This window comes from Pan troglodytes, chromosome 10 (genome assembly GCF_028858775.2).
Source record: "Pan troglodytes isolate AG18354 chromosome 10, NHGRI_mPanTro3-v2.0_pri, whole genome shotgun sequence".
Classification (NCBI taxonomy): domain Eukaryota; kingdom Metazoa; phylum Chordata; class Mammalia; order Primates; family Hominidae; genus Pan; species Pan troglodytes.
In genome coordinates this window covers 56420784-56709141 of record NC_072408.2, presented here as the reverse complement: position 1 = coordinate 56709141, position 288358 = coordinate 56420784, and the positions used below count along the sequence as shown (strand labels likewise).

General features: G+C 37.1%; 1 protein-coding gene across 19 annotated transcripts; it reads right to left on the bottom strand.

Moving 5' to 3' along the window:
• Positions 1-133245: 133245 nt before the first annotated feature.
• KIF21A (kinesin family member 21A) lies at positions 133246-283184 on the bottom strand. 19 transcript variants are annotated; one of them, XM_016923644.4, is made up of 38 exons: positions 282702-283177; positions 210124-210346; positions 209814-209996; positions 207965-208114; positions 207111-207245; positions 206431-206598; positions 203157-203272; positions 198225-198420; positions 197323-197512; positions 196907-196970; positions 191842-192045; positions 186528-186566; positions 182097-182187; positions 181568-181685; positions 180968-181156; positions 180228-180427; positions 177161-177268; positions 173289-173357; positions 172970-173184; positions 172668-172821; positions 172290-172484; positions 171766-171867; positions 170821-170986; positions 170317-170337; positions 166330-166390; positions 165905-165959; positions 162718-162932; positions 159963-160070; positions 158120-158248; positions 155979-156017; positions 155278-155292; positions 151462-151598; positions 149636-149816; positions 147610-147774; positions 144829-144946; positions 142973-143143; positions 141492-141691; positions 133246-134532 (listed from the first exon to the last, which is right to left on the bottom strand). In XM_016923644.4, exons 1-38 carry the CDS (start codon positions 282743-282745, stop codon positions 134439-134441), a joined length of 5028 nt encoding a protein of 1675 aa, XP_016779133.1. In that variant the 5' UTR covers positions 282746-283177; the 3' UTR covers positions 133246-134438. The 19 variants fall into 19 exon arrangements, with proteins under 19 accessions (XP_016779133.1, XP_003313814.3, XP_016779136.1 ...); XM_003313766.6 differs by having other exon boundaries at positions 155278-155289; XM_016923647.4 differs by lacking the exon at positions 186528-186566 and having other exon boundaries at positions 282702-283184.
• Positions 283185-288358: the final 5174 nt, after the last annotated feature.

Sequence of the window (288358 nt, the reverse complement as noted above, 5' to 3'; positions counted from 1 at the left end):
CCATTCTAACTGGTGTGAGATGGTATCTCATTGTGGTGTTCATTTGCATTTCTCTGATGGCCAGTGATGATGAGCATTTTTTCATGTGTTTTTTGGCTGCGTAAATGTCTTCTTTTGAGAAGTGTCTGCTCATGTCCTTCGCCCACTTTTTGATGGGGTTTTTTGTTTTTTTCTTGTAAATTTGTTGGAGTTCATTGTAGATTCTGGATATTAGCCCTTTGTCAGATGGGTAGGTTGCGAAAATTTTCTCCCGTTTTGTAGGTTGCCTGTTCACTCTGCTGGTAGTTTCTTTTGCTGTGCAGAAGCTCTTTAGTTTAATTAAATCCCATTTGTCAACTTTGGCCTTTGTTGCCATTGCTTTTGGTGTTTTAGACATGAAATCCTTGCCCATGCCTATGTCCTGAATGGTAATGCCTAGGTTTTCTTCTAGGGTTTTTATGGTTTTAGGTCTAATGTTTAAGTCTTTAATCCATCTTGAATTAATTTTTGCATAAGGTGTAAGGAAGGGATCCAGTTTCAGCTTTCTACATATGGCTAGCCAGTTTTCCCAGCACCATTTATTAAATAGGGAATCGTTTCCCCATTTCTTGTTTTTGTCAGGTTTGTCAAAGATCAGATAGTTGTAGATATGTGGCATTATTTCTGAGGGCTCTGTTCTGTTCCATTGATCTATATCTCTGTTTTGGTACCAGTACCATGCTGTTTTGGTGACTGTAGCCTTGTAGCATAGTTTGAAGTCAGGTAGCGTGATGCCTCCAGCTTTGTTCTTTTGGCTTAGGATTGACTTGGTGATGCGGGCTCTTTTTTGGTTCCATATGAACTTTAAAGTAGTTTTTTGCAATTCTGTGAAGAAAGTCATTGGTAGCTTGATGGGGATGGCATTGAATCTATAAATTACCTTGGGCAGTATGGCCATTTTCATGATATTGATTCTTCCTACCCATGAGCATGGAATGTTCTTCCATTCTTTGTATCCTCTTTTATTTCATTGAGCAGTGGTTTGTAGTTCTCCTTGAAGAGGTCCTTCACATCCCTTGTAAGTTGTATTCCTAGGTATTTTATTCTCTTTGAAGCAACTGTGAATGGGAATTCACTCATGATTTGGCTCTCTGTTTGTCTGTTATTGGTCAGTCTTGATTAGCCTTTTAAATGAGGAGGGGCAATCACTTCAAGCTGCAGTCTGTGATACGGTGGCTGGGGAAAGTATGAGGCAGCCATTCTTGGTCTGACATTTGAATTCTCCTAGAGCAATACATGTATTATCACTGCAACTCCTTTCCTGACCACTGAGGGAAGATTAGACTTTCTTTAATCCTGTTCACAAGATCAGCACAACAAGTAAACAAGTAGAAGAGTTATTTTGGGAAGAACACCATTTACATTCAAGGAATCCTGTATTAGCTCCCACTGGACTATGAGTTTCTAGAAACCAAGGACATATTTTCTTCATAAAAATGTTCCTTTCCCATCATTAGTATCTATTACTATATCTGGCATAGAATAAATGTTTATTAGTTTTTTGTTAAATGAGTGAATGGAAGAGAGATTAAACATAATAACAGAAACCCTCATCATTGAAAAAAGTCAAGTTGATTAGTGTGAGGAAATCTACACTTTTAAATAACCAGACTCCTTTCCAGTTTTCAAGCTGCTTGCTGCTTAAAAATTAGATAGTTAAAATATCTAATAAAAACAGGCAAACAAAGAACAGGAAGAAAAAGAGTGGCAGTGTCTTAAAACAGTGATCTACGATGTTAATGTTTAAATACCTAACTTCTTACTGAAATTTAGGTTTCATGGAGAAAGCACATGGGTATTTTGCCTTGCAAAGAAACGATCCCATTTCTTGCATACTTACTAGGGAGAAACACTGCACTGTAACTGTGTTACTAGTGGGAAAAAATCTGAATTGTTCCAAGACACAGAATGTCATTGTGCCTAAAATAATTGCTGTCAAGTAATGATTAATAACATATTTTCTTTCTAAAAGAAGTGTTTCTCTCTACTTTGAAAAGCGTAATAGTTTGGCTTAGAAGGACTTCTACAGAGAATGTGAATTGCAAATACATTCATTTTACAACTACATTCCATGACATGCCTCTGAGTACTTCACGCTTTTGACTCATTGAGATTTCAGAATGATAGCCAGATTGAACTAAGCTTAATGTATAATAAAAAAAACATCCTTTACAGGAATATGTGTTTCCAGGGTAACATAAGGGAGTTAGTAAAACACTCTGCTAAGTAGCTGTGAATTAAAAGATAGCATCACATTGTCTTTAGTGTGAGATAGTGACTTGGCAAATCATTCTCAGAAGACCTCTATGAACAAGGCTAAAATGCTGAGACTTAATTTCCTTAAAATAAAAAGGTTGTATTCTTTTTGTTTTTGTTTTTGTTTTCCTGCAGCTTATTAACATTTACAAACATGAGGGGATAATCTTAATAAATCGCATTGTTCTAGGTTTTATTAACATAGAATGATGTAACCTCAAAATGTAACTTAACAGCCGGGCGCAGTGGTTCATGCCTGTAATCCCAGCACTTTGGAAGGCCAAGGCGGGTGAATCACGAGGTCAGGAGATCGAGACCATCCTGGCTAACATGGTGAAACCCCGTCTCTACTAAAAATACAAAAAAAAATTAGCTGGGCGTTGTGGCGGGCACCTATAGTCCCAGCTACTCGGGAGGCTGAGGCAGGAAAATGGCGTGAACCTGGGAGATGGAGTTTGCAGTGAGCCAAGATCGCACCACTGCACTCCAGCCTGGGCGATAGAGCGAGACTCTGTCTCAAAAAAAAAAAAATGTAACTTACCATGGGATGTAGAATTACCAATTACATCTTATTCTTTTTTCTATTTAAAATTATTAAAACATTTTGGAGAATTTTACCTTAAAAGTCAAGCAACAATGCTAAAATCTGTTATATCGTAAAAAGGGTAAGAAAACCCTATGGTAGAAATGGCAAGTAAAACTGATTCTAGTGGGCTGGGGGAGGACCCCAGATGCAGGTGAGACCTTGATCCCAGCCAGTGTCTAAGCTCTTAACACTGCCAGGAGAATGAATTCAAGGATGAGTCTGAAAGTAATGAAAGTACAGAGATTTATTGCAAAGGGAAAAGTACACACTCAAGAAAAAGGAGTGTGGGCGTACTCAAGAGAGAGTCACATACGAGGGGCTGCTAGCTTTATGGGTTTCTTTAACCATGAAGTGGAATATTCGTGAACATTTCTGGAAAAAGGTAGAGATTTCTTGGAACTGTGGTGTCACCCATTTTTAAAACAAATATGGGTGTTCTCTGAACTATCATGGCACTGATTCGTGTGTGATTTAGTATGTTAATGAGCATATAATGCGGTCCTAGGTGAAACTTAGGTCAAATCCAGTGCCATGTTGGTCCAGTCAGTCTTAGCCAGCTTAGTTCACACTCTGGTTTTTCAGGGTCTTATCATTTCATAGCTTTTGCAACTATTTCAGAAGTTTCCTTTTGCTAGTCATATGAAACTGCTTCCAGAATTTTCTAATCTCCTGCAACCACCCTGTATTATTCCTGTCTCAAAATTTGTACTCTGTTTTGTTATGGAGGAGTTAACCAACAATAAAAATAAGATCTCACCATTAAAAAGGTGTATACTGTTTTCAGGGAACAAAAATAAGCGTATAATTTTGACCAAGGAGCATTTACTTGCAAAATATTGAAGCCACCTCTTGAATAATAATAATTCAAAATAACAATTTTACATAAAATCGGAGATCCTCAATTCCATCCAAGGGCGAGCCAGTTCCTTTACCATCAGTATACATCTCCCTCAACTCCAGGACAGGGAAATGGTCAGCCTATTCTGGCCTTGTGAGATGTTAAGAAAAATTATCCAAAATTCATAAGACAAAAGCGTGACTGTAGAATCTTTATTGTTAATATAAAGGTTTTCTGGTAACCCTGAGTATCATCTGACTCTAAGGGAACAAATATTTGTTTGACTTCCTACTTACTACTATTGAGGACCCGAACATACTATAATTCTGTAATCTCAGATATTAATTTGTAGAAAACTGATAAGATAAAAATTATTTGTATTTGCTATTAACATGTTATTTTTGTCTGATAGAGAAAATAAACCCAAAGATTTTATAGATAGATGGATAGATAGATAGATAGATAGATAGATAGATAGATAGATAGGCAGACTGATTTTAGATTTAGGATCTCGCTCTGTCACCCAGCTGAAATGCAGTGGCTCAGTCACAGCTCACTGCAACCTCAAACTCCTCGGTTTAAGTGATCCTCTCTGCTGACTCAGCCTCCTGAGTAGCTAAGACTACAGCTGCACACCACCATGACTGGAAAATTTGGGGTTTTTTTTGGTAGGGACAGCATGTTGCCCAGGCTGGTCTTGAACTCCTGAACTCTCACAATCCTTCTAACTCAGCGTCCAAAAGTGCTGGAATTAAGGTAATACTTTTGATGCCCTGCAGGCCTTTAACCAATTTTGTATCTCCCTTTCTATTTCTTTTTTCTTTCACTGACCATGCATATGTAGATCTCTCTTATGCTCTTTTGAACGGGCTGGTTCCTTCATTATAAGTTAAATAGAACTTTAATACATCCCCATAAGGTTTGGGAATTATGATTTATAACATTTTGAAGATTATATTTTTGGCAGTTCTGGAAAGTCTTCTAAAATCTGCTTCTATCAGGAGAATCCACTGGATGGAAGGGCAGCCTGTGGATTAAGGAACATCCTGATAAACATGCCTTTGAAAACTGTCCTTGTGTCTCCCTGACTTTCTGGATTCCTGAGCTGCTACGACTGATCTGTAGGGTTTGGAAGTTTTTGTTTTTGTCTGGGAACAGAGCAGATTGTACTCTTTCAGACTTGCATGTAACTATTTACCTAATATGTCTTTGTATTTCAAAAATTAAAAACTGAAAACTTGAGTTCTATAAGTCTTGTCAGATTACTATTTGGAAATTATAAGTTAAGGCCTCACTATTCTGGTTATTATCCTCCAGAGCTGAGTCTAAATACTCTCTTTAGGTTGTTGCTAGAAGTTGTGATATTTTTCTTATCTCCAGGTGAGAGCTAAGTAGACTTGGTTGGACACCCATTTTTAGTATGGAGACCGGAAGTTTGTGTATAATAATATCTTGTTTATGGCACTGCTGTGAAATCTTTGAAGGTCTGTAGAAGCTTGGAAAGGTAAAGTAAAGAACTTGAAGGAGTCTATATGTCTTTAAGCAATTCAACAGCTTGGGGTTCTTAAATTCTGAGTAAGTGGGAGAGGAAGGGAGGGAAAGAAGGGAGGAAAGGCCAAAGAAAAGAAGGAAGGAAAATTTACTCAAAAGAGCTAAAGTTGTTTATAATGATATGACTTTGCTGTATGTATTTTAAATCCTTTCATTGGTACTCTGGTTAATAAGTAACCAAGCTGCAGTCATACATTGTTCTCAGTCACCTATGTTCTGGACTTCATCAAATGACCAGCGTAAAAATGTTCCCTTCCCAAGATCAGATGCTAAATTCAGAAAAATAAAATTGTTGAGGTATGTTTTTTGTTAAATTTGTTTTTTAGAGATGGGATCTCACTGTATTTCCCAGGCTGACCTCAAACTCCTGGACTCAAGCCATCTTCCTGCCTTGGCCTCCCATAGTGCTGGGATTACAGGCATGAGCCACCATGCCCAGCCTGAGGTATTTTATATTCCAGAAATATGGACCAGCTTCATGGACAAACATGATATGCCAATGTAGAGAGAGAAAATTTGGGTCAAACTAAGCCACAAATGGAAAGAAGGTGAAATAATGGCTGAGTCTGAAGGAGCTAACCAATGGTGTCTTCAAAACAGAAAATCAAGCATAACTTTGGTGCCTCAAGACAAGCTTAGAGCAAATAGCTTTCTCTCTTAGCTTACATTCAAATGCCTATATGGGTGAAGCACTTTGTTTTCCAAAGCCTCTGCCATTACTAAAACAAAATTATCTTAACTGGGAGGCAGCCAACCTGAGTACTAAGGTTACGGGGGTGACTAAGACATATGCTTCAATGCAATATGAAACAAAGCAAACCCGAATGATGGTTATATTGAATAGCTCTAACACGGCTCTCTGTTTTGGCTCACATTTAAAAGATACATTTACTATTGGGGTTTCCATATAGGAATGTAATTTACAGAAATTTCTTCCTCCTGATCAACTGTTAAATACCCTGGTCTGTAATGGGGCTGGGAATCATTTTGTAACTGTAAATTTCATAGTGAAGTGTTAGGGAAAGTACCAGGTTACAAATGTGAAAAGCTATCTGTCGTTTGCCTGATATGTCAGTGTTATTGCCAGAAGAGTTTTTTACCCTGTTTTTGTGGATTAAAAGCATTAAAGAAAAAATGAAAAAAAACGTGGGTTATTGAGATCAATCAATCCTTGGGGATTACATGGTGGGTTCATATGTTGGATTCTAAAATACCTGGATTCTGGAGATGTTGCCTATAGGAGACCCTCTGGTACACACAAACAAAGGGACATTTGGGAGTAACCAATATCTGTATAAATTTTTCCCCAGAAACACAATGATTTGGGCTACAAAATATATTTTACAATTATACCCAAGCAATTAGCACATAGTGGTAACAGCATATATAATGAATTTAAAAACTTTGGCCTTCCAGAACAAAAGGAGCTTCGGGAGAAATAGGATCAGCCCTAGGAATATTAGAACATACAGAATATGTTGTTAACGAAATCAGTTACTCAGCCCTTCATGCAGGAATAGGATGTCTCCAGGGTGTCCCATACCAGTGAGTAGGCAAATGATAGCAAGCTCCATGGTGTGAAAATGGGGTTATCAAATGGAATAAACTTTAAGACAACATGCTGGAACACAATGGTGGGAAATAACTTGTGCTCTAACCCAAGCACGGCTTTTTGATATATGATTTCAAATGGAAGCAGAAGTGGCCCATGTCCACTTACCTGGCACACTGAATGTCAAGTCACAGTGATTCCGTTTATGGAAAACAGTTAGGTCCTCTAATTTATGAGAGTTTCTAAATGGAGACTATAATTTGCATCAGTGTCTATTAACTGCTTTGGCACCACGAATAAACCCGAATAAGACATACTTGACTGTATAATTTGTACAGATAGTAGATAAATTTTACACACTCCTAATGGGAAGTTGATGGTCCATCTTAAAAGACCCCTTCCACTGGGAATTCATTTCAATTCAGTCTTGTAAGACGACAGAAGGTATCTGAATATGTGTCTGATTATGTGCACAGAATACACGGAATCCCAAACTCAATCACACATTGCTTTTAGTTATACCCTAGTACAAAATAATATTTTATATGGGAAAGGGTCCTATTTGTTTGGAAGGGACAGTGAATGAATAATATAGTCTTAATTTGTGAGTTGTTTTATAACTATATGTCTGATATCTATAATCATCCTGTAAATTATTGGTGAGGCCGATTTGATAGTTGTCAGTAAGACCTACAATAATACAGATATAAATGATCAAATGTTTGAGGAATTCAAACCTCCTCAATAACTGATCCCAGTAGAAGACGATTATTCTGAAGAGGAGTTAGATTTAATTAACAAATCAGTTAATCATGGTTTTAAATCAATCAGCACACACTGATCACAGAGTCAAAATTACAATAGGAAAAAGTAGCAAGAGAAATGTTAAACTGATACAAAAACATGAGGCAACATGAAGGAATTATAGGATGGTTGATCTGCCTTTTAATGTAGATATCCACACCTGAGTTTTGTTTTTATTTATTTTTTGTTATTATTTTTGACATGGAGTCTCGCTCTGTCGCCCAGGCTGGAGTGCAGTGGCGCGATCTCGGCTCACTGCAACCTCTGCCTCTCGGGTTCACGCCATTCTCCTGCCTCAGCCTCCCGAGTAGCTGGGACTACAGGCGCCCGCCACCATGCCTGGCTAATTTTTTTGTACTTTTTGTAGAGACGGGGTTTCACCATGTTAGCCAGGATCACCTTGGCCTCCCAAAGTGCTGGGATTACAGGCATGAGCCACCGTGCCCAGCCATCCACACCTGAGTTATTATAAAAATAATCATTGGTATTTTGTGGATTTGCTTGCTATATCACTAGTGTGAAAGATGTAACTCTACTAGTGTAGATAAAGAACAATTTATTATAAAAAGACCTTGACTGAGTGTCACTAGATTGGACTACATTGCACGATTGAATCTCAGGTGGTCTGGGTTGACTGCATGCTTTACTCCAGAGTTGCCTGGAGCAAGGTACTGACCATTGGCCAACACTATAAAATATTTTAACTAGACAAATAATGTTCTGTAACTATCGGTTCATGAGCTGTTTCAAAGGCAGGGCATACCAGCCTGTCAGCATTGTTTAGATATAGTGATTTGATTTAGCAGTCTATCTAATTGCAATTGCCTTTGGTGTTGTTGGGACCTAGGGGTTTTGATGGCTGCAACTGATTGCATAGCAGAAATGTGCCTATGTAGCCAGCTCACTATAAAAGATCCTCACCACAAGCAGACATTGGGCTTCCTGGTAATCAAAGTTTCACATATCTGCTGGTGATCATTCAATAGTGGCAAACAAAAAGCATCCTGTGTGATCCAGCAGTGTGAGGACAAAGACTGAACTTGAGATTGTTTCAGATCCCTTTCAAGGAATATTGTTCGCCTGCAGTTGCTATACTCTATCTTAGCCTGTAATAAAACTATTCTATAAATATAATGTTTAGGGTCTGTAAGTCCTTTCAGCAATCAAACACTTAAGGTAATTAGTGTGTAATTAATGCAGCATGCAAACAGGTTGTGCTATTCTAATAATTGAAGTAGAAGCTGTAATTGTCAAAACATAAGAATATCTTTATTTATACATAGTAACTGAACTACAATATTTCTAAGACAAAGTTAATACTGAATAGCAAAATCGCTTCAGCATAACAATACTCACTTTCTCATTGTCTGTTGTTCTCAATCAGATTTCAGGAATCTTTGAAAAAAAAATCATCTGTCCTACAATGATATTGAACATTTTTGTAAACTTCTAAATTTTGGTTGCCATTTCAATCAATTTTAAATCTTTCATGAAATTATTCATTGATAGAGCACGAAAAAAGTTTAGCTTTTGAAGTTTTTAGTGATTTGTGGGTCTTGAAAACAATGCTTGCAGAAAGATAGAGTTTGAAATTTATTTCTAAAAGCAAAAGATGAACTGAATAAATTATACAATGACAATTTGAATGGTGTGCAAGATTTAATTTTAAATCCTATAATTATATTTTGGAATATTTTAATATATATATGGAGAATCTTTGATAGAGCACACTTTTTATTGAATTTATATTCTATTCAGAACAGAATTAAAATACTCATGAATAGAGAACATGTATTGTAGTATTTGGCTTATAAAAATAGTTGACATCATAGGATACAAGATCAATATAAAACCAGCATACTTGCAATGAAATTCTGAAAATGTACTTAAAGAAACAATTTCTTTATAATAGAATCAAAAAGAATAAAATACTTAGGTATAACTTTAAAAAAAGAAGTACAAGATTGATACAGAGAGTCTCAAAGCATTGTTAGAAGAAATTGAAGATTTAAATAAAAAGAAGGATAACACGTTTATAAATCAGAAGACTTACTGTTGAGAACCTATATTCTTTCAATTAATCTATAGATTCAGTGCAATCTCTTTCAAAATCTCAGTTGCCTTTCTTGCCAAATTGGTAATCTCCTCCTAAAGCTTATATAAAAATGCAAGGGACTCACAATAGCCAAATAATTCTGGAAAAGAATGAAAGAACGAAATTGAAGGAGTCACATCTTTTTTTTTTTTTTTTTTTGCACAGTATCTCGCTGTTATCACCCAGGCTGGAGTGCAGTGGCACCATCTTGGCTCACTGCAACCTCTGCCTCCTGGGTTCAAACAATTGTCCTGCCTCGGCCTCTCCAGTAGCTGGGATTACAGGCATGTGCCACCAAACCCCACTAATTTTTGTATTTTTAGTAGAGATGGAGTTTCCCCATGTTGGCCAGGCTGGTCTTAAACTCCTGGCCTCAAGTGATCCACCTGTGTCAGACTCCCATAGTGCTGAGATAACAGGCGTGAACCACCAAGTCCGGCCATAACTTCACTTCTATGAGGTATCTAAAGTAGTCAGACTCATAGAATTAGAGAGTAAAATGGTGATTACCAGGGAATCGGGGAAGGGAAAATTGGGAGTTGTTGTTCAATGACTATAGAATTTCATTCATACAAGATGAGACATTTCTGGAGTTCTGCTGTACAACTTTGTGCTTATGATTAACAATATGATACACTTAAAAATCTGTTAAAAGGGTAGATCTCACGTTATGTCCTTTTGACCACGACCACCCCACATACACACACACACACACACACACACACAAACCACTAAAAAAACCACAACAAAAAATAAGGTAACCTGACACAAAGTTGCACCAAATCAATAGCCAAAGTTGCTGTAGTTTCATCTTCACCTTCACAACGTTTCCCTTAGCCAAAAATGAACTATTTTGTCTCTGAGTTTAAAGCATCCATCAAACAATCACAAGGCAGAGCCATCAGAAACCTATACCTGATTTTCATGACAAATACAGGAGTGCTGTATTAGCAAGTGGAGCCACTCCTGTATATCTATGCACATACACTTCAACACAAATTGGAATACAGTGGAAACTGTCCCCTGTTAGCAAAGCCACTCCAAAGGAATGGAAAAATCAATAATTAGCTGATGTAATAATACTGAATTGTCTCAAAACCAACTCATGGTTGATGCCAAATAAATACACTGTTTTCGTATTAAAATATGACATTATTGAACAAATAAAGTACATTTGAAACCTTAAAAAATAAAAAGAAATTGTTCGGCAATTTAAAAAAAAACACTTAACTTTGAATCAAAAACTGAGTTTTGCCGGGCGCAGTGGCTCATGCCTGTAATCCCAATACGTTGTGGGGCTGAGGCAGGTGGATCACGAGGTCAGGAGATCAAGACCAGCCTGGTCAACATAGTGAAACCCCGTCTCTACTAAAACTACAAAAATCAGCCCAGCGTGGTGGCTTGCACCTGCAGTCCCAGCTACTCAGGAGGCTAATGCAAGAGAATTGCTTCAACCTGGGAGGCAGAGGTTGCAGTGAGCCGAGGTCGTGCCACTGCACTCCAGCCTGGGCGACAAAGAGAGACTCCATCTCAAAAACAAACAAACAAACAAAACACAAACAAACAAACTGAGTTTTAGAAATCTTTTTGCCACTATCTGACTATGTGACTCTTGTCAAGTAATTCCATCTCTCTAAATCTGGTTAACCATCCCTTCTCCCCAAGGTAGAATTAGTCAACAACTTTACATTCGATCCACATCCACAATTCCTTAGCATGTTTTTGGTCACATTCGTATGATTCTAGTAAATTTGAGGGAAAAGTATAAACTAGAATTTAAAAGGCCTCTTCTTGGAATTCGCTTTAGGAAATGTCAGCATTTTCTGAAAACAGACAAAATGCCTCTTGGGTTTATTCCATGGAATCAAACGCGATTTATGTATTTAAGTCACAGCTAAAACTAGAATCACAAAATTCACTCTACTGAAATTGTAAGCAAGACCCAAAATCAGAAGCAAGAATCAGACATTAAGCAGAAACATAATTTAGACTGACCAAATAGTTGTCCAAGGATTCTGACTCTTGATTTCTTATTGGGGTTCAAAGCAGAGATCAAGTCAGAGAATAAAGTGAGATGGAAGAACTTCACTAATTAATGGTGCAAGAACAGACATGAGTCTGGGCTTTCTCAATTTGATACGAATTCTGTGAGAATATAGGGGTTAAGTCAATGAAGGACCAGGCATACTGGTTGATGTGTGTCCATACGTAGATAAACCTTACAAGCAGGGCCCTATTCATGACATTTTCATTTAAGCTACACTAGGGCAGGAGTTCTGGTCTTTTGATGTTGTTTTTCCCCTACTATGTTCCTAGCTCTTAGATTAGTACCTGGGCTCTTATTGGTGTTCAATAAATATTGGCTGAAGAAATGAATAGATAACTTGCAAATATGGTTTGAATATTGGTCCTTGTGCTTAATAGATGTGCTCCTTTGATTAACTGCTTAATCTCTGAAGCCTTCATTCCGACATCCTTGAAAGGAGAATAATCTACCCCTCAGATACATATAAGGTTTAAATTACCAATCTAAGTACCTAGCAGGGTGCCTGGTACATAGGAGACATTACATAAAAACTGATTTATTTGCTTTTTTCTCCCTCAATTCATTACTTTAACTACTGTAATTATTTAAAGCAATATTATTATACTTTAAAAATATAATGACCACCCTTTTTTATGGTATTTTGCTGAGAGCAGTGAACAATTCTCCCAATTCTGTCCCAGTTGAATGAACTTATGTGAGAAATTTTAATATATTTATTTATTTACTTATTTAAGGAAAGACCAAATATAGTATTTCCAGATACATATTCTTTTCTGCTTAATTCTTTAGCATTTTCTTTTAATCCTTTGAATTAGCTCTAAAATCCCTCTTCGGGGTAAATCATTACTACACCTAATTTAAGATACCCCATGGCCTCCTCTAGCCAGTAGTGTAAGCACAGGATTCTAGAGTTCTCATTAGCTTCTCAAATGAATCTAAAATTATCTATATATACATATCTCTATGTGACCTAGAAAGTTATCATTGTCAGTGGCAACCATAACAGAATGTAGGATTACTGACCATTATTTTTTCTGTATGGCAACTACCACCATGTAAATGTGTACTTATAATGAAATACCATACATGAAAACCTCTTAAACAATGATAAATTCACAGCTGTGTTTCCTCTTGTACATAATTAGGGCCTCAAAAAATAATCTGTTTTCAACATGAACAGGATTCTCTTTGCAAGAAAAAACAGATGGAGCCAAGAAGGTAAATAAGAATAGTGTGATTCGGCAATGATCATCTCAACACACATTATAAAGAACTTATGAAAATATTTCCCAGTTTCAGATGGAAACTAAAACAGCCATGTGTAGCACATTAAAATGTTAAACCTCCACATTTTCCACCAAAAATTTGTTTTGCACCATATTGTAAAATTTTTAGAAATGCTCTTTGAGCCATTAGTAAATGTACCATAAGAATAGCTATCCTAAATACAAGTATGACCCTTGTGACAATTATGGTTTTGACTGCCCAGTAACTGTACTGGGTACAATTGCCTCCGCAACTTAGGTTATAACAAGAGCCTCCTCCCCTCACTGAAGAGGTGAATGTATGCCTGGGTTATGCACTGCATCTTTATCTTTTCCTGCAATGACTTTCTTCAGGTTTGGTTGCTAAACAAGTTGGACAAATCAGGTCATCCATGCCCTTTTCCTAAGGTAGAGCAAGGTAGAGCCAGGTAGAGCCCTTTTTCTTCTTCAGACATAAATGTGACACCAGAGCTTCTGGCTGTCATGTTCCCATCTTATAAAATGGCATAAATGAAAGACAAAAATGTAGAGAATCTTGGAAGTCAGTTTCTATGATCAAGTCCTGAGTTTTCTTGGTTGCTATGTTCTGGAAGTTTTCCCTTCAACTGTATGAGCTGTTCCAGCATCATTCAGTATCATTCCAATAAATTCTCCATTTTTGCTGAAACTAGTTTGAGTTGGATTTTATAACAGCGCTTACTAAAAAGTGTACACACAGAACTTCTACAGCTGTGCAAATCCCAAAGACTCTAAAACTGGTTCATAGTACCACTTACCCTCGAATTAATGAATCATTTTGTATTTATTGGCTTGAAAATGAAAGCATGGTTGCTTTCTGTATTAGTGCACAGAAGAAAAATAGATCACGCTTTGTTTTGCCAGTCAAATGAAGAAAATTGGTTTGAAATGTTTTTCCCATAGAAGAGATTAGTTGAAATTTATCGTGCATTACGGGAAATGGAACTAGAAATAACTCAAATTGATGTCATCTTCATGTATTTTTCATTGCTGTTTGCATTTCTCTGGGTGTGTTAAGAAAAGAGAATAGTCTACTCTTTCAAACTACAACAAAATGCTTATATATTTTTGTTTTAATATATAATCCCCTGCTTTCTTCTGAAGTGAGTTGATCCTGGCTAGGAAGCGTTGCTTGCTGAACTGGATGATAAGTGGGAGAATACAAAAGAAGAGTAGCTAAAGAAAGCTAACACAAGAGCATATCTGTAATCAAGAAATGGCTGTAAGCAGGAAAGGAGGAGGCTGGGAGGCAGTAGGAAAGATACGGTTGAAGTGGATTTTGGCTAAAGATGAATTCCTGGAGGAGGTTGGAAATGTTTAATGGGAATTTTGAGCAAGTATTGTTAAGGTACCACATTGCACCTTTTTTCTTCAGTCTACCCACAACGTCCTCTAGTAAAATCCATACTTCATGCTAACTAATGCTTTCTGGAATTGGATTTGCTTTGCAGGCTGTGACAGAGTATTATTCCTTGATTTAATGTTACCAAGATCATAAAAGCAAAACCAAAAACAATTCAGAGGTTTTCTATGTGGACCTCATGACATTTGTTTTCAATTATAAATAACAATTGTTTTTCATAATGCATTATTGATTGCAATGGGTCTTATAAGAAATTTGGCACATCCATCTTAAACCCCAAATTTTGGAACTGTTTGCATTGTGTTGTTTATTTTTGAAAAGGAGAAATGAAGTGACAGTCCTCAGGTACTCTGAAGTTGAAACAAAACATACTGAAGGTACCATCTACAATCCTTAAGTGAGGAATAATCTATGGAGGATTTTACCTTAGAGACTTTGTCAAATGCTGCACTTCTTATAGATACCAGTTTAAATGGTCTTCAAAGTAAAATGTGTTTAATTGCACACTGTTGGTAGAAATAGTTCATGCAATTTGTAAGCAAACAGGATCAGCATTATAAAGATTTTTTATTTTTTCTTCTATCTCCTATGGAACTCAGAATACATTCCCACATGTACTCTTTCCTTGGCATGAGTTCTAAACCATCTCCAGCACAAAGTGGTCTGTAAAGTTTCAAGGAACAATTATATAGCCATACCCTATAGGTCAGGGTTCCCAGTGCCCAGGCGATGGACCGGTACTGGTCCGTGGCCTGTTAGGAATTGAACCGCATAGCAAGAGGTGAGCGGCGAGTGAATGAGTGAAGCTTCATCTGTATTTACAGATGTTCCCCATCGCTCACATTACCACCTGAGCTCCACCTCAGATCAGCGGTGGCATTAGATTCTTACAGGAGCACAAACCCTATTGTGAACTGCACACACGAGGGATCTAGGTTTTGTGCTCCTGTTGAGAATCTAACGCCTGATGATCTGTCACTGTTTCCCATCAGCCCCAGATGGGACTGTCAAGTTGCAGGAAAATAAGCTCAGGTCTCCCACTGATTCTACATTGTGGTGAGTTGTGTAATTATTTCATTATATATTATAATGTAATAATAATATAAATAAAGTGCATGATAAATGTAATGTGTTTGAATCATCCTGAAACCATCCCCCTGCCCCAACTCCAGTCCGTGGAAAAATTGTCTTCCACGAAACTGGTCCCTGGTGCCAAAAAGGTTGGGGACCACTGCTATAGATGATGAATGGTTTAACTGTTGTGACACTTGAAAATTTCACTCAGAATTAGGATCCAGGTCTAAGAATTTATGATAAGATTCTTGGTCTTTGCTACAAATCCTCCTCTTCCCTATTTTTATCTCTCTTCTTTATCTCTTTTTTTATAAACTGGAGAAAATAAAGAATGAAACCAAGGCTCCCAGAGGATAGAATAACTTGATTACCATTGTAAATTCATATATTAGGAATACTTTTAATATTAGTTGAGTAAATAAATGTGTTAGTGATTCACTAATGGTGACCCCAAGAGTTAACCTCCATGCTACTCAAAAAGGATCCATACAGATGAAAAGAAAGAGGCTCCTAATTTACACCATAGAATGAGTTCTGGTCAAAAAGCTCTAGATAGGGTTAATTTCTCTTTGGAAAATCACTTTAGATCACTTTCTTTGAGAAGTTTAAAGTATCAGCATTTGATTTTCTCTTTTCTCACTTATTTAACACCATGAGAATATGCCATAACTTGTTCTATGAAAGTACTAGATTCTAAGTTATGGTAAATATTTTGAATGTTGTGCTTTCTGTACATCATATTTATAGGATATGTATATCCTTGGCCCAAATAATTCAATCCTGGAAGCAATCTAGATTTTAATACATTTTATTAAAATTGTGGAATTGTGGAAACAGCTGGAAGCTCTCAAAATTCAATAGACAATAATATTTCTACAAGTGCTTCCTACTGCTTATAGGCTTGGCTTTAACTAGTTACTTTGTTGTAAGTATCATGCTGTTGTCATAGCAACTTTGGAGAAGGTCATGATATATGGGAAACTGAGTTGGTGATGACATAAAGACATAGTCTAGTAATGACTGCAGTAATTCCTCCTGGGAAAACAATGTCAAAGGTCAAGGAGTTGTGATAATTCTTCAGAAATTCCATAGAGAAGGCTTACTTGGGGCTTAATATTTTCAAGCTAAAACTGAATATATCTGAACACAGATTCCTTTCCTTCACTCCATTACCTACAACTTTGTCTTAAAGAACGATACTTCCGAGGCTGGTTTATGAATGACATAAACTGAATTCCTGTACTTTCAAAAATAATATTCTTAGTTTTCTTCCAAATGTGGAGCCAATACATATCTTTATTTTTCTTCTTTATAGTCACTGATCTAGAAAAAACCCACAGTTTTCATTTGTAACAAAAATCTCCACTGAAACAATCATCTTACACGTAGCTCATGAGTACTGAGCACAGAGTTCTTTTCAAGGAATCTTGATGACTTAAGAAATTGACTACCCTTTAATTTTTTTTCTGATTTCTTAATGTGGGGACATGAATGTGAATATCATTCTAAGCTTGAAAACTAAAACATGACAATTTCATTTGGAAATTATATCTAAAGTTTCTGTTGTGATTCTTAACAAGGATAAAATCTCCCAACTGAGATATATTCCTTTAAAGTTAAACCAACATCTATTTGTCTCTAACTGAATATTTCTAGTGATCCATACTGATAAAAAAATGATTACTTTGGGAGAGTAATTAAAATAGTTGGAAATTACCCAAATGCTTCAATATTTATATACATTATAACAGGCCGAGGAACAACTTTTCATCTTTGTTACCAAAATCCAACAAAGGCTACTCTGAGAGAAGCAGTTTTGTCTATAAGAAAGAACATGTCGGACATGGGTTTAATCAGAGCTTGCCACTTAGTAAACACTTGTCCTTGTGTAAGTTATATATACCTTCTGAGTCTGTTTCCTCAAGTATGAAATATAAATGAATCCTATGTTGCAGGACTATGGAAGGAGAGAAAATATATGTAAGATAGCTTGAGCAAAATAATGAAGGCTAGCAAACAGAAGAAGCATAGTTCATGATCACTATTGAAAAGTTTCATTAACTACTTATTGATGTTCCATTTGGTAATTATCTAACTGAGAGAAATAACTAATGGATTTTCTAATGAAGGAAAAGTAAATGAATATGTCTCACCCCCAGGCAACATCAGTGGCAAAGGCTGCCAAAGATATTTCTCCAAAATCCACAGAGAAGGAATCACACATTACCAATGTTTAGTACTATGTTTCCTTTTTTAAAAAAAGTATCTTATTCCAAAACTCAAATGAGGATATATTGTCAATTAAAAAATTAAAACCCAATTCTTACAAAAGAAAAAAATGAGCTATCTTTAACAGAAAGCTATGTAAAGGAAGCCAGGAATCCAATTGAAGAAAACAGTCCTAAATCTTAAGAAGACAGCTGTGTAGCAGGCATAGCTGTGATACAGACAGGAGCCAGGGAAATACTGGGTAGAAGAGGGCAGTTTCCTGGCAAAGGCCCCACCCTCAAGATTAGATACCTGTGCCCCTAAATGGGAAGAGGCATTCCTGTTTTCACACCCAAAAAGTTGCCTTTTGGCCTGCCACACCCCTCTTATACTGTACCCATATAAACCCCATACCCAGGCTCCAGGAGATGAGAAGACAAGCAGACAAGGAGACAAGCAGATGAACGGCAGAACGACCCTGCAGAGAAAGAGAGAAGAGGAGGAGCGTCTGAACGAGCAGAGTTCGGCTGAGGGTGGTGGGAGAGGAGTTTGGCCACTGGACAGCCAACTCCAGGGAAAGATCATCTTTCCACTCCATCCCCCTACCAGCTCCCCATCCATCCCACAGAGAGCCACCTCCATCACTCAGTAAAATCCCCACATTTATCCTTCAAGGTTGTGTGTGACTCAATTCTTCTGGGATGCTGGACAAGAGCTTGGAATACAGAAAGCTGTCACACTGGCCCTCTGCCCTGGCAAAAAGGCAGAGGGTCCACTGAGCTGGTTAACACTTAAGCCGTCTGCAGATGGCAAAGCTAAAAGAGCATACTGTAACACATGCCATACCTACTTGGGTTTTGGGAGTTGCAGGCACCTACCCCTAGACCCTACTATGGCGCCAGAGCCCCAGAATGCTTGCCCCAGCTCTTGCACCTGCCTGTTTGCATGCTCCCCTTCTAGTAAGGGTTTTGAGTGCTTGGTGGCCAAACACATAAACCATGCCCCAGTTGCACGTCCTGCAAGGGGGGTCAGGGAACTCTCCCGTCTCAGCGGCACCACTGATGCAGATTGGTTTGGGATGTTAAATAACTCAGGGAAGTTATTCTCCAACAAAAAATATAAAGTGCAATAAAAAATATAATTTACAGCGTAGAAATATTTGATGACATATACAATTTGAGCAAATAGAAATTCGTCCATCAGGAGCAGACTAAACCTTTGCAATAAAGTTGTAGTTCACACACAAGGCAAACAAAAATATGACTCAAGCTTGGGTATAGGAAAGGAGAATCTACTTGACCTTACTTAGGAACTAAGCCAGTAGCAAAGGTAGTATAGACAAGGGAATATAGTGCTACTTAAGCTGGTGGATAATATTTACATAGTCATAATACTGTAATGAAAATGGTGTTTACAAGTTGTCAGCTTTTCAAGTCAACCAATGAAAGTTGAAAGATGAAATGAAATCTGAAATGAAAGATGAAATGAAAGATGAAAGTTTCTATTATGGGATCAGAACATAATGTAAATGTCAATAATTTTTCAAACAAAATACCAAAATTATAGCTGTAAGAAAGAAGCAGTTGGAAGGAAACAGAGGAGGGAGTGAAAAAAAACAAGGACAAGTGTACTATATTTATATCCTCTCACAGAACAGAGAATCAAGTATAGACTGCAGTAAACAGAGCAGGAAGTAGAAGTACATTACTTAAAGTTAACAAAGCAGCCAGGTGACTTTGGGAAACAGAGGTAGGAGAATCCCTTGAGACTGGGAGTTTGAGAACAGCCTGGGCAACATAGCAAGATCTTGTCTCTACAAAAATTTACCTCCGTGTGGTCTAACAGTGACACAAATAAAAAAAAAGTATTTATAATTATGGATGTTATTACTAGAAACTTACAATAAATGCCATTTTAAAATGTTGGCTGTGGGGATGGAAATGGAGATAGAGGAAGAGTGGTCAGGAAACTATAATTTCTTCCCAAAAGGACTCTGAACTATTCAATTTTCACAATGTATATACCTTTTATATATTTTTGTAGATGGAGTCTCACTTTGTCACCCAGGTTGGAGTGCAGGGACATGATCTCAGTCATTGCGACCTCCGCCTCCCAGGTTAAAGTGATTCTCCTGCCTCAGCCTCCCCAGCAGCTGCGATTATAGGCACCCACTACAACACCATGCTAATTTTTATATTTTTAGTAGAGATGCGGGTTTCACCATGTTGGCCAGGCTGGTCTTGAACTCCTGACTTCAGGAGATCCACCCGCCTCGGCCTCCCAAAGTGCTGGGATTACAAGTGTGAGCCACTGTGCCCAGTTATATCTTTATTTTTTAATTCAAGGCTATAGAGTTAAAATCATAAATGTGTTTTTAACTTAAAAAAATTTCTGATGTACACATAGATTTTTAAGGTATATTTTTTAACAGAGATCAACTCCATATTGATTAGTTTCAAAAGGCTTCTCATTAGGTAGAACTTAATTTGATCTTAAGTGCTTGAGCTCCCAAAACACTCGCAGAGATTACAGGCATGAGCCACCGTGCCGGGCAAGAGGGCATAATATTAGTCATCATCACAGTCCATTTTTTTTTCATTAGAGCCCTTTAAAGCAGTGGTTCCCAACAATTTTGGCCCCGGGACCAGTTTTGTGGAAGACAATTTTTCCATGGATGGGGAGGGGTGGGGGATTGTTTTGGGATAAAACTGTTCCACTTCAGATCATCAGGCATTAGTTAGATTCTCACAACCTAGATCCCTCACATGCGCAGTTCACAATAGGGTTCGCACTCCTTCCTATGAGAATCTAATGCTGCCATTGATCTGACAGGAAGTGGAGCTCAGACAGTAATGTGAGTGATGGAGAGTGGCTGTAAATACAGATGAAGCTTCGTTTGCTTGTTCGCTGCTCACCTCCTGCTGTGCCACCCGGTTCCTAACAGGCCATAGACTGGTACTGCTCTGCAGCCCGGGGTTTGGAGGATGCCTGCTTTAGTAGAAATCAGTTCCTTCATAGGGTGAGATTTTGGCCAATCTACTACCAATAAAACTTTAAAAAGTGACAGTGTCAGAAAATTCAAGTAATACATCAAAGAAACAAAACTGAGATGGATGCTTAAGTATACACAAATTCTAGTCTATGACTGTGAGGTCCAAAGTATTTCTATGACAGGTAAAGAAGGAAAGAGAGAAAGTAAATCCACAGGTAGGAATAAAAGTGGATCTTAAATTTGTATTTAACCCATAATGCTACCATCAAATATTAAATGGGAAATTCATGTCCATATGTGTCACATGATGCATACAATCTAACACTGTAAGTACAATACTAAGGTTTGGAAAATCTGGAAATTTCCCATTAAATGTATTTCTTTTTTTAAATTTTAGCAAAAAGATTTTTGTTTCCTGCACTGGTGTATCAAGTAGTCTTTTTTTTTTTTTTTTCTTATTCAGAGTCTGCTGTAGATATATGCAAGTACAAATCTTTCAGTGCAAATTTCCCAAAGAGCTTCTGTGTCCTTAACATGACCAAACACTTTTCATTTATAAGTGAGCATTAACTTGTTGGAAAGGCACCTGGCTGGAAATCAGATGGATTATTTAATCCTGTCAATCACTAGCTGTGTGGATTTGTGTTCATCACTTAACCCTTCTAAGCTGAAGTTCCAACTTTTGAAATAAGTTCAATATCTGTCCTTTCTACCTCCTGAAATTCTTTTCAGGAACAAATGTTATGATATTTGCTGATAATTTGGTGATAATTAAATGCTTATGTAGCATACACACACACACACACACACACACACACTTTTCCATTAAATGAGGAACAGACCATTTAAGAGAGAAATATAAAAGTATGAATAAATAATTATCTAAAGGACTAGTGTTGATTAAAACAGGCATTTAAGGAATCCACGACAGAAAGTTCAGAACTTGTAGACTTTAGTCATTAGAATATTAAAAAGCACTTTTTGTCATTCAGAGATAACCAAAAACCAGTGTGTATTTCTATGCCATTCCTATGCTCTCCCACCAAATGTAACAGGAACTGTCCTGTGAAAATAGTCAGAGAGTTAGTAATAGACAGCATTTACTCGCTTCAATTTCCTCTGATCAATGGTAGTCAAAATCTGACAATGGAAATTGTTTCTTGTATAATATTGGACTCTGTGCTAGGAAATGTAAATCTTAATAAGTCTTAAAAACAGAATCCAGTATCTAGTAGTCTAGGCAAGTGCAGTGAACCGTGAACTTAGAATGTAGTCATTGTAACTTCATTTCTTTTCTTGAGTGCTCACTCTAAAAGTTTACACAGGCTAATATAACTTAACATTTTTTATTAAGTGTTTTTACTGACTTCTGAAACATAACCTTTAATTCTGATGACTCCTCCTAAAATATATCCTTTTTTCATGTATTTTGGTTTTAATGTGTATGTTTTACATTTTTAAAAAATATATGATTCCTATTATGCAGTCAATGATTGTTTAGAATTACTCACATTTTCTTTGATTATCGTCCCTTCTTGTTACTCACAGCTTCCATATGGGATATTTTCCTTCTGCCCAAAATAAACCTGAATTAAAGGAGAAACTTCTTTGTGTGTGAAGATCTTATTGTGGCAAGCCCTCTTTGTTTTTTGTTTTTAAAATATTACCTTACTTTTGAAGTATATGTTATTGGGAATAGAAATCTAGATGACAGTTATTTTTCTCTTAAGTCATTATAATGATTACTTCACAGTATTCTGTTTCCCATTGTTGTCAATGCAAAGCAGCTTTAAGTCTAATAGTAGATACAGTCCTTTGAAGGTAATCTATAGATAGATAGATGATAGATAGATAGATGATAGATAGATAGATAGATAGATAGATAGATAGATAGATAGATAATCTATCTATGTATATTCCTTTCTGGTTGCTTTTAAACTTTTCTCTTACTTTTTGTGATTTTCCAGATTAACTGAAAAGTGTCTAAGTATAGATTTTGTAGATTTTTCTTACATTTATCCTGCTTGGGGTAACTAAAATTTCTTAATCTATGGTTTGGTGTCTTTCATAAATTCTGAAAAATTCTCATTCACTATCTTTTCAATGTGTCTCCCCTATGATTCCTCTCCTCCCTTTCTGAAGCACCAGTTAAATGTACATTAGACCATTCCAATCTCTCCTCCTTATTGCCAACCGCTCTTTCACATTTTCCATTCCACTCTCTCCGGGGTGTAGTCCGGATACTCCCTACAGATCTACAGTACGCTAATTCTGTCTTCAAATGGGTTTCCTATGCTACTAAATGCATCCTCTTTTCTAGAAGTTTTGTTTTTTTTTTAAATTTTCTTAGATTTTTGATTCCCTTCTTTTATGCTTTCAAATATATTAAATATAATTCCAATATCTACAGTTTGGGTCAATTATTCTTTAGTCTTTCTTCTGCTTTTTTGTCACTCACAGGGTTTTATTTCCTTGAATAATCTGTGATTTTTTTGTCTGTTACTTTATGTTTCTTGGATCTCTTTACCTCTAAGAATTTGTTGAGACCTGGTTTAAAGTTGGTTTCTTCAGAGAAGGCATGTATTTCCTTCTGCCAACTGCAGGCTCTACCAATCACAAATTCTAGTTTTAAAAGATATTAACTTTGGGCTGTTTTCTTAATCACCCAAGTAGTATGAATTGTGAGCTGCAAATCCAATGGAGAACTTGCAATTCTGCATCCTCAGAGATATACATTTTCCCACTTTATTCAGTGCCAAGTTTGAAGATAGGTAATTTCGCTGTAAGTTTCCTGGAGTTTGAGATTAAGAGGCCTTTTCTTGTTCACTTTTATACTGAGTGTGTAGCCACTTGAAGTCCTACATTTATACAAAAGAGTTTTGAACACTGATGTTTCACACTAGGTAGGCTTACATCTTTGCTTCATTTCTTTTATGCCCAGCACGTCAGGAAAAATTAAACTCAAGTTCACACAGCTTTAGAAAACACTTCAAGGTGAAAACCAGCTTTCTGACTCTACATACTTTTCTAGGTTTTCACCTTCAGTACACATAATACATGGAACACAAATATATTAAACAGATAAGAGTAGCCTTTAACCAGCACAGTATACATCATTTTATAAATTCCCATTTATATCATATTTCCTGATTTTTAAATTCAGTAAATGAGAATGCATGTTAATACTTTAGCATCTTCTAACATGTTAATATTTGCTACATACTTGTGCATCACACAGTCCTTTATATTATTGTTTTAACCACAGCTTTAAGTCTAAAAACTAAATTTTATTAGAGCATTTGCAGAAATCCTTAAGCATCATTGTAAAATATATCTTGAAAATTATTGATATAATCAGTCAAGTTGTTATTCTGGATACTAGATAATCTGACTGTCCTTTCCAAACAATTACCTCTAAATTTCATTGTTGCTACTGGTGAAATAGTAACATTAATTGCAAGTAACATACTTTGTTCATATTCTGGATTTGTGAGTTGGGCAATTAACCAGCATGTTCAATTAAAATCATTCTGTTTCACAGATAATGTTGCTTTCTTTTTTTGTACCAGAATCAATTCTCAGTAAATTTGACAAAAATGTGTCCACAGTTTATTTCTTCCTAAAAGAAGTGCTGAAGTGAATAAGCTAGTTGTAAAGGATATGCTGGATAGTAGAGATATTTAGATGAGTGCTATTTAGAACAGGGGTCCCCAGTTCCTGGGCTGTGGACTGGTACCAGTCCATGGCCTGTTAGGAACTGGGCCACACAGCAGGAGGTGAGCACCAGCAAGTGAGCATTACCACCTGAGCTCCGCCTCCTTTCAGCCCCCAGCGGCAGCAGAGGAGCATGAACCCTATTGTGAACCCTATTGTGAACTGCTCATGCAAGAGGTGGATCTAGCTTGTGTGATCCTTATGAGACTCTAATGCCTGATGATCTGAGGTGGAACACTTTCATTCTCAAACCATCCTCCATCCCCCTCAACACCCCCCACCTACCACCCCCCATCCGTGAAAAAATTGTCTTCCACAAAACTGCTCCTTAGTGCCAAAAGGATTGGAGACCACTGGTCTAGAAGATCAAGTGATCTTGACCACCTCGGTGACTTGTTATTGGACTAGACAAAAAGGCGGAATTAAATTAGATCAATAAAGCTTTGGTAATAATGATCCCCTCACTAAATAAAGAAACTGGCATTAAAAATGAGAACTCATTTCATAGGCCTTGGTTCCATCCTCAAAGTGGTCTAGTGACATTTATTGGAGTCACCTGTAGAATCCCACGTAGGCCCTCACAAAAAAATGATATTGAGTGTAAGATAGTCCAAATTTTCCCAATTAGAAGAGCCAGTTAAAAAAAAGTAACATGTGCCATATGAATTAAATAAAATAAACAAATATATACTTACAACATTTATTAATTTAAACAGAATATTTAACATTCTATTAGTTGGTGAGTATCACTTTTTCTACCTTGAAAATAATTTTATCCAAACATGCATCTATATCAATCCTCTTATCATTACCAAATAAACTTTGAGATACCCAACACATTTTCCCGGAATGTATATCTTCATTTCCATCTAAGCTGTTAGAGATAAAGTCATTTGGGAAGTGGTATACGATTTCATCCCTGGAAATTCTATCTTAAGCCACATTTGTCTTTTACATAACTTTAAGACTTTGTTATGAAAATTAGTCTAATGGGCTATTATTTATAATTTCCACAATGTTACTATGTGTAATGACATGGAATGTTTAGAATTATGATGCCTTCACCAGCATGGCACATGTATACATATGTAACTAACCTGCACAATGTGCACATGTACCCTAAAACTTAAAGTATAATAATAAAAAATAAATAAATAAATAAATAAAAAGAATTATGATGCCTTACATCCAGGAATAATTGCTGACTGTATGCCAATATTTTTGCTTCTATTTCTGTAGATTTTATCTGGTGATCTCTGAGAGCAAGCATTGATTGAGGTTATTTTTAGGATACCATATTTTCCTCCCATAGTACTTTACTTCTCAAAATATTTAAAACAGTGCCTATAAGAAACTTTATAAATAATTAAATATAATACAAGCATTTTCTGAGTGTTGATGCCAAAAAACACTTATATTTGGATATATATAAGTAATTTACTTTACAATAAAAATTATTATGAATATATGTTCCCTGACAATATATACATTTGTATTTTTACATCTGGTCAAAACAGTGTTAAATACCTAAACTGACTATTTTTTTTTCCCTCTACCAAACTGAATTCTAAATAGCCTTTGGAATTCAGTTCTAGTTCTGCGCTCCTTCATAAATACTCCTTATTTCAGCCTATACTGATCTCTTTCTTCTGAAAATGTCTACACTATTTGTGATCTATGTTATGGTTTATAATTTAATAGTATTGTTCTATATCATTCTCCAATTCTTTCATGTTAGTTAACTCCTCTACTTCATTGATTTGAGGATATATACTTCTATTTTATTCTACACCCCACTTATCAGATTGTTAACTGTAGTATAATTACTCAAGTGATCATTGGTTGTAAACTATATTTAGTAACTTTCACAAACAAATATCTTCTGATTGAGTTTTGTACTGATAGGCAGTGCTCGGAAGAAAAGAGAGTGGTGCCTTTAAACGGTATGGAAGAGGGGAAAGGAAGTGTCGGTAGAGGAGGGGAGGGTCCCAGGCTAGGGCTCCACCCCAACAGACCTTGGTGATGACAGGCATTTCGTGCCGAAATGTTGTATTTCCCAAGACCACCCTGGCCTGCCATACTGCCCCCCGTCCTGTGACTATGAAAACTCAAGAACCGGTCTGGCGCAATGGCTTTTGCCTGTAATCCCAGCACTTTGGGAGGCCAAGGCGGGCAGATCACGAGGTCAGGAGATGGAAACCATCCTGGGTAACACGTGAAACCCCGTCTCTACTAAAAATACAAAAATTAGCCGGACATAGTGGCGGGCGCCTGTAGTCCCAGCTACTCGGGAGGCCGACGCAGGAGAATGGCGTGAACCTGGGAGGCTGAGCTTGCAGTGAGCTGAGATGGCACCACGGCACTCCAGCCTGGGCTCCAGCCTGGGCAACAGAGGGAGACTCCGTCTCCAAACAAACAAACAAACAAACAAACAAACCCCTGAGACCCTAGCAAGGCAGCAGAGACAAAAGCGGCTGGATGTCGAAAGGAGCACATGGGGGAGGAATGCACCGAAAGGCACCGGCCCCCCGGCAGGCCACTGACCGACAGAATAAGGTGGAGTTTGGCTGGGGCAGTTGAAGGAGCACTCGGGCCGCTGAGTGGCCCAACTCCTGGGGAAAACCATCTCCCTTCTGGGTCCCCAGAGAAGTCTACTAGGTCTGTAGGCTGAGAGCTACTTCCACTCAATAAAACCTTACACTCATTCTCCAAGCCCAGGTGTGTTCTGATTCTTCCAGTACACCAAGGCAAGAACCCTGGTGTTCTTGCAGAGGGCAAGAAAGCCCTCTGTCCTTGCAACAGAAGGGTTTCTGAAAAGGTAGAGGGTCTAATTGAGCTGGTTAACACAAGCGTCCTATAGAAGGCAAAACTAAAATAGAGCACCCTGTAACACATGCCCACTGGAACTACAGAAGCTGTAAACATCCACCCCTAGCCCTGTCATGGGGTTGGAGTCCCACTATGCTCCCCTAGAGGTTTGAACAGCAGGGCACTGAAGAAGCGAGCCACTCCCCCTGTCGCACGCCCTGCGGAGCAACAAGGGAACCTTTCCCATTTCAAAGCCATCCTCAAGTGACTGTACAGATTAATTAAGGCCATCTGGATCTATTCTATAGAGAATCAGATGAGGCTAGAATAAAGTAAACAGAAAACTTACTCAGACATGAATAAACTCTTGTATTTCCACCATCATAAAAGTGGTAGAACAACGTATCAATGGGTGTCTGATCTTTAACATCGAACAAGAAATCACAACACTCTCCCTTCTTCTTATTAAATTAAGGAGGGCAGGAAGGCTTTGTTGCTTGAAGTGCAAAGTTATCAAGAGTCAATTCTTTTCTTCTTTTTCCCGGAACAAACAATTGTTTAATATTTTTTTCTCCATGCATTTTAATTGTTGACACAATAATGGATGATTGCAAATATATATTTGATGGCAACAATAATGTTACTAACAGTTCTTTTTTATAACTACAAGACTAGAAATTACTTTCGCATTTAAATAAGATCCCTAAAGTGTTTGAAATAGTCAGCAATCTGTACGCATAGGAATCACAGAAATATTTCAGATTATTTCAAAATGGCAGATCATGCCATAATTTTTTTTCCTTCCCAAAGAGGGATAGGCCATAAAGTCTGAGTAATGTCGTTGAATCACAGTTAAATCTCTTTCAGCCAAGAAGAAAGGTAACTTCTTATTGAGCCATACTATAAACTGCCTCTTAGCAGTATACAAATTCAGCATCTAACAGATCAGGGAAATGCTTGTTTAGAATGATTATATATAATGTGGTTTGTCTGTTGCTGCCATATACTTTGAAATATTGGTTTACAGGCTAACTCCTCATACAAATTCAGGAAGCTTGTTTCTCTGATGTTTTCACTATTATCACCTTTTTCTGCAGCCTCTGATAATTAAGTCATAAGTAAATTAAAAATTTAAATACTTGCTTAATCCAGCTGAATTAAAGAACACATTGGGTTTTAACTCTTTATATTTTTATTTTTATATAGGTATAGTTTTGTTTATGTATGTTTGTGACTGTGTATAATTATTCTTTTATGGAGAAAATATGATTATCTTTTATAACTTCAAAGGGTTTTTTTAGGGGATAAAATTTCATGAGATGAATCCAAAGCAATATTCATAAGACCTGCATTTAACCACTAAATATCAGCTCAAATCTACATTATGTATTTATTAAAGTCAACATCAAGTTGTATCACGTAACCATTTAATAAAGGTGTATGCCTTCCTATAATTTAGCATGTAATGAAAACTTTATTATAACTGAATGACCTAATTGCCACAAATTTCCTATAAGTTCATATTAGGATCACAATTATTTTTATAATATTTATATGCATTTAATTCTAATACTGTAAGCATGTCACATTTATAGTTTATAGTCAGCAAAAATTGGTTTTGTCTTTTCTCTTAATACGTTATCCATATCTTTAATAAAATACCAAAATTTAATTCATCCGCAATAATTTCTAAATTGTCAACTCATCACCATAACATCTGTAGTAATGTTTTGTGGGATTTTTGCCGAGACCAGCTAAGTCGGGGAGACCCTAACCCAGCAGCGCTAGAGGAATTAAAGACACACGCAGAAATATAGAGGTGCAAAGTGGGAAATCTGGGGTCTCACAGCCTTCAGAGCTGACAGCCCCGAACAGAGATTTACCCACGTATTTATTAACAGCAAACCAGTCATTAGCATTGTTTCTATAGATATTAAATGAACTAAAAGTGTCCCTTATGGGAAATGAAGGGATGGGCTGAATTAAAGGAATAGGTTGGGCTAGTTAACTGCAGCAAGAGCATGTCCTTAAGGCACAGATCACTCATGCTGTTGTTTGTGGCTTAAGAATGCCTTTAAGTGGTTTTCCGCCCTGGGCAGGCCAGGTGATCCTTGCCCTCATTCCCATAAACCCACAACCTTCCAGCGTGGGCGTTAGGGCCATTATGAACATGTTACAGTGCTTTTGTTACATGTGACATGTTACAGAGATTTTGTTTATGGCCAGTTTTGGGGCCAGTTTATGGCCAGATTTTGGGGGGCCTGCTCCCAACGTGTCCGGCTTCTTTGATTTGCAAATCGATAAACGCAAAGACAGCTTTGTCAGGGTGGGCTACTTCTTGCAGGAGTCAGGATCCACATCTGCAGACTATACAAAGACAAACAACACAGATTAAAAGCACAATCATCATTAAAATCACATAGCTTCCAAGTGTTTTTATCCATTTTAATGGGTTACTAGCTGCTAATTTGTCTGTAACTCCTTCAAGCACTCCAGTTCCTGGCATTAAGGTCAGGTATGCCTGGGCTACTTTAAATATTTGTTCTTTTAGTTTTAAATCCTTATGTTAAGCTCCTAGAGTGGGCCATATCATTTGAGGTTGAGGTGCCACTATACCACCATGGGTCCAGATAATAGGAACTTTTGCCGTACTTCTTATCATTTCTACCATCTGACGTTTTGTTCAGATCATCTGAACGTAGTGTGGCTGTGGCACGCAGACTGAGAGGTGCAATTCAAGCTAAAAATCCACTTAGAGGACCAATTAATAATGATTCCATAGGAATCATTGTGCAGCACCTCTGCCTGTTCTGCAATGCAATCTTGCTAAACAAGTTGGTCCATTTTTTCTAACTGAGTCCAATCCTGTTTACAAATAGGTTTTTGAGGGCGGTGTGCCTCAATTATACGAGCAGATTTATTGTGGTAAATACTGAGATCAGAAAGCATGTGTAACTGTGTCATAGAGTGATTGCATCCAGGCATTATTGTCAGCAAGTTTCATAAATATACCCAATAAGTATAATTGTTCTCTGTGTCAGCCCATATTGAAGAAATACTCACGGCAGTGGTGATAACCGCTATCATAGCTACCATAAAATCACTCGTTGTGACTGGTTGTCCCACTTTCCTCAGGTTTTCTTCCACCATCTGTGATAGCTTCTTGATCTGTCCCCAGATGGGTGGCTGTGTTCGACGGGTGTTGCTCTTGACAGTTGGGGTCCTCCTCAGTGTCAGTCTCGACATGGCTGCAACCAGGGGGTCCTCGGGATCCTCCCAGAGTCCCTTCCTTGGCATCTGGTTCATGATAAGGTTTCAGGTGTCTTGATGGCATCCAAATCAGCTGATGATTTTGGCCTGGAGAAATACAAGCATAACCTCTACCCCAAGTTATTTTACCTGTTTCCCAACTTTTTGTTATTGGATCTCTCCACCAAACCAATTGTTCTGCTTCTGTCTTTGCAGCTGGTTTCTGTAGATGCTGTTCAGCTGCTGATAACATCTGGCCTTTGGGCAGGCTCAAAAAATTTAAAGTTAATAATGCCAGATTCAGTTGTATCTGTGGTGTTCCATATTCTCTGTCACCCCTTTCTGCTTTTGCAACTGCTGTTTTAGGGAGAGATTCATTCTTTCTACTATGGCTTGTCCTTGAGAATTGTATGGGATACCAGTAATGTGTTTAATATTCCACATAGGGAAAAATGTAGTTAGAGCTTGGCTAGTATAACCTGGGGCATTATCTGTTTTAATAGAAGCTGGAATGCCCATCACCACAAAACACTGCAAAAGGTGATGTTTAACATCAGGCAGAAGACTCTCCTGATTGGCGTGTAGCCCAGACAAAGTGAGAAAAAGTGTCTACCCATACATGTACATAAGCTAGTCTCCCATATGAGGGAACATGTGTGACATCCATTTGCCAAAGAGAGTTAGGTTCCAGTCCTTTAGGATCAACTCTTCCTGTAAAAGATGAGGAATGTACCATTTGGCAAGTTGGGCATTGCTGGATAATAGCTTTAGCTTCTTTCCAGGTAATGCTGTATCTGCCTTTGAGACCAGAGGCATTAACATGGGTTAAATTGTGAAAGTGTCTAGCATTAGATATTGCATTAGCAACTAGGTGATCAGCCATTTGATTCCCTTCAGTCAAAGGTCCTGGAAGAGGTGTATGAGCCCTAAAATGAGTGATGTAAAAAGGATGCATTCTACTCCTAACTGCTCTTTACAATTGGGTAAATAAAGTCATCAGTTGTTCATCTGTATGCAATCGTAACTGAACACTTTCAATTACTTGTGTGGAATGAACCATGTATGAAGAATCAGAAATCACATTAATAGGTATATCAAAAGCAATTAATACCTCAATTACAGCTACCAGCTCCGCTTTTTGAGCTGAAGTATAGGATGTCTGGAAAACTTTACTTTTTGAGCCAAAATAAGAGTCTTTACCATTACTAGACCCATCTATAAAACAATGAAAATGCTTAGCAGACGGCAGGTTGTTTACTGCAGAATTTGTAAATGCAAACTGTTCACAGTCTTGCTCAGCTAAGGGGGTAGTAAAGAAATAGTCTTTTAAATCTGTGACTATTAAAGGCCAATTTTTTGGAATTATAGCAGGAGAAAGTACAATCCTGGCTGTAATGCTCCCATAGGTTGTATAACCGAATTAATGGCTCTTAAGTCAGTTAACATTCTCCATTTACCTGATTTTTTCTTAATTACGAAAACTGGAGAATTCCAAGGGGAAAATGTTGGAGCTATGTGCCCATTTTCTAATTGTTCAGTAACTAATGTCTCTAAAGCCTCCAGTTTCTCTTTACTTAGCAGCCATTGTTCTATCCAAATTGGCTTATCTGTTAACCATTTTAAAGCTATAGGTTCTGGAGGCTTAACAATGGCCCCCATCAAAAATTATTTCCTAATGTTTGGAGGGAACTTTGTGTTTCCGCTTGAAGTGGTTCTTTTTTTTTTTTTTTTTTTTCTTCAGGTACTCATCACCCAGCAGTTTTTAATTTGAAAATGTTGCCATATTTGCTTTAATTTTTTTTCTTTTTTTTATTATTATACTTTAAGTTTTAGGGTACATGTACGCAATGCGCAGGTTAGTTACATATGTATACATGTGCCATGCTGGTGTGCTGCACCCATCAACTCATCATTTAGCATTAGGTATATATCCTAATGCTATCCCTCCCCCCTCCCCCAACCCCACAACAGTCCCCAGTGTGTGATGTTCCCCTTCCTGTGTCCATGTGTTCTCATTGTTCAATTCCCATCTATGAGTGAGAACATGTGGTATTTGGTTTTTTGTCCTTCTGATAGTTTTCTGTGAATGATGATTTCCAATTTCATCCATGTCCCTACAAAGGACATGAACTCATCCTTTTTTATGGCTGCATAGTATTCCATGGTGTATATGTGCCACATTTTCTTAATCTAGTCTATCATTGTTGGACATTTGGGTTGGTTCCAAGTCTTTGCTATTGTGAATAGTGCCGCAATAAACATACGTGTGCATGTGTCCTTATAGCAGTATGATTTATAATCCTTTGGGTATATACCAAGTAATGAGATGGCTGGGTCAAATGGTATTTCTAGTTCTAGATCCCTGAGGAATCGCCACACTGACTTCCACAATGGTTGAACTAGTTTACAGTCCCACCAACAGTGTAAAAGTGTTCCTATTTCTCCACATCCTCTCCAGCACCTGTTGTTTCCTGACTTTTTAATGATCGCCATTCTAACTGGTGTGAGATGGTATCTCATTGTGGTGTTCATTTGCATTGCTCTGATGGCCAGTGATGATGAGCATTTTTTCATGTGTCTGTTGGCTGCATAAATGTCTTCTTTTGAGAAGTGTCTGTTCATGTCCTTTGCCCACTTTTTGATGGGGTTGTTTGTTTTTTTCTTGTAAATTTGTTGGAGTTCATTGTAGATTCTGGATATTAGCCCTTTGTCAGATGAGTAGGTTGAGAAAGTTTTCTCCCATTTTGTAGGTTGCCTGTTCACTCTGATGGTAGTTTCTTTTGCTGTGCAGAAGCTCTTTAGTTTAATTAGATCCCATTTGTCAATTTTGGCTTTCATTGCCATTGCTTTTGGTGTTTTAGTCATGAAGTCCTTGCCCATGCCTATGTCCTGAATGGTAATGCCTAGGTTTTCTTCTAGGATTTTTATGGTTTTAGGTCTAATGTTTAAGTCTTTAATCCATCTTGAATTAATTTTTGTATAAGGTGTAAGGAAGGGATCCAGTTTCAGCTTTCTACATATGGCTAGCCAGTTTTCCCAGCACGATTTATTAAATAGGGAATCGTTTCCCCATTTCTTGTTTTTGTCAGGTTTGTCAAAGATGAGATAGTTATACATATGCGGCATTATTTCTGAGGGCTCCCTTCTGTTCCATTGATCTATATCTCTGTTTTGGTACCAGTACCATGCTGTTTTGGTGACTGTAGCCTTGTAGTATAGTTTGAAGTCAGGTAGCATGATGCCTCCAGCTTTGTTCTTTTGGCTTAGGATTGACTTGGTGATGTGGGCTCTTTTTTGGTTCCATATGAACTTTAAAGTAGTTTTTTGCAATTCTGTGAAGAAAGTCATTGGTAGCTTGATGGGGATAGCATTGAATCTATAAATGACCTTGGGCAGTATGGCTATTTTCACCGTATTGATTCTTCCTACCCATGAGCATGGAATGTTCTTCCATTTGTTTGTATCCTCTTTTATTTCATTGAGCAGTGGTTTGTAGTTCTCCTTGAAGAGGTCCTTCACGTCCCTTGTAAGTTGGATTCCTAAGTATTTTATTCTCTTTGAAGCAATTGTGAATGGGAGTTCTCTCATGATTTGGCTCTCTGTTTGTCTGTTATTGGTGTATAAGAATGCTTGTGATTTTTGTACATTGATTTTGTATCCTGAGACTTTGCTGAAGTTGCTTATCAGCTTAAGGAGGTTTTCGGCTGAGATAATGGGGTTTTCTAGATATACAATCATGTCATCTGCAAACAGGGACAATTTGACTTCCTCTTTTCCTAAGTGAATACCCTTTATTTCCTTCTCCTGCCTAATTGCCCTGGCCAGAACTTCCAACACTATGTTGAATAGGAGTGGTGAGAGAGGGCATCCCTGTCTTGTGCCCGTTCTCAAAGGGAAGGCTTCCAGTTTTTGCCCATTCAGTATGATATTGGCTGTGGGTTTGTCATAGATAGCTCTTATTATTTTGAGATATGTCCCATCAATACCTAATTTATTGAGAGTTTTTAGCATGAAGGGTTGTTGAATTTTGTCAAAGGCCTTTTCTACATCTATTGAGATAATCACGTGGCTTTTGTCTTTGGTTCTGTTTATATGCTGGATTACATTTATTGATTTTCATATATTGAACCAGCCTTGAATCCCAGGGATGAAGCCCACTTGATCGTGGTGGATAAGCTTTTTGATATACTGCTGGATTTGGTTTGCCAGTATTTTATTGAGGATTTTTGCATCAATGTTCATCAAGGATATTCATCTAAAACACTCTTTTTTGGTTGTATCTCTGCCTGGCTTTGGTTTCAGGATGATGCTGGCCTCATAAAATGAGTTAGGGAGGATTCCCTCTTTTTCTATTGATTGGAATAGTTTCAGAAGGAATGGTACCGGTTCCTCCTTGTACCTCTGGTAGAATTCGGCTGTGAATCCATCTGGTCCTGGACACTTTTTGATTGGTAAGCTTTGATTATTGCCACAATTTCAGAGCCTGTTATTGGTCTATTCAGAGAGTCAACTTCTTCCTGGTTTAGTCTTGGGAGAGTGTATGTGTCGAGGAATTTATTCATTTCTTCTAGATTTTCTAGTTTATTTGCGTAGAGGTGTTTGTAGTATTCTCTGATGGTAGTTTGTATTTCTGTGGGATCGGTGGTGATATCCCCTTTATCATTTTTTATTGCATCTATTTGATTCTTCTCTCTTTTCTTCTTTATTAGTCTTGCTAGCGGTCTATCAGTTTTGTTGATCCTTTCAAAAAACCAGCTCCTGGATTCATTAATTTTTTGAAGGGTTTTTTTGTGTCTCTATTTCTTTCAGTTCTGTTCTGATTTTATTTATTTCTTGCCTTCTGCTAGCTTTCCATGTAGTTGAGCGGTTTTGAGTGAGTTTCTTAATCCTGAGTTCTAGTTTGATTGCACTGTGGTTTGAGAGACAGTTTGTTATAATTTGTATTCTTTTACATTTGCTGAGGAGAGCTTTACTTCCAACTACGTGGTCAATTTTGGAATAGGTGTGGTGTGGTGCTGAAAAAAATGTATATTCTGTTGATTTGGGGTGGAGAGTTCTGTAGATGTCTATTAAGTCCACTTGGTGCAGAGCTGAGTTCAAGTGCTGGGTATCCTTGTTAACTTTCTGTCTCGTTGATCTGTCTAATGTTGACAGTGGGGTGTTAAAGTCTCCCATTATTATTGTGTGGGAGTCTAAGTCTCTTTGTAGGTCACTAAGGACTTGCTTTATGAATCTGGGTGCTCCTGTATTGGGTGCATATATATTTAGGATAGTTAGCTCTTCTTGTTGAATTGATCCCTTTACCATTATGTAATGGCCTTCTTTGTCTCTTTTGATCTTTGTTGGTTTAAAGTCTCTTTTATCAGAGACTAGGATTGCAGCCCCTGCCTTTTTTTGTTTTCCATTTGCTTGGTAGCTCTTCCTCCATCCTTTTATTTTGAGCCTATATGTGTCTCTGCACATGAGATGGGTTTCCTGAATACAGCACACTGATGGGTGTTGACTCTTTATCCAATTTGCCGGTGTGTGTCTTTTAATTGGAGCATTTAGTCCATTTACATTTAAAGTTAATATTGTTATATGTGAATTTGATCCTGTCATTATGATGTTAGCTAGTTATTTTGCTCGTTAGTTGATGCAGTTTCTTCCTAGTCTCAATGGTCTTTACATTTTGGCATGATTTTGCAGTGGCTGGTACCGGTTGTGCCTTTCCGTGTTTAGTGCTTCCTTCAGGAGCTCCTTTAGGGCAGGCCTGGTGGTGACAAAATCTCTCAGCATTTGCTTGTCTGTAAAATATTTTATTTCTCCTTCACTTATGAAGCTTAGTTTAGCTGGAAATGAAATTCTGGGTTGAAAATTCTTTTCTTTAAGAATGTTGAATATTGGACCCCACTCTCTTCTGGCTTGTAGAATTTCTGCTGAGAGATCTGCTGTTAGTCTGATCGGCTTCCCTTTGTGGGTAACCCGATCTTTCTCTCTGGCTGCCCTTAACATTTTTTCCTTCATTTCAACTTTGGTGAATGTGATAATTATGTGTCTTGGAGTTGCTCTTCTCAAGGAGTGTCTTTGTGGCATTCTCTGTATTTCCTGAATCTGAATGTTGGCCTGCTTTGCTAGATTGGGGAAGTTCTCCTGGATAATATCCTGCATAGTGTTTTCCAACTTGGTTCCATTCTCCCCGTCACTTTCAGGTACACCAATCAGATGTAGATTTGGTCTTTTCACATAGTCCCATATTTCTTGGAGTGTTTGTTCATTTCTTTTTATTCTTTTATCTCTAAACTTCCCTTCTCACTTCATTTCATTCATTTCATCTTCCATCACTGATAACCTTTCTTGCAGTTGATCGCATCGGCTCCTGAGGCTTCTGCATTCTTCACGTAGTTCTCAAGCCTTGGCTTTCAGCTCCATCAGCTCCTTTAAGCACTTTTCTGTGTTGGTTATTCTAGTTATACATTCGTCTAAATTTTTTTCAAAGTTTTCAACTTCTTTTCCTTTGGTTTGAATTTCCTCCTGTAGCTCGGAGTAGTTTGATTATCTGAAGCTTTCTTCTCTCAACTGGTCAAAGTCATTCTCCGTCCAGCTTTGTTCCATTGCTGGTGAGGAGCTGCGTTCCTTTGGAGGAGGAGAGGTGCTCTGCTTTTTAGAGTTTCCAGTTTTTCTGTTGTTTTTTCCCCATCTTTGTGGTTTTATCTACTTTTGGTCTTTGATTATAGTGATGTACAGATGGGTTTTTGGTGTGGATGTCCTTTCTGTTTGTTACTTTTCCTTCTAACAGACAGGACCCTCAGCTGCAGGTCTGTTGGAGTTTGCTAGGGGTCCACTCCAGATGCTGTTTGCCTGGGTATCAGCAACGGTGTCTGCAAAACTGTGGATTTTCATGATCCGTGAATGCTGCTGTCTGATCGTTCCTCTGGAAGTTTTGTCTCAGAGGAGTACCCGGCCATGTGGGGTGTCAGTCTGCCCCTACTGTGGGGTGCCTCCCAGTTAGGCTGCTCGGGGGTCAGGCATCAGGGACCCACTTGAGGAGGCAGTCTGCCCATTCTCAGATCTCCAGCTGCATGCTGGGAGAACCACTTTCAAAGCTTGCAAATTTTTTTCTAGTCCCATACCAGGGACATACCCTATTTCATGCATTGTATGTTGACTTTGAGGGCTATATAATTGTTCTGGAATTAGAACTTGTGCTCCCCACTGTTGTAATAAATCTCTTCCCCATAAATTTATAGGTAGAGAAGTTATAATTGGTTGAATAGCCCCAGGTTGTCTATCGGGCCCTTCACAATGTAAAATATAACTACTTTGATATACTTCAGCAGCTTTCCCAACTCCAACTATGTTAAATTGAGTGGGTTGAATTGGCCATGTGGACCACCAGTGCTATAGAGAAATGATTGAAATATCCGCTCCTGTATCTACCAAACCTTTAAATTTCTTTCCCCGAATAGTTATTTCACAGGTAGGACGTTTATCAGTAATTTGTTTTACCCAATAAGCTGCTTTGCCTTATTTATTTGTGCTTCCAAATCCTCCTGTTCATTTAATTTCACTTTTTCCTATTCCCACATATAGCACAATCAGGAGCTGTGCTATGCACTCTCCTGGCTCTGCTTTCCAGGGAACAGAAGTAGATATAACAATTTGAATTTCCCCATTATAATCTGAAACAATGACTCCTGTATGTATTTGTGCCCCTTTTAAACCTAAACTATGAACAGACACTTCTCAAAAGAAGACATTTATGCAGCCAAAAAACACATGAAAAAATGCTCATCATCACTGGCCATCAGACAAATGCAAATGAAAACCACAATGAGATACCATCTCACACCAGTTAGAATGGCGATCGTTAAAAAGTCAGGAAACAACAGGTGCTTGGGAGGATGTGGAGAAATAGGAACACTTTTACACTGTTGGTGGGACTGTAAACTAGTTCAACCATTGTGGAAGTCAGTGTGGTGATACCCCTGGGATCTGGAACTAGAAATACCATTTGACTCAGCCAACCCATTACTGGGTATATACCCAAAGTATTATAAATCATGCTGCTATAAAGACACATGCACACATATGTTTATTGTGGTGCTGTTCACAATAGCAAAGACTTGGAACCAACCCAAATGTTCATCAATGGTAGACTGGATTAAGAAAATGTGGCACATATACGCCATGGAATACTATGCAGCCATAAAAAATGATGAGTTCATGTCCTTGGTAGGGACATGGATGAAGCTGGAAAACCATAATTCTCAGCAAACTATCACAAGGACAAAAAACCAAACACCGCATGTTCTCACTCATAGGTGTGAATTGAACAGTGAGAACACATGGACACAGGAGGGGGAACATCACACACTGGGGACTGTTGTGTGGTGGGGGGAGGGGGGAGGGATAGCTTTAGGAGATATACCTAATACTAAATGATGAGTTGATGGGTGCAGCACACCAACATGGCACATGTATACCTATGTAACAAACCTGCACATTGTGCACATGTACCCTAAAACTTAAAGCAGAATAATAATAAAATTTTTTAAAATGTCAAAAAAAAAAAAACCTAAACTAGACTTCCTAAAAGTAATCCTATTGTCCCTGCTAGCAAGGGTCCACAGACTCCTGTTGGGACCTTTTGCGGGGTGTTCCCCAGGCAGAAGGCTCACAGCTCTTGTGCAGCATTAATCTACTACAGCTCTACCAGCTGTGGCAAGGGACAGACATTGTACTGGGTTGAGGGAATGGCCTGAGCTGGAAATGCCCCAGTTTAGAATGCGGCCTGGGACGGGCCCCTCATGGCATTTCCTGAAATCAGGTTCCCTTCTTTATCAAACAGAGTGACACTGATTACCCCAATGTTTTCCTTGTTTACATTTTGGACATATTTCAGGATCAGCAGTTTTCTTTTTTCCCCTATCTGGTGGCCTGACTCACTGACTTTTTTCTACATTCTTTTTTAGTATGACCATGCTTCCCACAGTTAAAACAAACTCCAGGAAATGGAGTATTTCCTTTATCCACTCTCAGTCCTGCCGTTGCCTGTGCCAACAAAGCAGCTTTATGCAGATTACCTCCGATACTGTCACAGGCCTTGATATAATCAGCTAAATGTGCTTTCCCTCTGATAGGTCACTGAGAAGCCTGGCAATCGCGATTAGCATTGTTGAAAGCTAATAACTGCAGCACTATATACTGGGCAGCCGAATCTGTAATCATCTTTTTAAGAGACTAGTGTAACAGAGCTATAAAATCAACATATGGTTCTCTTGGTCCCTGTTTTATAGCACTAAAGGAAAGGTACTGTTCCCCATCTGAAGCAATTTTTTCCCAAGCTCTAATGCACACTCCTCTAAGCTGTTCTATGACATCATCCTGCATGACACGTTGTGCATCTAAACCAGCCCAGGTGCTAACCCCCAAAAGTTGGTCTGCAGTTATATTAATTTGAGGTTGGGCATGGGCATTCTGAGCAGCCTGAATGGAAGCTTCATCTGCCCACCAAGTTTTAAATTGTAAGAACTGAGCAGGAGTTAGAGAAGCTCAAGTAAGAGCATCCCAGTCAGCAGGAATCATTTGATTGGAAACAGCAACATTCTTTAACAGTCCCATTACAAAAGGAGAACCTGGTCCATACTGATTTATAGCTTGTTTAAATTCTTTGAGTAATTTAAAAGGAAAAGGCTCAAATGTAGCTATAATATTTCCCTGTTGATCTAGGGAAATATTATATATATATATTATCCTGTATTCTAACAGGAAACTGCCAAGCCTCTATATCACCCTCTTGTCTAGCTTGCTGAATTCCTGCCTGAATAGAACTAGGAGTGGTAGCTTGAGGCACTGCTCAAACAGTCACTGGGGCAACTACTTTTTGCCTAGTGTCCTCCAGAAAAGAAAGATCTGGAGCGTCTTTTTCTTCAAAATAATAACGAGGGGGTGCAGAAGGGTAGGGATGAACCTCTCCTTCCTTTGCCGCTTTAGCTTTAGCTGGTAAATAAACATGCTCTGTAACCTCTTCTGTTACTTCGTTATACTCTCCTTCCTCCTCCTCATCAGCGTGAAAAAGTTCCAAGGTGGAATGAACCACACCCCACACTTGTCTCATTGTTACCCTGATGCTTCTGAACTCCCCTTCTTACTCACCATGGGGATTGCTTTAAGAGTACTCAGGTGTCCTCCAGCTAGTTTTCCATTCCAACCATCACTCTGGTGACACTTCAACCTGGATTCGACCCCCCGATGAACGCCACTTGCTGAGACCAGCTCAGTCGGGGAGACCCTAACCCAGCGGCGCTAGAGGAATTAAAGACACACACACAGAGATATAGAGGTGCGAAGTGGGAAATCTGGGGTCTCACAGTCTTCAGAGCTGAAAGCCCTGAACAGAGATTTACCCACGTATTTATTAACAGCAAACCAGTCATTAGCATTGTTTCTATAGATATTAAATTAACTAAAATATCCCTTATGGGAAATGAAGGGATGGGCCGAATTAAAGGAATAGGTTGGGCTAGTTAACTGAAGTAGGAGCATGTCCTTAAGGCACAGATCACTCTTGCTATTGTTTGTGGCTTAAGAATGCCTTTAAGTGGTTTTCTGCCCTGGGCAGGCCAGGTGTTCCTTGCCCTCATTCCCGTAAACCCACAACCTTCCAGCGTGGGCATTAGGGCCCTTATGAACATGTTACAGTGCTGCAGAGATTTTGTTTATGGCCAGTTTTGGGGCCAGTTTATGGCCAGATTTTGGGGGGCCTGCTCCCAACAGATTTTATTGTTTGTTTATCTTTTATCTTAAGACTTGGCTAAAAAGAGTAGTACCCCTTTACTTTTGGTAGTTAAAATTTTACTTCCATACTGCAATGACTAAATCTCTATTGTAAGGCTTCGAGGCAAGATGACCACCCACTCCAAGCATGTGGAGGAAGGACTCAGATGCTGGGGTGAAGGGGGAGTAAGCTGGGAACCCTACATAAGGTTACTGTGCACTGGGACTCATTCCTGATCCCCAACAATGCCTGGGGTAGAGATGAGTTGAACAAGTGATGAATGACCCACTCTCACTACAGGCCTCTGGAATCCTGGCAGCAGGAAACCCCACGAACCCCATGGACACTTGAGCTGACAGGGAGAAGCACATCAAAAAGCCAATCCACCGCAATCAAATGGGCTTTATTCTTGGGATGCAAAGTTGATTCATCATACACAAATCAATGAATGTGATTCACCACGTAAACAGAACTAAAAACAGAAACCACATGATCATCTCAATAGATGCAGAAAAAGCTTTTGATAAAATTCGGCATCCCTTCATGGTAAAAATCCTCAACAAAGTAGGCACTGAAGAAACATACCTCAAAATAATGTCATCTATGACAAATCCATAGCCAACATCATACTTAATGGGCAAAAGCTGGAAGCATTCTCCTTGAAAAACGGAATAAAACAAGGATGGCCTCTCTCACCACTCCTAGTCAACACAGTACTGAAAGTCCTAGCCAGAGCAATCAGGTAAGAAAAAGAAATAAAAGGCATCCAAATAAGAAGAGAGAAAGCCAAACTATTCCTGTTTCATAAAATATGATTCTACATGTAGAAAACTCCATAGTCATTCTTAGCAAATTGATAAGAGTTAGTATAATATTGGTTTCAGGCATGTATTCCATGTTTCTTCTTAATTATTTTGAGGTACTTTGCTTTTCATACCTTTAATAGCACTTCTTTATTGAAATGTAAATTATTTCTAATCAAGTTATCAGTCAAAAGAACAAACAACGTGATTTTTCCCTCTCTCTAGAATCAGTTATCTAACAGCCTATCAACATGGGGAAAAAACTATGTATAGGCACAAGTCTCAGTGCTGTCCAGGATTCTATGAAAGCAAGAAAATGTGTGTACATGTGTAAGACTTTCACCCATTTGTGGTTTGCTTGTTTTTCCCAGTGCTGGTTTCCTTCTGTTAATGGCAGTTGAGATGGAGTTTTGGGGATATGGGCTTCTTGGAACATTTCCTTTTACTCCAGCTGCTATTTCCCTGGCTTTTGTAATGAGGGAAGCATTAGCTCTGTATCCCTGTCCAATCCGAAGTCTCCAAATGAATGTTGCTTGAAAAGAAAACAGTTGTTACAGAAGGATGATTCAAGGATGGATGTGGTGATGTTAATTGCAATTCTTCAGTAAATGTCCCATGGGGGAAAAGAAAAGAAAGAAAACCCCATAGTCTCTGCCTAAAAGCTCCTTGATCTGACAAAGAGCTTCAGCAAAGTTTCAGGGTACAAAATCAGCATACGAAAATCAGTAGTATTCCTATATTCCAACAACATTCAAGCTGAGAGCCAAATTAAGGATGCATTCCCATTTACGATAACCCCCACAAAAAATAACATAAAATACCTATGAATGCGGCTAACCAGGGAGGTGAAATATCTCTATAATGAGATTTACAAAACACTGTGCAAAGTAGTCAGAAATGACACCAAAAAATGGAAGAATATTTCATGATTATGGGTAGGAAGACTCAATATTGTTTAGATAAACATACTGCCCAATTTACAGACTCAATGCTATTCCTATCAAACTATTAATGACATTCTTAAGAGAATTAGAGAAGTCTATTTTAAAATTCATATGGAACCAAAAAAGAGCCCAAATAGCCAAGGTAATCCTAAGCCAAAAGAACAAAGCTGGAGGCATTACATTACCCAACTTAAAACTATACTACAAGGCTACAGTAACAAAAACAGCATGGTACTGATATGAAACAGACACACAGACCAATGGAGCAGAACAGACAGGTCAGAAATAATGCTGCACTTCTACACCCATCTGATCCTTGACAAAGTCGACAAAAACAAGCAGTAAGGAAATGACTACCTATTCAATAAATGGTGCTGGGATAAATGGTTAACCATCAGAAGATTGAAACTGGACCCTTTCCTTACATAATATAAAAAAATCAACTCAAAATGGATTAAAGACTTAAATGTAAAACCTAAACCTATGAAAACCCTGGAAGATAACCTGGGAAATACCATTCTGAACAGAAGACCTGGAAAAGATTTCATGACGAAGATGCCAAAAGCAATTGCAACAAAACGAAATTTAACAAACGGAACCTAACTAAACTAAAGAGCTTCTGCACCGCAAAAGAAACTATTAACAGAGTAAACAGACAACCTACAGAATAAGAATATATTTACAAACTATTATTCGACTGAAATCTAATATTTGGAATCTATAAGAATTTAAACAAATTAACAAGCAAAGAACAAACAACCTTACAAAAAAAAGTAGGCAAAGGACATGAACAGACATTTTTCAAAAGAAGACATACAAGCAGCCAGCAAGTATATGAAAAAATGCTCAACATCACTAATCATTAGAGAAATGCAAATCAAATGCATTTGAAATCCCTTCTTGCATCAGCTAGAATGGATATCATTAAAAAGCCAAAAACTAACAGATGCTGGTGAGGTTGTGGAGAAAGGAGAAGGCTTACACGTTGCTGGTGAGGATGTAAATTAGTTCAACCATTGTGGAAAGCAGTGTGGTGATTTCTCAAAGAACTTAAAACAGAAGTACCATTCAACCCAGAAATCCCATTATTGGGTATATATTCAAAGCAATATAAATTGTTCTACCATAAAGACACATGTACTCATATGTTCATTGGAGCACTATTCACAATAGCAACTTGAAATCAACCCAAATGCCCATCAATAGTAGAATGGATAAAGAAAATGTGGTACACGTACACCATGGAATATGATGCAGCCATAAAAAAGATTAGATCATGTCTTTTGCAACAATATGGCTGAAGTTATAGGTTATTATTCTAAGTGAAATAACACAGGAACAGAAAAACAAATACCACATGTTCTCATTTAGAAATGAGAGGTAAACATTGAGTACATACAGACATGAAGAAGGGAACAGACACTAGAACCTGCTTGAGGGTAGAGGAAGGGAGAAGTGTGAGGATCAAAAAACTACCTATTGAATACTATGCTTATTACCTGGGTAACAAAATAATCTATATGCCAAACCCCTGTGACGTGCAATTTACCTATGTAACAAACATGTACGGGTACCCCTGAGCCTAAAGTAAAAGTTAAATAAATAAATAAATCTTTATTGTAAATTTTACCCCCTGCATCCAAAAATATTTTCCTTTCTTGTCTTCACCCTAAAATCAGAGGTTTTGAGCTCGTGGCTGGTTGCTGACAGTGGACATAATCTGTTTTATCTTTTCTCCATCCCATGTTCTATTATATCATGATCAATTGTTTCACTCAGAAATTCAATGAATTTCAAGATAATCATGGTACTATTGTGACCTACGCAGGCTAAGGGCTTTTCTAAAGGAAACAAAGAAATCATAAGGTTACTGTTGTTAAAATTTCATAAAATGAGTTTATTTCTGCACACATAATGAAAAATACTAATTTTTCTAGAGTTCTTATAAAATTATTTAGTGCAATTTAACTTACTAGAAATAAAAAATTATACCTAAAAATGATATAGACTGTTATGTGCAAGAAATTTTACATATGAAAATCCAGTATTTGACACATGCAAAGCATGTCAAACATTTTTTTCTACAAAATTTTACAGAAAATTTAATATTCTCAGGATAAACAATTCTTGCACAATTCCTTTTGATCATGCATTTCAAAATATTGAACAAATGAGAACTCTGATCAGTAGTGCATAAAAGTGAAGGAATTAAGGAAAGTGTTACAAAAGTGACTCTATGTAGTAAGGTCTAAAGAATATAAATTATTGCATAAGTTTTATGAACAACTTTTAAAAGCCATATTTAAGCATTTAAATTACATTTCTTATTTAGTTCCTCTTATGAGTTTTAATTTAGTGCCATGATGTTCACAATATCGTTAAAGATTTTTCAGTATCTGAACACTCCCTAGTAGTGCACACTTATTTATGAATATAGATATGGAACATTTTCACAGATTAGTTAAACTTTCTCCTTTATATCTATCTTACTTTTATAAAAATCAGAGTCAATACAAAGATGTTTCAGGTGATTAAAAAGTTTGTCAACACACAAAGTCGATAAAAATAAACAATGGGAAAAGAATTCCCTATGCAATAAATGCTGTGGGGATAACTGGTTGGTGGAAGAATGAAACTGGACCCCTAACTTTCACCAGGTACAAAAACTGGTAATGCAAGAAGGATTAAAGATTTAAATGTAAGATCTCAAACTATAAAAATCCTATAAGATAACCTAGGAAATACCATTTGGACTTCAGCCTTGGCAAAAAATTTATGCCTAAGTCCTCAAAAGCAATTTCAACAAAAATAAAAATTGACAAATGGGACCTAATTAAACAAAAAAGCTCTGTGCAGCAAAAAAAGAAACTATCAATAGAGTAAACAGACGACCTACAGAAAGGGAGAAAATATTTGCAAGCTATGCATCTGACAAAGGCATAATATCCAGAATCTATAAGGAACCTCAACAATTCAACAAACAAAAAAAGAACTCCATTAAAAAGTGGGCAAAAGACATGAACAGACACTTCTAAAAAGAAGACATACAAGTGGCCAAAAAATGTATGAAAAATGCTCCACATCACTAATCACGTGAGAAATGAAAGTCAAAACCACAGTAAGATGCCCTTTCACAAAAGTCAGACTGGCTATTTTTTAAAAGTCAACAAACAACAGATGCTGGTGAGGCTTCAGAGAAAAGGAAGTGCTTATTCCCTGTTGGTGAGAATATAAATTAGTTCAGCTACCGTGAAAGCAGTTTAGAGATTTCTCAAAGAACTTAAAACAGAACTACCATTTGACTAAGCAATTCCATTACTGGGTACATATCCAAAAGAAAATGAATTGTTCTACCAAAATTAGACACATGCATTCATATGTTCATCACAGCACTATTCAGTATCACAATGACATGGAATCAACGTAGGTGCCCATCAATGGTCGATTGGATAAAGAAAATGTGGTACACATACACCATGGAATACTACGGAGTCATTAAAAAGAACAAAATTATGTCCTTTGCAGCAACATGGATGCAGCTGGAGGCCATTATCCTAAGTGAATAAATTCAGGAACAGAAAACCTGCTACCTCATGTTTTCACTTGTAAGTGGGAGCTAAACATTGGATACTCGTGGATATAAGGATGGTAATAATAGACACTGAGGTCCACTAGAGGGGGTAACGGAGGGAGGCAGATATTGAAAAGCTACATATTGGGTGCTATGCTCCCTACCCAGGTGACAGAATCATTCATATCCCATACCTCAGCATCCTGCAATATACCCATGTAACAAACATACACATGTAACCCCTGAATTGAAAATGAAAGTTGATATTATTTTTAAAAAGCATTTTGTATCAATTTAATATATAAAATTGAAACCAATAAAATATTTGTTTCAAAAAAGGTTGTTAATACCAAGAACGGTCAAGTTTAGCAGCATAAAATATGGAAAGGATATGGTCTTTGGAATCAGAAAGAGATTCAAACCCAAGCTTCACCATTTTATAGCAGTGCTAATTTGGGAAAATTACCAACTCTGACTTCAGGCCACTCATCTCTGAAATGCTCATCATAGGATTGCTGAATTTAGACATATAATAAATATATATATGAAAGTGCTGCGCTTAACACGTGGTGGAATTCCATGTAACTACTTCCCTACACTTTAATCAGTATGTGTGTTGAGCAAATACCACAGCTCCATATCTGGTTAAATCTGATTATGTAGCTTATATCTGAATTGGGCAATGTCTACCCACAACTTATCAATCTATTGTTTTGACTGTCAGATTCAATCCAAATACCTGTTGACCTTTTGAGAAAAAAGTTGAGGAATGGATACACTGACGGTTAGTGGCTCCTCTTGTAATCTTGATATTATGGATTGAATTGTGTTTCCATCCAAAATTCATATGTCAAAATCCTAACCCCGGTATCTCAGAATGTAACTCGATTTGAATATAGGTTAAAGGAGTAATGAAGTTAAAATGAAGTCATTATAGTAGGCCCAAATTCAGTAGGACTGGTGTTTCCATAAAAAGAGAAAATTTGGACACAGACACATATAGAGGGAAGACAATGGTAAGATACAAAGAGAAAATGGTCATCTGTAAACGAAAGAGGGATGGGCCCTTAAAAAATCAACCCTGCTGAGAGTTTGATCTTGGACTTTGTAGGCTTCAGAATTGTGAGAAAATTAATTTCCATTTTTTAAACCACCCAGTCTCTCATACTTTGTTGTGGCAACCCTAGAAAAGTAATACATGTGGGTGGATCATTCCAAGATGGCCGAATAGGAACAGCTCTGGTCTGCAGCTCCCAGTGAGATCGAGGCAGAAGATGGGTAATTTCTGCATTTCCAACTGAGGTACCTGGTTCATCTCATTGGGACTGGTTGGAGAGTGGGTGCAGCCCACGGAGGGTGAGTCAAAGCAGGGCGGGGCCTCATCTTGCCTGGGAAGTGCAAGAAGTCAGGGGATTTCCCTTTCCTAGCCAAGGGAAGCCATGACAGATGGTACCTGGAAAATCAGGATGCTCCTGCCCAAATACTGTGCTTTTCCAATGGTCTTAGCAAACAGCACACCAGGAAATTTTATCCTGTGCCTGGCTTGGCAGGTCCCATGCCCACAGAGCCTTGCTCACTGCTAGTGTAGCAGTCTGAGATCAAACTGCGAAGTGGCAGCATGGGCTGTGGGAGCGGAGTCTGCCATTGCTGAGGCTTAAGTAGGTAAACAAAGCAGCAGTGAAGCTCAAACGGGGTGGAGCTCACTGTAGCTCAATGAGGCCTGCCTACCTCTGTAGATTCCACTTCTGGGGGCAGGGTATAGCTGAACAAAAGGCAGCAGAAACTTCTGCAGACTTAAACATCCCTGTCTGACAGCTCTGAAGAGAGCAGTGGTCCTCCATGCATGGAGTTTGAGCTCTGAGAACAGACAGACTGCCTCCTCAAGTGGGTCCCTGACCCCTGTGTAGCCTAACTGGGGGATACCTGCCACTAGGGGCCAACTGACACCTCATACAGCCAGTGCCCCTCTGAGAAGAAGCTTCCAGAGGAAGGATTAGGCAGCAATATTTGCTGTTCTGCAGCCTCCACTGGTGATATCCAGGCAAAAAGGGTCTGGAGTGGACCTCCAGCAAACTCCAACAGACCTGCAGCTGAGGGTCCTGAGTGTTACAAGGAGAACTAACAAACAGAAAGGAATAGCATCAACATCAACAGAAAGGACATCCACACCAAAACCCCATCTGTAGGTAACCAACATCAAAGACCAAAGGTAGATAAAAACCACAAAGATGAGTAGAAACCAGAGCAGAAAAGCTGAAAATTCTAAAAACCAGAGCGCCTCTTCTCCTCCAAAGGATCGCAGCTCATTGCCAGCAATGAAACAAAGCTGGATGGAAAATGACTTTGATGAGTTAACAGAAGTAGGCTTCAGAAGGCTGGTAATAACAAATTATCCTAGCTAAAGGAGGATGTTCAAACCCATCGCAAGGAAGTTAAAACCTTGAAAAAAGATTAGATGAATGGCGAACTAGAATAAACAGCATAGAGAAGACGTTAAATGACCTAATGGAGCTGAAAACCATGACATGAGAACTATGTGATGCATGCACAAGCTTCAGTAGCCAATTCAATCAAGTGGAAGAAAGGGTATCAGTAATAGAAGATCAAATGAATGAAATGAAGTGAGAAGAGAAGTTTAGAGAAAAAAGAGTAAAAAGAAATGAACAAAGTCTCCAAGACATATGGGATTATGTGAAAAGACCAAATCTACATTAGATTGGTGTACCTGAAAGTGATGGGGAGAATGGAACCAAGTTGGAAAACACCCTTCAGGACATTATCCAGGAGAACTTCCCCAACCTAGCGAGACAGGCCAACATTCAAAGTCAAGAAATACAGAGAACACCACAAAGATACTCCTTGAGAAGAGCAACCACAAGACACATGATTGTCAGATTCACCCAGATTGAAATGAAGGAAAAAATGTTAAGGGCAGCCAGAGAGAAAGGTCGGGTTACCCACAAAGGGAAGCCCATCAGACTAACAGCAGATCCCTCGGCAGAAACTCTACAAGCCAGAAGAGAGTGGGGTCCAATATTCAACATTCTTAAAGAAAAGAATTTTCAATCCACAATTTCATATCCAGCCAAACTAAGCTTCACAAGTGAAGGAGAAATAAAATCCTTTACAAACAAGCAGATGCTGAGAGATTTTGTCACCACCAGACCTGCCTTACAAGAGCTCCTGAAGGAAGTGCTAAACATGGAAAGGAACAACCGGTACCAGCCACTGCAAAAACATGCCAAATTGTAAAGACCATTGATGCTAAGAAGAAACTGCATCAACTAATGAGCAAAATAACCAGCTAACATCATAATGATATGATCAAATTCACACATAACAGTATTAACTTTAAATGTAAATGGGCTAAATGTGCCAATTAAAATATTCAGACTGGCAAATTGGGTAAAGAGTCAAGACCCATCAGTGTGCTGTATTCAGAAGACCCATCTCACGTTCAGAGACACACATAGGCTCAAAATAAAAGGATGGAGGAAGATCTACCAAGCAAATGGAAAACAAAAAAAGCAGGGGTTGCAATACTAGTCTCTGATAAAACAGACTTTAAACCAACAAAGATCAAATGAGACAAAGAAGGCCATTACATAATGGTAAAGGGATCAATTCAACAAGAAGAGCTAACTATCCTAAATATATATGCACCCAATACAGGAGCACCCAGGTTCATAAGGCAAGTCCTTAGAGACCTACAAAGAGACTTAGACTCCCACACAATAATAATGGGAGACTTTAACACCCCACTGTCAATATTAGACAGATCAGTGAGACAGAAGGTTAGGAAGGATATCCAGGAATTGAACTCAGCTCTGCACCAAGAAGACCTAACAGACATCTACAGAACTCTCCACCCCAAATCAACAGAATATACATTCTTCCCAGCACCACATCACACTTATTCCAAAATTGACCACATAGTTGGAAGTAAAGCTCTCCTCAGCAAATGTAAAAGAACAGAAATCACAACAAACTGTGTCTCAGACCACAGTGTAATCAAATTAGAACTCAGGATTAAGAAACTCACTCAAAACTGCACAACTACATGGACACTGAACAACCTGCACCTGAATGACTACTGGGTAAATAATGAAATGAAGGCAGAAATAAAGATGTTATTTGAAACCATTGAGAACAAAGACACAACATATCAGAATCTCTGGGACACATTTAAAGCAGTGTGTAGAGGGAAATTTATAGCACTAAATGCCCACAAGAGAAAGCAGGAAAGATCTAAAATTGATATCCCAACATCACAATTAAAAGAACTAGAGAAGCAAGAGCAATCAAATTGAAAACTTAGCAGCAGGCAAGAAACAACTAAGATCAGAGCAGAACTAAAGGAAATAGAGACACAAAAAACCATTCAAAAAATCAATGAATCCAGGAGCTGGTTTTTTGAAAGGATCAACAAAATAGATAGACCACTAGCAAGACTAATAAAGAAGAAAAGAGAGAAGAATCAAATAGATGCAATAAAAAATGATAAAGGGGATAACACCACCGGTCCCACAGAAACACAAACTACCATCAGAGAATACTATAAACAGCTCTGTGAAATAAACTAGAAAATCTAGAAGAAATGGATGAATTCCTGGACACATACACCCGCCCAAAACTAAACCAGGAAGAAGTTGAATCTCTGAATAGACCAATAACAGGCTCTGAAGTTGAGGCGATAATTAACAGCCTACCAAGCAAAAAAAGTCAAGGACTAGATGGATTCACAGTCAAATTCTACCAAAGGTACAAAGAGGAGCTGGTACCATTCCTTCTGAAATTATTCCAGTCAATAGAAAAAGAGGGAATCCTCCCTAACTCATTTTATGAGGCCAGCATCATCCTGATACCAAAGCCTGGCAGAAACACAACAAAAAAAGAGAATTTTAGACCAATATCCCTAATGAACATCGATGCAAAAATCCTCAATAAAATACTGGCAAACTGAACCCAGCAGCACATCAAAAAGCTTATCTACCACGATCAAGTGGGCTTTATCCCTGTGATGCAAGGCTGGTTCAACATACACAAATCAATAAACGTAATCCATCATATAAGATGAAATCAAAGACAAAAACCACTTGATTATCTTGATAGATGCAGAAAAGGCCTTCAACAAAATTCAACAGCCCTTCATGCTAAAAACTCTCAAGAAAGTAGGTATTGATGGGATGTATCTCTAAATAATAAGAGCTATTTATGACAAAACCACAGCCAATATCATACTGAATGGGCAAAAACTGGAAGCATTCCCTTTGAAAACTGGCACAAGACAGAGATGCCCTCTCTCACCACTCCTATGCAACATAGTGTTGGAAGTTCTGTCCAGGGCAATCAGGCAGGAGACAGAAATAAAGGGTATTCAATTAGGAAAAGAGGAAGTCAAATTGTCCCTGTTTGCAGATGACATGATTGTATATTGAGAAAACCCCATCATCTCAGCCTCAAATCTCATTAAGTTGATAAGCAACTTCAGGAAAGTCTCAGGATACAAAATCAATGTGCAAAAATCACAAGTATTCCTATACACCAACAACAGACAAACAGAGAGCCAAATCATGAGTGAACTCCCATTCACAACTGCTTCAAAAAGAATAAAATACCTAGGAATTCAACTTACAAGTGATGTGAAGGACCTCTTTGAGGAGAACTACAAACCACTGTTCAACTAAATAAAGAGGACACAAACAAATGGAAGAACATTCCATGCTCATGGATAGGAAGAATCAATATCATGAAAATGGCCATACTGTCCAAGGTAATTTATAGATTCAATGACATCCCCATCAAGATACCAATGACTTTCTTCACAGAATTGGAGAAAACTACTTTAAAGTTCATATGGAGCCAAAAAAGAGTCTGCATTGCCAAGGCAATCCTAAGCAAAAAGAACAAAGCTGGAGGCATCACACTACCTCACTTCAAACTATACTACAAGGCTACAGTAACCAAAACAGCATGGTACTGGTACCAAAACAGAGATATAGACCAATGGAACAGAACAGAGGCCTCAGAAATAACACCACACATCTACGACCATCTGATCTTTGACAAACCTGACAAAAACAAGCAATAAGGAAAAGATTCCCTACTTAATAAATGGTGCTGGGAAAACTGGCTAGCCATATGTAGAAAGCTGAAACTGCATCCCTTCCTCACACCTTATACAAAAATTAATTCAAGGTGGATTAAGGACTTACATGTTAGACCTAAAACCATAAAAAGCCTAGAAGAAAACCTAGGCATTACCATTCAGGACATAGGCATGGGCAAGGACTTCATGTCTAAAACACCAAAAGCAATGGCAACAAAAGCCAAAATTGACAAATGGGATCTAATTAAACTAAAGAGCTTCTGCACAGCAAAAGAAACTACCATCAGAGTGAACAGGCAACCTACAAAATGGGAGAAAATTTTTGCAATCTATCTATCTGGCAGCAGGCTAATATCCAGAATCTACAAAGAACTCAAACAAATTTACAAGAAAAAATCAAGCAACCCCATCAAAAGTGGGCAAAGGATATGAACAGACACTTCTCAACAGAAGACATTTATGCAGTCAAAAAACACATGAAAAAATGCTCATCATCACTGGCCATCAGAGAAATGCAAATCAAAACCACAATGAGATACCATCTCACACCAGTTAGAATGGCAATCATTAAAAAGTCAGGAAACAACAGGTGCTGGAGAGGATATGGAGAAATAGGAACACTTTTACACTGTTGGCGGGACTGTAAACTAGTTCAACCATTGTGGAAGACAGTGTGGCGATTCCTCTAGGATCTAGAACTAGAAATACCATTTGACCCAGCCATCCCATTACTGGGTATACACCCAAAGGATTATAAATCATGCTGCCATAAAGACACATGCACAGGTATGTTTATTGTGGCACTATTCACAATAGCAAAGACTTGGAACCAACCCAAATGTCCAACAATGATAGACTGGATCAAGAAAATGTGGCACATATGCACCATGGAATACTATGCAGCCATAAAAAAGGATGAGTTCATGTCCTTTGTAGGGAAGTGGATGAAGCTGGAAACCATCATTCTGTGGAAACTATCGCAAGGACAGAAAACCAGACATTGCATGTTCTCACTCATAGGTGTGAATTGAACAATGAGAACATGTGGACACAGGGTGGGGAACATCACGCAGCGAGCCTGTTATGGGGTGGGGGGAGAGGGGAGGGATAGCATTAAGAGAAATACCTAATGTAAATGACAAGTTAATGGGTGCAGCAAACCAACATGGCACATGTATACATATGTAACAAACCTGCACTTTGTGCACACGTACCCTAAAACTTAAAGTATAATAAAAAAAAGAAAATGAATACATTTGGTACACACAATTTTGCCGTAAAGGTAGATCTTCCTAATACTTCTACTGGAATACATTTTTATGTCTTTTGGTAAGCAATTTTCATAGTTTTAATTTCATTAGGTTGAATTCATTATGAAAGTAACGTTATTCTTACCCTTGTTATGATAAGATTTAGAATTATACCTCTTCCTTTTGAAAAAATACATATCTAAAGAAACTTATTCTTATTTAAGGACTCTCACTGGTCACATAATTCAGATGCAATTAACAAGTTCTTGGAGAGCATGGATGTGGGTGGTGGTGTCTAAAGGGAGGCTTGTCAATGCCTAATAGGAATGAGGAATAGAATTCTTGCATTTTCATTATGAAACTGGAGATAGCTTATTAATAGAAAAACCTTGAAATAATTGTAGGAGGCATAGCTTTTTTGTGTCTTATGTGAGTAGCATAAAGTATTAGCTTATTTCCGTGTGGTGAATATTTCAAGTACATAAAATCATTTTCCACCCCAAAAGTACAATTGACAGGTTTATTTCTATGTTAGCACTTTTCATTTTAATTAATTAGAATATAATAGTTTAACTCGTTTAGTCAAAGTTTATGATCATTCTGTTTCCAGACAAAGCAAAGCAAAATAAATAAAACACAGGTAAATACAAAACTGTTTAAAAATTTAGTTTTTAAGTATGGCAGAGTCAGCATCCATGATCATGTAGCGCTGTACTTCTCTTTCATGTTGATTACAAAAAATGAACTTAAGAAATTTTCCAAAGACATAGCTATAGTTAAATGGTTCTACACAAAAGTCATGATAATATAACAATAGATTCTAATATTTATGCTCTAAAATTGGTTCTACCTTAATTACCATAATTCACTGATATGGCAGCCCAACTGATACCTGAGGTTCATCCCTATGAAAAGGAAGATGTCTGAATCTACCAACTATGTATTCAGCCAGGTACCTGGCTAGAGAAAGCTTTCTCTGTCCACATCTGATCCCCACAGCCCTCCCAGGAGATCAGAAGTTTATTCTTTGTGTCCAGGGACTCCAGGCAATAGTCAAGACTGGAATGAGGTGGCAAGTTAAAAACAAGGAACTTGAGAGAATATTTCCATAATGAATACTGGGATCTCATCCTCTTTCCCCAGTCCTGCTTCCAGAACAACTATGACTGTGTGCAGGAGACTGGATAATTCTTTTTTGAAGAAACAGAACTACCTCACATGCGTGGTGGTCCTCAAGGTTGGCAAGCTACTTCATCTCGCTGCAATGAAGCTCACCAGACAAAACACCTCACCTCCAGTTGCATATCATCCAACATGCTTTTTAGTATTTTGCTATTAATTATGAATGGGCAGATAAGGAGCCATAAGACATTTAGGAAAAGGATTCAACTTGAGGGAGGAAGGCCAAAATAAAGAGAAAAAAAAAAGTGGGGGACCTGAAAGACATGATGACTATGAATGAAGGAGACGAAAATTTCAAAAAGAGAAGAGCCAGCTGGGTACAGTGGCTCATGCCTATTATCCCAGCACTTTGGGAGGTTAAAGTGCTGAGAATCGTTTGAGGCCAGGAGTACAAAATCAGCCTGGCCAACATAGTGAGATCCCATCTCTATTTTTATTTAGAAGACAGAGAAAGAGAGAAGCCTATAATAATATCCTTGGAAAAGTAAGAAAATACATCATGCCCATGAAACCAGAATAGGGATGAATGGGGAAAAAAAAGCACTATACAAGAAAGAACAATGGTTTTTTAAAATATGACAAAACAAGGATTTTGATAGAAAGATTGAGATACATGATCAAGATAATCACTGAAAATAGGATAGAAAAATAAGGAAAATTAGAAAATTATACCAAGGGGGGTAAAATCTAAATAAGAGTTCCAGAATAGAAAAAAAAAATCAGAGGAAAAAAGTTATCAAAAACAAAATCAAGAGAAATTTTCCAGGGCTAAAAGATGTAAGTCCTTGTATTGAAAGCCCCACTGTCTACCTCTTTGACAGATTAAAAGACCCATACAAACTCACTCTGTTAAATTTCAGAACAGGGTGAAAGATCCAAAAACCTATAAGCTGGGCTGGGGGAATACGGAGTCATATGCAAAGAAACAGGCATTATAATGGCACTGGATGGGTAACAGCAACATTAAACAATAGAAGACAGCAGGAACAATAATTTCAAAATTCTAAGAGCACACTTTCCAACATAGACCTCAACCTAGACTAAAAAGTAAGTGTGAGCATACAAAAAACATGCATTTTTAAACATTCAATAACTAAACAAAAAATATTGCCATACACACTTTTCTAGGAAGCTTCAAAGATGTTTGCTTCATCAAAATGAGGGAATAAACCAAGAAAGGGGAAGACACAGAATCCAGGTCAAAGATACAAAACCTTTTCTTGATGTAAAAAGTACACTTGACCCTTGAACTTATATGAGGGTTTTTTCCCACCTCTGCCACCCCTGACACAGTGAGACCAACTCCTCCCCTTTCTCCTCTTCAGCCTACACAACTTGAGGACAACAAGGATGAAGATCTTTATAATAATCCACTTCCACTTAATGAATAGTAAATATATTTTCTCTTCCTTATGATATTCTTAATAACATTTTCTTTTCTCTAGCTTACTTTATTGTAAGAGTATAGTATATAATATCTATAACATAAATTTGTGTTGATTTAGTGTTTATGTTCACTGTAAGGCTTGTGGTCAACAATAGGTTATTAGTAGTTAAGTTTTAGGGAGTCAAAAGTTACACATGGGTTTTTTTACTGCACCGGAAATTGGTTCCCCTAACCCCCACACTGCTCAAGGGTCAATTGTATTGAGTTTGAGAACTCTGCCTTAACCAGTCTAGATTAGAGAACCAAGCAGACAACTACAGGAAAGAATTCTGCAGTGGGGTGAATAAGTTGGAGCGAGAGATTATTTTGTGTGTTTAAGCATTTGTGAAAAGTTCATCAATGTTTAAAGATTTGGTGGAGCATCAAAAAAAAAAAACAAATACAGCTGGGCACAGTGGTATGTGCCTGTAATCCCAGCTACTCCAGAGGCTGTAGCAGGAGGATCACTTGAGCCCAGGAGTTCAAGTCCACCCTGGGCAACACAGCGAGACCCTGCCCACAGAAAAGAAAAGAAAAGAAAAGAAAATGTGTAAGAAACTAAATAAATAGAAAACTAAGCAAATAAATAACACACACTATTACCCCCAAGGATGTGGAAGGAAAATATTGTAAGAGAAATGAAAATGTGATCCTAGTCCAGTAAGTTATTAGTGAGCAATATTCATTATCATAAAAATATAAACATTGTAATTTAAAATATGATAGAATTATATTGGGAAACTGGAAGAAAGAAATGAGATTGAGGTGCAGTAAGAGCTTAAATCCTCAACCACCAGAAAAGCAAGTCAGTGATTAAAATCCATAAATGAAGAAATAAAAGTATATTATTTAGAAACCTATAGGTAAATATCAGAGGCAACTTCCACAGAGTAGTATGGACTGGAAATATTATTTCTAAACTATGTGTCTACATTACTTCGATTAAAATAAAAGTTCTACAAATAACATTCCCTGTGGAATCAGTGTTAACAGAAAGTAAAATTGCATAGCTTTAGGAACTTGAGAAGGTAGCTCTCTAATAACAAATGACTGAAAACCAGAAACTCTTATTTCCCATTTTGGCTAAGATTATTATTACTGTGGCCTCCAGCCTGGAATGGCAACCCCTCTTATTCCCTAGGTGACCTTGGGCATGTTGCTTGGTCACCAAGTACCTCAGTCTACCTCTGTAAATTATGGGTAATGACAATGCTTTTCTCATGGCCTTGGGAAGAGCATCCTTCCACCGTGCCGACAAATAGTAAGCATTCAATGACAGCAGCCCAACAAATTGATCAGTGAGGGGTGCTGGGGCTGAGTAAGGAAGCAGCTGATGCAGAATTAACCAGATCATCTCTGCTTTGGACCTGGATGAGGGACTGAGCACATGTAAGCCTACAGGATCAGGTCGAAGACTTAATGAGTTGTGAGGAATAGACATTAGAATAAGGGCACGCAATGTGTGAATGGCAGGGACTATGAAAGAAACAGAAACTTAGCTCATTCTCATCATGGCCATGCAGAATTTCAAGTCTTTTGTACTAGATTCACCTTTTAAATCATCTGCTTTTCAAATCATCTGATTTCATGTCATAACATGTCAATAAAACATCATGCAAGCCAAACTAAATCCATCTTTAAGGTGTACATTGCTTACAACTCCCCATTCAGCAGTATCTAAGAAAGGTATTAGGCTGGTACAAAAGTTATTGTGGTTTTTACCATTACTTTTAATGCTATTTGTTTTTATGGTTTTTGCACAATAAATTGGTGTAACTTGTACCAGCCTAATAACTTTCTGAGACTCCTAACTGGAGAGCAGTCTCTAAGAAATGCCCTTAAAAGTAATGGCAAAAACCACAATAACTTGTACCAACCTATATCCATGGTCTTGCTCTGTATGGCATTGAGTAAAGGCATCATGGCCAGGTCACTCCTTATACTATTTAATGAGAAGGGCGATGGCATGTGCTCTTTTTATTGGTGCATGAAAATAGTTCATTTGGAGTTAATGTTATTACAGAAAGAAATAGTAATTTTAAAATGTTGTGAGTACATATCTTCTTTAATATTCTACGTACTACCTAATGCCTTCTAGTAAATGAAGAGTGCATGAGAAAGTTTGCTCTTTGTTATACTTTTTCCTGGTAATTCTGAAATGTACTAGAAAGTAATGTTTTAGCTCCTGTAATTGTCAATAAGCTTTTAAGTCCTCTACTATGGTCATGATGATATGCTTTTGAGATGTTGCAACTACTCATTGAAAATACTTGAAGTGATAGGAAATATGTATATCTGATAGTAAATAAAGTAAAACATTGAAGAGGAAAATGACTTTCCATTGACCCTGTAAATTTAACATTTAAAAAACAAGAAAATTGAATGTCTATGTAAAAACACTACCTCTCTGTCTATCATGTAAAATGAATTAAAGACATTACCATAATCAAAATACATTTGAACCAAATTATAAGAACTACTTTCTAGAAAGTTTTATCTGTGACTAGAAAATTATAGACTCTTTATTGATAATCACCCAAGTAAACTCTGGGCATAATGTCAGTGTGGACAAAATTTATCTGTGATAGCTAAGGAAGAAATGAAAATGAATTTCAAAACTAATTCAAAAATCCTCAAATTTGTAACTAATATGCAAAGTATTATATAGATATGAACAAATATCTTTGAAACCGTAAAAGCATATAGCCTAAAATCACAAGACAACCAAATATAACAGTGAACTAGTCCCTAAAATTCTAGGTGTAATCGTTAAAATCTTCTAGCATTTCTGTCTTCTAGTGTTTTTTGGGGAGGGGGGAAGATATTATTACTAAATACGGCTGCTTGTTTCTAATATGTTCTATATATGTTCATTAACATTAACATTGATCTTTTAGAACAGGGGCTGGCAGACTACAGCCTGCAGACCAATTTCAGCCATGCCCATTTGCTACTGTCTAATGACCACTTTGCTTTCATGCTACTATGGCAGAGTTGAGTAGTTGTGGCAGAGACTATACAGGTCACAAAGCCTAAAATATTTACTTTCTGATTCTTTACAGAAAAGAATTGCTGATCCTTATTTTAGAGAAGTATATTAGACCTTCATAGGGGCAAAAATTATGTAGCTTGTCTCTTTGGAATGTATGCCTCTAAAATCAGGATCTTTTACTTCTTTCACATAATTCACAGCATTTAATTATTGGAAAAATAATAATGGCTTTTCTATAATAAAATGATGAATATTCTAGGCAAATAGGAAATGATTATTGTCATCTGTTTTTGAAAAATACATTTTTAAATGGGTTCCACATGAACTACTATAATAATCTGGGGAAACAGGATTTATGTCACTGAGCTTCAGAGATTTTTACAGTCGTTTTTTTTCAACAAATAAGATCTTATGATGGAATTCCAATTTAGAGATCAGATAAGAGGAATATATATGTTCCTCCATGGGTTGTCAGGAAAAAAAATTCTCCAGTGAGTCCTTGAATGTCAGGGACGATAGTTTGCAACGGTCTAGAAAAATCACTGAGTTATCGTGGCATATACAACTGGATCATAACCAGATAAAAATAACCAATGACTCTTTTGTTTCCCTTATATCCCCATAATAGATTTTTACAATGTGCTAAACAAGTATTGAATGCTGATGTACAATACACAGGCAAGAAACTGTATTATATACAAATGTACTGTAATGAATAAGCTGTGAACCCCTTAAGGGCAGAGACTTCCATGTAAGAATGCAATATATTCTAAACGGCATTTTCATGGGACTCAATATATCTTCCACTAATTGAGACATGACTACGAAGGCTGATAGGAATAAAATCATTTGGTCTATATAAGACATACCTAATAGGTCCTAGTACTTTTCAACTTAACTGGGTTATGTTTATTAATGACAGCACATTCTAGTCACTGCCAAAGAAGATACCTATATTTGGATTAGGATAGAAAAACCTACATTCGAAGAAAGCTTAGCAAGCAAAAATAGTAACAGAAATATTTCAAGAATTGAAGAGTAATAAATTACAGGATGATTATTGCCAAGACACTCTTCCTGTAAGTGGGCTCTTCGAAGTAATCACAAAAAGAATTATTTAGGAAAGCCCACTTTATCATTCTTTATTTAGAGCCAAGTGTCATTATTTTTTATTACCCTCTTCCTATGCCTTAAGCTATACTCACTACAAACCCAAATATATCATTTTTACCAAAAGCAATGTGAGTGAGATGTATGTATCTGTCCTGCTTGTTTCTGCAACATTTGAATGAAAGGGTAATATTACAAAGATGTTCTCAATTTGTAAGGAGAAAAAAACTTTGTGTTAAATATAAAATAGACGTGTTCTAATTGTATGGAGTCATCTGCCCACCTGTGCTAGATTTTGCTACACAAATATCACTCACAGATTCTGTTTCCTACATCTGACTTCAACATCAGACTCCTCTTTTGCCTTTCTGTTCAAACTAGGTCTCTGGATATTGACTTGACATGTATTTTGACTGTAGCATATACAATGTACTCTGGAGTCAAGCACAGCTCGAATCTAAGTTCTGCAATGTAGAAGTTACGGGATGGTGGCAAATTACTTCTGTGTCATGAACTTCATCTTGCTCATCTTTAAGGTAGAATATGTAAGAGAGCACTTTTAAAGGGGTGATGAGAGAATTCAATGGTACAGTGCATGTAAAGTACTCAGCTTGATGCATGGCAAGGTGGACAAGGAGACGGAGGTATACAGCTTTTCCTAGACTCTGTTGTCCAGCTTTCACTATGAATGCCAGAACTAGCCATCCACTAGGGCTCTGTCTCTCTCCTTCAGTTTGCCTGACAACTGGGTGTCTGACCACTCACATCTCAAAGGAAATCTGCTGATCCCATTTAATCAGAAAATATCAAGACCTGCTGCAGAGAGAAGAGCAACTAAGAAGAATGAATACATTCTAGAGTGGATTTACATAAAATTCTGGGACTTCTGTGAGATGGAATCCCAAGTAAAAGAGAGAATCATTCCGTCTCAGAAGGAATAGTTTGGAGAGACACTTGATCAAAATGATGGAATCCTAGAGTGCAGTGGTCAGAAGGAGACTATCCTTCATTACGGGATAATGCAAAGTGGTACACAGAGGAAGAAAGGAAGTCAGGCTATTTTAGGAGATGAAAGGAGGCTTTAAACCTTCTGTTATGCCCAAAGTGAAAGATGGACACATCACCTCTGCCCTTCTGAATTAAGTTGATTCCATGGCACAGAAAAAAGTGCCTTCTTTATGTATATTATAACTCTTCTAACACTATTTGCTGTGACAGGCAGCACCTATTTGGTATTTAATCAGTACTGTACGCTTGAGAGTGGGAGTCAGATTTCCCTCCCTTCTCCTTTCCCTCTCCACTCCCTGAACTTATTATAGTGGTAAACATTCAGAATAAAAGATACTTATTGAATTGAATATGTAGTTCTTTAAATTGAGATATGAATTGTGTCTCACTGTGGATTTTGTACTTACATAACAATACCTATTAATCCTGAAATATAAAAAAACCCAAGGTCTTTTGTGTATGGGTATAAAATCTGAAATGTGAAGCCTAAGGGAACACATTAGGGAAAAAGGTGTGCTATAATCAGATGGTACAAGTCCAGTTGTCTTCCTTAGTAGAAGAGCAGAAACAGTCAAATACAGAAATGCCTTCCCAGGGCTGTTTATTTTCATTTTTATTTATTTATTTGTTTGTTGACATGGAATCTTGCTCTGTCGCCCAGGCTGGAGTGCAGTGGTGCGATCTGGGCTCACTGCAACCTCCACCTCCCCGGTTCATGCAATTCCCCTGCCTCAGCCTCCCACGTAGCTGAGATTACAGGCGCATGCCACCATGCCAGGCTAATATTTTTTTTTTTTTTTGCATTTTTAGTAGAGATGGGGTTTCACCATGTTGGCCGGACTGGTCACGAACTCCTGACCTCAGGCAACCAGAGCTGTTTTGACCCTTTACTGATCAAAGTTCAATAGTACCCCATTCCAACTCCACAGCCATCAAAACAGTCATAATGCTGGGAACTATGACACTGGTTTTTCATCCTAATTCTTGAATAACTTAATCCATTTACATTCAAAGTTATTACTGACAAGTAAGGACTTACCCCTGCCATTTTAAAAATTGTTTTCTGATTCTTTTGTATATCCTCTGTTCCTTTCTTCCTCTCTTATTGCTTACCTTTTTGGTTGGTGGTTTTCTGTAGTGATAAGCTTTGATTCCTTTCTCTTTCTCATTTGTGTATCTGCTGAAATTGGTGGAAATTTGGTTACTATGGGGGCTTCTGTAAAAATTCTTATCATTACTGATAACAACTTAACTTTGGTCATATTAAATACTGTAGACATTTTCCCTCCCTGCTACCATTTAAAATTGTGTTGCCTTAATTTACATATTTTCTATTCTCTGTGTTCCTTAACAACTTATTGTAGCTATAGTGATTGTTGACAATCTTGACTTTTCATTCTCATCCTGGAGATTTGAAAGATTATATACTACCAGCAGAAATAGAGTATTCTAAATTTGGTAATAAATTTACACCTATCAGTGAGATTTATACTTCTACATGTCTTTATGATAGTGATTATTGTCCTTTTGCTTCTAGTTGAAGCACTCCCTTAAGCATTTCTTAAAAGACTTGGTTAGTAATGATGAATTCTTTCAGGTTTTTTTAATCTGGGAAAGACTTTATTTCTCCTTCATTTCTGACAAAAAGATTTGTTGGTTATAATATTCTAGGCTTGCAGTTTATTTCTTTCAGCACTTTAAATATATCATCCCATTCTTTCCTAACCTACAAGGTTTCTGCTGAGAAATCTGATAATAGTATAATAGGGATTCCCTGATATGTGACTTGAGACTTTTCTCTCGATGCTTTTAGAATTCTGTCTTGACTTTTGAAAGTTTGGGCCGGGCATGATGGCTCACGTTTGTAATCCCAGCACTTTGGGAGGCCGAGACAGGTGGATCACCTGAGGTCAGGAGTTCAAGACCAGCCTGACCAATATGGTGAAACCCCATCTCTACTAAAAATGCAAAAATTAGCTGAGTGTGGTGATGCATGCATGTAATCACAGCTACTTGGGAGGCTGAGGCAGGAGAATTGCTTGAACCCAGGAGGCGGAGGTTGCAGTTAGCCGAGATCATGCCATTGCACTTCAGCCCGGGCAAGAAGAGTGAGACTCCATCTCAAAAAAAAAAAAAATTTGATTATAATGTGTTTCAAAGAGTAACTATTTAGATTTAATCTAGCTGGCATCCTTTCAGCTTAATGGATCTGAATCCCATATTTCTCCCAAGTTTGGGAAGTTTTTATCTATTATTTTCTTAAGTAAGCTTTCTATGCCTTTGTCCATCTCTTCTCCTTCTGGAACTCCCACAAAGGCCAAATGTTTGTTCACTTAATAGTGTCCCATAAGTCCTGTAGACTTTCTTTGCTCTTTTCATTCTTTTTTCCCCACTCTGACTGGGTTATTTCAGAAGACCTCTCTTCAAGTTCAAAAATTCTTTCTTCTGCTTGATCTAATCTGTTGTTGTTCAATTGTATTTTATTTAATTAATAACATTTATTAAATTATTAAATGTATTAAATTCATTAGCTGTAAGATTCCTGTTCGCCTCTCTTTTTTTTATAGGTCTTTGTTGAATTTCTCACTTAGATCATGAATTCTTTTTCTTATTTCATCGAATTGTCTGTCTGTATTCTCTCGTATCTTGCTGAGTGTCCGTAAGATTATTATTTTGAATTTCCCTTCAGGCAATTTGTAAATTTTAGTTTCTTTAGGGTCAGTTAATAGAGAACTGTGTTTCTTTGGTGGTGTTATGTTCCCTTGGTTTTTCATGTTTCTCGTATTCCTGCATTAATATCTGTGCATCTGATGGAATGGTCACCTCTTCCAATTTTTTAAGTGCCTTTTGTGGAAGAAGACTTTCACCTGCAGATGCTTCCTAGGGTGTCAGTTGGTTAGGGTGTGTTGGCTTTGGTTCTGGATCGGTACAATAGTGTAGCCTCCATGCAACTTCTTCAACTATACTCAAAGTCAGCCATGTCTGTGAGTGACTCAGTAGCACAGGCTGCAAGAGTTTTTGTGGCTGGCTCATCTCCTTGGGTGCTGCTCTCCTGAAGGCAAGGCACAGGGCTGGTTTGTGCTTCAGGCAGGTCGGGGACTGTTTGGCTGGTGGCTCTGCTTAGGTGCTGCTCCCCTGAGGGTGAAGAATCAAAGTTATAAAGTTATGGCTATTTAACTGGACCTAGGCTTCATGTAGCCAGAGCAGGATGCTGTAGCCCCTGGGATAGAGAAGCTAGAGTGTCTCCAAGGCAGCTTATTCCTAGGGGGTATGGAGCTATAGTAACTCAGCTGCGAAATGGTGTCCTACAAGGCATAATGGTGGCAGAGACTTAAGGATGGGGAGATGCAGTGGCTCCTGTCCTGCAGAGAAGGATGCACTCTAGCAGTGGCTCCAGTTTCAAGATGGCACCTTTCAGCAGCAGCTTGAGTCACAGTGGGGAGGGGGCACAACATAGGCTTTTTCACTGGAGCAACGCAGCTGTGTAATCTCCTGGATGCTCCTCATACTGGGCTCAGGCCTTGCAAGAACTGTAGGATTCCCCAGCAACAAAAACTGTAGGTGTTGACAGAATTAATGGAGGCTGCCAGGAGCCTCCCACTTACATTCTCTGTGTACAGGGAAGTCCCTCCTGGTTCTGAGCTGTTTTCCACTGGGAAGACAGGGTGTCAGCTGCAAGGGTCCTCTCTCCTTTCTCTGTGTGACTATTCTGAGTTTCTATGTTCTACAGGGTCTCTAACAGACCACTGCTGTACTTCAGCATTCTTCTTTAAATACTCTAGTTAAAATAAAGTTGTTTATTCATTGTTTGGGTCCTTTTTCAGTGGGAGCCATAAGCACCGGACACCTCTAGTTAGTCATCTTTCTGACATCACATCCCATAACTTCTTTTTTAATCTGCCTATTTTTCCCCCTCTCTAAATCAGCAGTTCTTAATTCTTAGTTTCCATTGGAATTAACTGGGAAGCTTTTAAAATTATCAAAGCCAAGGCCCACCACCAGGAAATAGTCTGAGTTACTAGAAATAGGATAGAGGCGGAGCTTTAGAATGGTTTAAAGCTCCCTAAGTTATTCTAATATGCAACTAAAGGTTAAAGGCTACTGGTCTACCCAATCTCATTCATACCCAGAGCTTCAATTACTATTTGTACTATGTTGGCCCGAAGACCTATTAACCTCAGTAGGGAAGTCACCAGGATCAAAAGGCTGAAGAAGAGACCCAAAGAAAGCAAATGAGACATTGAGTTTTATTAGAGGCTTACATACACGGTAGAGAGTCTAGTGGCAGTGGGCAGGACAGAACCACTTTATGTATAGAAATGGTCCAGTGATGGTGGACGGGACAATGTATCTACCTTACATACAGTACAGTGGTGGTGGCTTGGAGAACGTATCCACTTTCCTACAGTCCAGTGGCAGCAGGATGGAAAATATAACTGCACAGCCCAGTGGTGGCACGCTAGGCAGGAAAACTGCCTGCAAACATACGCAGTTTACATAGCATTTTCACTTAACACTTTCCCCTTAACAGCCTCCACCTGGCAACCTTCACTTAACCCAAAATCTCAGGACCTCATTCCCCTGTATGGCCCATGTTCCATAGGACAGGCTGGACTTAACACTTTCCCCTTAACAGCCTCCACCTGGCAACCTTTGTTTACCCCAAAAACTCAGGACCTTATTCCCCTGTATGGCCCATGTTCTATGGGACAGGCTGGAAGGTTCAGATGTTTATCATACATAAGGAACAAATCTCCAGATTGGCCACTCCCAGATTCCCTAGCTTGGAACACATATGCGAGTGCATCTGCCGCACAGGGTCATTGTAAGGGTATGCTTAAATTATTGCTATCAGGTACATTTATGCTACATACTAATGATTCCAAAATCTAGGTCTTCAGCCCACTTTTGCTTCTGAGCTCCTAGTCTGTGATTATTTGGCATTTCTCTCATCCTGCTAGACCACAGGTTCTGTGAGGATGGGAGCTATGGTTGATTTGCTGCTTGCCCATTTTATTCCAACACCAGACACAATGAAGATGCACATGGAAGATGCTGATTAAATATTTGTCAGTTAATTGATCTAATTTCTTGATCATCATGTAGGATCAAGGGAGTTAAAGTTTTTTGATGAAAAGAAAATCTCATGTTTAGCTGTACCAACATTCTTCATTGACAAGAATGTGAGGCAACAGAAGAATCCAGGGCACAAATTCATCTAAGTCAAATCTGCTGCATCTAATCCTGGAATTTGCTGCCAGCGTAAATTTTGTCTCTCTCTTCTATATATCCAAAATTGAGATAATAACGGCATTTCCGCAGTTGTATTCCAAGTACGTTTTAAAGGTAGATAATCCCATTTATGCAAAATTGCTTTGAACTAGTTAGCAAGAGTGTGCGGTGCCATATTAATTAAAAACTATTGATTCTACTTTAAGATTACCTGTAAAGAAAACAAGCTGTTCTTACTAGTTAGGTTTTTAAGAGTGTAGTTGTTTCTCAAACAATTTTAAAGTTTAGCCTATTGACCCTTAGTTTTCAAAACTACCTACTAAAGGAAACAAAATATAACTCTTAGATTTTTTTATGTCTGAAACACTTTCTTATCACTTTATCATGTTCATCTTCTATGACTAAGGTTTTCTTCTGCTCACAAAACCTTCAACTCAAGTTAAAGCCATTTGCAAGCTGTGCACAGAAAGGAAAATGATGGCAGAGTAACCTGGACATGTTGTATTAATCTTCTCACCCCCTGCAGAGAAAGGGAGCAGGCTTCCTCATAGCCATTTCCTCCCCAGAGAACATTTTAAGCACAAACCATACCACAATAAGGCAGGACCGCTGGGCCACAGGGAAAAATGGCACAAGCGTAGATAATTACTGTGGAATGCATTGGGTAATTACAGGACTCCTGTACTTTCACCAGAATAGAACTCCTAATTATCTCAAATCCTAACTTTATGAAATCAGAAACAGTTACCAAAGAAATTGCACAAAGGGGTAAAACCTTGGATTGTTGAAATGTGAAAGCAATAACAAAGAATTTTTGTAATAGAGAAAAATAGCCTGAGGATCTAGAAACAATTCTGGTGCTTCATTGAGTCTTCAGTGTCAGCACCGCTTAGCCTGGCTGCAAGTAAGTTTTTTTTTTAAATATATTGCACATCAATTTGTGTGCAGAATGCATCTAAAATCCTGGCCAGTCTTATTTCTTTCTTTTAAAAAGTTCTTTAGGTAGTATTGTTAAAATTCTATCTTTTGTTTGTTTCATACTTTTTTTCCTCCCAGTTTACATTATACTCTACTAGTCTAAAAAAAAAAAAACCATAAATCTTCAGGTAGCTAACTAGTCATTAATTTAAAAATGAACTCTATTATGTGTATAAAACACGAAAGCCTCCTTAGATAGTCAAATCTTAGCACACCTAATAGGAATGTCACAGGTGTAATTTCTCATTGGCTTTAATTGGCAAAACACTTGAAGCTGATTAAATGAGAAAAAGTTCGACATTAATACAATTTCTGGAACACCTACTGTATGTGAGGCTGTATGCTAGATTCTTTGCATATACCTTTTATAATTAGAGCTGCAATTCTTTGATTAATTAGACAGTCTAGACACTACTAGACACTATTTCTAAATTTCAGAGGAGATAACCCAAATCAGAAATAAAGTAACTTGCCCTAGCCCCTTGTTTCTCGGGGGTGGTTTACAGATAAGCAGGCACTGGCATTTTTAGGAACTTATTAGAAATGTGAAATCTTGGGCCTCACCACAGAACTACTGTGTCAGAATCCACATTTTAACAAGGTCCCCAGATGTTTTGTGTACATTTCGAATTTTGAGAAGGCTGTGATACCTCAAACATCTCATAGGTGGCTGAGACCAAAGCCTAACCCAGGTACATCTGTACACAGAGCCTGTGGCTTCGCCCCGTGTCACAGTGCCACTCTCGGTAACATCTTGATGGTACTCTACCCTTCTACTAGAAACTTATTTTTGGAAGAGTCCTAGCAAATATCTATCAGCTCCCAGGAGCTTTGAGTATGTTGCTATTGGGAGCTAAGTTGACTTTCCATCTCTACTGGCCCTTAATTTCTGTGCTCAATAGTCTCTGCTGTGATTTCCTCTGGGAAGGCACAGCACAGCTTTCATACCCCCATATCCTGCTACCCAGTTTACATCTGATGACAAGAGATGCACATCCTTAGACCTCCAAAAGCCTGAGAAGAATATGGGGGCTTGCCATTTTCAGAATTTTAGTCTTGTTCTTTTCCATTTTGCTTTCCCTTTCATCATGATTGAGTGGGAACTGAATCACTGCTCACGCAAGTGGCTGTAATTGCTTAGGAAATGTAAATAAAGAGCTATAATCATTCAAACTAAATGGTGAAAATTAATTTCCCAAGAAGTCTCTCTTTATTTGCACAAAAATTTTTATTTCTCTATTCAATAACCACAATTTATATCTTGCAGTAATTGTCATTGAGATTGATTAGTTGTGAAAATAGCAAATTTTAGAGAAATAAAAAGCTGAACAGGCCTAATGGCTGAAAAGGCAAACTTAGTCATATAAGAGTCATCTGTAATATAACGTTTGGAAATGTTAGTTCCCTGCTCTATCCTCTTCCCTAAAAATAGAATAATTCGTTAGTAAAGAGGGATGTATTAGGGCAAACACCATGAAGTGATTAAATTAAATGCAAACAGGCCAGGCGCGGTGGCTCATTCCTGTAATCCCAGCACTTTGGGAGGCTGAGGCGGTTGGATCACTAGGTCAGGAGATTGAGACCGTCCTGGTTAACATGGTGAAACCCTGTCTCTACTAAAAATACAAAAAAATAGCTGGGCATGGTGGCGGGCGCCTGTAGTCCCAGCTACTCGGGAGGCCAAGGCAGGAGAATGGCATGGACCCAGGAGGTGGAGGTTGCAGTGAGCCGAGATAGTGCCACTGCACTCCAGCCTGGGCGACAGAGCGAGACTGTATCAAAAAAAAAAAAAAAAAAAAAAAAATTAAAGGCAAATAAATCGTATAGGACCTTTCTTTGTTAAAATTAGCAAAAGTGGAAGTATAACTGTGTTATATGGGTATTTGGAGCAAAGAAAATCTATTTAATTAGGAGGAAAAATCCATAGATTAGAAAAATAACATAGTATGAAAATAAAAATTTTCTGTATATTTATTGATAAAATTTTAGGGAACAATTTGATTATGACCCATTGAATAAATCAGAATAGATTAGATAAAATCTTGCTTTTATTCAATATGAAACAATGTATAGGCTAATTACAAAGGATCTAAAACTAAAAAAAATTTTTTGAAGCTGAAGTTGTGGTTGAGAACCTGATCTGAATGGGACATGGAAAATATTACTTAAGACCCCACATTAATTTGAAATAAAGGGTCTTTATTTCAAATAAATAAAAAATGAAAAAAGTTGACATTTTCTTTTCCAGTATGATTCCCAAAATCCCACTAGCACAGATGATGGCTATCACTTTCCCAGGCTGGAGTTATGACTAATCCTCCTAAATTACACTAGCCACCTGAATGCATGACACCTGGAATGCAAGCCTGGATCCCCCTAGCAGGAACCAACAAAATTAAAACATATCTTATGACCTTTAACTCAGCTGTCTAGGCAAGAGACATATAAATCTCCACTCATTCCAGGATTGGCCATATATGGTGCATTAGTCAGAGTTCTACAGGGAAACAAAACCAACAGGATGTGTGTGTTTGTGTGTGTGTGCGTGCATGCGTGCAAGTGTTTATAAAGATGTTTATTATAAGAAATATCACATGATTATGGAGACTAGCAACACTCAGGATTTGCATGGTAAATACGCAATCTAAAGACTCAAGACAGCCAATGGTATATGTATTAGTTCGTTTTCATGCTGCTGATAAAGACATACCCAAGACTGGGTAATTTATAAGGGAAAAGAGTTCTAATGGACTCACAGTTCCACGTGGCTGGGGAGGCCTCACAATCATGGCAGAAGGTGAGAGGCATGTCTCACATGGCAGCAGACAAGAGAAGAGAATTTGCACAGGAAAGCTCCCCTTTATAAAACCATCAGATCTTGTGAGACTTATTCACCATCATGAGAACACACAGAAAAGATCTGCTCCCATGATTCAATTACCTCCCACCAAATCCCTCCCATGACATGTGGGAATTCTGGGAGCTACAATTCAAGACAAGATTTGGGTGGGGACACAGTGAAACCATATCAGTATAGTTCCAGTTTGAGTACAAAGACCTGAGAACAAGGAAAGCCAATTGCATAGTTTCAGTCTACAGGTCAGTAGGCTCAAGACCCAGTAAGAGCCAGTGTTTCCATTTTAGTTCAAAGGCAAGAAAAAGATGATGACACAATTTAAAGTAAATGAGGCAGAAAAAAATTCTCTCCTACCAGGGGGAGGGTCAATCTTTTTCTTCTACTCAGGCCTTCAACTGATTGGATGAGGCCCACTCACACTGAGGAGGGCAATCTACCTTACTCCGTCTACTGATTTAAATGTTAATTTCATTCAAAAACACCTGAAAGTAACACTCAGAATGATGTTTGACCAAATATCTGGGTACCCAATGATCCAGTTAAGTTGACACAAAACATGGACAGCATATAGACAGCAGCCATAAATTATAATCACTGAAAATACTCTGCCACACATTTTGAGAATATCTGTGGGGGAAATTTGGCTATATGTGAGTACAATAAACTATAGATGGCTTCAATAGTTAATTACTTTGACTATTGTGTTGGTTTTAAAATATGTCCACAAGTTTTTGATACTCACTCCTTTGAAAAGTGTAGTTAAATTCTCCTCCTCATAAGGGTTGGCTTTACTTATTGACTGGCTTTTATGAACAGAATGTGGCAGAGGGACAGTCAGTGATGGGCAACACTAAATAATAAAAGGCATTGTGGCATCCTCCTTGCTCTGTCTCTCTCTTCTGGATCAGTTGCCCTAGGAAGTCTGCTGCCATGTCATGAAAACATGCCAGTAGTCCCATGGAGAGGTCCACGTGTTGAGGAATTGAAGCCTCCTGCCAATAGCCATCAAGGAACAGGATGCCTTCTGCCAGTAATCATGCAAGTGAGCCGTCTTGGAAGCCAATCCTCCATTCCCAGTCAAGCCTCAAAAACTGCAGTCCTGGCCAACATCTGGACTGTAACCTTAGAGAAATGCTGAGTCTGAATACCCAGGTAAGCCTCTCCCAGATTCCTAGTTCTCAGAAATAGCACGGGGTCATAAATGTTGTTTTCTAAAGCTGAGTTTGAGGGTAACTTGTTTCACAGCAATAAATTACTAATAAAACTGTTTCTATTTCCTTCAGGTCAAAACGGGGAGGAGAAGTAACTGGCATCATTACGATGATATTTATATTCAAAGAGGTTAACCAATTTTTATAGAGATACATTATATCCTTGAAAAATGGATGTTACTACTAAATTTTTCACCCTCAAAAACATATTGTACATCATGTGAGTCACACATTTCTATTTTGAATAGAAGACTAAACTTGTGTGGCTCCTTCCAGCAAAGACATCATAAAATACACTTTCTTTCTTAGCTGATACTCTAGATAACATTTACCGTAATATCTGAATTTTATAGAGTAATAAATTCCACCAGTCCTTTTCAAAAATCTCAAATGACCCTCCAAAGCATTCATTTAGCTCCTTTCTGAATGTCATAGTCATGGCACTGCATGGTTCTGTTTTCCCTCCTTTGAAATGAATCCTGGTAACAAGGGGGAAAGCTGAGCTGACCTTCTAATGTGACTTCTCACCTTTCCAGCTGTCCAGCTGTTCTCACGCTGCTAATAAAGACACACCCAAGAGTGAGTAATTTATAAAGGGAAGAGGTTTAATTGATTCACAGTTCCACATGGCTAGGGAGGCCTCGAAAGCATAGCTGAAGGCGAATGAGGAGGCGAATGAGGAGCAAAGTCATGTCTTACATGGTAGCAGGCAAAGGAGCTTGTGCAGGGGAACTCCCCTTTATAAAACCATCAGATCTCATGAGACTTACTCACTATCACAAGAACAGCACAGGAATGACCTGCCCCCATGATTCAGTTACCTCCCACTGGGTCCCTCTCGTGACACATGGGAGTTACGGGAGCTACAATTCAAGATGAAATTTGGGTGGGGACACAGCCAAACCATATCACCAGCCAAGGCCTGCATGAGGCTCCCTGAGTGGTTGATTTATCCCCAGCATCTCACACTCCCAACATGTTTAAGCCAAGAAAACACTTACAATAGTGACAGTGATGACAATAAAACCAGTGATAACCAAAGCACTTGCTGCCACTACTGAAATCTGTCACAGCTCAACCTGAAAAAAACATTCATGAGTATTGAACCGAGAGGGTGGACCAGAAGACATCATCCCCCAGTACCTTTGTCGGGAGGACTTGAGGTCAGCCCTCAGCCAAAATCTACTGTCTTTAAAGCCAAAACAATGCCCAATGGGCAAAATAAATAAATAAATAAAAACACAATGCTGGCTTCCTGGAATCTGAGTGAGAATTTGAGGTCCTAGTCAATTATAAAGTAAAGACAAAGAAAGCATGCATTAAAATATTTTGTAAATGGGCTGTTAGAAGCTAGAGGGACCTAGGAGCAACCAGATGACATATGAGGAACCTGTGGCCCCAAGAGGTGAAATGACTCATCCAATGTCACAAGCTGCTTAGTTGTGATTTACCTTACAGACATCTCTCCTGATTTCTGATCTAGCACATTTTCTACAATATAGCTATATCACAAGGTTTTGATACATCTATTTATTAATTTTGATTTTGCCTTCTTTATCAAAAAAGCAATAACTCATGGTAAATAATTCAAAAAATGAATACATGACCCCATTTATATAAAATCTTAAAATAAAACCAACCTATTTTAAGATTTCCTTTGTAATTAACCTATTAAAATATGAGTGGGAAAAATTTATACCAATCTTAGTGATATGATTTGGCTGTATCTCCACCCAAATCTCATCTTGAATGTATCTCCCACAATCCTCACATGTTGTGGAGGAACCTGGTGGAAGGTAATTGAATCATGGGGGTGGGTTTTTCCGGTGCTATTCTCATAATAGTGAGTAAGTCTCACAAGATCTGATGGTTTTATAAAGGGCAGTTCCCCTGCACACACTCTCTTGCCTGCCACCATGTAAGACATTCCTTTGCTCCTCCTTCACCTTCCACCACGCTTGTGAAGCCTCCCCGACCATGTGGAACTGTGAATCCATTAAACTTTTTTTCTTTATAAATTACCCAGACTCGGGTATGTCCTTATTAGCAGCATGAGAATGAACTAATAAACTTAGGATGCTGGTAGCTCTGGGATTTGGGATCAAAAGGGCTGAAAAAAAATACACAAAGAGAGAGCTTCAATTGTTTTATTAACATGATGATATATTAAGAAAAAAAAGATCTGTAGCAATTTTTAAAAAAAACATATTTGGGAGGTTTGTTTTGTTTATAATGTTCTTTATACTCTGTATATTTTAGATATTTCTTGATTAAAACAAAAACAAATGTTAAGATATCATAAAACAAAGTGTACCTCCTTCGACAGGCCCTCACTGACCCACCTCAAATACAATCTCTAATTAAGTTTCTTGAGCATTATTTCAGGAATGTTCTTTGCATATATAAATTTCCTTGGAAACATGCAGAATCATAATATATACTGTTCTTCATTTTATCTTTTTTATCTAAACAGCACATCTTGCAAACTTTTCTATTTCTGCCTTCTTTTTTTAATGACTTCAAAATATTCCATTGAATTAATGCATCTCAGCTGAATCAGCCAATATTAACTGAAGTTTTGCTACTAAAGTGTGGTCTGTGGATTAGCAACATCAGGATCAACTGAGAGTTTGTTAGAAATGCAGAATCTTTATTTTAATAAGATCTCCAATGCCGGGCGTGGTGGCTCACGCCTGTAATCCCAGCACTTTGGGAAGCTGAGGTGGGTGGATCACCTGAGGTCAAGTGTTCAAGACCAGCCTGGCCAACACGGTGAAACCCCATCTCTACTAAAAAATACAAAAATTAGCTGGGCGTTGTGGCACGTGCCTGTAATCCCAGCTACTCGGGAGGCTGACACAGGAGAATTGCTTGAACCCAGGAGGCGGAGGTTGCAGTGAGCCGAGATCGCACCACTGCACTCTAGCCTGGGTGACAGAGACAGACCCTGTCTCCAAAAAAAAGATCTCCAGGTGATTTCTATGAAATTAAAAATTAAAGTTTGGGCCAGGCCTGGTCGCTCACACATGTAATCCTAGCACTTTGGGAGGCCAGGTGGGTGAGTCGCTTGAATCCAGGAGTTGGAGACCAGCCTGGACAATAAGGCAAAATCCCATCTCTACAAAAAAAATTTTTTTTTAATTAGCCAAGCATGATGGCCTGCTCCTGTAGTCCCAGCTACTCAGGTGTTTGGGGTGGGAGGATTACCTGAGCCCAGGGAAGTCAAGACTGCCGTGAGCCATGATTGCTCCTGCACTCCAGCTTGGCGACAGAGCAAGACCCTCTCTCTAAAATAAAATAAAATAAAATAAAATAAAATAAAATAAAGTAATAAAAATAGCTCCCGCTCCAAAAAAAAGTTTGAGAAGAATTGACATAAATAGCATGCTATTTGCCAGTGACCTTACTTGAAATAATCCTATAATCCAGAATACATATATAGTATGCATATTTATAAAAACATACATTTATTTTTAAGTAAGTATTCTTCTATATAATATGATTAAAAAATAGTCTCGGTATATAAGAAACTCAAGAAATGAGTGAAGAATGATTAAGAGATAATTACTAAAATTTCTTCACAGTTGTTTTTCACTGAATGTATTTGTTGGCTTGAAAGTTTTAGAAAAGTAACGAAGAGCAGTACAGCTTTTGGAGGCTTTGAAATGTTACCATAGGAACAAAACAAACCAATCAAACTAAACTTGGAAAGCATATTCAAAATAATTTAAAAAATAGTTCAGCACATGGGTAAAACCAAGGAAATAAAAATTTAAAACAGTTTTCCTTCCCCCCACCTCACCCCACAAATCATGATGTGCTTCTCATACCTAATTTTCTAGGATGGAAAAACTTGCCATACAAATATGTTTATTTTGCTACTATTTTATTTGTGGGCTCCTAGATTCTAGGTCTAAGAGTGAGGCTGCCTTAGGACTAGGACAGCCCAAAGGAAGGGTATGCAGGCCTGACTGTCGAGCCCCAGTGCAGGCTGAACACTTCACCAGCATCCTCCTTTAACTGTTGCCCCAAGGGTGCTATTCTTGGAACTCTGCTCTTCTCATCCTCAGGACTCTCCCTAGACAATCTCACCTAACTCTATGCTTTCTGCTAGCACCTGTGTGTTAGTCACTTCAAAATCTCCCACCTAAGACTGACTTGAGAGCTCTAAACCTTCATTTCCAATTCACTACCAAAAGTCTACACCAGGTTGGGACACAGATTATTCTAACACAGAGGTTCTCAACTTTAGAAAGGTGACTCAGAGTCACCTGGAGCGCTCGTTAAAACCCAGATTGTTTTGTGGATGGGACTGGCCTCATCCCCAAAGTTTATGATTCAGTAGGTCTAGTACGGGACGTGAGAATCTGTTTCTAAAAAGTTTCTATGTGATGCTGGTGCTGCTAGTTCAGGGTCCACAGTTTGGGAATTACTGCTGTAACAAAACATATTCAAAATGAAACCCATTTTCTTCCTCCAAATTCTTATTGATCAACTCTTATACCTGTTGTTCATCCAGTAGAGTATTGCCGTTAACTTCTTCATGATCTTGAAAATAATCCTCTCCCCTTTCTTCTCCATTCTACCTCTCATTAATGTAGAAGCAAACTTGGTTCCTGTGGTTAAAAAGGGTAAATGACTCACTGCCCAACATACACAAAGCTTACTATAGGCCATATCTATGAAGCACACTGAATGAGTGTGGGGATAGTTCAAGAGAAGTCAAGGAAATGGAAATTACTTTTCTTGATCTATGGCCAGCACTTACCCAGCTTATTTAAAATAGACTGGAAAGAAAATTTAAAAACTAATTCCTTAGGAAAAGCTCCATTTTTGGTGAACTTTGTCATAATTATCATCTATCAACCCTTTGGATTTATGATGGGAACTTTTATAAAATAAATTTTGCAATTAAATTGAGACTTGAGGACTAGAGGGAGCACAATTCTTGAATTTGCTAATTGTTCCTTTTTATTTTACCATTTAAGATAAAGAGCTATTTTAGCAGCATGAGGATTATTTAAACACAAATTACAAAGGTATATTTACATCTATACATTGCTGAACAATATTTTCAGGCGTGGTGGCACCAAACAGATAAAAGACAAGAACTCTTTCAAAAGTCCAAAAACTTACAGGAAAACATGAATGTACTGTGGCGAGGGGAAAAAATAAACTCTAAGTATAATACAAATAGTCAGGAACACTAGATCACTGAATTTTTTCTCTGTTATTCACATATTAACTAAGCCATTTGTCAACACACTAAATACCAGTAGCGATATCTTGTGTCCAAGAATCTGCCAACATTTGATGATTCAGTAACTGTGCAGGGTTTTTCCCCAGAGATTTCACTGGGTTGCTTGTAAATAGACAACAAAATTATATATGTCTATGTGCTTACATAATGTCACATTTAAAGCATGGAAACATTGTTAAGCACAGATAAGAAAAGCTACAAAGCATATAAATTACTTGAGGCCTGTTTTATTCACTTCATAAATTGAAATCCTATGTTAACACAAGCAGGTGACCATGGCAACATTTGCTGGTTAGGCATGGAATATTAAAAGAGGGACAAACTGTTTCATTCCTATGCACTTCACAGGAGTGACTTCTATTTTCACTAATCTTGCACTATTTAAGAAATCCATCCATTTCCTCTAAGTTATGAAATTTGTGGGCATAGAGTTGATAATATTTCATTATCATCCTTTTAATGTCAATGAGATCAGTAGTAACTGACTTCTTTCACTTCTGATATTATAATTTGTATATTTTCTCTCTTTTTTGGTTAGCCTTGCTAGATATTTCTCTTTATTTTTAAAGGCAAGAAACTCACAACATTTTTTTTTTTGAGACGGAGTCTCATTCTGTCACCCAGGCTGGAGTGCAGTGGCACGATCTCAGCTCACTGCAACCTCTGCCTCCCGGTTCAAGTGATTCTCCTGCTTCAGCCTCTGGAGTAGCTGGGATTACAGGTGCCCGCCACCATGCCCAGCTAATTTTGGTATTTTTAGTAGAGGTGGGGTTTCACCATGTTGGCTGTGGTTGGCCAGGCTGGTCTCAAACTCCTGACCTCAGGTGATCTGCTCACCTCAGCCTCCCAAACTGCTGAGATTACAGGCATGAGCTAGTGCACCGGCCATAACATTTTAAATTTATTGCTACTTTCATTTACGTTTTACTGAAAAAGTGTCCTTTTCATAATGAAAAGGGGACTTTTAAATAATTTTAAATTTCTATGTTCTAATTAATAAAAATTATAGTTAAGGAAAAGGCAAAATTAACATACAAATTTGCTTATTTTACATTTTTGTAAAACAATTATATCATTCAGTATTGCTGCTCAAGCGAACACATGCATATGAAAATCTCTCTTGTACACATATAAAATAGAAGACTTATCAAACACCTGCAACACCTATATATTATTTGAGAGTTTATTATCATTTAAATATCCTTTCAAATAAGATCCAATAGCATTTCCAAAAATAGAAAGTGTCTATTTGAATACCAGCTTTTGGTAGAATGTGAATAGCATTAAGTGTGTGGCCTGAGTAAAGGGCAGACCAGCAGAAAACATTAGCGGACTTTCCAACATTTTTACCATGGCTGATTAAATAGAAACACATTTAAACAAAATGCCCCTTGGCATTAAATTCTTAAAACTTCTTATAAACACATGTTTTTCATTCATGCAATATCAGCTATTAATTTGTGTCACTTTTGCTGTCAATAAAGAGAAAATTCACCAAAGACGGCTGGAATTACAAGCATCTTTATTGTTTTCTTTATAAGAAAACTGGAGGTTGTTAGTCCTAGACGTGCTTCTGTGGCTTGAGGAAACATTGACTCTTTCCATTTTTCTATTCTATTGGCTTTATTCTTGTTGTGATGTCAAAATGGCTACTGAAGGTACAAAAAAAGTCCTCAAATCACAGGATCCCAGGCAGGAAGGACAAGGTGAAGGCAAAAAGGCTCTTGCACAGCTTATGCCTTTTTGAGGGGAGGAAAATCTTTCTTAACAGCAATTAGATTATTGGTCAAAAGTAATCCTTGCTTTCCCCTCAAACTGTCATTGGCAAAGAGGCATGGCCACACTGTCACTCAAACAAAGGGACATTCTGTTCACAAGGAAAAAGGAAATAATGCTATTGGATGGGTCACAATGTATGCCACATTTTCTCTTGTGACAGAAAAATTTGCAAAGGGGAGTTTTACCATAAAGCCCTCTACTAAATATATAACCATTGGTGATTGATCTCTAGACAATCCTACATCTAATAAAATCCATGACTTGTTTAAATGATGAATGTTCATGTTCATCAAATCCATGTATAAGACAAGATGGTACAGAATTCATCATTTGTACAAGATGGCTAGAAAGAGAAACAAGAATCCAATAAACAATCTGAGTGTCAAGTCATCAAGATACTGATAATGTGACTTTCAAAAATAAATTCTGTTTTACACATAAGCTCTAAAGTGAACACCTACATTGACTAAGCTTTTCCTTTGAAAAGACCACTCTTATCTCAAAAAAAAAACTTTTAAAAACAGAGAATGAATAAAGAACTAATATTTTGAGGACCTACTAGAGCTAGTTACTGTGTTTGATTTTTAGCATGTGGTACTCTTTTAATCCTCACCATAAACCAATGAGATCTCTCTTTTTATAAAGCTGACTTAAAGTAAACACAGCTAAACAAGGCTGAGTCTGTTAACTAACCAGGCAAGCAATCACATGCCTGTGAAGGAATTTGTTGAATAGTTTGTTCATTCAGAGAGAAAACTCACAGTTTTGAGTTCTAAAAAAGTAGGCATTCATGATAGCTATGGTAATTAAGTGTGAAAGCCAGCACTCTATATAGGAGGGAATAGGTCCATATGTTTGTACATGGTTGGTTGTAACAAGATCCATTGTTGATGAATCAGAAAAGTCTTCAGTTAGGTCTAGTAAGCGTCTTTCCTCTTTCTCTCTAAAACTTGTGATCTTTTATCAGCTCCAGCTTGCCACCAGTTAGAACTAGTGGCAATGAAACACAGTGGTCAGCTTTGTATTTCCCAGACAAGTACTGTTATGGTTGGAAATTTTTCAGTTTACAGCTCAAAGACAATAAAAGTTTATTTCTCACTCAAACAATTCAGGGCAGTTTCCCACGAGGCAATTGGGTGGTGTCTCTACAGTCATTCAGGGACTCAGGCTGACAGAGACCATACAATCTTCAATATGTGGTTTCTAAAATTTCCCAGGGCATTGGCCAGGGGAAAAAAGCTGGAAGGATCTTTTATGAAAGATATCGGGGAACCAGGTCTGTGAGTGGCACGTATCACTTCCACCTACATTTAACTGGATAAACCTAGTCACATGGCCATACCTCACTCCAGGATCTGAATGGCTAAAAAATGTCAACTTCCTCATGGTTTCTGTGATCAAATAGTGTTAAACAGAAATGGTCAGTTAATCAAGCTTCCTGCCACAGAATGATTGGCTTTTAATTTGCTAAGGAACCCTGTGATTTTTCCCATGGGATATAAAAGTTTGTAGCATTGTAGCATTACTCAAACTGATTTGGGCATAGTACTCATTTTAGACTGCTGCAATGATCTAAGTTGTGTTTCTCAACTTTAGTGTACATTAGAATTACTTGGTTTGTTAAAACACAAATTCCTGAGCCCCATCCCCAAGGTTTCTAATTCAGTTGGCTGTTACCTAAAAATGTGCATTTTCAACAAGTCCTCAGGTGATGCTAATACTACTAGTCCAGGGACCACCCTTTGAGAATCACTGATCTGCAGGATCACTTAAGAGATAAGGAAAATCCAAAGTGGTGGGATGAGGATGTGTGCCTGCTGGCTGTAAGTACTGAGCTGTTGCTTTCACCATCATCTCTGTTTTCCAAAGCTCAGCCCTCTCACTAGGGAGAAGCCATGGTTTTAGTGTATGTGCTAGAGAATTTCATCCATTTAAATGAGGTATTTGCTGCTAAGGGGACATTGTATATAGAAAGACCAAGAATGGAATGTAAGTCAAGCTATGTGGTAAGAATGACTGATAATTTTTTTTTGTTTTTTAAAAAGAAGTAAATCCTTTAACACTGTTCATTCATCTTTCCCTTCTTTAACATTTTCTGGGTGCATCTAGATGAATAAGAAAATGTGCCTTCACTCTCAAAGATCACAGAAGCAAACAGAGGTGTGTCTTGGAAATATGAAGGAAAGGCCTATATTCCAGACAAGCCCCAAGGCTGTGGGGTCAGAGAAAGTTTCTTCAAGCAGGTAAGGCTCATTACAAAAATTATTAGCATATATCATTTTACTTGCTTCCTGCATTAAAATTTTCCTTCAAAATCTAATCAAAAATGTTTTTAAAACTCTGATTTTACATGGCTTTTATTAATATTTTCCTTCTCAGATTTTTAAACAACCTAAAAATATATAAATAGATAGTAAGACTTCCTTAATTTTTTCCCTCTGATTGTGGAAAAGTTTCTGTGATTTTTCTCTCTGAGAGTTTCAAAGCCTGAACTTCTTGATAGTTAATTAAAACAGGTCATTTAGCCACTAGCCACTAATCACATAAATTATAACGCAGAGACAAAGTGATGGTCATATTCCATTAATAATTGAGCTGAATGTCAATATTGTGCTTTTGCCTAGAAAATGATGAGAAAATATTTACTGGGGGAAAATAGGCACTATTTTGACCCTTAAGTAAGGATGGAGCTACTAAAAAATTAGTCAGAAGGATTTTCAACTGGATTTCTCTCAAGTGCTAGGCTAGGTTCTGAAATCCAGAGGTACATCTCAAACAATTGCTACACTATGTAATTTTGCACTCACCCATTTTAAAAGTTGAAGATGTATTCGAAAGCATTTTTAATCTCCTTTATTTTTATCAAACATCGCCAACTTTGAGCAATGCTTTGTTATGCTCTGGGAGGATGCTGCAAATGAGCCTGTAAACGTTTTCTGTGCTTCTGTTCTAATGTAGAGGATGGGGTATAAAGAAGATAATATTGGCCATGAGCTTTAGAATTACTGAAGCTGAATTGATGGAAAGTGGTGGAATCACCATATTATACTGCCTGACTGTCTTTGTTTGTGCTGCTGTAACAGTATACCACAGACTGGGTAATTTATAAAGAACAGAAATTTATTTTTCACAGTTCTGGAGGCTGGAAGTCCAAGGTCAAAGCACCAGCATTTGGTGTCTAGTGAGGGCTGCTGTCTGCTTCTATGATGGTGCCTTATTGTTGCATTCTTCAGAGAGCAGAAATGCTGAGTTTTCATATGAGAGAAGGCAGAAGGGCAAGAGGAATGAATTCCTTACATGAAGCCATTTTATAAGGGCACCAGTTCTATTCCTAAGGGAAAAGCCCTCATGGCCTAATCACCTTTTAAAAGCCCCACCTCTTAATACTGTCATATTGGCAACCTGAATTTTGGAGGCGACACATTCAAACCATAACACTTGTTTTATGTATATTTAAATTGTTCTTTAATAAACTATTTTACTTAAAAATTAGTGTCCACACCAGGTCCAGTGGCTCATGCCTGTAATCCCAGCACTTTGGGAGGCCAAGGCAGGCGGATCACCTGAGGTCAGGAGTTCGAGACCAGCCTGGCCAACATGGTGAAACCCCATCTCTACTAAAAATACAAAAATTAGCCAGGTGTGGTGGCACGTGCCTGTAATCCCAGCTACTGGGGAGGCTGAGGTAGGAGAATCGCTTGAACCCAGGAGGCAGAGGTTGCAGTGAGCTGAGATCATGCCCCTGCACTCCAGCCTGGGAGATAAGTGAGACTCCATCTCAAAAATAATAGTAATAATAATAATAATTAGTGTACAATGGTCTTACCTGCCTGATCAGTTCTATTGGTAATTTCTTGAAAGATAAGACAATGTTTTAGAAGTTATATTTTTTTTACCAAGTCGGTAAATGCTGCCAAATAGTTTCCCCTAAAATTTGCACAATGTAACTACAAAATGATGAAACAGTTTATTGCTTTCAGTTTTGAGGCTCCATTTCTTTACTGATGAGTCTTTACCAATAAGCCATTCACACTTCATGAAGAAAAATTCATTTCTAAATACTAGCAAAAAATTTTGATCTAATAACCTGAATTCATATTTTATGTCATAAAATAAATGAAAAATTTCTCAATCTTTAATAAGCCAGTTCAAATATTGTATGCCTTTGTAAAAAAATAAAATAAAATGACTGGTGAGTGATTAATAAAGATTTGCTGAATGAATAATGAATGACTTAAAACTGTGTCTTGGGAGAAAAGAGAGAAATTTCTACCAGTGCTTGATATATTTGATTGAGCCATATGAAGTCTGAAAGGATGTAATTTAAATGAAGAAAAATACACATAACTCTTCTAATTCACTTTTTTTGCTGCTGGTAAATGTTTAACCAGCTCTAAAAAAAAATACACAAGTATAATTGCATAGTTTATTTCAAATTCGGATAAAAAAATGTAGCACACAATTTGCAAATAATAAGTTGTACAGTTTTTAACAAATTTATATAACCATTTGATTTTTAAATAATATTTTTATTTCTTGCCAAATCTTGATTCTTTGGCTAGTCTATATTTGTAATTCAACCATGATTTGAAAAAAAAAATCATATTACAAATCAGTAGTTGATTAGTACTTATTTCAGCAAAGAAGTCACTCAAATTGTCAGTGAATGAGTATATTTCTGACAAATATATTGATGGATGGATATTTTTTATTTTCGTTAAAGAGTGAGAAGAAAGTGAAACAACAAAAACAGATGTTAGAACTTCACTCATTTCATTAATGGCATCATCAACTTCTTTGCCCAATTGAATTATAGTTTTTAATAACTGAAATAATGTTTTTCCAATTTTTGTGCTTTTCACAAAATAATGCATACAGACACAATATACTTTTGAGTTTAATCCTTATTAGTAACACTTCTTGTCATCACATTCTTAAGTCTAGGCAATCAATAAAACAATGAGTCAAGCCCTGATTTGTAGTTTTGTCAGTTTCCATAGTGTAAATATTCCGACCATGGCTGACTTTAAGCTACCAACATGGCATCACTGAAAACGAAGTTGGGAAGAGATGCACAGTAGCACACCATCACATAGTATTTTCATCATACAGATACAACAAATGTAACTGATTTCAAAATTAAAGGTAACAAAAGATGTAATAAAATAATTAGGAATGGATATATTTTGAGTATATACTACCTTTGTTTTATTATAATTTATTTAACTGTTGACATGTATATTTTTTAACAATGGCTGTATTTCATAACTGGCTCACAAAATTCCTAAAAATTAAACAGCCACCTTTTAACCTGTGAGCCAGTGCAGGTTAGCTCAAGAACAACACTTCTGCTCTCTTGTGTGAGCTATTATATGAAATTATCGTGTGTGTGGGGTGGTGGGGGGGGGTGTGATAAAACTATATTCTTGCTATGCCACTCTCCTTTCTCTGAAAATATGCAAAATTGTGCTTACAAGTAGTATTTCCTCAAACTTAAATGAGTTCTGTTAACTCCCAGTTTGAAATTTTTGTTAAACTTCAGGGCTTCCCAGTTTGAATACTGCCACCTCCCTGGAGGCTTTCTTGATTTTCTTTTCACAATTAATACGTTTTTCATTCCTCTGAGATACCAATGCACTTTACACATCCTCTACCTAAAATGTTCTTAATTCTATAGGTATTATCACCTTTCCACCTTATGCTTCACAGCAGGCACTCAACACACATTATGGACTCTAATATTTTTCTATGTACTTGAAAACATAAGATACAACAAATATTAATTAATAAGGTAACTTCCACAAGGACAAACCTTTATGCCATGTAAGAAAAGCCCAATTTTTCCCTCTATCATTTTGGTGAGTGAGTACTCACACACACGGGAGAATGCCTCCAAAGTTCTATAATTTGGAAGAATTAATGAAAATGTCACTTTTATATGACAAGACAACACATGAACACTGGACCCCAATACAAACATGATTCAAGTTCCATCTAGTCAAAGGAAATTGGGCAGCAGCTTGTGGCTAAAATAACACACATGCTCAGGTAGGACATTCTCTATAGAGTCACACAGCAGCTTAGGCCACAGTGGAAGAAGTTCTTTCAGTATCGGAAGTTAGGAGGCTTAAAATCTCAGTCTTGTTTCAACAATGCATTGATTGAGCAAGGTCTCCTAGTATTTCTGAGGCTTGGTGTTTATATCTATAAAGTAATATGGCTGAATGAGATGGCCTCAAAAAGAGAACCAGCTAGCCCCAATTGTCTATAATTTTAAGACTCAGTCATGTGCAGCTGGGCAATGCAGAGACTGCTGTCTCCAGTGTCCTATAAACCCAATTCTTACATCAAATTATCAAAAGGTAGGCAGGAGTAATCATTTTCTCACTCCCTAATTCTAGATTGTTCTATAAAGGGAATCATCTTGAACTTTGGAACTATGTGGAGAAATATGTAATCAATATTACTTATAATATATAGCTGCATTGTGGTGGAATAATTTTAGAGCTCTATTTTAAACACATTATTCTATTGAAATATTGAACTGTTCTGGAAAGAAAATTTAGTTTTTCAATTAGAAAAACTTTCTGCTATAAACAAAGATTTTTTGTAACTATGGGCTCTGCATCAGAGTGTTGGCTGCTATGGAGACCAAAGGACATAAATATCAAGTAAATTCTAAATCATCTGGTAATCTCTGTTGGGAAGAATATTTTTCTTTTCTTCAGAAAAAAATAATTTTATAAGTTCAACAGTAGAGAAAGGAAGACAAAATTTATAAAACTGACGCAACTATGTCCCTATGGAAGTCACAGAGTATGTATGATAAATAAGGCCTAAGTCTGTTGTTCCAGTTGTTTGTAATAACCAGCAAAGTAAGAAGGTAGCTGTTACAGAAGTAAGCGGCATCACTTGGAAAAGCAGGTAGGAGTTCTTTGATGCTACACTGACCTCACCCACAGAAATAATTGGTCCCATGGAACCTGAAAGAACTAAGGAGGTGAAAATTGATCTCAAAAAACCATTTGGGGCTCCTTCTATGTCCTAGGTGCCATGCAACCCAGGCCTTCTTCGCAGGCCCCTCTACACGAGCTGCTCAGCTTCTATGCAGCCCAAAGAGAAATAAAGTTCTGAATTTTCTATCCCATTCAGATATCTCAAAAGAATTGATAGCCTTGATTGAAAAGGTTGCCAGCTTCCCTATCTCAACCCAAGAGGGTGGGAGGAAAGAAAAGGCAACAGATAACATTTTTCATTTACACTTTCTTAAAATAATTGGGTTTTGACCTCAAACTGGAATTCCCACATCTTGCATCTCAATTAGATGTCTGTTGTCACTTAGCATTCCTTAAATATGTATCTGGCAAGAGCCTCATGTTCGTTAATACACATCCAGTGAATACCTACAACATACAGAACACTCTGTTAGCTTCTTTGGGCAAAAAAGAATCAAATAAACGTTGATTCTGCCCTACAGTGAGCTTATATACTACTGCAGTAGAGATAAAAACATGTCCATAAATATAATACAAAATGCTGTTTTATAATGAAAATGAATGCCAAGTATACAGGAGTTCTTTTGTGGAGGAGGTAAATTTCAGCTGAGCAGCTAGGGAAATGAAATAATGAGGTAATGAAAAAGTTGGAATTAAAGTGGATTAAAAAATCAAACAATTGTGGAAGGAGAGGACAGGTACCTTAGACTGATTAGTTTTACTAGAGTATAAGATGTAAAATGGGAGTGACAGGCTATAGGAAGTAGGTTCTTGGGGGAATTACGGCTAATAAAATTAGTTATGGTATGTCTAAAATCTTTATTTAAAAACTCTGGAAGATATCCAATGAAAAGATTAAAAATCTTGGATTAAAATTATTCGTTGAGTGTTTAAAATACAGTTTTGGATGTAAGCTATAGGGGGATGAGAATCAAAATAATGAGATGGCCAAGAGACAGACCCCAGGGTGGGTGAAACAAAAAGAGAAATGAGGATGCAGTGAAGGACTACTTAGATTTTATTTTTTTATATATATCTGGGTATATGTTTTAGTAGATTCAAATCATGAACCTAAAACAATCATAACAAAACTATGAATTATTGAATGCAGTCATTGTGATAAATACCTTTATAAATTATCTTATTTTGCCATTATGGTAGCTTTATGAAGATGCCCTTATTTACATATTATAAACAAGAATACTAATTTCCCTCAATGTCACATTATTGAAATATTCTAAGACAGTAATAGATTCCAGATCTAATTTGATCCAAACTCTAAATCACTGTGCTATCCTGCCTCTCAAATGCTGTCCTTCCCTAAAAGCTGCTGATAACCTAAATAATTGGACCAAATAGGATTGTCAGATTTAGCAAATAAAAATACAGAATATCCAGTTAAATGTGAACTTTAGATAAACAACAAATATATTTTTAGAATAAGTATGTCACAGGTAATATTTGGGAAATAATTATACTAAAAACTTGTTATTTATCTGAAATTCAAATTTAACGGGGCATCTTATATTTTATCTGGCAAACCTATGATGAACTAAAGTGTAGGAAATTATGTCCATTCTCTTAAAAAACAGATTTTTCTGGCCGGGCATGGTGGCTCATTCCTATAATCCCAGCACTTTGGAGGCCACCGGGGGTGGATCACCTGAGCTCAGCGGTTTGAGGCCAGCCTGGCCCACATGGTGAAACCCCGTCTCTACAAAATATACAAAAATTAACCGGGCATGGTGGCAGGCATCTGTAATCCCAGCTACTGGGGAGACTGAGGCATGAGAATCACTTGAACCCGAGAGGCGGAGGTTGCAGTGAGCCAACATTACACCACTGCACTCCAGCCTGGGCAACAAGAGCGAGACTCCATCTCAAAAAACAAAAAAACAAAAAACAAGAAAAAAACAGATTTTCCTTAGCCTGTAGTCGATAACAAAGTAGGGAGACAGTAAATGAGTTATAGATAAATAAAAATGAATTATAAAATGAATGGTACATCATAAAAATCGCTATGGAGTGAATAATCTTACTTTAGCTATTTTTATATAATGTTATTATTGATACCTTCTGGATGTTATCTTAATTAGGAATATGGGGTAAAATATCCATATAAGTGCCTCAAATATAAATGAAGATATTAACATACCCATCTTAACGAATTTTGAAAAGAAACCTTGCCACAACCCCAACCATCTACATGCACAGGGCTAATTTAAAATGTTCTTCTGATTTAATGTAGCTAAATAATAAATGCATATTTCAGTGGTCTGTTTTTCTTATTATATTCTCCAGATGTGATACATCCAAGGACCAAATCAAGAGCACAATAGTGTGGACATTTTAAGGAAGAAAACAATAATTTAAACTTATTTTAAATAATATTATTCAAAATAATAATTACTCAAATTCAATAAAATTATTCAAAATAATTGTATAAATTTAAATTATTCTTGAGTTATTACTATTCTCAGCTGATAGAATAAAGCCTTTAAAAAATCACTGTCCTTAATCTATTTTGAGTTGATTTTTATATATTATATAAGGGTCCAATTTCATTCCTTTGCATGTGAATATCTAATTTTAACAGCATTTATTGAAGAGACGATCTTTTCCCCGTTGTAAATTCTTACCACCCTTGTTCATCAGTTGACCATATATGCATGGGTTTCTGTCTGGGATTTCTATTCGATTTCATTGGTCTATGTATGTTTTTATGCCAATATCATCCTGTTTTGATTACTGTCATTTTGTAATATATTTTGAAATCAGGGAATGTAATACCTCTAGTTTTGTTCTTCTTGCTCAAAATGCTTTCAGCTACTCAAGGTCTTTTGTGGTTCCAAATGAATTTCAAGATTGTTTTTTCTATTTCTATTTAAAAAAACGGAAATATGGATGTTTTAACAATATTAATTCTTCCAATCAATGAACATGAGATGCCATTCCATTTATTTGTGCCTTTTAAATTTCTTTCATCAATATTTTGTCGTTTTCAGCATTCAAGTTTTCACCTCCTTGGTTGAGCTTATTCCTAAGCATTTTTTTATGTTCCTGTAAATTGAATTATTTTCTTAATTTCCTTTTGGGATAGATTATTATTAGTGTTTAGAAATGCTACTGATTTTTATATGTTGATTTTTTATCATGAGAATTCACTATATTTGCTTATTAGTTCTAACAGTTTCTTTTTTAGCAATCTTCAGGTTTTTCTATATATAAGATCATGTCATCTGCAAGCAGAGACAATTTTACTTCTTCTTTTTTGATTTCTATGCCTTTTATTTCTTTTTCTTTCCTAATTACTCTAGGTAGGACTTCCAGTACTAATCTGAATAGGAGAGTTGACAGTATCCTTCTCTTGTTCTAAATCGTAGAAAGAATTCAGCTTTTCACCACTGAATATGTTAGCTGTGGGCTTCTCATAAATGGCCATTATCATGTTGAGGTAAGTTCCTTCCAAACCTAATTTTTTGAGAATTTTTCTCATGAAACAGCTTTGAATTTTGTCAAATGCTTTTTGTTGTTGTTGTCTATTGAGTTGAACATGTGATTTTACCCCCTCTTTCTGTTCATGTGGTTTATCCTACTATCTGTTAATTGATTTGTGTATGTTGAAACACGTTTGCATTCTAGGGATAAATCCTACTCGGTCATGGTGTATAATTATTTTAATGGGCAGTTGTATCTGGTTTGTTAGTATTTTGTTGAGGATTTTGGTATCTACATTCATCAGGGATAAGTGAGATTACATCAAACTATATGTGATGGTTAAATTTATTAGTACACTTGGCTGGGCCACGGTGCCCAGATATTTAGTCAAGTCTTATTCTGGATGTTTCTGTAAGCATGTTTTTTGATGAGGTTAACGTTTAACTTGGTGGACATGGAGCAAAGTAGATTGTTCTCCATAATGTGGGTGGGTCTCTTTGGATTTTGGAGGAAACATATTTCTCATTTGAGTGTGTTATTCCAGTTTGCTTACCAAGTAACCTTAAAAGCTGCTTGCTTTGAGTGGGTCCCAGAACAAAAGAAAGCTTTGCTACAGGTCCAGGCTGCTGTGCAAGCTTCTCTGCCACTTGAGCCATATGATTCAGCAGATCCAATGGTGTCTGAAATGTCAGTGGCAAATAGGGATGTGTGTAAAGCCTTTGGTAGGCCCCCTTAGGAGAATCACCTGCCATCCTCTGTAGATAGCTACTTTCCTTTCGGAAAACAGCTTTTGACCTGCCACTGGCCCTTAATGGAGACTGAACACTTAACCATGGGCCACCAAGTTACCATGAGACCTGGGCTTCCTATTAGTAACTAGGTGTTTTGTGACACTCAAAGCCATAAAATTGAGCCATAAAATTAGCACTTTATCATCAAATGGAAGTAGTATATATGAGATTGACCCCAAGCATGCCCTGACGGCACAAGTCAGTTCCAAGAAGAAGCATCCCAGATGCCCATGCTTTCCATTCCTGCTATACCACCTTCTTTCTCCCAGCCTGCACCTATTGCCTCATGTGGAGTTCCCCATGATCTGTTGACAGAGGAAGAAAACACACAGGCCTGATTTACGGAGGAAGAAAAGACATGGGCCTGATTTACAGTTGGTTTTGCACAATATGCAAACACCACCCAAAAGTAGACAGCCGCAGCATCATACTCCCTTTCTTGGTCATCCCTGAAGGACAATAGTGAAGGGAAATCCTACTGGTGGGCAGAACTTCAAGCAGTGCACCTGACTGTTCACTTGGCTTGAAAGCAAAAATGGCCAGGCATGCAATTATATACCAATTAGTGGGCTGTGGCCAAAGGTTTAGCTGGATGGTTAGGGAGATGGAAGTTACAAGATTGGAAAACTGGTTACAATATAGTCCAATAAAGACAGCAGAAAACATGAATATATTTATGCCTTATATGAATGTTCATTAAAGGATGACCTTTTCAGGGGAGGATTTTAATAATCAAGTGGATAGGATGATCAGTTATGTGTATCTGCCTGTTTCCCCAGCCACACCTGTTATCCAATGAGCTCATGAACCAAGTGGCCATGGTAGCAGGGATGATGGTTATGCATGGGCTTAAAAACATGGATTTCCATTCATCAAGGCAGATCTGGCTGCAGCTGATGCTGAGTGCCCTATCAGGCAGCAGCACAGACAAACATGGAGTCTGATATGACACCATTAGCCAGGGTGATCAGTCAGCTACCTAGTGACAGGTTGATTACATTGGATCACTTCTATCATGGAAAGGGTAGCATTTTATTGTGACTAGAGTAGACACTTACTCTGGATATTAATTTTCCTTCCCTGTGTGCAATGTTTCTGCCAAAACTACCATCCTTGGACTTACAGAATGCCTTATCCATCATCATGGTATTACACACAGCATTTCTTCTGGTCAAGGAACTGATTTTACAGCCAGTGAAATATATCTTACCATGTTCTCCGTTATCCCGAAGCAGCTGTCTGGATAGAATTTTGGAATTACCTTTTGAAGACTCAGTGACAGCACCAGTTAGACGGCAATACCTTGTAGGACTGGTGCAAGATTCTTCAGGAGATTGCGTGTGCTCTTAATCAGCACCCAATATATGGTGCTGTTTTTCCCATAGCCAAGATTCACAGGGCCAAAAATCAATGGGTGGAAATGTGAGTGAGACTGCTCACTATTACCGCTAGTGCCCCACTAGCAAAAATTTTGTTTCCTCTTCCCACAACCTTATGCTTTGCTGGCCAAGAAGTCTTAGTGTGAAAAGGAGGAGTGCTTCTACTAGGAGACACAACAATGTTTCCATCAAACTGGAGGTCAAAACTGATACCTGGCCTCTTTGGGCCCCTCATACCTCCAAATCAACAGACAAAGAAAGGAGTTATTGTGCTGGATCAGGTGATTAATCCTGACTACAAAGGAAGACTTGGAATGCTACTTTACAATGGAAATGAGGAAGAGTATGTCTGGAAGAGAGAAGACCTCTTAGAGTGTCTCTTATTATTACCATGTCCTGTAATTAATCCTGTAATTAATGTCAGTGGAAAACCACAACAACCCAATCTAGGCAAGATGACTAATAGCCCAGACCCTTCAGTAATGAAGGTTTGAGTCACCCCACCAGGTTAAACAAACAAACAAACAAAAACATAAGTAGTGAGGTGCTTGCTAAGAGCAAAAAGAATATGGAATGAGTAGTGGAACAAGGTAGTCATAAATACCAGCTACAGTCATATGACCGGCTACAGCAATCAGTACTGCAACTGCCATAAGTATATCTTTCTTCTTTTATTATGAATATGTTTGTGTGCATGTACAGCAAACCTTGTTTTCTGACTTCTCTTATCCCCTTTTTCATGTGACGTAAGATGTATTGACTTTATATCATACTATTTAAGTATAATTAACTATGTAAACATCAAATATTTCAGTTATTGGATTCAAGAAGAGTAGGTGCCACCCAAAGACATTGCATCCTTTTTTGGAGAAATGGTTAATGTGTTTTTGATTGTATACAGGATAGTTGTCTCATGTTAGGCCAGAAGTACGACCTTGTTACTGTCTTTAATTGGAGATTAGAAATGGTTTAAGGAGATGCACAAAGGTGCCATGTTGACAAGGGGTGGACTCGTGATGGTTAATTTTATGTGTTAATTTGATTGGGCCACAGTGCCCGGATTTTTGGTCAAATATTTTCCTAAATGTTTCTGTGAGGGTGTTTGTGGCTTTGAGTAAAGCATATTGGTTTCCATGATGTGAATGGGCCATATCCAGTCAACTGAAGGCCTGATAGAATAAAAAGACTAACCTCTTCCAAGCAAAAAAGTAATTCTGCAAGCAGATGACCTTCAGACTTGAACTGTACCATTGGCACGCCTCCCTGGGTCTCCAGCCTGCCAGATCACCCAGAAGACTTTGGATTTGCCAGCCTTCATAAATGTATGAGCCAACTCCTCACAACAAATTTTTCTCTGCATATATATTTATCCAATTTGTTATTTTTCTCTGGAGAACTCTAACTAATAAGTATGACTATAATTCAATTTAGGTACCCCTTATTTATTTCACATTGAATCCTACATTCCGCTATGTTCAGTCTCTCTAAATCCTTTTACATAAAGATTCTAATTTGCATTTAAAATATTTCTAAATGCTCTCTGAATAAAGTCCAAGAAAATTTATACCAAGGTCAAAGTCTAATTAAAGAAACAAGTCATGTCATATAATACAAGTTAATTCAATTGTATTCTTTTTTATTTTCCTACTTTTAAATTGAAAAAAAATGTCCTTTAGAGTTTGGCTCAAGCTAGAGAATTCTAAACCCTCAGAAAAAAAGAAAAAATATATAATCTTTATTTCTTCCTTCTATCTTTGTTTTTCTATGTGAAATTGATGCTGTCTTTGAGCTTTGCCCAGTAGAAACCTGGTATATTCCATTTGTTGTTAGACAATATGTTGTTTAATTTCCACATATTTGTGAATTTTCCAATTTTCTTCCTCTTACTGATTCTAGTTTCACATCATTGTGTTCAGAAAATATTACTTCAATCTTCTTAAATTTGTTAAGATTTGTTTTGTGGCCTAGCATATGATCTATCCTGGAGAATGCTCCATGTGTGTTTGAGAAGACTGTGCATTCTGCTACTATTGGGTGAAATGTTCTGTATATGTATTTGAGTTTATTTTGTCTTCAGTGTAGTTTAAATATGATGTTTGTTTATTGATTTTCTGTCTGGATAGTTTATCCATTGTTGAAGTGGTAATTAAGTCCCCTATTATTGTTTTATTGCTGTCTATTTCTTCCTTAAGATCTATAGAATTTGCCATATGTATTTAGGTGCTCTGATTTGGGTGCATATATATTTACAATTGTTATAACCTCTTGATAAATTGACCCTTTTATCATTATATGACCTCCCTTGTCTCTTGCTATGGTTTTTGAATTAAAGTCTATTTGTCTAAGTATACACAAATATACTCTGCTCTCTTTTGGTTTCCATTTGCAGATAATATGTTTTTCCATCCCTTTACTTTCAGTCTGTGCATCCTTAAAACTGAAGAGAATATCTTGTAGCCAACAAATATTTGGATATTATAAAAATCCTTTTAGACACCATATATCTTTTGATTACACCCATTAAATTTAAAGTTACTATTGATGGGTTAAAAACATTCTACTGCCATTTTGTTAATTGTTTTCTGGTTATTTTGTAAATCATTCTTTTCTTCCTCTCTTGCTATATTCCTTTGTGATTTAATAATTTTATGTGATGCTTTGCTTTGAATTTTTCTCTTTTTTATATATCTACTATAGGTTTCTGATTTGTGGTTACCATAATACTTATATGAAACATCTTATAGTCATAACAGTCTATTTAAGCTGATAACGTTGATTGAATATAAAAACTCTACATCTTATTTCCTCCTCACAATTTGTTTCCAATGTCACAATTTACATCTTTTTATAATGTGTCTACACTAACAAATTACTGTCGCTATAGATATTTTTAATACTTTTGTCTTCCAATCTTTTTACTAGAACTTTAAGTTATCTACACACCACCTTACAGTGTTAGAATATTCTGAGGTGGAAATGGTGGCTCATACTTGGAAACCCAGAAATTTGGGAAGCCAAGGGTGGAGGATCACTTGAGCCCAGGAGTTTGAGACAAGTCTGTGCAATGGTAAGACCCTGTCTCTACACTAATAATAATAATAATAACAAAATTAAGCCAGGCATGGTGGCACCCCTATAGGCCTAGCTACTTGGGAGGATCTCTTGAGTCTAGGAAGTCAAGGCTTCAGGGAGCTATGATGGTGCCACTTCACTCCAGTCTGGGTGACAGAGTAAGACCCTGTCTCAAAACAAAAGAACATTCTGAATTTGATGGGGTAATTATCTTTATTGGTGAGTTTTAGACTTTTATATGTTTTCATTTTACTAATAGGTGTCCTTTGATTTCATATTGAAGAACTCCCTTTGCCATTTGTTGGAAGGCAGATCTAGTGGTGATGAACTCCCTCAACTTTGTCTTGGAAAGCCTTTATCTTACTTTCATATCTGCAAGTCAGCTTTGCCAAGCAAAATATTCTTGGTTGAGAGGTTTTTTTATTTCAGAACTTTGAATATAGTATCCTTCTCCCCCATTTTTTGCAAGGTTTCTGCTGAGAAATCTGTTGATAGCCTCAGGGAGTTTCCCTTGTAGGTGACAAACCTCTTTTCTCTTGCTGCTTTCAAAATTATATTTTTATGTTTGCTTTTGTCAGTGTGATTATGTCTCCCTGTAGCTTCCTTTGAGTTGAACCTGTATGAAGATCTTTGAGTTTAATGAATCTGGATGTTCATATCTCTCTCCAGATCTGGGGAGTTTTCTGGGGAGTTTTCAGCTATTGTTTTCTTAAATATTCATACCTATTACAATAAAAGCACTCATGCCACACCTCTTCTTTACTCTTACAGAGAATTCTTAAGATTGTATTCTCTCAGTTCTGCAAAGCCAGGCCAGGTGCTGAGAACCTCCTGTTTGTCTTCTCCGGGAGCAGTTCCCTAAAATACTCAAGATTCTGTGCCTTCTCCCAATTCTGCAGAGTTGAGCCAGCTGCCGGCATGAGACACTTGTACTTGCCATCCATAACGGCTTGCTCAGAGAGCTGTCCTATGGGGGGATGAAGCACAGAGAGTGTTTGGGGTGTCCATGGGTCAGCTAGGGGGAGGAGGTCCAAGGATGAGGTATCCTGAGAAGCTCATGGGCAGGCTTCCTGATGCAGTCCATAGAGAGGATTCCCTTCCCTGCCTCCATCTTCACCCCATCATTCAGCTGGGCTGATCACCTAAGAGTTCTAGGAAAGGCAAGAAAAAGTACATCTCTTGGACAGTATCCAGCATGGCTGGAGAAGCTAGGTTCTCACCCATTACACTCTCACTTTCTCTTGGGGGAGAAATCATGGGCTGAGGAGGTCTCTCTTGGCACTAACTTATGCCACCTTGGGTGGGTGATGCAGGTAAAGTGCAACTGTTTTTCTGACCCACTTCATGCATCTTGGACTTTTTGCTCTAACAGTGTGTAGCAACTTCTCTGCTGAACTCCCAGACTCCCACAGAGTTACTCTCACCCATGGGTAGTTGACAAAAATTGATTCTTTACAGGGGAGAGATGTTAGAAAACTCCTATTCTGCCATCTTGCTCTAGTGAAGAAATTTGTGGCTCAAAAATGTGAACTTATGGTTCACAGGCCCTTACTCCTCAACACTACTACTTAGATAAAATTATCAGAGTGAAAAAAATAAGTAAAATAAAGTCATAACAATAAACAGAAGGCAGATTTCAACATTTCTGAGAAAAAAAAGAAAACAGATATAAGCATCTTTATGGAGGTGAAAACTCTTTCCCAGAGTTTCTTCAGGAATAATAACAAATCTATGCATTGAAACCTGGAAGGGATCTGGGCTTAGAGTTAGTAGGTTTGAGGGAAGGCAGGGATAAGAAGGGCAACTTAACACAGTGCTTTTGCGAACTGCATTTGGAGCAGCTGAACCAACAGAAGTCTTCTCCATCCCCTTCCCTTTTCTCACAGAAGTATAACAGGTATTTGTACTCAAGCAGTGTGGAATAATTTGTACTCAAGCAGTGTGGGAAGCCTTTTCTTAAATAATTAAAAGAACTCTCTGGGGGAAGCAAAGATTCCCATTCCCCATAATAAAGCCCTCTTCATTCTGGTATTTCTGGAGCTCTTTATTCTAAAAACCCTCTTCCCCCACCTACTGTTCTTAAAGTGAAATCTATATGGTGATGTGTTTCTCACTCTCCATACATAGTTCCCACCCATGTCAGAAACCGTCCATTTACACAGTAGAGGAAACCACACCAGCTTCTTGGTCTTTCATTCTTTTCTAGGATCCTACTACATAGAACCAACAGGAGAATGAGGAAAATGTGCAACGTATAAAGACAAAAACAAGCAGAAAAACTGATGTTGAATAAAGCAGAGATAATTCAGGGAACAGAAGAAAATCTTCCAAAAATTGTGGAGAAAAAGAGAAAAAATGTCATTCTATAACTAAAATAAGAAAATGTTTCTATAAAAAAAATGGACAATGAGAGAACAAGAAAGAGCTCTTAGCAGTGAAAAATACCATTGCCATATTGCCAAACTAGAACATTCAAAAGAAAGACTGGAAAATTAAGTGCAAAAAATTTTCCAAGAAGTAGCAAAATGAGAAAGTGATAGGTAATATGAGGAAACAGATATAGGATTTGGCAAGAAGTTCCAAACACTGACTAAGGGAAGCCCCAGAGGAGAAACCTGCCCAGCAGAGACCATGGTACCTGCAGCAAGTCTCAGGGACCCTGAAGGCAGAGCTCAGAAGGGGCAAGCATAAGCGGGTGTGGCTCCACACAGTCCTGCTTTTCTACTAAGTGGAAAACAAGCCACCTACTCAAAATTGAGACTTCTCTCCTCTTTTTTCCAAGGCCCCAACCCAAAGGGGTCTGGAGGGCCTCAGCCCTCCTGTTCTGCCATCTGGGATTTGTGCCTAGCCTCCCTTCCCATGCTTGCAGGGCAGGTCCCCAGGTGGCACTGGATAAGCCCCTGTTTATTACAATTTAAAAAGGGAGAATAGCAAAGTGAAGGGGGGATTTTTTTTCAGAGAAAGAATAGACAGAAATACTCCAGAGCTAAAGAATACCACCTTCTTCACATTAAAATAGATTCTGAATAGAAATGGAAGACTATAGATACATTTTAAAGATATTTTAGAGCACCAAGGATAAAGTGAATATTTCAAAAAGAAAATACGAATTATTCCAAAGTGACAAGAACTAGGTAGGAATTATATTTCCTGTCAGCAATAAAATATGATAAAAAGAAAGTAAGGGAATATTTTCAAAATTCTGAGAAAAAAATGTTCAGTTAAATTCTATAGCAAGTCAATTCAGTAATCAAGTGGCATGGCATTTGATTGCCATTGTTAGAATTGACTCAGAAAGCTTGCTTCCTATCCACCTTTTTGTAAAAGGTACTTGAGAATTTACTCTAGCCAAACAAGAAAATACCGCAGAAAATGAAAAGATACATTATGCAAGGAAACTGAAATTAAATGGGAAGACTAAGGAAGGAAAGACCAAGATGACAAGAGACCTAGAGAACTATCAGTCTATTCTGAAGAGGAAGTGAGAGGACTCTGAGAGAGAGGACTCCAGGAAAAAAAAAAAAAAAAAAGGATGCTACAAAATATGACTGAGAGCCTGGAAAAAATTAAACATATGACAAAGGTAAATGCAAGGAAAAAAATAAACATTAATGTGTTAGTCTGCTTTCACACTACTGATAAAGACATACCTGAGACTGGACAATTTAAGAAAGAAAGAGATTTAATTGGATTCACAGTTCCACATGGCTGGGAAGGCCTCACAATCACGGCAAAAGGCAAGGAGGAGCAAGTCACATCTTACGAGCATGGCGGCAGGCAAAGAGAGCTTGTGCAGGAAAACTCCCCCTTATAATACCGTCAGATCTCATGAGATTTATTCACTATTGTGAGAACAGTATGGGAAAGACCCACCCCCATAATTCAATCATCTCCCACCAGGTCCCTCCCATAACACGTGGGAATTATGGAAGCTACAAGATGAGATTTGGGTGAGGACACAGAGCTAAACCATATCAATTAGAAACACCAGGGGAAAATAAAAATAAAATAATATTTAAAAGATACTATTAAAAAGTCACAGTCCAAATGTGAAGCAAAATTAAAGTGCAGCATTATTTTAAATAATTAGGATCATATCTGTGATGGTTAATTTTATGTGTCAACGTGATTGGGCCATGGGAGGCCCAGATATTTGATCAAACACTCTGGGTATATTTGCGAGGGTGTTTTTGGATGAGATTAACATTTGAACAGGAAGACTGAGTACAGCAGTTTTCTCTTCCTCATAGGAGTGGGCATTCAGTTGAAGGCCTGAATTAGAACAAGGAGTCTGGCCCTCCCATGAATAAGAGGAAACTCCTCCCACCTGGCTGTCTGAACTGGGACATTGGTCTTTACCAGCCCTGAGACTTGAATTGAAACATTGGCTCTTCTTGGGTCTCGAGCTTGCCAGACCTTAAGACCAGAATTTAAACTACTAGTTCTCCTGGGTCTCCAACTTGTTGACCACAGATCTTGGAACTTGTCAGCTTCAATAATCATATGAGCCAATTCCTTATAGTTAATACACATATATAGATATATATAACATATGCACACATACATTTATATGTATATTATATGAGTGTGTACATATATGCACATTTATATGTATATTGTGTGTATATGTACACATACACAAAATGTGTATGTATGTATATAAATACACATACACAAAATGTGTATGTATGTATATAAATACACATACACAAGACGTGTAGGTATGTATATAAATACACATACCTATCCACACACACAGAGAGAGATAGATTAGGTAGATAGATACGTGTGTGTGTGTATATATATATACACACACATCTTGGTTCTGTTCCTCTGGAGAACCTGGTTAATACAATATCTTTTCAATAGAAGAGAAGAAATGAAATCTTAGCATCCCCTAGTCACAATCAAATTTTATTTAAATTGTGATAATATTATTTTATATATCTTTTTTCCAGCATTAGAATTAATGCATGGACAAAATATGGAAGAATTGGGTGTGGTTTCTGAACAGACTGCAAGTTTTAATAACCTTGAAAACATAAAACCAAAACCCTGATTGAAATAAGTAGATCATAAAGAGAGGAGATCTACAAATTTTGTAATAATTGCACAAAACTACAATTCTGAAATCTAGTTTTCTACCTTTTATTTATTTTCTTCTTTCTTTGGAAGAAAAAGACACACTGATTCTTACTCAGAGATTGAATTTCTACTTGTGTTCCCCTCTACTCATTGGAGAGACAAATGAAGAGGAATATTGATATTTTTATTTCACACAGTGGGCAGTCAAGTCCAGTCACCCTGTTGCAAATAAAAAAAAAAAAAGGAATTAAGGTTACTTTTGCAAACTACAAAGTTAAGGAATTGAGGAACTAAAATTAGTATGACTATCAGACATGGGTGGGAGAACAGAGGCAAGGAACTATGAGATTAGTGAAGCCAAAGCCTCCTCTTTCTTAATAGAAACCCAATAGATGTTATCTATTGTACACTTTTACCTAAGTTGATAATTATCTACTGATGAACATAATAATAGAGAGACCATCATATTTTCTGATTCACTGAGGTAAATGTCACAAGATGAAAGTAGACATTATAAGAAGAGTTTTCCTCTAAGGTGTATGTTTGGAGAATAGGCATGAATAGACAAGAGTTTATTGCCTTTCATTATATAAAGAACTAAATAAGAAACCAACATTTTTGAAAATTTAAAATCAGTCAAGAGGAGAAAAGAAAATGAAAATGAATTGAAGAAATGAAAGAGCAAACCAAGAGTAAATGCACTTTTTAAAAAAATCATTGTTTCCTGGTGGAGCCAAGATGGCTGAATAGGAACAGCTCCAGTCTACAGCTCCCAGTGTGAGTGATGCAGAAGACGAGTGATTTCTGCATTTCCAACTGAGGTACCAGGTTCATCTCACTGGGGAGTGCTGACAGTGGGTGCAGGACAGTGGGTGCAGCACACCGTGTGTGAGCCAAAGCAGGGCGAGGCATTTCCTCACCCAGGAAACACAAGGGGTCAGGGAATTCCCTTTCCTAGTCAAAGAAAGGGGTGACAGATGGCACCTGGAGAATTGGGTCACTCTCACACTAATGCTGCACTTTTCCAATGGGCTTAACAAATGGCACACCAGGAGATTATATCCCGCACATAGCTCAGAGAGTCCTACACCCACAGAGCCTCGCTCATTGGTAGCACAGCAGTCTGAGATCAAACTGCAAGGCAGTAGTGACGCTGGGGGAGGGGTGCCCGCCGTTACTCAGGCTTGAGTAGGTAAACAAAGCAGCCAGGAAGCTCGAACTTGGTGTACTCCACCACAGCTCAAGGAGGCCTGCCTGCCTCTGTAGGCTCCACCCTTGGGGGCAGGGGACAGACAAACAAAAGACAGCAATAACCTCTGCAGACTTAAATGTCCCTGTCTGACAGCTTTGAAGAGAGTAGTGGTTCTCCCAGCAAGCAGCTTGAGATCTGAGAACAGGCAGACTGCCGCCTCAAGTGGGTCCCTGACCCCCGAGTGGCCTAACTGGGAGGCAACCCCAGTAGGAGCAGACTGACACCTCACACAGCGGGGTACTCCTCTGAGACAAAACTTCCAGAGGAACGACCAGGCAGCAGCATTTGCTGTACACCAATATCCGCTGTTCTGCAGCCACCACTGATGATACCCAGGCAAACAGGGTCTGGAGTGGACCTCCAGCAAACTCCAACAGACCTGCAGCTGAGGGTCCTGACTGTTAGAAGGAAAACTAACAAACAGAAAGGACATCCACACCAAAAACCCATCTGTACGTCACCAATATCAAAGACCAAAGGCAGATAAAACCACAAAGATGGGGAAAAAACGGAGCAGAAAAACTGGAAACTCTAAAAATCAGAGCACCTCTCCTCTTCCAAAGGAACACAGTTCCTCACCAGCAATGGAACAAAGCTGGACAGAGAATGACTTTGATGAGTTGAGAGAGGAAGGCTTCAGAAGATCGAACTACTCTGAGCTAAAGGAGGAAGTTCGAACCAATGGCAAAGAAGTTAAAAACATTGAAAAAAAATGAGATGAATAGATAACTAGAATAACCAATGCAGAGAAGTCCTTAAAGGACCTGATGGAGCTGAAAACCATGGCATGAGAACTACATGACAAATGCACAAGCCTCAGTAACCGATGCGATCAACTGGAAGAAAGGGTATCAGTGATGGAAGATGAAATGAATGAAATGAAGTGTGAAGAGAAGTTTAAAGAAAAAAGAATAAAAAGAAATGAACAAAGCCCCCAAGAAATATGGGACTATGTGAAAAGACCAAATCTACATCTAATTGGTGTACCTGAAAGTGACGGGGAGAATGGAACCAAGTTGGAAAACACTCTGCAGGATATTATCCAGGAGAACTTCCCGAATCTAGCAAGGCAGGCCAACATTCAAATTCAGGAAATACAGAGAATACCACAAAGATACTCCTCAAGAAGAGCAACTCCAAGACACATAATTGTCAGATTCACCAAAGTTGAAATGAAGGAAAAAATGTTAAGAGCAGCCAGATAGAAAGGTCGGGTTACCCTCAAAGGGAAGCCCATCAGACTAACAGCTGATCTCTCAGCAGAAACTCTACAAGCCAGAAGAGAGTGGGGGCCAATATTCAACATTCTTAAAGAAAAGAATTTTCAACCCACAATTTCATATCCAGCCAAACTAAGCTTCATAAGTGAAGGAGAAATCAAATCCTTCACAGACAAGCAAATGCTGAGAGATTTTGTCACCACCAGGCCTGCCCTAAAAGAGCTCCTGAAGGAAGCACTAAACATGGAAAGGAACAACTGGTACCAGCCACTGCAAAAACATGCCAAATTGTAAAGACCATCAAGGCTATGAAGAAACTACATCAACTAATGAGCAAAATAACCAGCTAACATCATAATGACAGGATCAAATTCACACATAACAATACTAACCTTAAATGTAAATGGACTAAATGCTCCAATTAAAAGGCACAGACTGGAAAATTGGATAAAGAGTCAAGACCCATCAGTGTGCTGTATTCAGGAAACCCATCTCATGTGCAGAGACACATATAGGCTCAAAATAAAAGGATGGCGGATGATCTACCAAGCAAATGGAAAACAAAAAAAGGCAGGGATTGCAATCCTATTCTCGGATAAAACAGACTTTAAACCAACAAAGCTCAAAAGAGACAAAGAAGGCCATTACATAATGGTAAAGGGATCAATTCAACAAGAAGAACTAACTATCCTAAATATATATGCACCCAATACAGGAGCACCCAGATTCATAAAGCAAGTCCTTAGTGACCTCCAAAGAGACTTAGACTCCCACACAATAATAATGGGAGAGTTTAACACCCCACTGTCAACATTAGACAGATCAACAAGACAGAAAGTTAAAAAGGATATCCAGGAATTGAACTCAGCTCTGCACCAAGCAGACCTAATAGACATCTACAGAACCATCAGAGAATACTATAAACACCTCTATGCAAATAAACTAGGAAATCTAGAAGAAATGGATAAATTCCTCAACACATACACTCTCCCAAGACTAAACCAGGAAGAAGTTGAATCTCTGAATAGACCAATAACAGTCTCTGAAATTGAGGCAATAATTAATAGCTTACCAACCAAAAAAAGTCCAGGACCAGATGGATTCACAGCTGAATTCTACCAGAGGTACAAGGAGGAGCTGGTACCATTCCATCTGAAACTATTCCAATCGATAGAAAAAGAGGGAATCCTCCCTGACTCATTTTATGAGGCCAGCATCATCCTGATACCAAAGCCTGGCAGAGACATGACAAAAAAAGAGAATTTTAGACCAATATCCTTGATGAACATTGATGCAAAAATCCTCAATAAAATACTGGCAAACCAAATCCAGCAGCACATCAAAAAGCTTATCCACCATGATCAAGTGGGCTTCATACCTGGGATGCAAGGCTGGTTCAACATATGAATATCAATAAACGTAATACAGCATATAAACACAACCAAAGACAAAAAACACATGATTATCTCAATAGATGCAGAAAAGGCCTTGAAAAAATCCGACAGCCCTTCATGCTAAAAACTCTCAATAAATTAGGTATTGATGGGATGTATCTCAAAATAATAAGAGCTATCTATGACAAACCCACAGCTAATATCATACTGAATGGGCAAAAACTGGAAGCATTCCCCTTGAAAACTGGCACAAGACAGGGATGCCCTCTCTCACCACTCCTATTCAACATAGTGTTGGAAGTTCTGGCCAGGGCAATCACGCAGGAGAAGGAAATAAAGGGCGTTCAATTAGGAAAAGAGGAAGTCAAATTGTCCCTGTTTGCAGATGACATGATTGTATATCTAGAAAACCCCATTGTCTCAGCCCAAAATCTCCTTAAGCTGATAAGCAACTTCAGCAAAGTCTCAGGATACAAAATCAATGCGCAAAAATCACAAGCGTTCTTATACACCAATAACAGACAAACAGAGAGCCAAATTATGAGTGAACTCCCATTCTCAATTGCTTCTAAGACAATAAAATACCTAGGAATCCAACTTACAAGGGATGTGAAGGACCTCTTCAAGGAGAACTACAAACCACTGTTCAATGAAATAAAAGAGGATACAAACAAATGGAAGAACATTCCATGCTCATGGGTAGGAAGAATCAGTATCGTGAAAATGGCCATACTGCCCAAGGTAATTTATAGATTCAATGCCATCCCCATCAAGCTACTAATGACTTTCTTCACAGAATTGGAAAAAACTATGTTAAAGTTCATATGGAACCAAAAAAGAGCCCGCATCACCAAGTCAATCCTAAGCCAAAAGAACAAAGCTGGAGGCATCACGCTACCTGACTTCAAACTATACTACAAGGCTACAGTCACCAAAACAGCATGGTACTGGTACCAAAACAGAGATATAGACCAATGGAACAGAACAGAGCCCTCAGAAATAATGCCACATATCTACAACCATCTGATCTTTGACAAACCTGACAAAAACAAGCAATGGAGAAAGGATTCCCTATTTAATAAATGGTGCTGGGAAAACTGGCTAGCCATATGTAGAAAGCTGAAACTGGATCCCTTCCTTACACCTTATACAAAAATTAATTCAAGATGGATTAAACACTTCCATGTTAGACCTAAAACCATAAAAACCCTAGAAGAAAACCTAGGCTTTACCATTCAGGACATAGGCATGGGCAAGGACTTCATGTCTAAACACCAAAGCAATGGCAACAAAAGCCAAAATTGGCAAATGGGGTCTAATTAAACTAAAGAGCTTCTGCACAGCAAAAGAAACTACCATCAGAGTGAACAGGCAACCTACAGAATGGGAGAAAATTTTTGCAACCTACTCATCTGACAAAGGGCTAATATCCAGAATCTACAATGAACTCCAACAAATTTACAAGAAAAAAACAAACAACCTCATCAAAAAGTGAATAAAGGATATGAACAGACACTTCTCAAAAGAAGACATTTATGCAGCCAAAACACACATGAAAAAATGCTCACCACCACTGGCCATCAGAGAAATGCAAATCAAAACCACAATGAGATACCATCTCACACTAGTTAGAATGGCAATCATTAAAAAGTGAGGAAACAACAGGTGCTGGAGAGGATGTGGAGAAATAGGAACACTTTTACACTGTTGGTGGGACTGTAAACTAGTTCAACCATTGTGGAAGTCAGTGTGGCGATTCCTCAGTGATCTAGAACTAGAAATACCATTTGACCCAGCCATCTCATTACTGGGTATATACCCAAAGGTTTATAAATCTTGCTGCTATAAAGACACATGCACACGTATGTTTATTGCGGCAGTATTCACAATAGCAAAGACTTGGAACCAACCCAAATGTCCAACAATGATAGACTGGATTAAGAAAGTGTGGCACATATACACCATGGAATACTATGCAGCCATAAAAAAGGATGAGTTCATGTCCTTTGTAGGGACATGGATGAAGCTGGAAACCATCATTCTCAGCAAACTATCACAAGGACAAAAAACCAAACACCGCATGTTTTCACTCATAGGTGGGAACTGAACAATGAGAACACATGGACACAGGAAGGGGAACGTTACACACTGGGGACTGTTGTGGGGTGGGGGGAGGGGCGAGGGATAGCATTAGGAGATATACCTAATGCTAAATGACGAGTTGATGGGTGCAGCACACCAACATGGCACATGTATACATATGTAACAAACCTGCACGTTGTGCACATGTACCCTAAAACTTAAAGTATAATAATAATAAAAAAAAGAAAGATAAAAAAGTCATTGTTCCCTACGGGGTGGATGACACAGGGCTTTTGCATTTTAATGATAATTTCTTTAAGAGTTTCCTGCTGATTTCTAGTGATTGTTAGAAATATCAGTCTAAAATAGAAAATGGTGGCTGTGAAAATAAATCTTGCTTGCTTCAATTTCAATATATTTTAGGAACAAAGATGCAGGTTCTTTTTTTACTTGTAAGAACAAAATTCTTCTGCTCCATAGGATTATTGACAGCCTTTCTTCTACCATATGGGCTTTATTTTATGCAGCAGCATGAAACTACAATTCTGAGGTCTAGTTTTCTACCTTTTATTTATTTTCTTCTTTCTTTCTTTGGGAAAAAGAAAACACATGCTGATTCTTAGTCAGAGATTGAATTTCTACTTGTGTTCCCCCTCTACTCCTCGGAGAGCAGGTTTTTTATTTCCTCTGAGGGATGTAACGGATTTCTATTATCTAGAGCCATATTATCAAGCAGTATAGCACAACACACACAGATGGGGTTTTAGACATATTAAAAAAGTAAAAGAACAAACAAAAAAGATAAAAGTCAATTAAACTCTGCAATAAAAATATCATAGATCACAAAAGCAGTCTGGTCTTATTTTGTTATGCACCTTGATATTTCAGGGTTTAGAAAGTGACTTTTAATGACCAACATAGGCCAAAAGAAAAGTATACTCTGGCACAAGAGATTGAAAACAGCAGTTATCAGTAAGCAATGGATTTTTTTAATTAGATTTTTAATCAACCCAAGTGAAATCCTTCAATTGAACAAAGAAAAAAAATCACTTAAAAGTCTTGACCAGGCCAGGCGCAGTGGCTCACGCCTGTAATCCCAGCACTTTGGGAGGCCGAGGCAGGTGGATCACCTGAGGTCAGGATTTCGAGACCAGCCTGGCCAACATAGTGAAATCCCATCTCTACTATAAATACAAAAATTAGCCGGGCATGGTGGCAGGTGCCTGTAATCCCAGCTACTTTGGAGGCTGAGGCAGGAGAATCACCTGAACCCAGAAGGCAGAGATTGCAGTTGAGCTGAGATTGCCCCATTGCACTCCAGCCCTGGCGACAGAGCGAGACTCCATCTCAAAAAACAAACAAAGTCTTGACCAAGGAAAACATCCAACGAGCATAAGAAAGAGTTTAAAGGACTAACACATTATTGAGAAGATGTTACTTATATGCTGACAAAACTGAAGGACAATCAAAGACTAAAATACTAAATCGAACACAATCAAACCTCAAAATTCCTGGGATGTGCAAGCATATTTCTGGAATATATGACAACGGATGGACCGACATGGGCACTGAAAGCACTGCACCTTGCTACAGGCACAAAATTGGAGAATGTGAGCAATTATAAACTTCCACACAATTAAAGCTGAAAGATCACATCTTAGTAACATGTAGGAAATACTAAGGCCTTTGCACGTCTCTAGTGTTCTCTTATTCTATTCAGCAACTCTCTAGCTATTGCCCTAATTCCCCAGCTTGACTCACAAGCAAGACCTGCACGTTTCATCTCTACTCCACTTCTCTTCAAGATTCAGTTCATCACTGTACCCTAACAACCTCCACCCTCTCTCTTCTACGCTGCCTCTTGCTGGCCAAATCCAACAGCCATATTTCAGCCCTTCTCTTTCTTAACATTTTTGTTCATTTGAGATTTTTAGATATTATGTCCTTGAAATTGAGTTTTCCTTCAAACAGTTGCTCTTTCACTGGCCCCTTGGACAAGGAATCATTTTTACTTTCAAGTCTTATTATTTTAGAAATACATTTTATTAGGCTATAGCTGCCATCAGTAGTGATTCCTCTGATAGATCTGGGCAAAGTAAGTTGAAAATCTTCTGGAAAAGATTCGCCATTTTAGATGCCATTAAGTATATTCTTGATTCCTGGGAAGAGGTCAAAATAGCAACATGAACACAAACTTGGAAAAAGTTCATTCCAACCCTTATGGATGATTTTGAGGGCTTCAAGTCTTCAGTAAAGAAAAGAACTGCAGATGTGGTGAAATAGCAAGAGAACTAGAATTAGAAGTAGAGGCTGGAGATGTGACTGAACTGCTGAAATTTCATGATCAAACTTTAACAGATGAGGAGTTGCTTCTTATGGATGAGCAAAGAAAGTGGTTTCTTGATATGGAATCTACTCCTTGTGAAGACACTGAACATCACTGAAATCACAACAAAAGATTTAGATTACATAAACTTAGTTGATAAAGCAGTGGCAGGCTTTGAGAGGACTGACTCAGATTTTGAAAGAAGTTCTACTGTAGGCAAAATGCTATGAAACAGCATCACATGCTACAGAGAAATCTTTTGTTAAAGGAAAAGTCAATTGATGAGGCAAACTTCATTATTGTCTTATTTTAAGAAGTTACCACAGTCACCCCCATCTTCAGCAATCACCACCCTGATCAGTCAACAGCCATCAACATTGATGCAAGACCTTCCACAACCAAAAAGATTACAATTCACTGAAGGCTCAGATGATTGCTAGCATTTTTAGCAATGAAGTATTTTAAATTAACAGTTTACTTTTTTAGATATAATACTATTGCACGCTTAATAGACTAGTGTAGTCTACTACACTATACTGTTAATAGTAATGCTAATAAGTTCATAATGCTATTGCACACTTAATAGACTAGAGTTGTAAGTGTGCATAATGCTATTGCACACCTACTAAACCAGTGTTAACTAGTCTATTACACTATACTATTAATAGGCAAGTGTAAACATAAGTTTTGTATGCACTGGGAAAACTCAAAAACTTTGTGTGACTCACTTTATTGTGATATTTGCTTTATTGCAATGGTCTGGAACCAACCCCATGATATCTCCAAGTTATGCCTGTCTAGCAGTTATCACAATTTGTATTTATTGTATTTGTGTGCTAGCTATAGTGCTTAGCTATTTCTTGTGTACTATCTGCCTGCAAGTTTCATGAGCTTGGAGAACAATTTGTATTCCCAGGAACAAGCACAAGGCCTGGCATACCAAAGAAAAATATGTGTGTTTGTTGAAAGAATGAATAGGAGCCATTTGCAGATGACTCCCCAGTACATAACCCTAATCTGACTTCTTCTCTGAGCTATCGAATTCACCAAACTGGCTCTGAGGTTTTAATTTGAATTTCCCACAGATATTCAAACACAATGTATGGAAAAAGAACTCCCAGTATTGGTTTGGAAGCCAGCATTGCCTACTCATTTCCTGTTTCAGTGACTGAAAAGATCATTCACCTAGTCTTCCAAATCAGAAAAATAAATGTTACTCGAAACCCCTTTGTCTTCAGTATCTATATCCCAGTGGTACCAAATCTTGTCGATTCTTCTCCTAAATGCCCCTCAGCTTTATCCTTGTTGCCTTTCAGCTTCTCAATTTTTATTTCAAAAGCTTCAAATTACTCTTCTTGACTCTATCCTATCTCCTCCAATCTATTCCGCAAATTGTTTCCAAAATAATCCTTCCAAAAAACAAAACTGACCCCATCAGTCACCCTTTTAAGACCTCATATGGTCCCTTTCATCTCCCATGGGGACTGGAAAGCAATGCAGTCTATGTTTACTTTGACCCATACATTTGTTAAGTAAATTTGAATTTGTTTCCAACATTGAAATTTGGAATATTTTGTGCATAAACCCATATTTCTAGCTCCACCTAAAAAATCCAAAGTACTGGTGACAGTGGACACAAATTTCCACATAGCAACAAGATGGAGCTGAATACCACCTACTTCCACCACCTAGTTCCTGTGGACTGGGAATGTCTGGAGCCGCATTTTATGACACGCCACCCAGCTCACATTTCATTTGGGCTATATGACTGGATCCACTTGCCTGGAGGGAAAGCTGCAAACACCAAAACATGGCATATCAAGCCTTCTGCATGTGCTTCTGCCAGGCAGCCTTTTTGGAATCCTGCCCTTCTACACAGCCCCTCACTTTCCAATACCCATTCCCCTCTGGCCTCACACAGTATACTTTAGTCAGGTCAAAATATTCACACTTTCCCAATCACACCACAATCTCCAGTTTTCCTCCAGTTACACATGCTATTCCCTCTATCAGGAATGCCCTCGAGCCCCTTTAAACTCCCCTTCATGCATCCAAGGAGAGACAGATCTTGATGGGTCTACAGGCTCAATTCCTCCCTTTTGGGAAGACTAGCAGAGAGCTGGCTCAGCAGGTGTCTTGACAACCCTCAGCCAAACGGGGGTTCTAGTAGCAGAGCATCTAGCAATCCTGCCCTAACAGGAAATGATGGGTAGCTATATATGGGTATTTACAGTGTGCCTTCCACAGGGATACTTCTTTTACCTGGTGGATGGCCTAATGCCTAGTTGTCCAACCCATGACCAGGGGGTTCCTTCCCATGGGAAACTTAGTTATAATAGCAGACACCCTTTTGGGTCTTGTCTGACCCCTGCCTGACCATGGCTCAGGCTGAGCCCAACCCTGTGTCTCCCCCATCCACACCCCATCCCTCATCCCAGAGAAAAGCTAGCTGGGGCAGTCCCTCGTTCTTAAGATGGAAGGTGCAAATTTAATACGCCACCCCAAAAGGAGACGAGTTGAACGATTTAGCTTACAGATCCTGGGTGAAGAGAACATAGTGAGTCTGGAGGGCAATTCTCTTTCTCCAGTTCATGTGAGGCAGGAATGAAGTCAGGCAAAGAGAGTGAGTGAGTGAGAGACAGAGAGAGAGAAAGAGAGAGAGGCAGCATATATAAAGGAAATATAAGGGAATAGATTGTGAGTCACTGTGAGTTAATGGGAAAATACCTAAATGGGCCATTTAAATGGCAGGAAAGTTGGGAGCTCCATCTGCTAGGCAGGAGAGATACCTCAAATTTCTTATCTCTGGCCACCCTTCTGGAGCCATGTGTGTTTGGTGTAAACTGGAAATGGTGTCAAGGGTGACAGACCCCTGCTTCTGATATGATAAAGTTAAATTAATATTCAAAATGGATGCAACGACAACATAAAATTATAAGAAGTCTCTATAGCAAGTCAGAGTTAGCTCAAAACAAATGGAACAAATGGGATGACACCAACAGCTAGGCTTTGGAGTTTCCCCCTTTCTAACAATGTCATTTCCCCACTCATTGTTATATAGTCACAGGTATATCCTTCATTTCTCTGATCCTATAAATATGTAGAGAGTTACATATCCTGTAAATATGTAGGGCCCCTTTCAACTAAAACATTGACAATTGTGTATCCAGCCTAAAATTGGCTTAAGCTGTAGAACAATGAGAAAGTAGGGGATTGCATTGCTCTATTAATTTTCTGCTTGTAACTCTTCCCCCAATATACCCTTTAAACATCTGCTCCATGCAGTGCTAGAGTGTATGTCATGCCTTCAATTTCCTGTCTAAGCCTTCCTTAGTTTATAGAGCCTTTCCTGACTTCCCCAGCAAGACTCAGATCTTTGTTCCTCCCCCAACTTCAGCACCTTGCTCATTCCCTTAGAGTTAGCCCTAACACATAAAGGATTTGTCAACTCTATTGTAATTCCTCCCGTGAGTTTATATTTTATTCATCTTTCTAACACCACACCAGGTACAAAGTAAAAGCTCAATAAATGTTCACATGAATTAGCTGAATAATATCAATGGGGTCGCTCAGGTAGCTATCTTATGGTAGTTATTCATGAGACAAAGCAGTACATCTTCCCATCTAATTCAATAAGATCTGAAATAAATAACATTAAGTTTCATTTTTCTGCCTTCCTTAGAATATTTTTTGTATTTTTTTTATATAACAATTTTATGGAATGGTTTTGAAAACTAATTTCAATAAGATGTCCATAAGGTGCTTACCATAGTGCTTAGCAACAAGTGAGTATTCGGGAAAAGGTCAGTGTACAAGGGAAGCATCATTTGCCATGGTTGAAAACAAAGGTTTTGGAATTAAACAAGATTTCAATCCTGTAGCCAAAATAGCATGTCACACAGCATAGGTACTGAATAAGTATCTTTTGAATGAATGAATAAATTAATAAGTGAATGAGAAATCCTGGCCCTGCCCATTATTCCTAGGTTGTCTCCAAGCCCTTGAAATTGCAGCTCTCTCCACCTAAAACAATCTTCCCCAGATATTTGCCTAGTTCTGTCACTTCTCTAGGTCTCTGTTCAAATGTTCTCTTATTGAGAGGCCTTCTCTGAAGTACCCAGATGAAAGGGAACCCTGGCACTTTCTTTTCTCCTTATCCTACCTTCCCTCTTCAATATATGATCATCTGTAATGCTACACAGTTAGTTGTCTTTTGACTGCAACATTAGCTCAAGAGAGCAGAAACTTTGCTTTGTTTGCTTCTGCACATTCACCCAGAAAAATGTCTGGGTGAATGAATCTTGAAGAATCTTGGCCTATTGCCTCTTCCTCATTTGTAAAATAATGGGGTAGAAATGATATGCTAACGCCTTCCTAGATGAAACCTTATATGATCCCTTTCTCCCAATTTTTTGCCCACTGTATACACTAACAAACCTCCTTCTTTGATAAATACCTTCAAATTCTGTGCTGCCAGGTAAAATTGGTCATGCTGAAAACCTTTTTTTTTTTGTCCACGGTTGTTTGGCACTGTCTAGATGGCAGCTAAGTGGTAATGAATCTGTATTTTTATAAAATTTAGAATGTTATAGTTGTGATGGATCCAAAAGCTCGCCTGGATCAACTGACTCATTTTACAGATACGAACTTTTAAGACCAGAGGGGCCAAGTGATTTAGTCAAGATTCCTCAAAGTTAGTGCCAGACCCTCCAGATTGGAGGGTCCTAATCAGCACCTATTACAGTAAGCCATGGTTCTACTGTAATTAAAAGGTGGGCACCAGGATTCAAATACCTTCTAACCCTGAGTCCATTCCCTTTTCTACCATAAAGCCCTGCTCCTCCAGTCCTGCTAAGAGCCATGCGCATTAAACTTACCCAGTGGAAACATAGTTATATTCTTCCAGCAGCCAAATCTCTTCTGACAAGCTAAGGTGGAATTAGCGACAAGAAGACCGAGCCTGAACTCATTAAGGGTCTGAGCTCTTCAGAAGCAATACTCTATCCCTTGTCATCTGTTCTGCAGAATTTGCTCCTGTGGTTTCATGGGGCACATAATTCTTGGCAAATCAAATTCCTTGAACCTCCTAAGGCTGCTGGACAGGAGCTTCAAGAATTATGAGTTTTCAGAGTCTGAAGATAGCTATTCAATTTAACCAACTGTAGCAACTGATTTAATTAAGTAGTCACTCTGGTTTAAGGCTCTGCACTTCTTCAGATGCTATTTAACGATTCTGTCTTCCGCTTGAATTTGACTCCAAATCCACCCTAATATCCATAGGCAGTTAGAATTAATCAGTGCTTCCCACTCAAACACACTCCAAGTCCAAAAAAAAAAAAAAAAAGAATGATTAATTTGTCTAGCTGCAGTCACCAACGTTGTAGAGGACATCACTGCCCCCTGGTGGAAATACTAAAAACTGTTCTGGGACTGTTCCCAGAAAGATCAAAATCTTCAGAATGTTCCTCAGTTTATACAGAAAAAACTAACTTGTTAGTAATCTGCACATTGAAAGGTCATGACGTCCCAGTGTCCATGTTATTATCCTACTCTCTTTTCCCCTCCTTAATTTCTCAATTCGTAGCTCAAGTTGCTTCAGGCATCTACAACGCATCATCAGATGGTCTCCCAGTGACACTGGAATACGAAATTTCCTCAGTGGATGTGCATTACCAAAACACCAGTGACCACTTCAGGACAAATCAAAAGGTTGTCTTCATGTAGCATAACGTTGTCTAAATTTAGGAGAGCTTTAGTTCATGCAGCTACTGAAAAATCTGGCTTCTGTTCATACTTGGCAAATTCGCAAATCACCTCTTAATTCTTCCCCAGTTTTTTTTTTTTTTTTTTTTTTTTTGTGGGTGGAGGAAGATTTCCCCAAATTTAGGGGAAAAAAAGCCTAGGTTTTTTTTCTGTTGAAAAAATGGAATGAATGAGGTGAGTGGCCTCAGGGCCTTTTATTTTCCACTGCCAGTGTAAGACAGAGAAAACAGTGTAGGAGCTGCTGTCATAAAAAAAAAAGCCTTCCCCAATGACTCCTGTTTACTCTTTGGAACTCCAAGAGTTTATTTTCTAAAACCATGTATCCTAATCCTGGATGCTCATCAAAATCATCTGAAAAGTTTGCCATTTTGTTCTTACTGCTATTGTGTTATATTATTGTTTGATACAGATTCATAATTACTGAATTGTTATTTCAGAGAATGGGGAACCAAATTGTTTTCATGAATGAATGAAGTCTCTAAGTAAACCCTAATCTTCTTAGAACAATATTTCTTTCATAACTGACTTTATACAAATTAATTCTTTTCTCTTTCCCAATTGCCACCACTTTCATTCATACACCAGCATCATCCATGAGCTACTGCAATGGGCATAATATATTATGGCACACAGGAGATTGTCTTCCCATCCATCCTCAACACCACTTTCAGAGTCATATTTTTAGACACCAGATAGATCCTATTATTTCCCTAAATAAAAGCTTTCAGTGGCTTTTCATTAAACGTAAGATAAAATTCATATTCCTTAGCATGACATACAAAAGCTATGTTTCAATACCTACAACTAATATATCAATCAAAAAACGTTTTTTAAGTCTATGCTTCGACCATGACCAAAAACTTATAGTTCCCCCAAATATACCATACCATTTCAAGCCTCTTAACCTTTGCCTAAAGCCCTGCTTAGACTGCTTTTTCCCCATGTCTACCCATTTCTACCCATTTCTGCAGGACATTTATGTTTCCAGACTCGCAATTTCCCTCTTTTTAAAGCACTTTCCTAACCTCTTTCTTCTTCCCATGTAGAACTGACCATAGTACTTATAACACTTGACTGTATTTGCTAGTCCACCTCCCTCTGATAATTAGAATTGCCATAAGGGTGAGAGAATTATGCCTGAATGGTTTTTGTATCTGGAAAAAATTACTGTTGAATGAATGAGTGAAGGAATGAATAAAAATGCCCAACACATACACAAGTGCATATTTGACTCAGTTTACATTTCTCCATTGCCAAACTGATGGGAAAAAAAAACAGTGTAAACTCATATGATTGAGCAGACATGATTAAAAACTTAGCACCCAAGAGCCCTTCCTCAGGCAGAAGGTGAAATGAGTAGCTTCATCTGACAGGTCACAATAGCCCCACGCACAGCTGGGAGAAATCAGCTCACACTGAAGGAGCTAGGTCCTGGAGTAGCCACTGCCCCTTTGCCCTGGATTCTGTAAGAGCTTGATTCGCCCATACTATAATGTATATTTAATTATATTACTTAATAAATCGTCAGCATTTACTTTACTTGAATCATGATTTTACTTGCATGAGTACATCAACTTGATATGTAAGCCTATACTTCTCTAATACGAAATAGTTAAGAATCAAAAAAATAAATGTTTTTGAGCACTCAATTTAATATAAAACATTAATAATAAATAAACATTGCCCTTCCAGGTTTTTAAACCCATGGAAACATAATGCATCTATATTAACGTGCAACTTCATGCATGTATAATCATTATTAAATAAGTAGATTCAGTTTTCATCCTTTAGACAGTCTTTAGCAGTGTAGTATATGACAATAAATGAAAAGTGTATCAATCAAAGTTTCATAGTCCTCTCTCTGCATAAAGAAATATGAAGGAGGAAAATGAAAACTAAATAGATTGGCAGGCAGAAAATGCCGATACTGTCCTTCATCCACATTTGGAATAGTTCTCTGGTCTCTCTCTTCCTAAAATAACCTATGCAGTAAGTCAAATAATTTCTTTCTTCTTTGGTAAAACTAGACCTAAATTTCAGTTTACAAAGAAAGAAAAGTGAAAACAGGGAAGGAAGGAAAGAAAGATGCCCAACTGCCTGACTTTGAATTAATTGCAATCCTTTTAATAATAAATAAATAAATAAATAATATTTAAAAAGCTGTTCCATCTTGACCACATCCTCTGTCAATCTGCATAACTACCCAGTGAAGTAGGGATGTTCATACAGCTACGGAGCTGAGACTCTAGGCCTCTACAGATCCATTGACTAATTGCCCTAAGGGCTCAGGTCAGACCTAATTTCCCCTAATTCCAGTGCTTTCCTCATTTCAAAAAAGTAATGTTTTATCTCTCATCTTTTTCGGTTAGTTTCTAGAGAATATTCTCAATTCCGACTTTATAATTGAGGAGATAATTGGAGGAGATAATTTAAGATTACCACTGCTTACAACTGTGCTGTCCAAGACAGTAGCCTCTAGCCATGTGTGGCTGCTGAGCACTTGAAATGTGGTTAGTGCAACTGAGGAATTCAGTTTCAGATTTTTTTTAATTTTAATTAAACTAAATTTAAGCTGTAACACAAACTCAGTTCCACCAATGGAAAACTTTTAAGTATGTTTGGATCAACTTGTGCATATGAGTTTTTCCACTCTAAATTTAATGAACTCTAAATTCATTTAAAAATATATCTAATGAAAAGCTAACATCTGAATTGAGAAGAGATATGCTGTCAGTATAAATACATGCTAGATTTAGAAGGCTTAGTACAAAAAAGAATGCAAAAAATCTCATGGATAATTTCTATGTTGATTACATGCTGAAATAATATTTTGGAAACATTGTGTTAAGTAAAATGTATTAAAATTGATTTTACCTATTTCGTTTTACCTTTTTCAATGTAGCTACTCAAAAATTTTTAATTTTTTGTGTGACTCATATCATATTACTATTAGACAGTATTGGCTTAGAAGAAATCTCTATCAGTGAATGAGTTGAACCAGATCTCTCTCTCTTCACCTCCCTCCCTACCTGACCCCACCTAGCAAGTAACAGCCTAGGAGAGCCAGACATTCAAGGATCTATCTGACTTCCATAATCAGCCTGTTTAGCTTTCTCATGCCTCAGTTTCCTCATTAGCATCAGATTTTCTTGAGGCATATTTACATATACAGTTAAGGTAATTATCTAAGTATCAGAGCTACAAGAGGAAAAGAAATAAGATGTCTAAATTAAAACAGCCAGCTCTGATAAAAGAAAAAAATAATAGGGTTTCAAAATTCAAAACCTAAAGGTATCTCTTGCTATATTTCCCCACAGATACAATAATGCAATGGCTACATCAGTTTTAGCAGCAGGACAAAACAGGTATTCTCAGATGTTAATATGAATAAGGTGTTTTCTGAAAGATTTTATGCAAAAAACCATATATATATATATGAGACTATAAAACCCTAAATTAATATGAGTTTAGCTTACATACAGAGGTGCCATTTTATCACTCTAGTAATCTTATGTCATAACCTTTGTTAAATAGCAAAATACTGGCATTCTTTATTTCCTTCAAAAACAAAAAGACTACAAAATAGGCATAATTGGTTGATGTCCCTATGGGTCTAATGGGTCTATTTTGGTTCCAATAAGAAGAAAAAATTGATAGGAATATATGTTTTCCTTTTAGTGCTGGCCAACTCTCAAAAGTACTGAATTTTACAAATGAATGTCAAGTACATTGTTTAAGCAATATTAATCAAATTATATAACTGATAATTCCTGGCATGTTGACATTTTGATGATTTCATAAATCAAGATTTTATTGCTTTAGATTCCAAATAGGTCCCTGTTGTGTAAGATGAGATTGTAAAGTAACAACCTGTTTTTAAATTGTGGTTTAGTGAGAGTATTCTCATTTATGCAAAATGGTACAGATATTGCATCATTTTGTGTTCATATCCTTATTGGTCTGACTTACAGTAGGAAATCCAGGAAGAAAAGGTGGTATCAGTTCAGCACCCCATGGGTATGGAGATGACTTGCGCCTGGTTTTCTAAGGCCCTAAGCCAGAGAGCTGTGGTTCCTCATTTCCCCAGATACATCACCAGCAATTTCTCTGTTGAGGTTTCTTCTCCCAGTTGGTCTGATCACCTGTCCTTGGCTCAAATCACAGTATCCTAAGAGAGTTAGGGTTAAATAATGTTTTGACCATGACCCACTGTAAGATATATATTTTACATATCAATTCTACCCAGATACAGATACACGTACATAAAGCACATGCTTCACCCCTGCCTCAAAAAAATTACCCTTAATCAGAAAGATGCTGTTTGATGTTTTCTATACTATTATATAATATCAAATGTTCTACTATATATAGAGAAATAGGGGCTTCTGGCTTTCAATAAAGCATGTCAGGAGAAAATGAACAGCTCTTCTTAGATCTGTCAGAGAAATGAGGTCGCAGGACAAACTGATGCCTCCAAAACTGGAGAAACAACAGGAGAATACAGAGAATTACAACTTGCTAAAGCAGAAACTCACAGGCAGAAACCTCCTTGAGAACCAGTGGTAAGGTAGAAAAACCAAAGCCGTAATTGGTGAATATTTGGAGGCTAGGTGTGGACAAGTCAGAGAGCTAAGAACTCCAAGAGGGCCCAGTCTCAGGGACTCATACTTTTGTGAATTTTACCTCCAAGAGCTCTACCAGGTTCTCGCAGTAAGATCAGAGAAAGATCTCAGGCTTCCAACAGTGGGAGAAGAAAAGCAGCCATTTTGAAACACTCCAGAGCATTCTATTCTTCTTAACAAGGCTTGCCCTCAAGAGATACCAGAGCCTATTGAGGTTTTATCAGACTCAACTGACCTTAGGAAAGGGAAATACCCAACTCCAACCCACTGGTGCATTTCATGTGGAGGAAGAGAAATACCCAATTCCAGCTTCCTCTGGCCATCCTGTCATGCCTAAGCTGGGCAGCAGGCTCCCTAAAGACTGAGACCTAATCATAGGACTATAGAACACTTCCCTTTCCCAAACATCTTACTACCACATTAGCAAAGCTGTATTTATTGCAGATCCTTTTACCCACTACAACATGTCCTAAAATTGCAGGGCATACTAAAAGGCAAAAAACACAATTTGAAGAAACTACATAAGCATCAGAAAGAGAGTGAGACATGGCAGGCATGCTGGAATTATCAGACGGGGAATTTAAGACAACTATGATTAATATGTTAAGAGCACTAATGGAAAAAGTAGATTACATGCAAGAACAGATGGGTAATGTGAACAGAGGTATGTAAATTCTAAGAAAGAATGAAAAAGAAATACCAGAGATCAAAAACATGATCATAGAAATGAAGAACGTTTTTAATAGGCTCATTAGACAAAGAATCTTTAAGTTTGAGGACATGTCAATAGAAACTTCTAAAACTGAAATGCAAAGAGAAAAAAGACTGGAAATCGGCCCACAAAATATCCAAGTACAATGGAACAACTACAAATGGTGTAACATCCATGTAATGGGAATATCAGAATGAGAAGAGAGAGAGAAATATTTGAAACAATAATATCTGAGAATCTTCTCTAAATTAATATCAGACACCCAACCACAGATCCATAAAGCTCAGAGTACACCAAGCCGGATAAATCCCAAAACAACACTATACCTAGACATATCATACTCAAACTGAAGAAAATCTTAGGTGAAAAAAAAAAGTCTTGAAGAATCCAAAGGAAAAGAACAGCTTACTTATAGAAAGACAAAAATTAGAATTATACTTAACTTCTCAGAAACCATGCGAGTAATAACAGTGAAGATAAATATTTAAAGTATTGATAGAATAACTACCAAGCTTATATTCTATATGCTCCAAGAGGGTCCTTCAAAAGTGAAAGAGAAATACTTTCTCCAACAAAAATTGAAGGATATTTTTTGCCAGTAGACTTGCCTTGAGAGCAATGTTAAAAGTTCTTCAGAGAAAAGGAAAATAAACTAGGTTAGAAACTTGGATTTACATAAAGGAAGATCATTAGAGAAGGAATAAGTGAACATAAAATAAAAACTCTTATTTTTGTCCGAGCATGGTGGCTCACACCTGTAATCCCAGAACTTTGGGAGGCCAAGGTGGGCAGATCACAAGGTCAAGATATCAGGACCATCCTGGCCAACATAGTGAAACCCTGTCTCTACTAAAAATACAAAAATTGGCTGGGTATGGTGGTGCTCACCTGTAGTCCCAGCTACTCAGGAAGCTGAGGCAAGAAAATCACTGGAAGCTGAGGCAAGAAAATCACTTGAACCTTGGAGGTGGGGATTGCAGTGAGCCAAGATTGTGCCACTGAACTCCAGCCCGGGCGACAGAGTGAGACTCCATCTCAAAAACAAACAACAACAACAACAAAAAAAACCTTTTTTTTTTATGGTTAATTCATTTAACAGATGAGTTTGTTCAAAATAATAGTAACAAAGACGTATTGATGAGGCTGGGCATGGTGGCTGACGCCTATAATCCTAGCACTTTCAGAGTCAAAGGTGGATGGATCACTTGAGGCCAGGAGTTCAAGACCAGCCTGGCCAAAATGACGAAATTCAATCTCTACAAAAAATTAGCCTGTCACAGTGGTTCACACCTGTAATCCCAGCTACTCAAGAGGCTGAGGCATAAGAATCACTTGAGCCTGTAAGGTTGCAGTTAGCCAAGATCGTGCCACTGCACTCCAGCCTGGGCAACAGAGCAAGACCTTGCCTCAAAAAAAAGAAAAAGTATTGATAATGATAGATTCTGTATAGTAAAATGAATGACTGAAATGATACAAAGACAGGAGGGAGAAATTAGGAATACCTGGTTATTATAAGGTACTTGCACCATAGATGTTGTGGTATAATTTCTTTTGAAACCAGATTTGGCTTCTCTGTAAATGTATATTTACAAACTCTAAGGCAACCACTGAAAAAAGTAAAAAAAAAAAAAAAATTGATATGCTAATAAAGGAGAAAAAATGAAATCATATAAAATGCTCAATTAAAACCAAAAACGACAGAAAAAGAGCAAAAGAAAACAAAAGAACAAATAACAAGGGCAATGAATAGAAAATGGTAACAAATATGGTAGATATTAATCCAACTATATCAATAATCACATTAAACATCAATGGTTAAAATTGGATCAAAAGACCTACTTATATGTTGCTATAAAAAACTACTTTAAATGTAAAACATACAATAAAACAATGGACAAAGAGATACCTTGTTATTACTCATCAAAAGAAAGTATAAGTAACTATACTAATTTCAGTGAAGTCTTCAGAGCAAGGAAAATTATCAAGGATAAAGATAGGCATTACATCTTTAGTGATAAAGAAGTCAATACTCCAAGAAGACATAGCAATCCTTAATGTACCTGCACCTAGCAGCAAAGTGTCAAAATATGTAAGGCAAAACTGATAGAGCTTCAGAAAGAAACAGATTAATACTTTATTATTGCTGGAGACTTAAACACCCTTCTATCAGAAATGGACAGATCCAGCAGCAGATAATCAGTAAGGGCGTTGTTGAACTCAACAACACAATCGATCAAATAGATATAATTTACATGTATAAACTACTCTATTAAACAGGGTCAGGTTGCACATGCTTCTCAAGCTTACCTGGAATATTTACTTTGATGGACCACATCATGGGGCATAACAACTTAACAAACTTCAAAGAATCAAAACATACAGTATCTTCTCTCCAACCACAGTGGAATTAAACTAGAAATCAATAACAGAAAGACAGCTGGAAAATCACAAAACACTTAGAGATTAAACCACCCACTTCTAATAACATATGGAGCAAAGAAGAAATCTCCAAGGAAGTTCTAAAATATTTTTAATTAAATGAAAATAAAATACAACTTATCAAAATTTGTAAGATGCAGCAAAAGTACTGGTTAGAGGGAAATTTGTAGCAGCGAATCCATATATTAGAAAAGAAGAAAGATCTAAAGTCAATAATATAAGCACCAACCTTAAAAACTAGAAAAAGAAGAGCAATTAAATCCAGAATAAGCAGAAGAAAAGAATAAAATATTAGCAGAAATCAATGACATTGAAAACAGGAAATCAATAGGAAAAAAAAATCACAAAACCAAAAGCTGGTTCTTTGAAAAGACTATTGAAACGGTAGGCCTGTAGCCAGGCTAACTAAGGGAAAAAAAGAAAAGACAAAATTACTAATATAAGAAATGAAAGAGGAATATCACTGCAGATTCCATGGACATTAAAAGGATAATAAAAGAATACCATGAACAGTCCTATGCCCATAAATTTTATAACCTAGAAAAAAACAGATCAATTCCTTGAAAGACACAATATGCCAAAACTCACACAAGAAGACACTGACCATCTGAATAGGCCTATATATATGAAATAAATTGAATCAATAATTAACAACCTTCCAAAGTGGAAAACACAGGGTCAAAATAGGTTCACTGGTGAATTCTACCAAGTATTTAAGGAAAGGATTATACCAACTGCTGTGGGGTTTGCAGCTTTTCCCTTAGGTCCTTCTACATTGTTAACATTTCTAATTAATTGTGGGAAATGGATTATAAAGTATATGTCTGAATCAACACTACTTTCTTGCTATATTGTCATCATTCCTCTGTTTGGGGGACTTTTCTAAAAAAAAATAAAACTTAAATGAGTTAACAGGAAAGTGTCCATTTCTTGATGTTTTTATCCTCTTGTGGTAAGCAGTCTCTTGATTTTTGACATTTTTGTTATCTGATTTACTCTTCTCAAACCATATCATAACTTAATGGAATAAAGAAATTAATTCATTTGAAATTCTTCACATTATTCACTAATAACTTCCAGTATAGAGGATTAGGTTAATTTTTTCTTCCTTACTGTTCAGTTCATCAGATTTTGCAATCATTTGTGCACTTTTTTTGAAACACGACATCTCTCTTCAGATCATATTTTTTAAACATTTCAGTGACAGGATTACCATGTTTAAACTTTCCTATTAAATTTCGGAAGTATAAAATCTCTGCCAGCTTATTAGTATGCTTCTTTGTAAAGTATTCAATTAATCTTGACATTTTCTTTGCTTCATTTAAAAAAAAACTCTTGTTGGCAGATTAAGCTAATATTAATAACTGCTTATTTTCAAGCAAAGTTATGAAACCCTATTTCAAATATTCAACTAACTATTGTCAACCTTTTTCTTCATTTTTGACATTTTGAAGCTGCCTTCTTATAAAACAGCCTACTAGTTACCTCTTTGGGTTCCCTGCAAGCATCTCGGTCCCTGACATACAACAACAAAAAAAAAAACCCTCATAATCTTGCCCCTAAAATAAATTCATCCTACAAATATTTATTGAACTCCTGTTACATGGCAGGCACTGTGTTAGATGCAAGGGATACAGGGTGAACAAAATCAGACAGACTTTTTCCTCAAGAAGTTGGAAGTCAAGTGAGAAAGGCACACAGATAAAATAAACACGATAACGAATTACAAACTCATATAAACTGTGTGAAGCAAAGGGACCAGCTGTTTGTTGTAAAGGAATTTACTTTTTATTGGAGGATCATGATTTCCTAAGAGTCATACTTGAAATAAGATCTAACAGATTACAGTTAACTGAACAAATGGAAGACATACCATATGCAAAGATTCTGTGATTCTGAACAAAAGTGCATGAGGGGCTTGGGCATAGAGATCCCCCAAAGCCATTTGTCTTTGTTGGGAGAACCATGAAAATCCTCTGAATTGTTCTAAGCAGGTGATTGGAATACAATTTTACTTGGAAAATGTCACTCTGGGGAACAGTTTGGAAGATGGATTAGAGGAGATGAGAGAAAATCAAAGGGTGGTTTATGGCAGAAGCCCAGGTCAGAGATGATGGTATGTAGTAACAGTAGAGATGAAGGAAGCTTGAGAAAAGTGAGATTCTAGACTTTTTCTTCTTCCTCCTTCCTATCCTGGCACTATGTGAATCCAATTAACCAGGCACAAATCCACAAGATTCTTCTTCTTTACTCCCACATCTCAACAGTCCTTTAAAGAGTCCTTTCTGTCTCACATCCACAGGTTTCCTCTTCATTTTTGGGGTTGCTGCCCTACTTCATACCCTTAGAACGTCCCACCTAGATTATTCTCACAGCCTCCTACGAGTATTCCTGTGTACAATATCTGTCTCCTTCAATCCATTACCACCAGAGTAACTTGTCACAGCCATCTGTAGAAGCCTTTCTTGGCTTCACCATGGAGAATCTAAGTTCAAATTCCTTAACTCAGCAGACAGATTTATTATTATCTGGCCGCTGATTGATTACTCATTCCTCTGTCTGGAATTCTCTTCTCTCTCTCTCTCTCCTTCATATTTTTATTCCTTACTACTACCTCTCCAAATAGAAATTTAAACATCACCCCTCAGACAGAAAGAAAAAGAATAACTTTTAGTTTTCTGTTTACCTAAGATAAAGGTAGATGAAAGCAAGTCTAGGATTTTCAACCAAAGTACTTGCAAGAAAACTACTCTTTGACCCACTCCTCAAATTTCTTCAAACTGTCTCTTATTGAATTGCACATATAGGCACATCTCTCCTGCGTAACACTGAGTCCATTAGAGGGCTTTTGAGGGCCGGGAAAGAAACCCCAGCCCAGACATGCTTACCAAGAGGAGTATTTATCATCTCACATAATGAGGAGTCCCAAGTCTGGGCAGACTTGGGGTTAGCTTGCTCTGACATCCCTACCACTGTAATCATTCCAAAGATGGATTCCTTTGTGGTCAAAGATGACTTCCAGTAGCAGTTGGAACCATACACTTGCTAAATCGGCCCAGTGGGAGTGTGCAGTGGGTTTCTCCTAGTCGTGGTATGGTAACACTTCCTCTCATACAGGCTAAGAGCTAGGTCAGGAGTCTATACCTAGATGAATAACCATTGCCAGGGAGATGCTGGATTTTAATTGGTCAAAACTTCTGTTCCTTAACCAGTTCCTAAACCACTACAAAAGGGAATAGAATCAACTTAGATCAGTGGTTCTCAAAGTGTTCTCAAATGCTGCCCTAGTTGCACCAGTGTCATCTGGGAACTTGCTTGAAATGCAAATTCTTGTGAACCAGAAACTCTGAAGGTAGGACCAGGTGATCTGTGATGTAAGAACCCCGCTAGGTGACTCTGACTGGTGCATTCTAAAATGAGAACCACTGGCTTAGACTAATCAGGACTCGTTATGGGGTTTCTCTGAATCACATGGACTATGTAGGGAAGAATGAACTGCTAAACTGCAGTTTGAGAAAAACGGAATGTGTGTTTGTGTCTGAGGGTCTTCCCAATTTGAGACTACTCCTTCTCTTCAGGTTAAATTGTACTTTAATTCTTTATTGTAATAAGAAACTTCTCAGGACACCAAGAGAAAGAGACCAGCCGGACAGTTCTTACATGTTGGTTATTCCATATCAAATGCAATGCCTAACAATTACTGGATATTACCTACTCTTTTTTCAGCCTTCTGCCTGAAGGTGGGAGTATTTAATTATACTCCAGTAAACGGAGGGAGTGCTCCCATCCTATATAATATTTTCCTTAAGGCAGAAATGATGGGCTCAGAGAAATCCAGTTACAACCTTTGCCTTATTTGGAATACAAAAGGACAATTTTTTTGTGACCTATTTATAGAAAACTGAATATCAAATAGAGGAAAAAAGCAACAATACTGAGTAAAGGCAGTTTAAGCAAAGGATTGCAGATGCAATTATTTTCAGTTCAAGCAGCTGGTCATCTAAGAGGAGCACAGTAACTCTGACATGTCTTGCCTAAGGAAAACAGTCATATTAATAATCCATGAGATAAAAGAATATTATGTAAGGACCTGGAATCTCAGACCTCTTCTAGAGATTCTTCTGTGGTCCTTTAATAGAAATGTGAAATAGAAGAGTCTGCTTTAATCTAGGGAGAAGTTTAAAGTGAATGTGTCAGAAATAGGAAAATGATCTATTATAGTCATTTGTTTACGTTGCTGATATCTGTGTCACTTCTAGGAAGTGGTAACTCAGTTTCCAGCAGATCCTCATCCTTTGACTTAGCTGCAAATAACAGTAACCAACTCCACTAGTTCAATCAGAAAAGGAATTTACTGGAGGTTGTTAGTTAACGTGAACAATTCCTGAATGGCCAGAGAAAGTTTTGGGGGGTAGACAGCCAGGAACAATGCCCAAAATCATACCTCATAACTGGTTGCTTCTTCCTCCACCAGGCACAGACTCCATGGTTTGCAGCATGGATCCTGACACTCGAACTGCCACTGCTTTCATGAAGAAATGGGCCTTAGCTCTTACCACCCCTATCAAAGGGATTCAGTGAGGTGCCAATATTTGTGTCACTAGCTTCCAATTCAAAGTCTGTTGCCTGTGGTTTTAATGGGCTGAGTCTAAGTCACCTGCCAACCTGGCCACATCGGAAGGTGGGGAAATGAGCAACGGACATCTGGAGTGAGATGCGGAATTCATAAGGTGAACATACCCCTAACACAGAAAGTTGTTCAAAGGTACTAAGAAATCCAAAAAGTTGGCAAGTAGCTACTAGATCCAGATTTGTGTCCTTTATGCGTTTATACTTGGATTTCATTCAATTTTTTTTTTTTTTTTTTTTTTTTTTTTTTTTTGAGACGGAGTCTCGCTCTGTCGCCCAGGCTGGAGTGCAGTGGCACAAACTCGGCTCACTGCAAGCTCTGCCTCCCAGGTTCACGCCATTCTCCTGCCTCAGCCTCCCGAGTAGCTGGGACTACAAGCGCCCACCACCACGCCCGGCTGATTTTTTGTATTTTTAGTAGAGACGGGTTTTCACCGTGGTCTCGATCTCCTGACCTCGTGATCCGCCCGCCTCGGCCTCCCAAAGTGCTGGGATTACAAGGCGTGAGGCACCGCGCCCGGCCTCATTCAATTTTTTGCAATAAAGTGTGAGTGGAGAAGGCATCAAGAGAAGCCGTTACACATTATCCAGTTACACACTTGTGGAGGGTCTCTTATTGTCCTAGTGTAAATGACTAAGGCCACACCTTTACAGTGCCCTACCCGGATAGCTGCCTTTGCCACCCACTAGAACCGCAGAGATAACATAGGAAAATCTCTATTAAGCAACATTCTCATCAGAAATTTCTATTATTCATGGAATAATGGGTGATCAGTCCTAGAGAAACTTAGTATATCTTGTCCACATTCTTCAATTTAAATAACTAACTTTTAAAATAGCTTATTTTTATTTTATTTATTTTTATTTTTTAGAGACAGGGTCTCATCATGTAAATTTATTTTTAAAGAGGCATCTGTGATATAAAATATTGTGGTATTTAAAATTTGGAATTTCTAATTAAAAAATTACGTGAAGCTGGAGTTTCCTAAGCAACTTATGTGTTTAAGGGAAGAAATACATTATTTTTAAACTAACCTTACTTAATGGGGACTGTTTTAACCTTAGGCAATGGAGATCAAAGAGTTCACTATCAGAGCTGGTTTCTACCAGCCGTGGGCACTACTGTTCAGAAAAACCGCCTTTCTGAATACACTGTTTACTTCCATAGGCTGAAAATCTGTCGTTGTATTTTTTATATCTTTTAGCACAAGATGATTTACTGCCATCTGCCTTAAACTTGTAACAAGTATAAATGTACAATGTCTGAAAGGTGAGTGGTACATTGTTGAGTTGTGCAGTACATGACAGCTCTGAAGACAAGGGATGCTTTATAAGTCTGGGTTGTGCAGTGCAGGAGAGATGCACTCCCTCTCCACGGAAAATCTTTCCTAGAATATATTTTGTTATAAATCATTAACTACATGGCTATATGCCATATTTGTTAGACTGCTGTAACAAAGGATCTTACAATTCAGTGGCTCAGAAAAGATAGATGTTATCTCTCTCCCATGTAACATTATCCAGAGCAGGAGTCAACAAAATTGTAACCTGTAAGCCAAATTTAGTGCCACCCTGTTTCTGTACAGTCCTCAGGGTGAGAATGGTTTTTACATATTGAAATGGTTGTAAAAACAAGGATGTATGACAGGGACAATACGTGACCTACAAAGCCTGAATTATTTATTATTTGGCCCTTTACAGAAAAAAACTTTGCTGACCTTCCAAGTTTGATTCCTCCAGGACAGGGAGGAATTTCTGTTTCACCAGGCCACACAGGGTCTCAGGTTCCTTCTATCATGTTGTTCTAGCATCAGCCAGATATTGTCCTCATCTGCATTGTGATGGTTGGTTCATCATCACCACTTCCATATCCCAGTTAGTGCAAAGGGGAAAGAGAAAGTAAAGGGCAAGCACTTCTCTTTTTTTGTTTAAAAAGTAGGACCAGAGATTGTGTAATTACTTCCACATAAATCTCATGGACAGAACGATAGCACACAGTCATGGTCAACTACAAGGTCAGGTGGGAAATGTAATCTCTGGCTGGGCAGCAAGTGCTCAGCTAGAATCCCCAGGCTTCTATTACTAAAAGGAAAAGGAGGATTGGTAGGAGAAATTAGACATCTTTGCCACATATACTAGAGTCCTCCTGATTCCTTGGTTGGTGCTGAGCTGTCTCAAACAATTAAAATCTCCTCCATCCATGTGGCAGGATAATTCTCACGGAGTGTTTTTTGTCTGTGGGGGATTCCCTGACAACGATCAACACGAATCTTTCCAAAAAGTAAAAGAAAGAAAAAAAGAAGATAGGAAAGGAAGGTCTAGGGAAAAGGAGGTAGGAATAGCCTGGGATATGGCTCTCTTCAGATAAGAAGTGAAGTATTCGGTGAGTGCAAAAGTAATTGTGGTTTTTGTATTGTTGGAATGTGCCATTTGATATTGGAATACATTCTTAAATAAATGTGGTTATGTTATACATCATTTTAATGGGTATTTCTCATTTTATTTTTTTTGCTAATGACTTATTACTTGCTATTTACCTTATGTTTATTTTAGACTATGGAAATGATGTCAGATGAAACGTAAATTCGGTTGATTTTCTTATTCGATTTCAAAATGGATTGTAAAGCAGCAGAGACAACTCACAACATCAACAATGCATTTGGCCCAGGAACTGCTAGCAAACATACAGTGCAGTGCTGGTTCAAGAAGTTTTGCAAAGGAGATGAGAGCCTTGAAGATGAGGAATGTAGTGGCCAGCTATCAGAAGTTGACAATGACCAATTGAGAGCAATCATGGAAGCCCGTTCTCTTAATAACTACAGGAGAAGTTGCCGAAGAACTCAACATTGACCATTCTATGGTCGTTCGGCATTTGAAGCACGCTGGAAAGGTGAAAAAGCTCGAAAAGTGGGTGCCTCGTGAGCTTAGCAAAAATTAAAAAATCATTGTTTTGAAGTGCTGTCTTCTTATTCTACACAACAATGAACCATTTTTCAATCAGATTGTGATGTGCATTGAAAAGTGGATTTTATGTGACCACTCGTGATGACCAGCTCAGTACTGGACTGAGAAGAAGCTCCAAAGCACTTTCCAAAGCCAAACTTGCACCAAAAAAAAGTCATGGTCACTTTTTGGTGGTCTGCTGCCAGTCTGATCCACTACAGCTTTCTGAATCCTGGTGAAACCATTCCATCTGATAAATATGCTCAGCAAATCAATGAGACACACTGAAAACTGTAGTGCCTGCAGCCGGCACTGGTCAACAGAAAAGGCCCAATTCTTCTCCACGACAATGCTCATCCATATATCACACAACCAATGCTTCAAAAGTTGAACAAATTGGGCTATGAAGTTTTGCCTCATCTGCCATATTCACCTGACCTCTCACCAACCAACTACCGCTCTTCAAGCATCTCGAAAAGTTTTTGCAGGGAAAACCCTTCCACAAGCAGCAGAATGTAGAAAATTCTTTCCAAGAGTTTGAAGAATCCCGAAGCACAGATTTTTATGCTACAGGAATAAACGAACTTCTCATGTGTTTATTGTAATGGTTCCTATTTTTTTGTAATTAATGTGTTTGAGTTTAGTTATCATGATTTAAAATTCATTGTCCAAAACTGCAATTACTTTTGCACCAACCTTGTTTTAGGATCCTTCAGTTAACAGCCAAAGCAGCTGAAAATCACTAACTTTCTCAGCCACTTCCTGTCTTTCCTGAGGAGGCTTGCAGAAGACACCCCTAGTTGCCTACCTCTGGTAGAGACTCCCAATTATAAAAACTGCCTAATAGTCCAGTCAGAGGATAACACACATCCTAATCAGGTTCCTGGTACATGCAGGTGAATGCAGTCCTAACCGAAATTAGGTTTCCTATCACTCAGTTTTTATTTGTTGCATATTTTTCAGTGATGGCGTTAAATTGTTGCCATGAGTGAGGAAGCATGAAAATGTATCTATGATCTCTGCACTCCAACTCTCCTGAATAAAACACTGGACAGGGCCAAAACCCTGAGGAGCCTGTCTAATAGGGTAGACAGAGACAGCAGCACTATGGATGCCTTTAAGGAACAGCGGCATCTCTGAATGCCTGCTGTCCTGAGAGGGTGTGCGAAGTCTTGCGGGCCCAGCAGAACTCTGAAGCAGCTGCACATACTGGAGAAGGCTGACACCTACAGATTGGGAGACAAGAAAGAGCAGAAGGGATTTCCCGGGGCATCAATAGAGGACTGACAATTTGTTGTAAATTGCAGACCGATCACAGTAGAGTACTATGCTCCTAGCACCAGCCAGCCCCGACCACTCAGGGTAAATAGAACTATAAGTGTGGGGGTGGGGGGGAAGACAGCACAGCACACTTAAGAAGAACTGAGCAACTGGAGGATGAAGGACAACGCAGAATAATTCCTGGGGGCTCTGGAACATAGACCTGCCAGAGGAGAGCGAAGACAATGACTTTCATAAAGAATCATAGTACTTAACGAGATTCTATTCCAACATAGGAAGACTCCAGACAACTGAAAAGTATTGATTTCAAAGTGAAAACAACTACATAGATTAATGAGAAAAGAGGATGGTCATTTCTGAGAACTAACTTAAGAGTCTGGAAAAAATAAATGGAAGACATCTTAAAACACAGGTGACAAATAAAAAGGGATAGTATATCTTTTAAAATTAAATTGCAAATACAGAAAACACTGCAGTTGGTTTAAGCAGGAAGGAATTTAGCATAGAAAAGTCGGTGCTTACAAAATATTTAGGACTAGAGGAGCAAGTGCTAGGTTATTTCCCAGAATTAGTCTATCAAATTAGTGCTTCCACCAGTCAGGATGATGGGGAACTAGGGAGCCACTGCCCCTCTCCCCTGTTGACTCCAAGACCAGCAGCTCAGCTGGGTGCCAACAAAAAGACCCGCTTATGCCTGATCTCACAGCACCCACAGCTAGTAACCAGCTGGGACACTGTCACTGTTGCCACTGGAAAAAAAAAAAGCCTGTAAAATTGCGCTGCAGAAACACTGGTTCCTCCTCACTCTACCTCTTGCCTGAATTTATATGTTTGGTGGAAGGCAGGTTAAATGTGGGACACAGTTGGAAGCAAGTCTGGGAAATGTAGTCTTTGCTTTTCCTAAATCTAACATACACTAAAGCCTATTAGAAGTGGTTTGGAATCATTCTCTACCATATATGATATAGACAACATTTGTCACTATTTTTATCTGTTTGGCAGAAACCCCCACAATATGTAGTACTATATTTCATCAATTCTAGGATGCATACTATTTATTCACAATTAAACATCTCCAAACTTGGGAGATGGCATTTTAAATTCCCCTACTTTAGGGGATGTCCAGTCAAACAAAAGGGGAAAATAAATGCTCAATAAATTTTGGCTATTATTATCCTCATCAAGATATTAAAAAATAAAAGGAGAGATTAGTGGCAGCATATTTTAAAAGTGGTTAAGCATCTTGCTATTTAACTTAAAAACTGAAAGGATAGACAACTCTTATTTTTGTATACTGATGCTCACACACAGCAATCTGTACATTTTATAATTTGTAAATACAAAATCCCAGCCATTAGCATCTGCACAGTAGTTGGAAAATAAAATCCCCAATAACAAAGCAGAAAACTAATCTATTATGAGGTTGAAAACAGAATTTGAAATCATTTTGAGTTAAGGTATGGGAAACACTTGGGAAAAGTAGCAAATAGCAGCATGAAACAAGCTATTGCTTGTTGATGATTTTAATTTAAATTTTTATGAAAGACTCCACATCAACTGAGAGTTAAATAATAAATGTGAAGCTGTAAGGTAGAGCTGAATTAATATGAAAAATCTTGTAATTATTTCTTAGCAAACTTTTAGAGATTTGGATTTAAAACCAGAAACATATCTTCTAAAAAAAGAAGAGGCTATTCTGTGTGTATGGGGGAACAGAACATATATTTAATACATAGTGTGGAGTAATCCATTTTAAATCTTACAGGCACTATCTCAACTGCTTTAAGAGTTATTTTAACATTTCTGAATGGGATCTTTAGGGGTTAACATGTTTCAAAATATAAATTTTTTTAAAGAAGGCTGCCTCTTTTATATATGCTTTTGAATTTCTTCAATCAGATCCACACTAGCTGAGCCTCCAGCATTTTAAAAGGTAAAATTAGACACTGAACTTTGTATTTTGCACAACCAAACACAGTGCTCAGGACCTCTCATTGGATTTGCAGTTAAGTTTGGATATGTCTAATAGGTGCTAAAGCACCCTGGACTTTATCTGAGCACTTACCAAGCTATTATGTAAAGGCTGGTTTTATTATCTCACTCTACTCAGAGGGCAAGTGTCATCTTGGTTTTGTTATTTTTTCACCCCCAATACTTGGTAATGTGTATGCTCATTAAACATCTATTGAATAAGTCAATTATCAAACTAATGAATTATTGAGCTATAATCCTGCAAAAAAGAAACACTGCAAGAGACTTGAAATTAAAATAGTCTTGAAGTCTCTTTCAGATCTTGGCATGGTACCTTCTTTCAGGGAAGGAGGAAAAATTACAAAGGAGCTGAGTTTTGTCCTTATAGGAAAATCTCTTCCTTAAAACTTTTTTCAAAGATTATTTTGCTATGAAACTTAGAACATATGCACATACATAAAAGAGGATAGAGAAATATACGTACAGTTCAACATGTATGTAGAAGATGAATGCTTAAGTTTAGGACCCAGGTCGAAAATTACAACATTGCTAGGACCCCAGAAGCACCCTCCCAACCCTCCCAACTCATCTGCTGTGACACCTGCCAGTCACCAGCCACCCCTTCTCTTCTCTAGAAAACAAGGTCACCACTGTCTTAATGTTTATAGGAATTTTGTTTTGTTTTATCATCCATGTTCAAATTCCTAAATTACACAGTTGAACTTAATTGCTTTAAATAGTGAGTTTCCATGGTTCATCAAGATTAGGTTACTGTTTAAAATCCTCAAGAATATTTCACGTCTAGTAAGCAAAGAAAGGAAGGCATATGGATTGCCAGATAACCAAAAATATGCCTTTTCTTCCATCACACAAAGATAAAACAAAGTTTTACAAACACTGGCCATTCTCTTGCAATTTGGAAAAAGAACAATACAGTAAAAATAATTTCATAGCAACATGTTTATTTAAGCCCTAGCTAAGTTTTCATTTACAAGCAAATATTTTCAGGGGAAAAAATCACATAAGACAATATTTTCAAATGTTATACCATCTACATAAAAATTAAACTTGCAGAATTTACAAATTAATATTCTGAGCAGACAGAAATATTATACATCCTTTTGCAAAATCCAGTCAACAACTTTTAAAAATTCATACAGGCACAACACAAGATAGTCTCTCTATACTATCTACCTATTTACATAGCTTTTCCCACCACAGATGATAATAGCTCTCATCATAGCTACCAAGGTTCGCAAACATAGTATATTTAAAATATATTTAGCAGCATATAAAAAATTAGATAAAAGGGAAGGAAATACTACTATTAAATAAAAACAAAATTAAATGGTCATAATAGAAACAACTCCATAGGAAAATAGAACAAAATATATTTCTGTTAGGACATCAACAATGTTTCCCATCACAGAATATATGCACAGCACTGGAAAAAAAAAAAATTAACAGCATTTTAGTCCTGAGCACAGAATATAGTAGAGCTGCAAAACTTTGGTCAATACAAGTAAATGCCAACATTTAACACAAACTGTCTACCCTTCTCTGTTAGTAGATTAAGATCAATTCCACCTTATGAAAATTCATCAATAATATTCTCATATCTTATTTTTGTCCATTACATTAAAAGAGCTTTGAAATTTGGGAACCCACTACAGACTGATATAAATACCTGACAAGCAAACCACAATTTGACTAACATTTTCAATATTTAGTTTAAATACATAAATCACTTGAATAAACTACATGAATGAGTTAATGGTGGGCTGCATCGTATTCCAGGTGTGTTTTCTGACTGTCACAAAAGCAGACGTCTTGGTAATTCAAATAATTTGAAAGTGTGTTTTATACATAGGCACAAAAATTCAGCCACAATAAAAGTGCGAATAAAGCAATATATCAATTGTAGGATATATATCTATTGCTTGATCTTAAAACTAAGCACACAGGATAGTACACAATTTTATTAGAATACCATTTATAGTCAGCAGTTGAATTCAGATATATTTTCCAGTTAATCCGATTCATACGTTTTGCCTAATAAGTACAGGACAACATTTTCCATAAAGAATACAGAGTATTATCACAGCATTCAGTTTATAACTTATCTTCATTCATGTTTAATTACTGGCAATATCTTCCCCCAGATCTCCTGTGTCAGAGATCTGACCATCTTGCAAATTGCGAGCCTTCCAAATTCTCACAGTTCGATCACTACAAAAAAATAAACAAAACATGGATATATGAACAAGGGCAGAAAGATAAAGAAATAGCTCTTATAATTACTTATCATGGAAATATTTTCTACATAGGTCTTCAAGAAATCCAAGTATAAATATGCATAGTCTCATTTATATAGCAAACACATACCTTAATAATAACAGCTTATATTATCAAGGGCTTACTGTGAGCCAGGCATTGTTACCATGTGCCCTTTACATATGTTAACACACATTTAATTCCCTTTAACTACCATCAGCAATAGCTACTGCTATAATCCTCTTTTTATTGAAGAGCTAATTGAGGCCCAAATCACATGTAAGTGACACAGCTGAGATGTGAATCCAGGCAGTCTGGCTCCGAGCCCTATCTCTTTAACACTGGGTCTGCAGTCATTATTCTAAAAGACAGTATGTGATTTGACATAGTGTCAGAAGGTTTCAGGCAAAACAGCCTGCAGTTCACAGTGAGGCTTCTAGGCAGGGAGAAAGCTGGGGCAGGGTTTCTAGGGAGTTAGCGAATCTGGCAAAGTCATGAAGAATTATCTCTGGGTAAACTCAGCAAATAAGCCCACAGAAAAAGCAAGAGGCTATTGAGAAGTGAACTAATACTCCACCTAGCACAGAATGTAGAAGATTAAAAGCGATTCTGATGCCCTGTAAATATACACAGTTATTGTTCATTGAAATTGAATTTTTTTATAAAAAGGGAAGAAACAGTATTTCTGAGAAAACATGTTTCTGTTGCCCTCGCAGGTGAATACTGGGGACCAGTCATTAGATAATCACATTTCTTAACATATCTCTCACGGTTAAAGAAATGTTTCTTTTTCCAATTTCCTGATTAACCCAAAGTAAAAAATATAAATAAAGAAGAGTTTCCATGGAATTTAATAGTTAAAATGCACTTCAGAGATTATGTATTCCATCCCAAGGGAAAAAAGGTTTAGTGGAGTGCCAATGTAACACAGCAAAGGCTTTCTAGAACCCAGGCTTTCTAGATTGTAATCAGTTATCTTCTCACCATCCCACACAGCACACATACATTGATAACAGCAATGGAATATTTTCATTTATCCACCCATTCAAGCATTGCATTTATTCATTCAACCATTTACTCAACAAATGTTTACTGAGAACCTGCTACATGCCAAGCATGCTTGGGGTATGCTTTTTTTTTTTTTTTTTTTTGACAGAATCTCGCTCTGTTGCCAGGCTGGAATGCAGTGGCGCAATCTCGGCTCCTCTGCGCAACCTCTGCCTCCCAGGTTCAAGAGATTCTCCTGCCTCAGCCTCCCGAGCAGCTGGGAAAACAAGTGCATGCCACTATGCCTAGCTAATTTTTATTGCGTTTTTAGTAGAGATGGGGTTTCACCATGTTGGCCAGCCTCGATCTCTTGACCTCGTGATCTGCCTGCCTCGGCCTCCCAAAGTGCTGAGATAACAGGCGTGAGCCACTGCGCCCACCCTGGGATATGGTTTTTTTGTTTGTTATAAAAAAAAAAAAAAAAAAAAAAAGCATTCTAAGTGCTTGGGATATGCTTTTTTTTTTTTTTTTTTTTTTAAACAGAGTCTCACTCTGTGGCCCAGGCTGCAGTGCAGTGGCTAGATCTTGGCTCACTGCAAGCTCCGCCTCCCGGGTTCAGGGCATTCTCCTGCCTCAGCCTCCTGAGTAGCTGGGACTACAGGCGCCCACCACCATGGCTGGCTAATTTTTTTGTATTTTTAGTAGGGACAGGGTTTCACCGTGTTAGCCAGGATGGTCCCGATCTCCTGACCTCGTGACCCGCCTGCCTCGGCCTCCCAAAGTGCTGGGATTACAGGTGTGAGCCACCACGCCTGGCCAGGATATGCTGTTTTAAAAAAAACAAAAACAAAATTTAAAAGCTCAAATCTTTTGCCTTTGTAGATCATATATTCTAGCAAAAGGAGACAGACAATAAACCATAATAAATGATTAAACTATAGAGTATATTAGAAGGTGACTAGTGCCTCAGGGGTGGAAAAAAAAGGAGAGCACAACCAAGGGGACCCGGAGTGCTAGGTGATAGGAGAGATTACAATTTTAAATAAAATGGCCAGGATACTCTTACTGAGGAATAAAGACTTGCAGGGTCAGGACATTTGAGAGAAAAACATTCCAGGCCAAAAGAGCAGCTAAGGCAAATGCCCTCAGGCAGGAGTGGCTTTGGAATGTTCAAGGACCAGCAAAGAGGTTATTGGGGTTGCAAGAAAAGGACAAGCCAGAGGGTATCAGATGATAAGGCAAGGGCGATAATAGACGTTCAGAGGGCAAGATCAAGTATGGACTCAACTCTACATGAAATGGAGGACCACTGTAGGGTTTTGAATAGAGAAGGAATATCATCTAACATACTTTTAAAGGATTATTCTAGATTTTGTGTTAAGTGTAGACTACATATGAGCAAAGGACTTTGTTTAGAAGTCTATTATAGTAATTCAAGAGTTGACGGTGATTAAGTCTGGTGAAGAAGTAGAGGATGTGGTAAGAAGTGGTTAGATTCTAGATATAATTTAAAGGTAGAACTAACAGGACTTGATGATGGATTAGATATGGAGTACAAAAGAAGGGGAGGAATGAAAGGTTCTGTCCCGAGCACAGAAATGTCAAGGAAGCTATCAACTGTGATGGAGAAGGTTGTAGAATGAGCAGGTTTCTTGAAAAGATCAGGAGCAGCCATCCCATTACTGGGTATATACCCAAAGGATTATAAATCATGCTGCTATAAAGACACATGCACACGTATGTTTATTGCGGCACTATTCACAATAGCAAAGACTTGGAACCAACCCAAATGTCCAACAATGATAGACTGGCTTAAGAAAATGTTGCACATATACACCATGGAATACTATGCAGCCATAAAAAATGATGACTTCATGTCCTTTGTAGGGACATGGATGAAATTGGAAATCATCATTCTCAGTAAACTATTGCAAGAACAAAAAACCAAACACCGCATATTCTCACTCATAGGTGGGAAGTGAACAATGAGAACACATGGACACAGGAAGGGGAACATCACACTCTGGGGACTGTTGTGGGGTGGGGGGGCGGGGAGGGATAGCATTGGGAGATATACCTAATGCTAGATGACGAGTTAGTGAGTGCAGCGCACCAGCATGGCACATGTATACATATGTAACTAACCTGCACATTGTGCACATGTACCCTAAAACTTAAATTAAAAAAAAAAAGTTTAATAGAGCTAAACTAAAACAAATGAAACCAAAATCAAAATAAACAAGAAAACCCCACCCTTAGACACACATAATACCATTTTATTCTAGTTTGTCATTATTGCCTGGGAGCAGGCAATAATAATAATTATTATTATTATTATTGATCAAAATAATAAAGTATTGTATTTTGGTATTATCAAAAAAGAAAAAGAAAAGATCAGGAGCTCAATTTTGGATATGTTAAGTTTGAGATGATTAAATTTCCACTACTAGCCATGACAGAGTAACTCACACCAGGTTAACCCCCCTATTGTAAACAAAGAGAAAACTTGACAAAATTTATGGAGCAGCTGTTTTCAGACACTAGGCAAAAGGCAGTGCGAGGCTGTGATCCTGGAGAAAAGGGAAACAAAGAAGATGAACTGTGTGATAGCCCCAGCTATCTGCCTGGAAGCATTTTCCACACCACAGCAAAGGGAGAGGGAACCCAAGCAGAGAATCACAGGAGCACTTAGTTGAAGAGACAAAACAAAATCCAGAAAGTAGAGAAGAGGAGAGATCTATGCAGAGAAAAGAACTCTACAAATCTACATAGGGTCCCCTAAAGTCTTTGACTGAATGTTAAGTTGTACATGAGTAGAGTGCAACTATAAGGTCAGACAGCAAACAGCTACCAGGGAGCTATATATTGAAAACCTCCCAGAGTTCATACAGGGCTATGAGATGTTCAATTTCTGACCGGTATAGTAGAGAGATACCACTGAACACCTGGGACATTCAGTAGAACTGCAGGAAGAGTTAAACTTTCGTAGAAGAGCCAACTAACCCTAGAGTAATGGCTACTCTAGACCTACCTAACAAAGGTTAAAAACAAGTGTTAAAAACATAAAACTGAACCACAAGTAATCCAATTGCCTGATAAACAAAGCCTGATACTCTTTAAATGAATAAAAAGTACAACAAAATTGAGATACTCAAAATATTACAATGTCTAACATTTAATACAATATTACTTGACATGAAAAGCAGCAGAAGAAAATGAGACCAGTAATTATGAGAAAAATCAATGATATCAGATCCAGAAATGACAGGTATGATGAAATTATCTATGTAAGTTATAAAGTGCCTCAGTTTTCCTACTTGTAAAATAGAGATTATAATAATAATACTTAACTTCTAGAGTTATTCTAAGGACTAAATGAGTTAATGTCTGCAAAGCAGTTAGAACAATGCCTCGCACATAGTAAGCACTATATAAATATTTATTAAATAAATAAGTAGAACTAATTTTTTTAAATTCCTTCTGATTTTCTTGGTTATTTTCCTGTGATTTTGAAAATATGTAGTAGACATATTTGCATGTGATAGACACTGAGTAAGCTGAGAAAAAGTTTAGCTCTTCATCTGCACAGCAAAAGAAACTATCAATAGAGTACACAGACAATCTACAGAATGGGAGAAAATATTTGCAAACTATGAATCTGACAAAGGTCTAATATCCAGCATCTCAGGAACTTAAACAAATTTATCAGGAAAAAATCGAACAACCCATTTAAAAGTAGAAAAAGGTCATGAACAGACACTTTTCTAAGGAAGACATACATGCCGCTAACTAGAATACGAAAAAAAGCTCAACATTATTAGAGAAATGCAAATTAAAACCACAATGAAATACCATCTCACACCAGTCAAAATGGCTACTATTAAAAAGTCAAAAATAACACATGTCAACAAGGTTGTGGAAAAAGGGAACACTTATACACTGGTTAGTGGGAGTGTAAATCAGTTCAACCATTGTGGAAAGCAGTGTGGCGATTCCTCAAAGAGCTAAAAACAGAACTACCGTTTGACTCAGCAATCTCATTACTGGGTGTATAGCAGAGGAATATAAATCATTCTACCATAAAGACACATGCACACAAATGTTCATAACAGCACTATTCACAATAGCAAAGACATGGAATCAACCTAAATGCCCATCAATGACAGATTGGATAAAGAAAATGTGGTACATATACATCATGGAATACTATGCAGCCATAAAAATAAATGAGATCATGTATTTTGTGGGAACATGGATGGAGCTGAGACTATTATCCTTAGCAAACAAATGCAGAAACAGAGAACCAAATATCACATGTTCTCACTTATAAATGGGAGCTAAATGATGAGAACTCATAGACACAAAAAAGGGAACAACAGACACTGGGGCCTATTTGAGGGTGGAGGGTGGGAGGAAGGAGAAGAGCAGAAAAAAGTAACTATTGGGTACTAGGCTTAGTACATGGGTGATGAAATAATCTGAACAACAAACACTGGTGACACAAGTTTACCCATATAAAAAACCAGCACATGTACCCCTGAACCTAAAATAAAAGTAAAAAAAAAAAAAAATTTTAGCTCTTCAAAACTGAGACCATATCCTGGAAGGTAAGTAAGTACAATTACATTACATGTCAATCCCCAGGCCTCACTGATACACAATACTAAGTCTTGTATTGGGTGTCCCACAGCCAATGTGGGATATATCCAGTAAATTTTCAAGGACACAACAAGTTTCCAAGGAAGTAAGCAAAAGTGGTGACTTTTCAGAAAGTAATGCATCTTGGAAATAGCATCAATGAAGCATCAAAGGTAAGCACCTTAGAAAAACAAAATAAATCGGCTCTGATGCAACTTAAAGATGAAAGTAAATCTAAATGAAAGGAGAAATTCAATGGAAACTGCACAAATAAAAATAAATGACACAGAAATAAAGTAAAGGCTTCAAAATAAAATCAGGGTGTTCATGCATTTGAGATACACTGAATAAAGGCAGTGCTCAAATTAAATAGACATAAATGGTACACAAACAAAATTGGGAGGTGTTTTAGATAGATATTCATAAGAAATTACATTTTATTTGAATGAGACCTACACTTCACATTATATAATACATACAATTTCCTTTTCAAAGTACATATATATGTACTATATATAATGTCATTTATATATATAAACTGTCATTTTACAGTCACATCTTTCTACCTCCTTCAAGTATCTTAAATGTCACTTTCTCCATGAGGCCTTCACTGACCACCCTATTTTGTAACCCTGCCCTAGGAAAATCCCATCCCCTTTCTCTCTTTTCTTTTTCACCATTGCACTTGTCACCATCTAACACATTCTACTTAATGTATTTTCCATTTCTTCTCATAAGAATATAGACGGGGTTTGGAATCTGTTTTGCTCACTGCTGTATTCCCAGGAGTCTGGAACAATTCCCAGCACTTAGAAGATTCATTGTGAATGAACAAATGAGTCAATCAATCCAGCCATCCACAAGCGGGAGGAAGCAGATGTTATTACTATGTACTTATACTTTAAAGGGAGGAGGAAGCACAGAGAGTTTTTAAATAATTTGTTCCAAATATGAAGAATGGCAAATTTGTTGCCTTTCTGAAAATAAAAATCATTAGAAATTAGTCATTATTTTCTAAAAGTCAAAATCATCAAGGAAACATGTGACAGCACACTTCCTAAAATAAGCAGAGTGCTATACAGGAGTAACAGTATTGTCATGTAACCTGGGGTGCCTAAATTCAGTGCCCACATGTACATCAGAAAATATAAATAAGACATCTTAAAACAGACATTAGAATGATTATAAGAAGGATTTTGTATATTCAATGTTTCTAGATATTTACAACATATTTATTAAATCTGAACAGAAGCAACCAATATAGAGAAAAATCATATAAGAAAACTTACTCAGCTGCAGTAAAAATGTGGGTGGAATTAACACATATGGCATTGATAGGACTATCATGACCCTTCATCTCTCCCACTGGCATAAAAGTATCCATGTTCCAGACTTTCAAAATGCCCCCTCTGCAGCCACTGAGCAAAACTGGGTGGTCTGGCACCACTCCCAGGGCACAGACCCAATCCTTATGTGCATTTGGAACTTGCTAAAAGAAAAAAAGTGAAATCAGCAGCTTAAGGAGAGCTTCCAAACTGACATTTTCACATGAAAATAAACTGAAAAACATTTTATTGCCAAAACTTGATATTTGGAATTGGCTGGAGAAAGTTTATTTTCTATGCAATCACTCTTAGTGATTTAAAGAAATAAACGGATAATTTGCTTCCCAACTTGCCTCACTAATTTTCATCACTGTTATCAGCATATAAGGGCTATAATTTACAGAATGTAAAAGACCCTGAAAATACATAGAACTTTCGAGCATCACATCCTCTTCATGGGCAGTAAATATCTTACCTTTCTCCAAAATGTATTAAATAAAGCAAGTTTGAAAACTGCAACCTGGTATGTGGACTATAAGGACTGGCTCATAATACCACCAGTTTAAACTTTCAATAGAGAATATAGAGGCCTGAAGATTTATGCAGAAGACCAGAGATAATCTATATATTTCATGATGAGTAAACAGTAATTACAAGATCAGACTATATGACTATACTTCATGCATAAGTGTATTTATATGCACAATATAAAATTATAATCATGAATGTATGTTTATTTTTAAAAAGCTTTTGAATGCAACACTGTATATGCATCTATTGCCAAGATTTTTCTATTAATATTTATGTTTCTTGTTTGGTTTTCATCTGCTGATTACAAGCAGGAAAGTGGAAGCAACTATGACATATAAATACCCACACATATATATAAGGAAAAACTTGAAAAGAATTTCATCTGTTAACTAATTTCTTTTCCAGGGAATTAGGAAAAGACAGCAATATTTGAATTTATTGACACATCACTTCAACCCAACTATCATTTTGTAGGAAATGAGAGAACCACCACTCTTAGATGCATGAAAATGCTCTTACAGATAAGAAATTATTTATATTACTCTTGACTTTAGCTAAACTTGGAACTCTTTGGAATAGGTGTACATAAACAAAAGCAAAACAAAATGAGAAACTGCAACTGCTCTACTCCCAGGCTGATTTTATTTAATAAACACATGCATGGAGCAACCCTAGATCTTTCAACTCTTATCAGCATCTCTTCTTCTCTTATCTAGCAGGTATTATTCAATGTTGACTGTTTCCCTTCTCCCAGTGAAGAACTCTGGGGAGGATGAAACATTCTTTAAGAAAAAGGCCTGATTAATATTATCTGTAAATGATAAAAATCTACGTAGAAGCTCTTCAAGTTCTTCTACAGGCTACAGGATTGTGTTGAAATGCCCACTCTATACCATGAAAACGTTCTGCATTACCTGAAGAAGGTCTTTTTGAGTTAAGTCCCATTTCTTGATTCCATTATCTCTAGACCCACTAAATAGGTTATCCCCTTGAATGGTTAGTGCTTCTATGCCATCATAATGAGGGGGTTCAAAATTGTGGGTGGGACTCACAGTCCCAAGAGCTCCTTCTGTAACATCAAACATCTAAAAAGGTAGAAACAAAGCAGTTATCCTATTTAACTTGCAAATAAACACCAATATTTGTACAGTCCTAGAAACACATACACATGTATGTTAATCAGACATGACTTGTTTTGTTATCTATTGTTTCTGGTTTGTTAAATGTTTTCTTTTTATTTATTTTATTTATTATTTTGAGATGAGGTCTCACTATGTTTCCCAGGCTGGAGTGCAGTGCTTATTCACAGGTGCAATCATACTGCACAGCTGCCTTAACTGCAGGCTCAAGCGATCCTCTTACCTCAACCTCCCGAGTAGCTGGGATTACAGGCATGCATGATGGCACCAGCTCTTAATTATTGTTTTGTTTTGTTATTTGTTGTTATGTATGTTTTACTAAGTTAATTAAATTAACCTGGCATGAATGACAACTGAAGATAAACCTGTGCCCTTTTTTTCACACTACTTTTGCTTGCATGTTACATGCTTTGTGTCTGTAGGCTTTTAAGAAAGGAAACCAGATTTTTTTCATGTATAAGTGCACAAATGATATGTTCAATAATAAAAATATTACATATCAATCCAGTTGAAATTCAAATAAACAATATGGTTATTATTTAATGACTATTAGGTAACTCTGCAGTCCCGGAGGTCATCTCCAATTCCCCAAAGCTGCTGTTCAAAATCTTTTCACTTTCCTCAGTTGCACTCATCTCTCTTAGCCCGTAACCTTGTGCTTTCCTGAAAAGGCTAGTGTCATAAAAAATAAACTTTTTAGACACTCTCCTCCATTCTAAAAGTTTGTTTTTATCTTCAAACTTCTTTTTACCCTTCCCTTCTTTATCAGAGGCTAAAGTATACTTACTTATTTTCAATGTTCACATCTATGATCTAACTCCTCCTACCACCTTCATCAATTGCCACCACTTCAGTTTTCTCCTCACTCATTCCCTCTCCACTAAGCCCAATTCCTAAGTACATAAATACGTTCATGTCTCTAGGGTATAGAATCCTCTTTTCTTAACCATTCTAATTTCAAGTCATTAACCCATCTCTCATTTCTTAATCAAAGTTTCTAGAATGAGTACTTACATTCTTCCTACCTCTCTTTCTTACCTTCTTCCTATTGATTCTCACAGATATTCCCCAAGGCTGAGTTCCCAGTCAACTTCTCTCTACCTTGGCCACATCATCAACTCTTAACTCTTTGAACATCTGGTTCTCTTTGAATGGCTCCCCAAACCTACATCTCTAGTCACAACTTATTTTAAACTCTAGACTTGAATTTCTAATGGCCTTCTGGCCATGTGAATGTCTTTTATTAGTATTTCATTTAACATTTAAATTTAACATTTTTAGAATCAAACTATGCATCTTTCCTTACCTTATCTGTTAATTTCATAAAATTCTGAAGATCATAATATTTTCGGGATAAAAGATCATGACAATAAGACTCATGTATGAGTTGGAAGACTGAGTTAAAAGAGCTTTAAAATGTTTTCCAACCTTTCTTCTATGAAAAGTGAGAATGCATGATTGAATAATAAGACAACAAAACCACTAACTATGAATGAGGAAAAGATTAAAAAGAAAAAGCAAAGACTAGAAAGGAAAAAAGAAAATAAGAGAAAGAGGTCCTAGATGAATCTGAATACTTCAATATTACCATTTAATAGACAAATATAATTCAGAAAGTCTCTTATACATACTTTGATGTAATGATCCTTGGAGCCAGTGATGATTAGATCTTGTCCATTGGAAATCTGATCCACAGTAAGGCACATAACAGGGCCTAGGTGTCCTGTTAACTTTCCTGTAGACTGAAACCTTTAAAAATAAAGAAAAATAGTTTTGTTTAAAATTATTTATTAGTATGATGGGACTAAGCCTCAACATAAACGATCTACATTCTTTCATAAAATAATTCACTAACTTTTTTTTTTCTTTTTATATGTTTAGAGATGGGATCTTGGGCCGGGTGCAGTGGCTAATGCCTGTAATCCCAGCACTTTGGGAGACCAAGGTGGACGTATCACCTGAGGCCAGGAGTTTGAGACCAGCCTGGCCAACATGGTGAAACCCCGTCTCTACTAAAAACATAAAAATTAGCCGGATGTGGTGGTGGGTGCGTGTACTCCCAGCTATTCAGGAGGCCGAGGCAGGAGAATTGCTTGAATCTGGGGGTGGGAGGCTGCAGCGAGCCGAGATCGAGCCACTGCACTCCAGCCTGGGCAACAGAGCGAGAATCCGACTCCAGAAAAAAAAAAAAACAGAGATGGGGTTCCATTATGTTGCCAGGCTGAAGTGCGGTGGCTATTCACAGGCATGATCATGGCACACTGCAGTCTCAATCTCCTGGCCTCAAGCAATCCTCCCACCTCAACTTCCTCAGTAGCTGGGACTTATAGGTGTGCATCACCAGCTTTTTTCATTTTAGCTCCACATCTACGAAACTCTGTTCAAGTTAGTCAAAACTAATATAATCTATGATGCAAACGGGAGAGCCATAAATAAGTTATTCCAAAGCTGACTAATGTCATTTAGGTAAGCAAAAAAGCAGCAGAAGTGCAAAAAATGATTAATTTTAATTCCAACCTAAATCCACCTAAGCATCAATCTGCTAAATGTCTGAATATGTGATAGGCATAGGACTGATTAGGTCCAATTTGAATTTCAAATAAAATGACGATATCACTGATGTAATTACAAAATCAGTAACAATACTGAGAAAGTAAAATTATTTTATTACACACACGTTTTCACAAATACACATAAGTACACATGCACTTGCATGTACATCATATATACACATGCACTTGCATGTACATCATATATACACATATATGCACATATATACATACATATATCTATGTACACACATATCTGTGTGGATGTGTACATCAGACAATAAGTGGTCCATTTCATCAATTATTATAAAGACATGAAAATGACCAGCTATGCGGCTGGTAGAAAACTGTGTGATGTCAGTTGGCAGAGAGTAACAATGAACCTTCGTTTCACAGTCCTACCTCAAATCAAGCTGCTGGAATAAAGACATGTATCTAGCTTCTAAGATGTTACAGTTTCTTGAAAACTATTCTCTTAGTTCCTTTGTTAAGATCTACACTTAATTAGTAGCATCTTGCTGAAATCAACCAGGTTTCCAAGAGTCAAACTTATCAGCAAATTAAAAAGTGCAAAAGATTTTCAAAAGCTGGTATCTTTTCTGCCTTGTGTCATGATTTTGACTATTTCTTCTATGGTGCTCTTACTATGAGTCAGATTAAATATCTTCAAGAATAAACCAAGTCCTCACCTCTTTTCTCATTTTCTTAAAAAAGTACTGTTTTTAATTTTCTACATTTTATTTATAATACAGTAGTTAGGACCCTGGTTTTTCTCTTATCTATTTATCTATAAATTATGTTTATTATATTTTGCCAGTCATACTTTAACATGCTTTAAATGTTATAAATTATAACACTAGTTTTTCTCAATGTTTTTCAAAAAACCATCCATTTGATTTACCACTGGCAAATCCCTTCTGGATGAGAGGCACCCCATATTACCTGAATTGGAACTGTCACTAAGAATCCTGTAACAGCCTGTTTAATGGCCTTTATTCTCCATTATAAGATGAGCTCTAAGAAGGTAGATCTAGGTTGGGCACAGTGGCTCCTGCCTATAATCCGAGCACTTTGGGAGGCTCAGGTGGCAAGAACATTTGAGCCCAGGAGTTCAAGACCAGCAACATTTGTCTTGCTCTGTCTTTATTCCTAGTACTCACCACACTGTTGGTGCAATGCCTGACATACATATTTGGGTTGAATAAATATTTGTTAACTAATAAGTGAATGTTTCCTTGCTGCCAAAATTTTAAGAACTAGAAAACAAGCTAACATAAACACTCAACTAAAGGAAAAGAGTTCACACTTCATAGGAAATAAAAATTGAATGAAAGATGTAATGCCTTAAATTTTAATTTATCATTTTTTTCTTTTTAACTATTTTATCTTCTTAATACTTCATAGTTTACATATATTTTATTTTATATTCACAAAAATTCTGAGGACTTTATGCCCAAAGTTGTTAATTTTATAAATGAAAAAATTTAAGATATAAGATGTTTAAACGATGTTGCAAGAAATAACTCTATCAAGAGTGCTGGTGAAACCAGGATGAGAATCTTGACCTCTTCCTAGTAAACAACGTGACTTGTAGGCAAATATTAAGAAATTGTAATGTTTCAATTTTATTTTTCCCCTATATACTTATTTTCCCCAGCAACGGAGATTAAAAAAAAGAGAAAATTGTCAGTTTGTTAATAAGGACACAAGAGACATTTAGAGGTACTATGCTGAATAAAAAAGCCTATGATTTTACATTAACTTCTGGGGTCATAAAAATTGGATTTCACATGCACTAATGTTATTAATGTCTGAAGTTGTATTTGCCATAGGCAAGAGGTATGTTTTCTTAAAAATATCTACCTTTTAAGATCCCACATCCTGACAGCATTTCCAGAAGCAGCATAGAGGAAGGTGCCAGTTGGGTTTAGGGCAATTTGATTGATCTGGTTCTCTCCAGAAGGAATAGCTACTGTTCGACTGGTACTTGCAGAACAAGCATCTCCAAGAGTAACTTGACCTGAAGACCTTAAGAGATACAAACAAAGCAACAAAGTCACACTTCTGGACTTGGGTTTGGCTTAGAATTCCTTGAATTCCCAGGAAACTGGCTGTAGGCAACAACAAGAACAGTGTCCTTTTGTCACTGTATGTATACTACCTAGCACAGCACCTAACACAGAGTTGGTGCATATAAATAATTATTTGGTAAGTGAAGAGATAAATAAATAAAATAAGATTATGAATGAATAAAATAAGATTACATGGTTTAAAACTCTTACTTGGTATACTAGTAATTCCAGGCCCTGAGTTAGGAAGGGCTAAAACATCTTTCAGAAAAGATTAGATTTTTTTTTAATTTTAAACATAAAAAAATCAACAAATAGCTGGGTGTAGTGGCTCACGCCTGTAATCCCAGCACTTTGGAGGCCGAGGTGGGTGGATCACCTGAGGTCAGGAGTTTGAGTCCAGCCTGGCCAACATGGTGAAGTCCCGTCTCTACTAAAAATACTAAAATACTACTAAAAATACAAAAATTAGCTGGGGGTGGTGGTGCGTGCCTGTAATCCCAGCTACTCGGGAGGCTGAGGCAGGAGAATCACTTGAACCTGGGAGGTGCGGGTGGCAGTGAACCGAGATTGCACCACTGCACTCCACCCTGGAAGACAGAGCAAGACTCCATCTCAAAAAAAAAAAAAATCAACAAATGATACGTTGCCACAAAAGTAGTTTATTTTCCTACAGCTTCCAGAAGCACCACCCCACTCTACCCAAGGGCCAGGCTTACCAATACTCTTTTGTGTATAAGAATTGCCTTTCTGGATTAAAGACAATGGAGACCTTTTGAATTATTTGCAGTTTTCATTTACTTTAACCCAATCATAGATGAAGTATCTAAGGCCTTAAACATAACGTATGCCTATTTCTTCAGATAAATTCTAGGTGAAATTTTTTTTAAATTTTGAAACATTTTCTTAGCTAACTTCTAAAATATTAAGCCATAATCAATCTTTTCAAATTTAACTTCAGTGATCCAATTGAATTGGTAAATTCTAACATAAGATATATTATATCTTAGTATACGATATAATAGTATTATTTTTCTACAAGAGTTTCAAGACTTGTATTCAGTAAAAAGAATAATAAAGTAGTTCTCAAATTACAAAACAGCACTTAAAAATAGTCTCTACTATCTCTACAAATTAGTAAAAATTAACCTTTCTTATGCTCCCTTCTCTCATTTAAATGACTACCGAGTTTACGTCAATTTTGATTATTAAAATAATTCATCAATATCACAGCAAAAAGAATCACTTGTTCTACACTTTTAAAGACAAATACAATAATGAGCACAGAAAAAACAAATTAATCCTCCAATTAACCAAAATAACCTGCAGTTATGAAATTTGTACTCACACCAAAGCAGTCTCAGTCCTTAAAAAACACTCTCAGCTTTTCAATCTCTGTTAATTAAAAGTTATAAGTACTTCTTCACTGCCTACCATGGTGATTTCAGCCATTTCCCAAGGAATGGTAGTTATTTGAAGCAAGTAATATAAAACATTGAACTCTATCAAGTAAGAAATAGTATGAAAATGTAATACCTTATATTTGGGAGGGAGAAAATATGAAATGTATACTTAGTCACCGATCAAATATGGCTTATCCCTTTCTGTTAAATACCAGGCTCTTATATTTCATTTGTCAAATTTTCCCCCCTCTTATTTTATCTGTGCTTTTCTTTGTGAACACTTTAATATCCTCTGGGAAGTGGACAGGTATACAAAAATTAAAATGCATTTATAGTCCTCTCTTTTCTTATATTTGTAAAAAAAAAAAAAAAGAAGAGCTATTCCTCCTTTATGCTATATGTCTTCAAGTTACTTACGTTAGTGTTCGAATGCACTTTGCTGAATCTCTGATATCCCACACCTTAATATAAGATGTTGATACAGTGAAGACCAAACTGGTATAATTACAGTATTTTACAGACACGACATTGTTGGGATGACCCCCCAGTGACATTATTTCCTGCCCAGTCACCAGATTCCATACTTTACAAGTACGATCTAAAACAAACACATAAAAAAAAGAAAACACCATTAATATGAACTACTTTAGGTTCTCTTAACAATAAAAATTATTTAAATAATTTCTCTCCTATGGGAAGGAAATGAAAATAGTAATTAACGTACCACAAGGATCCTAACTTCATCCTTGACCCTCTGCAACAGGCTCAAAGACAAGGTATGTGTAAAGGATCAGATAAAAGTCTGGGATGTCTGGTGTATGTATCATGTGGTATTGAAAAAATATTTATGAAAAATTTTGAAATGGTCATATCAAAAGAGTCTTGCTTCAAATTGCCACTGAATTTAGAATGGCAGTCTCAGATCAGCCTCTTCAAAACATTCTTCTCCGATCATATTCCTACCTCCTCACAACATTCTCTACACTAGTAAATATACACACATTTTTCCCCCCAAGGGTCAATGATTGATAAATTATATTTTTATTTTTGACCCAAAAATATAATCACAGAACTATTCTTTTTCTTTTTCTGATATGTTGAATATCTAATTATACTGGAGAGAAACATTTAATTTGAATCATTAGAAAAATACAGTATTTTCAAAGAACAATTTTTTTTTAATTGGAGAATTTCTTTACTTTTACTCTCAATTCATAAGTTCTAGCTGGGATCTTATACTTCCCTCATAGACAATGAGCAATAAATATTTGCTGATTAAAGTGAATCTTGGACTATCCCTAAATGCTAAAAACTTTCACTAGCTCCCTGAATTCCTGTACATGCTTGCTTTTCACCTTTCTAGCCTCAATGACCAGCACTTCTCTTATACATATTCCATTTTTCAACCCAAGTAGAATTAGTTTCCAAACATGCTCCACTTTTATCTTCATGTCTCTGCTTATGTTATTCTGTAATCTTGATTATTCATTCCTACCTGTAAATATCCAAACCATCCTATAAGGTACTTCCTAAATGACTCCTTGTCAAAGCCTTCCTTGTTTCTCATAGCTGGTCATAATTCCTCTCTTTTCCAGAACCCCAAAACTCTTAGTCTATAACTCTTCAAAGCATTTATAGCTGGTTTCCAGTTACTTGCAATTGTACCAAAGGGGTTAAGAGTGCAGGATTGGAGAAGGGTATACCTAGGTTTCTAATCCTTGTTCTTCCACTTACTAGCTAAATTTACCTGAGAAAAGTATTTATTCACTTGAATCCTGAGTTTCTTTGTTTACAAAATGAGGATGCAACATGTATCTCATTGAGATTGTTGTGAGAATTAGGTGAGATATATTAGTATACTGCCTAGCATAGCCCCTGATATGTAGTAAGTGTTGCAGAAATAGTGGTTGCTATGCATCTTATTCTCTTTCCCATATTGTATATTTAAATAGCCTTTTATAGATTTTTATATAACCTGCATTTCAAAATTCAGGACTCTACATGCAGTACATGCCCAAATACTGTAGAGAGATGTATTCTGTCACCATTGTATTCACAAAACATCAACAGAGGTTTTACTTGCTGCTCAACTATGCAATAATTTTATATATTTTACATTCAGGGGTTGAACCAGATTATCCGATTCTTTCTGGTCTTAAATAGTTTGACAGTTTTCTAGAATATGTTAAAAATGTAATTTAAAAAAAAGCTATTAAATATCTGCATTAGATAACTACTAGCACCTTTTGATCCAGTGAAGAGGAGATCATCAGTAGAATCCACACAGAGCACAGCTTTTGTATGCCCTTCAGCTATGTGAATACACTGAAGTGGAAAAGCTCTGATTCCTTTTGAAGCAGGAAATGGGTTGATTATGCCCCTAAGGTGGGGAAAAAACAAACAAACCAAGACTCACTTCAGTATCATGAGACTATATCATGAGACTAGTTTTGTTTTTTTCCCCTAACTTTAAGAAGTATTTATAAGTAATTAGTAATAAAATCCAGACTGCTCTCTTTTAAGCAAAAGGACAAAGTGTGAAATAATAATAGTGATGGAGTATATCAACTAATCAGGCATCTGCTAACAGCTGCATTCTGCAAAGAGCAAAGACTATAATACATCTAGATTTTCTTATTAATAATTTCATCTCTCCAAGGTTTAACGAAGCCACAATGGGAATTATTTGAGTGTACTGAATTCTGACAAATAAGGAAGAAGCAGAAATGACAAATAACAGGAAAACATAATTCTATGTCAAGCTGGGGTGTAAAGGAACATGCTGGAGAAAGTATAATATATATGCCACCTAAAATACTAAGAAAGCAGATTTCAAACAAAAATTGAAGATAGGAATAATTGAATGAACAGAAATTCTAAAGGGACAATGGGTTAAAAAGAACAAAAACTTAAAGAACTGACAATCTCAAAGAAAATTTTAAAAGAATGAGAATTTAAAATAACAGTGAATGGATAAAGAAAATGTACATACACACAATGGAGTACTATTTAGCCATAAAAAAAGAAAGAGATCATATCATTTGCAACAACATAGATAGAACTGGAGATCATTATGTTAAGTAAAATAAGCCAGGCACAGAAAGAGAAACATTGGATATTCTCACTTATTTATGGGATCTAAAAATCAAACAACTGAACTCATGGACATAGAGAGTAGAAGGACGGTTACCAGAGGCTAGGTAGGGCAGTGGGGGTTGGGAGAGGTGGGGATGTTTAATGGGTACAAAAATAATAGAAAGAATAAAGTAAGACCTACTATTTGATAGCCCAACAGGGTGACTATAGTTGATAATAATTGTACATTTTAAAACTACTAAAAGAGTATAATTGGATTGTTTGTAACACAAAGGATAATTGCTTGAGGGGATGGCTACCCCATTCTCCATGATATGATTATTGTGCATTGCATGCCTGTATCCAAACATCTCATGTACTCCATAAATATATATCTACTATGTACCTGCAAAAATTTAAAATAAAAAAATTAAAAACAATGAAGCTCTTTAGGGAGCTTTCTCATAAATTTGATATTTTTGTAGTTTCTGCTTTATGGCACTGGGCTACGTACTATGGAAATATAAAGATTATCAAAACATTGTCCCTCTCCCAAAGGAATTTAAGATAGGTTCTGAATTAAAATAATGGTGTTGGGGAGGCTAAAGATGATAATGAATTAAGACATGACAAACAGTCAAATGTACCTTCGCTCAAAGCATTATATGCTTCCAATTAGGTTGAATTATGTCCATTATGTAAGACAAATGGCATATTAGGACAAATATAAGGATAAAGGAAAACTGTTTTGTTTCCATCTTCTTAATGAAAGAGAATAATCTTCGAGATGCAAGAGGGCAGAAATGATTAAGAAACGTGAGCCCAAAATAAGTTAGAGCTGACAATGGAGATTTATTCAATACATTCAAGTATTTCTGTTTTTAAATCATTATATCATAGGGTTTTGAAAGTATATGCCATTGTGTAGGCAAAATCCTTGTCAGTACTCTAAGAAATCACAAAGATCAAAAAAAGGGACAAAACATGTAGACCTGATCTTCCAAAAAGCCGGAAAAACGTGGAATTCAGAAACTCAACTTCTCGTTGAGTCTCAAAGAGGAATACATTAAGCAAATCATTATCCACTTAAAAATAAATGTTCACCAACAAAAGATAACATGGGCTCATCAATTTCATGGGGAAAGTTTTTTGTAGGGTTAATAGATACCAATTTAAGGGAATGTCATATTCACAATATATGTTGACTCTAATAAAGCCCATACAATAAGACTTTTAAATGATATCCTTGTGGACAATGTGAATAAGTATGGAACTGTTAGAGTAAAGTATTTCCACAGGTAGTTGAAGAGTCATACCTAACGAGTCAAGGTCACTGCTGATCTGGAAGATCTTTGGTATCTAGTCAATCTTTACCTAGCCCTAGGGAGAAGTGGCATGCTTATTAAATGGATATATTAAAGAACTGGACATTATATTGCCTGAAAAAAATCACTGAAACAAAATTCATTTATTTTATATGCCGACTCACTATCAATGATTTGTTTAATAGAAATAAATATTTCAGGAGAAAGACAGCGATAGATTTACTGCATTCTATGTAGGCCATATATGGAATGAGGTGTAGTTTTAGATGTCCCATTTTAAGAAGAACATTGAAAAATTGGAGCCTTTACAAAACAGTAGAAGCAGAATGAAGGATCTGTAGACTATATTACATAAGGAACAGATGATGAAACTATTGAGCTGATAAAAGAACATTTACTGGAGAGAGGATACAACAGCATAATTTAAAAGGGCTGAATATTTGAAGAGCTGTCATATATAAAGAAAAAGATATATAAAATTAATTCTGGTAAGGGAAAAAAAGGGCTGATGAAGACTAACAAATGGAAATTTAAAGGAGGTAAATTTAGAGTTGAGGAGAAAAAAAACATTTATTTTTAGAGTCTGGTTATAATGATCACAAAAGTGATAGGAGTTTCTTATCCCTATAAATGATATAAGGAATTATTATCTCTGGATATATAATTATGAAATGTGATGCCATGATTTGCATACATGTGTCAATTTGAGATTACTGAAACTAATGCTCAGTAATTTGTAATCTAACAATTTAACCAGATTAAAATTGAAATTGGAGCAAAACCCGCTCAAAAGTCTGAATCTGCCATTTGGAAATTTTGATGTCTTAAGGTTCATAGATATGAACTGAAGCCATCAAATTTACACATATTTCTTCAAATATTGAAAAGGTATGATTCTAAAGAATAGTAGGTTGCTACTGTTAATTCTCAAACAGAAAATATATATGTATATATAGGTCAAAAAGCTGATTATAAGAAAACAATTCATGTTAACAGCCTAAGAGCTATTTTCAATGTGCATTTAATAACAAATCTTCTTAAGAAAAAAGCTAAACAGTACCCTCAGATGTAATACTGTGTCTCCAAAGGTTTCTTTCCTTCAGATTACAAGCTTTATCCTAAGAATCTATTAAATGTTTCCCTGATGATGTAATATTCAACACAATTCTGTCATGTCAAAGGTTATAGTATCATAAAATACTCAGTAAATATTTGCCCCAGTAACTTATGTATGGCACAGTTATTTCCAGGAGATCAGGATGCCTTTTTTTCATTCTTATGTATTTTTATGTCATTGATTATTCAGTCTTTTGAGAAAAAAATCTCAATATTAAACACAGTGTTTTATTAGATACTTTAAAATGTTCTTAAATATTCAGAATACTAGGATTAATATTTTATATAAACTACCAAAGATAATAGAAACTTAATGATATTAGAAACATACAGCCATGGTATTTCTCTATTTGAATTAATCTATTCACATTTTGAAATATAAAATCAACTTTAAACAAGTTTAAGGTTAAATATGGCAAATTTGTACAACAGACTTGATCTGAAGGAGAAAAAAAAATAAACACTTATTTTTGTTCCATGCAAACCTGTAAGGTCTTTTGATACTGGAAATGAAATTAATTTCCTCTCCCTTCCCCTGCCTACCTTCTGGAGGATCTGCTGATGATCAGCAAAAATGGCCATAAAACAAGGAAAACAAGTGCAAAGAGGGAAGACATAAAATGATAATGGTGAAAGGGAATGAGACAGAGAGAAAGAGAAAGAGAAGTTAAGGACCCCCAGAAAAATCCATAAAATGAAAAAAATAACAGTTATTTTTAAAGCTGCACCTATTCTTAAGAATATTTATTTTAAAAAATGCTTCCTTAGTGTTTATTTCCTATTCTTTTTAATTTTTGGTATAATAGTATCCTTTTTTTCTCTAGCATATTTTTATTTTTAATCATATAATCTTTTTACTTAAAATTGCTAAACCAACAAGAAAAAAATACCTTATCTACCTCACACACTTTGAGGCATTAGAAATACCTAATTGTTGAGAGTAAGAAATCTTCTTGACATCAATATTCATAAAACTTGATTTCTTTTAAAGAAAAGATTCAGATTACAGACAGAAAACAGGTATCACAATTTTTAAACTATTATACAAAAAAACCACTACTTTATCTAAAAGGTATGACCACAAAAATGTATTAAAATTATCATGTTTAGAAATATTAGTGCATTTATATGATTTACAACAAGTGATGCATGCAACAAAAATGAGACTTGCTTAGAATTTCTAGGAAGGCACTTTAGAACATCAATGAAATTCCAGAATGTAGGAAAGGCAGGAAAGAAAGTACCTGTGTACCTCCGAGAGAGAGGAGTCACTTTCATCAGACCTATAGTGAAAGAGTTAGAATTATGAGAGAAAGAATACAGATGTCAACAGGTAAGGACACTGACTTTGGACTCAAAATCAACAGCATGAATAACAGATATATAGCAAACATTTCCTTCATAGTGCCCTGCTTTTCTACTTGCACTGGATATTAGCATGTTTAAAGTATAGCTAAGTCACGTAAAAAGTTTGATATTTATGTCTTCTAGCAAGACTTTGGGGGCTAAAATTTTCTAATACTGATATACAAAATCTATCCTCACTTCTAAAATTTAGGCCTTGCAGAAGAACAGTATCAAGTACATGAGATATAGCACTTCAAGGTTTGCTCTATTTAATTTGACTAGTCCTGGAAAAATTTTCCCATTTCAATAACTGTTGATCAATTTTATTCACCTTGATAATTATCACTTTAGATATAGACTCTAATGTTGAAGTTACACAAAATAGATTGTGTTTTCGCACAGAAAGCAAGTCACTCAAAATTTAATAACTTTTGGCTTTAACTTATCTCAAAAACACTGAGTTCTTTTGACTAGGGAGCATCTGAGTAACAGCTGGGGTACTTTAGTGGGCTTTTAAAATGGACAAGTCACTCCTGTTAGCCCTACCTTGAGGCCTCCAAGACTGCAGTGAGTCTGGTTATTATGAAAATCTATTCGACTGTACAACAGGCTTGAGGAGAATGAGGATATGGTGAGTGTTGACATAGAATGTAACCAGAAACAATGTGGGAGATCTGCGTCTTGCTAGTGGGATATGGTTGCTTCAAAAAGGAGCCCCAGAGAAAGTAATGTAAAGGGGTAGTCAAGTTTTTGAAAGTGTAGAGCAGTCAGTTATTCTACATTTTAGTTTATAGAGATGACAACAGAGTCAAATTATTGGTAGCTCATAAAGTATTTCAGTAAAAAATATGGAACTGTGATTAGGTTGTCAAGATTATCAAAAGATTGACAGAAAATATTCTGACTGTGAAGGCAAGGTAGACACAAATTTAGCAACTCTTCGTATACCTAGTGAAACTTGACTTCCCAAAAGTATTCCTAATGTTCAACTTTTCTCAATTAATGACAGAAATAATTTGACAATGTTAAAGAGTATTTTGTTTAATAACACAGGAAAATATTTACCTACCTATATCAATGTAAAGAACATATCTTCTACTAATTAAACCATATTAAAATCTAACGAAGGATCCATAAATAAAAGAATTATCCATAAATTAAGTATATTTATAATTCTTTAAAAACTATGGTATGATTCTCTAAGTTTATAGAGCCATTTAAAATGATCTAAACATGCCAGACAGACAGATCTTAAATGGCATCCTATAAATTTTAGAGATTATTGATATATACAGGGAGGCAATAGCAGAAAACAATCATTATCATTCCAACTCCAAGCAGACAAGTCAGAGTTAATAAATACCTTACGGCAGTATTGTTAGTATGGCATTCTTGCAAGAGAGATTCTGGCTCAATGTGTGGATACTTTGTCATTTCAAATTTGATGACATTTACATTTTCCACATCCCTCCAACTTCTCCACCCCTGCAACCCACTCCCAGTCCTACTCTCTCCATCCATAAAGGTGATTTTTTATTCCAAGAACACAATTATTGAAATCTTGTGGTGAACTTGTCTAGAACAATCAGATGACAAAAACGTGTTGCACTTGTAACAATGGTCTTTGTAAACTGTTATATCCCCCAGAAGTAAAGTAATTTGCCTCTTTCCAACTCAGGCTATCTAAATTAGAGGCTTTTGTGGGCTCACAGAAGCTGAAGAATCTCCAAAAATTTAAACATCAAGTGGTCTCAAAGATTTTTCAGTTCTAATTTACTTGTAAAAGAAAAGGCAAGACAAGTGCTGAAGGCATAGCAATACAAATCTACAAGAGGGAATAATGTTCAGCAGGAAAATAATTTTCTCTAATTTTGGCTGCATGGTTCCTTTCCCATTGGAAAGATGCATAAAATATGGCAAGAGTTCACAAGTCAGGCTCCATCTCCTACACAGAGATGACTACATGTTTTCTACAGACTGTATTGACAGGTTCAGAATATTATATAAATAATTGGGGCTCTTTTCCATAATGACTTACTTATCCTGCTGAACTGATGTGTTTCCCTGAGAAACAGTAAGACGATTAAAAACATTCAGTTCATTACGGGGCCGGCTTGGTGGGGAAGAAGGAGGTGAAAGACTAGCCTCTGAAGTTCCAGAATCTGAGCTACAAGAAAAAAAGAACATTAAGTAGGTGGCTTTAATTGGTTATGATTTGTTAGAAAAGTTATAAGAAACATGCTCTTTAAAAAAAAAAAAAGCTCTTTATTAGAGAACTCCTTCTTTCCTTTCTTCCTTTTTTGTAAGATAAAATGCATTCTGAACAATTTTTAAAATTTTTCACTGGATTTTGTTACATTGGCCACAAGATGGCACTAAAGAGAAGATTCTGTCTGCTGAAATCAGAAGTCAGTATAAGAATAAAGCAAGCCACATTTAAAATTATACAATTTTAGAATCAAGAGAAAGTTGCTCACTTTACAGATGAGGAAAGAGACCCAGAGAGCTTACGAGATGTTTGCTTATTCAGTTGGTTCATTCATCTATTTTTAAATCATTTATGTGCTCCATCCCCATTTCCCAATTATTCTTGAGAGATTTAATTCAGTAGACACAGGCAAACTACATCTTTAAGTACAGGAAGCAAGGGTGATAAGAAGGATAATTTCGGCCAGGCACGGTGGCTCACGCCTGTAATCCCAGCACTTTGGGAGGCCGAGGCGGGCGGATCATGAGGTCAGAGATTTAGAGCATCCTGGCTAACATGGTGAAACCCCGTCTCTACTAAAAATACAAAAAAATTAGCTGGGCGTGGTGGCGGGCGCCGGTAGTCCCAGCTACTCGGGAGACTGAGGCAGGAGAATGGTGTGAACCCGGGAGGCGGAGTTTGCAGTGAGCCGAGATAGCGCCACTGCACTCCAGCCTGGGCAACAGAGCGAGACTCCATCTCAAAAAAAAAAAAAAAAAAAAAGGATAATTTCTATGACATTCAAGTCAGCTAAACCCATGGTCAAAAAAGACAGTGTGCATCTTGGCACAGGGTAGTGGATGGTATAGAATTGTCCATTTAGGCACGGAAAATAAATGAACACTTCTTTTTAAATATATTCACATTTATTTTTATGTCAAAGAAATTAAAGTAATTCACTTCACTAATATTTAAATGTAAATTCGCATAAATGCTTTCAAGGACATGTCTGAGATCTGCCTGTCACATGCAGAACAGGTAAACTGAGGGAGGGGTGGCAGGGTAACAGTGGTTCTAATCCAATCAACTTCTGCATGCTGTCATGTTGCAATTTGTAAACGCCCAGTTAAGTGGATAATCAGATTATACTATGTACTGCTAAGTAAACTAACCCTCACAAAACACACAGAAGAAACATTGAGGATAATACCAACAACGTAAACATGAGAGAGCAACAAGAAAATGGCACAATAACACACCCTATGATTAATATTAGTTTTTCTGTCAGCCACTCTAAAGAGGTAGGGTCAAGATCAGTTTTAGCTGACATGGCAATGACGGTCAAAATTAATTCTAAATTTTTCTATTAATAGAAGACTATCTGAAATATAGACTTAATAAGCCTTACCTCAAGTATATATTAACTCTTAAAATGATATACACAAATAACTGGCAAGTAAGTAAGTGGACATGATCAGGGACAAGTGCTCAAATATTTTTACAGGTATATGTATGACCAAGAATATTAGACCACCGAGCCAAGCCAAAAGCTGACTTGACTGTCTTGATTAGTCAAATAGTCATAACCACAGCACCAGCCTAAATCTGGAAAATAATTTCATGATTATCTTTAGCATCTAAGTGCAGCAGGCATTTAATACAGTCTAGCAGGTAAAACACATTAGTCACTTACTGCTTTTGTTCCTTGGCCTTTGATTTTTCTGCTTTCTCATATGCCTTTCTCCTTGTTACAGGAGAAGGCTCTGGAATTTTTTTTTCTGATAGAGATGACTGCCTGGAACTAAAGTAAAAGAAGATTCTTTAATTACCTAATTCTAAATTTGCACATACAACTTTGGTAGATAGTCAATCTAAAATTTGTAATAGGTTAATAACTGGAACCTGAGAAAGATTATTACTTGAGAACAAAAAATAAAACTAACATAGGAAAATATTACATGAGTTATAGTTGATGGAAGCTCAGCAACTATAATTTTTAAATTGGTGATCTTATTAAATATGTAACAACTTACTATCTTTGAATATAAATATCAGTGATATACTGCCAAATAGCCACAACAAATATTTTAGATGTGTTTTAATTTCATTGGTAATTATTTCAGATGAAGAAAAATTATCTTTATAGTTTTGTAAGAACAAAAATATTAGAATATCAGAATATGAGAAACAATGAGATTTAATGAATTAATATTGAGACACAATCACAAAATAGTTCTATAGGTAATCATACACACACAAAAATACATAATTATTTTACTTAGCTAGTGTTTAATTTGTATCTATGTATATTTTAGTAATAAAAGTATTCTGGCCTTAAATATTTTAAATGCCAAATGTCTGCTTGTAATTAAAAATTCAAGAAAATAATTTTTGTATATGGTGGTAATGAATTTTAACTGAAAAAAAAAAAAGTCTGGGCCAGGCATGGTGGCTCACACCTGTAATCCCAACACTTTGGGAGGCTGAGGTGGGTGGATCACTTGAGGTCATGAGTTCAAAACCAGCCTGGAAAACATGGTGAAACTCTGTCTCTATTAAAAATACCAAAATTAGCTGAGTGTGGTGGCGGGCGCCTGTAATCCCAGCTACTTGGGAGGCTGAGGCAGGAGAATCGCTTGAAGCCAGGAGGCAGAGACTGCAGTGAGCCAAGATCACATCACTGCACTCCAGTCTGGGCAACAGAGCAAGACTCCGCCAAAAAAAAAAAAAAAAAAAAAGTCTGGGAAAAAAAAAAACACTAAGGAATTAGACAGCAACACTTCCAGAATGGGTTTGCATGATTCCTATTTAAAAGCAAAAACTAAATGTAATTAAATTTTGTGTGCTTGATTTTTTCTAATCAGGAAATCACATTTTAGCAATCCTGCATCATTTAAATTATAAGCATCACCTGAGTAAAATTACGCAGTAATGGCTTATAAGAGTTACTGCACCAAGTGAGTGACCAAACTCTCACAATGTATAAAGAATTACAAATATATGAGTATAAGCATGTGAATTTATGAAAACTTTAAAGTAAGTTATTTAGAGGCAGAGCCCAAAAGATATTTTTTACAACCTGTCATAAAGGATACATTTTTAAAATGTAAAAAGACAAATAGATTACCTGAATCTGGATTCCAGGCCACAGATTTAGTCTTGAAGTTCCAAAAGTCTCACTCATCTGACAGACTAAATACCTAACACATTTAGTTCCTAAAATCTGACCTCAGTTCTACATCACTACCTTCACCAAAAGCATTTCTTCTATTCTTATCTTATCACAAAAGCAATGAAGCCATAAACTATTCTGGTTAGCAATCTCTAACAGCAGATCCAACAGTTAATTACATAGGCCACCTCAAGCACATGCAAGAAAGTTCTGTCATCATTAAAATTAATTCTGGAACAAAAGGTAGCAGATGGGATACTGAATGGAAAACAATGAAAATGTCCTCATAAAATGAAGAATATTATGAAAAATGGCTATTCAAGGTTGGAAAGTTTGTTATTTTGTATTATTTACAGATCATATAGTGTGTGCCACTTTTGGGGGGGCAATATTCCTCAGTGCAGAGATGTATTCATTCCATAAATTATCTGCTAGATCACATGTGAGGATTAGTTTGAAAAATAACGTTAAAAATCTTTACCAGTGAATGACTAATCTAATATTAATATAACTATCAAAACACACACATGCACACATGGTACACATATGTACACACACACATACACATACGCATACACACACAGGACTATGTGGGAAAATCTTTCTTTGTCCTCAAGATAATAATTAAAAATATTCTATGCAAGATTTATTTTGAATAGAAGGTTTTTTGTTCAGATTATCATAGGAAAGAGAATATTTCCTCCTTCAAATCTTTAATAATACCAATAAAAATATTTTTGGGGCATACACTCATCCCAGAATATGCAATATGCTTCAAGGTAAAAAATTAGGAAAGCTCAAAATGTATTAAAATTGTAATTGGTATTTTCTTTTTTCTTTAAAAGTCAGCAAACATTTACTATCCTGACAGGACTCTTAAAACTAGGATATAGGTAATTTAGAGCAAATTTAAGAGTCTAAACTTTCTGTTTATACATAATAGTTATATAATGGTTTTATAGGTATAACTTTAATTTAGGTATTTCTATATATGTATTTTCTGTAATTCATAAGTCAGCCTTTATAAAAATTATAACCCTTAAGAATGATCCTAAAACTTGGAGACAAGACAAAGCAATTCAACAAAGGACATCTCATCTTAAATTATTTCAACTCTCCAATACCTTAGGGGAGACAACACCTAGCAAATTATTTCGAAAACCAGAGATCAAATTTATATAAATTTTAAATAATAGAAATAAGAAATTAGCAACATGCATACTTTTTTTTTTTAAAGCCAAAAGAAAAGAAGTTAGTGTAGCTGGGCCAAACTTACATGCTGCCTATCTTAGAAGGTAAGCCAGGTGGGGGAGAGAGCTCTTTTTCCCTAGCAGAAGTACCACTTGTCTCTGTATTCATTCCAATCTCTTGCCCTTCTGCAACAGGTGTGAGAGGGCCAGGCAAGGAGGCATCTCCTGTACTAGTGTCTGAAGCTAGTTCACTGCTATCTGCATACAGCAATTCCATCTGAGTGGTGGTTCTCCTTCGGGCCTAGTCAAAGAATGGAAGGAAAAGCAATCAGGAGCAAACTCTTGCATAGAAGCTGATTAGAGAACAGAGATTTATATGAGTTTGAAATAGGTAAAACATTTAGCGTGTCTTTTCCTAGAAGGTGTGCCAAACATAGCATGTGAGATAGTGACAAGCCAGAGCTATATAGCTAGATAAAACCTTTAGAGGCCAAAATAATAGCCAACATTTGTATTGTACTTATATGCCAGGCCCTGTTCCAAACACATTATTATATTAGCACGAGATAGGTAATATCATTATCTCAATTCCAAATTGAGGAAACTGAGGCAAAAAAGCTAAGTAATTTGGCCAAGGTCATATACCTAGTAAGTGGCAAAGCCAGATTCAAGGCCAGGCTGTCTGCCTCCAACATTACTGTGCTCTCCTGCCACTTGCGGCCAGCTCCCTCAACATATAATTAAAAAAAAAAGAAAGAAAGAAAAAGAAGAAGAAGAAGAAAGACATTAAACCAAAAGATAATTGCAGGAAAGCTCAGCTAAATCCTGGTTTTTCCCATGCTTAATTTATTTTTCTAATACAATTTTTTTTCAATTATTGTAAGCCTCTTCCCATGATGCCTTAAATATATGTTTAATTTGCCCACTGGACAACACCAGCTAGTATCAGCTTTGGGCAGCCTTCTGAGGCAAGTAAAGGTTATTTTCCTAGAATCTAAACTCACTATAAGCATTCCTTTCCTTACTCTTGACAACCAAGTGACTCTCCGGTTATTGCTCAGTTAGTTGTTGATGTCACTAAAGTACTAACAGATAATCAAGTGGTTTACCAGATTATAAGCCTCCAGAAAGGAGCAAACCTGTTTTTTCAGCTGTATAGCTCTAGCTCTTAACACACTGCTGGTACATACAAATTTAAAATATATAATCAACTTCATTTTTTTCAATAAATGAAAAAGAAATGATATGAGATCCGGCAGGGTGCGGTGGCTCACACCTGTAATCCCAGCACTTTGGGAGGCCGAGGCAGGTGGATCACGGGGTCAGGAGATTGAGACCATCCTGGCTAACATGGTGAAACCCCGTCTCTACCAAAAATACAAAAAATTAGCTGGGCGTGGTGGTGGGCGCCTGTTGTCCCAGCTACTCAGGAGGCTGAGGCAGGAGAATGGTGTGAACCCGGAAGGCGGAGGTTGCAGTGAGCTGAGATCGCACCACTGCACTCCAGCCTGGGCGATAGAGCAAGACTCTGTCTCAAAAAAAAAAAAAAAAAAAGAAATGATACGAGATCCTTTTCAGGCATCTTAGCAGTTCAAACGGAGTAGCAGGTAGCACTTCAGAAAATGTTTTAAAAGAGAAAGCCCTGTAGCCATTTTTTATAGTCTTAATTCTCTCCACAGCCAAGAACCTAGAGCAGAGATGAAATTTTTCTTGGGAATTCTTAAGCCAGGTGGTTCTTTCAGGAGATGACCTTTAGGTCACCACTTCACATCTCTCTCTAATGTCCCACAGTGGCATAACTAAATAGGCTTTCTCAGAGCCTGAAAGATCAAATTTATCTTAAGAGATTCTCTCCTTTGCTTAGGACTAGATCCGAACCATAGCAGAATGTTTTATTTGAGTTTTGGTAACTTCTGTTTAGACACTTAGAATAATAAAACACAAACCACATGTTGCGAAGCCAATAGCTCAAAGATCATGTGTAAGAGCCTGGAGATGTTTTTTGATTGGCTTAACCAGTGTTTTAATAATCCGTGAAATCTATGTAAAAATCCGTATTTAAGAATTCTCTTGAAAAAACAAAGGATCTGGTAGCCTTAGGCCCACATTCCCACACAGCAAAAATGAGCAAAACTTGATGGTGGCTATTTCCTTTTAGATGGGGCATGTACTCTCCAGGAAATCATAATGATGAACCGTTCATTGTATATCCAGCTAAATTAGTCATTTGCATTACCTGATTAACCACTGTGGGCCTTAAATATATACTATCCATTGCACAGTATTATTATTTCAGGTCCTGATTCAATCCATTCATTCAACAATATTTAATAAGCACTGCAAGAATTCTTTGTTTTCAAACATTGTATGATTGTTAGTCAAATCACCTACTATCAAATGCTACCACATTCAACCTGATATGTACCATAGCTATCTCACACATTTAACTGCATGTATAATTTATATCATTTTTTAAAACCCTACAAATACGCATCATAGCTTCATAAATTTTTAACACATAATAATTACAGATTAGATTATTATTAAAACCACCTCAAGGCACAGTTAAACAAATAAGAAACACTTAAGAACACACTAGAATGCTAAAATTTAAAAAATCTCCTGCCAATCTAAATGACTGAGATTGTATGCCACTACAGAGTCTACAATTTAGTTAATCAGCAGCTTAAGAATCACCCCCCATAATTGTGTTATCTAGTGGGAAAAATATAAGAATACAGTAAAGCCCAATTTCCACCAAGGAGAATTTTTTTTTTTTTTTTTTGAGACAGAGTCTCTCTCCATTGCCCAGGCTGGAGTGCAGTTGCGCGATCTCGGTTCACTGCAAGCTTCACCTCCTGGGTTCAAGAGATTCTCCTGCCTCAGCCTCCCGAGTAGCTGGGACTACAGGCACCTACCACCACGCCCAGCTAATTTTTTTTTTTTTTTTTGTATTTTTAGTAGAGACGGGTTTTCGCCGTGTTAGTCAGGATGGTCTCCATCTCCTGACCTCCTGATCATCCGCCTTGGCCTCCCAAGTGCTGGAATTACAGGCATGAGCCACCGTATCTGGCCAGAGAAATTTTTTAATATAAATTTTTTCAGTTACCACTTAAAGGGAAATATGATTTAAAAAACTAAATAAAGAAGAGCTTTAGTAAAACCATGCCCTCTTGCTAATCTATTAAGAGTCAAATCTGAACCTATGTGTTAAATAGTGATAACAAATAATGGTGTAAAACATGTTTACCTGATACTTTTAGTTCTCCTTACCTTGTTCTTAGGTTTCACTTCACCACAAAGCTTCATGAGATCTGAAGACAGCGTGCTATATGCAAATAAATAATTAAGCACAAGAATAAATAGAAAATTATTATAGAAAACTATAGCTCCTCTGTATCAACGACTACAAAAAATTTATATGCCTATGGGAAATACAGAAAGACAATATTTAAAGTCAAAATGAATTAATTTAAAAATAATTCATTTATGTTCCTTAAATATTTCAATATTTTCATTTTAAAATTTATGATAGTTAAGCATGACTTAACTTGGTTTCTATTTACTGTTTCTAAGTGCTATTCACTAGGCCATTAGATTGAAAATTATTTCTGTTTTATGGTAATTGTTTGATACAAGATGAAAGTATTTAAAATATGTAAATAAGTCAACTCTATTGTTTCTAAAGGCCTTCTTACCTTCCTTCTGATCCTGGGCTGTTTAAAGGAGCATCCTCATCAGTACTATCCTCTACATTTTCTACAAAAAAATGTTTAAAATGTAAGCATTATCCCCATGTCACAGTTTGAATGGTGACTGCAATCCATAGGCTGTAATAAACAACAGCTCAACATCTCAATATGGGCACGATGGTTTTAGTAGCTGAATCTAAATAGACAGAATTGTAGAAAAGTATTTCTAAAAACTCTCCTTTGATTGTGTGTTCTAGAATGAGTAAAACATGTTCAAATAGGAAAACCATGACTTTGAATGGTAAACTGTAGAAGAGTAACATCCTTCTGAATGAGATGGGTACATATGAATACTGCAGAGTCATGTATGTATCCTGTACCATCCAAACATACAATAATCCACTGTTTAAAAATATAAAGTAAATGCTACATGAGCCTCCTTTAATGTACTGAGTCAACCAAGAATACTACATAAAGTGTAAATATAGTTGTTATACTTTATCAGTTATGCCAATGTACTTAAATATTTTTCCTTTTTTAATTTTTGTATTTTTGCCTACATACAGAGAGAGAAGGTGTGCATGAGGGTGTTCAGAAGTCACGCATCAGCATGCAGCTAATTCACATGAACACAGAAGACAAAAACAATAGGCTTGCATGCAACAGCTCTGTAAACTAATACAAATAAACCACTGCTATTTCAGAACAACTGTAGTAGACTAGTGAAAAGGGAGAAGAATTAAACATATAAAACTGTTAGGAAGTCAGTAAATAAAACAGCCACAGAAAGTAAACGACTTAAAATGCCAGCGAGCCCCTAACATAGGTGTAGGTTTTTTTAATGTATATTTTATTATAAAAATCATTCAATAAATCTAAAGACAAAATTATGAGCAACATATACATTAAAGAAAAATATATAGGGTTCATCCCCTTTTAATTTTTAATTTTATATAATACAGGTAGGCTATGGCACCATTAGTCAATTGATTCATTTCTCTTCACAAATGTTCTCTTCCTTTCTCATTGTTCAGTAATACTTGGTATTATTACCTAAAATAGAATCATATCTAGGACTCACTCAAAGGGGTTTACTTTCTGAAGTGAAAAAAATGGTGATTTTGCAGGCAATATGTATCTCATTAGAGGGAGGCTCAAGGACTTGCTTCACAGAAAAGATAACTGAGTTCTAAGGTACTGAATTAGTCAGTAACATAGAAAATTATGTTATAAAGAAATGACAAACCTAGCCTCTGTTTTCCATGTGTTTTAACAGCAGGCTAAGATTTGCTAGTATTTTTCTTGCACAGTGTGATGAAATTAAATGTTAAACATCATGCAAGTGCTTCGTAAAAAGCTCTTAACTCCTGCTTATGCCTGTATGCCTTAGTTAGAGATAATGGTGTCTTGACAGAACCAGTCTGGCCAGAGCCCAGAGGATCCCACTCAGATGGTCACCAACTCAGGCCCTCTTCAGGACCAAGTTTGGTCTGAAGCATTATGGTTACCTGGGCAGCAGGACACACCAACAACTCACTGTTGTACTCTCAACTCTGAGAACACAACTCTAGCCCAAGGTTAGCTTCTTTTCTTATCACAGTAGCTTTAAAGCCAAAGACAAAACAAAACTCTCAAATACCCTAAAGTTAATCTATATCATTGTAAAGTTTCACAGTCTCACTTCACTGGAAGTTAACCAAACAGTTGGATTTTTAAAAGTCTTCCTTTAAAGTTATTCTTTTAAAAAGTTTTTTATATATATAGCTTCTGTATACTAATTATATATTTAAAAATTTAACATTGCAGCCCCTGAGACTGCCGTCCTTAGAAAGGCCTGCTTGGAAAACTGGACTTTGGCTGACATCTGAAAACAGCTCTCACAGCGTTCCCAGTCAACTGTTAGCCAATAAAAGTGGCTCACAGTGCACTAGAAACTTCGTGCAAATAATATGGCTTATGCTGAACACTTGCTTTCCTTCTGGAAGTCTAGACTGACAGAAGGTACATATGTCACCCTCCCCAGTAAAACCCTGGGGCACTGAGCATCTACTGGACTTTCCTGGATATAAACATTGCACAAATATTGCTGTGTTTTTTGTTCTGGAGAAAGAAAGCACTCTGTGTGATCTCTTATCGGAGGGAGAGAGATACGAATGCCTGGATACAGATTCCTCCAGAGTCCATCTGTGTCTTTTTCCCTTATGAACATTGATATCATAAATCTTAGTCATGAATACAACCATATGCTAAGCCCTCTGAGTCTTCTAGCAAATCTCTGATGATAGTGGTGACCGTGGGGATCCCAACACAGATATAGAAAAATAAGGATGTTCTTTAAAGGCTACAAAAGTACAACCCTGTGAGCATGGGGCGCTGGCCCTGGCTCATCCTCTACCCTTCAGTTCCATCATTCCATGTCATGAACTTGCTGCTCTGGAGCATCAACCTGTTTGTAGGCCTCAAGCACACAAAAGTGTGGCTAAATTCCTATGCCTTAGCTTTTGCTGCCCCTCTGCCTGGAGCAACTCTCTGGCCCCAATTCAACCTTGTCTTTTTCCTGGCTAACTCTTTTTCTTCACTTATGTTTTAGCTTAAATGTCATCTCCTCCAGAAAGCCTTCATTAACTCCTCCATTCTTGTTAGGTAGTCCCACTCTGTGCTCCCATAACTGTACAGATCTCAATCATTGCCTTCACTGCAATATATCATAATCTGTTCATAGTCTCTCCTCCTCAGTAGGGCATCAAGTCCATAAGGACAAAATCAGCATCTCACTCATCTTTGAATCCCAGCATCCAGCCCAATGATTGTGATAAAACTGGAGAACAACTAAATGATTTTTAAAGCAATGCACCTATAACTTTCTAGCTTCTGTGGGTTTAAATTTCATTGTTTTCTCATCTCATGCTTTTTATTTAGCTCCTTTCGTCTAGAGAGAGCCCCAGTCCCTAGGGCAAATTTCTGTCATGAGTCATAGGATACATTAGCTGAATGAGTTCCTACTCTCTGCTTCTGACCCTTCAAGCTATAGAAAATTGAAATTTGTTCGAAAGTTGGAAAACAGAGACACTGCTCATCAAATTAGCAACTTAATATTCTTCTGCACATAAAGACATCAAATAATTTATCTTTCAAGTTAAAAGACAGCATATATTTCTATGAATTGAGCCACTAAGAAGAACAAACAGAAGGAGGAGGAGAACAAGAAGGAGGAGAAAGATGAAGAAGGGGGAGAAAGATAAAGAAGAAGAGGAGGAGGAGAGAAAGAAGGAGGAACACAATAAATTAAAGTACAATTAAAAAAAGAAGAGGAGGAGGGAAAGAAGAGAAGGACGGACTGGGGAGGAGAAGCAAGAGAAGGAGGGAGAGGAAGAGTGAGAGGGACAGAGGAAGGAGGAGGCAAAGAAACATGCTTGATAACACATAGAATGGAAAAGTGCTAGTTATAATGCCAGGTACTTGAATAGCCTGACCAATATTGTTTCAACCTGTTCAGGTAAAATCCTTTGGATAGTTTTGTTCAGTTTACAATATTTAAAAGTGTGTGCTTAAATTTACAAAAATAAAACAGATAAGTATATATATATATACCAAAGATATATACAGAAGAAAGTTATTTATGAGGTTAAAACCATAGATGCACGTTAATAGATATATTTAAAAATTTTAACGGAACATAAATATTATGTTTTTCTATAAGGAAGAGAAAGAACACAGGGGGTTTATGAAACTGGAGGCACAACTGGAACTCAGATAATAAAAGAGACAACTAACAAAAGCATACTTCTTCAAACATCTAAGGATTTTAAAATCAGGAATGTTTAATAAAAGACTTAGTGTGTTTGTGGGCATGGATACATTTCAAAAAAGATCATGCAAAAACCACTTGACGGCCAATAAAAATCTTTAAAATAAGATGTACCACAATTAGTGTACATGAACAATTAGTAATTCATGCAGCTGTAGGATACACAGAAAGCTAAACATACTTACCTAATGGTACGCTATCTAGATCTGTGTAAATAACAGCAAAAAGGAAACAAAAAGCAATACTCCAATCAAAACAGATCCAATGTTAAAATCTCCCACATAAAACAAGATTATGTACCATTTACATGTAGAATAGATGCCATAGCAAACACTTATAAATTTATTTTTAAGGCAGTGAGATATGCAGAGTAAAGTAATGAAACTTGGTTACTATTTTAAGTAATTTAGATAACCAATATGAAAACTTGATTGGTCTTCTTTGCCCATAAAAACTAATTGCTTAATAAGGTTAAGTAAGCCATTTTAAATTGGTAACCATTTCTTGGAATGACAATAATTACCTCGCCAAAATGTACACATGCAAATTAAAGAAAGAATAATTATTAAAAGCATGAGTAAATATAGCATCTATTCAGTCAAGCCATAGGGGAAAGGGATATACTATACCATGTTCAAAAAGCAAAGCTACCATGCAAATTCATTTAACTAAAATTGAGAGCAAATTACCTTGTAAAGCATGGCCTAGTAAAGCATCTAGCTCAGGATTTAATTCTGCCTTCTCTTTCAACATATGGAATAAGAGCTGGTTTTGGGTAGCACTGGTTATTTCTGTTTGTTTGAGTCGACCTTCCAGTACTTTAATTTGAGCCTCTTTCTGGGCAGCCTGAAGACCCTGAAACACAACAAAAAATTATCTTAGGTCATACGAAACAGGATCTACCACACAAAGATCTGTATCAAACAGCAAATGAATATGATATATGGGTTTTGACATCAGATAGACCTCGAGTCATCCCAGCTCCTCCAGTAACTGGCTTAGTGATCATGTACAAGTTCACCTGTCCAAGATGTTATCTTCTGGATTCTCAGTTTCCTCATATGCAAAATGAGATCAATAATAATTACCTTTTAGCACATTGTGAAAATTAAGTGAGATGGCATAAGAACAGAAAGAGTCTAACAGTCCCAACATGGAAAAAAAAAAAAGTGAGTCAGAAACCATTATCACCTTCAACATTTGAGCACGGTTTTCTTACAGGTGACAAATTAGAGCATTTACATTCAAAATAAGAGAATGATTAAATTATTTTTTCTTTTCTGATTTGCTTTTGATCTGTAAAGAATCAATGTTAAATTAGTTATGATACCAAATTTGTTTGCATGCTGAGAAATTTCTTCTAATTTTTCCTTTGTTAAAGCAAAGGGGAAATTATTTCTTCTTTAAGTTGTTTATCTGCTCTAATAAACAAACATAATGGATAACATGCTAATGAAATTAATCTAAATATTTCTTACTCTTCCTGACTCTAAAGAAAGGTAAAAGAAATACTTTCCAATTATGAATAATCTTCTTCCTTATTACAAAGCAAAGGGTTACTACAGAAAGATAAACAAAACTACAATGAATTAGTCAAAACTTAGATTTTCAGTAACAGTGTGGTTGTATCTTACCTTATTGATGCCCATTGACAGGAAGTGATCTAGCAAGTATCGGGCTTCTGTAAGGGTGCAGGCATTAATAACTGCAGTAACATCCAATGTCTCACCTTCTTCCTGTATAAAATCAGCATAATATGATGACCATTACTTTGAGCTGAAAACAGAAGGCAACAGCCTATTGTTTCACATATTTATTTCCTAGTATTGGGTTAGCTAATGAGATGCTCAGATAAGTGCAATATATGATCAATACCCCAAGAAACATAGGGTTTAGTTGAAAAGACACATTTAAGCAGTTAAGAATTCAAGGTGGGATGTAAAGATGACCCATGTGTTATATAAACAACAAATGTTATCACACAATCAGCAGAGAAATCTGAAAAGCAAGCAGGAAGTGGCATACATGTAAAACCTAAGCATTAGATTAGACCAGGAAATAGAAAATACTTTCATGTAAAAACTGAAAGTGCTTTGAACAATAAACAATACAAAAGTACCTTTCATTAAACCATTACGCTTTTTTAAAAATTACAAACCTTTGCTTCTTCCATCTGCATTATGTTGGCCTGACAATCAGAAATACTGTCATTGATGTAATCAATATTAGCAGTCAGTGACTCCATCTCTTCATTGATATTAGCCACATTTTTATCTCCCTCTCCATTCTCCTTGACTATCTTCTCCCTTCTTTTTGAAAGTTTCTCTCGTCTTTTTGTGAGTTCCTCCCGTTGCTATTGAGAAAGCAGGTTGGATTTTAAGAAATTATGTTCACTTATTTATATACAGTACCATCAAACCCCCCCCACCCCCCCAAAAAAACTTGGTAAGTGTTAAATTTACCCAGGGAACAAAATTGGAAGAGTAAAATTAACAGTCAGCTAAGGGGGAGCGTATCTACTCTCTATTTTCCACACCTTGAGGAGTCTATTCATATCTGCCTCCATGTTGGAAATGGTCATCTTCTGCATGATGATGTCTGTGACCCTGCGCTCAAGGAGCTGCCACTTCATGCGAGCTGTCTTGGAAATAAACACTCGGCCAGTCAATCCTTTCCTCTGATATTTTTTCCTATAATCATATAAAACAGACAAGCTCGATTACTTATGCACTTATTTGATTGTGCACTGCCAAATAATGAGCCATTTTTTCATTTAAGTACAACATTCAGTATTAACGGCCAAGAAGATTACATCAGCAGGAACAGAATTATGTAGACCTGTTTCCATTTGTTGCCGGCGTTGGTAAGGCCTGGACTCTCGCCACAGGCATTCTCATTTTCTGCTGGGCTCCTGTCCTTGATGCATCTGTTTCGACAGCAGCTGCACTGGAACCTGTGTCCTGAGCAGGGGCATCAGATGAACTCAGCTTCCGAGTAACTTTCCCAGCCACTTTATCTGACATGGGTCTTACTTGCCGACGAAGAGCTGTAACCTGAAATTGCAGCAAAGGTTGACTCATTCTCTTAGTCTATAGAAATACATCATTTATCTCAAAGTCAGAAGGTTTCTTCCAAATGGTCAGCTTGCTTACTGTACCTCTTCAGTTTTGCGACGTAGAACCACTTCTTGGTTTCTTTTTTGGGCTTCCAGAAGTCTAAGTTGATGCTATAAAATAATATTAAATAAGTGGAAATAGTAAAGTGAAAGATACAATATTTCCTATTCCTATATGAATATATTTCCCCATACCCCTGGGAACTATGAGTTCTTAGCAGAATCTGAGTCAACAACCTTGTATATATTATTACAGGTACAGCTATTTTATTCCAACAAACACAAATAAATACAGATATACCCCATCCCTTTTTGAAAAAATGAAAGGTTATCTCTGTGTTACATACTTTAATTTGATACATTTGGTGCTTACTATGTGCAAGTACTTTTCTAAATGCTTTACAAATGTTATCTTATTTAATTTTGTTAGATATTTTGTTTTAGTTGCTGTTTGAGGTACAAACAGGAAGAAACAAAGCTTAGAATATTTTCAATAGAGTCATCTTATAATATATGCAATAATTATAAACTGTTGTAGACATAGGAGGAATATATATTAATTTGATTAGTACTTATAATAACTATGGATCTTATGGTGGATAAAGTAAATGGACAATAAAATATGTCTGCATTGACTATTAATTTGTTTCTAGGTACTCTCAAAATAAAGATGACTAATTAGGATTACCTCAAGCCATTCTACAGGCATATAATTTAAGAAAAAATTTTGGACTTAAAAAGAACTCAGAGGCCAGGAGTGGTGGCTCATGCCTGTAATCCCAGCACTTTGGGAGGTCAAGGTGGGAGAATCACTTCAGGTCAGGAGTTTGAGACCAGCCTGGCCAACATGGCAAAACCCTGTCTCTACTAAAAATACAAAATTAGCCAGGCATGGTGGCACGTGCCTCCAATCTCAGCTACTCGGGAGGCTGAGGTGGGAGAATCGCTTGAACCCAGGAGGCAGAGGCTGCAGTGAGCCAAGACTGTGCCACTGCACACCAGCCTGGAGGACACAGTGAGACTCCATCTCAAAAAAAAAAAAAAAAAGAAAGAAAGAAAGAAAGAAAAGAAAAAAGAAAGAACTTAGGTCTTAATTCCAGTTCTATCATTTATTCAATTCTGTGATCTTGGACAAAGTTTAAGAATGACAGTTCACTACAAACTTCCTTTCTAGTACTTAAATTCTGTTATTTAACAAATAATCACTCGTGTTTTGCATTCAAATTCAAACAGATCATTCATTTTATGTTTATGTATATTTCTGTCTCATCAGATGGGAATTCCTTGAGAAAATGACTTTATCTTATCACAGCCGTATCTTAATTGCCTACCACAATGACTGATATAAAAGCAAAATTAATGTTTTTAATTAATGAATTATCAGAAATTAAAATTATCATATAGTTTCAAACTTGTTACATTAAATTTCTTCCTATTAAAAACCAAATCTCAAGCTCATTCATATTTTTATATGGTATGTAAATGTCACCCTGAACTTTCTAAGGGTTCAAAGATGAATATAACAAGGAACAATTTTAAAAGGAGGTCAATATGTACACAAGGCAACAAATAAAAGGGAGAGGGAGTATGAATGTTAGCTTTATATGTGACTAGCCAGCATTGTGTCTTTATAATAGAATATAGGCATCATATGTTATGGAAAAGATTCAAAAAGTTCATCCCAGGAGTTCAGTATTGGTCTCCCTATATCTTATATGAATTAGTAATAAAGAAATAGGTAGCATACACTGTAAAGAAATTATTCCCGTTGTTCAAAGGTTTTCATTAAATATAAAATAAACAGCCAAAAAATGGAAAGAACCCAAACGTCTATCAACTGATGAATGGACAAACAAAACATATTCTATCTATATAACCATAAAAAAAGAATGAAGTGCTGATACATGTTATAACATGGCTGAACCTTGAAAACATCGTGTTAAATAAAAGAAGCCAGACACAGCTGGGTGCAGTGGCTCACACCTTTGGGAGGCCGAGGCGGGGTGGATCACTTGAGGTCAGGAGTTCGACACCAGCCTGGCCAACATGGTGAAAACTCATCTCTACTAAAAATACAAAAATTAGCCAGGTGTGGTGGTGCATGCCTGTAGTCCCAGCTGCTCAGGAGGCTGAGGCAGGAGAATGGCTTGAACCTGGGAGGCGGAGGTTAGAGTGAGCCAAGATCACGCATTGCACTCCAGCCTGGGCGACAAAGTAAGACTCTGTCTCAAAAAAAAAAAAAAAAAAAAAAAAGCAAGACACAAAAGGCCACATCTGGTATGATTCAATTTATATGCAATGTCCACAGGGACAAAATGTAGATTAGTGGCTGCCAGGGGCTGGGGCAATGGTGAGTGACTACCAATGGGTATAGCGTATATTCCTGGAGTAATGAAAATTTTCTGTAATTAGATGGTGGTGATCATTGCACACTTTTGTGAATATACTAAAAACATGAATTGTACACTTTAAAAGGTAAATTTTAGGATAAGTTAATTATATCTCAACTTTTAAAACAATAACAAAAAAAGAATAGGCAACATGTTAGAATGTGCTTCTACTTGATTTCAGTAGGAACAAATCGATAAAAACACAATTTTAAATGCCCAGGAATTAACTGTGACAAATACACTGATTATTAAAATACACTGTCATTGTAGGAGAAAAAAAGAAATAAACATAACCAAAATAGGGGAGTCATCTGGACAAAATATCCGCTATCCACTTTTCTACCTCACTACCCCCTTTTTCTCTATCCCCTTTCCTCTTTACATCCCAAAATAAATTTCCATTTTCTAAAATATGCTTTATGCTCGTATTTTTCCAGGGAGGATTTAGGAAAAGTTGAGCAAGTAAAAAGGGATAATGGCTGAAACCTAACCAATAATAAGGGAAAAAGTGATGGCCTCTTCTTTTTCAAAGAGGCAGTCTTGCTGTGTTGTTGTTCAGACTAGTCTAGAACTCCTGGGCTCAAAGCAATCCTCCGGCCTCAGTCTCTCAAAGTGCTGGCTGGGATTACAAGCATGAGCCACTGCACCCAGCTTCTTCTTTTAAGAAAAAAAAATCATGACTATAATTTTTCACCTAAAAGAAATAATCACATTGCCAAAATTTTGGAAAGAAGAAGAAAAAAAATCAACCATAACTTATAACCCTAACACAACTACAATTCGCACGTTGAGATGTATCCTTTGAATTTTCCTTCATTGAAATCAAGCATGCATTTATTTGTAAAATGACCATGCTTTACACTTAATGCATGGTCATTTTTCAGATAAGTATACAGTTTCAAAATATAAATGGAATGTACCATAATTTCTTTAACCATTCCTCCTACTGTCAGGGATCTTGGTTGTTTTTACTTTTTTCACAATTACAAAGAATCCCACAGTGAAGATTTTGATGCATAGTATTTTTACTTGTTTTACATTATTTTCTTCATCTAAATTCATGGAAGTAGAATCTTGAGTCAAAGGATACAAAAATTTTGATAGTCCTTAGAAAAGCCTCTTCTAATAAGGGCTGGTTGTTAACTCTAGGATTATTTATAAGTACCTCTAGTGATAAAACATTCTTCAGAACCATCCTAAACTTGCTATCTTATATAATACTGCAACTAGTTCCTTGGTCATCCTAGAGATAACCAGTCATTCTTGCCATTGACTTCTATGTCATCATCTGGAAAATAAGCCTCAAATAAAATATATAATATTACAGTGTTTTTTATGAACTCTTATACTGAATTACCATAATCCACATACTGTAATAAATGACATTTTATAAAGTGTATGCTTATCTATTGTCCTTAACCTGCAATTAGTAGTTATGGTTACCAGAAATTTTTCCTCCATTTATTAAACAATCTTTTTCAATGTACAATTTTCTTATATAACTGAGAGTTAAAATCCACTTACATCTCTTTTACGTTGATCCTTTTTCAACTGAGCAATCTCTCTGTTTCTTCTAGACTCAGTCAGTCTGGCTTTCTCTTGTTCTTCTTTCATTTGTTTCATTAGGCGAACCTAATCAATTAGGTATAGACATCTATTGAAATTACTCTGTCACAACATTCATTAAATCAACCACATATATGGAAGTAAGTTCTTAGAATTCTGAATACTTAACATGGAAACATGCAGTTTTGCTGCACGTTTAAAGTGGGCAATTCTTATTTCTGTGGGATTCATATATTTCTATTTCTAATACATTTTTATTAAATTGCTTAGTATTCTATGCTTTTTGTATTCAATATTCAGTTGTTCTGCAACTTGAAATCTTGATACTTAGCTTACTATCAGTAGCTGTGTGACCTTGATCGAATTACTTTACCTCTCTAGGCTTTGGTTTGCTCATCTATAAAATGGAAGTAATATTTCCACAGCATTGGATTTTTGTGAGAATTCAACCAGTTAACACCCACACAGCGTTTTAACAGTACCCGGCACTTGAATTCTCAACAACTTAATAAGCACTTAATAATTTTAGCTACTGTTGTTATCAGCAACTACACAACATAATAATCAAATGACAGTTACGTGCCTCATAACATTTAACTCAACAATGAACCACACTTAAGACAGTGGTTTCATAAGATTATAGTGGAGCTAAAAAATTCCTATTGCCTAGTGATGTAATAATGTCATAACATCACATTACAAAGCACTACACCCGTTTGCAGTAGTGCTGGTATAAACAACCCTACTGTGCTGCTAGTCATATTAAGTATAGTCCACACAATTATGTATAGTCCATAATACCTGATAAGGATAATAAATGACTATGCTATTGGTTTATGTATTTACTATACTATACTTTTTATAGATATTTTGGACTTATGAAAAAAAAAGTTAACTATAAAGCAGCCTCAGGCAAGCCCTTGAGAAGATATTTAAGAAGAAGGCATTGTTATCATAGGAGATGACAGCTCCATGTGTGTTAATGCTCCGGAAGGCCTTCCAGTGAGACAAGATGGGGAGGTGAAGACGGTGATATTGATGATCCTCACTCTGCATAGGCCTAGGCTATTGTGCGTGTTTGTGTTTTAGTTTTAACAAAAAAGTTTAAAAAGTAAAAAATATAAAAATTTAAAATAGATAAAAGCTTACAGAATGATGATATAAAGAAAAAATATTTTTGTACGGCTATACAGTGCATTTGTGTTTTAAACTGTGATATTTCAAAAGAGTCAAAAAGTTTTTTAACTTAAAATACTTATAAAATAAAAAAATTACAGTAAGCCAAGGTTAATTTATCACTGAGGAGAGTTTTTAAAATAAATTTAGTGTAGCTTAAGTGTGTAGAGTATTGACAAAGTCCACAGCAGTGTATAGCTATGTCCTAGGACTTCACGTTCATTCACCATTCACTCACTGACTCACACAGAGCAACTTACAGTCCTGCAAACTCCCTTCATGGTAAGTGCATACCTTACAGGCATACCTTGGAGACCTTGCAGGTTTGGTTCCAGAGCACCGCAAAAAGGTGAATATCACATTAAAGCAAGTCACACAAATTTATTTGGTTTCCCAGCGCATATAAAGTTATGTTTATACTATACAGTAGTCTATTAGGTGTGCAATAGCATCATGTCTAAAAAAATAATGTGCATGCCTTAATCAAAAAACTTAATTGTTAAAAGAAACATGCTGACAGAGACATGAAGTGAGCAAATGCTGTTGGAAAAATAGTGCCAACAGACATCCTCAAGGCAGGGTTGCCACAAACATTCAATTTGTAAAAAATGCAATATCTGCAAAGGGTAATAAAACAAATCACAGTAAAATCAGGAATGCCTGTAAAAGTATACAATTTTTGGCTGGGCACAGTGGCTCATGCCTTTAATCCCAGCACTTTGGGAGGTCGAGGTAAGTGGATCAGCTGAGGTCAGGAGTTTGAGACCAGCCTGACCAATATGGTGAAACCCTGTCTCTACTAAAAATACAAAAATTAGCTGGCCATGGTGGTGTGCACCTATAGTCCCAGCTACTGGGGAGGCTGAGAAAGGAGAACTGCTTGAACCTAGGAGGTGGGCAACAGAGCGAGACTCCCTCTCAAGAAAAAAAAAAAAAAGTGTACCATTTTTTATCTTTTTTACTGTATTTTTTACAATACCTTTTCTATGTTTAGATATGTTTAGATACACAAATATTTAGCATTGTGTTAAAATTGCCTAGAGTATTCAGCATAGTAACATGCTGTACAGGTTTGTAGCCTAGGAGCAACAGGCTGTACCACATAGCCTAGGTGTGTAGTAGGCTATACCATCATGGTTTGTATAAGTACACTCCATGATGTTTGCACAATAATGAAATCACCTAAAAATGCATTTCTCAGAATGTACCATCATTAAGCAATGCAAGATTATACTTTCTAAATCACTTCCATATTTGCTATTTTATTGCTATTTTAAGAAAACTACACTGACTTTCATGAAAGATGTAAAGAATAATTAATCAAAAACAGATAACAGATCAGGATTTGCACACTGTCTTTGGACAGGGGAAGAAAATTAGTGCTTCTCTAAATATAGGAATGATAAACACTAAATTTAAGACAGTTATTAGCTATTGGAGAATGGGGAATATGATCAGGAAGAGATAAACAGAAGGCTTACTGTATATCTGTAATGCTTAATATTTTAAACTAGACTGTGGATACAGTGTTTGTTATTATGTATGCTTTCTTGCATATTTGAAATATTTTATACTTTTGTTAAGCTTGCATAAGAGTTTTAAGAGAAGAAATACCTATCAATGTCTAAGAAGCCCTGATGAGCACATGATTTTCAGCTACTCTGAAGAAAGGCTTTGATGAGGAATGACTATTAGAAACAACTTCTAATTGCCAAAGGAAAGTACATCATTTGTAAGATTGGGTTACCTTTATCGAATATGGAAAGAACCACAAGAGTTGTTTATTTTTTGTCCCAAATGACAAAATCATACTGAACATCAAACGTTAATGGAAAAAAATAATCAATACCTTTGTTTTTTTCATTTCCATCACATCCTGCTGCAATTTCTTCAATTGCTTTTCATACTGAGACTGATTTTTAAGCAACCTTGCGTGTTCTTTTTGAGCTGCTTGAAGTCTCTGCAGTTCTTTGTTCATGGCTTGGAGTTTCTTTTCATATTCAGACCTAACTTTTTTTGCTTTTTCTTCTGAGTAAGATTCTACGGAGCCTAAATGACCAGAGGACATTTTTATATGTTTTTTTGTGAGACACAGATTTTTATTTCACAGATTTACAGTCCATATCCTAAGAGAAGAGCTACTTCCCAAACACCCACATCTCAGAAGACTAGGGTGTCTTTCAATCATTCTCTGTTTTACTATCTACTCTTAACCTGTTTAATGATTATTGAAGCTTATTTATTAATATGTTATGTTAAAATGTCCCCAACATAAATCAAAACATTAAAACAACCATAAATTTGTATAAAGTAAGTAAACAGCCTAGGCAGATATCGGTATGAAAAAACAAAACAAATAACAATATTTAACATTATGAGACAAATTAAGAAATAATGTGGCCAAAAAGTATTTACAAGCTACATATAACTTTTAAATAAAAGGCACAAACTTTGACTTGCAAAAACAAAACAAATAAATAACAAAAAAGGGTTTAATATGGCTCTATTTTTTTTCTTCTAAAGGAAAAGATAAAAACCCATTCTGAAGATTTAGCTTGAACTTTCATTTGAATTAAATATAATTCTTACCTAAGTTTTGAAGCACCTGGTCTCTTTCAAGCTGAGTATCCCGAATTTTATGTTGCAGCATCATTAGCTTCTCTTCATACTGCTTTTTCAGAGTCTGCAGTCTTTTCTGGCTGTTTTCTAGTTCATCAATCAGCTTTTGCTTAATTGCAATTTCACAAGTAATGTTTGCCAAGTCTGCTTGATAATTGGCTATTTATAAAAGAAGAAAATAAAAATCCTGGTGCTAGGCCAAAATATCAGAATTCTAGCTTTCAAGCAAGACCATAAAAACCATCAACTAGGTATTTTTATTCACTTAGTAGTTATTAGAAAAATTTCCTGGAAAAACCAACAACCAAAAGGTGAATGAGATAAAGAGTGTTCATTTTGGTCAAGGACAATGCTATTTGTATTAGGTAAGAATGGAAATCACACAATGACTAAATCCAGTAAGAGAAGTAACTCATTTGTTTAGCACATAAGCCTTGGAAGGCAAATGTAGGTCAGTGGTCACAGAAGTTGCTTTCATCAAGTATGAAATAGAGAATGTTAAGAGTTTTCTGTCATGGTTTAAACAACTTCCCAAAATGAATTTTTGCCCTTATACCAAAGGGCAAGTACCTTTTTCATCTGATTCAGAATCTGATTCATCAGAACTTTCACCCCCATCAATGTCATCTTCCTCCTCCTCCTCCTCCTCTTCTTCATCCTCATGATCACTCACTTCTTGACTTTCTTCCTAAAATGTGATTTGTAAAAATTAATAGCACAATATTGGCAAAACAAACTGACTCCCTCATTGAGAGAGGCTGCTGGAGTACAAAGTATGGAAACATAAAAAAATTCACTTTTCATCAGTATAAAAATGTTAAGGTTATTACAGAGTAATTTTGCCTTAAATCAAAAAGTATTTCATCTCTCATAGTATTCTACCCCTGACTCCCCAACACAATGCTTTCACAATACATAAGATTGAGAGTTGTCAATATTTTATAGCTTGTATCTCTGAAGAAACATCTTCAAAGAAATAGATTAAACAGAATGCATCATAAGCAGTTCACTTTTCTACAAGTAAGTTAGTAAGTTATCATCAACCAAGAACAACCAAACCTGGTGACTAAAACTGACAAGTTCATTCTTTCATACTTACCACTTCTAATTCATTGTTTTCTCTTTCCGAAACACCCTTTTCTTCTTTCTTCTCTTGGTCAGTGTCTGTATTATCCTCTTTACCAGCCACACTAAAAAAAGGAACATAAGGGTATGGTGTTAAAATAGAAAGGAAAATTATTCACTTTTTTTCCCTCAGATTTTTAGAAGCCATCAATGATTTGTGAAAACAAACTTTAAATGTTGGTCACTTAACTGAGCAAAGCTATTCTATCTGATGCTTCAGAGAAAAATGGAAATTGCTAATCAATCAACAGAGTAATGATTTATATCACTGGAGAAAAGCTTATTTTCAGAAAACACTGAGGAATAGATTATGCCCAAAAGCACGAGACCTCGACACCCCTAAGAACTAGTCACAGTAGCAGCCAATTAACTAGAATGTAAGGCAATTTAAATGGAAAAGAAATCAAACATTTTTGTTTTCTCATCTGAATACAAAAAAACTTCTCTCATATAAATACAAAGATATAAAAAACTACATTTTCACTGATGTCCTAATACATTTAAGAGTAAATTTAAAGTTCCAGTTTAAATCTGCCCACAGTAAGCTTGTCTACACTAGCTATATCCATCAGTAGTTTCAGGTCTCCTTCAGGTAGTGGCACAGGCTCTTTTTCCTTAGGCTGCCCGTACAGCACAAGGCTACTTCTCATTATGGTCTCACACAATGTGTCTTTGCATACCAAAAACTGTCTAATGTTCAGGCTGCCCTTTGATTGAAGAGAAAATTTCAGGGTCTGCCGTAAGATTCACCTTATAATTGGAAGCTCTCCTCTTAAGTTACCTAGTACCTACAGCCATAACTACACACATACCAGGGAATGATTATAGCTAAATTAATTCGGCCCTGGTGGCCCTGAGGAAAAGAGAGAAGTTTCGTATACCCAAATAACTCTAATCCTTTGTGGGTTTAGCAATCAACTATGCACAGAAATTACACTACTGATCACTAGACTCACATATTTAATTAAGCTAAACAACATTAAGTGAACTTTAAATGAATCTATATATGAACTATTTCCTTTTGTGCTATAGTAGCATTTTAAAATCATTAAAAAGCACTTTGAGAGGCTGAGGCGGGCAGATCATGAGGTCAGGCATTCGAGTCCAGCCTGGCCAACACAGTGAAACCCCATCTCTACTAAAAATACAAAACAGCCTGGCATAGTGACGCACACTTGTAATCCCAGCTACTAAGGAGGCTGGGGCAGGAGAATCGCTTGAACCCGGGAGGTAGAGGTTGCAGTAAGGCAAGATTGCGCCACTGCACTCTAGCCCGGGCAACAGAGCGAGACTCTGTCTCAAAAATAAATTAATTAATTAATTACAATAAATTTAAAAAATAAATAAATAGAATACTCAAATAATGCAATATTCTAAAAGTAAAATTCCTCTACAAAAAAAACTTTACAACTTTATCATAATAGCTTAATAACAGCTATCATGTTTTCATATATTCTTCTATATTAAATAATTTCCCTAATACATGGATTGATTTTTAGCTTCTAGGCTAAAAACTTAATCTCATTTAGGCCCTATTATAACTATAACTTTAATGATTAACTCTAGGTTTCTATTCTCAGAGATATGTTTCTACTGAGCACTATGAATATAAATACTTTTCCCTTGTAAGGACTTTTGAGAGTTTGTCATTTATGTTTATGTTATTATTTATTTAGTGTCTGTATTTCTCACTAGGCAGTCAGCTTCCTAAGGGAAGGGATCGTGTCTGTTTGCCTCCACATTACATCCCTAGTACCCAGGTCCTGGCACATAATAAATGTGAAGTAAGTGTTTGTTAAATAAACCAATCCCTGTGACTATGCATGAGCACCTCTGTTTGAACATGCCTATGTGTCTCATGCACTAGCTCGGTTGGAGCAGAATGGTACAGTTTCAAAGATGCATAAAGATGCATGAGAGACAGCATATATACGGAGAGAGAAGAAAGTACAAGTAGGAGTACCAATACAACAGTCTTAACTGGAAATGAATGAAGTAAACTGTAACAGGGTTCCATGAGTGTTGTTAAATCATTTGGATGGAGAAAAATGTGCTTGAAGAAAAGTAGGAACCACCTAGAAAGAACTCTTATGATAAACAAGAAATAATTTTATGTGATATACTGAATGCCTCTCTTAGGTTGCTTATAATATACTAGGACTGCTGATTTTCCACCATCGTGCAGTTCAAGATGAAAATCTAGAAAGAAATTCCCCTTTCATCCAATCATCAATTAAAAGGCCAGCAGCATGTACTCAAACAGTGCTATACTTGAGGTTTAGGTCTAAGGTGTAGGGCTAGGAAAGGACAATTTGTAGGGAGACATCTCCCAGCAGGCTTTCCAGTTCCCTCTCCTGGGCAGTCTCCCTTTCTCACCTGTGACTGCTACAGAATACAGTTTTCATTATTCTCTGTTCTTGTATTACTTCAAGTTCCAATCAAATCACATTATACTTAAGTTTACAGCCATACAACCACCTTATTCCAAACATTTGACCCAACATATCGTTCTACTCCCCACTCCAACTCACTGATATCCAGTTAGATGTTCTTTCACTTCTACATTAACTCATATATTATAAGTCATTCGTGCCACTTCTGATGTGGAAAAATCAGCAGTCATAACTTTACATTATTAATTTAAAGGCTTAAACTTTTAAAATACAAGTTGATAGCTATAATTTTTATACCTCAAATATTGAAGTTTTCCTCAGTAAACCGAGGCAAATTGATATCTAAAATAAGTATCTAAGTAGCAATGGAAGATATTTAAATTTGTGCTTTATATAGAATCAGAAGCTTGGGAGCTGGAAGGAACATTAGCAATTAACCCCTTCATTTGACAAACAAAAAGGGAACTGTGGCCTGGAGAAGTGAATCCCCTCAAGAGAACTAAAACCAGTTATCCTGACTCCCAGAACATCTCAAAGTTCAGCTCACAGACTGGAAGCATCTGCACCACCTGGGAGCTTATTACTTATGCAGAATCTCAGGCTCCACCTCAGTCCTACTGAATCAGAATCTGCATTTTATCAAAATCCCTAGGAGATCTGTACACACGACTATGTTTGAGAAGTTGTTCTGTAACCACCCAACCACTCTGCTTTTGCTATCCTTCAGGGATCATGTAAAGATGGGAGTAAACTCCTTTCACTGAGTACATTTAAAGGACTTGAATATTTTATGGTGATTAAATGCTTCCACACACAACTTTAATGATGCATCTTATTTTTACCTTTCAGAATAGAAGAAATTTCACAATTGTAATGCCTTAACTTAATTCCAATAATAAACATGTTGTCCTAAATATGTATTGCTTAGGTGAGTTATAGTATGACCAATAAAAAATTAAAATTATAGCCTAAGTACTTTAAAGAACCTATGGGCTTATGGCATGTAAGTATAAAAACTTTAGAATACTATATAACATATTAATATAATTATAAAATAAAAATTATAAGGTAATTTAAAGAAAAACATTTTAAGCTTTAAGATATTTAAAGTAAGATATTCATTTAACTAATTGCATAGTATAAGTTCTCAAGTTCTTAAGTAAAAGATGAATGTCTAAAGTAGGGCTTCCAAAATAGTTAAATATTACCTTGAAACTAGTATATTTTCTTAATCATTTTGACTATGTAATCTAGAGATTTGTTTAGGAAAATCTATGAAGAAAACTTCTGATAAGAAGGAAAATACCACTTATCTTTGGTTAAATAATCATAATTCTGAATCAGTAAAATGCAATCAAGAATATTATTCTAAATTTTGCTCGTTTCAAATGAAAAAAAAGCAACTATCCTGTTTTTGATGTCCACTTCAAATACATTTTAAAAGCAAAAATTGTTTTTCTATTTCAACCTTAAGAATGTCTTATAAATCTTATTTGTAATGAGGCCACAGTTTCCTTTTGTTTGTTGTCATTTTAATGGTTTTTTTTTCCAGTAAAGATTATACCAAATAAAGAAGAGAGAGACAGAGGTCCACCCATGACTCAGCATGTGCTACAACAAAATGTCAATTTCCACTCTGCTCACAAGTTTCTGTAAGACAAAGAATTACTGTTGTTTTTTCTTTTTTTAATAAATCAAATGGCAGGGGTTTTAGGGTTATTTTTATCCTACAAAAGGTAAGTCATCATCATAATTATCATAGTTTATTCTGTAATCACATGAAACTGCCTGAATTTTAATTCAAGTATCTAGTGAAGATTTTATTCTTAAAAAGTATTTTCTTAAAAATTTATTACAGTGTTCTTGTTAGTTTTATAAAATCAGCATTACTTTTAGGAGCAGCCCAGCTTATCTAGTCTGAAACAATCTATAATACTATAACACATTTCCTTGTGAATGGCAACTAAGTATTTAAACGACATTTTAATAAAAAACCTGGGAAATATTCCAACCTTCTTTCTTCTCGATTGCTTTCCTCAAGTTTCTGTAGCCTTCAAAATCACGAGGCACAGTATTGGAAGGCCAAGCCAATGAAGGACAAACCAGACAGTAAAAAGCGAAAGTGATAAGAAGGTAAAAATGATACATGAGCTTGAAGACTTTAAAATAAATTTTAAAAGATATCATCAAAGGACAATACACAGTAAAAAGGCAATACATTTGTATGAATAAAAAGTAAGTAGAAAATCAAGCAGCAATATATCTAAGAAGAGTATATAGACTATCAGTTGAAATTATGCAGCAGCAAAATGTATAGTCTCAATTTATAAAAGTTGATAAGGATTAGGCATGCTTGGATGCCTTTTCTTTTAGTCTGAAGTGGGTCAATTTACTCAGCTTCCCCCAAAAAAGACCACTTTCAATAATATTCTCTTTCAAGCCTTTACAGAAGACCTTTTAATGGCATCATTAAAAGAATTTCACAAAGTAATGCCTTTATACCATAATATGAAAATACCACTAATACTACATTCTAGGATACTACTTTTAAAAACATACTTTCTGTTTTAATATACTACATATGAATATCAATAAATCTAAAAAAAAATCTGATTTCAAAGTTATACATGAAATGGTATTGCAGGCAAATGAATATGGTTGTTATGATATCTGTGAAAAACTGTAATTTTATTAATTGAAAATAAAATTTCACACTGGGATTAAAGAGTTTACTAATTATTATAAACTAACTACTGAAAGGGCATATCTATAAAGCAACAGTGGCAAAAAAAAAGGGGGTGGGGAGAAAAGTAGTACTTTCCATTAGTAAGATTGTTTTTTAACCAGAAACATATAAGAAATATCATGTGTAAAGGGTTTTAAAGATAAAGAATATTCAATATTAAAACTTGGGGATCTTTACTCAATGGAATGTACTGTATACCAGTATTTGTCATGTAGACAAAAAGACAGATGTGCTAGGCTCTGATTAAGCATATGGCAACTTTGATATAGAACACTTCCACCCAGAATATTTTTCAGAATCATCAATATTTTAAAATGAAGAGATTGAATCAGAGGTATGAGTTATTTTATCAAGCCAGTTCTTTTCATTTTAATTTCATAATATAAGTGCTCCCATGTGATTCTTATTTATTGGTCTGTGATTGTTTTCACATCAACTTATATGCCGCCATTATAAGACGAGACTAGCAATCTTTCTGAGAAAAAGTCTACAAATATATACCAGTAATCAAATGGTCCAGTATAGTGATTAGAAAAAGCAAAGTAAAGCCACTGCCTAAGAAATCTGTGTGTTTCTAGAGTTTCAACCCAACACCACTAAATACAAATCAGTGCAGTCTGATCGATGAGTGAAGTTTTTTATGTTGCAAGTCATTTAAAGCTAGATATCCAAAAATATGGGATTTAATGTGTGAATGGTAAATTTTCCTCGTCCACATACACAAAAAATGCAAAAAACTTTTATGTCTACTCTATGCCTATACTAATGATAACGAGCTACAATGGCTCAGATAATGTGATTCCCTCATGAAGAACCCAGATTTTCTATTTTCAATATAGAGACTTTTGTTAGCTTATACAAGAAAGCTATATTAAAATATACAGTTGACATGAGCTAGCAAGTACATAAACTTTACATGCCTCCTAAATTGCCTTTTTAAAAACCATTCCAATCAATAGTTCGAAAAGACAATGAAGGGACAGAGAAATAAACGAATAATCTAACACCTCTCCATAACTTAAAGGAAAACTTTAGTTTTTACTTCACTTAGTTCCCCTACAATGCTTCTTCTACAGTTAAAGAGAATGACAATTCTTGCCAACCATTCTAACATTTGTGTAACTGAAAGATATGCAACATAGTTTAATTGTTATTTTCTTACTATCTACACCTCTGGATTATTCTACAGCTCAACAGAAAATAAGCACAAAAAGGTAGAAGAGCAAACCTTAAAACCTCACATATTAGCTATTAGTTATAGTTCTGATACAGACTGATGCAGAAGAAGGTGAAACTTTCAAACAGCATTTGTGGCATCCTTCTTAAACACAAACGCAGCTTCTGGCATTAAAATGATCCAGTTACCACTCTTCCTATCAACTCTTACATTGTCAGAGGCCCTATAGCCACTCCAACCAAAAATCTACAACACAAAACAATAAATTAAAAGACACAGAGCTTCCAAAGAATTTGTGAATTCAGTGACAAGGAAAGGAGGCAGCTATAGAAGCCAGGACAGCTTAGAAGAGCTGAATCCAAAGGTCAAACAAGCCCCAGACAGGTTTTAGAAACTCACAGCCACAACAAGATAAAAAAAAAACCAACCAAACAAACAAACAAAAAACCTTTTCTACTCTTTTTTTCATTAGATTATGCTGCCTAACATATTTTGTTGTATGGATTAATGTATCCTCTTTAAAAATTCCAAATACCCCTACAAAGGAAGCTTGTTGGTTATCAGACATTTCCACTGGTATGAATTCCTTTAGTCAAATGGCTTTGTTCCTGAGTTTGAATTTAAGGAGATCAGAGAAAAAAATAGATAATTTTGAAATTGGGAGTACTTCAGGGTAGGGCAGAATTAGGTGAGAACTGGACCACATAAGGGAGGAATGGATCAAGGTAGCATGGGGACACAGGAAGGTCAGTAAGAACGAATGGCTAAAGCAGAAATTCCCATTTTTCCCCCAAAGATTGGCCTACACCCATGAGAAGGAAAGAAGGTTCTTTCCCCTGTCTTGCCTTTTCTTGCTCCCTTCTGAATTATTCTTACCATACTATAAAATGGGCAGAAATCATTTTATGTGAGTGAGCTGGGAAATTTGGATATCATGTATTTACAATACTTGCTAGAGAAAAATCAGTCCAAAGTTTCAATTAATTTTTAATTGAACCTCTTGTATGTGTAAGGTTGAGGTAGACCCACATTTTGCAATGCCCTCTCTGACAAATAAAATAGATAAACATGAAGCATGGAATGCAACTCAACCAGAATCAATGCATCCAAACAGGAGCTATCACTTCCAAGGAGCTCCTGTGGAAAACTGAGCACTTTAGTAAAGCTACTATCCTTCTAAACATTTCTGGAACTCTAGGTTTATTGTATGCTGGTTCTTTACCAACTTGTAGGGACTCCTTTGGCTAAATGAGGGCTTACCTACATTTTAAAAATAGAAATTGGCATTACATACAGTTAAAAGTTATTGGGATCCAAGTGTGATGAACAAAGTGCTTTATCAAACTAAGTAAAACAGGATTGGTTTTCATTTTTTAATTCAAAAAAACATTTGATTATAGTGTGGTAAGACATATTCCATTAAATATTATAAATTTTTATATGTAGCAATAAAAATTTATAAATTGGCTCTAAAAATGTTTACAGTTATATGGTATAGTACACAAGAAAAATTTTTTAGATTCACAAATTATATAGGTGTCAGTTTTACAAAATTATATAGGTGTCAGTGTACGAAGGTACACCACAGCATGTGTGAAAATGCTCTTAAAAATGTTTGTATATAGCACTCTATAGGTGTATTAATTTTTAGAAAGTATTAATTTGTTTTTCTCATTCTAAGCTATCTTTCATTTCTTATCTGGCTCACTCACAAATATTTTATCTCTAATTATGTGTCTTTTTGTTAGGAAATAAATTATTTTCTTCACTTAGGCTTTTATGTTTAAATCCAGTTGTTTGGTGAGTTATTAGTATTAACATCTATTATTTTTATTGTAATAATTATTACAACTACATAATCACTGAATTAGTCACAACCGCTATTAAAATGTTAAAAACAGCCTAGATTTCTATTGGGATCCTTATTTATTTTTCATTAGTCATATTCAACAGGTGATTAAGGAAATATCTCTAAATTTACCTCAAAAGGAAAAAGCAGTATCAGTTGTGACCTTAAAAAATAAGCTTTGCTTATACTTACTTATTATTTATGAATACAAATGACCTAGACCTTTAAAAACAAGTCATACCATTTGACATTTTGACCAACTACAGAAGTGGATTTTACAAGTTAAGTGATAAGTCGTGTGCAAAAGTCTTATGTTAATTCGAGCAGTAAATTGGGTAACACTAGTTTCGATAATCCTATGATCATTATTTCAGTTTCAATTGCCCTCCATAAGGAGAGAGCTAATCATTATACATTTCTTAATGCTGCCATAATCAATGATCCATGAAAACATCTAAGACATTAATATCTCAAGAGCGCAATTTCAATTGCAATGCCTACTAACCATAACGTATAATTCCTTGCTTTAATCATTATTTTTAAACTCAGGAACACAAAGCAGAATGGGAAGAATTTAAACTTCCAATGACTTTGATCAACTGGCTGCTCCAGGAAGAAATGCCTGGCTACCTAAATACATTTTTAAATAAAATGAGCAAAGCAGCAGGTAGGCTAAACGTCTACATCAATTCTACAAAGCATTCCTCCTGTAACAAACCAGGTGGCAAATAAGATGATTTTGCTTCCTTTTGAATATCTAGCCAAAAATGTTTAAATTTAATTTGACTGGCATGCTCAAAATATAGTCTCTGTAAGCAATCTGACTGCACCATAGAATCAGTGTGTAAACATGTAAAGAATTTATGAGTATTTAACCACTTACACATTACAAGTGGTTAAATTTTCATTTTCTTCCTCTCCTTTGCACCCGGTTGATTTCAGAGGGACATAGTATCAGGATGCAAAGAAGAGAAAGCCCAGAACAGTGGTGAAAAGCTGAGTAACTCCTTGTTGGAAGATTCAAAAAGCCTGAAATAGCATAAATAATTTTCACATAATCAAATTAGAAACCCTGCAGAAAATATTTGAGAGACCAAATGACATTACATGACATTCTGATGGATTAGTTTAGCCTTTAGTTAAACTAATCTAGACAGGGATGAAAATATCCATGAGACTATTTAATTACATTAGGAAATGGGGAAAAAATGAAAACACTGAGTTGTAATGGTACAGCAAGCTTTGCTGAAAAGCAAAATAAATGGAATGCAAAAGCAGCTATTTGAAGAAATAATAAAATAATTTATAATAGTAATTTTATATTGTCATGTTCTAAATAAAATTCATTACCATGTTATTACAATTAAATCTATTTTTCTTACATATAAGTAGAGATAAACCATTAAAAACTAGATAGTTGTAGTTTCAGCTAACATAGTGATTTATTTCATATACTAAGGTACTCATGAGACTATGTATGCTCTTTATAATTGCAAATTAAAATACCCTGAAAAGGAAATAGAGATTCATTTAGCGGTGATTTTATAATCCCACCTTTTTTTCTTCCTCTTTTCTTTTCTTTTCAACTTCTCTAAATCTTTTTTTGCTAGGTCTATAATTTCAATGGTTTCTTTGTCTGAGGATAGTATGGTAGGAGAAAAAGTTGATGATCCACTGAAATATGGCGCTCTTGCTGTGGCTCTTGTCAAGTTTTTTCGAAGGTTCTCATTCACTGCTTCACTTTCTAATAATTTTGCCCTAGCAAATAAAAATATATTTAAATAGGGAGCATTTTTCTCTGTGGATAAAAATACATAACATTAAGTGTACCACACTACCATTTCTTAAGTGTACAGCTCTGTAGCACTAAGCAAATCTATATTGTTCTGCAACCGTCACCACCATCCATCTCCAGAAATTTTTTATCTTCCCATACTGAGACTCTATACCCATGAAATATTAACTTCCCCTCAGCCCCTCTACCTCAGCTCTGGCATCCATCATTCTACTTTCTGTCTCTATGAATCTGACTGCTCTAGCAATAAGGCAGGAACATTTTAAATGAGTTAGTCTTCATGCTAAAAAGTTTTCCAAAATGCATTTCAACATGGCTACAAGATAAGGATTTTTAAACTAAATAAAATTCTCACAAAATAATAAAAATAATCATAAAAGAATGCTCACACACATTAACATTTAACAATTTTTTCATATTTCTTGATTGAATAATTATATATTTGTAATCATAATCTTAATACTCAAAAGAATTCTACATATTCAGATGCCAGTGGTAATTAGATTACTTGAATACTGGCCGGCGGACATCAGTTGTCCTTGCTTGTAAACCTATTATTTAAACTTAAAAAATACACAAGCAGCATGCTCCCCTTAGTTTCAGTTCCTCATTCATCACACAATAGTGGCATTTCCAAAACTGTGCAAGGAATAATTTGTCAAATCTGCCCCAAACTGGCTGACGGACATCTGGCTCCTGAATATAGCGTGGGAAAAGACAGTATCTCCAAGGAAACTTGAGTTTGATAATTGAAAAAATTCTTTTGTTTGCTCAAGCAGTCCTAATAATGACAGGAGAATAACATACACACTGATCCTAACACATGAAGACACCAAACAATGAAATCCTAAAAGAGCCTAGACTATTGAGACTAAAAGGATTCAGAGAGTCCTCTAGGCCAATTCCCTTATTTCTACTTGATTTAAACCATCAAAAATACAATTATCTACTTACATATAATAGATTTTCAAGGTTAGTTTGGCACAACAGTGATTGAGACTGAAAAATAAGAAGAAAACACAACCTATCTCTCTCTCAACACTATATTACTAAGCACCTTTGGCATATGTTCAAATATTTCAGAGAAAGATGCTAGATTATTTGCAACACTAAGCTCTGGAAGGCACAGTCAGCTCAGTGCTTTTCCATTGCCTACCAAAATTATTCATTCTACTCTTGAAATAGTTGAGACAGATGGGGTCTCACTATATTGCCCAGGCTCGTCTCAAGCTCCCAGCCTCAAGTGATCCTCCCACCTCAGCCTCCCAAAGTGTTGGGATTACAGGAATGAGCCACCCCACCTGGTCCTACACATTCTTTAATGAAATTGTTTTATTATATATGTGATACCATATGCGGGCAGAACAATTACAGTGTTTTTAGATGGTTAAATAGCTGTGTGCAAACTTCTAGGTTAATTAAATGACTTCAAAATTGTTTTAGAGAAAATTCATATAAAAACTCAAAGTTAAAATTCATGATTATCAAACAACAGAAAAGTACAAATAATATATTATACTTTTCTATATTTTTAATTTCTAGCACAAAGCCTAGGTACCTAATAATGAATGCTAAGAATGAATGAAAATATAATAAATCAGCTAACCATAATGATCTATATTTTAATTGTCTCCTTTATTATTATGTAATAAATAATGTAGGTATTTTATTTTAAAATTTGTTTTTTACATAATGTTAAAAGTCTGCATTTGGTAGGGGCATATCCAATGATTCTTTGATCTAGTGCTGACAAAGGCCTTTTAGGGATTACCTCCACAAACTCCACATTAACAGAATCTACTTTTTGTACGGCCTACAGGGAGAACATCTCTCTTTCCCCATCTCTTTCTCTCTCTCTCTTCCCGTTCACTCACCCACCCACTTGGTACTTCCTGCATTTCATTTAATAGAGACAAAAGAGTGAGGTATGAGGGCAAGTGTACAAACTTCTTTGGGAAGGAGCACACTGAGGGCTTGCATGCCAGCTGTCATTCATTGGATCTTGGACCATCAAGTCTCTAAAAGGCCCCACTCTTCCCTTTGTAAAACTGAGATAAAAATATATACTTCCCTAGGATTGTTTTGAGAATCAATGATAAAATGAATTTAAAAGTCCCCCGGCTAACATGATATTTAAAAAATAATAAGTATTCTTATCATAAAGTTGGAAATAATATAATCATTAACAGCATAGAGTTAAATAAGTGAATTACAACAAGACAGTACTATATGAAGCCATGCAAAAATCACTGTAGAAACTTTTTAACATTGAAAAATGTTCATAATATATTACCGCTTTTCAAAGAATAGATAGCAAAGCAAAATATACACTCTGGTGTCATTTGCGTTAAAGTATTCATTGGAAAAATATTGAAGAGATAGATCAAAATGTTAACATCAGTTCTTAGAATAATGGGAATACACATGATTTTAATTTTCTCTTACATTTTCCTATATTTTCAAAATGTTCTGCAAAATTTTTCATGCCCCAAAAAACACAAGGATTAATTAATTAGTGATTATTATTATCTCACAAGTAATGTGACATGTAAATTTATTAAAAGGTAACTACTATTCATTTACAATAAAATGATAAGATGAAATAGAAATATTCCCAAATGGCAATAAACAAACATAAATTTGCATTAAGTTTAAAAAGCTGTGAATAAATGTCTTCCTAAGATCTAATTTTGACAGAAATATAGGTTGAAGTCGGGTTTAGCAGGTAAAAACAGAACATGAGAATTTGGACCTAAATATTCGTAACACTTTATACCTTTATGATACCTTTATATTTAAGAACGTATATATACTATTATTTTATTTGAGCCCCATAATAACTCTCTGAGATTAGCAGGTATTATCTCATTCTTACAGATGAATAAACTAAAACTCAGAGATGTTAGGTAACTTGCCCAAGGTCGTACACCTTATTAATAAATAGAAGCTTAAATTTCAATCCAGGTAATCCAATTTGAATTCAAGGTTCATTTATGCTTATCCCATATGTAAATTATAATCCTGGCATTCTAGAAGGCTACTCCCCAGGGGTGGGACACACCTAATTAAAGAGCCATCAGAGACAAGTTGAGAATCTGGAACAAGGTATTAACCTACACCAGGAAAGATTTGATCAGCAACTGAACTCAGGGCCCATGAGTCATCTCTGTTCTCTAAATGGCTTAAGGAAGGAATAGTCTTAACTCAAGACTTTGAAGAAGGAAGACATTAGATGCTGCTTTTAGCCACCAGAAGGAGTGGAAGTGATTCTGGTAGTTTTCTAGGAAATAAGCACTAGTCAAGCAATTTGCCTAATAGTGACATAAAGCTGAGGTACAAACTTAGAATACAGAGTGGAGGAAAGGAAAGAGAGCATAAGAACTCGTATAGGCAATTGGCCTTAACAATTGGCAAGTGCCAAAGAAATAAAAGAGAAAAGAGAAGCAGCCTAAGAGCAGAAAGAGAAACTTCAAGAATTAAAAAACAGAGCTATCAGTGTGTCTCAAGGAGTGGTAAAGATGGGGTCAACAAAATCAGGAAAGACTGGTCAAAGAACAAATTTTTAGCAGTAGGCAGGGAACAGTACTCTCAACACGGGGTAGAAACTGCAAGTCCAGGTTGGTTGCTGAGCAGAACCAGGATGCAGTGCCTCAGAGGTCTCTACCAAAAACATGAAGCATGAACAATTATATATATATATATATATATATATATATATATATATATATGTTATATGCATAACATTTATAATATATATGTACACACACACATACACAGAATAAAATTATACTTGAATAACTATATTGCCACATCGGGATGTGTTTTCATTTGTTTTTGCTTTTTGAAACATTTAAGAGATCCAGTGTGCCTTATGGAGCCAGAAACAGTGGAGATAGTACTTGCCACAGTTTGAGAACCTCTAGAATAGCCAGAGAAGAGAAAGAGAACACAAATACAAGACAGGGTAACTGTGAAAGATGATCTCCTCCCGTTTGCTTATGTTCTGCAAATGGTAAGCAGAAGTGAGATTTGAACTACTTAGATGCTCCCCCATGGAGCTGACTGGGGTTTTCCTTCAAGAAAAAAATAGCTCAGTCATCACGGGAAACCGTGGAACCTGAAAATATTGTTGACTTAACCTTCTTTCCCAACCCTATTCCCCAAGTCTAGTCCCCTCCACATTCCTACACCAGCATGGGCATCATTTAACTAAATTTTGTCATTCTGTTTACTACATGTGATGATTTATGTATGCTGCCCAACCTAGAGTGTGAACTCTTCATGTCATGCTTGCCCCCAGCCCCAGTCATGGTATTGACATATGCAAGTAGGTGTGGCATGTTGTATGAAATGTGAATGGATGTACCACAGAGGGGCAGGCAAATTAGTAGGTATGCCATGATTTACATGTAAGAATAGCTGAAGATATAAAAGAGAACAGGAGATTCAAAAAATTGGAGATGATGTGTAGATATTGATCTATTCCCAAGTGATGGGGGAAGAGGCATACGAAGGAAAGGCATCAAAGATAACTTCAGCAACATAAATTTTGCCTGTTTTATATGTCAAGTCAGGTAAGCACCCAATATTGGGACATAGCAGTAAGAGTAGGAGAATAATATGGGAAGAGAAAGGAGGAAAACAGCTTGGAATATGACATCAAGGGAAAGGTAAGTAAAGAGTCTCCTAAAGTTAACCTAACCAAAGGGCTGAAATATCACCATGGACAACTGCTGAACATTAAGCCCAACAAATAGAAATATTATAACATTGCAAAATCCAAAACAAACATGTGCATTATATGTTACAGAACATGAACTATACCTGAGATCTTCGATTTCTTTTATATAACTATGAATCATATTACTAATCTCCTCATTTCCTTCACCTGAAAGACAAAATATGAAATAAAAATTTTCCTTTAAATTAAGACTTCAACAAAACAGGAGAAAAAAAAAGTCGGGAAACAAAACAATAATTTTTTAAAACACAATTCTTATAGCAAATTTTCTACCCTTTATTACATGAGCAGACCACAAGATAATATGATTACAAAGGGAATATTTTGTTTATATAAGAATTTATTATTTTTTGAAATTAGGTATTTAACTTAAAACCACAGACTGTATACACAGAGACTGGCATTTCTATTTCAACTATGCTAGGTAATTAGTGAACACAAAGAATGTTCCCTGCCCTCCAGAAGTTAATCCCTCACTTATCCCACCCTACCCACATACCTGCTCTGGCAAGAACATGGTTGGCCTGATCACTAACAAGCTGTGTAATTCTGGACCTCAATGCATCAACCGTCTCTTGCATGGCTTTAATTCTTACACGCAGGTTATTATTTTCAGTCTGTAGCATAGCATTCTCATGAAACATGTCATTGATGCTTTCCACACCCTCTTCGTCAATTATTCTTTTACCCTAGTAAAGGAAAATAATGTCCTTGTTGGTTGAGGAGCCTTAAAAACACAAGAGTTTTGCTTAAGGATACTCTATAACTATACAATTCTCTACCCAAGAGCGTTTTCATCTTACCAACCCCAAGGCAAAAGAAATCCTTTCGCCTCTAGTAGAACACTCCACAATGCATTTGTTACTAAAGAAATTGATTAGCCAGGTGCAGTGGCTGATACCTGTAATCCCAGCACTTTGGGAGGCCAAAGTGGGCAGATCACGTGAGGTCAGGAGTTCAAGACCAGCCTGGCCAATGTGGTGAAACCCCATCTCTAATAAAAATGCAAAAATTAGCCAGGTGTGGTGGCGGGTGCCTATAATCCCAGCTACTCAAGAGGCTGAGACAGGAGAATCATTTAACCTGGGAGGCGGAAGTTGCAGTGAGCCGAGATCACGCCACTGCACTCCAGCCTGGGTGATAGAGGGAGACTCCATCTCAAAAAAAAAAAAAAAAAAAATTGGGTAGGAAAGCTTTCTAACAAACAGTTGTTAGGTTAGACTGAACATAGTTAAAGACTGTCCACAAGGAAAACTAGAGACTCTTACCTCCAAAACAAAGGAGGACACTATTATGACAACCAAGAGATTCCAGAAACACGTATGTGTAAGGCATTATTGTGTTCAGAAAGTGCCAGCCTTAGATGTATCACAAAATGCAAAGTCAAACTCATTAGCTTACTGTTTTGTATTCCATGAGCTCCATCTGAAGTCGTGTGATTTCACTACGAAGTGCATTGATTTGCTGACTAGCTCTGTCCTGATTGACCATCACCTTATTCTTGATATTTCTAGCTCGATTGGCGTATTTCAGGGTGTTTAACGTTTCCATAAAGTCTCTGTCTGAAGGGCTGACACATGCTATCATGATTGTTTGGCTGAAAGTTACAAATAATAGTTAGGCTTACACATAAAAGCACCTAAAATGCTAAAATAATCATTTTTAAATTCCTGACATTTGAATAGTATCTTCTCTTCAAGATACCAAAATATTGAGCAAATTTAAAAGCCCCTGTACTTGAAGACTATCTTAAGAAAAAGCTTTTGTTTACTTTGGGGAAATAAATTGATATTATTCACCTTTGACCTTGAGAAAGTATAAGCACATACATTTATTTCTTACCTCTTTGCTAAAAAGATTTGAAGCAGTGCACACAGTAATTCTAAAATTAAACTGACTACAATACATTACACTGAAAATCTAAAACCACTTCTTTCATTATTTATTCTTTCAGTATTTTAAAAATTTATTCTTAATCACCTGTATCCTGACTTTTGATGCCAGCAAAGAATTGTACACAAAATCCAATCACATTGAAACAAGAAGAGTACTTAGTATATTCTTGTCTTTCATTATATAAACTGTCATTTGTGATTGAATGATCAGAATTACAGTTTCTGGCCAGATTACATAGGAAAAGTGGGAAACATTACTTTATGGTCATGATAAATTGATTTAGCCACCAAAGATTAGGATAGTGAAATGCTAAGTATGCCCCATTATGTTTGTATGTTATGTTTGTAAATAAAGCAGACATGGAGATTCTAATAGACACTCACAAACTAACTAAAAAATGTGCAGGAACTGCAATTAAGGAGCAGTCTACTTATCCTGGTAGAAAAATCAATGCCTATCAATCATAATCTTAGCCTCCTAGTCTCCTGCTTCCAATCTTTTCTTTCGACAATAATCTCAACACAGTACTCATAGGTACCCCTTGTCCCATTCCACACCTTTTTCCTACAACTCTTGCTTACCCTTACTGTTACTATTATTCAACAATCAATTAAGGTATCACCTAATCCAAGAACCAAATCCTCAATTTGTCTGTACCCTTTCTGCCTCCTCACACCTTTTGGATATCTCTTTTGCATTCTTTATATTATTATTATATTGAAATTTTATAGACCCCAAAACTCTTAGACTTTAGATTCCTAAAGGACAGGGATTATCAAGTTTTATTTATCAGCATACTTCTAAACATATAACACAACATTTGAACCAATATTAGGTCATTAACAATTGTGATGTGTGTCATGTGTACATAATATTTACTGGGGGTCAGAAAGTTAAAATAATTCATGCCATTTTAGTTTTCTCTTTTGATAAAGAAAATAAGGTAATTCAGTAAGCGTGAGGATTATGGATGCCGATTAGAGAATAGAGCAACTTGAAGTGTGGTCCCCAGTCTAGCACCAGTCTGCAGATTATTTTTACTTATGTAAAATTGGGGAAAATAAATTTATATTAGCCTTCTTTGACCCATAACACCTTGAGTAAGCACAGGTACATACATCCATTTCTTACTTATTTACAAAAAATGTTTAAAGTAATGCGGAAATTGCAAGTAAGCACTTTAGAAACTTCCACAACACTTGAACTTCCTGTAATCAATGACCTCCTCTCATTGAGTATAGATCAGTTCAAGTGTTTTCAAACTCCCATGGTGAGTCACAAATGGGGCAAGCTCTGTATGGTCATGCACAATATTAACCCACCACAAATTGGAAAGAAGGGAAGGACTCGCCTTTAACAAATATTTTGAGAAGTGCTGGGATCAAGGGCTTAAGAAGAATAGTGAAAGTCAGGAATAAGAGTAACTGGCAAGGATCAACTGTATAGGGAAAACATCATATATTAAACAAAACCCAAAATATATAAATTTCAAGAATGATTCTATTTATGAAAAACTCAAAGAAAATAAAATAAAGCTAAAAAAAGCTATTTATTTTAAAAGTTCACACAAAAAGCACAATTCTGCTTTAAAGAGAACTATATCACTTAAATATTTTATTATATTGTATATTATATTTCTTACAAATTAAGTTATACTACACATCTTGAAAATGTATCACAATGTTAGCAGTAGTTACTTCTAGGTATTAGAAATATGATTTTTTTTTTTTTTTTTTTTGAGATGGAGTCTCACTCTGTCACCCAGACTGGAGTGCAGTGGCACAATCTCAGCTCACTGCAACTTCCGCCTCCTGGGTTAAAGCAATTCTCCTGCCTCAGCCTCCCAAGTAGCTGTGACTACAGGTGCCCACCACCATGCCCAGCTAATTTTTGTGTTTCTGTTAGTAGAAACGGGGTTTTGCCATGTTGGCCAGGCTGGTCTTGAACTTGTGACCTCAGGTTATCCGCCCACCTAGGCCTCAAAGTACTGGGATTACAGGTTTGAGCCACTGTGCCCGGCTATAAATATAACTGATTTTTATTCATGCTTTATACTTTCCTGTATTTTCCAGAATTTTTGCCATAAACTGGTTATGATATTTATTAAACACTGTAAATGTAAAAAAACCAGCTCGAATTTTTTAAAAGACACTAAATTATGCACATAAACATATGGAGCTTATTTTCAAAAGTATCCTTGGTCTAATTTTTCTTTTAAGTTTAATTTGTATAAACTTCAAAAAGTGAAGATACTTTGCTCTCCAAGGCTTACACAAAGTACAGTGCTTTTGCACTAGGAATGCAATCCTAAAATTTTAAGCAAAAATTGAGGCACACGAAGAAAGGAATTAGAAGGGGTCATCTCCTTTGAGGGGTTACCACCCATTAAGGAAATAGGTGAGGAACATGAGACTATTTAGCTGTAGCCTAAAACTCAGCAGAAATTCAAGATCCACAGTGAAAATATCTTAGACCACTTATAAGGTAAGCAAACTTTCAAAAGTATTGAAGTTTTCAAGAGTTAAAATAGTAAGGGGAGGACATATATCATGTCTGCTTTGTTTTATAGTTAAGAAATAAATACAGGAAAAAGCTACAATTTAGAAAACCCGAAAAAATTTACACTTGGCTGAAAAAATGAAAATTTTTATTCTGTTATAATAAGACCCCTCTTGATACTGAAGATCAAACTGAAAATATAGAACACAAGAAATACATGATAGTGGAAGGAAAACTGCATCCATACATAGGATGTGCTGGAAGAGACATGAGTTAAGACAAATGCTAATAGTACATAAAAGGAAGAAACATAAAAATGACAATGTTGTATTCTACAAAACAGAACTTTCTTTTTTTTTTTTTTGAGACGGAGTCTCGCTCTGTCTCCCAGGCTGGAGTGCAGTGGCACGATCTCCGCTCACTGCAAGCTCCGCCTCCTGGGTTCACGCCATTCTCCTGCCTCAGCCTCCCGAGTAGCTGGGACTACAGGCGCCCGCCACCACGCCTGGCTAATTTTTTTGTATTTTTAGTGGAGACAGGGTTTCACCGTGTTAGCCAGGATGGTCTTGATCTCCTGACCTCATGATCTGCCCGCCTTGGCCTCCCAAAGTGCTGGGATTACAGGCATGAGCCACCGCGCCCGCCCAAAACAGAACTTTATTTCTAAACCAAACGGATTATAAACTTAAAAGGATTTAATATTATCCAAAATTATTTGGATAATAGTTGTTGATACGGTTTGGATCTGTGCCCTCACACAAATCTCATGTAAAATTGTAATCCCCAGTGTTGGAGGTGGGGCCTTGGTGGGAGGTGATTAGATGTTGGGGGCAAATTTCCCTCTTGGAACTGTTCTCATGATAGAGTTCTCAGGGGATCTGGTTGTTTAAAAGTGTTTGGCACCTCCCTGTCCTTCCTCCTGCTCCAGCCCTGTAAAGTTCTCACTCCCTCTTTGCCTTTTGTCATGACTGTAAGTTTCCTGTGGCCTCCCTAGAAGCCAAGCAGCTGCCAGAATCATGCTCCCTGTAGAGCCTACAGAACTGTAAGACAATTAAACCTCTTTTCTGTATAAATTACCCAGTCTCAGGTATTTATGGCAGTGCAAGAACGAACTAACACAGTTGTTCACAAAGAAACCTTGCTAGTTTAAATACTAGATTTGTTGTATAGCATCTAATAATCTTTTCAGTAAATATGATGTTACATTATTGCAAACACTGTAAAATAGATTCACTGTGGTTGTTGGTAACTTGTTGAATTGTGCTGTGATTGAATTTAAATGCCAAAAATGTTTCCATTTGTAAAGCCAACATGTTTACAGAGGGGAACACATTACCATAAAAAAAAAAGCTGAAAAAGCATATCAGAATGATGCAAGGTATGAGAAAGCAAGAATGTCAGTGATATTGGCAAAGTTAATAACCAGCCAACACTCTGTATTTCATTCAGTGGACATTAAGATTTTTCCACGTATAAAAAAAAATTTGAATTTTTAGAAGACTTTGTAAAAAAAAAAGTACCAATAATATTTAAATTACTTTGTAATTACTTAGGAAAGAGTATTTACTTTTTCAACAAAATTTTATTAGCTTTCTATTCTGTGCTAAGTACTTAAAACAGAAGCTATGATAAGAAAGTCCACATACTATTGACTTCATATACAAGCTAAGTGGCCTTGAATAAATTACTTAACCTCTCTAGATTCATTTCCCTTATCTAGAAAATAGAATAATAATACCTACACCTCAAGGGATGCTAGGATTATGTGAAATAACATACAAAATTATTCACACATTTGAGATCCTTAACAGTATAAGGATTAGTTCCTCATCCTATTAGTTTGCTTTGCAATAAAAGTAGTTCTTATAAATCATCTTACAAGCTTATTTTATAATGAATAATCAAAAGTCTGAGTAGAGGATAATCATTTATGCATACCTATTACCCCCAAGGGAATCCTGTAGTAGTCTTGTTAGCTTGGAATCTCTATAGGGGACATGTGTGGCCCTCTTGCTCTTGTCTCCCAAGGCACTTATTACATTGCCAAGTGCCAACTAAAAGAAAGAGAAAGAAAGACAGCAAAATGATACAAATTTACTAATTATAACAATTTTAAATAAAGAAAGTTTACGGAGAATAATATAGAGACATGATATAATTAAGAATATTTGTGTTTGGTTTTGTTTTACATTTGTAACCAACGTCACTGTAAATTTAGTACATATATATTAGTACTATATATAATACTGTATGTATATATTAGTACTATAGTACTAATAGTACTAATTCTTTGAAACAGAAATAAGATTGACAACTTTAGTTACCCCTAGAATTATCAGAGCATCAGGTTATGTCCCCAGAAAATTGTCCATTCATGTTACGCATTCTTCTCCTCAACTCAATGTAAAAATAAAATGTTTAGTTAGTTTAACAGTTTGATGCAAATTTTCGTTTTGCAATACAGTTCCCACGGGAAAAGAAAACCTTCTTTAATCACAACAAAAAAATCAGTATTATTTCTCTGAACAAGGTATTCCTATGCAAGTATATCTATCCTTAGACATAAGATGGGCTGGGTGCGGTGGCTCATTCCTATAATCCCAGCACTTTCGGAGGCCAAGGTGGGGGGATCACCTGAGGTGAGGAGTTTGAGACCAACCCGACCAACATGGGGAAACCCCATCTCTACTGAAAATACAAAAATCAGCTAAGCGTGGTGGTGTGTGCCTGTAGTCCCAGCTACTTGGGAGGTTGAGGCAGAAGAATAGCTTGAACCTGGGAGGTGGAGGTTGCAGTGAGCTGGGATTGCACCATTGCATTCCAGCCTGGGCAACAGAGTGAGACCCCGCCTCAAAATAAATAAATAAATAAATAAATAAATAAATAAATAAATAAATACAATAATATATGTGTTAGCATCCAATTATTTAAAAACTAGTCAAATTACAGAACTCTGTAGTCACTCTTGCCACCCTGCTGTTTTTCCTACTGTCACTGAATTATCACCTACAAAATAAACATTATCCAAAATGTTGTTCACACTAGCCATCAGTAATGCAAACATCTATAACCATGACTTTGTTAGGAAAAATAGATCATGCAGGGAGTGGCAACAGGATCACACTTTTTCATCATTCCCCCTTTCCAGAGCAGCTACTGTCATAAGCAATGGTAATACTGAAACTCTACTAGATATGTCTCAACATGCTTCAAGAGCCTAAAGAGGAAAACAAAGCAATGGCTTTTGTCTTTTCCTGACAACATAAATGTAAATACCACCATGATTATATCTCCTAAGAAACTCAAAACAATGCAAGAAGTCCAGAATCCAGGCATGCCGTTTTATACAACATTCACCCACATGTCGGACCATCAAGATGAGTATTGGAGTTGGAAGGTCTGGCTCTCTCTAATCAGCCTTGGTTGATAATTTCCCCATAGAAGGATCATAATCGTATAGGAGCAAATATTGGGGGGTGATTAATGGGAGGAAAGCAGACACCACACACTCTATAACTGCCTTTGCAAAATTCATATCAGTGAGACAAGTATGACAGTGAGGGAAATCTGACCTAATCCACTCCATCTTGCCTTTAATCTCTAAATTGCCCTTGTTCATTCCTATGCTGAGCTAACTAAAGGAGGAATTTATAGTTTAAAGAATTTTGAAAAGATGATAACAACCTTTTCCTGAAACAAACCTCTTCTTCCCTGGGGACCAGCATGCCTTTGTAAAACTAACAAATTAGCCACAAGATTATTAGAAATTATGATTTAAGAGTCATGCAGCTAGAGGCCACGAGATTCCCAGCCTCCCCAATTGCTCCTATGGATAAGATGACTATTGTAAAACCTAAGATTGGTGTTTGGATATTTTTTTAGACCCTGCATTCTGATGCACCAGCTGGCACCATGCAGACTGGTAATCTGGCTCAAGCAGTTCTGTAATCCCACCCTGGAACAGAAGACAGCAAGAAGAATCCACTTAGACCCCATATGATTTAACCTCTACTCCCCACTCACTTAGCCCCCTCATTCACCAAATTATACTTTAAAAACTGCAGTCTCTGAATTTTTGGAGAGACTAATTTGAGTAATAAAACTCCAGTCTTCCATTTAGCTGGCTCTGTGTGCATTAAACTTTTTCTCTATTGCAATTCCCCTGTCTTGATAAATCAGCTCTATCTGGGCAGCAGGCAAAAAGAATCCCTTGGGTGGTTACAACTCTGATGCTATTGGTGTCACAGAAATTTAGGGATGTCATTACATTTGTGCAGGTACAAATATCCAGTTTTGTAATGAAGATAATAAGAACAAATTTAAAACACAAAACTTTGCTCTAAAATATTTCCTTCCATGTAATGAAGCTTTATGCTAACTAAATCACAAGGAGTTTTCCAATCAAAATGCCACTAGGTGGCATGGTATTAAAGTTAATTCTTAATATAATCTAGAAAAATTATCATTTTGAAACAATCATTACTAAAAAAAATTACAATTTCCAAAGTCAATAAAGTGACTGTCATAAAATGTTATCAAAAGGCTACTTTGAAGGTCTTCACCCATGAAATAACTTAATATTAAATTTTGGGCCAAGCGCAGTGGCTCGCGCCTGTAATCCCAGCACTTTGGGAGGTTGAGGTGAGTGAATCGCATGAGCCCAGAAGTTTGAGACTAGCCTGGGCAATGTGGCAAAACCCCATCTCTACAAAAAATACAAAAATTATCTGGGTGTGGTGGCACTCGCCTGTGGTCCCAGCTTCTATGAAGTGGGAAGATCAATTGAGCCCGTGAGGTCAAGGCTGCAGTGAGCCATGATTGCACCACTGTACTCCAGGAGAGTGGGTGACAGAGTGAGACCCTGTTTTAAAAAAATAAAAGATAAAAATAAATAAATAAGTTGATTTTGACAGTATATTGTTAAATGTGGAAAGAATTTTTCAAATAATTTGTATATCTATAATTTTCTGCACATATAAATTTTAGTATGACTAAATTTATACACATGAAGAAAATCTGTAATATATAAAAACAGAAAAAAGCCTACAACATGAGGAGATTGGAGATTCAGTGCATTACTAATAACTGTTCTATAATTTTCATTTCTTGGTTCAGTGTCTGAAGGATTTCCATATGGATATTATAAATTACAAAAGACAAAAGGACAATAGAAAAGCTCTGATATATTCTCAGCACAAAGCCTTAATCTTACAAGTCCACAGTTGATAGAAATGCCTTCTTTTGCCCTCTCGCCTGTAGCTCCAGTACGCTTCAGTCTTTCTGATCCTGCGAGATCAACAAAATGGAATTTTGCAGTCAGGGTTTCAAATTCATTCATCTGTGCTGATTCAGAAGTAATTTTATTATCAGTTGCATTGTCCTGAAATTAAGAAAAATAATTGAAAATACTTTATTAATGTAACATTAAATATCCTCCTAACCTACCTTGCGCTTATCCCATGTACACATATAGGCACAACCAAAGAAACAGACATAAAGCCAAATAAATTCAAAAATGTCTGCTGGCAATTAGAAATTTAAAGTCAGAAAAAGCCTGGATGGTCAGAACTCAACTATTATCAACTGAGGCTTTGCTTATGCTAATGAAGGGAAACCTACAGCATATAATCCTCAAAAGCAAAAGGTCTCAGGTGATGACATCCAACAACATATGGCCACAGCATGCTTTTTGGTTTTTCAGACATTTATACAATTTTTTATATCAAAATCTTACATGGCTGACCAGCTTCAACTTAACTAGGATCAGAAAAGGAAATTAGAAAAAGGAATGACTAAATGAACTGAATTTGGCTCAAATATATTCTCAGAGAATTCATGTGGTTTTAGGGAGATAAAAATTGAAAGTTTAAGAAATTAGAATTAATAACTCACAGCATCTATTTGGGGACACACTCTGGTTTGACACACATGAATGGTAAAAATGGCATGTGAACGAGAGCTCTGAACATTCATCTGGGTACTGGCAGTTGTCCGGGATAAAGCACCCAACTTCAAACACTGCATCATCTGAAAAAGGGGAAGAAACAAAGGACTTTACTTGAACAATAAACAAGATACTATACAATCCAAAGTCTGAGGTAATGGCTAAAACCCACCATGTTAAGGGATATAAAAGATGTGGAATTTCACATTATTAGTTTAGTTACAGGCACTTTTTGAGATGGACTTCTCAGTATAATAGTGTATTATTTTTTAAATAGAAGAAAACACTGAGATTCCATTGTTTGCCATTTGCTGACATTTGCAGCTTCCATTCCAAAACTGTTATAGTAGAACACTTTGGTACAAACTGAGCAATAACTTGAATTATTCAGACTCTTCTCTATATTCCGTTAAAATTATTTTTTGTGATTTTTCTCAACAATCTCCCTCTAGGAGCCATGATACAGTTCTACATAGGTTAAAGCAAAAAGTACAAAAGGATTGTGGTCTCATTCTTCACCATCAATTGTCTAACCTTCCTTCTCTAGCTGTGAATGAAAACTGTTCATAAATTGCCTTAGATTCTTTTGATGCTATGACAAATATGCTGACTTTATAATAATCCTGATATTTTTATACTAATATTCTGATTTTTAAAATGTGAGGAAAGAACACAAGATCTTAATTCCATGTCATGCTTCAGGATATAAATTTCATATCTTGATCTTAAGCAGATTATCAGCAAAGCTCACTATTTAAATAAAGCCAACTATGCTCTGTTTTAACTACAATATAAATATTACCTCTGATTCTGTATTCACAGTACGTGTTGTAACGCCCACAGTATAAATTCCTCCAGTTGAATCTTCATGAATTCTTATATTTGATTTTTTACTTTTTGCATCAATATCACGAGTGGTATCAAATAAGTCAAGGACCTCTTCATTATAGAGCTATCAAAAAAATATTAGAAATCTAATTTTAGCAGAAATTGTCTGGGTAGTTGTCATAACAACACATTACATAATGATTCCTTCATACAGATTTTTAAAGTATTTCAAAATGACATATTTTTTCAAAATAACACATTAAAATGAATGAGGCTATTATTATAACAATTATAAGTAAATGCCAGATTTATTTACAAAAGTAAAAACAGTAAGTGACTTAATCATGACTAATGGGTTGAGGATTAGCTAAAATGATCTACTAATCCTTTGCAAGAGATAATCAAATATTTACAAATACAAGCAAACCCTAGAAACATGTGCCAAATGTGGACAAATCTTAAGCTTCAGAATATTTAAAGAATTTTTACTACTTGAGCTAAAAACATATTTCCTGTTGCCCTGAAACCTTTCTTAATGTGTTGAAAAATTAACACTTAGCATGTTTGCAAGGTCAGTAACAATATTAGTGTTCCTGTATCAATAGTGGCTGAAAAAACCCAGATACCTCCTTAGAAGAGAATACACACACCTATTTTTCTATCAATATGTTTTAAAGTTACAATGCCTGACAACATTTTGGAGGGTGAAAGGGAAGATGGAATAACACTGTTTCTTTTCTTTTTCTACCATCATTTACTTTCCTTAGGAATACATAGTTATATTCTCTTTGGTTTTTACTAAATAAGGATATCCATTAAAACCAGCAGTAAAAAAAAAAAACTGATACTAATTTTTCTATGTTGTGTTACATAAGGCTGAGGAAAATGTTTCATCAATGATGAAAATGATTAGCTCATGGATCAGGTAATTTAGACTAAATTCTCTTTGCACCAAGAACCTAGAATTATGCCACTGTCCACCAAAGTGCAATATTGCTCAAATCCTAGATGTCCTCTTAGTGTTACTTTCCTTCTACTATGCTAGACAGCCTAAATTAATCCAAATCCACCACAACCTTTGGACATTATATCAAAACATCTGTCTACCTATGCAAGGATAACAATTTCTTCAGCCAGATAAGTGCTACAACCTCAGACCTATTATTTCTCACATACTTCCCCTACTTTTGGCCTTAGTCATTAAGTTCCCACCACTTTGTGAGCCTGTCTAAATTACAACAGTAATTAACCTTTATCTATTGATAAAAATAAGTTCCTGGCTGAGCTCATACCTGTAACCCCAGCACTTTGGGAGGCAGAGGCGAGTGAATAGCTTGAGGCCAGGAGTTCGAGACCAGCCTGGGCAACATGGTGAAACCCCATCTCTACTAAAATTACAAAAAATTAGCCAGGTGTGGTGGTGCATGCCTGTAGTCCCAGGTATTCAGGAGGCTGAGGCACAAGAATCACTTGAACCCAGGAGGCAGGGGCTGCAGTGAGCCGAAATGGTGCCATTACACTCCAACCTGGGTGACAGAATGAGACTCTTATCTCCAAAAAAAGGGGGGGGGTTTCTTAAATAAACAATATTAATTGTTCTTTTATTCTATGGACATTGGTCAAGTGTTTATAATCTTAAACTCAAACATCACTTCCTACAAGTAAGGAAAAGTTATTTCTACTATCTAATGTTAATTTACTCAAACAACATTTATTGAGTACTATGTTCAAAGCACTATACTTGAAGCCAACAGTATAAAATCATAAACATGGTCTATAAGAACAAAATTTAAAAGAAATTAATGCCAAAATTGGATTATTACCTCTAAGAATTGGGCATTCACTTTAAAATCTGGAGCAGGAAGCCCATTTTTAATTGCTATGTGTTTTTTTTCTTCAATACTCTTAAAAAGGTGTTTAACAGCACGAGAAATAATACCCAGTTCTTCCTCAACAATGTTAACATCAAATCCTGTTCCCATTGTGTATGTTTTACCAGCTCCAGTCTAAACAAAAGAACAGAGAAAGATTAGTGTTCAACCTTAACATAACCTTAAGAAACAAAAATGAAAGCGCAACTGAATTAACATTTCTGAAAAGTTTCAACTCCTATGAAAATAATATGGCACTTACTTGTCCATAAGCAAAAACTGTAGCATTGTATCCTTCAAAGCAACCTTCAATTAGTTTTTCTATACATTGAATGTAGATCTGCTCTTGCTGGGAGTCAATGTCAAATACATAGTCAAAAGTAAAAGCCTTATCTTTCCCTAGGAAGACCTGAGGCTCTCCTGGTGTGACAGATGTACAAATATGGCATCCTTCAATCTTCTCTTTGGCAAGCTGTGGTCTTATTCTGTGAGAAATAATCAGAAAAGAAAAAAATAAAATAAATGGCAAAAAAAAACCTCTCAAAAAATAGGACTTAAAAACTCTTGGCCAAATCTTTTTTAAAACTCTCATGTAATTACCTAATGCTTATTCAGTTGAAAAGTTTAAAGAAATTGAATTATAATGAATCAATTTCAGTACATGAGATGACTTTCTTAATCCCAATGAGTTACTTAACAATCCCCCAAAATCATGAACAAAGTAAAATCCATCTTAAAATTAGATACTTACCCAAGTGGATACTTTTCCTCTACTCTGTAAGAGGTAGACACTCAGTCCAATAAATTCTGCTACCAAAATGCTATTTGCTATTATTATTGTTTTAGATTTTTTTCTCTTTATTTCCAGTGATGATAGTATGGAAAAATAAAAAAGCAAGGACATTTATTTATCTTAATGTCTTGACGCCCTTGACTCGTCTTTTTTGCTAACTCTTCACCAGTGGTTTCTGAACCTATTTGACCATTATGTTCTATCAGTGTAACATGTTAAGCATACTCCCACAATATATATGTGTATATATATATTCATTTATAAATAATATTCATGTTCTACTATATTGATTTGTCATATATTGAGATACTGTCATCTCTCAGTATCCATGAAAGATTGGTTTCACAACTCCCCATGGATACCAAAATCCACAGATGTTCAAGTCCCTGACATAAAATTATGTAGTATTTGCATATAACTTACACACTTATTCTCCTGTATACTTTAAATCATCTCCAGATCACTTATAATACCTAATACAATGTTAATGCTATGTAAATAGTTGTTATACTGCATTATTTAGAGAATAATAAGAAAAGAAAGTCTGTACATATCCAGTACAGATGTAACAATCCATTATTCTTCTGAATATTTTCAATCCACAGTCAGTTGAATCTATGGTTGTGGAACCCCTGAATATGGAGAGTTGACTGTGTATAGAAAAGCAGAATTTTAAAAAGAAATAAATTAAAAATGAATATAAGTGAAAGTTCTAATATCTTCTCTCCAAAACTTAGTGAATTATTATGAGTTGGCTTTCCTCCACTGGAAGACCACTGCACTACACCCACCCCACATCCTCACACATCCACTTGAATCCAACACCATCCTATCTGTCTTCTCTCTCAAATTTCAAAACCTGTTTTCAAAGAAGAAAAGTAAATATGAAGATATGTTCATAACAGAACAAACCAAAATCTAGTCCTATTCTATAGGCTCTATAAACAGGACAGGCTATTCTGGAATATACACCACTCACTTACTGTACCAAAGTTTTTAAAGAGATTCCCTACTTGCCATGGAGAAAGAGAAGCAGTTTAAGGAAGAAAGGCAAGACAACCACAGATGAAAAATATAAAATGAGGCCAGGCACAGTGACACGCCTGTAATCCCAGGACTTAGGGAGGCCGATAGCTTGAGGTCAGGAGTTTCAGACCAGCCTGGCCAACATGGTGAAACCTGGTCTCTGCTAAAAATAGAAAAATTAGCCCAACATGGTGGTGCAGCCTGTAATCCCAGCTACTCAAGAGGCAGAGGCAGGAGAACTGCTTGAACCCAGGAGGTGAAGGTTGCAGTGAGCCAAGACAGCACCACTGCACTCCAGCCTGGGCGACAGAGTAAGTGAGAATCCGTCTCAAAAAAAAAAAAGAAAAGAGAAAAATATAAAATGATCAAGACAGGTCAAGGAGCAGATTTTAAAGGAATCTGGTCTCATAGCCTTATTTTCTGAAATTAAAAAAAAAAAACTCAGTTCAATAGAGGTAAAATAGAGGTAAAAACAAGTTCATCTATTTATTAGAGATAAAGCCAAGCCCAAGTCCAGATCCCCTAAGTCTAACTCTTTCCAGTTCATTAAAATAAAAGGTTAACAGGAAGAACAGGAATGACAATAGAGAAAGGATTGAGTTTCTGCAAACCTGGTTTTCTAAAACAGAATTTTGTATGCCTCAAAAATATCTCATGTAAATAATATGTCAAGTAAAGAATATGCAACTATTTTTTCTCCTCTATGATATTGGTATTTTTCTTTAATAAAGTCTTCAGCTTTGTTTGTTTGCTGTAATGGAATGTACTAATCAATGTGGAGCTGTCCAGGTAATGAGGCAAGAGCAATGGAATGGCCAGTAGCAGACCTGAGTTTTACTACTTGTCACTCCATAGGTATCATGTGGTCTTCTCTCAGAGCACCAGCTTCCTCAACTGTGGCGGAAAACTATAATTTCCAAGATTGCTTTTAGATCTAATACTACTTAACTGTAGATACTGTATTATAGAAAAGGGAAAGATGGAAATCATATTGTGTACTGTAATACATATTAAATGATATTATAACAAACAAAGAATTTCTTGTAATTTCTTGTAGCTATGCACATAGACTATAAAAACAGCCCGTGGTAGTAGCAGCTTTGGCTTTCTGGTTCCACATAACCTAGATGAGTGGTGTTTCTCTAAATTAATAATTTTTTGTTTCCAAACTCCTCTTCTCCTACCACATTACTTTTTACCACAGCAAAAACCCCAATCCCCTTAGGAAAAACCACCATCTTGATTGTTGCCACGCCAGAAATAGGGAGAGTCAGAAACAACCTCAATTCCATGTCAATTCCTCCCTCTTCCCTATTCCACCTATCTAATCTAAGAGCTATTCTCTCTGAAATACTTCAGCCCACCAAGTTATTTCCTCCCCCATCAACACCACCCTAATGAAGGCCATCATTATCTCTTACTTAGAATATTGCAAAAGTCTTCTAACCAGTCTTCCTGTGTCAACTCTTGCCCTCACCAACCTGTTCCACACACTGTAATATGAGTAATTTGTAAAACAGGAAGTTGGTCAGCTCACTACCCTGCATAAAACCCTTCAGTGCATCTCTAAATCCCTCTGCTTTGCCATGCTACATCTTTGCATTAAAGGATTTTCACTAGTAGCCGTGGTGATGGTTTATTTTAGGCAGTTTCACTACCAGCTATGCTCTCTCTTGTTTCTATGCCTCCAACTTACATTATTCCCTTTTCCTAGACACTCTTCTCCACCCTTTCAATTCCCAACTCCTTTACCCGCCTGAATATTTTTCTTTCAATATCACTTGTTTTGGGAGCTCACACAAACTCTGCATTTCAACATAAAGTCCTGTCTGCGCTCAGGGTGTTCTCTCTCCTGAAAGCTACCTCATTAACTCCAAGTCTCTGCTTTTTCTACCAGCTTTATGGCTGCTATACTACTCCGTGAAACCTAACAAATCCCATGTAATAAAAAAGATAAAAATAATAAACGCAACACTCTAATGAAAATGAGTACTGGGCTACTACTTAATATCAGTGTGCCATTAATTTTAGGTAAATGATTATAACCATAGGTTAATTTATTTGGCTATTAAGATACTTTAAATTTCATTTCAACATAACAAAGAAAAACTAGGTGCCATTTGAATTGCAGATACGATAGCCAATTTTAGAATGCTAATGTCACTCAGAATGTCTTTAACTTATTCTCTTAACCTCTACTCATCTGGTTATTATTTTTGCTAATGGCAAGGAGGATTCTGTTTGAAACATGGATGATGCCCAATTTCATCCATTTGCATGGGTGAAGAAGACAGAGTGGTTTTAAAAGCCAGCAAGATGGGTGAAAACTTTTCCACTGGATCCAAGCAATGGCAATTTTCCAGCAGGTCTGAGAAAGTCACACCTAGGAGGGGATGGTGTCCCACACATGCAGATTAATTGGAAGCTGACTATACTTCAAAGACTAGGGATAGGTTCACCTTTTTAATTCCTCTTGAAGAATTAGTATTTTAAAATCTCCAAATCCCTAAATTAATACTCAAGTCAATAATTCTCACAGGAACACCCAACCCAAGCCAGTTCACCTGCTTTATAATTGATGAGTTTGAAACCTAGCTACAAACCTCAATTTCAAAACTATTACTTGAGGTTCTATATAGATGAAATATACCTATCCTTCTGTAAAAGAGAAAATTAGAAATATAACATTTACAACTTTGGATATTTTGAAATATCTTCTTTCTCAGTATTTTTATGTAAAAAATAAGATCATTAAACACATGCATCTAATCCCAACACTAAGAAATCATCAGTCTTAACGTTTGGATTAACTAATCTTAATCAAACTGACTAACACTAAGAAATAACAAAGCCAAGTAGATTTTTAAAAATGTATTATTCTACAACTAGATGTATTTAAAACTGCTTCTTAAAGACAAACAATTATGGACAAAAATTGAATTATTATTTCTCCATTAGCAAATGATTCTTTGAAGACAGAGAATATATCTTATTCATTCCTAAAGCAAAGTAATCCAGAAGTGTTTACTGACTTACCCCTATAAACTACACTAGGTAAAAAAAAAAGAGTATTTTAATGCAAGATATATGATAATTACAATAATATAACATCACTTTACTCTGTCACTGGAAACTCGTTCTTGAACAAGCATTTAACCATGCTACATGTCTGTTTTCTAATCTATGAGGAGCCTGGCTTTACTAATTCCAACTTTAAATTCTATTTTAATTAATCCTTCAAGAAAAACAAACCAAAGTTTCCCTATGCTGGCTTTTAAAAGGTTGAATAAACTACTTTTTTTCCCCTGCCATGCACTATGCACCAGTACTTCTTATTGTTTGTTCCTTATTTCTTCATTATTCCTATCGTATAACAAATGATGCTGTGGACACAGGGCAAGGGACTACTTCATTTATGAAAACATTATCATGGGCTCATTGCTGTGGAAGGAACTAGTGAAGATTAGGGGAGATTCTGAGATTAAATTCAGGAAATGTCTTAAAAGTGGGCCCTGCCTTCTGTTCTTTGCCTTTGTAATAACCGAAACTGGTTTTAGTGATTGAATATATTTAAATGAGCCAAGAAGACATGTTTTGAGATGTCCTAAATAAAACAAAAGTTTTAAAATAAAGTATTTTGGGGGAAAGGCTTATAGTTGCTACCTTTTCAACTAGAGTTTTAGTCATGAAACTTAGCAAAACTGAGTTTATACATTAATTCTGTCACATACTGCTATTAAGAGGCAATTCACCACAACCTTAAGAGTTCCTGCACATTCTTGCTGGGTATGCCAAGAATGCAAGACCCAGACTGCTCTTTTCATGGATCATTTCTCAGGGTTGTGTTGGGAACAAGCAAACTTTAAGGATAAGGTAATGTTTTCATGACGGACCTGGCTTGCTTCTGCTTAGTATAAAAGTGGTTAATCCATAAGCTCAATGTTTCTCAATGCCCACCTGCTTGCACAGCACCCATATAATAGGGGTATCAGCACTGCCCCCGATGGATTGAAAGGGAACAGAGCACCAGGTCAAATCAACATGAAGCTCACATTACTTATTGTACCATAAGTAATAAAAGTCCTTAGTCTCCAATCGGGAGTTTTGTGTCTTCTGTCACTATTTATGATACAGTAATGGGTTAGCTTGTTAGCTTGTAAATAGAGTGAAAACTCAGTCCCTTCACAGGCCTTAATACATACTAGTGACCTTTGGCAAGTCACTCTCTCAGCCTTGATTTCCTTATCTATAAAATATCTATTAAATATTATAATATTATTGCCATATCCACATGATAGCATCTTGCACAAATGAGATACTATGAGACAATGAGAGCCTACGTAGCTATAAAGTGTTGTTACAACACCACCTGAAAATTCTCTAAGTCATTTCCCTCATGAGGCACCCTAACATCTCAGCTTGGGCCTTCCCATGTGTTAAAGAATGCATGATTTACTGCTTTGGCTCCCCAAACTGTTGCTGTATTTTTTAAATTACCCTTTGGATACCTTGAGTCCCAAAGAAAATTAAATATAGAACCCCTACATCATCAATAGAAGTGTAATACAACAATTAACATTCCTGCATACATGTATGCATATACTTACAGATATACACACATACATTGTTATGCAAAGATAATAAAGCTGGATATCTTTACACCTCCATTCATAAAAAGTCATAATCCCAAAATTAGCCTTTTCATACTAATAAGTAATCAAGTCCCAATCATCCTTCTACTTTTATCAGTATAGGGTACAATAGGAGCCAAAATAAGAATTCTTATAATTTAATATTATTATCATTTTTTATAGACATGTAACCAGTAAGGAAATTTCATTCAGAAAGGAATAGAACTAAGGTCCTGAGTAACAAGTCTGTTTAAAGCTGGGGATTAAATTGTTATGGTACAATTTGTCCTTATACTGAACTAAACTGAATTAAATGCTAGTGACTACAATGTTGACAAATGAGCTACTGAAGGAATGCTGACCTAAGAAAAATAAATAAGTCTATGCTATTATAGTTTACAACTTCCTATAACTTACGTGTGCAAGAACCCATACTTTTTTTTCAAAATTATAAGACTAGCACCAACATCACTCAATCCAATGATGCAAACGATCAAACTTAAATTTTTAAATGCATGTGGTTTTTGTGGTATTTTCAGACTCTCTCTTACACTCCTACCCCTTCTATTCCTCTGTTCCCCATTTTATTAAAAACATCACAAGGGATAAGCCTTTCTTTTGCTCATTTATTGGTCAAGTTATTTCTCCCTACAGATAGAAGAGGAATAACATACAACATGTCTTCCTTTTTGCCACTAGCCATTGCTGATTTGTTTTCCTGTTAGAAAGTACTATTGTCCTTAATCAATGGTTTCATACATGTGACAAATTTTTCCATTACCTAAATGTCTTTGTAAACTGTCTCTCCTCTTTTGCTTGAGTTATTCTGCTCTCATCCCCACAAGATTGTGGTAGTTCTCCAATTTATTCAATAATCTGACCTGATTCCCACTTGGTGTAGTTCTTTTACTTACACCTATCTGTAACTAGCCCACTTGGCACTTGGTAACACCTTTCTTCTTCCTAGAGAACACCAATAAATCTATCCTCTGTACAGGTCTTTTGCCTTTCTTTATCTCATTTGTTGGTGTTTTGGATGATCATTATGTTGGATGCTACTTACTGGTGTTCAATTTCATTTCTTGATGTTAATTATTTCTTACTAAATTCCTTCCTTCCATTTCCCCAAAATTAGGACAGCTATCATTTTGTCATCACAACTGAGCCACTGGGGTTTCTGGTCCCTTTTTAAATCCTCCTCTAGTTCATTCCAGTTAGTAGATACCACATTAAGGAAGCATCTGCCCTACTTTAACTCTCCACCTTCTGTTCTAGAAAAGAGTTTCTGACACACCATAAGAACTTGTTAGGCCATTTGTGGACTTGCTGAATTGTCTCCTAAGAGATCGGGCACTGCATAAATAATAAGTAACTCAAGCCCATAAAAAGAAATTCCTCTCCCTAAAATGGATCTTTAATTACAATGATGGGTGATGAGAAGAAAGGTATTTCTTCAAGACATTCAAGAAAGAAACACACCTCAGTAACTCCATTAGAGAGATTATTAATTGAGTGAAAAGCCTAAAGACAATAAAGCACAGTAATGTGTTCCAGGGACTAGGGAGTACATACTTTTATGAATGACAAAGATGAAGAAAAGAACCTGTTTTTAATCCATTAATGATGAACAGCTGTTAAAAGCAATCCAGAAATCTTATCCTAATCTATATAATTAGCTCTGTATTCTACTCTCTCATCTCTATGTGGTCCACTGGACTCATAAACTTTATGAAGTTTATTCTTAATAAACAGATATTCATAAACATATATATTTTCAATTAAAATCCCTAATATACAGCATACATAGCTAATGCTTCTGGCTGCAATTCTAGACTACACTACTCAGTCTCTGGTTTACAACACCCCTTGGAAAAATAAAAATTTATTTCCCTCAAGTACAGTTCTGTAGTGGCTAACCAGAAAAAGAAAGCAGGAAAAATAGCTATTGGGCCATCTTCCTCTGACTTCCACTCTAGCGTCTCCTACTTTTTATCCCACGGTTCATCTAAGGACACAGAACACTGATAAAAGTTCTCTCAATTGAGGAAACCAGTATCATTCACAGGGGGGTAACATTGTGCCACTCTGTTGAATAGCAGATGTCCAAAGAACTACATTGAAATAATGCACATGGGCTGACAAAATAAAGAAAAAAAATAGTCAAATTCTGGATTTTTATAAAAGTCCAATCCTATGCATCACTGTAATTAATTCTTCTGGAAACTCCAGAGCTTTTTTAGCCTTTCTCCCGGAAATAGAAAGCCTCTACTCCCAAAAAACTGAGGGAGTGAGGGGAGGGAGTACTTCAAATGACAACAGGAACCATCTGCCTATTTTCCAAAGTGCTCATAAAATTTCTGTTGATGCTGGTGGCTGTATGTGGTGGCCTATTGATAACCCAAGGCCCACAGAAAATTTCATTTGGTCAACAGTGCCCTCTGGAGCACCTACTAAATGTCAGACAGTGTGTAAGGCAAAAAATGTTTTAAATAAAAACAAAAACTTGAGGAGTGTAACCATGGTCAGAGGTAGGGGAACGATAAGTAAATTAAACATATGGTCAATGAAATATTGTATACAAAGGATAAACGGAATAAAGATTAGCCAGAGGGTAATGGGGGAGGAACAGGAAAAACTGCATACAGGAAACTATATTTGACCTGGGTTTTGGAGGGTGATTAAAATTTTCGAGACTGAGAAGGGAGAAAAAGTCAGTTCGGGGAAAATAAGTCAAAACTTCTTGAGGTCCATTTGTTCCCTGGTTATGACACAGTCCTTAGGGGCAGAAGCACTAGCATAAAAGTTGTTAGAATTGGCCGGGTGTGGTGACTCATGCCTGTAATCCCAGCACTTTGGGAGGCTGAGGCAGGCGGATCACAAGGCCATGAGTTCGAGACCAGCCTGGCCAATATGGTGAAACCCCATCTCTACTAAAAATACAAAAATTAGCCGGGCATAGTGGTGGGCGCCTGTAGTCCCAGCTACTCAGGACAATCGCTTGAGAATTGCTTGAACCTAGGAGGCAGAGGTTGCAGTGAGCCAAGATCGTGCCACTGCACTCCAGCCTGAGCAACAAAGCAAGACTCTGTCTCAAAAAAAAAAAAAAAACCTGTTAGAATTTAGGGAAGTTTTGTAAATGTTATGACACCACCTAATTAGGCATACCAGCTAACACATTATCCTCTAAAATGAACACTCACTCTGGTCTCTGCATGATGAAAGATGCTACCAAAAGGCTCACAAAAGGCATACTAGAGATCTCTGCCAAATATTTCTTAGTTTCTTCCTTCTGATTAACTTCCATCTTCAACTAACCCTGTACCCTGGGAGACTGATGTTCATGGGCGTCAAAAATGGGCTCCCTTGCCCTCAGGCTTCCAATAAAGCTCAGCAATGGGAGGTATCAGTAGGACATTAAGGGGAGGAGAGGAATGAGGTCAGAATGTTTACTGTCCTGATTCCTTCCCTGCCAGGTCCCATTGGTGGGCTCTGTCCCTCTCCCAAAGGCCACAGCTCCTATTAGGCAGCCACTTCTTATACCATAGCCAGTGGTACAGTAGTCTACCTTCTGTTACTAACACCAGAGCACTGCCTCATCTCTTGTCGCCTCCCTTGAGGCCTCCCCAAACATTCCTAAATTATGTTGTTTAGATATATCATCTGTTTCCTATTGAGATCCTGATCAAATCAGGGTTAATCTCAGGAAATGGTAACAACACTTTTTGTTTTTTGTTTTTTTTTTAAGAGACGGAGTCTCCCTCTGTTGCTCAGGCTGGAGTGCAGTGGTGCTATCTCCGCTCACTGCAACCTCCCACCTCCCAGGTTCAGGCAATTCTCCTGCCTCAGCCTCCTAAGTAGCTGGGATTACAGGAGCACGCTGCCATGCCCGGCTAATTTTTTGTATTTTAGTAGAGACAGGGTTTCACTGTGTTGCCCAGGCTGGTCTTGAACTCCTGTGCTCAGGCAATCCGCCTGCCTCAGCCTCCCAAAATACTCGGGTTACAGGCGTGAGCCACCGCTCCCGGCCTAACAACGATTTTTTAAAGCACTACCACTGTGTGATCATTCCTTTCACTCCCATTCCTGAAGTCAATATTGACCTAGAATATAGGTCCCTACAATTCTCCAGCCTTTCACAAACAAGTCATTGACCCAGTCTCTTTCCTGGATACAGCGGGAGTTTTCAATAGATTTTGGTTGTTAAATATGTAACAAATGATAATACAAAGTTTATAAAGTATCATCTTTGTTGGTCAATCGAATGACTTTGATAAATTCTTATAATAAAAAAGGTTTCATTAACACTTCAGTTTCATTTTTAAAACTGAAAGGAAACTGAGTGTGGTGGCTTGAGCCTGTAGTCCCAGCTACTCAGGAGGCTGAAGAGGAGAGGACCGCTTGATCCCAGAAGTCTGAAGCTAGCTTGGGCAACATACTGAGATTCCATCTTTTATAAAAAAGAAAAGAAAGAAGAAGGAAGGAAGGAAGGAAGGAAGGTAGGTAGGTTGAAGGAAGGGCAGGAGAAAATTCAAGAAAGGAGGAGTAAAAGGGAAAATGTAATCTCAGAATAAAAGTAATAACTGGATGATATTTCAACTCTCATTCTCAGATTAGTTTCTAGCACCTTCTATTTTTTTCTTATTACATTCCTATACCAACTATATACAGAATTTTCAAAACTCTCCTTCAAAGTTCTCTCTAAATGTACATATGTTCTTTGGGGAAAGGGAAGGGTCTCATTATACTCTTCATAATACTATATGTTTTATTAAAACTATTTCATGGCCGGGCGTGGTGGCTCATGCCTGTAATCCCAGCACTTTGGGAGGCTGAGGAGGGTGGATCACGAGGTCAGGAGATCGCAACCATCCTGGCTAACACAGTGAAACCCCGTCTCTACTTAAAAAATACAAAAAAATTAGCTGGGCGTGGTGGCAGGCGCCTGTAGTCTCAGCTACTCGGGAGGCTGAGGCAGGAGAATGGTGTGAACCCAGGAGGCAGAGCTTGCAGTGAGCAAGATCGAGCCACTGCACTCCAGCCTGGGCAACTGAGCGAGACTCTGTCTCAAAAAAAAAAAAAAAAAAAAAAACTATTTCATTATGGGGAAAGCTAGCATTCTGACTCTATAATCATAGTAATACATCCTTGATCCCAGATGTATATTATTTTTGTTTACAATCACTCTGGGAAGGAAAAAAGACTTGTCATTTCGTCTTGCTTCCTAGAAATCAAAATAACATTTTTAAAATATGGATGATATTGTGCAGATTAAGAATCTGGTCCTAAAGTAACAAACATGTTATTGATACCAATTTTTACCATCAAGGAAAAAAAACTCCTACCACAAACATTAAAATAAGCCATAATTCTGTCATCTCCCAATAACCACAAGTGACAGCTCAAAGCCAAGACATTAGACTATAAGGAACACTTTATTTTTGTAAGGAAAATGTGGTAGGCAGAATTTGAAGATGATCCCCAATGATCCACACTCACAATTCCTGCCCCATAAGTGTGGTGGAACCTGTAATTATGAGGAGATACCACTTCCAATTTAGTTACTAACCAGTTAGAGTTAATCAAAGGGAAATCATCCTGGGTGGGCCTGATCTAATTAGGCAAGTGAGTCTTTTAAAGAAGGTGAAGCATGAGACATATTTCTGCTGGACTGCAAGAAGAAAGCAAACAGTTATGTTGTGAACTACTTACAGAGAAGACTATGTTTAAGAGCTGAGTAAAATCCCCAGACAATAGCAAGCAAGAAAATGGGGACCTCAGTCATATAAGCACAAGAAACAGAATTCCACCCCGCACAGCAAACATCTTTTAAAATTATGTATTTGGAGATTGTTTCAATTAATAGATGTCTGGCCTTGTCAACCAACTTTGTAAAAAATTACCTTTCTTTGATTTTCAGTTTCTCTGCCAAAAGTTACCTCAAGTTGTGGGGTCAGGAGGTGGGAGACAGAGAATCAATCTGTCTTTCATCATTCACTTAAAACACAGAAGATTCAGCTCTTATATATTTGTACGATTTTATATTAAGAAAAGATAATTTGGTGTTCAAAAAAGATGACTGAAAACCATTGCCATAGAAAAAATTCCTGCACATGATAAGATGAAATAAGATGATCCTAAGGTTCTCTTAAGCATCAGCTCTAAAATTATGAAAATTTTATATTGTGATGATTCTAAGAACAATTACAGGTAATCTGGTTGCCAATAAAATAAAAACATGAGTCATGTTTGAAAGGGCAATGTTGCATATGTGTCTTAATTTCTCCAGTCAACATGAATTTAATTTAGAAAAAAATAATCTACTCCAATGGGGCATTTTCAATAGTTTCAGCAGACTTAGATTTTTAAAATTATTTTTATAGTGTATTTGAATTTTCTATATGAAACAACTCTGATATCTTACTGTCATGCTTACTAAGGCAAACTGAAGAGTCTCCATAAGACTCAGGATACAAATAGATTTTTTGTACTTAAAATCCAAATGAACAATTAACAAACCCCCCTCCCAAATAAACAATTAACAAGCCATATTTTCCTAAATGCACACAAAACAGCATGTGGAGTGAACTTACCTGTCAATGAAATTACCTTTCTAATAAACTTGCATACATTTGCTTCAACATTTTTTTTACAGATTGTTTGCCTTTTAGAAAGCTAGCCGAATGTCATCCATGGAGCGTTACATTACTGCATGAAGTATCAGAAATGGAGAATACAAACAGCATTTCTCATACAATTCTGACCAGTTTAATTTGGTCTATTACTTTTAGGACAAAATCAGAGGGAAGTGAAAAGATCCTTAGCAAGTGGGCAAGAGCAGGTATCTAGGAAAGCTGGCTTGCTCTTCTAGACATTTTAATGCATGAATGTACTAGAGAAACATTAGAGGACAAAGTATCTTTGACAAATGTGCAAAATGCACTTAATCCTCTTCTTGAATTGAAGGTCAAAGGAAATAGATAAATGTGATCCATTAGCGTGAATACTAATAGAGTTAGGAACTACATTTATACATTCTGAAAGAACAATTTGAGTATTAGGAATTGAATAAAAATGTCATTAGAGATTTTTGAACCATAATGAGTTGTCTAAGCCACTAGCTTTCCCCTTCCGGCAAAGGCCTAATGTCTGTAAGTAGATTATAAAGGTTCCTGCTATATCAACAAATGATATCCTAAATGACAGATATTTGAGACTAACTATAAAAATTGTTTCCAGAAAATAGGAAGAAATCCTCCTAGAGTCAATTCAATTTAACAAATAATTTATCGTACCCCTATAGGTAAGTTAACCAGGCTAGCCACTGCAGGAGAAATAAAGAATAAACCTTAAGCTCCTGACAACTGGGAATTTATAATCTAATAATAAAAAATGAGGCAAATACAAAAATAGCTGTATGAGCCAGCCTTGGTGGGTCACACCTATAGTCCCAGCTACTGCGGAGGCTGAAGCGAGAGGATCGCTTGAGCTCAGGAGTTCAAGGCTGCAGTGAGCTAGAATGGTGCCACTGCACTCCAGCCTGGGTGACAGAATGAGACATCTCAAAAAAATAAAAAATAAATAACTGTAATTAAAAATGTATATTATTAAAACACCATGAAGAGGCTTAGAGCAGTACTTTTTAAACTTTAATGTGTACATGAATTACTGTAAATAGACAGTTTTAAAAACATAGATTTTGATATTAAGGGTCTGAGTGGTCTAGGAGCTGAGATTCTGCATTTCTAATACATTTCAGGTGATGATGCTGATGCTGAATTCTGAGTTTCAAAGCCTTAAGGTAAAATAGATGGAAGACATCAGCCCAAGTAAGAACAGGGAAGAAAAGTATAGTCATGACAAGAAGAGATAACATGGTATTTCAGAGGACTCTTGAATAGGTGGGATTTTTGAGGAAAAGGAAATCAAATGTAAAATAAATCAACCAAAGAAATGTGCTTTGCTTTTTTTTAAACTCATGGAGTTTTTTTACTTAAGGTAAATCTTAATAATGATTATTAAGTCTATTGTTTTAAAAGAGCTGTCTTAACATTATCTGTACAGACAGAATAGAATTTTATTAATATGCCATTCCTAATAACTTAGGTGGTTTCTAGACTTTGCAAAGTCAAATATCTTCACACAACTACAATTTTTAAATCAGTGGTTCACAGCATGGGCTCAGACAAGAAAGCTCGACAGAAGCTGAAACTTGTAGACCCGATTCTGGATTATATCCCTGATTCTGGATCATGTCTCCCACTCCCCCATTCTTGGACAAGGCTGCTCCAAATGTTGGCAGCCACATCCATGAAGAATGGAGGCAGGATATAGAATATAGGAGTATTCCCCCTTAAGCAGCAAAGAACTCTTAATCTCTACATTTTTTCTATTGCTGTGAAACAACTTACTATAAACTTGGAACCTTAGATAATACACATTTTACTATCTCACAGTGTCTGTAAGTCAGAAATCCAGGCATGGCACAGCTAGGGCTTTCACTCAAAGTCTTACCAGGCTAAAATCAATGCAAGAGCTGGGTGGCATTCTCAGTTGGAATTCAGGGTCCTCACCCAAGCTCATTCAAGTTGTTGGAAGAATTCAGTTCCTTGCAGTTCTGGACTGAGGACCTTTTTTCTTGCTGGCAAAAGGCTAGCCCTCAGCTCCTAAATGCCACTCTCATGGCCTAGCCATGTGACCCTCTCATAGTGTGTCAGCTTACTACTTGAAAACTACCAGGAGAATCTCTTTCTCCAGTCTGCTAAAATCTGGTCTCATATAATGTAATCATAGGAGTGATATCCCATCACCTTTGCTGTTTTCTATGAATTAGAAGCAATTCACAGGTACTATTTAACTCGAGCAAAGTAAGTAACCAGGAGGCAGGGATCATTGGGTGTCACCTTGGGGTCTGTCTGCCATAGTCAAGACAGTTCTTTCTCAGGAACTGTGACATTTGATTGGAGACTGGCAGAATGAAGAATCAGTTATGTGAAGGCAGTGGGCTGAGGAAGCAACCACTGAGAAAGAAGGAAGGGCAGAGAAAATAGGGAAGGAGGTAGCCCTTAAAATGCCTGCCACCAGTACCAATATCAGATATCTTTTAATTCATCACTGGATGCTAATGGATATGAACAAAATACATCACATAAGTTTTATAAGCCCAACCACCCAAATTTCTCAACCATTTCATCCATACCCAAAGAGGTATGCATCAGTGTGAAAGAAAGACATAGAAAAAATACTGTATATCTTCCTGGAGTGTCAAGTTTATATGTGGTAAAATTAATAAGTAATTTAAATATCCTTATTTTAAAAACAAATATATTTGTAGGATATTAGATAAGACTTGAAGACTCAAAGAAATTTCCACTTTGAGAGTACATTACACATTTCTCTCACTGTAGTTAGGGAAGCTGGGCTAGAAAGGCTTGAGACTATGCTATTTTGAGTCTACTCTGTACTTTATACCTCATTAAGTATTAATGAGGGAAAAAACTCACAGGTGAAGACATAAATTTTTAAACACATTGTATCAAATGTAATGCACATAAGCATTTCACTGTAGTCTCTGAAAGGCAAATTGCAGACCAAATTATTACAAAGGCAGTTTAAATACATATATACATATATGTGCAGTCAGATATTGATGCCTAGGTTACTGTACTTTACAATTATCCCACCCAATAATTAATTTTCAGGGTGGTGATAAAGGCTTTCTGTTTATTTGTTCTGGGTTTTGTTTTTGTTCTTGTCCTTTAAGCTCCAATATGTATCCTATGTTTTGTGGCATAAATTGCTAATGGTACTCCAAAATCCATTCTCTCTTTTTTCCTTATTAACAAAATCTTTGCCTGGACACCCTGCACATTCTAAGCTTCCTTGCAGCTAGATGTGGTCATGTGTCCAACTTCCAGTCAATGTCAACAGTAGAGTCCTTAAATGGAAAGGATGGGCCTCCTCTTTTTTTCTTCTTTTTCACTGGCTGGAATGCAGAGCGGTCAGGGTGCACTATTCCGGATCATGTGAATGGGGGTAATACCTGAGGGATGGTGAATCAATAAGATAGAAAGATCCCGGGACACCAACACAATGGTACTTACCAGTTCTGGACTGCTTATAGTCTGGTTGTAATGTGGAAGAAATGTAAACTTCTTTTCTATTAAGCCCTTGTACAGCTGGGTCTTGTTAGAATAGCTCAACTCATGTCCTAACAAAATTTGACAGCCAGAAGTAGTTGCCACCTAACAGAACAATGTATGTGACATTGACTTGGAAGTTGAACGGCAGGTGCTGACAAAACAAACAGTAAGATGAAAAGCTACTGACTCTTTCTAAGCCACACCAAAACACTTAGTATGGATTGGCTACTTCTTGCTGTTCTCAACAAAGTCCTTCAAGAGAAATAACCTCAGCCTAAATAAAGCAGTCTCAGGCAGATGTCTAAGTGAATTCAGCTCTACTGAGGAAAGTCCACACCACATACAGCTTGAAATCTAAGTTGACTTTACCGTGGGGCTTTATAGGGTTTAAAAGCCAGGTTCTTCTATATTCCTTACTAACCCAGTTAAAGCAAGAGGTTCAGAAGACACAGCCTAAACTGACATAATCCTGGGACCCTAACAGTTTCTAGCCAGACAATGGGAGCCTGTCCAGAAATCAAAATGGTAAAGGTATTACTTTCTCACCTAAGCATGGAGGTAACTGTCATTGATTAAGACACTGGAGAATTTGCAGAACACAAAGTCCAACAATTTAAATCCAGAATTTTTAGCTGGGAAAAAAAAAAAAAACTATCTTTGGCCATGGTTACTTGCATTTGGAGTTAATCTGCACAAATAGGCAGAAAACTCAATGAGTTTTTGAAAGCGTGCAGTAGTTACACACACACACACACACACACACACAAGCTTGGACTGTAAAAGCCTATGACTGTCCAACTCAAAGACAACCTCTCAGGCCCCCTTACATGTATCAGCAGGAAGTCAGCTTTGAAAGCTATCCAACCCCAAGAAAACAGTACACTTTCCAATGTCCACTTTAAATTTGGCCATGGAGAACAACAGACAATAGAGAACCTCCCAAAGGACATAACCAGAACCAGGGAGAACAAGTGATTTTCTCCTCCCCAAAGACAGTGGGGCAAGCTTGCCAGGAGGCTAACAAAGATCTTTTTCTACTGCCAGGATAAAAATCATCATGATTCCCACATACAGGATTTGACAGTTGCTAAGGACAAGTAACTGCTAGGTTTCCTATCTTCCCCTTTCCAAATGGAGTGTCTTTATCTTGCTTCTCCTCTGCTGCTATCTTTTGGATGTGTTACCCCACCCCTACTTATACAATGGATACAGTATCCACTGTATATTGGATCCGTATGTGGGCCATTAGTAGATGGCAAACAAATTAGCTTTCAGATTGGATGTTCCAACCACAAGAATCCACATCAGAACTTGGGGAGAGAGCTGACTTCCCATCTCCCAAGTACAATAAATTATGAGATGGATGAAACGTGGTGAGGGAGTAGAGATGCTCCATGGATGGAAAAGACAGTGCACATGGCAGTAACTGCTAGATGTCTCCCCAAATGCATATTCTTTTTCCTCCACAGTAATAGGGGTCTTAGCTAGGTATATGGTACCCTCTTTTGCTATAGGTGGTAACATGTGTGACATGAGTTCTGACTAAAAGGCTGCAAGAAAAGTGATGTGTGCTACTTCCAGGTCAGTTCTTTCAAAGAAAAGAGCATGTCCTCTATTGGAATTTGCATGTTTGTCCCCCACAAACTTCTGGTTGAAGTTTGATCCCCAGTGTTGGAGGTGAGGCTTAATAGGAGGTGTTTGGGTCATGGAGGTGGATCCCTCATGAATAGATTAATACCCTCCATGGCGGGGACCGGAGGCAGTGTGAGTGAGTTCTCTATTTGTTTCTGTAAGAACTGATTGTTAAAAAGAGCTTGGAATCTCCTCCCTTCTTGCTTCCTCTCTCACCATGTAATCTCTGCATAATGCTGCTCCCCTTCACCTTCCATCATAAGTGGAAGCAGTCTGAAGCCCTCACCAGAAGCAATGCTTCTTACAGCGCGCAGAACCATGACCAAATAAATCTCTTTTCTTCATACATTACTCATCTTCAGGTATTTGTTTATAGCAACAAAAATGGACGAAGACATTCTCCCTGTTCCTCTTCCTGCTAGGCTGTACACATGGCAGTCTCCATCCATACACATTATATCAATATCCTAGGGACAGCAAAGCCACAAGATAGAAGGAGCCTTAGTCCCCAGCACTGCAGATTCCTTACTAGCCCTGGACTGCAATAATAATTTCTCTTATTTACACATCTGTTGTTTTGGATCTCAGAGCAGCTAAGTCTATAATCTAACTTACACATGCTTATAAAACTATGACAAGAAACTTTTACATTTGTTGTAAAGATATATCTCTAGAATGGCTTTAAAATCCTATTCCAACTAAACTTCTGGTTAATTTAGATTGTGATTCACTACACAAAAATCAGTGTTTTATAAAACCATTTACTACCAGATACAGTGCTAAATTACTCCTTATTTTAAAACATAGGAAAGCTCTAAACATACTGAAACCTCACTGAAAGAAATGCATTCTCTAATAGAAATTTGTAAACACAGGTAAAAATGCCTTGAATTCTAAAATCTGGGAATTGTCCAATTTTAATGTAACACTTCTTAATATGTAAATTTTGTATTAGTACATATGTGTTTTAGAGTTTGTTAGAACTGAAACTTTTCATCAGTTAATTTTCCTCTATTTAAAAAAAAACTTTAAATGTAAATGTCTGTCATACAGAGTAATATTTACTCAATACAGGTATTTGGTTACTTAATATTTATTCAGTAAATACACATACACACACACACACACACACTCACATATATATACATACATGCTGATGTCCCCTGAAAGCCTAAGAACAAAGAAAAATAGTTAATAAAATAATATTGTATATGTCCTTGATGTTTCAGAGTTCACATATGCTTTTATGTACCTCTGATATACAAACACTTGCTTTGTCCATTTAAGAGTCTGAAATCAATAAAGGGCAATATGGAATCATCCATAACACAAATTAGTTCAAAGGAACAACATGTGGTATAAACTGAGAAATAATGTGCACCGTGGTGAACTTGCCAGATGCCCTAATTGGCAATTAAAATACAGGCTCCCATGCATCTATTTTCAATGGAGTCCGCTTGCCACTGCCACCAGTCCATAATACCCAAAAACCAAATCAAATTTGTGAGCAATTTAAACCATAAAAGAACTTTGGAAGATAAGACACATTTACCATAATCAGATATCTTTTCCATTAAGCTCCAAGCCATGCCAAGATTTTGGGACCAACTGAGAGAATGACCACCTTCTTCTAGGAGCAGTACAATATATCCTTATCCATTACTCTTTTGGAGTGCAGGGCATTTTTTTTCTGAGGTATCTATTGTTATGAAGATGGATATCTTTTAAAATGTTAATTCACAGTAGTTTCAATAATTTAATTCAGGTTCCATTAATGACTACATATTTTGAAGATTTTTATATAGTGTCAACCCAACAGCCTATCCCTCTGCTCCAGATCTGCTGGGATGTCAAGCAATGTGGGATGTGAGATGTTCACATCTTCCTCTTCTTCCCATACTACCCCACACACTATACACTTTCCCTTCATTCTGTACATTTGTCTGTCTCCCACACACACTTTCAACCAAATTGTGTTTTAGGGACACTACTTGCATCTCAGATTCATCTTTGTATCTCTTCTCCCATACACCTAACCTCCTATATATAGCACTATGCTTCCCATCTGGCAGGTTCTTAGGAAAATGAGAGAAGTAAGACTATGGAAACTATTCAAAATGGCAACAACAACAACAACAAAAAACACCTAGGTTTTTTCTCATTTGTGCAATCCACACAGTGTAAAATCTTTACAAAGTATGAGTATTCAGATCATTCCCATTATATTTTCATAGAAGTGAATGATTTAAATAAGAATTTTTAATGGAAGGAGAAAATTCTGGTTTAAAAAGACAATAGCACTCAATTTATGCTAATAAGAGGTGAATTATTCAAGTTTACGAGGAAAAGTAGAGACAAACAGGATTACTGGATGTTAGATTTTATTTCCTTGAAGGTAGTCTTTATTTAGGAGACTAAAGTTTATTAAAAAAAAGAAAAAAAATTAAAAACAATGAAAACCTAAGATCTAAACCTTGCTCCACCACAACATTGTGGGATAAACTTCATTTATGTTATACTAAACTATATTTAAAAAAGTATTCTATATAAAGTCATATATACACTGTAATGTATAACCTACAAAAGATATTCAACAAAAACTACTTGACTGATTGCTTTAAAGAAGGAAAAATATATATATATATTTGTCAGAATTGAAAGAGATGATTAATAGCACTATTGGAAAAAAACAACAATATATGTCATTCAACAAGTGCCTACCATATATGCCAGTCATTTTATATGCATTATTTTTATTCGGTACAATAATCATAAGAAGTAGGTATTAATTTTACAAGTTTACATGTGACAAAAGTAAAACATAGACAATTAAGTGCCAGAGAGAGCCAGAATTCAAGCCAATGCATGTCTTATTCCAAACCCTGTGAGTATTCTCTAGGTCACACTTCCTGCCTAGCCACAGCCCTCACAATAGTGGTAACAGTATGATTATTATACTTGAGTAATTATGATTAAAATAATTCAGTGTAATTATTATACTGAAGTCAGGATAGAAGGAGCCATAGCTAGAGTCTCAGTGTAACACATACTGATTCCATCACTGAAACACAACATAAATCTGGAAAGACGAGTATCCTATGCTGTGCAAACCTATTTGGTTCCTGAGCTTAGATAGAGTTTCAATAACAAGCTCTAATAGCAAGAAATTCCAAATCCATTTGGTTCTTAAGTTTTAGGTAGCAAATAGCAAGTTTGGATACTGAAGGATTCAATAAAAAAATTTTTTTTTCCACTTCCTGAGTTCAGATAGCTACAGTTCAGTTGACAAGCGATACTATCTATCTAAATGGGTTTTATAGTGTGCTCCCTATGCATCCTGAACTAAATTTAGTGGTGTATACAGAGGAGGTTTAAGACATTTGGTTCATAGCTGGGCATGGTGGCTCACGTCTGTAATCCCAGAACTTTGGGAGGCCAAGATGGAAGAATCGCCTCAGCCCAGGAGTTTGAGACCAACCTGGGCAACATAGGAAGACCCTGTCTCAAATATTAAAAATAAAAATATAAAAAAGAATTTGGTTCCAAAGAGTTATAATCTACTTGGAGAAACAACTCTATCATACCTATGTATATGTAATCACATATATTAAATCTACAATAGTGTATGAAGTAAAAGCTAAATCAAATGCTAAAGACTGCAATTTTTGTTGTTGTTGTTGTTGTTGTTGTTGTTGTTGTTGTTGTTGAGATGGAGTCTTGCTCTGTCACCCAGGCTGGAGTGCAGTGGCACAATCTCGGCTCACTGCAACCTCTGCCTCCCGGGTTCAAGCAATTTTCTGCCCCAGCCTCCTGAGTAGCTGGGATTACAGGCACCCGCCATTACACCCGGCTAATTTTTTGTATTTTTAGTAGAGACGGGGTTTCACCATCTTGGCCAAGCTGGTCTTGAACTCCTGACCTCATGATCCACCCACCTCGGCCTCCCAAAGTGCTGGGATTACAGGAGTGAGCCACCGCACCCAGCCTTAAACTGCAATTTTTTAAAAGAAGCGATTGATAAAGATGGAAATAATCACAAAAGCACAAGTCAGGGGATAAGACACAGTAAATGTGGAAGGAAAAATCAGCAGGAACTGGGGATTAAAAGGATATTTCCAGCGAAGAGAGAGCAACATTAGTTAGAGCTAATTAACAGAGCTTAGAAAAAGTGCTGCCTGGCTTTTCAAGAAAGAGTGACAAGAAGAGTGTGACATGAAGAATGAAAGAGTGACAAGAAGATTGTGACATAAATATATATCTGGCTCTTCACACCGCCTGCAGCCACAGCATGCCTCAACCATCATTCTCCCAACCCCTGTTTGTATAACCACCAGCCAGTCCTACCAGGCTGCAGTGATGTGTGTGGTGCTTTTTGCTGCACATAAGGGAGATTACTCTGTTTGCTCAGCATTTCCTTGAAGGAGTTTTCACAAGAACATTTTCTTTTATAATCCAGTGGTCATTCCTTTGTTTCTTTGTGGCATACCCAGCTCTTGCACACCCTTTGTCAACCACTTATGTTTGCCAGAAAGTGAAATAAATGGCAGTAAAATAAATGCAAAGGCCAAAGTGAAGTGCATGCAAGTTAGAAAAACTTCTTCAGTTCAGGACAAGGAGGTAGTTGGTGCTCTTGTTGGTTGAGAGCATTTGCAGCACTGTGCACTCATATGTTCAAGGGCTGAGAGAATTCAGCACCATGTGTTACACTGGCTGTCACTGGTAAGACAATAAAATAAAATTCAGATTGTGGGAAAATATGTACTATTAATGAGCCATACTAGATGTTTACATAAAACAAGGATCAACATTTTAAAAGAAATTTTAAAAGAAAAAGACAATTACAAATTTTTATTGTCTTTTTAAAAGAAAAAGACAATAAAATAAAAAGATAATAAAATAAAATAAAAAGGTAATAAAATAAAATAAAGACAGTAAAATAAAATTCAGATCGTGGGAAAATATATACTATAAATGAGCCATACTAGATGTTTACATAAAACAAGGATCCACATTTTAAAAGAAAATGTTTCTGAAATAAATAGCATTCTAAGGAAATTGCTGTGTAGGGAACCCAGTTTTTGGTCTTCTGAAGATCCTTCAGCCCTACCTGCATCACCTCCTAACCTTGTCAGCTGTCTCAGCCTTGCCTGGAGGGAGGGCTGAGCTCCTGGCACTGTGCAAGACCTGCAGCAGTATGGCACCAGACCTGGTCTGACTAGACTCACAAAAGCCCTTGCACTTCCCACCATTTCTAGACACAAATGAAGGCTGCTCCGTGGGGTTGCAGGATCTGGCTTCCCAGTAGCTTCTGGAATGAGTAGCAGAACCCAGCAGGGCAGGAGGCAAATGCTAACCAATGGAAGGCAAGAGATAAGAAAAAGGCACAGATAAATTATTTCCCTTTCCTCCCTCGAATGGACTAATCCCAAATGAGTGTTTCCATATGGGTTGTCCAGAGACACCCCTGGTGACTTGGCTGTGTTCGCAACTCCATTATGTGTCACCTTGTATTTGCCATTCCGTCTTCTCTGCCTTGCTTCACTTTTCCCTCACTTCTGTTACACTGTTATTTCCCCACTTGGTAGAGCACAAGCTTCTAGGCACTGTTGTCTAGGAAACCCAGCCTAAGATAGTCAGTATTAAACTAACTGAGGCAATTTTTTAATGCTTTCCCAAAAGTATTATGAGAAAAAGAATAAATTTTTAACTATTTCTGTGCTTGCAGTGGAGTGAGGAGAAAGGGAACTAATACAGGTTGGACATTTACAATGTGCCTGGCACTGAGGGTAATAACATGACATGAAATAACATGAAAATCACAACTGGGTTTTCATGTAATTTCATGTAATGTCATTTAACCCTCACAATAAACCATCCAATTTTATTGATGAAGAACAAGGAAATATAAATAGAAGTAGGTGGGCTTTTAACTTGGAATGCTGAGCTCAGCATAGCAATACAAGCATTGCAGCTTGGATTCAGTGTTGTAGTCAGCCAGACCAGGTCAGGCATATTCCGGAACACAAGTATCTATACTACTAAACCAATCTGCAGGAAATCCATTAGTCCTCCTCATTTTGAATGCTTGGTTTCATCTCTTTTTCATTCCTCCATTCAGATGCTAATCAAAGCTCTGCAGCAGCCAGGCAGCGCTTTTTCTAAGCCAATTCTTCTGAAAGTCTTGCAGAGCATGCAATACATAGGTCATCTTCACATCAAATGCTGCAGTCTTTGTCTATTTACCGTTTTGAAGCAGAAAACCTGTTGAATTTCACCTAATTTAAACTTCATTTTCATTAACCAAATCTTTGAAGAAACTGCATGTGGCTCTATCCAAGCAATCCCTCTTACTGCTTTCGGCAAACTTCTTTATAAATAATTAGACATAAATAAAACATTGGCTTGCATTTTTGTTAATTTTGCTGTAGATTTACAGAATAATCACAAACACTGACATAGCACATGCTATGTACCAGGCACTGATTTACATAGTTTACATTAGTTCCAATCTTAAGACTGGAACTAATTAGTTACAATCTCAAGACTTGAAAAGATCTTAAAGATCTTGGAATACAACCCCAGTGACTGCTTAAATCCCCTCCATGATAATGTCACAAGAATATATTTCACTGAGTAGAAGAGCTCCCGCACTGGAGTCAGAAAACCCAGATCTACCACTTTTTGTCAGGTGATTATGTAATATTGGCATGGCAATTTCAGGTGTCATTGCCTTTGATTCTCACAGCGGCCTAATATATAGTTACAGCTCTGAAATCATCATCTCCATCCCCGTCTCTTTTCTAAAGAAGGGATGGGGGGCGGGGGAGTTCCTGAAACCCCCATATATATCGAAGGACAACTAAACTGTCTTCACACATCTCTGCTCTTCCCACACCAATCCCTAGCTCCGTTAACGAGAAATGCCAGTCTTCCTAGCCTTCTTCTCTCTTACCTATCTCACACCTAATCCATTATGAAGATCTCATTGTGTCTGTGTAAAATCTCTCAAACCATCTTCCCCATCCCAACTATTAGCTCAGTTCAAAGCCATGTCTCACCTAGACAATAGCAATAATCTTCTCATTGTTCTCACTACCTCCGCTCAGCCCATTTCCCTGTCCACTACCATACATATATTTTAAACTGTTTTCCATAAGCCTGCTAGAGCAACCTTTTAAAAACATCAAATTTAGTAAAAATTCTAATTTTCCTATTTAAATCTCTTAGTAGCTCCCCATTACCTTTAAAGCTAGGCTGACTCATTTCTGCCTTCAAATACTTCAAGCTCTTTCTCTTTCCATTGCTCTAGAACTGTTCTATCCTCTGCCTGAAATGCCCATCCCCACCCCGCTCATCCCACCCACCCCCTTCTTCACCGCATTACTTCCGTTAGGAGGCCAATCCTCATCTCCTAAGGTTAAAGCTTCTTCCGCCATGTTTCCATACCGCCATATTTCCATAGCATTTTCATTTATCTGTCTAGCTGTGTATTTTCTGTGTTCTACGACCATAACCTATGTCCTCAGTTATAAAAATCACCCACTTTCAGCCAGGCGCAGTGGCTGACGCCTGTAATCCCAGCACTTTGGGAGGCTGAGGCGGGCGGGTCTCCTGAGGTCAGGAGTTGGAGACTAGCCTGGCCAAAATGGGGAAACCCGATCTCTACTAAAAATATAAAAACTAGACAGGCGTGGTTGCGGGCGCCTGTAGTCCCAGCTACTCGGGAGGCTGAGGCAGGATAATTGCTTGAAACCGGGAGGTGGAGGTTGCAGTGATCCAAGATGGCACCACTGCACTCCAGCCTGGGTGACGAGAGCGAGACTCTGTCTCAAAAAAAAAAAAAAAAAAAAAAAAGAAGAAGAAAAATCACCCACTTTCTTTTTCTTCCTTCCCCCCGCCTCTCCTCTTCATTCCTTCCCTCTCTAAACACCCCACTCCAGCAATACATGCCTATCTAATTATGCTCTTAAAAAATTCCAGAGGCTAATCTTGAAACAAACCAGGCACAGGGCCCCTGTGGAATCCTCCCGCTTAGGGGGAGTCACGAACAATTAGTCCACCATCATCGGGACAAAGTCAACATAAGGCCAACCTGACCTCCAGACCAGTGATTACCTAAGATAGCCATCAGAACAAGGCACAGAGACCCCCGACCCTGTACCACACCCACATATATCCCATACCAAGTTGCCCTTTAAAAATCCTATGGTAAATTTTAAAATGTAAGATTGTACTTTAAAATGCTTTTTGGTTTGCTGGCTCTCTGATTAAAACCTGCTTTTCTTCCCAACCCTCACCTCTTGTGTTTGGTTTTTAAGCAGTGAGCAGTCAAATCTGGATTCAGTTACACCATGAGATCCCTAAGGTCCCCAAGGGTTTTCATCTTTTATCTTCAGTACAAAGCAACAGCCAAAACTTAATAAATGTGGAAGTAAATGAATGAACAATTCAACAATTGATCTTACTAAACAAAACGTTATATTTTTACGTCCCTAAGCAGGAAGCATAATGTTTTCCTCAGATAATGAATTAAAATGGTTAAGAAATAGAGTAATTATATGGGTACACACGTATATATACTTGTGCACTAAATTATTATATAATAGAAATTGAGGGGGCCTGAAAGAATACTTACTATAACTCCCTCATTTTATAGAGAAGAAAAGTCAAGCCAGGAGAGACGAAGTAATTTGCCCAAGTTCCCAAAACTGGGGAAGACATATGTAATGTCTTTGGGTAGACATAGAAATATGTAAATATTTGCAGCATTATTCAAAAATAACCAAAAACCAGGCACAATGCAAATATTTATCAATTGGTGAATGAATGAAGTGCGGTATAACCATACAATCCAACACTGCTCTGCAATAAAAAGGAATAAACTACTGACACATGCAACAACATGAATAAACCCCAAAAACATAATGCTAAGTGAAATACACCAAACTCAAAAGACTAAATAAATAGTGTATGATTTTATTTATTTAAAAAATTTCTAGAAAAGGCAAAATTACATAGATAGAAAACAGGATCTGTAGTTGCCTGAGACCGACTATTTATTAGTAAATACAACAGAACTTCTTGAGAAGTGTTTTAAAACTGGATTGTGATGATGGTCACACAACTGCATCAATGTACTAAATTACTGAACTATATACTTGCATTGGGTGAATTTTATGGTCTATAAATTATACCCCAATAAAACTGCTAAAATACTTGTTTTGGTTCTTTATAATGCACAGCATAATGTTTGTGTTCAATACTTCTTTTATTTGAAGAACCACAATTGATGGGAAATCATACTAAATTATCATTTTAAATTATAATGTCTACAGCAGTGTTTTTCAAAATATAGTGAAACACATATCAGGATAATATTGAGAGCTAGGTAAAACTACACTCTCACTTCCACCTTCATTCTTAGCCCCCATCCAAACCACCCCCCATAGAGCTGAGTCACCTTAACCAACTCTATTTTTTTCCACAGTACTTACCACCCTCTAATATATTATGTAATTAACTTATTTAATATGTGATTGCCCTTTTCTCAGCAGCGACTCCCAAGGCTCCAAGACAGTAGTACTGACATATTCCTATGACCCAGAACAGTTCCTGGCACATACTGTAGGTACTCAAGCATTTGCTGAATGAGTGAAATTCAGGTTCCTGAGCCTCACTGAAGGAAGCCAAACAGACTGTTGGAGTAGTAGGGCCCTGGGATCTACATCTTCACCAATTCCCCCAAATAATAACACTAACGTTTGGATCCACTGGCCTACAAAGAGTCTAGCTATTCACACATGGTCATAGCAACTCAAGTGGTGGCAAAAATAATCTAATGACAGGCACTATCCAGAAACATGTAAATAGCTGAATGCAGAGCTTACAGACTTAACACAATGGTAGAATGTGTTCCTCAGATTTTGAGTATGACTTACAAAGTTTTGCCTCAACCACAGCCAGCCACAAAAATCTGACACAATATTCTTAGCCAGACTTTTAAATTGTATGCCCGGGGGCTCTTCTATAACCACAAGTAAAATTGACATCCAAAAATGATTGTTCTAACTGTAATTCTGTCTGCAAACTCAAAGTAATTGACACATTCTTATTATCTATAGTACAACAATGTTGTATACACTATGCTAAATATGTACTTGAGTGTTCTAGGAAATTTACACTCTACATTTTAAAAACCATCATAGGGAGAAAGGCCATTGAATCTTGGTTTCAAGTGGCCATCTTTCGTACTGAATGATACTTCATGAAGAAGTTCTTTTACATGAACTCATGCACAAAGATATAAACACACAAAAAATAGGCCGGACATGGTGGTTCATGCCTGTAATCCCAGCACTTTGGGAGGCTGAGGCAAGAGGATCACTTGAGCTCAGGAGTTTGAGACCAGCCTGGGCAACACGGCAAGATCTCTTCTCTACTAAAAATTTTAAAAATTAAACAGGCATAGTGGCATGCGCCTGTAGTCCCAGCTACTCAGGAGGGTGAGGCAGGAGAATTGTTTTAGGCTAGGAGATCAAAAAGGAGATCAATAGAAGGTAGTTGAAGAGCCCAAGTGAGAGGATTACAGAAGTATCCTTGGAGTAAGAGGGTTACAGAAAGAGAGGGAACCACAACTTCAAAGGCCCTATAATGTGAATTTGGTTTTGAAAATATGTAATTCTGCTATAGAAGATGAATAAGTATATAGTTTACAAGACCTAGGTAACACTTTACCATAGAAAAGTAATCAGTAAATAAGTAGCTTGTGAGACAGGCAGAATTCATAAGATGCATTGAGTATAAAGGGAAATTCAGTCAGCCCTCTATATCCCCAGGTTCCACATCTGTGGATTCAACCAACCAAGGATCAAAAATACTCAAAAAAATTAAAAATAACACAATAACAAAAATAATAAAAATACAAATTTTAAAAATACAGTATAATGTCTGAGAGTGGTGACTCATGCCTGTACTCCCCACACTTTGGGAGGCTGAGGCAGGAGAATCACTTGAGCACAAGAGTTCAAGACCAGCCTAGGCAACACAGAGAAACCCCATCTCTACAAAAAAATACAAAGTGGACATGGTGGCATGCACCTGTAGTCCCAGCTACTCTGGAGGCTGAGGCTGCAGCATCACTTGAATCAAGGATGTCGAGGCTACAGTGAGCCAAGATCACAGCAAGATTCCATCAAAAGAAAATATAGTATAACAATTATTTACATAGCATTTATATTGTATTTTGTATTATAAGTAACCTAGAGATGATTTAAAGTATATGTGAGGATGTGTGAGTATATATGCAAATATTATGCCATTTTATGTAAGGGACTTGAGCATCCTCAGATTTTGGTACCCACAGGGGGCAATGAGGTGGGGCTGGAACCAATTCCTCAGGGATACCTTGGGACATTTGTAGTTAATAAGTCTAGTATCTATCCCTAAATAGAGACAGAATGGAAGGACCAAGAGAAATCTACATTGATGAGGCAGTAAATATGCAAAAAGCACCTAATATTCATGAAGTTGTAAATATAATGAGGTATCTGATGCATTTAACATTCATAATACATTATATAAACATGAGACATATGAGGCACTCTGTATGCACGAGGTCTTAATTTGGTTATCCCACATCTTCTCTCCCCCAAGTAACAAATAAAACCCAAAGCTGCTCAGCAGGCTAATTGGCAAGCTACAGCTGAGGCCAGGCATACTTGCCCCTGTGTCTCTCTGATAGGCCCCTAGGCATCTTCCATGTGATTGGGCCTCTCACTCACTTCAATTCGGATCCTCTCTGCTGATAATTGGCCCTGCTGAAAAGATGGATTTCACACTTCTGACAACCAGTAGCAGAAAGCATTTATTTACTAGAAGTTGAAGGAATTAAAATATATTTTTATGTGACTCCACCCCAATTAATTTATTTTACATCTTACTGAAATTAAAGGGAAAGAAGGGGGATAAATTGCCACCATTTATCATTTATATATTTATTCCATTTACCACATGTACCTCATGTGCATAACATCGACACAAAGCTCTTTGCTAATAAGTGAAAACACTAATACAGAAACAAAGCCAAGAGAATGCTACACAAAAAATTCTTCCTGGTTTAGTGAAAATCCCTAGTCCTAAGGCTTTAAAGCTAGTTTCCACTGTTTACAATTTTCTTTACTTATGGTTGAAAGTTATTAATGCTCAGCCTCTACTTTAGGTGATGAGAAGGAGAGCTGAGAGTCCAAGATCTTTTAAATACCAGAAGGGGAGAGTCTCTTTTTTTCCTTCAACTTCTATTTTACATTCCGGGGTACGTGTGCAGGATGTGCTGGATTATTACAAGGTAAACATGTGCCATGGTGGTTTGCTGCACAGATCAACCCATCACCTAGGTATTAAGCCCAGCATCCATTAGCTATTCTTCCTGATGCTCTACCTCCCCTCACCCCAACCCCCGACAGGCCCCAGTGTGTGTTGTTCCCCTCCATGTATCCATTTGTTCTCGTCATTCAACTCTCACTTATGAGTGAGAACATAAGGTGTTTGGTTTTCTGTTCCTGCATTACTTTGCTGAGGATAATGGCTTCCAGCTTAATGACAGACTGGATAAAGAAAATGTGGTACACATACACCATAGAATACTATGCAGCCATAAAAAGAAAGGGAAGGGTCTTTAACTGCTGCTACTTGCTTGCTAATTCCAGTAATGTGCTGATGGAGTCAAGAACTATCACTAGGTCCAGAAATAGAGAAAGGCTGATTTGGGCTGAAGTTCTAGAACGTGACTATCTTATTTCTAACCAAAACAAAAAAGAGACATGTACTGCCAAGATGTGTAGTTCTGATAATGCATCAGAAATCAGGACAAAAAAAACCTAAAGCAGAAAATGACCAATTATACCAAAGGAGAAAACCATCTTCTGCTCAGGTTTCACAAAGGTTGCTAGAGACAAGTGATTTTTATATAATTATACTCATGGAAGCCAAACTAGAAGATTAATTTAATCCAAGAGAATAAATATTGATTGAGCATCCACTCATTGAAAAACCCCACGCTTGACACTTGTAAGACACAAATGTAAATAAGCTAAGAGTTTACCCTCACAGAGTCTGCATTTCAGAGAATACAGACATGTTCCTTTAAAAATGCAAGATAAAATAAGTACCACAAAAGAGAATCATAAGTGCTCTAGGAACCAAAAGGAAATGAGGTAAAGGCCAGACAGTATATAGTAAGCAAGGAAAAATAGACATTCATAAGGAATAGTAACAGTAGAAAACTTCAGTTTTCAAAAGAGCTAAAAGATTAGAGAAGGATACAGGAAAAAGAACTTGTTTCCGGGTCAAAAGCAACAAAAATAATGACTGGGAAAACGGAGCAGTAAGGAAACAAAATTCTCAAAGTAAATTCTTTACCCAATTGTCTTGTCTTTTAAAAAGACAATATTTGGGGGAAAAACAAAAAACATTTCTAGGCTGAAAAATGCTTTAGATGAAATTTTAGTATGCCAAGATTAAAGAGTGTTCACAATAAAATGTTATCAACAACAGTAAAGGCCAAGTTCCCATGATTCTACAGATACTTACTGAGGCAAAATCACAGTGTGGCCAGAAAGAACTTGAAAGTGCATGGGAGGAACGCTTGGCTAAGTACCAAAAACTCAATCAAAACCAGTGCCCAGAACATCTATCGAAGGCATGTCTTCATGAGAAGTGTTTAATGTTGCCTCTGCTTAAATTCTTCTCCAATCTTTTCAAGAAAAAGTATTTTGCTAGACATTTGCCTTTTAGAAATGGGATTTCAGGATTAGTAATGAATGCACTTAACAACTATATGTAATATTTTTTAAAAAAGGAGAACTATAGAAATACATGAAAACCACAGCTTATCCAAAACTTCATTTGAACCATTGATTCAATATAATTCCTTACCAAACTAGTTACAAGTTGCAAGTATGCAGATAAATAGACTAAATTAGACTGCATTCATGCATTCTTCCTACTCCTACCAGACAGGAAAATTAAATATATTGATAAAACAAAAACAAAATCGAACAAAACTGTGGCCTATCAAAACTGTATATTTGGACATTCTGGGTAATTGGCAAAGGGATAATCTGGCTCTAAGATAAAAAGGGTGACCGTGCCTTTTAGGAAATTTTATACAATTAGGAAGAGACACCAAAAAATTTATTTTATATTACTAAAAGGATATCTTCTAAACAGATAACAGAATAGTGAAAATCTTTCTGAGCCACCACCACCACAACTTGGGTAGAACAGGAGTTGGATCAATGTATTTCTAGAAAGAAAGGCAAGGAGAAAGCCATAATGGTAGTTTAAAAGTTTGTTAGGTTTAGAAACATTTTTTAAGATGTCCTCTAAAGGGTTCTAAAGTATTTCTACAATAAATAGTACACTAGCCTTGGTGGCTTATGCCTATAATTCCAACTACTCAGGAGGCCGAGGTGGGAGGATTGCTTGAGGACAGGAGTATGAGACCAGCCTAGGCAGGCAACATAGCAAGACACCTGTATTATACATACCTATACAAATAAATAAATAATTTTTAAATAATAAAATAAGAGGAGCCCCTTTCTCCTCTACTTAGAATTTAATTTTACCCAGTAACATACATTATATCAAACTTGTCCAACCTGCAGCCTGTAGGCCGCATGCGGCCCAGGATGACTTTGCATGTGGCCCAACACAAATTCATAAACTTTCTTAAAACATTATTAGTTTTTTTGGCAATTTTTGTTTTAGCTCATCAACTATCATTAGTGTTAGCGTATTTTGTGTGTGGCCCAAGACAATTCTTCTTCTTCCAATGTGACCCAGGGAAGCCAAAAGACTGGACACCCTTGCATTATATTTAGTTAAAAAAAAATTACCTGTATATAACTAAAAACTGTAAAATATGTCATAACACATTGCAAGAGAAGAAATTACTACCATCATATGATTGTTGTGCTGGTTCATGAAGCAGTGTTTGGCATCTGCTTGTGAGAACTGGTACTACATGTACTCATAATTCAAGAATGTGTGTCATCCCCACTTAAAAGTCAAGAGCTCAGTAATGAACCTTTCCCACTTTGAGACAAAAATACACATCAAAAACCTTTAAACACCCCTTGACAAAAAAAAACCTAACAGTCATTCATTTACCCATTTGTTCATTCATCAAACCCTTGAACACCTGGGGGCTCTATGCAAAACACTAGGCTAGGCAATGAGAATACCAAGATATACAATACACAGTACATGCCCTTATGGAACTCACAGTCTACAGTTTGTAAGACAAAGCATGTTTACTGTCTAAAAATGCCAAAATCTAATCAGCATACTAAGTTTTTAATTAGAAAAAGTTTAATTATTTCTGATGATACATTTGTATATACATGTGAGTGTGATACATATACACCTACATATTTAAAAATGCACACACACTTTTTCAGTGCTTCAATTTTAGATAACTTAATATGGTTTGATATGGAAAGAGCATGAGTCTAGGAGTCAAGACTTATGTTCTAGTGAATCTCAGCTGTTTATTAGCTACATGACCTAGGGCAGGTTACTTAACTTTCATTAGCCTGTTTCCCAGTACATGAAATGAAAGTAATAATACCTGTTTTACCTACCTTACAGGCTTTTTATGAAGATAAAATGGCAATAGATGTAATAGTGACTATTAAACTGTAGAACTCTACACAAACATGTTATTATAATCTAAAACATGAGAACTCATTATTTTAACTTTCAAAGCTATTAAAATAGCTAGAATACTTTCATGTAAGTTTTTAAGTGAAACAATCTCAGCTTAGTAGCAAAGTCTTACTTCTTTAAGACTATGTGGAAGACTTAATGAAAATTAAGTTAATGTTGAAATTAATGTTGAGTTAATATGAATGAGAACTGAATTAAATGTTAAAGAACTGCTACCTGTCAAAAGTTTCTCAAAGGACCAAATGCATCTTAATCACCTGGGAGCTTGTTAATCACATAGACTGGTAATTCTGAATTTCTAGTGGGTTTAGAAATCCACATATTTATCAAGCACCCAGGAGATTCTTTTTTATTTTTATTCATTCATTTTATAGACAGGGTCTCACTATGTTGCCCAGGCTAGAGTGCAGTGGCTATCCACAGACACAATCATGCTACTCTACTACCTCCAAGTGCACTGCTGCCTCCCAGACTCAAGCAATGGTCCTGACTCAGCCTCCCAAGTAGCTGAGGTAAGAGGCATGCGTTGCCATGCCTAGGTCCAGGAGATTCTTAGACACACTAAAATGTAGGAGCCACTGACATATGGTGAAAGACTACCTTTTCCAACTGACCTTATTAACAAATAAGATGAGAAAATAATGGTAACTTGATTAGAAATAAAAATAATGTGGAATAATTACTGCATTTTCCAGCTCCTCTCAAAATATTTTTTAATAAGAAAGGGTAACATATTTGGGGTATTCATTTCACTACTGTAAGTAGTGCTTAAGATAATCTGAGTTGTTACTCTTTTTCATAACTAAAAAACACAGCCACAAGCAGTTGAGAAATATACAGTAAGAATTTGGGGACATTAAATATAAAAATCCTCTTTTCCCTTGAGATAATGCTATTTAGCATAAATGCCATCTACTTGCAATGTAATACTACCATCCTGTTTCATTATATAGGTAGCAATGTAAAAACACATAATCATAATCAATGCAAATATGCTTTCTACAACTTAATAGTAAATGAGACTTCTAACATGTTCCAAAACAGAATTTTATATATACACTATATCAAGAAAATAATGGAATTTTAAGAGTTCTTTGTCTTGGCAAATTAAATATAAAATTAGTGATACCTTCATACTATTTCAGCAGTATCAATAATATTCCAAATAGTATATATTCCTTGCTGAACTAATACAAATTTCAAATGCACAATGTTAAACAAATTCTGTCTATGGAAAGTAAATTTTCCTAAGGCTTTTTTTTTCAAACTAAAAAAATATATAGTAGAATAGCCATTAAAGTGTATAATGGAGAATTTAAAGCTATTCATGTGGTAAAAATATATTTGAAGGCCAGGCACTGGCTCATGCATATAATCCTAGCACTTTGGGAGGCTAAGGCAGATGGATCACCTGAGGTCAGGAGTTCAAGAGCAGCCTGGCCAACATGGTGAAACCCAGTCTCTACTAAAAATACAAAAATTAGCTGGGCGTGGTGGCAGGCGCCTGTAATCCCAGCTACTTGGGAGGCTGAGGCAGGAGAATCTCTTGGACCCGGGAGGCAGAGGTAGCAGTGAGCCAAGACTGCGCCATTACACTCCAGCCTGGACGACAAGAGCAAAACTCCATCAAAAAAAAAAAGAGAGAATTTATTTTTTAAATTTAATATTAAATGCTATTTTTAAAGTAAGAGATTAACTGGAAAAATAAATGCAATTTATTTTTCAAAAATGTATCTTTGCCAAAATAATTGCAACATTAAAAAAAGTATTTCTAAGAAAAATTTTGTTTATGTAAAATTGTTGCCATCTTACAGTAAAACTACAGTGCAGGAAATATTTAACTAGTAAAAGTCAAATAAAGCACTGTTAAAAAGCTTCATATAGTTCTTTAAATATCCCTTACATTAACATTTAAGAAACAAAAACCTACACACACTTTTCCTTGCAGCTGCTTTTAAAAAGCGTATATAAAGTTCCAAAACAAACCACTAAAAAAAGCCCTACATTATTGTTGCAAGTTTCTTACCAACAGACATTTCTCTGTTTGAAACAGAAGACTGCCTGTTCACTGAAATGACTAAAAACACGAAGTTGATCATTCTTAACTAGGCCGTAAGAAAAAAATACATGCAATAAGAAAAATAATAAAGTCACTCAGTAGTGGACAAAATAGTAACAAGACAGTTACAAACCCATCATTATATGTGTGACTAACATTTTATTTTGTGTAGAAGAAAATTTCCCCTTTAGCTTATATGTAAAGCGTGTCTTTGCAGATTTCCTTTCTTCCCACCCTTCATGTTCAAGTCAAAGAATGCTTAGAACATTCAAAACACATCTGTAAATTTCAACTAAAATTTGAAGTAACAGAACAGAGCCTGAAAACAAACAAACAAAAAAAATTATTCTATTCTCTAACAGCACCCCACTTCCTCCAAAAAAAAAAAAGCCAAACACAAAATAATACTTTCAAGTTTTAACAAATTTTCAAGCAATATATTTGATACATTATGTAAAAGTGAAAACATCTCAAGGTCATTACAGTGTGATTATACCTCCTTTGTGGGTAACTATAACATTGTATTATCTTCAGACAGAAAGGGATGCATCAATGTCTCTATCTGCCCAATGCCAAAAGAAGTAGAATCAACAGACAGGAAATTCAAAGGCTCCAAATAAAAGAAAGCACAGTACTGGAACCAGGGAGTTGGCAAATGATTCTCTATTCTTTTGGCATCTGCACATACTTTAATGTCCAATCAATGCTTACCTCCCACTAAAGCCATCCATGTCACCCAAAATGTTCACTCCCTCCTGTGAAGGAACAAAGCCTGTGTTCTAGGTCATTTGGCATTTATCATTTGCTTACTTATGTATCCTTTTCCCTGTGTATCATCTAACTTGGCAGGTATACTTTAAGCTTTTCAAGGGAAGGACTGTTTTCTTCCTTTCTTGGCTTCACCATGTTAATTCATCTTTTGTTCTTTCTCAAAGATGTCAAGCTTCCTGCCTCCCTTTTCTCTCCTACCTCCACGATCTCCACTTTACGTGTATGACCACAAACTTAAATGGGCCCTCAGCACTATCAAAAGACTCATTCATAATCTCAAATCAACCCACTCTCCAAAATAACTAATTCACTGCTTCTTCTATAATACTTCCAAACTCATGCTCAGCTCATTCCCTTGTTTCTTACTTCAGTGAGCAAATACAAGCTATCAGAATAAAACTTCATCTTCCCACTCCAAAATCTACCCATATACTTTGCTTTCAATATTGTTAAAATGAATGCACACTCCCTGCTCCTGTTAAAGGTCACTCTCTCCACTTGTGGACTGCATTCCATGATTTCCCACTTATTTGAAATTTTGCTCCTAGAATTATTCCTTCCAGCTCCTGCATTGTCGATTCTTCCCTTCCCAGTAGATCATTCTCAGCACACAAACATTTTAGAATTGCATTCCTCTCTTTATGCTAGAGATTTCTCATTTTTACAGTGGGGGTCAAAACAGTACTACTACATAAAATTACCGTGACGTTTATTGTAATTACAATCATTACAATGTTTCAAACTTATCCTTGAACTTCATGTCCCTCTCTGGCTACCAGATTTCTCTAATATCCTTTTTGACAATCTCAAAACAATGGCTTATTCTTGCTGTTTTGAATTCCTCATTCTCTCCTGTACCTCCTTTACTCAGGCCTTTGTCTCTACTCATCCCTGAAAACCCACTGTCAAAGACATTAACAACTTATCATATAACCAAATCCAATAGTCTATTCTCAATCTTCAATGAGTAATATATCAAACCCTTACTATGCTGCCAGAAATATTCATTTATTCCCTCCAGTAACTCTGTGAGATAAATACTATAATTATCTCATTTTACAGAAGATAAAACCAAGGCTTCTAGAGGTTAGGTAACTTGCTCAAGATCATACAGCTTGCTCAATCTCTTAGAAAGTCCTAGAGAAAATCCCATTATCATTTTAACAAATATTCCCCTACTCAATTTCTTCACAAGCAACAAGGTGCTATCCTCATGTTCCTATTCACAATGACTCTCAATCTCTCTTAACCCATGCTCATTCCAAAAAACAAACAAAAATCTCTCTCAATTGGCCTTTTACATATTATATTTAGCATAAAATCAGTAGCATAAAATCAAGGCATATGAATAGAGAAAAGAAAACGTGACAAATAGTCAAGAGAAAAAAACAGATAATGGAAAAAAAATCTCCAGATGATCAAGATGCTGTAGTTAGCTAATGAGGATTTTTAAAAAACTTACAAATACATTAAAGAATGGAGAAGAAAAAAATATAAAAAGTTTATTAAAACAGCAGTCCCTGACCTTTTGGCACCAAGGACTGGTTTCGTGGAAGACAGTTTTTCCAGGGATGGTCGGGGGGTTGGGTGGAGGGGGATGATGGTTTTGGGATAAAACTGTTTCACCTCAGATCATCAGGCATTAGATTCTCAAGAAGCACACAACCTAGATCCCTCACATGTGCAGTTCGCAATAAGGTTCATACTCCTATGATAATTTAATGCCACCACTGATCTGACAGGAGGCAGAACTCAGGGGGCAATGCTGGCTCAACTGCTGCTCACTTCCTGCTGTGCGCCTGGTTCCTAGCAGGCCACAGACTGGTAACAGTTCCTAGCAGGCCACAGACTGTTACCAGTCTGTGGTCCAGGGATTGAGGAACCCCTGATAAAGAAATACAGAATTTCAAGAGAAAATTTGAACCTATAAAAATAGTTAAATGCATATTCTCAAACTAAAAAAATAAAGTATCTGAAATCAGGAACTCATTGAATAGGTTTAATAGCAGCTTGGACAAAGAAGATGTGTTTGGTTAGCTCAAAAACAGATCAATAGAAAATATCCAACATGAAGCACAGAGAGAAAGAAGAAGAAGAGAACAGAGCATAAGGGAGAAGTGGGATGCTCTCAACATATAACACATGTATAATTAGAGTCCCAGAACAAGAGAATGTGGCAGAAGCAATAGTTGTGGGGGCTTTTGTTGGTTTTGTTTTTTTTTTTTTTTTGGAGACAGGGTCCCACTCTGTCACTCAGGCTGGAGTACAGTGGCATGATCATGGCTCACTGCAGCCTCAACCTTCTGGGCTCAAGTGATCCTCCCGCCTCAACTTATTGAGTAGCTGGGACCACAGGTGCGTGCCACCACGCCCAGCTAATCTTTTTTATTTTTTATTTTTTTGTTGTTGTTGTTGTTTTAAGGGTCTCCCTATGTTGCCCAGGCTGGTCTCTAACTCCTGGTCTCAAGCAATCCTCCTGCCTTGGCCTCTGAAAGTGTTGGGATTACAGGCATGAATCACCACACCCAGCCAAAAAGCAGTATTTGAAAGTACAATGGCCAATAATTTTCCAAAACTAACGAAAGACAAGCTTAGAGATGTAAGAATCAATGAACCTTAAGCAAATAAGAAAGAGCCAGGTTTGGTGGTTCACATCTGTAATCCCAGCACCTTAGGAGGCTGAGTTGGGAGGATTGCTTGAGCCCAGGAGTTCAAGACCAGCCTAGGCAATATAGTGAGACCTCATCTCTACAAAAAAAAATAAATAAATAAAAATTAAAAAAAGAAAAAAAAGAAAAAAATAGCTACTCAGGAGGCTGAAGTGAGAGGATTGTTTCAGCCTGGGAGGCTGAGGCTGCAGTGAGCCATGACTGCACCACTGAACTCCAGCTTGAGTGATGAAGTGAGACCATGTCTCAGAAAAAAAAAAAAAAAAGTAGTATTAAATATTACCAAAGATAGAGAGGAATATTTCATAATGATAACAGAATTGTGATAATAATATCTATCATCCCATCCCAGCCCCAAAATGGCCATGCCCTGATACCTGGAGCCTGTGAATATGTTAATTTATATGACAAAGGCGACTTTGCAGATATGACTACATTAGGGATCTTGAGATGGAGAGATTATCGTGCATTATCTCTGTAGGCCTGATCTAATCACAAGAGTCCTTATAAAAGACAAGGCAACGTGAATCTGGAAATAGAGAAAAATCGAAGAAGCTGGCTTTTTTTTTTTTTTTTAGACAGAGTCTCACTCTGTTGCCTAGGCTGGAGTGCAATGGCGCGATCTTGGCTCACTGCAACCTTCGCCTTCCAGGTTCAAGTGACTCTCCCACCTCAGCTTCCCAAGCAGCTGGGATTACAGGCACTCACCATCATGCCCGGCTAATTTTTGTATTTTTATACAGACAAGGTTTCACCATGTTGGCCAGGCTGGTCTTGAACTCCTGACCTCAGGTGATCTGCCCGCCTTATCCTCCCAAAGTGCTGGGATTACAGGCATGAGCCACCGCGCTCGTCCTCTGCTGACTTTCAAGATGCAAGAAGGGCCCTGAGCCCAGGAATGCAAGAATTGCAGCACTAGAAGCTAGAAAAGGAAAGGAAAGAATTCTCCCCTAGAGCCCTTGGAGAACCTTAGTTTTGGTCCAGTAAAACCAATTTTGAACTTCTGACCTCCAGAACTATAAGATAAATTTGTGTTAAGTCACTAAGTTTGTGGTAACTTGTTACAACAACAGTAGGAAACTAATACAAGGATCAATAAAAGAAGAAAATATGAAACTCAGTTTATCTCCACCTAATAATATCAAATCTAAAAAGCAACATTTGACAGAATAAAAGAAGAAACTGGTAAGTCCATTATCATAGTTGCATAATGTTAACTCACTATTCTTAGTAACTAATAAAGCAGACCAAAAAACAAATTAGAAGAGATATGAAAGATTTAAGCAATCCTATTAACTATCTTGACCTATTTGACTTTTATAAGACACTACACACAACCACTGTAGAACACACATTCTTTTCAAGCACACAAGTAACATTTACTGAAACAGACCATATGCTGAGCCATAAAGCAAGTCTTACAAATTCAGAAAACTGAAATTATACCAAGTTTTTTTGCTGCCCACAGAGGAATTAAACTAGAAATAAACAATAGAAACATCTAAATAATAATAAATTTTAAAAAACAACAACAAAAAAACTCTATATACTGGAAAATAAGAGAGCTCTCTCTCTTTTCCTCCTCCCCTGCAAAATTCTCCCCTGCAAAGTTCTCATACCCTGGAGGAATGGAGGGGGAGGGAGGGAAAGAGAGAGAATGCTACCTGTCCTAAAATGTCACCACCCTCATTCAGATTCATCTTGGTCTTTACCACTGCTCGCCTTCTCTGTAAAGTTTTTCCTTTTGCCTTTCCACCAATTCCTGCCTCTCTTCAAGGCCTAACTTAAACCTTGCCTTTGCCATAAAGCAGTCCCTAATTGCTTTTTGTCCATAATGATCTCAGCTTCCCCTCAACTTTTAAACTAGATATTGTCCATGCCTCTTTTAGCTCTCAACCACCTCTTATCCTAAAGTCTTATTTAAATATTTTATGTGGGTAAACACTATTCTTTAATAAGAATGCCAACTGTTTAATGATATAATCTATACCTTATAGCCTTGATAACGCATAGACCAGAAACAGGAGCATCAGCCAAGGAGTTTGTTAGAAATGGTGGTCTGAGACCCCACTACAGACCTAATAAATTAAAATCTGCATTTTAACAAGATCCACAGGTGACCGGAATACATATTTAAGTTTGAAATGTCATGCCTTATAGTGCTTCTCTTTAATCCACCACAATATATTGCACATTGTAAGCAATTTAATAAATACCATTCAAATTGATTTAAAAATATAACACGTATACATTTATTTTTTATTCTTTTAAAGACAGGGTCTTCCTCTGTCACCCCAGCTAGAGTGCAGTGGCGTGATCATGGCTCACTGCAGCATCAATCTCCTGGGCTCAAGTGGCCCTCTTGCCTCAGCCTCCCAAGAGGCTGGGACTACAGGCATGCACCACCACACCCAGCTAATTTTTATGTATTTTATTTTTATTTTTAGAGATGAGGTTTTGCTATGTTGCTCAGGCTGATCTTGAACTCCTGGCCTCAAGTAATCCTCCCTCTTTGGCTTCTCGAAGTGCTGGGATTATAGGTATGAGCCACTGTACCTGGCCTGCTGCTAATTTTTTTTTTAAGCAGTCTCCTTCTGTCACCCAGGCTGGAGTGCATTGCCACGATCTCAGCTCACTGCAACCTCCACCTCCTGGGTTCAAGAGATTCTCCTGCCTCAGCCTGCTGAGTAGCTGGGACTACAGGTGCACGCCACTGCACCCAGCTAATTTTTGTAACTTTTTTTTTTTGTAGAGACGGGGTTTTTACCTTATTGGCCATGCTGGTCTCGAACTCCTGACCTCAGGTGATCCACCCGCCTCAGCCTCCCAAAGTGCTGAGATTACACGGGAGCGTGAGCCCCAGTGCCCTGCATGCTGCTAAATTTTTAACATCCAAAGAACACATAATAAATTTAAGGTAAAAAAATGTATATTCTCAATAAGTACAATGATTAATGGTATTTTAATAGACACTTGTAAAATCCAAGCACATGGCAACATGATGTTTCTCCTGCCTGTTGTCTAGACATTATGATGCAAAAGATATTTAAATGTTTGACTAGTCACTAAGAATAATGACCCATGATGAATAACAAACTGAATGGTTGTTTATGCCTACTCTACCATCAAGTGGATGAAAGGACTTGTTGAAAAGTAATTAGCGCCCAGGTGTGGTGGCTCATGCCTTTCATCCCAGCACTTCGGAAGGCTAAGGTGGGCAGATCGCTCGAGCTCAGGAGTTCAAGACCAGCCCGGGCAACATGGTGAAACCCTGTCTCTACAAAAATACAAAAATTACCCGGGCATGGTGGCATGTGTCTGTAGTCTCAGCTACTCAGAAGACTGAGGGGTGGGAGGATTGCTTGAACCTAGAAAATGGAGGTTGCAGCGAGCTGAGGTTGCACCACTGCACTCCAGCCTGGGTGACAGAGCCAGACCCTGTCTCAAAAAAACAGAAAAAAAATTAATTAGCAATATATTATAACTAATGCATCTCCATAATTAGAGCAATAACTCTTTACAAATACCTACTTTTGAACTACCTGAGTCCCACGTCAAGCCCTCAAAGATATGATACTTAATTTTGCTTTAAAATGCTGCACTAAAACTACTTCTAGATTTTAATAAATGTTATACAGTTTACCAGAGTACCAAAAAACTCTCATGCATTTATGAAATTTTTAAAAATCTCATTTAAAACAAACAAATATGAATTCGGCCTTCAATCATTCTGGAGGACCTATCCCAGTGATTTTGAAATTTGAATTTGAAAGCACCTGTTTTAGTGTATTTCTTTTTTGTTTTGAAACCATTAATATAGCAAATCTTTTAGGAATGCCTCCTCTATTTTTTCAGGTCAAACATCCACTTAATTTTAATTACCTAACTGAACTTCTTCTTTATAAAAAAAAGAATACAGCACTTGAGAAGGTGCCATTAAGAATAACTAAAATTTTGTTATCTTGACCCCGTAGTATCTAAAAATCTTTGTTTCCAGTTTAAACAGATAAATTAGTAGCTTATATTGCATGCCTAGGTTCCTACACCCATTTTGGAGACAATTGGTCAATTCTTCCCTCCTGCCCCTACCTATTGAACGCTATCCCACTTAAACAAAACATCAACACCTAATCCTTTGCGTTCCTTGACCAGGTGAAATACTTAAAAGAGGTTCCTTGGGGACAACAAGAAAGTGTGTCAGATAGATGCCTACTGTCATACCTCACTTCTTTATTCTAAAAGAACAAAATTAATTCTGACAGATAATAATTTTGAAGTTCTACAAGGAATCACTAATTCAAATTACTTCAAAACTGTGAAATAGGAACTAAAAAATGATACGCATATCATAGAATACAAAAATGTACTCAGGGCCAGGCACAGTGACTAACGCCTGTAACCCAGCTGAGGAAGATCGCTTGAACCCAGCAGTTGGAGGCTGCAGTACACTATGATTGTGCCACTGTACTCCAGCCAGGGTGACAGAACAAGAACTTATCTCTAAAAATAAAAATAAAATAAAAATGTATTCAGGTAGCCTCCTCTTTTTTTGCCATAATAAGATGACCATCAAATGTAACATATGGAATTAAAGCTATTTTAAGTGTAAATAGTTATCTCATAAAGTTGTTTTCCCATAAAAAAAATGTAATATTTGAGGCCTACAGTCCTGACAGATAAGATCAACAAAATACCATTTTAAAAAATTTGCTTGTTGAAGCTAGTGAAAGTTTTGCACCAACACCCACAAAATGAACATAAACATATGTTTCAGTTTCACAAAGGGTTCAGATGTACTCTAGTTTAAAAGCTTGGAAATCTCACTTGATTCTTTCTTTTCCTTTATATATTAGCAGAAATATTCAAAATCATTCTATATACTTGAGAGATGTTTCACTCAAGGAATTAGGCATAATTATTCTTGCTGTTATCAGGAATGGTCATATAAAGATTATGTTTTACCCAATTGTCCTTTTTACTCTCTCCTCCCTCACAATTTATTCAATGACAAAAGGGCAGCTGTGCAGAAAGCAGTCCAAAAATGCTCACTATGAAACCATTAATGGCTATTACATTACTGTCTCTAATACTTTATTATCAAAAGATCTAGCTGATATTTGGCTGACAACCATGTACTACAAACATAGTGTGAAAATCATCTTTAAGAAAGAATTTAAAGCTCTAAATGGCTCTTAAAGAATTCTACACAGTCTTGGTAAGCATCTCATCCGGTTAAACGTAAGACCTAAAGATCAAATAGATACACTAGCTGTTGACAATTAGGGAGTCCCAGAAGCACCATAACTCTGGGAAGAAATCCATGCATGCAGGCTGGTAAAAACAGGTAGGTCTAGCAGTAGGCAGAGAACATTAGGAAAATGAGGTTAAGCAGCAGGCAGTGAAGTCTAAGCAGATATGCAGTCGGCCTCAGGAAAATAATGTCAGCAGGTATAAGAGACCCAATCACAAAGATTTACTTTGATTTATAACAAAAATTTAGAGAGTCAATCAACAAATGTTTATTGAAGGACTCACGAATTAGTCACTGTTCTGAATACTAGGGATCTAGATATTAATAACATGATGAAGATTACTTACTATATACAAGGTTCTGTGCTAAACATTCTGTGATTACAAGTGTTTTGTTTTTTGGGTTTTTTTTTTTTTAATGGAATGGGTTTATCAGAGAGAAAAAAAAAAAGCAAAGCAAAATCAGCCTAGGACTGGGAAAACACCATCAAAACACTGCAAGTAACTGTTAGAGGTCACTGTGGACAAGCCTAATGAAGTTAGTCTAAACGTACCTGAGAAACATTGAAAATCTTTCTTAGGAAGGCTGTTCAACAGAACTGAGTTCCTGGCCTTTCCTTAAGTCAGTTTTTTTTTTTGTTTTGTTTTGTTCCTATAGTTAAATTCAAAATCAGGACGGAAATTTTTTTAACAGTCTGGTAGAGAATGCTTTTTTTTTTTTTTTTTTTTTTTTTTTTTGAGATGGAGTCTTGCTCTGTCGCCCAGGCTGGAGTGCACTGGCGCGATCTCGAATCACGGCAAGCTCCGCCTCCCGGGTTCACGCCATTCTCCTACCTCAGCCTCCGGAGTAGCTGGGACTACAGGCGCCCGCCACCATGCCCGGCTAATTTTTTTGTATTTTTAATAGAGACGGGGTTTCACCGCATTAGCCAGGATGGTCTCGATCTCCTCAACTCGTGATCTGCCCGCCTCGGCCTCCCAGCAGCCTCGGCCTCCCAAAGTGCTGGGATTACAGGCGTGAGCCGCCGCGCCCGGCCGAGAATGCTTCTTTAAAACATAAATGATTTTAGCTCCCTTATGTCTGAGAAGCTTTCCATGACCTCATCTTCCACTTCTGTAATCTGGCAGGTCATTAGAAAAGACACTTTATTAGTGTCCCTCTCAATCTGCAGGAGATATTTCAAGCTTCACATATCAGCTTCACATTTTGTTACCTTTGACTTGACTTTAACTCCTCCCACCTTTGCCTCTCCCCACCTACTCTCTATTCCAACAATGTTGGCCTGCTTTCTATTTCTGAAACATGCTGGGGAATTTCCCACTCCAGGGCCATTGTATTTGGATTCCCTCTGCTTAGACAGCTCTTCCTCTACATATAGGCATCACATCCTTTGACCACTTCTTTCAAGTACAAGTGTTATTTGGTTGTTGATATCAGTTCAAGGAAAGCTTAATGATGAACTAACCAGTAAACGAAGCTGGTAACTAAGGTGCAGGGAGCAACAAGCCAGGGTACAAATTATTGGAATAGTGATATAAGGCATGGCCAAAATTCAGCTCCTGGAATCAAGCTATTGAAGAGCCAATAATAAAGTTTTAATTCATTCAGAAAGAAAAAAAAAGTTTATACCTACACCAAGTACTAGAGATGAAAAAAATCAAAAAGGCAAGACCTGGCCCTAGTCACTGCTCTGTTAATTAATATTCTCTGATACTCTCAAAGTCTCTGGTTTGTCATCTTTAAAACAGGAATAACAATAAGCTGATTAAAATGCTCAAGTAAAAAAACTTGACAGCCGAGCGTGGTGGTTCATGCCTGTAATCCCAACACTTTGGGAGGCCGAGAAGGGCGGATCACCTGAGGTCAGGAGTTCAAGACCAGCCTGGCCAACATGGCGAAACCCCGTCTCCACTAAAAATACAAAAATTAGCCAGGTGTGGTGGCGGGTGACTGTAATCCCAGCTACTCAGGAGGCCGAGGCAGGAGAATCGCTTGAACCCGGGAGGTGGAGGTTGCAGTGAGCCAAGATAGCACCACTGCACTCCAGCCTGGGTGACAGAGTGAGATCCGCCTTAAATATACATATATATATATGTGTGTATATATATGTGTATATATATATGTGTATATATATATATGTACACACACACACATATAAATAAAAAAATTTTTTAAAACCTTGAGGATTCACTCTCTAATCTGCAAGGAGCCATACAAATGTTAGCTATTACTATCATTCATTAACAGACTATAGCACTAACTCAATCATTAAATAGTAAACACCAGAACTAGCATGAAGGCCATGTGTGTGAATGGCTAGGAATGGGGCCAGAAGAAAAATGCAGTATATAAGACATTAATGAGAAAGAAACAGGATTTGGCTACAACAAGGGGTACATAAAAAAAAAGAAATTTGTAAAATGTATCAGAAGACACAGTGTTATGGGAGAGAATGATAGAAAAATATGGCAGTACTAAATTGGGGGTGGGGAAGAACCTTGAAAAATATTAAGTATGAATACAACATCTAATAATGCCAGAATCACGTGAGGAGAACAGAAAATTCTCCAGTAGATACAATTTTGTTCAGTCATGATTATATTTTCCAATATCAATGATACTGACAATTATAGCTTTTAGATTTTACCAAATTTTCCACTATTTATATTATGTTATGAAACACACAAGAAATGAAAATATATTAGCCGGCTACTTTTTAACCAGTAAGGGAACAGTTATGTGAGGCTTCTTCGTATCACTTAGCAAATGTAGCATACAAGGAAAAGATATGGCTTCCTTCATCTTATTACCTATTGAGTTCTAGAAAGGCTATACAACCAACAAAGCAATACCAATAACACTTAATTTGTGGTCAGATCACCCTGGAAAGAACATTTGCTCCATGGAATGCTCATACTTCACTGGTCTACATCATTATGACACTATTATATTCGGTCAGGTATTGAATAATTTAAAACCTGAACTAGGGCAGCGACAAAGGGAATGGAAAATATATATATATTATTAATATAAAAGACAGTATGACAAGTATGACAGTATGACAAGAAGTTCTACCACTTAAATTTTACTAGTGGGAATCCAATTTGGTCCAACTTCTGGGCAATGTCTAATTCTGTCATTTAAATAAGCAAAGAATTGGCTGGGTGCAGTGGCTCATGCCTGAAATCCCAGCACTTTGGGAGGCTAAGGCAGGTGGATCTCTTAGGCTCAGGAGTTGGAGATCAGCCCAGGCAACATGGTGCAACCCCATCTCTACAAAAAATACAAAAATTAGCCAAGCGTGGTGGTGTATGCCTCTAGTCTCAGCTACTCATGGCGCTAAGGCAGGAGGATCCCTTGAGCCTAACAGGCGAGGAGATTGCACCACTGCATTCCAGCCTGGGTGACAAAACAAGACCCTGACAAAAAAAAAAAAAAAAAAAAAAAAAGAGCAAAGAGTAGCTATAGACAGAAAAACATCCAGAAAACATTGGTTTTGTAAGGTCTAATCTATATCTGGACAGAGGTGATTAGTAACAGTTTTGAGACCTGCCCAGTTAGTAATTCGGTAGGAATGACCCACATACATGAAGTAATATGTTAAGTGATGAAAACATAGCAAACATTGTTCAATCCCCTCCAAAAATGCAAACACCTCTCTTGTTGCTTGGGTAACTGATACATGAAAACAATATAGGACTTCCTAGAATTTTCTGAGTTCATTATCTGTTGTTCCTAATATCTGATTATGATACTTTACCTGGGCACATAAACATCCGAGTGTTTGGGAAATACTAGAAAACTACAGATGCAACAGAAATCAAGAGTGGAAGCCATTTAATTCAGAATGTTCCTCTATGAATGGTGAGCACTCAAGCTTCTACAGTAGCATCAGTGAGAATTCACCATTAATAAGTTAAAGGAAGGTCTGGTTTTGCAATAAGAGAAAGTTGCTAAATGACTATGACAAATGATGATGTTACATGATTGTGTTATAAGAACACCCACAAATTACCAAAAATGTAGCATTTATGTGATACAATTAGTGCAGTCCCCAGAACATGTTCCATTGGCTTAATTGCCCTTTGTGTCAGGGAGGAATTAACATTTTCTAAGCAACTACTATGTGCCAGGAACTGTACTTAGAATCTACATTTGTTATTTTATTAATAATTGCTATTTGTTCAATTACAGTTTCTCAAACAGTGGTTTTGTTTTGTTTGGTTTGGTTTTCTCTTAAGCGGAAAAGGCACAGTATCTAACTTGCATGTGAATTTGGTTCAATGGCTGGATTCATACAAGTAAATACAGTATTTGTTAAGTGAATGAATAAATGTTGAAGAAATGAATGAATGGCATGAAATGGTATGACATGGAAGGGTATGGTTTAGTACTGGCTCTATTCTGAAAACTCCACTTACAGGAGTACTCTGTTGACAAGTTCCTAGGTGTAGTTCTAACAGTAGAAATGCCTTGGAAACAGATTCATAAACTTTAGAGCCACAAGGAATCTTGGAGGAGATCCTTTAGTCTAACTCTCTCATTTTAAAGATGATGCCAAGAGAAAGCAAGTGATTTGCCTAAAGTTAACTTATCTAGTTACTGTAAGATGCAAGGCTCAGCCCTAGTTCCTATAATTTCCATTCCTATAGTGTAAACAGTTCCTTTTTGCTACTCCCTTGAGGGTTGATTGAAGCTCCTATGTGAAGGAACCATACTGACCAGTAATGTTTACTATGAAATCACTTGAACTATTAGTATATATAAAATACTCGCATTTACGTCAAGATAGGGAAAGGATTTTTCTTACTGCCTCATAATTTAAATGAAAGTCTCAAGGAAAGTTGCTAGACACAGTCTCACATGACTTACCAAAAGGTAGCCAAACTGGCCCTTCAACCATAAGCCCTTTATCATTCATCTTCAGGCTATATAAGATAAGGCTAAAGATTCATGGTGGGGATATTTTGAAGAAATTCCAAGTTATAGAGAACATTGTTTTCTCTCTTCCTCTCCAAAGTATAAGGAAGTAGAATACCTCTCCTGTGTCAAGACAAATGAGGGGGGTGGCCAAAGATTTTACTTTCAGAAATTGAAGACCTAAAAGAAGAGAATTCTGGCATCTCCATTCTGCAGAACTCAAGCACATCCCATCTCAGTATGTCCATCTCATAGAAGACAGGCCCATCTCAGAGTGTCCACCCGGAGAGGAGAGGTGAGAGTTCTGGGAAAATCTGATGTGTCCTCTGGAGACCAGATGTATAAATAAACACAGAGAAATGGCAACTGCTTCTCACCTGGAAAAGTCTGAAGACAGAAAGTAAAAAAAAAAAAAAAAAAAAAAAAAAAATGAGAGGGCAGTAACTCAACAAGCAAGCTGCACTTTTGCTGTTTGACGAGTCACAGATATGTGATACTTCTCATTGCCCAACTGGACAAAATGAGAATGGCCCGAGAATATGCCATTTCACTGGAATTTTGCTAAGGAAAGTTGACTACAGGGGCAAAGGTACATTTGCTGTAAGAGGCTATGGGTGTATCGGAGAGTAAAGAGGTAACAGGAGCCAGGGGATTCCCAAGAGGTCAGACAGAGAGTAGAACTCTCATCACAGATGTAGCAAGGAAGCTGCCCTCAGGAGGCTTTACAAAGAACCCAAGGGTGTAATGGCCAGCTAATGAAAGCAAAAGAGAACTATAAAGAACATCAAGCAAAGAACTACGAAGAACACTAAGTTTAAAAAAAAAAATCTGCTCTTCTTCCTCAAATGTGTCTCCACTCCCTGTTTTGAAGACCCAGAAACAGCAAAGTGAGTATGGAAGGAGGAATGAAAGAGCAAGTTGAGGCAGTAAGGCGAGTCCCCCTTTCCCACTGTAGGTCATTAAGTCTTCAGTCAGGATGGAGCTAGATGGAAAGAAAAGAAGAGCAAATTGGATGTTTTTGGTTTAGATTAGGCAGTACTCTAATTCCTGAAAATGACACCATTCTTACAGCTAAAAGTAAGTTGAAAGTAATGAGATCTACCCATGAGGCTGAAAAGAAAAAAAAAAAAATCAGACAAATCCTGAATGAAGCATAAACCCAAATTTCCTAGCTGTAACCCACCAAATTCAACCCACCCAACAAACCAGTTATACAGTCTTCAGGAATCAGGTTTGAAAGAACAACTTTATGATCTAGGGAAATGCTCTTGATTTAACAAAAAAAATAAAGTGAAAAATGAAGGAAAACTGTACATACAATAGGATTTAATTTAGGGTTAAAGACACGTGTCACATAGTGACATTTTAGTCAATGACTGACCGCATATTCAACAGTGGTCGCTTAAGATGATAATACTGTGTTTTTACCACACATTTTCTATGTTCAGATCTGTTTAGATACACAAATGCTTACCATTGTGTTACAACTGCCTACTGTACAACGTTCAGTATAGTAACATGCTACACAGGTTTGTAGCCTAGGAGCAATACGCTCTATCATATACCCTAAGTGTGTAACAGGCTATACCATCAAGGTTTGTATAAGTATACTCTATTATGTTCACACAACCACAAAATTGCCTAATGACACATTTCTCTGTATCGTTAAGAACATATCCTGTTTAAGCAAAACATGACTGTAATATAAGATTATATTAAAAATATGATAGGCAGATGGCCGAGCGCAGTGGCTCAAGCCTGTAATCCCAGCACTTTGGTTGGCCAAGGCAGGTGGATAACCTGAGGGCAGGAGTTCAAGACCAGCCTGGCCAACATGGTAAAACCCTTTCTCTACTAAAAATACACAAATTAGCCAGGTGTGATGGTGCATGCCTGTAGTCCCAGCTACTCAGGAAGCTGAGGCAGGAGAATTGCTTAAACCCAGGAGGTGGAGGTTGCAGTAGGCCAGGACTGCGCCACTGCACTCCAACCTGGGTGACAGGGCAAGACTCCATCTCAAAATAAATAAATAAATAAATATATATATATATATAATTTATATATATACACACATATATATTTATATATAAAAATAAAATATGTATAATTTTATATATTATATAATTATATATATAATTTATATATATAAATAATAAACATATATATGGCAGAAATAAAATAACATTTTTAAAATTTATCTGAGTGGTAAAATTGTTATAAATTTTCCAAAATGAACAAATAGTACCTTTTTGTGGGATGGAGGGCAAACTCTCACTTTATCACCCAGGCCTGCATGCAATGGCGCCATCATAGCTCACTGCAGCCTCAGCCTCCCCTAGCTCAAGCGATTCTCCCACCTCAGCCTCCCAAGTAGCTGGGATTACAGGTACATACCACCACATCCAGCTAATTTTTGTGTTTTTTTTAATAGAGAGGGTTTCATTACGTTGCCCAGGCTGGTCTCAAACTTCTGAGCTCAAGTGATCCACCCACCGTGGCCTCTCAAAGTGCTACGATTACATGCATGAGCCACCATGCCCAGCCGCAAACAGTACTTCTACAATCAGAGAAAAATAGTTAACCCTTGCAAGTAGTCTTGTGAAAAAAATAGAAAATTTTTTTCTACAACGTCTTTTCATCTTCCTTTCAGTGTGACTAGTATTGTTCTAAATTTTGCTGCCAAAAGCAGCTGTACTAATAATATCAGATGATAAGACTACAATCCTTGAATTTCAGGGCCAGAAAGATAACTAGTCAATGTATTATTCACCCAAGACTGTCAATAAGACAAGACAATAAAACGGTAGGCTACTGCTATGAAAATATAAATCATCAATTACCCTCCCACCTCCTCTCAGTGGTGTCATGGGACACCTCAAAACTTTAATTAGCCACTTTTTCCCAGTTACCAAAACATCTCCACCCCTAGCAAAACTAGCCATCTAAGGCCTTCAAGTTGTTCTTTGGTCTGAAATATGCCAAAAGTTCATCAAACTACTGTTCACCAAAGTCTCCACCAGAAGTACAAGCTTCCAAGATCATCCTTCAATATAAAAGTGTTCATTCAACACTGCTCTAAATATCCTCTAATTTGGCCCCATCATCTATCTTTCATTTCCTTCCTAAATACTTCTACTGTGTTGAAAATCATCATCTGCCATCAGCAGTATAGTGTGGTTATTGCCTGGAACACCAGAGGGAATCAAATCTAGCACTGCCACTTCCAACTCTGTGACCAAGGGCAAGTTGCTTAACTTCTCAATTTCCTCATTCATAAAGTGAGACTAATAATAGTACCAATATTATAGGATTATTGTGAGGATCACATGAGTTAATATGTGTTTAGAGTTGGGAACAGTTTTGCTTCCGGCAAATAGTAAGTGCTTGACAAATGTATTAAAATGAACTATTTTTTATTAGAACACTCATCTGTACCCTCAACCTAAAACTTAACCTGCTCATCCCCTGAGGACATGGCTTCTACTGAAGGGCTCTCAAGTAAGGCTATTTTTTCTTCTACTATAAGTCAGTGCCCGGAGATGAGTTTTTTTCTTGCTCCCTAATGTAGTTTCCAGTATCTCTCTTCTTTTTTTTCCTCCAAAGATCCCATATTCTTTGAAGCACATGTAAGGATAGACCTTACTACCCTTCAAAACCCTTTATTGCTGTACCTGGACACACTGCTTCATCCACTGATCTCAAGATCCACAGTCTTCTCCTCGCCACTGATAGTCCTATCAGCATTCTTGGCAACTTCAAATTCCCATAGGTGCTACATTCAACAACACAATTCCACAGCTTCTTATCCTCCTTAAAATCATTCTCATTTTTGTTAAAAAAAAAAAAAAAAAAATGCAGGCTGGGCGCCGTGGCTCATGCTGTAGTCTCAGCACTTTGGGAGGCAGAGGCGAGTGGATCACCTGAGGTCAGGAGTTTGAGACCAGCCTGACCAACATGGAGAAACCCCGTCTCTACTAAAAATACAAAATTAGGCCGGGCATGGTGGCTCATGCCTGTAATCCCAGAACTTTGGGAAGGCAAGGCAGGTGGATCACGATGTCAAGAGATCGAGACCACCCTGGCCAACACAGTGAAACCCCATCTCTACTAAAAAAATACAAAAATTAGCTGGGCATGGTGGCGCATGCCTGTAGTCCTGGCTACTCAGGAGGCTGAGGCAGGAGAATCACTTGAACCTGGGAGGCGGAGGTTGCAGTGAGCCGAGATTGCGCCACTGCACTCCAGCCTGGGGGACAGAGCAAGACTCTGTCTCAAAAAAAAAAAACGAAAAAAAAAGGCAGTCAGAAGAGAACTACTTCATCTTCCCACTTTCATATCCAACAACTTACATGCATTATTTGATACCACTGTTTCTGCTTCCTTGCCTAGCATTGTCTCATTAACCTACTGTAATCAAGCACTCCACTAAAGCAGCTCATATCTGAGTCATCAATAACTTAACTCCAACCAAAGGCAATGGCCAACTTTTGCTCACATCTTACTTGACTTCTCAGCAACATCTAAAGTCAACTTTTAGGACGACATACTCTCACTGCTTTCTCCTACCTCACTACTACTAACCACTCTTCTCCAGTATCCTTGACTAGATCTTCTCTTCTTGGCCTATAAATATTAGTGTTCCAGAGCTCTTTCCCCATAAGTCTTCTCTAAATTTTCCCTCTTCATGGATGAATGCATCCAAAGCCATGGCTGCAAACATCTAAATGCTGTTGACTCTCAAAAGTTTATCTTCAGACCAGACATCTTCCCTGTGATCCAAACTCATATATTAAATAACTGACTTGACATCTTTATTAGAATGTCCAATATGCACAACAATTTCAACACAGACAATATAGAACTGTTAATCTCACCCCCAAAAAATCAATTTCACCTCAAAGCCCCAAGCCTAAGAATCTACTTGATCCTTTTCTTTTCATCACACCCTTTGCCAGCAAGTCCTAACAGCTCTATCTCCCCAAATCTACGTTTCACCATTTGTACTGTTATTTTTTTAGCCCAAGCCACCTTTATGTCACTCCTGGAACATAATAACTGCTTTCTCACTCATCTCCTACATTTTCACCTCTTATAATACAGTCCACCTTGTACCGAGCAACAAGAGTTACCTTTCTGAAATGCATATTAGATCATGTCACATCTCTACTTGAAGCTCTCTAAAGATTTCTCACTAAAAGCGAAGTCTAAAATTTCCACCCTGACCTATAAGGCCCTTAATGATCTTACCTCTCTACCTACCTCTCCGATCTTACCTATCTTCACCCTCGGTTCTATTTTCTATATCTGGCTATACTGTCCTTCTCACCTGTCCACTAACAGGCCAGTTTATTTCTCAGCCCTTTTTCACTTGCTTTTGCTGGAATGCTGTTCTCTCAGGTCTTCTCATGGCTCATTTTCCAATATTCAGGTCTCAACTCAAATGACTCCTCCCAACCAAGGACAACTACTATCAAGCATATTGTTTTATCCTCTCCATAGTATATATCAATATCTGGATTTAAAAAAAATATTTGTTGTCTCTATCCTCACCCAATGCTCAGCTCCTTGAGAATTAAAGCTCTTGTCTTGCTCACATCTGTACCCTCAATACCCAGAACTCCCTTCCAGGCACACCAGTGGCAGTCAAATGGATTTTGACAGACTGAATAAAGTCTCCATAAGAATAATCCGAAGTAAATTATATTTTTCACCTCTGATGTTAAAGACCAGAGCTATGTGCCTGCTGATGTATTAAGGATCCAGACAGAGGACAAACAAGAAATAAAAGAGCCTATCTTTGCTTTTGAGTAATTCACAATGAATTGGAGGAGGAATAAAAAACCAACATAAGCCCAAGATACTAAAGATAACTGTTTACAAAGCAATCTATGAATAAACTTACTGTCATATAATATAAATTATATACATGGAGGGGTTATAAGTGTTGAGAATATGATAGAATTAGGAAAGGCGTCCTTAAAAGAGAATGATTTTTTGAGGCACATATTATCAATATCCTTTTACAGATGAGGGAACAGAGGCTTAGGCAGATTAAAGAATCCACCCAAGGTTAAAAACTAGGAAAAGAGTCAGGTTCAAGCAAGTCTCCTAATGTCAGAGCCCATTTTCCTCAGGAAATCATGTTTCTGCCGCTTCCTTATAACAAGAGCTAGCTACTCTGAAAGATACATCTAACAGAAGTAAGATTAGAAACTAAAAAAAAAAAAAAAAAAAAAATGGAGCTGTCAAGGACATCTAGAAGTCTATGCAAGATTCAAAAGCAAAACTCCACCAATAATAAATGTTTACCCTGCCTTGGGTCTTTGGGTCTTGAATGATAAAACAGGTAATCGGTCTACCAAGACAAAACTGGCTGGTACCCACAAGACACTGAGATTGATGAAATGGAAACATACGAAAAAAAATAAGCAGTTAACAAAGGAGTCTTAAATTGTATTCAAAATATTTTTAGAATTGGAATATTTTAAGAAATTTCCATAAAAGCTTTCTACCTCACTAAAATCCAAGCTGTCCACTCTAAATGGATGTTATTAACTAACTGTGTGAGAAAAGGATGTTGCGAATATGTGTGAGTATACACACATGTACACGCATGTATGCGTGTACTCATATCCTTGTATGTGTGGATGAACAGTCGTCAATAAATATTTGCATTTAACATATGTGATGAAAATAGGAATAAATTCATGGAGAGATATTTTTAAAAATGGAATGAGCATGGAAATTTAAAAAGCATTAGAGAAGAGAAAGCAAATAAACCAAGGAGGCTATGTCAAAGATAAGGCAAAGACCAGATGTCATGGGACTTATATTATTATTAAGAAGCATTTACATTACTATTTTGGAAATTAAGGCCAGGCACGGTGGCTCACGCCTGTAATCCCAGCACTTTGTGAGGCCGAGGTGGGCAGATCACTTGAAGCCAGGAGTTTGAGACCAGCCTGGCCAACATGGTGAAACCCCATCTCTACTAAAAATACAAAAAAAAAAAAAAAAAATAGCTGGGTATGGTGGTGGATGCTGGTAATCCCAGCTACTTGGGAGGCTGAGGCACAAGGATTGCCTGAACCCAGCAGGCACAGATTACAGTGAGGTGAGATCACACCACTGCATTCCAGCCTGGGTGACAGAGTGAGACTCTGTTAAAAAAAAAAAAAAAAAAGAAAAGAAAGAAAATTAAGAAATCATTTTACTGTCTGAGAAAGTAGCTAATGTGATTATAGTGGCTGGAGGGGCAAACTAATAGCTTGCACATAATGTGTTCATACTTCATTTTTGGCATGTTTCATGGGAGAGCCATCAGGTCTTGTGTAGACATGCAAGGCTCTCCCAACTGGACTGAGGGCAAAACCCCTATCTGAATCATCTTGCATTTCCCCATCAAACTATGTTGAGTGCACTTGATCTAGTGGGGCTCAGTAACTAATAAACGGAACTGAACTAAATTAAAACACATGGAATGGATCTGAGCTGAAATAAATTGGAATGGTCAGGGATGGAAGTTACTTATTATCCTTAAAAATTTTGTTTCTTTAGATATCGGAATACTTTAGTAACTTCTGCTGTGCCTACAATGAACTTGGAGCAATAGCTTTCTTTTTACATTTTTACTAGCTGCACTTTCCAAAATGCCTGTAATATACTCAACAGTAGTATTATCTACTTTACACACAAAAGGACCTGACTCATAGAGAGGGGTAACGTTATTTTTCACAGGGTGACTTTTACACCGCTACTACCTCAAAGGAAGTCAGTGAAACAGAAGGGATTTGAACTCAAAGTCCAACAGCATTACTTTTCATCATCAAAGTTCATTTTAAAATATTCAATAGTAAAAAGAAAATTATGCAATGTGCAAATAAACATATTTGATAGTCCAAAAGAAAAGAAAACCACAAACCACAAAGATGACTGCTATTGCATCTTTTTTGTTTGTTTGTTTGAGACGGTCTCTCTCTGTTGCCCAGTCTGGAGTGCAGTGGCACAGCCTGGGCTCACTGCAACCTCCACTTCCTGGGTTCAAGCAATTCTCCTGTCTCAGCCTCCTGAGTAGCTGAGATTACAGGTGCCTGCCACCACACCCAGCTAATTTTTGTATTGTTAATAGAGATGGGGTTTCACCATGTTGGCCAGGCTTATCTCAAGCTCCTGACCTCAGAGATCCAAAGTGCTGAGATTACAAGCATGAGCCACCTGCGCCCAGCCATATCTTTTTCTTTCTAAAGGTAAACAGAGAACATGGTTCTCATCACAAGGCACAGAAAACAATTCAAATATATAAGCCTCTGTTGTGCAGTATGGGTAGGGATGATTTTGAAGAATGTTCATTCTTAGTCTAGTCCTACTATTGTGTTCATTATCCTAATAGCTTATATGTGGATGATTCTTCCTTGTCAAAGACAGCAAATAGGGCTTTCTTAGTCATCCTCAATAGTCCACTTAACTGTCTACCACAAATATTCTAGGTCCATCTGACAGTATTTCATTTCACAGTAAACCAACTTTTGTGAAGGACTCAAAAGGTATTTGTTTTAACAATTCAATCAAGTTTGCTTTCTAAAAAGGTTTGTCTTAAAAAGTGAAGGTTGTTTTCAGGATCATTTAAGTTTCAGACCTCATTTGTTGATACCTTATCTCTCAGAAACTTGTTTTTCAACCCAAACAAAACTAGTTATCTAGTCAAAGGTTTCAGTGGCTATTATTGTGTCAACAATCAAGACCCAATTATTGAGTAAGATCCTTAGAAAAAACAGAGTCACAGATAATTGTTAATTGATTTTTTTCTTATTTAACCATGGTAATTAAAATTTTTATAATACGCAATATGACTTGTCTCATAACTACAAAGAGGAAAAGTAAAATTAATCAAATGTCTTTGCTAAGTTAGCAAAGGAACTGTCACTTCAGTCAATCTTTAAAAATGACTTCAAATTACCGTGGCTCACACCTGTAATCCCAGCACTTTGGGAGGCCGAGGTGGGCAGATCATGAGGTCAGGAGATCGAAACCATCCTGGCCAACATGGTGAAACCCTGGCTCTACTAAAAATACAAAAATTAGCTGGACGTGGTGGCGTATGCCTGTAATCCTAGCTACTCGGGAGGCTGAGGCAGGAGAATCACTTGAACCGGGGAGTCAGGTTGCAGTGAGCCGGGATGTTGTCACTGCACTCCAGCCTGGTGACAGAGAGAGACTCCGTCTCAAAAAAAAAAAAAAAAAAAGGACTTCAAATTAGACATGACACATGGAAATGAGATGTTCACTTATAGTTTAAATATAAAGTATGTGTGTGTATGATCAATTATGGGGTCTTAGTAAAAACCTTGTTGGTATAAGTAGAGGTGTGCTCAGATTAATGACATACTAAGCAATATATTTAAGAGGTTTAAGGATTAATATGCCAAAGAGCTCACCTTGCCTGCTAACCAACTAGAAATAAATAAGTATCCCCCATGTCAAAGATAAACAGAAAAGGAATGAATTTCCATTAACACACATACCAACAGAGAACAAAGATTAAGAAAACATTTTATTCAAACTGCTCTAGGGGGTTTAATCATCTCAGTCTTAACTTTCACAACTCAACATATTCATTAAAGATAAATCAAGATATCCATTCTATCATATAAATACAATGCTAATAGCTTTGACTGGTAATATCAAGGTCACATATTATCAAATATAAATGCACTATTATCATCCCTTTTCTTCATCATTGAAGACAGACATAATAAATTGTAAAAAGGGGGCCCAAGTGAAGACTAGAAAGAATCTCTGTTAAAGAAATAGATTTTTGCAAGTTAATCCCAACTAACGTTTCAGGATTACTATGTGCCAGACATTATTCTGAGTGCTTTATGTCAATTAATTCTCATAATGATCCTATTATGTTAGTACTCTTATTACCTCCACTTCACGGATAAAGAAACCAACCAAGATGAAAGTGGGGTTTTATAAACAGGAACTCACCAAAGAAATTAACCCTATCTTAAGGTGATTTTGAAAGAAATTATGGTTAGTTATTAGATATTACCTAGAAGAGGAAAAATAGAGTTTCAGGTAGATGGAGAGGGGAAGAGGAAAACAGCAGATAGAAGGAGGAGAAAAAAGAAGAGGAGGGATAAAACTAAAAAAGAAAAAAGAATCTAACATCTCACAAACAATTCTAAAGAACATTCTAACAATCTTAACAACCCTGTGAGATAGGGATTAAGGGATTAACCCTATTTTATACATGAGAAAACTAAGGCTCATAAAAGTTAAGTGGCCATCCGAAATTCTGAACTCAAATATTTGTGATTCTAAAGTCCATGCTTGGCTGGGCACGGTGGCTCATGCTTACAATCCCAGCACTTCGGGAAACTGAGGGAGGAGGATCTCTTGAGCTCAGGAGTTTCAGACCAGCCTGGTCAACATAGCAAAACCCTAAGACCCTGGAAAAAAAAAAAAAAAACCTTAAAAAAATAAAAACGTAAATAAATAAAGTCCATGCTTTTTTCCATAAGTCATGCTGCAAAAGAAAATAAAATTAAGGGTCAGGTGTGGTGGCTCACACCTGTCATGCCAACACTTTGGGAGGCCAAGGTGGGTGGATCACCTGAGGTCAAGAGTTCAAAACCAGCCTGGCCAACGTAGTGAAACCCTGTCTCTACTAAAAATATAAAAATTAGCCGGGCTTGGTGGCAGGCACCTGTAATCCCAGCTATTTGGGAGACTGAGGCAGGAGAATCACTTGGACCTGGGAGTCAGAGGTTGCAGTGAGCCAAGATGGCGCCATTGCACTCCAGCCTGGGGGACAAGAGCAAGACTTCATCTCAAAAAAAAAAAAAAGAAAGAAAGAAACATATCAATTTATTTTTTTGTGAACATTAATATATTTTATACCATATTGGGCAGATTCATTCAACTCCTTAGTGGATTTTATGTTTTGGTGTGTGTGTTTCATGTCAATCCCATACTGCTATGATTTGAATGTGTCCCCAAATTTCATGTATTAGAAACTTAATCCCCAAATTCATTATGTTGTTTGAGGGTAGGGCCTTTGGGAGATAATAAGGATTAGATTAGGTCATAGAGGAAGGCCCCCATGATGAAACTAGTGGCTTTGTAAGAAGAAGAAGACTTGAGCAGACACACACCCTCCCTCTTGCCATGTGATGTCCTTCACCATGGTACTATGCTGCCAGAAAGCCTTCATCAGATGTCAGCACCCAGAACCAGGAGCTAAATAAATTTATTTTCTGTATAAGTCGTCCCTGTTGGTATTCTGTTATAGCAACAGAAAATGGACTGAGACACACATGGAAATCACAGCTTCTAGATCCCATGTGATTTTAGTCTCAAAACATCCTAGGGCCTCCAGGTTGAATGGGGTAAAGTAGAAAGCTGGACAACTAAACTGGATGGCATGGAAGTGAAGTAATGTCCAGAGATGACCTAGAACAGATCAGTGCCAGCCTATGTATACAAGTGGAATAACTCTGGCGGCAGCTGCCAGTTCTGTGCAGCCCACATGAGTTGAAGGAGACCCCAGTTGGGACAAAAGGGGACAAGTTTCCCTCTCCACAGAGAGGGGGCTTTCAATAATTTCACTTTGTCAAGTGGGTTTGGATTCAAGACACGGGGAAAGAGATCTAAATCAGGAAACCAAGACAAAAGCCAAGTTTGGACAAGTAAAATAGGAGGTTAAAGGGAAGGCTATGATCCTAAAAGCACAGGAATAATTAATAATAAGTCTGGAGTAGCAGCCAAAAAATTTCACACTAATGGGTTGGTGGAACAAAACTACTGCTGTGATTTACTTGTGGCTTTATTGAGGACTGACCCAGAAACTCAGGAAAGGCTGAGTTTGTCCACTTGGGGCATGAAGAACTTCATCTGAAAAAAGTTAAGCAAGACAGGAATTCAAAGGAAGCCTGATGTCATAGAACACACACTTGTGAAAAATTATGATTAGGTTATATAAAGTTAATAAAAAATTTAGAGCCAAAGCTAACTAAAGAAACCAAAACCCAATCTGCTACAGAGGCAACAGAAGATCCAATTCCTCTCATGTAACAAAATAGATAAGAATATTATCAAGGACAGATGGAATCTGTTGCCAATCTAAGGGCAAGTTAGCAAACTAAAATTCAAAAGCCTCATATTGTATTGCCTAAATTGACACTTGAAAATGTCACAGATGTCACACTGGAATTAAGGAACTTCAAATGGCAGGTCAAATAACCAGGAATGAAATCTGCAATCTCATGTTTAATTAGCAGTTGCCAACCTCCACTTTAGGACAGGACAGGTGAAGACTAACAGACCAACACGCTACTCAAAGAGAAGTGTTTTGTGTTGAACTGAGTTGAAAGCAAGCAAAATAAACACCTTAGAAACTCACTTATTTTCAAGAAACATGAACTAGTTATGGTCTTGTGTTTGATTTACCATCATTGGCTTGGAATAATGTGCTGGGAAAATATCTACTTCATCCTAATACATTGTGTCTTTACATAGATATAGGTGAAAAGTTAAAATTAAATATCAATATATCTTTTTCTGGAAAACATCCTCAGTACCATAATGCTTACCCATATATTCTGGGTGAGCAGCACTATTCACTCTCATCAATTCCAATAAACACTCTTTGGTAAAGTCAGTGTTCATCAGTAGAAATGAAACATTATAAAGAATCAAAGGAGACAGCATAGTTCCTATAAAAATGAAATTAATGCCCTTACTAAACAATAAAGTCATGTCAATTAAATCACTGATATATTGAATTTAATGCATATTGTACTGAGTTATTGAAATAAAGCAGATGGTGTATAATATTTAGCATGTTACTCAAAATGCCCTTCCTTAATATAAAGATGGACAAATTCTTTTTTTTTTTTAAAACAGAGCCTGGCTCTATCACGCAGGCTGGAGTGCAGTGGTATGATCTCAGCTCACTGCAACCTCGGCCTCCCGGGTTCAAGTGATTCTCTTCCGCCAGCCTCCCAAGTAGCTGGGATTACAGGTGCCTGCTGCTATGCTCAGCTGATTTTTGTATTTTCAGTAGAGATAGGGTTTCACCATGCTGGCCGGGCTGGTCTCGGACTTCTGACCTCAAGTGATCCGCCCACCTCAGCCTCCCAAAGTGCTGGGATTACAGGCGTGAGCCACCACACGAGGACCAAGATGGACAAATTCTTATGCTATGTGTTAGAGGGGTAAATATCAAGCTACTAAAGGGTATCAACATACTGATTACAACAATTTCAAAAAACTGTAGGTACACATATTAAAACAGACTAAAAAGAAATATAGCAAAATGCTAGTAGTAATTGTATTAGGGAATTATGATTGTTTTTCTTATCTTTTCCTGATAATTTTTCTAATGTGATTAACCTATTTCAATAATAGGAAAAAACTGAATAAAAATAACTTTCTTATGGAATTATAAACTGATTTAAGATCATTAGACAGGCTTACAAGATATACTTTCAGACAGGCTTACAAGATATACTTGCTGGTTCTAAATATCAGTCTTGTTCTAAAATGCCTTCAGGCAAGTCTTTATATAAGTTCTATTAATGAGTATTGCAGGCACATTGCCCCAGTAGCTCCAGGTCCCAGAAAAAAAAAAATTTATCAAAAAAGTTAATGTATAATTAAAATTTTTATATTATTACTTCTGCTCCTTTTACTCAGTTTACCCCTTACAGTGCTCTTTAATCCACAGCCTAGTGTAATACTTCTTGCCAAGGTTGATGAAAGGAAGTAAAAGGAAAGCATTAGAAATATTTCCAAAAATCTGGTGCAACCTAATTCAGAAGGAAAATTCACATTTTTACTATCCACTTTAGTTACCATTCTCTTACATTAGGTTAAGCAACTAGTAAAAAGTATAACTCAAAACTACTGTTAATCTCACAAAGGATATGCTAGTAACTTTACAAACACGAAGAACTATACTAATTAAAAGGCTTTGTGGAAAAAGAAAGAATAAAAATAGTGAATTCTAATAAACTATAAAAGGATGAATTTGATAGAGTAGAGCAGTATGGCATGTAATTTATATATTGAAAGCAAAGGAAACGGGGAGACTAGATAGAATAAGGATCTTGGAAGTATTTATATATACTGTTATATCACTTATAGTGGTGTAAGTAAGAGATACTCAAAAAGCAAAAGAACAGATACCAGATACAGACATCTTTAAAGCACTTTACAAATTCAAGTTATAGGTTGTACATCAGAGAATAACTAATCCAATTGCTAGAGTTTGGAATATAATCAACATGCCCATCGTTGGTGTCCTAGTCCATTTTGTGGTGCTATAACAAAATACCACAGACTGGGTTATTTATAATGAACAGAGATGTATTTCTTACAGTTCTGGAGGCTGGGAATTCCAAGGTCAAGAGGCCTGCATCTGGCACGGTCTTTCTTGCTGCCTCATCCTAAGGCGGAAGGCAGAAGGAAAGAGAGCATGCACAAGAGAACAAGAGGGGACTAAACTATTTTATAACAAAGCCACTCTCAAGAAAATGAAACTACTCCCTCAATAATGACATTAATCCATTAATGAGGGCAGAGCCCTCATGAACTAATCACTTCTTAGGCTCCACTTCCCAACATTGTTGCATAGGGGATTAGTTTCCGACACATGATCTTTCGGAGGGACACATTCAAACCATAACAGTTGGTTATACCAACTTTATCTAATAATATTACTACCTATGTTTGTATAAAAACCATTTTTCAAGTGCTTTCACATGGTTGTCTCATGATCCTTTCTCAAATCCAGGGGAGAATTACTGAGGGAAAACCAAATTTATCAGGGGTAAGAGTCTAAACCAAAACAGTTTTCTAACCATGCAATGCTCATTTTATTATAGCACATTGCCTTCAATTACTTTAATGCCTCCAGCTTATGTGATTCCAGTACACAATGAACACTCATTAATTATATATTATATGAATGAACTTTGATCCAAAAAAGTAAATAAGAAGGAATACAATTGAGGCTAGAGATGCCCTGTGCCTCATTAGTACCATGTGATCAATATGCCACATCATAATAAACTACAGCTTGACTCTCCAAGGTCTCTTGTTCCCACTTGCTGAAAGATAAAGACTTATTTAGAACAACTCCTAGCTGACTTAGTAGTTGTATCAAATAATGTGGATATCTATTCTGAAAAAAATGTAATTCCTTTATCATATTGAGAGATCTATGATATTATCAGGCCTACGTGACAGACACAACTCTCCAAAGTTGAGAATAATTCAAATCCAGTCTCAAAAGGTAACATCTTACTACACACTAAGATACCCAAAAAATGGGGAATAAACCTTGAGCTGTCCTTGATGTTTTTAGCCTCTGGGTGGGTCCATGATCCCCACCATTCCACAACTAAGTTTGAACATTTTTCTTGGTTATTTCCTCTTACTGAAGAAGCAGATGGATGTGCCCAAGTAGATTGACCCTGGGGTTAAATCCTGAATGACCTTTATTACAGTCTGGGAACTCAGATATCTACTTGTCTCAAGTCAATAATCCAATGTCCTTCAAATGTTCTATTGTAATAGTGCTTAAATATTCTTTGAGTTTTTGAACATTTCAAGCCATTTCCTATTGGAATTTCAGAGGGAGAGAAAGAAGAATCATATATGGCAGGTCTAAGACCCCAAATGGCAGAAATTTTTCTGCATGACATCAGTCTAGAAAAGCTTTGTGTAGATGTGGGATTTAGGATGCTTTTGGGGTGACAGGCCTCCATTACAATCAAAATGTACTCTGTATTTCCTTCTGAAATGGGTCTGGTTAAGAACCACCTAATTAGTGAAGTAACACTCAAAAGGAGGTCTTTTTAAACCACTCAGATTTCTGCCTCCATCTTCCATTCCAGATGCCAAAAAATACGCCTCACTCCACCCCATGCCCACCCCACACTCCAGCCACCTTCCGTTTAGTGAGGTTGTTATTACTGCAATGTGCCATAATCCTTTAGTCTGTTGGAGTAAAGTATTAAGAACCAAAGTGGGAGGAAGCAGGGAAGCCACATGTCTCAGGCCTGGAATTCACTAAAGAATTTCTATTTACATGTTTAAAATTATTTTCAAATTAGACTACATATGAATTTTATTTCTGTGGTTGTTGTGAAAGCATTAATGTGCTACTTGCAAATGTTAAAAACGGTCTACATTTTTTTATAACTCAGTTCTGGCATTTCTTTATATTTTAATATACCAGAAACCTCAAAATTCAGACCTGGGTTTCTACCCCTGCGGTTCCTCTCCCTTTACTTCTGAGAGATCTTTGTTAGAATCACTGATCAAGTTCCTACTACTGAGGTGCTTCTAAAGTCAAAATAATGGGTTGACAGTGAGCGACCTTATCTAAATGTCAAACTAAAATTATATAAGGAATGCTTAAGGGATTAAAATTGTAGGTTATTTTAATATAAAAATTATTTCTTCGATGTATGTTAGCAAAACACGAAGTCCTAGAAAATCCACAGCACTAATCAAGAAGACTTGAGCTACTAGTCATGTGACCTCAATCAATTCCTTTTAACTTTTCTGGGCCTCTAACACCTCAACTATCTCGAAGAAGGGGCCTCAACCAATTAATCCTTTCAAGATCCCTTTCAACTTTAAAATCTATCTCGTCAATAATTATAAGGGTTTACTATATTATATATATATATATATATATATATATATATATATATTTTTTTTTTTTTTTTTTTAGACAGGGTTTCACTGTTACCCAGGCTGGAGTGCTGTGGCTATTCACAGGAGTGATCACAGCACACTGCAGCCTTGAATTTCTAGCCCCAAGCGATCTTCCCACCTCAGCCTCCCAAGTGGCAGGGACTACAGACACACACCACAATGCCAGCTTTAAACATTTTTAATAATTGCAAAAAAAGAACAAGGTAACCTCAAAAATTATTCTTAAACCTTCAGAAAGATCTCATAATAATTGTATGGTATCATGAAAACTGTCCCTTTGGCTTGGCTGTCATTTGCTTCAAATAATGCCTGAGCCACGGGAAAACTATTTTAACACTCTGAGAAGATTAAATAGTTAATCCATTGGGAAACCAAGTTGAATCCACAAATCCCCTTTCCAAAGAGAAGCAGTGAAAATAACAACAACTTTGTTCTATTTTGAATAAAATTGTTCTAATGATATACAGCAAACAAATACTATCATCTGCCGTGCATTTTTATTGATATGTTTTTCTTCCTAATCTGAAACTCAGATTATGTCAGGCCACATGTGATTTTGACAGAAAGCAACTATTTATAAGTCCAAGACTCATCTTTGAGCTGTAACATGTCTTGGGGAAAAACACTTAAAACAATGCATATTCCAAGTCAATTTATTTGAGGAGAAACTGATGAGAATTGGAAGATTGGGCATATTATAGTATTAACTGCTACGATCATTTCTGCTTTCATGGTTTTACTAAACTGGAATTTCTAGTGCATCATTCACTACCCCATAATTAGGCATCAAAATATTAACCAATTAGCAGGTAAGATGGCAAGAGCTCAAGGGGTAGTAATAATTAGACATGAAACCTGAAGTTCCATTGAGTCCCAAATAACAAACAGGTCCACTACTTAATAAACCATATCTGAAGAATGACTATCAACCCACATTTTGTAAATGAAATTATTTCATTGACTTTCTACTTGCATTATCTGCTGGCTTTTCAGTCTACTCTCTTTCATTTCCATTACTCCTCATCCAAATACAAAGACATATAAGTAGGGCATGATATAAGGAATATCCTCCTAATGCATTGGCATTTTGTATCATTGTCTGGGAGAAATGTATGAACTAAAAAACGTCATTGAGAAAAATAAGAGAGAAACAAAAACTCAAATCTAACAATTATCTTTCATTTCTGGTATGTGCTATTGATTCTGTTGTGTGTTCATTCCCATATATTTCGTGTGTTTAAAAAGCATTGTACTGCTAGATCTAAGCTCCATGAAAGCAAGGACAACATACGTCATGTGTGTTGTGGTAGGAAAGTGTCTGGCATGTAATAGGCACTTAAAGATTTGTTGTATTAAGGATGAAAGGAATAAATAACCAAACACCAAATAACCATCTATTTCCATAAAATAAATGTTTCTCAGAGGTCTTACTCATTTGCTTCCATATTTTTTGAACATTAAACTGTTTCGAATAATTTACCTCACATGTATATCTAGAGTTTCAACTTAAAAGATCCTTATCACATTGAAATTATTAAGTAAAATTTTTTAAAACATTTGGAAGTATGTTTCAGAGCACAGCAATAGATATCAGAAACCTGAGTTTGAGTTCCAATTCTGTTACTTAGTGGTGAATAAACCTTGAGACACATTTTTCTCCTCTGTAAAACAGAGATAATAACAGCTGCCCAGGCTATCTGATAGGATTTTAATGTAGAGCCAATAAAATATTATTCATTTGTATTATAACCAGAATGGGACAAAGAGACCATTACAGCCTACATGTTTCTTCTTCAGTAATAAGGATACCTAAAGAAATTATATTATTAGGAAAGTCAAGTGTGAAATATTAAAATAGTTCCTTCCAGTTAATATAGAGGCATCATTAGTGCCTGCAGTTTGACTAACAACAACTAAAATCATATTTAACAGACTGCACATGAAAAGTTCTTACAACTCTTAATATCCTTAGGCTGACAAACCAGCATTGGGAAAAAGAAAAGTATAGTGAGCTCACATTGCAAATAAGTGCCAGTGACAGACCTAAAACTGAGCTTCTGAATGTCCAAATAGCCCCTAAGCCTGCTGAGCAATGCCACTCCTTAAATTGCTTTGGTAAGGTGAAAACCTAGCAAACTGAAACATAAATTAGACCACATTACACACTAATCCAAACTCACTGTCAAGGATAGGTACAGTTCTCTGATAAAGCCAGGCAAGGAAATTTTAGTTTCTATATACAGAGAATAACACAAAAACACAAAGGTCCTTTCTGTATCTCCCATTTTCACCAAACTCTTGACATATTTTGCAAGCTAAAGTTCTTGGAAAGGAAAAACATTTCAAAGTTATCGTGTCAGAAGAGATAAGGAAGAGAAAGGAACACATCCTCTCATAATGTATTAGATTTAGAATGTGAAATGTTTGACTTTATCATTTTGAGTTAACTGTTTGGTTCAATTCAGTATACTTAGATAATAAGAATAGATTCTACATTGTACTTTATTGTTCATTTTTGTTGGCAACATCTATCTAAGCCATCCATTCAACTTACCACATTTCCTAGGAAATCAGCTACCTGATTATTGAGTCAAAATCCATACCTTCCTACACCCATGAACTCAGAGGAAAAAAAGTGTTGCTGCTGAATCACATCTTACATCTTACATGTATATATATACTTGTGTGCGTACATGCATATCCACTCTAAAACCAGATACCCAATATTTTAGTATTTTCTTAATCGAAGGATGTGATTAGTCCATGATGGGGTGTCTGTGAAAAGTTTTATTCTAAATGTATTCCTCACATTTTTAAGTTATAGTGCAGTGGTATCCAATGGACACATACAATGTGAAAGTTAATTTTAATTATATTTTATTTAACTCAATGTAAGCAAAGTATTATCATTTCAACATACAGTCAATATAAGAATTGAAATATTTACATTCGTTTCTTCAGAGTAAGTCTTTGAAAGCCAATGTACATCTATTACACTTACAGTTCTAGTCAATACGTACACTAAATTTTCATCAGAAATACTTGTATCACTATTTCGATTTCAAAACTTTACAGCTGAAAAAGTAGATCCAAGTTGTTCGAAACATACTTAAAAGTTTATGATAACTGGATGAAGGACCAGTTTTTAAATTTAAATTTTAACTCATTTAAATTAAATTAAAAATTTAGTTCCTCAGTAGCATTAATCATAATTCAAGCACTTAATAGCCACATGGGGTTGGATAGCAAGGGCTGTTATCCAAATCCATATCTATCTCAATGAAAGAAACCCCACAGAACATCTCAAATATACTGTAAAAAGGTATTTTTGGAAACTGAATAAAAATTGTTCTCCCTAAATGAGAATCTTTCTGTTTAACATCTTTCTCCCAAAGCCTTAAATGACCCATTTCCTTATCTTGAGAAATCTACAATAGAGTCATCAGCTTTAACATACTAATAAACCTCTAATAAAACATAAGCACCTCTAGGATGCATTTCCACAATTATATTATTCATTAAAGGAAAAAAGCAGGTCAAATGCTTTTGTTGATTTTGTATATAGACACACGATTTTGTATTGATTTATTTATTCTGCTGAGGAACCCTTCTCAAACTGAAGGGTAGGGTAACAGGAAGCTGGAAAGATTAAATAATTTGAGGAAATATTTTAGTAAGTTCAGGTCCTGTCTTAGTTCTATCTTTTCTAGCAATATCAAAATATGAATAACCTGTGAAAGCCATTCATTTGTAAATGAACTAATACAAAATCAAGAACAGGCAACTGACCCAAAGCTAAGTGAAACTTTGCAAAGCCATGTTCTTGCCTCTCACTTCTGCAGGGTTAATGGTTAAGAACTTGGGCTACTGAGTCAAGCTATCTGGGTTGGAACCCTGGCTCTCTCATTTGTTACCAATTTAACTTTGGATGGTTTACTTAATCTTTCTGTGCCTCATCTGTAAATGGCCATAATAACAGGACCTAAGTCACAGATTGTTATGAGAAATAAATAAGACTTTACATGAGATAAAACATCTTAACACAGCACTAATCCCGGCACACAGTATAAGTCAAACAATTACCACTACTTTTAGCCCAGAAATCAGGATAACAGAGACGGGTATATATCTTCAATAAATAATGGTTATAAATGAACAATATAAGTCCAAACACTTTATAAATACTAAAGTGCTATATGAGTATAAGCTATTTTTATCCTATATAAAGTAAGTTTACAAGGTAGCTCTGTTCAGAGAACAATGTATTTAATGAAAGAAATCCCCGATTTATCCAGGCGCAGTGGCTAATGCCTGTAATCCCAGCAATTTGGGAGGGACGGCTTGAGCCCAGGAGTTCAAGACCACCCTGGGAAACATAGGGAGGCCCCATATCTACAAAAATGTATAAAAATTAGCCAAGCAGGGTGGCACATGCCTGTGATCTCAGCTACTCAGCAGGCTGAGATTAGAGGATTGCTTGAGCCCAAGAGGTTGAGGCTGCAGTGAGCTATGATGGCACCACGACACTCTAGCCTGGGTGACACAGCAAAACCCTATCTCAAAAAAAAGAAAGAAGAAAGGAAAGAAGAGAGAAAGAGAAAGGAAAGAAGGAAGGAAGGAAGGAATCCTGAATTCAACAAATTGAATCTTTACAATATGGCTTACTAAGTTATGTTGAAGTTTTTATAAAGCCTTTCCCCAAAAATCAAACCCACATTCATTCACCTAAAAAGTCCTAACATACACACCAAAACAAAATACAAGTGATTTATCAGTCAGCATCACTTTAGGGTCATCCATGGCTCTACAGGCAAAGAAGCATCGGATTTAACAGAATGGTCAACAAACTGCCTTGTGATAGTCTAGAGAATTCACATATAAAAATCTCAAACGTCTAAAAACAGACAAATTGTCTGTTTTCAGTAATATTTTATGCACCTTCTTCACTTTCCTTGATCAGATCTCCTAACAAAATTGCCTCTTATTGGGTTTTCTGTCTTTTTCCTTCCCCTTTCTCCACCCTGGTGCAGTCATTAACTGGTATTAAAGGGCCAAAAGAGAGGTAGTAGCAGTGAATAGGAGAAACAGACTAATCTAACAATTGGATAAGTAGCCCTAGAATAACGAAGAAGCCCTAATTAAAACTTCAAAAGCCTTATAACAGTTGATTCTAACCAGTCATAAAACTGTCACCTCCCTGGGTGGTAAAAAAAAAAAAAAAAAAAAAAAAAAAAAACACTTAAAAACTCATTTTATTATTTAAGTTAATTAAAGATACAAAGTATACGAAACAGCCATTACTACGCCTGACCCAAGATGTGTCACTAAAATAGTAACTATAGAAATGTTTAGAGGGGAGAATTTTTAGAATAATTTTCTGGAAAGACTACAAGACTGGGAGATTGTTAATAGTTCCTAATTCCTTGGAGTGTAGATTATTTTTATAATCCTTAAAGCATAAATAAGGAGAAGTGAATTAACAGTAGACTCTCAGAGCTGTGAAAGCCAAGCACTTACTCTAGGATGAATGCTTCATTAATTTTTCACACAGTGTGATGATGTTGCAATTTTCCATGAGCAACTATCAGAGCTTTCCTTCTTGATAAGTATCAAAACAGCCGAAATTACATCGAATACTCGTGCCTGTCATTGGCCGAAATATAATTTCAATACTAGGATGTACCTAGTATTTCCAGACTCACACCCTGGCCTGGGTAACGTTACTATTACATTGTATCCACCCTGCCTAATGTCAGTATGTTTCACACAGTCACCCATTTCACCCTTCCTCTGGCTAAAGAGTTTTCTTCCTTCTGTAGACCTCTCCCCAGTGGATTTTACCTTAAATTCCACTCCCATTCCAATACCCAAGAGGCTAGATCTGTCTCCTCTACCCACACGCGGGGGCATGTCTAGATCCCCGTGATGCTGAAAAAGATGTCCCATTTGCACAGACATCAGAACCCGAGTGGGCGCGCGGCGGGCCCTGCGGTCGCTGGCGCTGACAGTCAGATGCTTTGTCTCCTGCCTGGGAAGGCCGGAGCTGCATGGACACGTATGACAGACATTCTAGAACTAATAAAAAAGAACACCACAGCCCCGCGCACAGGCAGCTCCTCCTGGACAGGCGATAGCCCAAGGCGGCCAGACCTGAGGTGACTGATCCCGCGAGGGGACGGAGGGGAGTGACGAGGGCTTTTCCCCCAGATAAGTCAAGACGCCCCCCAGGGACCCGGCGCCGCGCAGCCGCCAGCCACCTGCAAACACAGACGGCATGAGGGCGTCGCAGTCGCCCTGCCAGCACCCGGCCGCGCGTGCCAGGCCGGCGGGGACTCACTGCCTCAGTTTCCTCAGCCGCCGAACCCGGCCGGGACGCCCCTCAGGTCGCTCCACCCCGGTAGCCGGTGCTCCGCGCCACAGCCAGGTCCTTGCCGCGCCCTCAACCCGCCGCCCACTGCCCGCCGGCCGCCGCCGGCAGACCGTCCTCACCTGACAGCCACCCGCACGGAGCTCTCGTCCGGGGCGCCCAACATGCTGGCGGCGGGCAGCGATCGGGCCGTTGGGCCTCGGCACCGCAGAGCTGAGGCGCCACCGGGGCCGCGGGACTCGGGCGCAGTAGGCTGGGGCGTCTGCGGGCGGGCGGCCGGCTCACCTCCGCCGCGCTCCAGCCATGTTGGGCGACTGAATGGAAAGGTGGCGGCGGCGCTGAGGCAGCAAGAGGAGGAGGTGATTCACGGCTCGCGGGCGCCCGCCCCTTCTCCACCGCTCACCCCCCAGGATCTGGGGCGGGGACAAAGCGCGCTTGAACGGCGAGCGCGCCTGTGGAGAAGCCAACAGGCCGCCAGCGGCCTCAGGGCGGCCGGGTGAGTGCGCCCTGCCCCCTCCGGTGGGGACGCGGCCTCCCAGCGGCCAGGCTGGGGACTCCACGCCCGCCAGGGCGCTCCGGGCTCCTCGCCCCGCACTGCGTCAGCCGCCGCCGCGCGGCTCGGCCCCACCTCGCCCTCCCCCAGCCTGCGCCCCGCCCTGCCCTCGTCGGGACACTGCCTGGCGCTGCTGGGCAGGGAGGCGAGGGGGAGGGATGCCTGCCGCCGGCTGCCCTCGCCCGAGGGCGACCAGCCTGTGCGCCCTTCCAGGCTCTTCTGGGAGAAGGAAGCAGCTAGTGCACGCGCTGCTGCCAGGTCCCTTCTCAAATCGAAGCTTGATTCAGCGGCGCGCCGGGAGCCAGCCAGCTGCTGCTGCGGTTCGGCTTTGTGTCCCACGCATAGCCTTATTGTCCTCTCTGCAGCTTGGACTTTGACCCCCTTCCCTAGCCCCCAGCTGAACGCCCTCCCTCCTCCCTCCCCGGAGTCGGTCATTCATGCTAAACGGACTCCCGGGTTTGTCCACTGTCTCTGGACAGCTGGGCTGTTCTACAGTTCATCGCCCGTTTACCAGCTCGGGTGGGATATGGAAATGATTTACTCGAGACTCCTGAATGCTTTTCTGTTCAATCATTTGTACACTGGTAAATGAACTGCACCCTGGTACTGCCAAGTGTTCCCAGAACTGAATATATCCACCAAGACCTGCTGTGTAGTAAATCCTTCCAAATTGATTTTCTTTCCCTTCTGGCCTTTAAAAAGCACCTCCCAATCCCAGGATTCTCTCAACATTGACCCATTGTGGTTTCTGTTTGTCACTATTGTGCTTCCACATGCCTTCAGATAGCTCTGTGGAAACAGCCTTTATTAGCTTTGCCACAGAGTATCTTTTGTGGACTGCTCCATACATCTCTATAAACAAACATGTGGCTTCATACAAAATAGTATCACAAATTAAATGGCACTATCCAAATAAAGGCACTACCTCAAATGCCTGCAATCTACAATCACATACCTAATCATCTTGTTCAGCAGTGATACAGCAGTGTGGCTCAGAGAAGGCTGCAACACTTTGGGAAAAACAAGAAGTGTTTGATGATTTAAACCCATGGGAAGGCCGATGGGGTATATAATTATAGATAGTTTTAAATTTATTCTGTCCCTTAATCTCACTACCCCTAAATCTTAACAGACATGTAACTGGGAGGTAAAGAGGGCAGAGATGCTGAGTATCCTTCTATAGATCAAATTGGTGGGAAAGCTCTCCTCTGGCTACTCTTTGGAGGGCCTTTCCTAGCCTCAAAATTTATCCATCAACAAATCAGAGCTGCATTTCACCCTGCCCTGGCAAGCCCATATCTGGGTGGATCTGGGCTGGCCACCTTGCTTCTTTTGTTGATGAAAGCTGCAAGGAAAGCAAGAATGGCCCAGCACATTTAACAAGAAAACTAAAGAGAAATTTGTATAATTAAGATCCTCTTTTTTAAAAAAGTTCTTTTTTATTTTATTTTATTTTGAGACAAAGTCTTGCTCTGTCACCAGGCTGGAGTGCAGTGGCGTGATCTCGGCTCACTGCAACCTCTGCCTCCGGGGTTCAAGCGATTCTTCTGCCTCAGCCTCCTGAGTAGCTGGGACTACAGGCGTGTGCCACCATGCCTAGCTAATTTTTGTATTTTTAGTAGAGACAGAGTTTCACCATATTGGCCAGGCTGGTCTTGAACTCCTGACCTTGTGATCCATCCGCCTCGGACTCCCAAAGTGCTGGGATTACAGGCATGAGCCACCACACCCAGCCTATTTTATTTTTTGAGACAGCGTCTCACTCTGTCGTCCAGGCTGGAATGCAATGGTGTGATCTCAGCTCACTGCGACATCGACATCCTCCTCCGGGGTTCAAGGGATTCTCGTGCCTCAACCTCCGGAGTAGCTGGGATTTCAGGCATGTGCCAACACATCCAGGTAATTTTTGTATTTTTAGTAGAGATGGGATTTCACCATGTTTACCAGGCTGGTCTCAAATTCCTGACCTCACGTGATCCGCCCACCTCAGCCTCCCAAAGTGCTGGGATTACAGGCATGAGCTACCTCACCTGGCCAAAAAAAGTTCTCATTTTAAATAACAATAGTATACATATATGTCTCAGTAAGGGGAGTCACAAACACAAATGCCTACAGGAGCCAGGCAGGTAGCTCAAAAGAGCAGAGCAAGATGAATACTATGATAAAGGTGAGGACTATCATAAAATAGAGACACAGGCCCCTTCCAAAGGCGGTGGCCATCCTCAGCTCTGGCTGAATATTGCCTTGATGAAATGCAAATCCAATGCTGCCAAGATTTTTATTTCTTGTATATATGTTGCTTCTCAAGAAAAAGAGAAAAACAGATCTTTATGAAAAAACTCCTTAGTTTTAAACACCAACGACTAATTCAGCACAATATTTACATATGCTGCAAACCAGTCAAAATATGTCTCAGGCCAACTTTAGTCCCAAGACACCAGGCTGGAACTTCTGGACAAAATATTAGCACCAATAACAGCTGTGGCTTTGGGTTCATATTGCACATGGTTTCAGGAAGAGGCAGTGTAGAAATTCAAATTCTCATTAATGACCTAGTCAGTAATTTTTCCCCAAATTTCTAAAGTTGTAAAATTAACATACTATTTTGTATTTAGTTCCAATTCATTTACAGCTGCTATAACACCTTTCCTTATGACTCCTCTTTTTTTTTTTTTTTACTGAGACGGAGTCTCGCTCTGGAGTCTCGCTCTTTCGCCCAGGCTGGAGTGCAGTGGCACCATCTCGGCTCACTGAAAGCTCCGCCTCCTGGGTTCACGCCATTCTCCTGCCTCAGCCTCCCAAGTAGCTGGGACTACAGGCGCCCGCTACCACGCCTGGCTTAATTTTTTGTATTTTTAGTAGAGACGGGGTTTCACCATGTTGGCCAGGATGGTCTCGATCTCTTGACCTCGTGATCCACCCGCCTCGGCCTCCCAAAGTGCTGGGATTACAGGCGTGAGCGACCGCGCCTGGCCATGACTCCTCTAAATAATCTTAATTTCTTAATTTCAAGAAAGTTCCAAGGGAAGAGCTTTTACTGCAAGAGTGGTTTAAGTCCTATTCCAATCATTGACTCAATAAATATTTTAAGTGATTATATGCAAACAAAGTGAGGGACAACAGTGATTTAGAGAAGAATAAGACAATGTCAGTGCTTACAAGGAGTTTACTGTCTAGCACAGGAAGATATATTTGAAAATACTAAATGGAATAACAGAAATTACGAGAGAAATACGATGAATTTTACCTGGACGGGTAAGGAATTCTTCAGATATAAACTGCACAGGATGGTCTCCCTGAGTCCACTCTTGCCTTCATATTGCAGGAATAATGTTTTTGTTGTTTTTTTTTTTTTTTTTTTCTTGAGACAGAGTCTCACTGTTGCCCAGGCTGAAATACAGTGGGGCAATCTTGGCTCACTGCAACCTCTGCCTCCTGGGTTCAAATGATTCTCCTGCATCCAAATGATTCTCCTGCGTCAGCCTCCTGAGTAGCTGAGATTACAGGCACCCACCACCATGCCTGGCTAATTTTTGTATTTTTAGTAGAGACGAGGTTTCGCCATGTTGGCCAGGCTGGTCTCGAACTCCTGACCTCAGGTGATCCGCCTGCCTTGGCCTCTCAAAGTGCTGTGATTACAGGTGTGAGACACTGTGCCTGGCCAGAATAATGTCCTTTTAAACATTAAGTCATTTATGTCATTTCTCTGCCTGAAACCTTCCAATGGCTACTAACACAAATAGAATAAATTATTCTACACTTTAAGACCTTCACACACTGTCCCTGCCCCAACTCTGACCTCACCTTTTGCCACTCTATACCTTAACAACTACTTTTTCGTGAGACTGGTTTTCTTTCTATTTCTGGAACTCATAAAGTTCTTTCCTGCCTTAGGGTCTTTGCACTAGCTATACCCTCTCCCTGGAATGTTCTTTCCCCAGACCTTCCCATCGTTGGCTTTTTTTTTTTTTTTAATTTCTAGGTTATCAGTTTAAATGCTGTCTTCTCAAAGAGGCCTCTCCTGATCACCCAGTCTAAAATAGCACCCCCACAAAGACCAGCTACCTGATTTGCACAACCCGGTACAAAATGAAGATGTGAGGGATCTTGTAAGAAAAGGAGGATAAAAATGATATGAAAGGTACGAAAATAGAAAGTTTTTCCCCTTCCTTTAAGCTCTCTTGTGTCACGGTGTTTTTTATTTGCTATTTAATGTCATTCTCCAGAAAGAAAAGTTAAAGTTTTAGATATTTCCATGACTTTCTCCATTCATCTTTATAGTGTACAATGCTGGTTTTAAGTATTAACAGAAGAGCATTTAACTCTTACATGGGATTATAAAAATTATGCAACTTATTTCATAGTTCATACATGCATTTTATTCTTAACAGTAGAAACACTGCACAAAACTAACTCAACTGTTTTTATTTCATACACACATATGCTAATAACATTTCCTACCTTTGACTTACAGATTAATAAGGAAGAACTGAAAAGAAAGGAAACTACTCTGTCCCGTCTTTCCCATTCCTTTTACTGACATGGTTTGGCTCTGTGTGCCCACCCAAATCTCACCTTGTTTGTGATAATCCCCATGCATCAAAGGACAGGACCAGGTGGAGATAGTTGAATTGCAGGGGCAGTTTCCACCATGCTGTTCTGATAGTGAGTGAGTTCTTATGAGATCTGATGGTTTTGTAAGGGGCTTATCCCTTCACTTGGCACTCATTCTCTCTCTTGCTACCCTGTGATGAGGTGCCTTCCACCATGATTTTAAGTTTCCTGAGGCCTCACCAACCATGCAAACCTGTGAGTCAAACCTCTTTCCTTTGTAAACTACCCAGTCTTTGGTATTTCTTCATAGCAGCATGATAAGGGACTAATACATTACATCATCACTTTTGGAGTTAATGGCTGGCTGCTACAGGAATTAATGAAAGAAGAAAAGAATAAGACTGGGTTCTTTGGTCATCTTTCAGAATGTCATTGCCTTCTTTTTGCATTGGAAGTGTTAAAGTAAACTATGGCCTGAGAAGGACTCTGTACTTCTATATTTGAGTCCTTGTGGATGAACTGTAACCTAGCTTAATAGACAAAATTGAAAACCTAACTTGGTAGCATGTACCTGTAATAATAGCTGAGTGTTGGCCAATCCCAGCAGCCATACTTCAACCACTCATAGACTGCAGAATGTGCAAACTGCATTCAAATAAGGCAAACACCGAG

Bases quoted from the DNA above. Each gene is read 5' to 3' on its own strand.
- KIF21A (XM_016923644.4), bottom strand. From the start codon at position 282,745: ATGTTGGGCGCCCCGGACGAGAGCTCCGTGCGGGTGGCTGTCAG. The intron at 198,421-203,156 runs GTATGCATAAAT...TGTAACTTTCAG, and splicing joins GATTCCCTTGGGGGTAATAG to CCAAACAATCATGATAGCAT. The intron at 141,692-142,972 runs GTAATGCAGAAC...TTTTTCTTTTAG, and splicing joins CTCAAAAAGACCTTCTTCAG to CAAGTTCCAAATGCACATAA.